Source organism: Corythoichthys intestinalis, chromosome 10 (assembly GCF_030265065.1).
Source record: "Corythoichthys intestinalis isolate RoL2023-P3 chromosome 10, ASM3026506v1, whole genome shotgun sequence".
Lineage (NCBI taxonomy): Eukaryota > Metazoa > Chordata > Actinopteri > Syngnathiformes > Syngnathidae > Corythoichthys > Corythoichthys intestinalis.
The window spans coordinates 43,826,156-44,114,513 of NC_080404.1; the positions used below are offsets into that span (position 1 = coordinate 43,826,156).

Genomic DNA, 288,358 nt, shown 5'->3' on the forward strand with positions numbered 1-288,358 from the left:
ATTCAATTTTTTTTTTCTACGATTGAATTTTTTAAATTTTTGATTGAAGTGATTTTTCTTTTGAATATATTTTTTTTGTTTGAAGCAACTTATTTTTTGATCGAATAATAAAGACACAAATGTCCAAGCCAAAATGTGGTCCAAAAGCAAAACCACATTACGTCAATCAAAAAAAGTTGTTTCAAGAAAAAAAAACTTGACTAAAATAATATTTTTTAAAAATTCTTCAAAGAAAAATAGGTTCCAAATACATTTTTTGAGTTTCAAATTTACTTTTGCATTCAAACACATTTTTTTATTGAAATAACTTTTTCTTTTATTGAAAATAAATATTTTGATTAATGCAACTTTATTATTATTTTTTTTTTTATTGAAGCATTTTTTTTTTTGATTGACTAATTAAGACAAAAATCTACCTCCATATTAAATCCACAAGATTGTTTAAAGAAGTGACTCACCAAGTATTCTCCGGAAAGTCCTTGCCAAGTTTTTTTATGTTGATTTTCACAGGCCACCTCATTATTCATGTGACTACTTAAAGAAATGTTGATTTTTCCCAAAAAGTCTATTAATGGGTCTATCGTATTCCTCGTCGAATACTCTATAAGGAAAATATAACATATATGCATCTAAAATAATCCTTAACAATTTTATTAGCAATTTTAATACTCCTTTTAGCAAGGTTCCTTGGGTATGTGTACGTTCCCATAGCAACCAGTCCTGTTATTGTCCTACGTCACAAGCTCTGCGTATTCTGGGAGTGAGAATAGGCGTAAGGTGCGCATTTCGAGCAGAGGACGGCCACTTGTTAAAATGTGTGCTTCCATGAACGAATGTAAGTACATCCATATGAGTCAGTGTAAAGTGCTTAGTTTTCGCCACTTTTATGGCCAAGATGATCACACGTGCACGCAGTGCACATTTGTTCCCCCCCCTACCTCTGTGTTCATTATACTGCGCGAGTATGTATGTGTGTCACGTGACACAGAGTGAGAGTGGGCAGTGATCTGGCCTTTTTTTAATTGGCAAAATGAAGAGAAGTTATCCTTCTGGAAGCAAAAAAAGAAAGAAAAATACTATTTATTTTCAACAACAAAATTAGGGGAGGGCAATTTTATTCTTCAAATGATTTTTTTCTTTGTTTGAAAATATTTGTTTTCTTATTGAAGCAACTTTTTGGGGGATTGAATGATTTAGACACAAACGTCCTATACCAATAATATGGCTGAAACACAAAAAGGATTGCTAAAATCAAAGAAAACTTTTTAAATGAAAAATTAAGTGTTCAAATACAAATATTTGAGTCTCAAATATTTTTCCGCATTCAAAATTTTTTTTCTATGATAGAAATTTTTCTTTTTTTTTTTTTTTTTTATTGAAGTATTTTTTTCTTTTTCTTTTTTTGATTGAAGTAATTTTTCTTTTGAAAATATATATGTTTTGTTTGAAGCAACTTATTTTTTGATTGAATAATAAAGACACAAATGTCCTAGCCAAAATGTGGCCAAATGCAAAACATCAATCTAAAAGGTTGCTTCAACCACCCCCAAAATTGACTTCAATCCAAAAAAAAAAAAAAAATTCAAAGAAAAATTTTGAAATCGTTTCAAATCTATTTTTGCATTCAAACACATTTTCTTGGGGATTGAAGTGACTTTTTTTTTTTTTTATAGAAAATATATATTTTGATTGAAGCAACCTTTTTTTTGATTGAAGCAACTTTTTTTGAAGACAATAAAGACACAAATCTACCTTCATATGGCTCCGCCTGGTATACAATTTTTGACTGGAGTAACTACATTGGCACGACACCGGCGGGCGTACCATATTCAATGGCTGACGATCTTGGTGAAAAGTATTTGCCTGGTACACCAGACTCACCGCTGTTCCAGCTATTGAGTCTGGCCACCATTCAGCGGATACAATTTCCAGGGCGAAGCAAGCCACAGCAAACAGACAGCGGAGTGGACCAATCAGCGACGGGCAGACGTGACGTTAGTAAAACGACGAGGGGCAGGACGAGGAACTTGCACGCGAAAGGAAACATACGAGGAGAGCGGAGTTTATTCAACATGGCTAGCGCGAGACAGACTGTTGTCAATGACTCGTGTCGATGTGTTTTTGGTGATTTTACCGTGGGTTGGAACATATTCACGGCTCTCCTGTTCACCATCTGTGTTGTTGTGGAGACGACTTCCGACGCGCAAGAGTGACGTTGCTCATTAAGAACACGTCACGCAAATAAAGGAATCTGATTTGTCGATTGATTTTGTACCTGCTCGAGAGGCCGTTAATGGGCTGGGTCCCAGACTTTTCTCTCAGTGTTTGAAAAATACAGGGAGAACAGTCTGGCCTTGCCAGGCAAGAAAAGTATAGCTGTCCTAAGCTGCCTGATTTAGACTTCCCCTCAAGAATGATGGGAAACAAAAAACGCTCATTTTCAACTTATTATTATAAATAGTCGTGTAAGTTAATTTTATTGCTGACACTGCGTTTTGGGGTCATCGACATGTTGTGCCCCCCCCTGCCCCAAAAGTCAAACTCCGCATATGAGGCCCCCTCCTGTTCTTAAAACCTAGTGACGCCCCTGATACTGTTCAACCCATGGATTAAAAAAAAAAAAAAAAAAACTTCCAACCTTTGGGATTCATTGAAACGCCTAGAGTGACCCGTAACAAAACGAGTTAAAAATAAGAGAGGCAAAGTAATAAACTAAACGCGTTACTGTAGTTTAATTTTGAAATGAACCGCACCGGAACTGACGTTATCGGAAGTTTGCATGGTGTTTCGGAAGCTAGTGCCACATGCGCGACTCGGGTGAACGCTAGATACCTTTACACACTGTGCACGGTATTTTTTTTTTCCTTTTTATTATCTTGACAATTCAAGTCTATACTTTTGTGTAAAAATAAAAGTGATCTTAATCTCTGGACTGCTGCTATATCACACGCATAATAATCGCTGCATAGCTAGCAAAACATTTGTGATCATGTAGGAAACGTGTATGTTCGTGTGTCTTTCCCATTTGCAGTTTCCTTTAGATTAATGTCGTTTATCACTTGTTGTGCACTATCGGATTTAAACTTTAGGGGTTGACACGAATGATGCTGAGTTAAATACGACTGTGGCATCATGGTAAAGAAGAAGACCCCTAAAGTTGAAGCTTTGGTTTTGGAGGAAGAAAAACTGAACGAGCTGTTAGGTAATGTGGGGAGAAATTACTTACTTATTGATGGTAATTGACGGATAATGAACAGCTCTGATCAGTGCATTCTTGCTAATAGCGTCTCTCTCTGTGGACGGAGGGCACGATGGCGTTGGGCAGGTCGCCAAGACTTTGCATACTTGTTTGGAGCTCAATGATCCAGTGCAGCAGATCCAGCTGGTCAAAAAGGTGATGACAAGTAACTAAGCCAATGTAATATTGTGCATATAATGATATATGACGTCATGTCGTTCATTTTTCATCAGGCCGGTTCGCTGCTGGAGAAGCTTGGTGAAGCGCCAACAGATGGAGAAATTTTAGGATGTTGTCTACAGACATTGTCCTTGGGTTACACTTTTCTACAGGCCAAGAACCCATTGCGACGTGCCATATCCAGGTCCAAAATAACAAGGGGTGCACAATATCCATTTTTTGAAACCGATATCGATAACTTCCTGCTCCTCAAAGCCGATATCGATAACCGATAGTAAATATATATTTTTTAAATGTATATTCACCTGAGTTTTTGAGCACCTTGAGGTTAAACTAGTGGTGGATTCAACATAGATTTGCCTTTGACCTAACCAGATTTTTCATGATGACATGAACATTATTATAATAAACAAAACAAAGACAAGAACAGTCTCAACTTCAAATAAAGTGCCAATATTTCTTTTTTCAAATAAATATAATTTGAGTCAATCACAATCAATTAGTCAATGTAATTGAGAAAGTGTTCCTTGAACAATGAGCACCGAACTAAAAAATAAACCCAACAGGTATTTTATTTTGTACTTGTAATGATAGGATTAAAAACAGGTACCAGATCTGTATGTTTTTTTCTTCATGTGACATGTTTTTTCTGTTTGCCTTTGTTAAGTGCCCTGAGTTCAGTACCACCCTGGCTTCAGGAACGAGCCATGGCTTCTCTCTCCATGTGCCTGTCAGACTGTTTGTCAGATTCGAATCCTGACCATTATCCACATGTTATTAACACAATTGCTGGCTGTTTGGATGGCTTCCCTCTAGGTAAGTGTTCAAGTGCTTGAGCTGCCTGTTCATTGCTTCTCATATTTACCGTAATTTTCGACTATAAGGCGCACTTGATTATAAGCCGCCACCCACTAAATTTGACACAAAAAAAGCATTTGTTCATAGATAAGCCACACTGGACTATAAGCCGCAGCTGTCCTCACTGTATTATGGGATATTTACACCAAAGATACTAACCGGTAACACTTTATTTGACGGCGGCATCATAAGACTGTTATAAGACCAAATGAACCCCCATGAAGCTGTTGAACCAATTGGCCGCAAAGCTTCATTGGTTCAAGAAGCTTAATTTGGCCATCACTGCACCCTTGAGGGAGACAGTCAACCTCTGCTGCCACCTGCTGTCAACACTGTTGTCGTCCAACATGCCTCCTAGCATGCATTGGCGCGCTACAGATGTAAATAACAAACAAAATTCATGTTCAGTGCAATCTATTCCTTCAGTTACTGTTCCAGTGGTTTCAATAATTGCTAGTTATGGTATTTGGTAACACTTTATTTGATAGTGGCGCCATAAGACTGTCATAAGACCATCATAAATATGACATGACACTGCCATGAGCATTAATGAATGCTTGTGACAGATATTATTTTGTGTTATTCCGCAAATTATCTCACTTTTGAACGGTTGTAAAAGATCCGGGCTGGACATTAAAGGAGTTAGTGACATAATTTGCTGGATTACACTTAATGACATCTGACATATGCATTCATTAATGCCCATGTCATAATTATGATGGTCTTATGGCAGCCTTATGACGGTGCTGTCAAGTAAAAGTGTTACCTATTAACTCAATAAATCAACAAATAAGGTGCAGGATTCAGAATGAGGGGAAAAAGTAGTGGTTTATTGTCCGAAAATTACAGTAGTATTCCACTCAGACCAGTAACTATATTCTAAACTAATATGTTCTCAGGGGAGAGATGCATCAATAACCTCCTTCTAGAAGGTTTGTTTTTCTAGAAATGTTACATCTTTTCTTTTAAGAATGATCTATCATTGACTATGCTGTTGTTTGTGTAGTTTTGGCGTTTCTTCTCAATGGATTACATGAATATGTTCATCAAAACAGGTATGCATTTTAAGTGTTGTAATCTGCTTTGAAAACCAAGAGTGATGCACATGCATTTTTCTCAAAAACTTCGTGTATGTCGCCCTCTGCTGTTTTTTTAAAGTGTTGTAGCAGGCAGCCACATTGCTCAAGCCCAATTGATGCATTCCTGCCTTGCTGCAGTGAAAACATCAATCCAAGTCATCCAGAAATGCCAAGGTTCTATTATTTCGACCTTGACGAGCCACCAGACGCTAAAGGACACACTTAGCAGCCTGCTGGATTGCTACATACGTATCATCACTGATGGTGTGACAAAAATACTGAATAAGAAACTGAAACGATAACTATCAAATGTTTCACATAACTGACTTTGAACATTTTTCTGTCTTTCTTTTGAACCCAGAGGAGTTTTTGCAAGCAATACAGAGTACATCTGGCATGGCAATAGTCCTATTAATTCGATCTGTAATGGGGTCCGGAGATGAAGTCGCGTCAGTGGTAAGTTTTTAAATCACACATTTGAATTGATTTAAGCAGCACGGTAGACAAGTGGTTACCATGTCCGCCTCATAGTTCTAAGATCAAGGGTTCAATCCCGGCTTCCGGCTTGTGGAATTTGCATGTTCTCTTGGGCCTGCGTGGGGTCTCTCCGGGTACTCCGGTTTCCTCCCACATCCCCAAATCATGAATGGTAGGCTGATTGAACACTTTAAAATTGAACCGAGGTATGAGTGTGTGTGCGTGAATGATTGTTTGTCTCCTTGTGCCTTGAATTTACTGCCCATCCCAGCACCCCCTGCCACCTTCATGAGGATAAGCGGCTCAGAAAATGAATGAATGAATTGATTTGATAAATTGATCTACATGTTAAACTCATTTTAAAAAAATGTCATTTGTCAAAACAGAACTTGAGAGTGGGATGCTTAAAAAAATATAACTGATATAAGGATGCAGCTATCGATTATTTTATTAGTCTATAGACCCTACCCACGTGACGTCACAACTCCGCCCTCCTGACTGGTGCCGCCCAATTGTCCGTCAACACATCGTGTTTACCTGTTACGGCTACGTACATTCCTCCTATTTACGGCGTGTTTTTCTGCTCGTTAACATTAATAATCAAAATGGTGAAGACGTGTGTGGCGGTCGGTTGCAATAACAGAGAAGATAGACGGAGAGACTTGAAGTTCTACCGGATTCCGAGAGACCCGGTGAGGAGAGCGAGATAGGCTGCTGCAGTTCGACGAGAAAACTGGGCTCCAAACGATTACCACAGATTATGTAGTAGTCATTTTATATCTGGTAAGTAAGCCTGTCGCAATATGCAAAAATTCCATTTATCGCGCGGTATATAAAAATGAAGACGGTAATTTTCCTGCGGCGATTTATCGCTTCGCGTGCACGTGCGTGCGTGCACGTGCGCGCGTGACGCACGCGCTTGCTTGCAGATGTGTGGCAGACGTGCTTGACAGCACTGTTCAAAGTTCAGCTTCCTTGTGCCACTCTGTTTTATTGACTTCTGGGTATGTTTGTTTTATACATTTGAGTTTGAGTGACCGTCATTTAATGGATTGAGGAAGGGCCGAGTGCACTGTCGGCGCTCAGCAATGAGCGAGTGGAATGAGGAAGAGGACGAACCAGTCTGCAAAATGTTTTTGGAGGTTGTTTCAACAAAGATGGCCAACAGAATAAATCTACATGCTCATTTGAAACACTATCAACCTCTCCAGTTTTCACTGCTTAGTAAGAAAACTGCATAGCAACAAGCGGAGCCTCCTCGTCACGTTAATTGACAATTAGAGGTATTCGCTTGATGTGAGAAATACAGACGACACCGCGCAAAATAGCGTTCCCTCACGGAAAGTGAAGTCCGCTACATTGCTGAAGAAATGAGACAGTTTTACCTCTGTTAAATGATATTTGATACCTTTGGGAGCCAAATTTTTGTTACTGCTACTTAATTAGTCTGTTTTTCTCTGTTGTTGTTGAAGTGCAATTGCTGTTACTGCAACTTTCAAAGTTGCAGCCTATACGCAGACTATGCAGCTGCTTAGGGCCCCTGACCAATAGGGGCCCCCCAATTTGGCAGTTGTTTAATTTATATTCTATTTTGTTTTCTACAGTTTGCTTTATTTGACTTTTGTGAGTTTTGAGACTTGATTACAAGCTTAAAAAAATAAAAGTTATTCCTTAACTTCTTTGAAGTTCTTCTTTGAAGTTTGAAGTATGCAGTGCAACAATATCTGATTAATATACAAAATAAGGATGTATGGGTTGGATTGCATGTATGGGTTTCACAATACACTGTGACGAAATGGTGGGCCAAAAATATGGGCCCCTTTGCATTATTTTGCTTAGGGCCCCCAAATGGCCTGGGCCGGCCCTGGCTATGTGCCTAAATGCTTCAGTTATTAAGTGCATTTTTTTTTTCTTGAAAAAAGACATTTATTATGTGTTCTGTGCGGTATTAATAATGTTGTCTTTTACTTGAAAGAGGCATGGTCTGTTGTTTTTAGTTGTGATTTCTTAAAAAGGTATTTTTAAATTTAAAAGTAAACATTTATTGCGTTTAAATGGGTGTACTTGATCTATTAATATATACTGTATTCTCACTGTGTTATTGTAAATCGGTTAAAAGGGGACGAGACTTGATAAGCATATGCTTCACTCGTCAGCCCTTGTCTTATTTTCGTTTTTTTCGGGTTGCTCATATCACATCTTGCAACTGTCAATGACACCGATGATGATGGCAACAAACAAATAAACGCAAATTTTTTTTTTTTTGGGGGGGGGGGCGCAATAATATCGCATATCGCAATAATTTATGAGATAATTTATCGCCCACTAAAATTTGTTATCGCGACAGGCCTACTGGTAAGATGCTTTTAATATATATCTAGAGGGTTTTGGGCTGACAACCACAATTAAGATCATTGCTAGGCTAATCGCCGACAACATACACGTATGTATGTAGTGAGAGTGCTATCGCTAAACCATATAAACATTAAAAGCCCTAGCTCCATTGACAAATGACATGAAATACATTAGACTTGACAGTGGATGTTAGCAAGAACAAAAGATTTTGAATTGAAAATTTCGTAACTCACCTTTCCAAGCACAAGATAGATTCCTGCCGAATTTTCGTAGACGAGGACCTGTTTCACCCAACCAGCAACGAAGTATTTATAAGCCTCCAAGCTCTTAAAAGTTTTTCAAACTTTCGTGAGAATAGGCTGATTTTGTGTGGACAAGATAGTTGTAAATATCAGGGTAGCTAGCAAATGTCAGGCAAAGACGGCGAAGACAGCGGGTCGAAAAACATCGATTTAGGCATCAAATATGGATCTGGCGAATGGATAAACTGAAGCTTTTCCACATAACGCCTTTTATGCAACGCATCCAGTGAGTTTACGGCATCCGAAAGCACCGGGTCTTCCATGAAATGCATTATAAATTGCTCGATCGATTGAGACCATTGATAATACAGACACAAAATGACGGACAATGGGGCGGAACAATACAGCGATCACGTGATTTTGTGACGTCGGTGGGTAGGGTCTATTAATTGATGAAATAGTTGTGTGGGGTAGTAATGTGAGGGAAGTAGACAACAGGCTAGCCAAGGCAAACAGCGCTTTCGGGAGACTGTACAACAGAGTCTGGAAAAACAAACATCTGAAGAAGGGCACCAAGATCAACGTGTACAAAGCCGTCGTACTCACCACCCTACTGTATGGCTCTGAGTCGTGGGTGTCACCACCTGCGACTTCTGGAGCGTTTCCATCAGCGCTGTCTCCGCATTGTCCCTTAACAGTCACTGGACCGACTACGTCACAAATGTTGAGGTCCTTGAACAGGCGGAGATCACCAGCATTGATGCCGTGCTGCTGAAGTCACAGCTACGCTGGGCATGACATGTCTCCAGAATGGACAATCATCGCCTGCCCAAGATAGTCTTGTATGGTGAGCTTTCTACTGGCCACCGTGACAGAGGGGCACCAAAGAAGCGTTACAAAGACTCCCTGAAGAAGTCCCTGGGTACCTGCCACATTGACCATAGCCAGTGGTCTAATCTGGCTGCTTACCGCGACTCCTGGGGCCACATAATCCACCAGGCTGCCTCCTCCTTCGAGGATTCCCGAAAAAAAAACAACCTGAGGGATAAACACCGCAGGAGGAAAACTCGTGAAGCCTCAGCAGTCGTACCTGACGTGACCTTTGACTGCGGCCGCACCTGCCTATCTTGCATTGGCCTCGTTAGCCACGAGCGTGCCTGCAGTCGACATTGGAAACCCCATTCATGAAATTTTGGTTCGCGAAGCCAAGCCGAGAATTAGTTTGAATAATCGAGTATTTGGATAAGGAACATAAAAATTAAAATACCTGAGCTTAGCCTCAAACGGTACAAAAAAATAAGTAAATGAGGATCTAAGTACAACAAAAGAACAATTGGCTAACTTACATAGCAAAAGTCCGCTAGCTTAAATGCTATAAAATGCTAACTTTTTTTTTTTTTGTACAATTCTGTTAACAAATGGTTCAAACACATATTCCCACAAAAAACGGCTAAATTTGCCTATAAACTAAATTACGAATGCATTAAAAAACATTAGCGCAAACAAAAACTTAGCTTGTGTTGGCCTTAACAGGGAGCATCTGGATTCAGCCATGTGAAATGAGTAATGTCATATTCACTGTTGCCACTAGAGGGCAGTGTATTCACCCAAATCAATAAAACTAAATGCACTTTTAAAACAAACCATTACAACATCACTTTAATTAAACGAATACTTGAAGCAGCAAAATTTAATTAAAATCTCATCGAATTACTTTAGTTAATCAATTAATGGTTGCAGCACGTCAGTGATACATACTTTTTGTTCTCCGGTAATGCCAATATACTGTATGTAAATCAAAGAACTGTTAAAAACTGAACATGTTGTATTTCACATTGAATTTTGTGGGAGTGGTTAAAGATTGAAATGTTCTTCAGTTAAACAAGTCAGTTTTGCATCGTTGTACTTTGCGATTTCAGGTGTGCAGTTTGCTCCGTTGCTCGATGAATGGCTTGGACCTGGCACCAATTTGGATTAAGGAGAGGTGTGAGAAGTTGTGTAAAAGTACTCGTCCACCGGGTGTTTCGATGTATCTGTGTCATGGTGCGCTGGCTATGCTGAGTTGGAAGGGCTCTTCCACTGGCCCACACTGGGAGACACTGCTTCTGTTGGTCCCAAACATACTGCTGGATCTAGATGTCAGGTAGGTAAACAATGTGTATCCAACTTTTGTGTAAATGTAGTTTTGTATTCTGCTATTGTACCTTTTTTTGGCAGTGCTAGGACTACATGTGTTTCTTTATCTCTGCGTAAATTCCTTCTGTGTATTCTTCTGTCTGCAGCATTAAAGAATCTAGTACTGTTATGGTAGTAGTTCGTGTCCTGATGCTATGGAGCAGTGCTGCCTTGGACTACCTGCAGGAAAGAAAGCAGCTCTGTACCCTCAGCCTCCAGCAGTCCCTCAGTGGAGGGTCTGATTTACACCGACGCCTCCTGGAGCATATATACTCCCACTGGGAACATCCTCTTGATGGAGTCCGCCACCATACATGCTCCCTGTTTCGCAACCTCCTCCTCCTTCATCGATTTACAAATTCTACTTCTGAGGCAAATCCAGACAGTTGTATCATAGAATTGACAGAAAGATTACTTCAGCTCGAGTGGCACATGCGGGGAAAATATGGAGCTTTAGGCTGCCTGGTGGAGCTCTATGGTGCTAAGTACCTGCTTGAAATCCAGCCACAGCTTCCCTCATGTCTCCTAAATCTGATGAGTGACCAGACATTGGCTCCATATGCCAGTGACCTTCTGGAGAGACTTTTTATCAGCCACAAGGAACAGCTTACTGCTGATGCCTCAGCAGAAAACCTCACCACTACAGAAGCCTGGATGGAATGTTGGCATCAGATGTGGGTTACGCCCCTGCTATTGGTGCTGTGTGGTGCAGGAGTGGATGAGACTACTTACATTCTGGATTATTTTCTGCCCAAATTGCTGCGCTGCAGCCCATCCAGCCTAACATACATGGTGCAGGCTTTACAAGACAGATTGCCGTACTGCAAAGGTAAAAAGCACAAACATAAACATCTATTAGGTTTATCACTATTGATGGATAAAATTTATCAACTTTTTTTTTTGAGACATTTATTTCATCATTAAAACTTTTTGGGGGACGCTCAATAGGTTCAACTGGCAGTAGGGGTGCACTTGGGGCCCTAATGACGTGCTTGCGGGCAGCCAGGTCTCAAGGAGTGATGCAGTCCCAGGCTGACGCTCTGTGGGGTGAACTGGCACCCGTCAGCCCAGTTCGGCAAGCGCTAATACATAAACATGATCAAGTAAGTACAGACGCACACACACATAGAGTGAAGAAAACAAGTATTTGAACACCCTGCTATTTTGCAAGTTCTCCCCCTTAGAAATCATGGAAGAGTCTGAAATTTTCATCTTAGGTGCATGTCCACTGTGAGAGAGATGATCTAAAAAAACAAAAAAATCCAGAAATCGCAACGCATGATTTTTTAACAAATTATTTGTGTGGCACAGATGCAAATTTGTAAGTTTTTGAACACTTGTCTATCAGCTAGAATTCTGACCCTGATGTATTATGTCATGTATTGTCCTAAATCAGATGCACTTTTTTGAGGTCGATGGCAGCATAAAGTAACCTGTCCACCCCATACAATCAGTAAGACTCAAACTTGTAACAAGACCTAAGAGCTGTCCAAAGACACCAAACACAAAATTGTTCACCTCCACTAGGATGGAAAAGGCTACGGGGCAATTGCAAAGCAGCTTGGTGAAAAAAGGTCCACTGTTGGAGCAATCATTAGAAAATGGGAGAAGCTAAACATGACAATTTATCTAATATCACCTCGTGGGGTCTCAATGATCCTAAGAAAGGTGAGGAATCAGCCCAGAACAACACGAAAGGAGTTGGTCAATGATCTGAAAAGAGCTGGGCCACCATTTCCAAGGTTACTGTTGGTAATACACTAGACGTCATGGTTTAAAATCATGCATGGCACGGAAGGATCCCCTGCTTAAACCAGCACATGTCAAGACCCGTCTTAAGTTTGCCTATGAGCATTTAGATGATGCAGAGGAGTCATGTGAGCAGGTTTTGTGGTCGGATGAGAGTAAAATAGAACTTATTGGTCATAATTCTACTAACCGAAGAATGATGAGTACCATCTCAAGAACACCATCCCTACTGTGAAGCATGGGGGTGGTAGTATCATGCTTTGGGGGTGTTTTTCTGCGCATGGGACAGGACGAGTGCGCTGTATTAAAGAGAGGATGACTGGGGCCCTGTATAGTGAGATTTTGGGGAAAAACCTCCTTCCTTCAGTCAGAGCATTGAAGATGGGTCATGCCTGCGTCTTCCTACATGACAATAACCCGAAGCACACAGCCAGGAAAACCAAGGAGTTTCTCTGTAAGAAGCATAACACGGTTTTAGCATGGCCTAGTCGGTCTCCAGACCTAAACCCAATTGAATTGGAGGGAGTTCAAACTCCGTGTTTCTCAGCGACGGCCCAGACACCTGACTGATGGGTGGGCCAAGATCCCTCCTGCAGTGTGTAAACCAAGTGAAAAACTACAGGAAACGTTTCACTTCTGTCATTGCAAACAAATTCTACTGTACCAAATATTAACATTTGTTTTCTCATGTGTTCAAATACTTAGTTACAGCTATATCACACAAACAAATTGTTAAAAAAATCATACATTGTGATTTTCAGATTTTTCTTTTTAGATTATCTCTCTTACAGTGGACATGCACCTACGATGAAATGATTTCTAAGTGGGAGAATTTGGAAAATAGCAGGGTGTTGAAATACTTATTTTGTTCACTGTACACAATCGGTGATTATATTTTTAGCAAAAAAAGTGCATTATGCTTGAGAAATTTTACATAGTTAATAAGTATTGAACGTCTTGTCTTCTAGGTGAGAATGGATGCTTTAGGTCTGGTGTGCGAAAGCCACCGCAGCACTGAGGTTTTGACCTCGCAAGAAATGGACCTCCTTCACCACTTCTTACTTCCGAACCTCAACAGCCAGTCACCAAGTGTCAGGCAGCAGGCAGTCAGTCTTTTCAAGAAGGTCAGATAATTGTCACTTTTTTATCCATGCACTGAGCATAGCTCATATTTTGTTGTTGAAATTTAGGGTTTGGTAATAATACTCAGGGGCAGTTTACATGGCGACTCTGCGACACAAAGACGCAATGACTGAGTTGCGGACTCGCCTCGCGTGCATATGGTGCCGGCGAAGACGGAAGGCGAAAACGAAAAATTCTGAATCCTGCCGCCAAAGTGAAAGAATCCGATTGCGGGGGGTTGAGAGGGGGCTTCCTCGGCATGCATATCAAAGGCTCCTGCCGCGCGAGACCGCGCTGTTAACGTCAGCACTCGTACACGTCAAATTGGGCGTGCGCAGCGCTGCTACTAAACATTAACAACAGCAAATATGGCGGAATGTCAGCTTTAATTTACTGTTTTAATAATATTTTTTAATTAAATATGTTGAATGTTTCGATTTTTGTGCCTTTTTGAACAAAAGAAAAATGACATCGCTTCGAATGGGCGGGCATATTTTTTTCCAGGCTGAGGGAGCTTGGTGGGGTCAAAGTGCATCATTCTCTTTCGCCCGGTAAATCTGCACTGCCCCCTAGGGCTTGGCGTGAATACTACATCGTTTTCATGCGCAATTGCGACATTGTTCAAATGGAGACGCAAATGCAAATGCATATTTGAAATTGTTCGTATTCTCAGAGAGTCACCATGTAAACGGCCCCTCAGCCTGTGTTGATCATTAGGCGTGTGACAATGTATTGAAAGGTGTCACTGTTTAAAATAAAAAGGAACCAACAGGTTGTTACCAAAATCTTCCATTAGAATAGTGTCTACGTTAGCTCACACGCTGTCATTGATGGCGCTAGACATCTGAGGGGCCGACACCAAGACGCAATGATTGTGTTGCGGAATGGCCTCACATGGTGACGGCGAAAACGGAAAGTGAAGACCCAAACCTTTGATTCCGGCCACCAAAGTGGAACGATTCGATTGCGGGGATTGCTCCGTAACCATATGAATGGAATGTTCTAGCGCCAATGAAGTCAGTACTGGCACACGTCACTTTGGGCATGCGCAATCACTGCTACTAAACATTCAAAACTGCAAACATAATGTAACGTCTGCTTTAATTTACTGTTTTTATAATATTTTCAATTCAAATATATTTTATGTTCACATTTTTGTGCCTTTTGAAGCAAAAGAAAAAAAACGTGTGGATGCCTTTGCTTCGAGTGGGCGGGTATGTTGACTTCCGGGCTGAGAAGGTTGTTATCAAGGAAGGGCATCATTGGCTGTCGCCTTGTAAAACTGCACTGCCGCGTAAGGTCTGGCATAGACATCATAATATACAGTATTGACGAGACGCAGGGCCTATTAACTCATTTGCTCCCAAAAACGTATAAATACGTTCTATTTTTAATTGTTTCAGTGTCCCAAAGACATATTTAAACGTCTTTTATGTTTAATTTTTTTTAATTTTTTTTTTTATAAGAGACATCTCTGGGTTCTCATTCATTCATTGAGCTCCAAAGCACAAAGCTGAAAATCCATTTTAAAGCCATAAAAACTCCAACCACTGGAGGGTAGTAGCGCTTTTGGTAAGACCCGCAACCCGATTCAGCGGCAACAAATGGCCGGGCAGCATGGCCAGGGCGCTGACGGAAGGATGCCAGGCGGCGGACGACCGAGCAGAACAACTGAGAGGACGCCTTGGATGCCAGGCGCTGGACAACCGAGCAGAACGACCGGGACCACCAGTGCAGCGGACGATGTCGTTGAGTCCGTCCTGCTCCGCGAGCAGACCCTGCAGAGACCAAAAAAAAAAAATCCATCTTTATGAGACTGGCGGCGATGAGGAAAAAGTTAACCCGGCTGTCGCGGCCAAAACAGCGTCATCTCAGTTAGTTATGTGTAAATAAATTGTTACTTAGTTATCAATAGCTCTATTTGTCTTGTTGTTTACGTTATTTTGTAAAAGGAAAACATTATTCAGATGTTTGGGATGTAACTAAAGTAAAAAATATCTGTAAAAGTCAAAGTTATGTTTGAAATGTATGCTTTCACAAAAAGCTCAATTTCTCTGTTTTTTCATCAGAAAATGAAAAATTGCTCAAACTAATGCTGATTTCTAAAGAATGGGAAAAAATTAGGGCTGTCAAAATTATCGCGTTAACGGGCGTTAATTAATGTTTTAAATTAATCACGTTAAAATATATGACGTAATTAACGCAGATGCCCCGCTCAGACAGATTAAAATGACGGTACAGTGAAACGCTCACTTGTTAATTGTGTTTGATGGAGTTTTGCCGCCCTCTGCTGGCGCTCGGGTTCGACTGATTTTATAGGCTTCAGCACCCATGAGCCTTGTGTAAGTAATTATTGACATCAACAAACTAGTTTATTTTTTGATTGAAAATTTTAAAAATTTCATTAAAACGAAAACATTAAGAGGGGTTTTAATATAAAATTTCTATAAATTGTACTAACATTTTTCTTTTAAGAACTACAAGTCTTTCTATCCATGGATCGCTTTAACAGAATGTTAATAATGTTAATGCCATCTTGTTGATTTATTGTTATAATAAACAAATACAGTCCTAAAGTACCGTATGTTGAATGTATATATCCATCTTGAGTCTTATCTTTCCATTCCAACAATAATTTACAGAAAAATATGGCATATTTTATAGATGGTTTGAATTGCGATTAATTACGATTAATTTTTAGGCTGTAATTAACTCGATTAAAAATTTTATTCGTTTGACAGCACTAAAAAAGATATGAACTTTTTTTCCTGCTGAAAGAAAAGAGTAATCTTTTTTTTGGTGGGTTCCATGTCTATATAGCAATAGAACAGAATTTTCTGTGGGCCTTGCAAATTCACTCAAAATCCAGTAAAACGGCCGGGAGCGAAGGGCCTTGCTTTGTTCAAAATGGCTGGGAGTGAATGGGTTAATAGGGAGCCTATCTCCGTCAAAGCTGACCGAGTGGAAACACAAAAAGCTTTTCACGTTGAAAATTCTAGCGAATAAATGCTTAAATCCCTGAATTCCTTCTAGATATAGACACAAAACAGTCTCGATTCTTGGTTAAAAGAGCAAAGAACCGGGCAGTTACCATTTATTTTACATAAATTATGTCGAATGTGCTGCTAGTCTTTAAGCCACTGTGGCACCACCTTATCACCGCAAAGAGCTTTTTATGTTGAAAATTCTTGTGAATAAATGCTTAAATCCCTGAATTCTGATGTAAAACAGTCTCGATACTTGTTTAAAATAAATTTAAAAAAACGGGCTGTTCACATTTATTTCACGTGAATATTGCGAATTATGATGCCGATGCCGTAGCGATTAATTTCTCCCAGTGATTTTTTTTTTTTCGCAACGTTTCAAAATGTATGCATGGTACCAAAAATATAATGCCTTGAATCCTCAAACAAATCACTCCTGAGACAATCCTTCCTGTTTGTATGCAGTACAGCTTTCGTACTTTTTAACCTAAATCCGGCATTGGATCGCTGCATGTGTTGTATGAATAACTGAATAACTGGGACCGACTGAAGCGGAGTGTGTGGGGCCCCCAACTTGAAGGCGTAGCGCAGTGTCTGAGGAATGTGTCCGCTCAATATCATTATGAAGTCTATGGGGGAGACTACATCGTTTTCATGTGGAATTGCGAAGTCGTTCGAATGGAAATGAAACCATGTTAATGCAAACATGAAATGTGTTGTATTCTCGGAGCGTCACCATGTAAACAGTCTCTAATTTATTTTTACTGTATTGGACGTAGAGCACCGTCAATGTCACTGAAACTAGAGCATTGACATTCAGTCTTTTGGGCATTTATAATTCACTTTCTGTTCAATTTAGGGCATTTAAAGGTTAGTTCCTGTTGATTTCGAGTCACTTCCTTTTCATTTGGGGACATTCTTGAGTCACTTCGTTTTCAGTAACCTAAAATCAACAGGAAGTGATGCGTAAATGACCCAAAGGAAAAGGAAGTGACCAAAAAGCAACATGAAATGACGTGAAATGCCCTAAAACGAACTCGTTGCCTGGCATTGCCTGCCACTGACGGCCATAGACGTCCAATTTGTTTGAAGTTGGAGAGATGGATGAACGAATGTTCATCCGCTACCACCCTCCCAGTTCAAGTGGATTGGACGTCTGCTAGTGATAATACCTTTCCAATTCACAGCAGAACAATGAAAATGGCTTGTTTCAATGTTAGTTGTTTTATAGAATATCCTAGAATGATTCCCTGACCCATGTATTGATAATTGTATCGTCACATCGTGAGATCATTGTAATTGTGAGCCTTGGATTACAAATCGTATCGTATCGTGAGGTACCCAGACGTTCCCACTTCCCAACAGTATTCATCATCTATGAACATCTATTTCACAGGTCCTTTGCAGAGTAAAGGATAGCACACAGCTGATGTTAAAGAGACAGAGCCAAGTAAAGGAGCCCGAACAAAGAGCCAGAGACCAGCATACTCTATGTCTTTATAAGGTGCATCCCACATAAAATACATTATTCTCCCTACATCAGCACAATCAATAATAATTTGTTCATATTTGTGTGTTAGGAATTCCTGCACGAGTTATCTACAAAGTTGTTTGATGTTTTGCTTCCCGGTGCTTCTTTTTCTAAATGCCTCATGTCGCTTCACTTGCTTGGTCTGCTTGCTGAACTCTTCACTTTTGGCACTGGTATGTGGTACATACTCATGTTAGTATACACGTGTACTGTATTTTAGATGGAAATACATGTAGAAACATTACGCTTAAAACAAAAACTCACAAGCTTGTGTTACTATGGCAACAGGATACCGATATCTTTCTCCCACTGTCTTCTTCTCAGAGCCTGATGGGTTTGCCCTCGGTGAAGTTGTGACCTCTACTCATGCTCAGAATGTCCTTTACTGTGTAGCAAGCAACTTCCTGGAAGTCAAACTACTGGCTACAACGTTGCTACGGAAACTTCCTATATCAGCAGTGGGACTAGAGGTTAATATGATGAGAATTGTTTCTGTAACGATATACACTCACCGGCCACTTTATTAGGTACACCTGTCCAACTGCTCGTTAACACTTAATTTCTAATCAGCCAATCACATGGCGGCAACTCAGTGCATTTAGGCATGTAGACATGGGTTAAGACAACCTCCTGCAGTTCAAACCGAGCATCAGTATGGGGAAGGAAGGTGATTTGAGTGACTTTGAACGTGGCATGGTTGTTGGTGCCAGAAGGGCTGGTCTGAGTATTTCAGAAACTGCTGATATACTGGGATTTTCACGCACAACCATCTCTAGGGTTTACAGAGAATAGTCCGAAAAAGAAAAAATATCCAGTGAGAGGCAGTTCTGTGGGCGGAAATGCCTTGTTGATGCCAGAGGTCGGAGGAGAATGGCCAGACTGGTTCGAGCTGATAGAAAGGCAACAGTGACTCAAATAACCACCCGTTACAACCAAGGAAGAAGGAAGAGCATCTCTAAAAGCACAGTACGTCGAACTTTGAGGCAGATGGGCTACAGCAGCAGAAGACCACGCCGGGTGCCACTCCTTTCAGCTAAGAACAGGAAACTGAGGCTACAGTTTGCACAAGCTCATCGAAATTGGACAATAGAATTGGAAAAACCTTGCCTGGTCTGATGAGTCTCGATTTCGGCTGCGACATTCGGATGGTAGGGTCAAAATTTGGCGTCAACAACATGAAAGCATGGATCCATCCTGCCTTGTATCAACGGTTCAGGCTGGTGGTGGTGGTGTAATGGTGTGGGGAATATTTTCTTGGCACTCTTCGGGCCCCTTGGTACCAATTGAGCATCGTTGGAAAGCCACAGCCTACCTGAGTATTGTTGCTGACCATGTCCATCCCTTTATGACCACAATGTACCCAACTTCTGATGGCTACTTTCAGCAGGATAATGCGCCATGTCATAAAGCTGGAATCATCTCAGACTGGTTTCTTGAACATGACAATGAGTTCACTGTACTCAAATGGCCTCCACAGTCACCAGATCTCAATCCAATAGAGCATCTTTGGGATGTGGTGGAACGGGAGATTCGCATCATGGATGTGCAGCCGACAAATCTGCACCAACTGTGTCATGCCATCATGTCAATATGGACCAAACTCTCTGAGGAATGCTTCCAGCACCTTGTCGAATCTATGCCACGAAGAATTGAGGGAGTTCTGAAGGCAAAAGGGGGTCCAACCCGTTACTAGCATGGTGTACGTAATAAAGTGGCCGGTGAGTGTAAAATACACCAATAATATCAGATAATACAATTTAGTACTTATTTTGCAAAGTAATTGAAATGTTTACACGTCTAGAGTTGTTTTTAAGTCTTAATAAAGTAACTGAAGCAAAAAATCTGATGTCTCTATGGGTTTAGGAACCACATGTGATGCGAGGTATACTTCAGGCTGCGCTGGATTTAAGCACCAGTACCAATCCCTTTGACAGTGTAACAGCTGCCCATCTGCTCAACCTGCTGCTCGACCAGCCCAATTTAAGCCATGCACTACTACTCTCTGCCCAGGAGCAGAAACTTAACTTTCAGCTTCCCTCCACATTGCCACCTGCACCTGATGTTCAAGAGCTAAACACTTTATCTGGTAAAATTGCATTTCGGAGCTCGAGCGTGACGTATAGTTTAATCCACCATAAAGATCATGTTGTACAGTATATGTTGTCTCTCCACAGTGATTCAGTTCTTGCTGTGCTGTCTACAGTTAGAGGTCTCCAAGGCAGAGCATTGCCTCTTGCAGGCCGCTGCTTCCTATCCGCTCTACGGCCGAGCCCACTGCATCACTGCAGTCCTTCAGAATCTTAACACAGAGTGAGAACGCCAATCTTTTTATTTAAGCAAAAGATAATTCGACCCTTTATGTGCTCATTAATAGTATGTGCTTGCTTGTAGGTGTTTACGTCACACAGAGGAGTGGAGGCGACTAGTTTCAGAGCTTATCGCCATCTGTTACAGATTGTCAGATGTGGTCTCTCCTGTTGTCCAGAGCTCTTCTCCTGAGGGGCTCATACCCATGGATGCGAGCACAGGTATATTCTGTTTGTACGCTAACTCGTTACAGCTTGGCTGAAACATGGGCCCATGTTTTCGGATAGTGTACCCTAATTTTCGTCCTTGTCTCAATCTTTTTTTGACGAAAATACTTATTAGTCTTAGTCATATTTTAGTCATTTCAAAATGTGTTCGTCTTCGTCTAGTTTTAGTCAGCGAAAACACAGACAAATTTTGTCTAGTTTTAGTCAGCAATTCTCAAAATGTTTTCGTCTATAAATTTCAAAAGTATTTGTCCATGAATAGATAAATAATTAAAAGGTTTCTCAAAATTTTGAATGAACATGACAGACGAGTACATAACTGTAGAGTCTACAAGGACATCACCATTTTCATTATCATAATACACACTCAGCAGGAAAACAGCACATTATTTGCAATTAATTCAACTCACCTGGACGCCACGATGTGTATGTAAAATGTTTTCCAAGATTTTAAGAACGCACCAAGTCACCGCGCTAAGTGGTAATGCTAATGTGAACGCTATGTTAACGCGAACACTATGCTAACTAGGAGTGGGAACCTCTTGGTACCTCACGATACGATTTGCGATACAAGGCTTACGAGAACGATGATCTCACGATAAGGTGATACATCGATTATCGATGCATTGGTCAGGAAATCATCCTAAAATATTCTACAAAACAACTAATAAACAGAAAAACAAGCTTTTGTTGTGAATTGGATTGAGTTTACCCCTAGTAGACATCCAACCCAAACAGATTGAACGTCTATGGCCGTCAGCGGCAGCCAATGCTAGGCAACGGGGTAATTATGGGGCATCTCAGATCATTGTTGATTTTCAGTCACTTCCTGTTGATTTGGGGGTACTTTATGAGTCACTTCCTGTTGATTTTGGGTTACAGAACAGGAAGTGACCCAGGAATCTCCCAAATGATTAGGCAGTGACTCAAACTCAACAGGAAATGACCTGTAAATACCCTAAAATGAACAGAAAGACCTGTAAATGGCCTGGAAATTAGAAAGAGTGACTGCGAATACTCTGGTTTCATAAGAATGAACGTTCGTTCGACCCTCCTTGTCTAAATGGATTGGGCATTGAGCACCATCAATGGCAGCCATAGAGTTAACTAAGACAGTATGGTGTAAGATTTTAGTAGCAACTTGTTGGTTCCTTTTTTTTCTCTTTTTAAACATTGACACCTTTTTAAACGATATCTCGATTCTTGGCAGGGGCATATCGATAACCTTTTGGGATACAAAGTATCACGATATATCACCATTTCGATATTTTGTCACACCCGAAATGCTAACTACAAGTTCGTTAAGTGTGTGATGATCACTCAGCACAAACCTTTAAAGGCTAAAGCAACATGGCATATCTAGCCAAGATAAGAAAGCAGAACTTACCAAGCCGCACCTGACACATATGTTTCACAAAAGGAGCCTGGAATGGGCACAAGTTTACTCACCGACTGGCATGTGTGTGGGGCTTGGGAGTAGGAGCAGCATGTCACGTGTGACATGACCAAACACTACTAAATGCGTGCTAACTACACATACAATAAAAAAATATCACATAATGTGAATTTATGACGGAAACTATGGCAAATTTTCATCTCGTTCTCGCGTCGTCAGACGACAACTGGCATCCATCTCGTTATGTTTTAGTCTTCCAAGGGATGTTTTCAGAGCGTCGTGATGTCATCGTCATGAAAAAAATTGTTCGTTGATGAAATATTTTCGTTATCGTCTAGGCCTGTCGCGATAACAAATTTTAGTGTGCGATAATTTATCTCATAAATGAATGCGATGTGCAATATTATTGCGCCCCCCCATTTAAAAAAAACAAAACAATTTACAATAACAGTGAGAATACAGTATGTATTAATAGATCAAGTACACCCATTTAAACGCGTTAAGAAATCACAACTAAAAACAATAGACCATGCCTCTTAAGTAAAAGACAACAATATTAATACCGCACAGAAACACAGAATAAATAAAATGTGTTTTTCAAGGGGAAAAAAATACAATTGCAGTTAATAACTTAAGCATTTAGACAAATGAAAACTTTTCCCCTCATAGCTTCTGCAATGGTGTTCCATAGTGATGCAACGATACAGTTAAGTCACGGTTTGGTACGATTTTTGATACGGGGGACACTATTTTCGATCCGATTCAATACATTAAATGCTCTGAAAAAAAAAAAATCAACTGTATTTTTTGTTTCGTTTTTTTTTTTTTTTTTTTTTTTTTTTTTTTTTTTTCAAACGAGCAAAAATTAAACTGCCGTCATATGAACATGCATTTTAGTGCATAATATCTATGTGCTTACTTCTTACTGATCTGAAGAAATTTAGTATAAAAGTGCTGAGAACAATCTTTACTGTTTGTAAAGTGAGGCGTGGCACACTGTTGATTGCTACAGTTCTCTTAGCAGCTAGGTTTACCACATGAGCAAGACATCCTATTTGTGGTCCGAATCCATGTGTGTCACGTTACTGAATTAACAATATTTGCAGCATTATCTATAGTCACTGGTATGGATTGATTTGGCATTCTTAACTTCCATTCAGTCATTGCGGTTTATAATTCATCGATGTAGTATATGGACTACGTGTCCCATAATCACTCTGGGATCACGTAGCCAATGGCATGGGACGTAGCACATCTAGTTTGCTATTTCATGATATCTAGTGTGTGCGCACATTAAAAAGTTAGCAAACGCCACATAAGTCACGTCTGCTTATTACTGTACAACAACAGCATAGGACAATCGACTTTCATAAACAGGACGAGTTTGAAGCACAGCGCTCTTAATTTGCCACTCAAATATCCGGTGTTGTGCCGAAAAATAGCCGCTCCGCGTGAAATGTCACCCCTGACGGGAGTGCCCATACGTCAACAACAACGGCACGCCAGAGATGGTCCTCAGTCAATCCGGAGCACTGACACGCCCGGTATACGTTGAACAATAGGATATAATGGGAACGATTGGCTCCGGCGCTGTTTTTTTGCCGGACCTGGAGACAAGATGCATTTTGCGCAGTTGGTAACAAGGAATCCGAACTTTTAACAGCATGTCTGCCGCACGCGCGCACGCACGTGCACGCGAGGCGATAAATCGCAGCGGAAAAACTACCGCCGTCATTTTTATTTATCGTGCGATAAATGGAATTATTGCATATTGCGACAGGCTTATTATCGTCATCGTTGATGAAAACAACACCGAAATGTTCAGTTGGGCTGCGTAATGTTGGAAAACAGCAATCTTGGAAGTGGACTGGTGAATACAACTTCAATGGCGGTGTCATGATTCAAAGTAATAATTCGTCCAATTGCAAATGTAGAAAAAAGTAATGAGTTAATGACGCCATTTTTTTTTTCTACAGTTACTCCCTACATTGACTGTGTGTGTTTGTATACATTACAGACACATCAGCAGGACTACAGAGGGTCCTGCAGGAGATTCAGCCAAGGGACACCAATGATTTCTTCACCAGTGCCAGAGAGCTGGATGCACATGATGAAGAGGATCAGGAAGAAACTCAGAAAAAAACCAAAGTATCACTAGCCACCGGTACGTTCCACACATTTTGAAAACACCCACTCCCATTTCCGCTCAAGTGTCTTAAAGCTGGTCAAGCTAGGTAACAAAACAGAAATGCTGTAGTGTAGGTGGATTGTTAAAGTTTACTCATTATTATGTAAGTTACTGTTACTGTGTTAATGTGGGTGTCCATTTGTTATATGACAAGTGCAGTGGGGAGAGAAACTGTATGCTAGTAAAGTTGGCATGACTGAACAACCACGATTTTATATTTTAAGTGTCATATAACAATTTTAGACCCGTCTCCCACTTGACTTTCCTTTCTAAAGTTGTAGAAAAAGTTGTTTTTGTTCAATTGCAAATGTTCTCAGAGACAAACTCCACCCTTGACAAGTTTCAATCAGGCTTCAGGTCCAGACACAACACTCAGTCAGCACTGTTAAAAGTGCACAACGACATTGCCCTTTCTGTGGATCATGGAAACCCAGCTGTCCTTGTTTTACTAGACCTCACAGCAGCACTCGATACAGTCAACCGTACATTCCTTGTATCTCGTTTAGAGCAATTTACAGGTCTCCTTGGTAACGCTCTACAATGGTTTCAATCATGCCTGGAACATAGAGCCTTCTCGTTAATGATTGGGGAATTTTCCTCCCCACAAAATACTATATATATATACTATATAAATACTATATTTTAGGGCCTGTTCTGTTAGCACTTAATCTGCTACCTTTAGGATCAATTAAAAAAAAAAAAAAATCTCTTTTTATTTCTATGCCGATGACCTGCAGCTGTATTTGCCCCTGAGACCCATCGACCAAACTGCTCTCGCTAAATTGCAGAGTGCATTTCCGATGTGAACCAGTGGCTAATGCAAAACTTTTAAAATCTTAATGAGAGAAAAACTGAATATATTACTTTTGGCACACCTTCCATGATGAATGCCCTTGAGCCCCAACTCTGGCGCTTTGGCTCCCTTTTTTAAAGTAATCCTCGATTTTAAAGACATGTAGGCTCTAATAAACCACAATTGTTCTCTTGTATTAAAATATGTCGTTAGAAACACATAAAATGTTAAATCAATGGAAATACAGTGCCTTGCAAAAGTATTCGGCCCCCTTGAACCTTGCAACCTTTCGCCACATTTCAGGCTTCAAACATAAAGATATAAAATTTTAATTTTTTTGTCAAGAATCAACAACAAGTGGGACACAATCATGAAGTGGAACAAAATTTATTGGATAATTTAAACTTTTTTAACAAATAAAAAACTGAAAAGTGGGGCGTGCAATATTATTCGGCCCCCTTGCGTTAATACTTTGTAGCGCCACCTTTTGCTCCAATTACAGCTGCAAGTCGCTTGGGGTATGTTTCTATCAGTTTTGCACATCGAGAGACTGACATTCTTGCCCATTCTTCCTTGCAAAACAGCTCGAGCTCAGTGAGGTTGGATGGAGAGTGTTTGTGAACAGCAGTCTTCAGCTCTTTCCAAAGATTCTCGATTGGATTCAGGTCTGGACTTTGACTTGGCCATTCTAACACCTGGATACGTTTATTTTTTAACCATTCCATTGTAGATTTGGCTTTATGTTTTGGATCATTGTCCTGTTGAAAGATAAATCTCCGTCCCAGTCTCAGGTCTTGTGCAGATACCAACAGGTTTTCTTCCAGAATGTTCCTGTATTTGGCTGCATCCATCTTCCCGTCAATTTTAACCATCTTCCCTGTCCCTGCTGAAGAAAAGCAGGCCCAAACCATGATGCTGCCACCACCATGTTTGACAGTGGGGATGGTGTTTTCAGGGTGATGAGCTGTGTTGCTTTTACGCCAAACATATCGTTTTGCATTGTGGCCAAAAAGTTCAATTTTGGTTTCATCTGACCAGAGCACCTTCTTCCACATGTTTGGTGTGTCTCCCAGGTGGCTTGTGGCAAACTTTAAACGAGACTTTTTATGGATATCTTTGAGAAATGGCTTTCTTCTTGCCACACTTCCATAAAGGCCAGATTTGTGCAGTGTACGACTGATTGTTGTCCTATGGACAGACTCTCCCACCTCAGCTGTAGATCTCTGCAGTTCATCCAGAGTGATCATGGGCCTCTTGGCTGCATCTCTGATCAGTTTTCTCCTTGTTTGAGAAGAAAGTTTGGAAGGACGGCCGGGTCTTGGTAGATTTGCAGTGGTCTGATGCTCCTTCCATTTCAATATGATGGCTTGCACAGTGCTCCTTGAGATGTTTAAAGCTTGGGAAATCTTTTTGTATCCAAATCCGGCTTTAAACTTCTCCACAACAGTATCTCGGACCTGCCTGGTGTGTTCCTTGGTTTTCATAATGCTCTCTGCACCTTAAACAGAACCCTGAGACTATCACAGAGCAGGTGCATTTATACGGAGACTTGATTACACACAGGTCGATTCTATTTATCATCATCGGTCATTTAGGACAACATTGGATCATCCAGAGATCCTCACTGAACTTCTGGAGTGAGTTTGCTGCACTGAAAGTAAAGGGGCCGAATAATATTGCACGCCCCACTTTTCAGTTTTTTATTTGTTAAAAAAGTTTAATCCATCCATCCATCCATTATCTTCCGCTTGTTCCGGGGTCGGGTCGCGGGGGCAGCAGCTTTAACAGGGAAGCCCAGACTTCCCTCTCCCCAGCCACTTCAACCAGCTCCTCCGGCGGGATCCCAAGGCGTTCCCAGGCCAGCCGAGAGACATAGTCTCTCCAGCGTGTCCTGGGTCGTCCCCGGGGCCTCCCGCCGGTGGGACATGCCCGGAACACCTCTCCAGGGAGGCGTCCGGGAGGCATCCGAACCAGATGCCCGAGCCACCTCAGCTGGCTCCTCTCTACGCGGAGGAGTAGCGGCTCGACGCCGAGTCCCTCCCGGATGACCGAGCTTCTCACCCTATCTCTAAGGGAGAGCCCGGACACCCTGCGGAGGAAACTCATTTCGGCCGCTTGTATCCGGGATCTTGTTCTTTCGGTCACGACCCAAAGCTCGTGACCATAGGTGAGGGCAGGAACGTAGATCGACTGGTAAATCGAGAGCTTTGCCTTTCGGCTCAGCTCCTTCTTCACCACTACGGACCGGTGCAGCGTCCGCATTACTGCAGACGCCGCACCGATTCGTCTGTCGATCCCCCGCTCCCTCCTACCGTCACTCGTGAACAAGACCCCAAGATACTTGAACTCCTCCACTTGGGGCAGGATCTCATCCCCGACCCGGAGAGGGCACTCCACCCTTTTCCGACTGAGGACCATGGTCTCGGATTTGGAGGTGCTGATCTTCATCCCAACCGCTTCACACTCAGCTGCGAACCGCTCCAGTGAGAGTTGGAGGTCACGGCTTGATGAAGCCAACAGCACTAAATCATCTGCAAAAAGCAGAGATTCAATGCTGAGGTCACCAAACCGGACCCCCTCAACGCTTCGGCTGCGCCTAGAAATTCTGTCCATAAAAGTTATGAACAAAATCGGTGACAAAGGGCAGCCTTGGCGGAGTCCAACCCTCACTGGGAACGAATTCGACTTACTGCCGGCAATGCGGACCAGACTCTGACACCGGTCGTACAGGGACCGAACAGCCCTTACCAAGGGGCTCGGTACCCCGTACTCCCGGAGCACCCTCCACAGGATTCCCCTAGGCACACGGTCGAACGCCTTCTCCAAATCCACAAAACACATGTAGACTGGTTGGGCGAACTCCCATGCACCCTCGAGGACCCTGCTGAGGGTGTAGAGCTGGTCCACTGTTCCACGGCCGGGACGAAAACCACACTGCTCCTCCTGAATCCGAGATTCGACTTCCCGACGGACCCTCCTCTCCAGCACCCCTGAATAGACTTTACCGGGGAGGCTGAGGAGTGTGATTCCTCTATAATTGGAACACACCCTCCGGTCCCCCTTTTTAAAAAGGGGGACCACCACCCCGGTCTGCCAATCCAGAGGCACTGTCCCCGATGTCCACGCGATGTTGTAGAGGCGTGTCAGCCATGACAGCCCTACAACATCCAGAGCCTTTAGGAACTCCGGGCGGATCTCATCCACCCCCGGGGCCTTGCCACCGAGGAGCTTACCAACCGCCTCAGTGACTTCAACCCCAGAGATCGAAGAGCCCACCTCAGAGTCCCCAGACTCTGCTTCCTCAAAGGAAGGCTTGTCGGTGGAATTGAGGAGGGCTTCGAAGTATTCTCTCCACCGACTCACGACGTCCCGAGTCGAGGTCAGCAGTACACCATCTTCACTATACACAGTGTTAATAGTGCACTGCTTTCCTCTCCTCAGACGCCGGATGGTGGACCAGAATTTCCTCGAAGCCATCCGGAAGTCATTTTCCATGGCCTCACCGAACTCCTCCCATGTCCGAGTTTTTGCCTCGGCGACCGCCGAGGCCGCAGTCCGCTTGGCCAGCCGGTACCTGTCAGCTGCCTCCGGAGTCCCACAGGCCAAAAAGGCCCGATAGGCCTCCTTCTTCAGCTTGACGGCATCCCTTACCGCTGGTGTCCACCAGCGGGTTCGGGGATTGCCGCCACGACAGGCACCAACCACCTTACGGCCACAGCTCTGATCGGCCGCCTCAACAATGGAGGTGCGGAACATGGCCCACTCGGACTCAATGTCCCCCACCTCCCCCGGGACAAGGGAGAAGTTCTGCCGGAGGTGGGTGTTGAAACTCTTTCTGACAGGGGATTCTGCCAGACGTTCCCAGCAGACCCTCACAATACGTTTGGGCCTGCCAGGTCTGGCCAGCATCTTCCCCCGCCATCGGAGCCAACACACCACCAGGTGGTGATCGGTTGACAGCTCCGCCCCTCTCTTCACCCGAGTGTCCAAAACATGCGGCCGCAAGTCCGATGACACGATTACGAAGTCGATCATCGAACTGCGGCCTAGGGTGTCCTGGTGCCAAGTGCACATATGGACACCCCTATGTTTGAACATGGTGTTCGTTATAGACAAACCGTGACGAGCACAGAAGTCCAATAACAGAACACCACTCGGGTTCTGATCGGGGGGGCCGTTCCTCCCAATCACGCCCCTCCAGGTCTCACTGTCATTGCCCACGTGAGCGTTGAAGTCCCCCAGTAGAACGAGGGAGTCCCCAGAGGGGGCGCTCTCTAGCACACCCTCCAAGGACTCCAAAAAGGGTGGGTATTCTGAACTGCTGTTCGGTGCATAAGCACAAACAACAGTTAGAACCCGTCCCCCCACCCGAAGGCGGAGGGAGGCTACCCTCTCGTCTACCGGGGTAAACCCCAACGTACAGGCGCCAAGCCGGGGGGCAATAAGTATGCCCACACCTGCCCGGCGCCTCTCACCATGGGCAACTCCAGAGTGGAAGAGAGTCCAACCCCTCTCGAGAGGATTGGTACCAGAACCCAAGCTGTGTGTGGAGGAGAGTCCGACTATATCTAGTCGGAACTTCTCTGCCTCACACACCAGCTCAGGCTCCTTCCCTGCCAGAGAGGTGACATTCCATGTCCCAAGAGTTAGCTTCAGCAGCTGGGGGTCGGACCGCCAAGGCCCCCGCCTTTGGCTGCCGCCCAACTCCCTACGCACCCGACCCCTTTGGCCCCTCCCACAGGTGGTGAGCCCATGGGAAGGGGAACCCACGTTGCCTTTTCGGGCTGAGCCCGGCCGGGCCCCATGGGGACAGGCCCGGCCACCAGACGCTTGCCTTCGAGCCCCACCTCCAGGCCTGGCTCCAGAGGGGGGCCCCGGTAACCCGCGTCCGGGCAAGGGAAACTGGGGTTCAATAATCTTGCTCATCATAAGGGGTCTTTTTGAGCCATACTTTGTCTGGCCTCTCACCTAGGACCTGTTTGCCATGGGTGACCCTACCAGGGGCTTAAAGCCCCAGACAACATAGCTCCTAGGATCATTGAGACACGCAAACCCCTCCACCACGATAAGGTGATGACTCATGGGGGGTAAAAGTTTAAATTATCCAATAATTGTTGTTCCACTTCACGATTGTGTCCCACTTGTTGTTGATTCTTGACAAAAAAATTAAATTTCATATCTTTATGTTTGAAGCCTGAAATGTGGCGAAAGGTTGCAAGATTCAAGGGGGCCGAATACTTTTGCAAGGCACTGTATTTTATAATATTTAGTGCATATTTTGACCGATAGTTGGCGCCATGTTCTGCGGGCGCGGAGTGATGACGTAGATGATATTTTTCCAATCGTGTAGCGTGTGTACAACAACTGTGTATTACTGGCTTAACTCGCGAAGTAAAATGCCTCGATGTGCTGCTTATGGATGCAATTTCGAGTCAAATGGAAACAAGGAGAGTGATGCGAGTCTCCACAAATTTCCTGTTGACAAGAAGAGGAGAAAGGTTTGGGAAAATGCCTGTAGACAAGCAAATCTTCCCAAACAACCAAGGCTTTGTTGTCGCCATTTTTCTCCTACCGCGTTTGAGGATTTTAGTAGATGACAACTAATGAAAGATCTCACCGGAGCGGCTAGATATAAGCGCAGACTAAAACCAAATGCTGTTCCAACTATTTTCCTGAGTTCTCGACAACATACGCTCTCTCGCTCCGTTGTCATCGAGATGCACTTGCCGCAAGTACACCAGAAGTTTAGCCCAACTCTTGCCTCATCAGGTATTTCTTGCTCTGCATTTCCCCTTAGCTGCTCATCTTGTGAACGACCGACAGTGCTGTCCTGCTCTTCACTTTTTCGCTCTGGTTCAAATTGGAAGGGACGAACCGACGACATGTTGCTAATGAATGACACGCTGAAGTCCGGCAGCGGGACTTGTGACGTCACAGCACTGCGACGTCAACAACCATGGCGAACAATCAGTTAAAATAATTTTACAAATTTTATTAAAACGAAAACAATAAGAAGGATTTAATGTCAAATTATTATAACTCATACTAAGATGTATCTTTTAAGAATTACTTGTCTTAAAACTAGAGGATCACTTTAAGACACGCGCTAAAAATCTCGGAGTGATATTCAATAGCAGGCTCAACTTTGAAAAACAGATTAGTTCTGTTGTAAGAGCAAGTTTTTTCCAGCTCCGTCTCTTGGCCAAAGTAAAGCCTTTCCTCTGTCGCCACTTCCTTGAAAAAGCAATTCATGCCTTTATAAGCTCAAGACTGGACTACTGGTATGCACTTTATGTTGGTCTTCCCAAGTTCTCTATTTATCAAGTGCTGCAAGTTGTTCAAAATGCTACTGCTCGATTTTTAACCGGTACACCCAGACTTGAACATACTTTATTACCGCTGTGGTATCATCGCTCCACTGGCTTCCAGTTAATTTCAGAATGGATTTTACTGTTTGTTTTTAATTCTATTACTGGCCTGGCTCCTTCTTATTTGTTGGAGATTTTTAACTCTGCTAGGGCTCTTCGTTCTACCGGCCAGCTTCTTCTGCAAGTTCCAAACTCGAGACTTAAACAATGGGGTCACCGATTTTTCCGAGGTTGCGGGATAGCCTGCCCCCTGAAATCCGCACCATTACGAATCTAGGCCATTTTAAATCACGGTTAAAGACCCACTTTTTTTAGACTTGCTTTTTCTCCAGGCTAGTGTAGCCTGTTTTTATTTCTTAAGGGTTTTCATGTTTTCGAAATGTTATGTTTTATTTGCTGTTTTGACTTTTATCGCGTTGTTTTTCTTTCTTAATTCATTGTGTAGTACTTTCCTGCCTTTTATTTATCATGATCTATATTTATCATTGTTGTAAAGCACTTTGAGGACCTTTCGGGTTTTTGTAAAGGGCTAAAGAAATACTAGTCCTTCTCCAAAAAATAGCATATTGTGATAAAGTTCATTATTTTCTGTAATGTACTGATAAACATTAGACTTTAATATATTTTAGATTCATTACACACAACTGAAGTAGTTCAAGCCTTTTATTGTTTTAATATTTAGGATTTTGGCAAAAAAGTCAAGAAAAACCAAAAATCCCTATCTCAAAAAATTAGCATATTTCATCTGACCAATACAAAAATGTGTTTTTTAATTCTATCAGCGATGCACTTAATACTTGGTCGGGAATTCTTTTGCAGAAATGACTGCTTCAATGCGGCGTGGCATGGAGGCAATCAACCTGTGGCACTGCTGAGGTGTTATGAAGGCCCAGGATGCTTCGATAGCGGCCTTAAGCTCATCCACAGTGTTGGGTCTGGTGTCTCTCAACTTCCTCTTCACAATATCCCACAGATTCTCAATGGGGTTCAGGTCAGGAGAGTTGGCAGTCCAATGGAGCACAGTAATGCCATGGTCAGTAAACCATTTACCAGTGGTTTTGTCACTGTGAGCAGGTGCCAGGTCGTGCTGAAAAATGAAATCTCCATCTCCATAAAGCTTTTCAGCAGATGGTAGCATGAAGTGCTGCAAAATCTGATAGCTAGCTGCATTGACCCTGCCCTTGATAAAACACAGTAGACCAACACCAGCAGCTGACATGGCACCCTAGACCATCACTGACTGTGGGTACTTGACACTGTACTTCAGGCATTTTGGCATTTCCTTCTCCCCAGTCTTCCTCCAAACTCTGGCACCTTGATTTCCGAATGACATGCAAAATTTGCTTTCATCTGAAAAAAGTACTTTGGACCACTGAGCAACAGTCCAGTGCTGCTTCTCTGTAGCCCAGGTCAGGCGCTTCTGCCGCTGTTTCAGGTTCAAAAGTGGCTTGACCTGAGGAATGCGGCACCTGTAGCCCATTTCCAGCACACGCCTGTGCACGGTGGCTCTGGATGTTTCTACTCCAGACTCAGTCCACTGTTTCTGCAGGTCCCCCAAGGTCTGGAGTCGGCCCTTCTCCACAATCTTTCTCAAGGTGTGGTCACCTCTTCTGGTTGTGCAGCGTTTCCTGCCACACTTTTTTCTTCCCACAGACTTCCCACTGAGGTGCCTTGATACAGCACTCTGGGAACAGCCTATTCGCTCAGAAATTTCTTTCCGTGTCTTAGCCTCTTGCCTGAGGGTGTCAGTGATGGCCTTCTGGACAGCAGTCAGGTCGGCAGTCTTGTCCATGATTGCGGTTTGAGTACCCGATCGATCGGGTCCGATCACGTCATTTTCAAAGTATCGGAATCGGCAAAAAAATATCGGACATGCCTTTTTTTTAATATATATATATTTTTTAATTAAATCGTATTCTAATTGTATTTAACGTTACAGACAAAATGTCTTACATTCATCCAGAGTCTTTAGTTTTGGCCTAAACTAGGGCTATCAAATTTATTGCTTAATTGGCGGTAATTAATTTTTTTAAAGTTAATCACGTTAAAATATTTAAAGCAATTAACGCATGAGCTGCACGACCCACTCACGCGTTGTCGCGTTCAATCTATAATGGCGCCGTTTTACCTATATATAGAGCTAACAGGCATCGTAAAATGAGTAGAGAGAATTTTGGCAGTCTTTGGAGCCTCTTTTTAATTGGCAAAAGCCTTAAAATCCCTCTCTCAACAATTAGAAATATCGTGGGAAGCAATGTGGGGAAGAATGGTAATGGTTGATCTTTTCCTTAACACCCTATGTTACTTCCCAACGCAGAGAAGATATATCAATTGGTGCCACTACGCACAGGCATGGTTGCACTTCCCATCATGCATTTGGGCAGAACAGTTAGATGGCTTCAGTATCATTTACTGAAAGCTCAACAAATACACTAAATGGCAATATTTAGTCACAATATACAAAGTGACATTTGTCCTTTAAGAATTACAAGTCTTTCTATCCGTGGATTAGAGGTTAGATTTTGTGCCCGAACCCGAATGTCGGGTCGGGTCGGGCCCACATTTTAAGCATTCACGTTCGGGTCAGGTCGGGCCGCCATGCCGGACTAATAAATTATTTAAAAAAAAAAAAAAAAAAAAAAAAAAGGAGAGCAGGCTCTCTGTATTGCGCTTTTGCTTGTGCGTGTGCACGAACGCCGTGGCGCCGGCCGCTTTTTCTTCTTGTCCTCCCGCTGTACCGTTTGCGCACGGCCGAGGCGCCGCCCTCATTTTCATTTCCTTGTCAGAGAGGCACGTCCATGTGAGAACAATATCCCACACACTCAGAAATATGTTTAACAAACTTTCCCAGCGTTATTTCGTTGTGTGAATGCTTTGATAATTCTCAAAAAAATATGTAGATTATTTAAACATTAAGAAAACTTGCGTTTTTTTCTGCCAGCTCGAAGAAATGAAAATAAATTGCTGCTGCTGCGTTTTTTCCGTGTCACTCCAAAAAAAATTAAAAACAAAAAATGGAGAGCAGGCTCTCTGTATTGCGCTTTTGCTTGTGCGTGTGCACGAACGCCGTGGCGCCGGCCGCTTTTTCTTTTTGTCCTCCCGCTGTACCGTTTGCGCACGGCCGAGGCGCCGCCCTCATTTTCATTTCCTTGTCAGAGAGGCGCGTCCATGTGGGAACAATATCCCACACACTCAGAAATATGTTTAACAAACTTTCCCAGCGTTATTTCGTTGTGTGAATGCTTTGATAATTCTCAAAAAAACATGTAGATTATTTAAACATTAAGAAAACTTGCGTTTTTTTCTGCCAACTCGAAGAAATGAAAATAAATTGCTGCTGCTGCGTTTTTTCCGCGTCACTCAAAAAAAAAAAAAAATAAAATAAAAAATCGGGTTTTTTGGGCTCGGGCCTGCAAATCTAGTTAAGTGATCGAGCTCGGGCCGGGTCGGGCCTCAATACCAGCGGGCCGTGTCAGGTCGGGCTGGATTTTTTAGGCCCGAACTAGGCTCTACCGTGGATCCCTCTCACAGGAAGAATGTTAATAATGTAAATGCTATCTTGAGGATTTATTGTCATAATAAACAAATACAGTACTTATGTACTGTATGTTGAATGTATATATTTGTCCGAGTTTTATTCATTTTTTTCTTAATGAATTGCCAAAATGTATATGATCGGGAAAAATTATCGGGAATGATTGAAATTGAATCGGGAGCAAAAAAAAAAAACAATCGGATCGGGAAATATCGGGATCGGCAAATACTCAAACTAAAACGATCGGGATCGGATCGGGAGCAAAAAAACATGATCGGTACAACCCTAGTTTTGAGTAATGAACCAGGCTGGGAGTTTTTAAAAGCCTCAGGAGTCTTTCGCAGGTGTTTTGAGTTAATCCGTTTATTCAGAGTATTAGGTTAGTAGCTTCTTTAGAGTACCTTTTCATGATATGCTAATTTTTAGAGATAGGGATTTTTGGTTTAAATTGACTTTTTTTGCCAAAATCATCAATATTAAAACAATAAAAGGCTTGAACTACTTCAGTTGTGTGTAATGAATATAAAATATATGAAAGTCTAATGGTTATCAGTACATTACAGAAAATGAACTTTATCACAATATGCTAATTTTGCTAATGACCTGTACATTCGATTTGTTTTTGATTTGATATAACTAATTCATTACATTGATTCTAGCTGCTATGTTAGTAATGTCCTGACGGGGGCAGCGGTTGTCCTTTTTTTTTTTTTCCCCCCCTTCCCCTCATCCTCCACTTTCTGTGTCCTGGAAAAGTGATGAAACTTCCCTTTTCCCTTTGTGTGTTTGTGCACGTGCATGTGTGTGGGCATGCTGCAGGTGGTGAGGGCTACAGGGTGACAGCCCAGATGGTGCTGGTGTGTTGCTGGCGGAGCATGAAGGAAGTAGCCATGCTGCTGGGGCAGCTGTGTCAGAGCCTGCCACTGCACTACAGCAGTGACGGCGCGCACACACATCCTGGGCTCATAACAGAGGCACAGGTAACACACAGATATTTCACTTTGCTCCTGCTATTACCCCATGTTGCATTTTACTAGAACTGTGAGAGTTATAACTCATCATTCTGACAATTTAATGCATAGTTTTAGTATTTAGTTTCAACAACCGTCTCAAGGTTTGTAGTTGTGCTCAGACTTCTGAGAAAAGGGAGCTTATATGTTCTAAAGAAATCAGACATTCAACACCCCCCCCAAGTAGGCATACATTTAACTTAGAGTACTTTGTATCAATTGTGCTTTGAACCCTGAGCCTTTGGGTTCCTAACATCTAACATTTGTTTCCCAAAGTTGGGCAAAGATGTGACTTGATAACAAAAATATGCGAATCTGACCAGCCATTGTGGACGTGTAATAGCAAGTCTAGACATTGATTGTGCTTTTACCAAAACCACCGCAGTGCCTCCCAGGGGCCCTCTGCTCTACTCTGTTTTCAAGAAATGTCAAGTCTATTTTTGACAGAAGCTGTGTCATCTTGTATGGAGTAAATCAACTGAAACAGCAAGTTGGACAAAAAAACTTCAAAGAATAAATTGAAGCTGATAGATCAGCAGAGTTCTACATTTGTCGAACTATGAATGTGGGCTTTGCTAATACTGAACAGATACTTTAATTCAAATCTAATGAATAAGATGATCTTCTCAATTCATTACGCTTTAATTGGTTGTCATGGTTACAAGTTGTATTAAAAAGAAAAATGCTTTCCTATTTTTTTTTTTTTTTTTTTTTTTTACCCTTTAACCTCTATTAGTTGTGATTGGGACCTAAATGTAAAATCAACACTCTGTACAAAGATTTGAAAAACAGTGTTAATGAAAAACAATGAATGAAAAACATGGTTTACAAGACTCCTTGAATCGCGACGGAGGCTTACTTTGGAATCGCGTGCCTAAGCAAAAGTAAAACAATTAAATTGTATAGACAAGTTTCTTGAGCGAAACATGGGCGGCGCCATCTTTGATAATTTCTGCTCCGAACTTCCGGTTTAGACAGAACAACATGAAGTGCGGTTGAAGTAAGCAGTGTTTTGACAAAGTTAAAACTGCTAAATCAAACCAGAGGAACCCACTGAATCTCCAAAAATTGATTCAGCACGACGTAGATGAGACTCCGAGGCTTTCTGTGCTGTACGTAAACTCCTGGAAGCGCATATATACGGTATATTTATTTGGTTGGAAGTGGAAACGTCCAGCTTCAAAGCGCCATATCTACCTCGCCATACGCCTTAATTAGAAACCAGCTTCAGACAATAAGTTAAGGATGTGCTTTAAACCAAGGATTTACCTAAAATACCGTATGTTTGTTCTTATCAGTTCGTTGATCATTTGTGGACAAAATTACAACAACATGTTTCCCTGTGTTGACGTGAGGTGCAGATTGATACGCCGGCCACTTGAGTGACCAAAATGAGGTGATATTACAAGTAATATTACAGTTGCAGAATGCAAAGGGCTGAAACAGATTTTGTTGTTACAAGAAAATACTACAAGGTATGTACGTATTAACAAAAGAGTATGTCATTCTTTTTTATTGCAGATATTCATCGCAATAAAACATTTGGACAACATGATTCCATTTCTTGTTTTATTTAAAACGATTAGTGCATGTGCAAAAACAGGTCAATAAAGCACAATCTATCAAATTATTAGAAAAATACAGGGTGTCCATAAAGTCTATTTACCATTTAGAAAATGTATTAAAAATGCAATTGATTAGATATTTTATTCAGATTTGTTCTATTGTATTTAGTGTTTATTAAAGTTTTTTATCGACTAATTGGTCCATTTTTCTTCATTGAGACATCAATTTCTGCAAATGTTTACCTTGACCTTTTAACTGAATATATGGCACCACATCTGAATGACATTCAACCAACCATCATTTTTCAGCAAGATGGTGCACCACCACATTGGGGGCTGCATGTTCGTGGGTTCCTCAATCAAACATTTCCAGACAGATGGATTGGAAGGGATGGGCATATTCCTTGGCCACCACGTTCACCAGATATCACTCCCCTGGACTTCTTTCTATGGGGCTATGTTAAAGATATCGTGTATCGAACAAATATAAGGGACATTACTGACCTTAAGCGAAGGATTAGTGATGCCATTGCCACAATTGATGAGGCTATGCTACAGCGAACATGGCAAGAAATCGAGTACCGTATGTAGAAGTGTATTAAAAGAGGTAAATAAGCGCTGAATACAATAGAACAAATCTGAATAAAATATCTAATCAATTGCATTTTCAATAAATTTTTGAAATGGTAAAGAGACTTTAAGGACACCCTGTATTAACCTAGGTGGAGCATTAGTCGAGCCTTTCATCATCAAAGTAGAACGCACGTAATTTCGATACATGTCCATCGACATACAGTTAGGGTTGTTGTGAGGGACATCGAGTGGTGTTCCCTTGCCTAACAGCGTTTTCCACCTGTAAACAAACGAACAAAAAACTTGTAACACTTGCATTTATGCTTTTACATAATTGTGCCATCCTACACGTACTGATTAGCAACAAACTAGCAGCAGATAGCATGTGTTGCAGCCACAGCAGTACAGTACTTGTAAATAATATTAAACATCATCATAATAAGAATCATCATTGTAATAACAATATCAAAGACAACAAGTCGTTTCATGCGCAAGATTTTAGCTTAAGTATGTTTTGAGCACCGGACACACGAAAATGCAGGGATATGAAGAACATACAGTGCTGCTCAAAAGTTTGTGAACCCCCTCAACATTTTGGAATTTTCTATTATTTCAACCTGATTTCCTAATCAATCAATTCAGTAGTTTTTTTTTGTTTTTTTAACAGTTGTGTTGTCGAGACTAAATTAAAAAGAGTTTTCATCAACTGATGTAGGTGCAAAATTGAACTGTTTGGTCACAACCAAAACCGCCATGTCTGGCGAAAAGTCAACACTGCATACCACCAAAAGAACCTTCTCCCAACAGTGAAGCATGGAGGTGGGAATGTCAAGATCTGGGCTTGCTTTTCATCCTCAGGACCTGGACAACTCCACATAGTCCAGGGAATCATGAATTCTGAGGAATATTGTCAAATCCTAGAACATAACCTGACGCCATCTGTTTTGAAGTTAAAGCTTGGCAGAAGGTGGATCATGCAACATGATAATGATCCAAAGCATTCCAGCAATACAACCAAGGAATGGCTGAAAAAGAAGAAGATTCGTGTTCTGGACTGGCCCAGTCAAAGTCCTGACCTAAATCCCATTTAAATGCTGTGGCGGGACCTGAAGCGAGCAGTTCATGCCAGACGCCCATCAAACCTCTCTCAACTGACTGCGTTCTGCAAGGAAGAATGGGCAAAAATCCCCCAAAGTAGATGTGAGAGGCTGATTAGTCACTACAGAAACCGTTTGGTTGAGGTAATCTCTGCAAAAGGAGGCGCAATATCCTATTAACTGAAGGGGTTCACATACTTTTGCACACATGATATCTGAGTTTTTCTTAAATCAACCACTTTTGTTAAATAAAGAATGATATATATATAACTATTTCTTTTGTTTCAGTCCATTATTTGGAATGTCAGTATTGTGGATTTGGGTATAACTTAACATTTAATAAGGTTATTTTAGTTTTTTTTTACAAAAAATCTGACCATCGCTGTGGGGTTCACAAACTTTCGAGCAGCACTGTACCTTCCTTAACACCAGCGGCAACATGGCGATGTAAACACACAGTCTTTGTGGTGGCATGGGCTTGGTTCCACATCTGCCTTCATGAACATGTTGTTGTCCCATGTCGTGATGATGGCATGAAAATGCGGTATTTCCAAATTGTCTTTTTTTGAGGGATTTTGATGAGTAATGTTTACTCCAGATACACTGTTGTTTTGGATGGAGAAAGTATAAAACGGAAGTCGTGAGCTGGAATGTGCAAGTACCTCGGAAACTTGTCTATATTTAGAGATTATAACATTGATACAAACCAACAATAGACTTTTATACATTTACATTTGGAATCCAATCCATATGTCAAATGTATGGAAAGGAATTCCTTGCAAGGCTGCTTTTAATGAATAAATATGTAAAGCATTTGTCTCCATTATAAATGCCAGCCTTAAAAAAAAAAATTATCTTCACAAACTACTTGCAGTGAAACAGTTGTTGGGAGTTTGTCTGTGTCATGCTGCGCTCTGTACAATTAGCATCTTCCCTTGTTAGCGTCAGGCTTTCGTTTAGGCATGACCCTGCTGCTTTAATGACCCCGATTCTCCTCCCTTTCTACCGCATTCTTTCCAAATCACTTCCACCACCAGCATGAAAACACTGGGCACTACAAACGTCTACACACATAAACCCAAACATGTACAGGAATAGTTGTCTGAGTGGTTCAGCATGTTAATAAGAGTGCCAGACAAAGGCTGTGTTTGCCTTTGTAGGGGGTAAAGGGTGCGTTTACATGTGTGTCTGGTTGTTTTTACTTGTTGACTTTGCGTTAAAACTGTGAGTAAGTAGGAAGTCTTATGTTCTGGATGTGTGTCTTGGTGTTAGGTTTTGTTTGAATTAGGGATGTCCCGATCCGATACGGGTATTTATGGAGTATCAGATCTGGTCAAAAGATCAGATCCGATCCAGTAGTCATGTGTTTTCAGTACCATCCTGCTTTTCAGTTTCAGCTGCTGTGAATCAAACCACTAGGCAAATATATCCGCTAAGTGAGACTATTGCTCTTTAGAAACTAATGATAGTAACAGAGCATCGTGTAATATTCTTGAGTTACTAAATTTATGGACTTTTAGACGCAAGTTTTTTTCCCTCATTTTGAATCCTGCAGCTTATTTGTTGATTTATTTGGGTTAATAGGTAAAACTTTATTTGACAGCGGCGTAGTAAGACTGTCATACGCCGCTGTCAAATAACTAAGTAACTAGTAGAGGTGGGAATCTTTGGGCACCTAACGATTCGAATACGATCATGATTCAGAGACTCAGATTCGATTATAAATCGATTATTGATGCCCCCCTCCCCCCATTTATTTATTTATGTTTTGTATATTTGTTCCAAAATTGTTCAAAAATCCTCTCAGGCTAAATAAACCAAACCACTAAAAATACTCAAGTCCCCATTCTGTATCAGCAGCTTTAAACTACATTCAATTAATTTATAAGTAACTTGAGTATTGAGTAAGTAACTGGTGTTACCTTTCATGTATTTTTTTTTCCATTTTTTCAAAAAACAAAACAAAACAAAAACATAGTAACCTTTGCTATGTTTGGAGGTCATTTAATGTTGTGAATCAACCGTTAAAGTTGTTAAAATTGCGCTCGTTATTCCATAATTTCCTTCATGTCTACTTTCGACATGTAAAAGTTTTAAAACTGTTTCATCATTTAAAGATAGATTCAAGTCAAGATTTTGCTGATTTAGGGGTTATCTTAGATTAAAAGTAATTAGGTTCGTTACAACAGAGCCTTCTAGAGAAGTCTACTGCTTTAAAATGGCGCCTGTTTACTAGCGCGGGAAAGTCTTTTAACATCTAGTCTAGATATATGTGATATCTACCATAGCCGTATGTTGCCGTATGTTTGTAGCAACTAGCAACTGGGGGCTGTTTGTAGCGGCTGACGGCCGCTGTCAGGTATTATTGTTTTTTTTTTGCCTAGCGGCATTAGCTGCACATGATATTTACTCTCGGTCCGTTCCTCATTGCGTCCCGAAGACCGCGCTGACTGCGTTTTATTTCCGTTTTACCTGGTATAATTCAGTAATCAAAATTTGGATGTTTGTGAATCGTTCTCGAATCTTCCACGGCCAAATCGCGAATAATCTAAGAATCGGAAATTTTGCACGCCTCTAGTAACTAGAGTGGCGTTGTATAGATTTTTCGAACGTTTTGTGGGGATACACTGACCTCTAGTGGCAACAGTGAATACGACATAACTCGTCTAAATGCTGAATCCAGCTGATCCCTGTTAAGACCAACATGAGGTAAATTTTTGTTTGAGCGAATGTTTGTTTATGCATTTGTAATTTAGAGGTATATTTAGCAGTTTTCTATGAGAGTGTGTTTCAATGATTTGTTAAGAAAAACGTTTCAAAAAATGTTAGCCTTTTATAGCGTTTAAGCTAGGAGACTTTTGCTATCCAAGTCAGCCAATTGTTCTTTCGTTGTACTTAGAGCTCGTTATTTTTTATACTGTTTAAAGAGCATACGACAGGAGAAAAAAAGTCTTAAATAGCATTATTATGTGAATTAGAATCATATTTTGAGACGATTCGACTATATACAACAATTTAGCAAAGCGCAGATGACGTGAAATTAGTCTTTTAATCTGCCGATTAGCCACGCCTACCGTTATAAGGCTCAAGCGTCCCCAACAAGTGGATGACGTCAGCGGGAGACTGGGCTCATCGGTTTTACTATTCAGCCCATTGAGGCGGAATTATTCAGAACGAGGAAAACGCGACGAAGAGAGACGCAAAATGTCATTGTTTCAGGCTCTGTACTCCAATATTTTTACAGGATATTCTTTTTATCCAAGTATTTTCCCCAATATCTAAATGAATGGCTTGAGAAGGACCAGTCAGCCCGTCAAGGGGGAACTATTCACAACGAGGAAAACACGACAAAGAGAGCCGCAAAATGTCATTGTTTCTGTCTCTTTACTTCAACATTTTTACAGGATAATCCTCTTTTTATCCAAGTATTTTCCCCAATTGCTAAATAAATGGCATGGTCATAACAAATAACAGTCTTGTGCTAAATGGAATATGAAATAGTAAAAATGCACTTATTCAGGACGACATGGCAAAATTACTCCATAATGGTCAAAACTGTCGACTTCACCTTTACTGTCGCACCTCCCGAACGATATTTTATGACACCTAAATCAGACATATGTTATTTCCCTTCCCCGGCTTCGGAGAATGTAAACAAACCAAGAGGCGTGACAGTTAGCCGACATGCTAACCCGAACCGAGTGATGTTTCAAAGTCTTCGAAGCGGAAAATCACACATAACTAGCCCGGATTATTTGACATGACGACTGGGTTGTCGATTGTCTAACGGATCGGCAAACCGCCCGGCGGAGAGCAATTTACAGTTCGTGCCCCGGAGGAGGGCGGCTGCAGCTGTTGTGCAGCTAACATGCAGCTAATGTGCACGAGGATAGCTTTTTACATGCCTATCAATGATCAAACGTAAGTACTCCTTTATTTAAAGAAAGTTTGTAGTGTTTACTTTGTAATCGCTGTATTAATATTTGACATAATACAAAACAAGATGTTTACTCACTTCCTCGTAAGTCCAATGGTCCCACAGTAGTAGGGCTTGGTCAATATCCACGGTGAATGGGAACCTTTTGAAACTCCAAAAACTCGCACACGCCTCTTAGGCTAAGCTCAGATATTTTAGTTATAAACCTATTTATTGCTCTTGTGAAATGAAAGCCCAATTCTGAAGTTTGAAGAAACACAGGTATTTTATTTTATTCACATTGAATATTCTTTTGAAAGCGCAATCTTAGCAAGCCAAAATAAATGTTATTGCAAGCATAAACATGTTTCTTTGTTTTATATCTCCTTAAATTTGCTCTGCAACGCATTAAATGTTTGTAACTCAATTACTCAATTATTCGAAGTGACTAATAGATAGATGAATCGATTAAATAATCGATAGCTGCGGCCCTGGTGTAAATATCCCATAATACAGTGAGGACAGCTGCGGCTAATAGTCCAGTGCGGCTTATCTATGAATAGATGCCGTTTTCGTGTCAAATTTGGTTGGTGGCGGCTTATAGTCAGGTGCGCCTCATAGTCCGAAAATTGCGGTAGTTATCAGATTGGTATTGGCAAAATGGAAGTCAACAAATCGGCATCGGGACATCCCCAGTTTGAACACTTCATGCTTTTCTGCTGTTGGTGGGACAAGACCAATTCACTATGTTTGCTGAATAACATATTATCATTTTCACTACAGATGAGGTGAAAATATGACTAACACTAAATGGTCCTGAAGAGTTTGGCTTCAGTGGTACACCTTATTACATAGGAGGAAAATCATACCCTCTCTTTCATAATCACATCCAATGCTTCTTTTCTGTATTTATCATTTCGGCAATGGGAGACATTTGTACGTGGCATTGACGGTCTTTGGGGTGACTTCTGCTGTTTTTGGAAGGTTGGGTGCAGACAAAGTCATTCAGCCCTACCGAAGTGAGCACATGCATGTAGTGTCTGAGTGCCTATTTGGAACTATAACGTGTCTATGTCAGCCAGCATTTTGTGTTTCATCTCCGTTGGCTTAGTAACAGTGGAGATGTTTCTGCTCCTGGGTAACGCTATGACAACGGCAGCTATTATTGCTGTGTGATCAACATAAGTTTGAGATATGTACTGTAGTTAAGGGCCATTTGATTTAGTCTTATTACAGTCGTACATGGTGACCATTTAGAATGCAACTTTGTTGTATGACTCATACTACTACTGTTGCTGCTGTAGCTACTATACTCCAGGTAATAATAATTCGTAACAGGGGCGTTACCAGGGGGAGGCAGGGGTGGGTTGTGCCCACCCACGGACATGGTCTGCCCACCCAAAGAAAACTGGATGTAGTACTAACGGCAGTCTTGGCACAGCGTATGGTATCCCATTCATATAGTACTGATGTGTTCTAAGTTTTAACCTTTGCATTGTTACCACCTCTTTCACCTTAAGGAAGGAAAAAAAAAAAAAAAAGAAATATTGGGTTTGTTCCGAGGGGGCGCTACACAAATTTACGCATATTTTGATTTATTTTTTAAATATTTTTATTTTTATTTTTTTACATTTTATCAAAGTTTTCACCAGTGTTCACCTGGCTGTTGAGTTTGGTGAGTTTTGTAGCATTCTGAGGGGGTCAAAGTAGGGCTCAAAGCGTCAACGGGACAAAGAATGACTACTAGGGGGCGCTACATAGTGTATTTGGAATTTGTCACGGTATCAAAGATTGCACCTGTCTTGACCTGCCTGCCGATTTTGGTGCATTTTGAAGCATTTTAAGGAGGTCAAATTGAGCTCAAAGGGGCTGCGGAACAAAGAAAAACTATAATAATAATAATAATAATAAAACCGAGGAACCACAAAAGGTTACCTAAAAAAAACATTGTCACCTCCATGTCCATACTGTTGAGTTATAGATGTGGTCTAAGTCAAATAAAATCCAACTTTTATTTGTTTAGCTCAAATCACAACAACAGTTATCTCAAGGAGAAAAAAAACATGTTTTACGGTGCAGTAGCCCTACGGTAGATTTCGACCTACTTGAGCATTGTAGCTTTTTTTTTTGTCCGCCCCACCCCCACCCGCCCCAGTTAGGGTTAATTCGTAAGAAGCTTATACATGCAACATTCCACACAAATTCCTTAATCACAGACACTTCATTTTAGGGTTGTCAAAAGTATCGATGTAAACATACTGAATTATTGTATCCGGATACGATATTTGATTGCAAAAGTATCGGTACTCAAGATTTTTTCTCCCCCCAGTATCACAGCTCACCAGAAATTTGTTTTCATTGGGTAAATTTGATTTTGCACTACTCATAATAGTAATGGTAATAAAGGTTATTTTTGCATTTTCCTTGTTAATTCATCAGCTGCCATTGATAGCGCTAACCATTCGTTCAATGGCTACTCCCAGTCAAATTGAATTGGATGTCTAGCATGATGAGCATTCACAGCATGTCCACATGAACATTTCATGCCATGCAGTTAATTGTGGTTTACTTCCTTTTTAATATCGGGACACTTGCGGGTCACTTCATATACAATTTGAGGCATTCCTGGATCTCTTGTACATTTAAAAAAAAAAAAATCATTTCCTGTAGCTTTGAAGATGCTATCAAGTATTTTTTTGTGTATTGAAATGGAGTTAAAAAATGTTGTATCGCGACAACAATAGATATGATTTTTTTTAAAAACAATGATTTTTCGTTTAAGTCACCTTTTTCGACTAATGATTCCAAAGAAACAAAATTTCATGTGCATTATAGCTTTATTTTTTATTTTGGACATTTTTATAACTAGTGGTGTTAAAAACAATCGATTCTGAGATATATGGTGATATTATGTCATGCAATTCTTGATTCAAATCTTTCTGTATTGATACTTACAAATGTGTTTTTGGTGGAAATAAACAATTCAGTGGCTGCACTTCTACTCGCATCCAGTAGTTGGCAGCGCACATCAGCATTGCCTTGCAGTCTGCTGAAGTAACAACAGTATTAGACTAATCCGAGTACGGACTTGTGTACGTCGCCCTCTAGTGGTTGGCCGCCATTACTGGGGTGTTTAAACACCTGTAACAGCCCAGCGTCAGTCAATGTAAACAGTAACATTAGCTGGTGTTGGCTGTGTGCTGCGGGCGGCACACCTCAGCAATGGGGGATGGGGTATTTCTGGTCGTTTTGCTCAGATTAGTCCTTTTATAAGGATGAAATTTGGGATAATTTTGGCTTTTACTGCAAAAACAAAGGCATGGAGTATTTATAATCCTGCATTTAAGCAGTTATGGACTAAAGCAGGTTTGCACTAAAAAAGAGAAAATGTTATCATGAAAACCATATGTTGTTCAAACATAAAACAAAAACATTTTTACTTGAGTGCTGGATGAGGTTGGTTGACATAAATGGACTTTTATGCATACACAGAGATTGAGGCGAGACAGGCAGGGCAGTGTCCCCCCCAGTGGCCGAAAAATTATTATTGCGTGTAATTGAGTTTCCTCTGAATATGAATTTAAAATAAAGACCTAACTGGTAAAATGTTGTTTAGAAACGATGTAAAGAAATAAAATACCAAAAATGAATTAAATGAACAAGAATCCTACAAAGTATTTCATAATGGGTTAAAAAAAAAAAAAAAAGTCAAACAGATCATGTGACTATTCCCCCAGAAGTCTAACTCTGCCTATGCTTTTATGTTATTTTGATTTGTTTGTTTTTTTGTAAAGTAATATACAAATTTCACAGTTAAGGGTGTAACGGTACATGTATTTGTATTGAACCGTTTGGGTACGTGGTGCTCGGTTCAGAACGGAGGCGTACCGAACGAGTTTCTGACGTAATGTAACCTTTACTTTTCGAGGCTGTGAGTCGATCGGGTTAGTTTCTTTGTGTAGATTATATTTACTCAGTCTTCTCTACTATAATGAGGACCAGCACGGTAGGACAGTATAACCCAGAAACGTCAACGTGGCCGGCACGAGAATGCAGTGAAACGCGGGCGTTAAAGTCAATCAGCCAATGCCCACCAGTCGCAGTGCAGCCGCGTGTTAGACGCGTCCCAGAAGCAGCTCAACACGACGCACGCAAAAAGAACAGCAGAGTTTATTATTTGACGCAAGACGCGACCCTCCTGCATCAATACTACTACCGGTAGCTAGGATCGGGCAGACTGGAAGTCACTCGTGTAAAAATACGGTGGATCCGGGCGATTTTCAAACTAATATGCAATCGTAACCCACTTTTAAAGTCCATCAGATCTCTTGAGTGGTAGATCGGGGCACAGTTGACTTGTCTTTGTTGATTTACTGCTGTCTTCTCTGCTATAATAATAACCAACACGGCCCCGTGTTCAATACAAAACCCTCCTACCACAACAAAACAAGTAGGACCTAATATTCACATAGGAACTAAAGTTATACAACATAAAATGTACGATATAAATGAATACTACATCACATTTGAAAAATATAAACACATAATAAAATAAATAATAGCCCATTTAAATAAAATAAATTGAAATGAGCTAAAACACCTTTAATTAAATTATAAGAATAATACACAGATCCTGCTTACACAATTAAATTTATTAATTTCTGTGTGGCGCTTTAACTTGAGAAAATCCACCAATAAAGCTTTTGAAAACCATTCATAAGAAAAAAATGATTCATTGAGGCATTTCAATTGTAAAATACATGATAAAATCTTTGTCATTGGGATTGCTTTTCTCTTTTTTCTTCTTTCTTTCAGAAAGAAAGCTGACCAATACGCGGGGTCTGAAAGGCAAATTGTTGTTGGATTATCATCTTTAAATACTCACTACTTTTTGAGCGGAATTCTAGCTTTGTATAGGCTAATGTTCCTATTGTTGAAAGCACAAAAGTGTGTAATAAACAACTAGCACATTTATATTTTGCATTTTGTTTTCTTACTGTACCGAAAATGAACCGAAGCGTGACCTCAAAACCGAGGTACGTACCGAACCGAGATTGTGTACCGTTACACCCCTACTGTATAATATAGAAACAAATCTTTATGAAAAACACTAGTCACCATTTGAAATTGTTCGCATTACAGCTTTCTAATACTTGTGCTATTTTTAAACTCAAAATTCACGATGCTACCAGTAGATTGCAGCTCAAATAGAAAGAACAATAAACATGGTCAGAGTGCTGTCTTACGCATTTGAGCCAGTGTCACGGGTTGATCCATACATGTAATTAAACTTGGGAAACTTCGCTCTCCCCACAGGGAAGTTTTTCAGGGAAACAGGCACGCATGCAAACAGGAAGTTGATGTCTAAATAAATCCCTTCCCCCGCCCTAGCTTGCTTGGCCTTTTTAAAACGTTACACAGACGGGAACCTTGAGGAAGAAGGCTTTAAATACGCGGAACAACAGCCCGACTTGGCCTCGCTCAGCACCGCAGTGGTCTGGGCCCGGCAACCTTGGGCATCTAACAGTGACTGCTGTTTTTACTCGAGTGAGGTCAGACCTGTCCTGGGAGTCCATTCTCAAACCTATGTGATAAGTCATTGTGCTTGGTGCAGTTGTGGTCTACTCATTCTGTGCTTTGGTGTTTTAGTGGTGTTCTTTATGACTGCAGGGTCAGTCAAGTTTTCTAAACTGTGATTTGGCTAAATAAATGGGCTGCCTCAGCTTTTCAATTTTTTTCTCCACATGTTCCCCAAATTTTTGTTTTTATAGCCACCCATCCATTTATTCGTCACAGGGTAAGAGTATGTAGATATCTCCGATCCGATCACGTGTTCAGAAATCAAGCCGATCATGTCGTTTTCAAAGGATTGGAATTGCGTACGAAAGATTGGATTTTAAAATGTGTGTAATTGTATTTTTAGGTATCAACTCATTGGCTGCCATTGCCGGCGATAGACGGCCAATCCATTTTTTTTTTTAATTTTTTTTTTTTTAAACCTGTCCTGTTCAGCTGTTTGACACAGAGAATGGAAGTCTAAGTGCCCGGATTCTGAACAGTTTTAATGTTTCACATTGAGGGTCTGACATACTCCCATTGTGATCATTCAAAATACCTTTTTATTATGACAAAGCAGCGAACAGGAAGGGATTATGGGGGGACAGAAGAAAAGAAATACAAGAGAAGAAAGAAAAGAAACACATACACAAACAACAACAAGAAATACATTGAACATCTAAACTAGTTACTAATATGCTGGTGCTATCGTCAGCGAGATGTATTTCCGGTTTACACCATGTGGGGGCCTATTGGCCAGTGAAAGAGGAGAATGGGGGTGGGGGTGTCTATAAGACTATAAGCTAAGTGATTGAAAGGGGTAGAGTGTACACAAATCAGTTCTGTGATCTAGAACCCAGTAATCGTGTGAATCTCTTATGAGTGTAAGCCCGTTGGCGACCAACCCTACGCCGCCGCATCGCCAATCCCGGCACCGGAACCCCCAACCCGAGCATGCCCTACCACATCCAGCAGCACGCAAGCCCCACCGGGCGCGCAACAGCCACGCAGACGGGTGGAGAAACCGCGCGGGCGCCAACCCAGGGCCACGGCCCCCACCCAGCCAGCCCGGGGAGGGAGGGAGGGAGGGCGGGCGGGGGGGTGGGGGGGCCATGCGCAGCCCATCCCTCCTCCCGCCGCCCAGCAAAGGAGCCACCGCCAAACCCGGGACCCAGGGTGGTCCCCCGGGCCACCCGCGCGCCCATCAACCGGCCTTCAGGGATGGCAGGAGGGGACGCATCACCAACCCCACGCCTACACCCACCCCCGCCCGCCCACCTGGGCCACGAGCCACAGCCCCCCAACCGGCACGGCACGCCACGGGACCCCCAGCGGCCCACCAAGCCCCAGGCAAGGCAGGGACCCCCGCCGGTGCAGGCGACACCCCGCGATACACCGGCGCCCAGCCAGCGACCCGCGACGGAGCGCAGGGCGGATGCCCAGCCAGAGAAGAGAGGGGAAGGCGGAGGCAGGAGAACGCCCAGGAGCTGCCACGGGGCGATGCAAGATCGGAGACCCGACCCCCCAACCCACTCCCGCGGCCGGCAGCCGAGGCAGAGGGGAGGCCACACCCCGGGAGCCACGCCATATAGAAAAAGTGTGGGACCCACCTACCACCCTATTACTGTGGCTGCCAGGTTCCCGACTGGCAGCCATCACCCAGCACCGTGATGGGGGTGTGAGGGGAGGGTAGTGCAATGTATGCATTAAAATAGGAGAGCTTGGCTTGGGACAGTGGGACCGCAGACGGCCAATCCATTTTGACTGGGAGGGCTAGCATCGATCAAAGGATCACAGTCAACTCTAAATCACCTTCACTGGCGGTGAAACATGATCACTCAATGCCAGCCAGCCCAGTTGAAATGTATTTGATGTGTATTGCTGTCAATGGCATTGAATGTGTTAAGTGTTGCAAGCAACAATATAGACCCTACTCACCAACGTCACAGAATGACGTGTCGCTGTATCCGGCCGCCATATTGTCCGTCATTGTTTATCCGTATTCTCAATGGTTTCAATTTGTCGTGCAATTTATAGACCCTACCCACCGACGTCACAAAATCACGTGATCGCTGTATTGTTCCGCCCCCTTGTCCGTCATTTTGTGTCTGTATTATCAATGGTCTCAATTGATCGAGCAATTTATAATGCATTTCATGGAAGACCCGGTGCTTTCGGATGCCGTAAACTCACTGGATGCGTTGCATAAAAGGCGTTATGTGGAAAAGCTTCAGTTTATCCATTCGCCAGATCCATATTTGATGCCTAAATCGATGTTTTTCGACCCGCTGTCTTCGCCTGACATCTGCTAGCTACCCTGATATTTACAAGTATCAGCCTATTCTCACGAAAGTTTGAAAAACTTTAAGAGCTTGGAGGCTTATAAATACTTCGTTGCTGGTTGGGTGAAACAGGTCCTCGTCCACGAAAATTCGGCAGGAATCTATCTTGTGCTTGGAAAGGTGAGTTACGAAATTTTCAATTCAAAATCTTTTGTTCTTGCTAACATCCACTGTCAAGTCTAATGTATTTCATGTCATTTGTCAATGGAGCTAGGGCTTTTAATGTTTATATGGTTTAGCGATAGCACTCTCACTACATACATACGTGTATGTTGTCGGCGATTAGCCTAGCAATGATCTTAATTGTGGTTGTCAGCCCAAAACCCTCTAAATATATATTAAATGCATCTTACCAGATATAAAATGACTACTACATAATCTGTGGTAATCGTTTGGAGCCCAGTTTTCTCGTCGAATTGCAGCAGCCCATCTCGCTCTCGCCTCTCCGGGTCTCTCGGAATCCGGTAGAACTTCAAGTCTCTCCGTCTATCTTCTCTGTTATTGCAACCGACCGCCACACACGCCCTCACCATTTTGATTATTAATGTTAACGAGCAGAAAAAAACGCCGTAAATAGGAGGAATGTACGTAGCCGTAACAGGTAAACACGATGTGTTGACGGACAATTGGGCGGCACCAGTCAGGAGGCCGGAGTTGTGACGTCACGTGGGTAGGGTCTATAGCGCAATTCATGGAAGCCCCGGTGCTTTCAGACGCTGTAAACTCATTGAATGCGTTGCATAAAAGGCGTTATGTGGAAAAGCTTCAGTCTATCCATTCGCCAGATCCATATTTGATGCCTAAATCAATATTTTTCGACCCGCTGTCTTCGCCCTCTCTGCCTGACATCTGCTACCCTGATATCTACAACTATCTTGTCCACACAAAATCAGCCTATTCTCATGAAAGTTTGAAAAACTTTAAGAGCAGCACTCTAAGCAACATTACCCTGTGTGACCCTTCCAATTTTCTAAAATGGCGACAATCAATCAAAAAAAAAGGTTGACTGCGATGGCCGACACTTCAAGGATAGGTGGATAATGGACTATTTCTTCAATAAAACACGCAACAACTGTGTCTGCCTCATTTGCAAAGAGACAGTCGCTGTTTTCAAAGAGTTCGATGTGACGCGATAATGATATTACCGAACAAGACACGCTGACATGTACGACAACATTACAGGGAAGAAGGCGAGAAACTATAGCAACTTGAAGCTAGTTTAATTTCACAGCAGCAGTATTTCGCAAGAGCCCGAGTGTCGAAAGAGAACGCCATAAAGACGAGACTGTTGAAATTATTAATTAAAAAAAATAATAAAGCAAATGTGACACACAGAAGGGCTTGCTAAAATTTGTTTAAATATATTGTTCTATGTAAATCAGCCAAGGTAGCCCCCTGCATTTTTACCACACCAAATCTGGCCTCCTTTGCAAAAGGTTTGGACACACCTGTTTAACTGATGATCCGTAGCTTCTTTGCCCCAAAACATCACTGCTCTAGAGGAGATCTGCATGGAGGAATGGGCCAAAATACCAGCAACAATGTGTGAAAAGCTTGTGAAGAGTTACAGAAAACGTTTGGCCTCCGTTATTGCCAACAAAGGGTACATAACAAAGTATTGAGATGAACTTTTGGTATTGACCAAATACTTATTTTCCACCATGATTTGCAAATACTTTAAAAATCAAACAATGTGATTTTCTGTTTTCATTCCACATTCTGTCTCTCATGGTTGAGGTTTACCCATGTTGACAATTACAGGCCTCTCTAATATTTTCAAGTGGGAGAACTTTTAGTGGTTGACTAAATACTTATTTGCCCCACTGTATATACAAAGAAAGAATGCAACTCACAAGCGATGCATGTATAAGAGACAAACAGTGTGATGAGAGATCGAGAACTGCCACTGAATACTGGATGCAGACGTTAGCTGGTCTGAATAGCACTGTATTGGTATGAGTTCGCGTCGACATATAATCACGTCAGCAGAGCGTGCTGAAACCCATAAAATCAGTCGCACCCAAGTGCCAGCAGAGGGCGACAAAACACCAAAAAACACAAGTAACAAGTGGACACTGTGCTGTCATTTTAATCTGTTTGAGCGGGCATGTGCGTTAAATGCGTCAAATATTTTAACGTGATTAATTTTAAAAATTAATTACCGCCCGTTAACGCGATAATTTTGACAGCCCTAGTTTAAAGGTATATTTAGCCATTTTTTGTGGGAATATGTGTTTGAACCATTTGTTAAGAGCATTGTAACAAAAAATTAATAAATAAAAAAAGTATGCATTTTATAGCATTTAAGCTAGCGGACCTTTGCTGTGTAAGTTAGCCAATTATTTTTTTTGTTGTACTTAGATCCCCATTTATAATTTTTGTCCACCGTTTGTGTTCTAGAGCAGGTATTTGAATGAAGTTTTTTATCCAATTACTCGATTATTTGAACTAACTAGTTTATTGTTTAATCGACTACTAAAATAATCAATAGCTCCAGCCCTAGATAGCTTTATTCAATTGGGAACATTGTGCATTGTTAGGCCCTGTTTTTAATCAAGGGTTTGTTTGGTAAAGGCTCAGTCACTCATGTAATTGTTTTTTTTCCCCGGTGGTTTCCAGTCTGTTTTTGTTAAGACGCTGTGTCAAAGCCACATCCCAGAAGGGGTCGTTTTGGAGTTTTGTTTATTTGTTTGTTTGTTTTTGAACTAGAACCTTGCCACTCCCCCTTGTGCCCTCTGTGCCACCCCAGACTAAGCCAAGGGTTGGCTCTCTTAGTGGTAGTGGTGACACCACAGCTTTAATGACAGGGCACTGGAGCTCCGCGTCCGCCTCGCCCTGCCGCCTCACCTGCTACACACTCACCAGTTTACATACTGCCACAGAAATGGCACTAGTGTGTATATGCATGTGTATAGTTAGAATAATGTTGCTAACACTATTACTAACTGGATGGTTTTACTTAGACTGGTTATTATGCGGATGTCTCAGCATCCTTATTTGAACACACTTGTCACGCTACAGCCATGCTCCTCTTATATTGGACATACTCGCTGCTCACTGGTAAAAAAATAAGTGGTGTCTCTAAAACAAGCCTGTTGCCACTGTTAGGGCTTTAGTTTCAATGCCAACTAGAGAAAAGGCTAAAGTGTAGCGATGGTTCTTATGACCCTTTTTTTATTTGCCTCAAATTTTCCACGTCTACTTTAAAATTGATAGACTGCTGTGTCAGCATTAGCTTGATCATTGTGGGATTACATCACCCTTGTCAAGTTAGATGGGTGTGGAACAATAGCTTGGTATTAATTTGTTTTATTGCAAAGTTACTCACACAAAGATGAAGGACAATGTTTAATGGGGTGGTTTCATAAAGAATTTAAAGACTTCCTTTTTGTTTTAAGTGTGCATCTGGAAAAAGTCTGGTCTTGCTCACAGCTTCTGAGTATACACCAACCAGCGGGGTTCATTTTGCAATTGTTGTGGAAAAGTTCACTGAAATTTAAATGAACATGTAACTTAATGCTGCAGTTCAAAACAAACAGTCCTACCAATGGCAGTGCACCTGAGTCTACTCCAGTAATCTACCTGCCCACATTATAAAATGTCATATTTCATCGTGTATTCTCTCTCTGTTACAGGTGACTTGTATTGGCTTGTATTTCCGTCAGCAGCTCCTGCAATCCCGTCATCGTGGTGCCTTTGAACTGGCTTATGTGGGCTTTGTTCGCCTCACTGACATGCTATGCAGGTATGTGTTAACATAGAGTGATGACTGGGCCTAAAAGGTTGTGGACATAACTTGCACATTACAAAGATAACTGTAATTACTACCATTTAACTAGGCACTAGCTAGGCTATAGGTTTGGTCTCAATATTGGTAGGGAGGATATAACAGCATAACCTGCATGTACACTTTTTGCTGGGGACGGGACATTAATAAGACCAAACAGATTGGGTGAACGGGGGTCAGGGCGACAGTTCTCACCAATATGAACCTAGTTAATTCAAAATAAATCTGTATTGACATTAGTGCTGCAACGATTAATCGATTAACTCAAGTATTCGATTAGAAAAAAAAATATTCAAATTAAATGTTCCCGCTTCGAGTATTCGTTTAATTAAAGTGGCGTTGTAATCGTTTGTTTTGAAAGTGTTTGCCTTTAGTTTTATTGATTTAGGTGGATACACTGCCCTGTAGTCTGCCTCATTCACATGGCTGAATCCATTTGCTCCCTGTTAAGACCAACATAAGCTGAGTTGTTGTTTGAGCTAATGTTTTTGTTCATGCATTCGTAATTTAGTTTAAAGGTATATTTAGCCAATTTTTGTAGGAATATGTGTCTGAACCATTTGATAAGAGCATTGTATAAATAAAAAAAAAAGTTTGTATTTTTATAGCATTTAAGCTAGCGGACTTCTACTATGCAAGTTAGCCAATTGTTCTTTTGTTGTACCTAGATTTTTATTTATTTGTATATTTTCGATACCGTTTGAGGCTCAGCTAAGGTATTTTAATTTTTTATCTTCCTCATCAGATTACTTGATTATTCGAACTAAGTAGTTCATCGATTAATAGACTACTAAAATAATCAATAGCTGCAGCCCTAATTGACATATACTGTCACTGCAAATTTATAACATCTTAATCTGATCATTTTTCTTAAATCTAGTCGAATGATTTTCTCCATCTTGTTTTGAGTGTTAGAGGCTAGTTAACAGATTAATGAATCAGATTCTTCCACTTTAAATAATGTAATAAGAATAATAATGTATTGGTTGTCGTTAAGCCCATACGTCTAAAAGTTGATCATTTTTCACCTAAATCAAGAAAAAAATGCCTTCATATGTTGTTTTGAACAATTCCCATTCTTGAATTAAGAACATTTCTGACAAACAAGTTTTTTAAAGACTAAATATACAAACTTTTTGCTTAAAATAAGTCCGTTAAGCTTATTTTCAGCGAGCTATTTTTCTAATTTCAAAAAATCTGAGTGAAATATACTTGAAGTACTGGCAGATAATTTCACTTATTTCGAGTAGATGTACACTGAAAATGAGGGAATTTTCCCCCCCCAGTTTTAAGGAGGTGGGTTTTTGCAGTGCATACAGTGCTGGTCAAAAGTATTGGCACCCCTGGAATTCTGTCTGATAATGCTCAATTTCTCCCAGAAAAGTATTGCAATTACAGATGCTTTGGTAGTAATATCTTCATTTATTTTGCTTGCAATGAAAAATCACAAAAGAGAATTAAAAAATAAATAAAATTAAATCATTACCATTTTATGCAAAACTCCAACAATGGGCCGGACAAAAGTATTGGCACCCTCAGCCTAATACTTGGTAGCACAACCTTTAGACAAAATAACTGCGAACAACCGCTTCCGGTATCCATCAATGAGTTTCTTACAATGCTCTGCTGGAATTTTAGACCATTCTTCTTTGGCAAACTGCTCCAGGTCTCTGAGGTTTGAAGGGTGCCTTCTCCAAACTGCTATTTTCAGGTCTCTCCACAGGTGTTCTCTGGGATTCATGTCTGGACTCATTGCTGGCCACTTTAGAAGTCTCCAGTGCTTTCTCTCAAACCATTTTCTAGCGCTTTTTGAAGTGTGTTTTGGGTCATTGTCCTGCTGGAAGACCCATGACCTCTGAGGGAGACCCAGCTTTCTTACACTGGGCCCTACATTATGCTGCAAAATTTGTTGGTAGTCTTCAGACTTCATAATTCCAAGCACACGGTCGAGGTAGCAGAGCAACCCCAAAACATCAGGGAACCGCCGCCATGTTTGACTGTGGAGACCGTGTTCTTTTCTTTGAAGGCCTCGTTTTTTTTTTCTGTAAACTTTATGTTCATTCCTTTTCCTAAATAGCTCTACTTTTGTCTCATCTGACCTGAGAACATTCTTCCAAAACGTTTTTGGCTTTCTCAGGTAAGTTTTGGCAAACTCCTGCCTGGCTTTTTTATGTCTCTGGGTCACAAGTGGGGTCTTCCTGGGTATCCTACCATAGAGTCCATTTTCATTCAGACGCCGACAGATAGTACGGGTTGACACTGCTGTATCCTCGGACTGCAGGACACCTTGAACTTGTTTGGATGTTAGTTGAGGTTCTTTATCCACCATCCGCACAATCTTTCGTTGAAATCTGTCGGCAATTTTTCTTTTCCGTCCACATCTAGGGAGGTTAGCCACAGTGCCATGGGCTTTACACTTATTGATGACACTGCGCATGGTAGACTCAGAAACATTCAGGTCTTTGGAGATGGACTTGTAGCCTTGAGATTTCCCATGCTTCCTCACAATCTGGTTTCTCAAGTCCTCAGACTCTATGGTCTCTATGGTCTTCTTTCTTTTCTCCATGCTCAATGTGGTACACACAAGGACACAGGACAGTGGTTGAGTCAACTTTAATCCATTTTAACTGGCTGCAAGTGTGATTTAGTTATTACCACCACCTGATATGTGATACAGGTAAGTAACAGGTGCTGTTAATGACACAAATTAGAGAAGCAGCATTATTTTTCAAAGGGTGCCAATACTTTTGTCTGGCCCATTTTTGGAGTTTTATGTAAAATGATAATGATTTTTTCCCCCCATTCTCTTTTGTGTTTTTCATTGCAAGCAAAATAAATGAAGATATTACTACCAAAGCATTTGTAACTGCAATCATTTTCTGGGAAAAATTGAGCATTATCTGACAGAATTGCAGGGGTGCCAATACTTTTGGCCAGCACTGTATGTATTGGTTCAGGTGATACACCGTTCGATTCAAACTGTTGTTTTCAAAAGCTAAAAAAGAAACATTTTGAAAATTTCCTGAATAAATGTCTGGATTTTATGAGCAAATTCTAATTGCAATATTTGAACACAAATTATATTACCATACACAAGAAATACAAACTTGTTAATCATCTCTTAACTATCCAGAAATGCAAAAAAGTAAACATATGTCTTAGTACCACTCAAAATTGTCTGTCTAAATAAATTAAATATGATAAAAACCTCTTAGTCAAAGAATAAAAAAAATAAATAAATATGAAGCCTTCTCTCAGGTAAAACACTGATGTTTTGTCCACCAGCACAGCCAAACTTAACTGAAAATTAAAACTCCTTTGGGCTGCTTTAAGACCACATAAATACAATAAAAATGAAAACTGGGGAGAGCGGGGTACCTTGGTTCACTAAGTTTCTTACAGTTTAATTAACGTTAACACTAGAAAACATACAGGAGGATATTTCTCTCAAAGCAGCTTCCTCCTCGAGTTCAAGAAATTCGCACAGATTAATGTTATGCTAACTCTGAAGCAGGTCGGACTTTCAGTAGCAAAATTAGTGGTGAGTTCCCCACCCCCACAACAGTCAAGTCTCTTTACATTACTTAATGTGGCTGCGGCTGGTGGGGAAAAAAAAACAAAAAAAAACTTGTAATATCCCTGGTCTTCGAAGGGGGCAGTGGGGCGGCGTGTTGTATTTCTGTTGGGCTGTAATTAGTAGTTGCGTGTGTGGGGGGGGGGGGCAAGTGAACATATGAACATAATGAAAGCACCGTACTGTAATTAATAATGGTAGGATTAATTCAACAACTACAACATATGGGAAGACAATCTAAATTACCTATATTACTGAAGTCATTATATAATGCAAATAAGGCTGCTTAAAAGTTGGTGGGGACAATTGAAGCATCTTGAAAAGTTGGTAGTGTTATGTCCCTACCGTCCCTATGCAAACCTATGCCCTTGGTCACTAGTAGAGCTGGGAATCTTTGGGCACCTAACGATTCGATTACGATTACGATTCAGAGACTCCGATCCGATTATAAAACGATTATTGATGCACTCCCCTCCTTTTAAAAAAAATTTTTTTTTTTTTTTATATGATTTGTACATTAGTTCCAAAATTGTTCAAAAATACTCTCAGGCTAAACCAAACTACTATTTCAGTATCAAGTTAACATATAGCAGTAAACAAATATACAAAAATAACAGTAAATAAAAAACTCCAATCCCCATTCTGTATCAGCAGCTTTAAACTACATTCAATTAATTTAATGTTGTGAATCAACCGTTAAAGTTGTTAAAATTGCTCCCGTTACTCCATAATTTCCCTTTTGTCTACTTTCGACATGTGAAAGTTTTAAAACTATTTTAAAGATAGATTCAAGTCAGTATTTTACTGATTTGGGAGTATTTTAGATAAAAAGTTAATTAGGTTCGCTTGGAAGGTTCGCTACAACAGCCTTGCAGGGAAGTGTACTGCTTTAAGATGGCGGCCGTTTACTAACGCCCGCATCTAGCTTTTTGTAGATGTGCTGCTAACGCTATTGAATCTACAATGATAACTTGATATCTACCGTAACATTATGTGGATGTACTTTGTAGCAGCTTTTCGGCAGCAGTCAGGTATGTTGTTGTGTTTTTTATCTCGTGGCATGAGTTGAGCTAGAGCCATGAGTTGAGCATTGGCATTACCCGAGGGGCCGGGTAATGAGAAGCATGATGTTTAGCTACTCTCGCTCCGTTCTTCATTGTGCCGAAGACCGCGTGGTGCGCTGTGTTGTACTTTTGCTTTAGTTGGCATATTTCAATAATCGGAATTTGGATGTTTGTGAATCGTTCTCGAATCTTCCACGGCCGAATCGCAAATAATCTAAGAATCGGAAATTTTGCACACCTCTAGTCACTAGGCATACCCAGACACCTTTAAAACCATGGCATGTTACCATACCCAATGATTGGTGAAGCTGTTTTTTAAAAACCCGCCTACTGGTCTGAATATCTTCTTTTGTTCTTGTAAAAGTCCATCATATGAGGGCTAGTGTCTTGTAAAATGTTGAAATTCTAGTGGTATGTGGTTGTGCGTGTGTTCTGATCTGAGCCCCGTGTGTTTGCATGTGTGTGATTCAAGAAGGGAAGAGCAGTGTGTGGATGGTATGCAGGCTGTGTGCTGGGTTATGGAGTGTTGATTGCAGGGTGCTTAACCACAGCCTTTTGATGATCTGTCTTGGGATCTGGCATTGGTGTGCATCACTATGTTTTCACTCTTAGACTGTATCTCTTTTGTGCTCTTTCTTTTTTCCTTCGCTGACCCCCCCATTTTATCTCAGTTTTTGTTTTGTTTTTTTTCATGACCTTCACTCATCTAAGTTGTTCAAAAAGACCCTGGACTGGTGTCACAAACCATATACTGTATTTCAAACTAGTGTTGCGCCATGTGGAATGAAAATATAATTTAATATTAACGTTGCCGATGGATCGGGTCCGATCACGTCATTTTCAAAGTATCGGAATCGGCAAAAAACTATCGGCCATGCCTTTTCTTAATATATATATATATTTTAATTAAATTGTTTTCTAATTGTATTTAACTTTACAGACATAATATGTTACACTCATCCAGAGTCTTTAGTTTAGGCTTAAGGTAGGGTTATCAAATTTATCCAGATAACAGCGGTAATTAATTTTTTAAAAAATGTATCACATTAAAATATTTAACACAATTAATGCATGCGCTGCACAACCCACTCACGCATTATCGCGCTCAATCTGTAATGGCGCCGTTTTACCTATATAGAGAGATAAAAGGCAGTGTATAATGAGTACAGTGAATTTTGGCAGCCTTTGGAGCCTTTTTTTAATTGGCTAAAGCCGTACAATCCTTCTCCCTACAATTAGAAATATCATGGGAAGCAATGTGGGGAAGCAAGGTAGCAATTGATCTTTTTCTTAACACCTTATGTTATTTCCCAACGCAGAGAAGATAAATCAATTGGTAGCACTACGCACGGTCATGGTTCCACTTCCCGTCATGCATTTTGGCATGGCTACAGTATCATTTACTGAAAGCTCAACAAATACACTAGATGGCAATATTTAGTCACAATATACAAAGTCACAAGTCTTTCTATCCGTGGATCCCTCTCACAGAATGAATGTTAATAATGTAAATGCCATCTTGAGGATTTATTGTCATAAGAAACAAATACAGTACTTATGTACTGTATGTTGAATGTATATATTCGTCCGAGTTTTATTCATTTTTTTCTTAATGCATTGCCAAAATGTATATGATCGGGAAAAATTATCGGGATTGATTGGAATTGAATCGGGAGCAAACAATCGGATCGGGAAGTATCGGGATCGGCAGATACTCAAACTAAAACGATCTGGATCGGATCGGGAGCAAAAAAACATGATCAGAACAACCCTAGTTATTAGCGTTACTATCGTCATTTATGAAGCATACAGACAGTGCATGCTGACTACATTATACTAAGGAGCTGATACCTTTATTTACGGTAATTACAATCCCCCCAAATAGAAAAAGGCGCATAATCATATATAGCATGTTTTTGTATGTGTAAGGAGCGGCAGTAAAGTCCTACAACAGCTTCCTGCTTGCTGGCTTTCCGAAGTTTTGGAAGAGGTCAAAGCAAGTGACCCATCATCTAAACTGTGTGCCACAAGACGCAGCGCTGGAATACCCTTCTATATACAGGTAATTTATGATGAATGCTAAATTTGCTTAAAATCAATAAATTGTTCACAGATAGTTCAAGTGGCACAGTTAGGTATAAGAGCAAATTAATGCGACTAATAGTTTCATTTTCGGTGGTCGTCACCCATGATTTTATTGTGGCAAAGATGTGTTTACTTTTATTAGAGTGTTTTTGTATATGAAGTTATCCTACTATGTTTTGTATATGAAGTTATCCTACTATATTTTGAGACGATAAAACGAACCACAAGAAACTAACATGGAAGTTGATTGACTGTTGAAATGTCATATGCAATTTAAACAACAAAATTAAATCAGGATCCAGATCCAGCAAATTACATTTGCGCGTCAGTACCTCTGTTCATAGTCCAGTTCGATTACCACATATATATATTTTTAACATCTTTCGACATAAATTCGTAGAAAAGTGTTTTTGTAATTCTGCTAACAACAACAAGGAGTAGTGGTTACAAAATTGTTTATCTGGTTTGGAAAGCGACCTTGTGCATGTTCCTGTTTACTTCTAAATGCCATTGCAATCAGCAGTTCTTGGCATTCGGCTATGACACATGCTGCAAGAACATAAGGTTTCCAATCCTTGTTTCTCTTTCACCCAAATTACTCATGCACTCATTGTTCTTTGGGAATCTGCTCTTTGACTAATCTACACTACTTGAACAGATTGTCTTTCTTCCTTTTCTTTTTTTTATCTATTGTCCTATAATATTCATTTGAATTTTTATATTATAGATTTGAGATTTAAAACTAGTCCTATTATTTCTGTTATATTTTTTTCAGTAAAAGGCATTTTAAATTTGTACTTTTTAAAAATGTACTACTGACTTGCATGCCAGATTCTATACTGTGTTGTACAAATAGATAATCGTACCACTATAACACAAAATAAATAAATTTAAGCAATCTGGTGCGCTCCAGAAACAATCTGGTGCGCACCAGAAACTACCTGGAAAACATTAGCATTATATAGCATTTAAGCTAGTGGAATTTTGCGATGCAAGTTAGCCAATTGTTGCATTGCTGCAATTGGCTAACTTGCATCGCAAAAGTCCGCTAGCGTAAATGCTGAACAGTGCTAATGTTTACAACAATTGGCTAACTTGCATAGCAAAAGTCCGCTCGCTTAAATGGTATATAATACTAATGTTTACGACAATTGGCTTATTTGCATAGCAATAGTCCGCTAGCTTAAATACTATATAATGCTAATGTTTACGACAATTGACTAACTTGCATTGCAAAAGTCCGCTAGCTTAAATGCTATATAATACTAATGTTTACGACAATTGGCTTATTTGCATAGCAATAGTCCGCTAGCTTAATTACTATATAATGCTAATGTTTACAACAATTGACTACGTTGCATAGCAAAACTCTGCTAGCTTAAATGCTATATGATGCTAATGTTTACAACAATTGGCTAACTTGCTAAGCAAAAGTCTGCGAGTTTAAATGCTATATATTGCTAATGTTTACAACAATTGCCTAATTTGCATAGCAAAAGTATTTGAGCTTAAATGCTATATAATGCTAATGTTTACAACAATTGGCTAATTTGCATAGAAAAAATCCGCAAGCTTAAATGCTATATAATGCTAATGTTTACAACAATTGGCTAATTTGCATAGGAAAAGTCCGCTAGCTTAAATGCTATATAATACCAATGATTAACAACAATTGGCTAACTTGCATATCAAAAGTCCGCTAGCTTAAATGCTTTGTAATACTAATGTTTACAACAATTGGCTAACTTGCATAGCAATAGTCCGCTAGCTTAAATACTATATAATGCTAATGTTTACAACAATTGGCTAACTTGCGTAGCAAAAGTCCGCGAGCTTAAATGCTATAAAATGCTAATGTTTACAACAGTTGGCTAACTTGCATAGCAAAAGTCCGCGAGCTTAAGTGCTATATAATGCTAATGTTTACAACAATTGGCTAATTTGCATAGGAAAGGTCCGCTAGCTTAAATGATATATAATACCAATGTTTAACAACAATTGGCTAACTTGCATATCAAAAGTCTGCTAGCTTAAATGCTATATAGTGCTAATGTTTACCAGATTGTTTTTTAGTGCGCACCAGAAACTATCTGGTGCGCACCAGATTGCTTACATTTATTTTATTTCCGTCGATGTCCCTTTAGGAGCTCCGCTACTCCGAAAAAATTTGTTCCCACTGTTTTTTGTTTTTAACGGATTGCTAACTTTTTAAATCTCATTTTAAATCCAGAAGCAGCAACAAGTTTGAGTAAACATTATATATATTTAGGCTATTTTAATGCCCGTTTTTATGTCTGATAATACTTGACTGCCAGCTGTGCCATCAAAACAACAGCTGCAACATTCAAAATATAGACTTTGCCAAACTTTAGATGTATTTTTAAAACCATTTCTGTACAGCTTATAGAAATCCTTAAATGACACATACAGTATATGGCTAGTAGTAGTGGTAACCATAGCAAAAGAGGGGGAAAAAGATGGTTGAAATGTTAGCTAAAGAATAGACCAGCACAATGGAAACAGTCTGAGGAAAAGATGAAGTCGACACCTTGGCAGTGATTTGGCCTGCATTCCCTACTCCTGGAATGACAGAGTCAGATCCGGGAAGGCTGCCTCTTGTGCTCCTTTTTCTCTGGTCTGGACCAACCCAACAAACACTTCTCAGGAACCAGACTGTGTTTTCCTTCCACCTCCTCTCAATCCCATAGGATTTGTAAGAGCCAAACCTTGTTTCCTTCTCCTCTCCCCCCCTACCTTCAACTCTCCATACCTCCTAGACCTAATTCTTAACCATAACTGAGGCCAGATGTTTCCCATCAACTCCCTCCTCAAGATAACTAACACACACCAGCCTTGCCCCAACATTACCCCCTCCCGACACATACAAATTATGTCGTCCAGTAAAGCTTTCGGTATATCATCCATCTTGTATTCGTATAGTGTTTGCGCAGTCCATCTTTGTGTGACGAACAGTCCTTAATGTTACTGGTACTCGATCAGTGACCCAAAAGGTACTAAATTATGCCCATGATTGATTCATTTTTAGTAAGTGTTAGACAAACATTTTGTATGATTTAAAAATAGAGTATTACTTCATACAGTGGGACCTCTTAAAGTTACTGTACAGATTTTTTGTGATAATTTGAAATACAGTACTTTTCTACTCCATGCATGCTCCACCAATGCCCTGATAAGTACACAGAGCCCTGACATTTTAACTTAGACTTACCCCAAAAGCCCTTTTTTTCTTAACTTCAATAGAGTTATCGGGGCAAACACGCCATGTGCACGGCCATGTGCACAGTCGTGCTGTTTCACCAGGCCTTGTCTCCGCTTGGCAAAAACATTTTTCTAACCCACTTCAGACCTGCTACTAACAGTAAACAATCACGTCTGCCGTTTTTATATTTCTGGTACTGATTTGATGGCCCGTTGCTTTATTTTTGTGCTTGCACAAGCATGCGTGCATGCTCGTACAAGCATGGCTTAACACAGGCTGCAGTTACGCTTTAAGCCGGAGGTGGCAGTCATGAGTTAAAAAAAAAGTGACAAACTCCGTGAAGCACCCTTCTTTTTTGTGATGTAGGTTGACCTCCATTTTGTTTCAGTGTAGGGTCTAATTGAAATAACAATAAGTTTTGGTGTTATTGTTACTGTAATAGCTGCATGACTAGCTATTATTTTTTAACTAACATTCGCTGAACTACATGAAGGGTGATTGGGCTTTATTTTTTGCATTTTGAGGATAAGGTGCTCTTTTCACAATCAGATTCATCTATAGTGAGCAGGTATATATTAGAAACACACATGGAAATTGTCTTTAATACAAACAAGTAGAGCCACTATAGTGTAACAACAAACAGGCCACTACAACAAAAGTACATTGAGGATGTCCAAACAGCCATTTAGCCATGTAATGATGGAAGTAGTGCAAAGGTGCTGTTTTCATTTAATAATTTCAACGGGATTTTGTTTTAGTCAACCATATAGCTAGCGTTTGGCTGAATTTGAGCAGATCGGCCAATATTATCGGCTAGCCGATGATATCGGACAACTCTAGTCAGCATTGTTATTTTGTCATTGCGCCTATCTTCACTGTCACATTAGATTCCGTTTGTACTTATTTAATTTTATATACCTTTTATATAGGTTATTTATTGATTTTTTAAATAGTATTTTATACTTTTGACTTTATGCTGTATAATGCTGCTGCAATATCTGAATTTTCCCTATGGGGGAATCAATAAAACATTAGCTTCTCTTATTTAAGAATTCTGCCACACCAGTAAAGGTAAAAGCATTGAGCGAAAAGGCATATATGCATGTAAGGAACTATTCTGCCAATTTCGGATTGAAACTGTAACAACGCAAAGAGAATACTCTTTCGATGCAGTGTATTCAGATGTTGTTAAAAGATGTACTGTATAGTAATGAGACTCTGCTGCCTGATTGTGCTAAGCTGTTTTAAGAGCTCTTGTCTTGTTTCTGCAGGCTCTTCTCTCATCTGAGCCAAAATCTTCAAGTTGTAGTCTGTTGAAAATGACCATGAGAGAGCTGATTACCCTTGCCATGCCTACTCCTGACAGAAATACAGATGGTTCCACTGTTCCCCAGGTTTGTAAGACTTACAGATCTTGGCATTTATTGACTAATTTCCGTACTAGTGGAACAGACTTTTCTATTAACCCTTTAACACCTAAGCCTATTTTGGCCGAATTTGCATGCATTTGATGTGCATTTATATTTCAAAGAAAAAATTGTTCACAATGGCCAAGTTGGGTCCCTTTTTTAAGGACACCTTGAACTTCATGTCCAAACTGTTGTTTTCTTCACTGAGCAATTATAATCCACATTTTGGACCCAAAAAGACAAAAAAATCCCAAAATATTTTTTCAAAATTTGTAATGTTGATGTCCCATTGATAACCAAACATGCTCGACCAACCGTTTTGAAGCTTGATGATATTTATTCTACTTGTTAGGATAAACATTCAATAGAAAAAAATAAGATTGAATAGTTTTATGTTTGACAATTCAACACAAACAGCAAGTATGGTCATAGGCGTTTTTGGCCTTTACACACACTATGGTCAAAACAGTGCAAAATAGTGAGAAAATATATATATATATATATCATCTAACACAAAAAGGATGTGGAGGATATCTCTTTGTGAATTTAGGTATTATACGCATCACCTTATCTGAAGTATATACGTACATGCAATCAAGCTTCTCGAACACTCATCTTTATAAAAATTGAAAAGATTATAGTGAAGTAAAAATATATATAACATTGGGAAAAAAGTATTTTCAAAAATATTGACAAGTAGTTCAGTTCAATTCAAATTTTTCTGGCATACGACCCAATAAAGTGGTTTTTTTTTTTTTTTTTTTTTGCGAACTCAATAAAGCTTCTGCATGAACAGGTCAGGGAGCTGCGTCACACACAACGTCACACAGCCGTTTGTGGACTTTGCGCGCTGCTGTCAGCCTGTCACTTCTACTCGCCGAGACGCCGACTCATCCCAGGAAAACAACGACAAATACGGCTCATCTTCTTCCTTGAGTTAATGAAATAATGCATTAGCTTGCGCAAAATTTAGTTTTAGTTTCATTCTGCACGTTTCAAAGTCGCTCGCTCAAACCAACCGGCCGTTACTTGCCTCGCATGTCTCCTTTTCCTTAGTTGGCGCCTCACTCGGAAATTTATAAAAAATGTCCACATTCGGTTCGTCCTTCTTGACATCACAACGGCTGTTGGGATATGTAGTCTTTTGTGCTGCTTTCGGTTTTGAAAAAGGACAAAAAAATGATGGAAATATGGAGATAGATACATGGTCCATGCAGCGTTTTAATGCATATTTATGAGTGCAATAAAACTATAAAACTCAAATGACATTATCTCCCGTTTTTCTTGGTCGATTGACTTCAAATAAAAACTGGTGTGGACATCAACTTCCGTACTTTCAAATGAGACCAACCAGCGGCACGTGGGTGACGTAATTACAGCGTGACGAAGCTTCAAAGACGACATGCGTGATCGCGTCGCTGCCGACACGTTAAGTGTTAAAGGGTTAAAGGGAACCTCAGACAGAAAGACTTGTAGTTCATAAAAGATACATGTTATTAAGAGGTATAATAATTTGATATTAAAACCCCTCTTGATGTTTTCGTTTTTATAAAATTTGAAAAATTACTTTAACTAATAGGTCGCCATTGTTGTTGACGACGCAATGCACCCTGGGCTATGATGTCACTGGGCAGCGCCGCCATACTCCCACTATGTCACTCGTTAGCTACATAAACATGTTGTCGGTTCTCCCCTTCCAAGTTGAACCTGAGCAGAAAAGTGATGAGCAGGACAGCACTGTCGATATTTCACAAAACGAGCAGCAAAAGCAATTAAATGAAAGTCTTCAGCGGGATTTGAATCTGCGTTTCCCGTGCGTCAGACGAGCACGTACACAACAGGACTCTACTTCGGCGTGATGTTAGTCATGATTTTCCTCTTAAAGCAATCACAACCCACATGCGTTGTCTGTCTGCGCGGTAAAACCTCAAAGGGAAACTCAACTGAAAAGAAAGTGCGACTGGCTTGACCACTGAATTTAAAAAACGCGGCTCACTTCAGACAGCAAGCAGACAACAATAACATAGGGATTGTGTGACAGGGTTTATTGAACACACAAAAAACACGCGATCGCGAAAAAGGACACACAAAAAAAGTCCGTGACAGTAGGTCGGGATCAATAAAAAAAAATAATTTAAAAAAAACCAAGGGAAAACCGCAGTGAGAGGCAGACAAACGGAAAAAACAAGGCAATGATGCAATTGACAACAGCAGCAAGTCTATACAAGCCGCCTAGGATCGGTTTAAAGACACTGCTGATGAGCTAGAGTTGAGATGCTGGTACGACGTTGGGAACTCATCTAGGGCTGCACCTATCGAATATTTTAATAGTCGATTAATCGATGGACTAGTTAGTTCGAATAATCGAGTAATCGGATAAGGAACATGAAAAATTAAAATACCTGAGCTGAGCTTCAAACGATATAATAAAAAAAAAAAAAAGAGGATCTATGTACTACAACAGAACAATTGGCTAACTTAGATAGAAAAAGTCCACTAGCTTAAATGCTATAAAATGCTAAAGTTTTTTTTTACAATGCTCTTAACAAATGGTTCAGACACATTCCCACAAAAAAACGGCTAAATATACCTATAAACTAAATTGTGAATGCATTAAAAAACATTAGCCCAAACAAAAACTTAGCTTACGTTGGTCTTAACGGGGAGCAGTTGGATTCAGCTATGTGAAAAGAGGCAGACCATAGGGCAATGTATCCACCCTAATCAATAAAACTAAATGCGAACACTTTCAAAATAAACCATTACAACGCCACTTTAAATCAACGAATACTCGAAGCAACAAAATTTGAATATTTTTTTCCTAATCGAATACTCGAGTTAATCGATTAATCGTTGCAGCACTAAACTCATCCCACATCTCTTTCACAAAACAATCTGACCAGCAGCAGGATGTGACAAAATCATGCCAGTCGTCATACTAGCTTTGCTTGCTAGCTAGCACAGCTATTCTCCCAGTCCAGGCCAATCGCGTCCTCACCCCTAGCGTGCATTGTGGTATGAAACATGGTGCCCTCCGTAGGTGAAAACATGTACTAAATATTATAGTTTTAAACTAATGGCAATAATATATGTGTTTCTACTAACATATTTTAGTAAAGGAGAACAATTGTGGCTTATTAGAGCCTACAAGTCTTTAACTCTGAGCATCCCTTTAAAGCAAATGAGCTCATTAACTACAGTGGGACCTGTGCCAGTAGTAGCATTTTACTTACTGTATAAACAAATTTCTGAGCTAATGTCCAGCCATGTGCTTGGCTCAGCTTAGTGCCTAAATACTTTCATTACAGGTACATGCGCTGAACATCTTGAGAGCTCTTTACAGGGACACTCGTCTGGGAGAAAACATCATTTGTTTTGTGTCGGATGGAATGCAGGCTGCTGTACTTGGCTTCACCTCTCCTGTCTGGGCAGTGAGTTTCCATGAATTTCGCCCCTCCTCGACAGCTAAAATATATCATGGCTATTTTAATTTTAGCTAAAAAGAAGGCACCATAAAACAAAACCGAACTGAGAGGCTTTGACCTCCAAATGTAGATCTTAATTAAACTGTCATTTACCAACGATTTTGGCATGAAATCTGAAAACTCTTTATGTAGAGTTCTTAGAAGGAAATGTTGGTTTCACCTTTATGTATGGGTTTAGTTTCCACAGATAACATTGTAAAGATACAGATACAGATTCATCTTCTGTGATATTTCTACAATTTCTAGCTGTAAAACTGCTTGCAAATGCAGACGTGTGCCTTACTTTTAGTGTTATGTTTCTCATGCCCAATGTCCCTCCCATTTTCACTCCTATTTTATTTCAGGTAAGGAATTCCTCAACTCTTCTCTTCAGCACACTGATTACAAGAATCTTTGGAGTGAAGAAAGGGAGGGATGAACATTCGAAAAAAAACAGGTCTGCCTTTTTTCCCCCCAACCGGCGTAGAATGAACTGTTTATATTGACCTGCACTTTGTGTAAACCAGCAGTTATTCACATACAAATTGTGTAGATAGCATCACACGGTTAAAATGAATGGCAAGAATGAATGGAAATCTACATTTTTGGGTTTCAACTTTGAGCCATTTAGAGACAGGAAAAACATTTGGCATAAGATAGGCAATGTAAAACATTGAATACACCACCAGGGGGCAGTATTGTAACATTATATTGCGTAATTATTTTAACCAACTAGTGCTTTTCTCACCCATATTTTAAATGACGCTGTAGAGATAGAATTTCCTGATGTTAGAGCTGCTACACTGCTGGCCAAAAGTATTGGCACCCCTGCAATTCTGTCAGATAATGCTCAATTTCTCCCAGAAAATGATTCCAATTACAAATGCTTTGGTAGCAATATCTTCATTTATTTTGCTTGCAGTGAAAAAACACAAAATAGAATGGGGGAAAAATTAAATCATTATCATTTTACACAAATTAACTCATTATCATTTTACACAAAACTCCAAAAATGGGCTGGACAAAAGTATTGGCGCCCTTTGAAAAATCATGTGATGCTTCTCTAATTTGTGTGATTAACAGCAACTGTTACTTACTTGTGGCACATAACAGGTGGTGACAGTTACTAAATCACACTTGCAGCCAGTTAAAATGGATTAAAGTTGACTCGACCTCAGTCCTGTGTACCACATTGAGCATGGAGAAAGGAAATAAGACCAAAGAACTGTCTGGGGACTTGAGAAGCAAAATTATGAGGAAGCATGGGCAATCTCAAGGCCGCAAGTCCATTTCCAAAGACCTGAATGTTCCTGTGTCTACCGTGCACAGTGTCATCAATAAGTGTAAAGCCCATGGCACTGTGGCTAACCTCCCTAGATGTGGATGAAAAAGAAAAATTGCCAAGAGATTTCAACAAAAGATTGTGCGGATGGTGGATAAAGAACCTCGACTAACATCCAAACAAGTTCAAGCTGTCCTGCAGTCCGAAGATACAACCGTGTCAACCCGTACTATCCGTCGGCGTCTGAATGAAAAGGGACTCTTTGGTAGGATACCCAGGGGGACCACACATCTGACCCAGAGACATAAAAAAAGCCAGGCTGGAGTTTGCCAAAACTCACCTGAGAAAGCCAAAGACGTTTTGGAAGAATGTTCTCTGGTCAAAAGTAGAGCTTTATGGGACAAGGCATCAACATAAAGTTTATAGGGAAAAAAACGAGCCCTTCAAAGAAAAGAACACGGTCCCCACAGTCAAACATGGCAGAGGTTCCCTGATGTTTTGGGGTTGCTTTGCTGCCTCTGGCACTGGACTGCTTGACCGTGTGCATGACATTATGAAGTCTGAAGACTACCAACAAATTTTGTAGCATAATGTAGGGTCCAGTGTGAGATAGCTGGGTCTCCCTCAGAGGTCGTGGGTCTTCCAGCATGACAATGTACTAAAACACACTTCAAAAAGCACTAGAAAATGGTTTGAGAGAAAGCACTGGCAACCTCTAAAATGGCCAGCAATGAATCGACCTGAGTCCCATAGAACACCTGTGGAGAGATCTGAAAATGGCAGTTTGGAGAAGGCACCCTTCAAATCTCAGAGAGTTGGAGTAGTTGGCCAAAGAACAATTGTCTAAAATTCCAGCAGACCATTGTAAGAAACTCATTGATGGATACCGTAAGTGGTTGTCCGCAGTTATTTTGTCTAAAGGTTGTGCTACAAAGTATTAGGCTGAGGGTGCCAATACTTTTGTCCATCCCATTTTTGGGAGTTTTGTGTGAAATGATAATGATTTAATTTTTTTTCATTCTCTTTTGTGTTTTTTCATTGCAAGCAAAATAAATGAAGATATTACGACCAAAGCATCTGTAATTGCAATCATTATCTGGGAGAAATTGAGCATTAACTGACAGAATTGCAGGGGTGCCAATACTTTTGGCCAGCAGCGTATGGGCATAATATTCTCAAAATTAAAATTAAATATACGAAGAAAAAGTAAAATAATGTACTTTTTACACTGTTATATTGCAATTAGCTAAAACATTTTAATAGCCTTTGATGTCATTTTATCATGTTTTATCACATGGTACCCGCAGGTTAGTAAAAGTATTAAAAAAGCATTGAATTTAGTTTTTCATTAAATATAGATATTAAAAGTATTAAATTAGCTGTTGTAAGTCTGGAATTTTTTCACTGTGGTCTTAATTTTCAAGAACATCTCAATGCAACCTAAATTATATCCGTGACGATTTTTTTTCCTTAACGAAGATGACGCATGGAACTTTTACGATGCACTCCACTACAAATCGAAATACACCTCGTGCGCGCCAAAATTTGGAAGCAAGCAGTGTACAGTGACTCGGACAGCATGGGGAAGTGCAAGTTTAATTCCAAATGGCTACTCGACCCCAAATACTCTTGGGTTAAAGCCGTCCCAAACGAGCGAGAAGCCTTCTGTATATTATGCACAAAAAAAAATGTCTCTAATGACAATGGGGCTTGGGGCCTTGGAGTCCCATATGAAGAGCGACAAACATAGCTCATTACCATCAACATCACAACAGCAGGCAATCACACAGTACTGTGTGCTAACGCAACCGGCTAGCAGCACTACCACCACCACAACCGGCAAAACCTCTGCATCGGGAATGCGTCCATTTGTCGGTGGAACGAAACCCTGCAGGCAGAAGGATTGCGGATTCTGAAGACCATAACAGACCACCATTCATATACTTCAAATGAGTCAATCGGTGATCGGTTTCCAATATTACGTCATTTATGGTCGGCATCGGCTGTCACAATGTTGGTCAAATTGTGTTTCGTTCCAGAGGGAGCGTTCCCGATGTCGTAACTGTCTTTTGTAATGAATTCTCAGTTAGCAGGAAAAAAAAAAAATGCACATTTTCTTAATGTTTAAATAGTCTACATATTTTTATGATAATTATAAATGCATTTACACAATGAAATAACGCTGGAAAAGTTTGTTAAACAAAATGTTGGTCAAATCGTGTTTTTTTTCCCCGGAAGGAGCATTCCCGACGTCGTAACTGCAGCCAATTTAAGCTCATCAAGACTAAGATAGAGGTAAAATCGGGCCCAAAAAATCTAGCCCGAACCGACCCGGTCGGCGGGTATTAAAGCCCGACCCAGCCTGAGCACGATCAATTAACTTGATTTGCCTGTTTTCAGTTTAATTGAGCTGTTTCCAGCTTGCTACAGTATGCTTATAATTGCGATGTTTGTTTGCCGCTTTTCGTCCTACTGCGAAGAGGGAGGAAGTTACATCGGCCGCTGCCATGATATTTAAGTCATCAGCCATCTGCTGTGACCCAGGAATTTAACGCCTGCTTTCACGCGCACTGGTTCCTGGGAAAGTCCCGGACAGGATAGTAGGACGCGACCCGTGAAATGTTAGTGTAAACTCCGTGTCAGTCGACACGGGAAATTGTTCCGCGATATTCCCGGTGTTTTGGAGTATGTGAAAGGGGCTCAGGTCACATCCAGATAATTTGGGTCTCAGTTTATGGGTCATGCGAAGGCAGTGGACCTGCGTAAACATTTCGGTTTCCCTTTCGAATGATTGTGAATATCGCCGTTTTAACTCAAGAGTTAGCCATGTTCACTGGGGTCTTGGCAGGTGCACTAGCCTGTTACAGAAGATGGCTGGTCTGAGTCCTGTCCTCCTCCTCTTTTTGTCCATAATTATTGGGTGCTTGCGTGTGTGTGTGTGTTTAAAGAAAATCTGAAAGACTTTATAATGTTACTTTAAATGTGTTTTAATTGTATCTTCATCAAAGGTGCATTCTTTTGTCAAACTCGCTTACTAATTGAGGTTAAATTTGATGTTCAGTGCTTTGTTATATGTTTCAATAATATCTAAATAAATGGTGCGAGAAAAGTATTCATTTTCAGTTGAAATGGCATTAAAAAAGGTCTTAAAAGTCTTAAATTTAGATTGATCAATCCTGGGGGGACCCTGTATCAGATATGGCATTTTTTCTACACACTGATCATTATCTATAGAAAATAATATTTTTTATCCACCAATTGTTATATATATTTCATTGTTATCAACTCCTGTTTCGGTGTTTGTTGTTATTATTTGTTATGTCGTTTTCGTTACTATAGGGTTGTCAATCAGAAGTGCAGTTGCTGTCTGTAGCCAAATAGTGCACTCAATTTTAGGTAATATGCTTTAAGACAATTAATCAACACTCAATTCCATGTAATTTATCAAATACTGCATGATGACAGTTTGTCCTTGTTTTGTTTCGATAGGTCTTCTAACAGCTTTCTAAGATCCCACATTATTTACAACCTTTGTCAGGGTTTTATTAGACTTTGCTTCTCTCTGTTTACAGGAATTTCCACCCATGTATTTTACTTGAGTCCAGATGTAATTCATGTGGATCACTGCTCCATTAACTGAGCCCAGACTAAGGCCTCTCTGCTTCGTGACCTTGCATTGATAGCGCTGATATCATCTTTAACATAAATACAACCAGCTGACACAGAAAGATTTCTTCCTAAGTTTCATCTTAAACATCCAGCCTTATCACAATTTGTAGTAACTGGCCATTTGCCATGCTTGTAGATATAAAAGTCTACACACGCCTGTTCAAATGCCAGATTTTTGTGATTTAAAAAAAAAAAATGTCTGAAGGAAAACAAAGTGCGAGTTCTTTTTGTCTTTTTTAGTAAACTGTATCTGTTAATGCAGTAACTTTTTTCCCCCTCTTGTGCTTCTGTTTCTTTGCTTTAGAATGACTGGTCGTGAATTTTTCACTCGTTTCCCAGCTCTGTATCCATTTCTTTTAAACCAACTCAAGGAGGCAGCTGTCTCAGTGGAAAGGTGAGTGGGTTGTGGAATCCATATTGACTTTCTCATTTGTGATTTTGATGTGGAAGATTTTTTTTCTATCAAGTTCATGTACCAGTTCTATTGGAGCATGAAATCACACCTTACTTTCAAATGATCTTACAAACAAACATGTGCTTGGAAGAAAGTCAGCACTTTCCAACTAGGCATGGTGGTGAGATCAAACGTTTCACTCAATCAGCCAACTTTAACTTGAAATACCTCAGAATCCAGCTAATGTGTTAGCGACTTGGATCTGGTGATTCTGCAGTGGAGAGTTGAATCCACTGAGATTTATCGGCCTTATCTTTGCCTGCTCAGACAAAACTCTTTTTAAAAGCATCTGAATCATCTAACAGCTTTCCAGGCAGCCTTATCTGACTATGGATCCAATTAATTGAGGACTCTTTCACAATCCCCCCACTCTCTTGGCTGGTTGTTTAAACATTCATGGCTTTCCCACGGAACCAAATCTCAATTTTTTGACTTTACTATATATCAAGAAATCCAAGACATCACTAACAATTGAAGAAACGAACAAGACATATGTAACTGCTCTTAGGGACGATTATTGTCATTTAGAAGTTTCAAGTTAAAACATTTAATTATATGTCAAAATTTGACATGAAAACAGCATTTGTTCAGAGATAAGATGCACCAGACTATAAGCCACAGCTGCCCTCACTGTATTATTGGATATGTAAACCAAAAGATTTTAACCGGTAACATTTTATTTGAAGACTGTCATTATTATGACATGACACCGTCATGAGTAGAGGCGTGCGAAATTTCCGATTCTTAGATTATTCACGATTCGGCCGTGGAAGATTCGAGAATGATTCACAAACTTTCAAATTCCGAATATTGAATTATACCAGGTAAAGCGGAAGTAAAACACAGTCAGCGCGATCTTTGGGAAGCAATGAAGAATGGACCGAGAGTCAATAACATGTTCAACTCATGCCGCTAGATAAAAAAAACAATCATACCTGACTGCGGCTGACAGCCGCTACAAACAACGCCCGGTTGCTAGTTGCTACAAACAAACGGCTACAGTAGATATCATATATATGTAGAACTAGATGCAAAATGACAGACGACAGCGGTATTAGAACATGTATTATTGAAGAGAGATGCAAAATGACTTGCCGGCGTCAGTAAACAGCCGCCATCTTAAAGCAGTAGACTTCTCTAGAAGGCTCTGTTGTAGCGAATCTAATTAACTTTTTATCTAAAATACTCCTAAATCGGCAAAATCTTGTCTTGAATCCATCTTTAAATGATGAAACAGTTTTAAAACTTTGACATGTCAAAAGTAGACAGAAGGGAAATTATGGAATAACGGGAGCAATTTTAACAACTGTAATGGTTGATTCACAACAATAAATTAATTGAATGTAGTTTAAAGCTGCTGATACAGAATGGGGACTGGAGTATTTTATTGTTATTTTTGTATATTTGTTTACTGTTATATGTTAACTTGATACTGAAATAGTAGTTTGGTTTAGCCTGAGAGGATTTGTGAACAATTTCGGAACTAATGTAAAAAACATTTTTTAAAAAAAAAAAAGGAGGTGGGTGCATCAGTAATCGTTTTATAATCGAATGGGAGCCTCTGAATCGTAATCGTAATCGAATCGTTAGGTGCCCAAAGATTCCCAGCTTTAGTCATGAGCATTATTGAATGCTTATGACAGATGTCTTTTAGGTCCGGTTCAGACCGCAGGTCTTAAAGGGGAAGTTCAGAATTTTTGACATCAGGCTTAATCTTCGAGTTAGCGAGGGTTTAATTAGTTGGTGAAGTTGATTCCAACAAATTCCGTATAGTTTTTTAGTTATTTGTTAGTTTCAGGGCTCCAAAGTGGCTAAGCTACCGTGAGTCAATTAGGCTGACTTAGCATGCCATAAAAAACAGCATATGCACACATGAAAATCTTTGATTACCCATGCAATCAATAGTGTTGGCTATGTTTTCAGGATAGTTATTAAAACTTTTCTCACCGCTAATTTTTTTATGTCGTAGCCAGCAGCAAGTAACCAGTTTTTGTATTGTTCCTCGTTCTTCATCGGGATTGAATTACGACATTTTTTTTCGACATTGTTTTTGCCCACATGGGTGTTTTGGAACAGTGATCTGGATTTTGAATTTATTTGACTTTGTTGGATCTGTTCGTAGATCTGTATCGGTTTTTATTGGCATGCTCAGTTGGTCCCATTGACTCACGCTAGCTTAGCCACTCCGGAGCCCTGAAACTAAGAAATCACTTACAAACTGCACGGAATTTGTTGAAATCAACTCCACTAACTAACTAAACCCCTGCTAACTCGAAGATTAAGCCTAATGTCAAAAATTCTAAACTTCCGCTTTAATGCACGAATCCGACTTTTTTGTGTTTTTCCGATTCGAGCGAGGCATTAACTTGGTCTGAACCGGACAAGTCACATAGAAGAAGACCATTTGAAATCCGTGGGTGACTTTCGTATGTGGTTTAAATCCGATCTGGACCACATTTGTCCAGAATGTGGCGGCGGTCTGAACTGTCAGGTTTTCCAAATCGGAATTCATGCTGCAATTACGTCAGCAAAGAGCGAGAGCGGCAGGTAGGACAGCAGCGAAGTAGCTGTGCATTAGCGTTAGCGATTAGCTGTAACTCTGCTTTTACGCAGTAAGCTGGCTTGACCACAGTTCTAAAAAATTATAATGGAGAAAATGATTAGCCTGATAATGTTTGGTTTTCTTTCTGTGCGCCAAATAAGCAATATATCATTATTGCTTGGATGGCGTATGCCATATAAACATTGAATATAAGACGAAACGGGGATGAGTAATGTCTGTTAACTGTTTCCTCTTTTTGGAAATAAAAAATATGATCATCCTGTAATGACATACAGCCAGCATGTGTAGTCATTTGTTTTGGTGTTTTTGCGCATGCGAGTCAGTTTGCTCAGCACGTGTCGGACTGCGAGTTAGTGCGCATGCGTAATACATGAACGGGCTCAATGAACAAAGGCAGTCTGAACGGGCACGCCAAAAAATAGATATCCCCAAAAATTGGAATTGTGCATTAAGACCTGCCATGTGAACCTAGCCTTAGTGTCATCCGGCAAATTATCTCACTTTTGAATGGCTGTATAAAATCCGAGCTGGACATAAGGCAAGGCAAGGCAAATTTATTTATATAGCACAATTCAACACAAGGCAATTCAAAGTGCTTTACATCACATGAAGATCATAAAAATCACATTTAAATCAATACAACGTAAAAACCAAGACAATCAAAATCGGAAATAAAATTATACATAAAAATCGCATTTAATCACAAATAGAATAAAAATAAATAAATAGAAATAAAACAAAAACTACTACTACTACTAATAATAATTGAAATCAGCAATGGAGATAAGCACAAGAGGAATAGAAAGCAAGTAGATTGAAATATATAGACAGTTATGGATATGCAGTGCTAAACAAAAGTGTTTTTAGCCCTGATTTAAAAGAGCTAACAGTTTGAGCATACTTCAGACGTTCAGGTAACTTGTTCCAGAGGTGAGGAGCATAATAACTAAATGCTGCCTCACCCTGCTTGGTTCTTGTTCTTGGAACATGCAGGAGACCGGTTCCAGACGACCTTAGGGTTCTAGATGTCTCATAGGAATCTAACAAATCAAGCATGTATTTTGGTCCAAGGCCATTAAGTGTTTTATAGACGAGCAGTAGTATTTTATAATCTATCCTTTGACTTACTGGAAGCCAGTGTAGCGATTTCAAAACCGGTGTAATGTGGTCCAGCTTCCTTGTATTTGTGAGGACTCTGGCTGCAGCACTCTGTACTAGCTGCAGCTTCCTGACTGATTTTTTATCAAGACCCCGTAAATATGCTGTTGCAATAGTCCAATCTGCTGAAAATGAATGCATGCATAAGTTTTTCCATGTCTTGTTGAGTCAGAAGCCCCTTAATTCTGGTTATATTTTTTAGGTGGTAATAAGCAGATTTAGTGACGGACTTTAGATGGCTATCAAATTTTAGGTCTGAGTCAATAATTACGCCAAGGTTTCTGACTTGATTTGTAGCTGTAAGTGACATTGTGCTAAGTTGCCTGCTTATCTTTGACCTTTCCTTTTTTGGCCCAAAAATGATCACGTCTGTCTTCTCCACATTTAACTGGAGAAAATTCTGGCACATCCATTCATTGATTTGATGAATGCATTTACTCAGGGAGATTAAGGGACTATAATCATGTGGGGACACAGAAATGTACAGTTGTGTGTCATCTGCATAGGCGTGATAGGAGATGTCATAGTATTCCATTATCTGAGCTAAGGGAAGCATACTGATGTTAAATAAGAGTGGTCCAAGAATTTACCCTTGAGGGACTCCACACGTGAATTTGGTTCGTTCTGACTGATGGTTTCCGATTGACACAAAGAAATCCCTATCATGTAAATAGGATGTGAACCACTGAAGAATAGTGTCAGTAAGCCCTACCCACTGTTCCAATCTGCTGAGTATTGGAATGGAGTAATAAATGGAGTTAGTCACAAAATTAAAACACTTAATGACATCTGTCATAAGCATTTATTAATGCCCATGACAGTGTCATGTCATAATTAGGACAGTCTTATGACAATGCTGTCAAATAAAGTGATACCTATTAACCCAAATAAATCAACAAGTAATCTGCACTGGACTATGAGCTGCAGGATTCAAAATCAGGGGGAAAAAGTAATGTTTTATAGTCCAAAAATTACAATATACGGTAAGTAGAGGTTAATATAAGCATTAGAGATAATGGATGGATATCTTTTGTTGACAACTCGACATTTTCTTGGTGTTTTTATGCATACGCATGTCATGTTTATGTCTACTAAATTATAGTATCGGAATCTTCCAATTTTAGCCATTCCCTTTTTCTGCTTGAAATTTACATGAGCAATACTGGTTACTGTGTAGGTTTTTTTTTTTTTCCTTAGGAACAATTGTCACTTCACAGCTATGTGATTTTCTTTTTAATGTTCTATTCTAACATCCCATTATTTTGTCAAACATCCCATAATGTTGTCATGTTTTTGTCATCCCTCTTTAATTAGCCATACTGACTGAAACACTGCTTTGTGAGTAGAGGTGATACATAGTGGATAACTATATCTTTGTACTGCATGTATAGTGACAGTGGTCAAGTGAAGCTTCATCCCAGCCTCTTCTTGCTGCTGCTGGTTCTCAGCCGACTCTACCCATCTCCAATGGATGGCTCCCCTTCACCTCTGGGACTTGCGCCATTCATGCCGTTTATCATCAGGTAAGAAGGAGGCAAGCACAAATTCTAAATTAGGGAATGGTTCTCGTTGACATTCCGAAAAAGGAAGTCTGCATCAATAAGCTAGAAGAATTGGACAACTTTTTTTCCTAATAATATCCTAAATACTTTCTACGTACACATTTGACGGTGAAGATTCTAAGATGTAGTCCTTCATATTGGGGCCTTCTCCAAATTTGTCATGGAGTAATCTGACTGAGTGAGTTGTGTATGAAAGCATTATAACTGGAATATCTAAAACACTAACTCCTTGTGTTGTTTTTCCTTTCTAACCATCACTTCGCTTATATATATTTTTGACAGAAGCTGAGTTGAGTGACTGCCGTTATTTTGTTTTTTCCTCTTGGACAGCATATCACATGTCCTTTAAATCTTTTTGAAAAGTCCAACAAAATACACAGATGCTTTTTTTAAGCCAAAATTATTGTTTGCCCAGCAGCCACAGTCTTGTGTGTCTTCCAGTTTAGGCGTCAAGCATTGCACTTTACTGTGTAGACAACAAGTGAATGACACATGTAAGCACATTTTAGATGCTAGAGTGGATCTTTCATGTGTAACGTAGAAGGAATTTAGTGTGTTTACTTATTCTTATCAGAACTTTTATTCAATTTTGCACTTCAAGAACATTTTGCAAGCTTGTGCAGTAGGGTTGTGGCAATATATTGAAAACTTCCTGTGCCACCAAATTATTTTTAAACAAGAATAACTTAGCAAAATGCCTGTCTTTATTAAGAGGGAGTCCACTCAAATCCACTCAAGCTGCTGAGAACAGCCCTCACTTACACACACACAGAATGAGTTGCCACAGCACACTACCGTTAGTTTTTGACAAGCTAAATGATGATTGATGCTTTCGGCCCCTTTGGTGGTAGCACTACCAAGCCTCTCTGGCAAGATCAAAGCTTAACTTTTTAACTTCATCGTTAACTTTAACATGCAAACACCAGCTGCACTGCTGACCAAGAAAAGCAGCAGGAGTGAGAGTGAGAGGCTGTGCGTGATCGGACCGGGGCATCTCTATAAAACGCTGGCGTTATTAATTTTTTTTATTGGGGAAAAAAAAATAAAATCTGTGATGGATTGAGGGTGCGAAGTTTGAAGCGCGAAATAGCAATGGATCACTGTATATTGTTTTAAAAGGTGTCACTGTTTTTAAAAAAAAAAAAAAAAAAAAAGGAACCAACAGGTTGCTACCAAAAATGGGGCTGATGGTGCGTCCCCTCTTGCCATCCCTGAAGGCCGTTTGATGGGTACGCGGGTGGCCCGGGGGACCACCCTGGATCCCGGGTGGGGGGGGGGGGGGGTGGCTCCTTTGCTGGGCTGCGGGATGAGGGATGGGCTGCGCTGAACCCCCCGCTCTCCCTCCCTGGGTTGGTTGGCACCCGCAGGGCGTCTGCACTCGTCTGTGTGGCTATCGCGTGCTTTGAGGGGCTCGCGTGCGACTGGATGTGATAGGGCGCTCGGGTGGGGGGTCCCGGTGCCGGGATGGGCAATGGGTGGCGAAGGGTTGGTCGCCAACGGGCTTACACTCACAAGGGATTCACACGATTACTGGGTTCTACATCACAGAGCTAATTTATGTACACTCTAGCCCTTTCAGTCACTTAGTTTATAGACTCTCCCACCCCCGTCCCCCACTCTCCCCGATCAACAGGCCCCCCACAAGGTGTCAACCGGAAATACATCTAGCTGACGATAGCTCATATGATATTAGCACATATTAATATTTAATGTAGACGTTCAATGTATTTCTTGTTGTTTGTGCTTCTTTTCTTTCTTCTCTTGTGTTTCTTTTCTTCTGTCCCCCCATAACCCCTTCCTGTTCGCTGCTTTGTCATAATAAACACGATATGTTGAATGATCACAATGGGAGTATGTCATACTCTCAATGTGAAACATTAAAACTGTTCAGACCAACCGGGCACTTAGACTTCCATTCTCCGTGTCAAACAGCCATATCGTGAGGTCATTATCGAGAGCCTTGTATTGCAAATCATATCGTATCGTGAGGCACACAGAGGTCCCCCACCTATTAAGTGCAGCCAATGCCTAAAAGTAATTTAAACAAGAAAATTCCAATTTTGTTGCATAGTTCTTGCAGAGTTTTATGCATTTTTTTTTAGCACAAATTTGAAAAGTCAGAACTGTTTTTTTTTTTTTTTATTATGTTTGCGTGCATTCTTTTCTCTGTGTTGGAGTGCACTATAGTATGAGATTTGTGTGGGCGGGCTTAACAGCCAGCATTATGTTGTATGCGTCGCCCGTCCCTATCAATCACTATCAATGAGAACGTGGCTTTCTCGGCAACTGGAATGCTCTATCGCATCAAGAGGGTCACACACCTGCTTGCCCGGCCACGATAAACTTCTCAAAGTTTTTCTGAGCTGCACTGCCTTTCTAAGTATGGAAACATACAATCATAAAGACAAAACACACGTAGTCTAAACGCTCAATGTCAGATTATTTATTTTCTTTGGTTTTACACTGGTTCCTCTGCAAATTATACACAAAGTTTTATTCCCATAAGATATCACTTGTTTGTAGTTTATCCACTCCACAAACTGATGATGCTAAAGTCAAACATTTGTTTTTTCATTATATCACTATTGATACAGTCAAGGCATATATCAAAATTGACACATTAAAAAAATGCTTATATCAGATCTAGGTGTACCTCAAATTAAAGGCGTTTGATGTCTCATCTTAACGCCAAACCAAAATGTTTTCAGTCTGCAGAAACAAATAATAAGGGAACTCGCCGTTTCAATACTGTTAGGAAAGCTTTTGACCTTTTCTGTTTGTTTTAAAAATATCCTTGTACTTGTGGACTTGGCTGTACTTGTAAGTTTTTGTTTTTTTTAAAGGTTTTGTTGTTTGTGCTGTCTAATGTCAGACTTGCCGATTAGATTGTGACTGGTTTTATCTCAACTGAACTCTGTTTACTGGGGAGTCGAGCTTTCAGGCGAATGGGAAACTGTGGTTTTAACCTTCATTTTTGACATTCCTGAGATGGAGAAGTCTGCAAATATTATTCAGACATGTTCATCTTCTGCACCTGCAAATCAGATTTGACCTGGAACTCAACCCCCTTCATCGGTTTAGCAATACTGTACTGTATATACAAATTTCATCAGACCTCTAAAACCTGCTGCTTGGCAAGTGCTTCCTTGTCATACAGTACCAAATGCAACTTTCAGTTCAATTTTTATTAACTGAATGCAAATGAATGTGAGAATAACCAGATAATCATTAGCCTTGCTCATACGACATACCTACAGTTTTTCCAAATCATCATTTTGCTAAATCACTTCAAAACTCTATTGACCTGAAACTTCGTCATTCTTTGTGTCATGCCTAACCACAGAGGGGCTGAGCTTCATTTACTAATAGTCATTCGAAGACAGCACACGCTCATGTGCAAGCCAGATTTAAGCATGGATTTTTGAAGAAGTACGAAAGCTGTGCCTCATACAAATAGGAAGGATTGTGTTAGGAGTGATTTGTTAGAGGATTCAAGGTAATTATTATATTTTTCGTACCATACATGCATTTTTATACGTTGTGAAAAAAAATCAATGGGAGAAATCAGCCGCTACTGCATTGGCCTCATAGTTCGCCATATTTACGTGAAATAAATGGTAAATGCACTTTTTTTTTTTTTTTTTGCTTTTAACCAAGAATTGAGACACATCCATATCTATGAAGAATTCGGGGATTTAAACATTTATTCACAACAATTTTCGCCAAAAAAGCTCTGTTTACATCAGGCGGCCACTAGCCTTATTCGCTAACAGAGTAGCGTTGTACTTTGACATATTTACATAAAAATAAACGCTAACTGCATGGTTTCTTTGCTTTTAACCAAGAATTGAGACTGTTTTACATCCATATCTATAAAGAATTTGGGGATTTAAGCATTTATTCACAAGAATTTTTGCCAGAAAAGCTCTGTTTATGTCAGGTGGCCGCTAGCCTCATTCGCCAACAGAGTTGGCGTACATATTTACGTAAAATAAACGCTAACTGCATGGTTTCTTTGCTTTTAACCAAGAATTGAGACTTGCCAACAATTTTCGCCAAAAAAGCTCTGTTTACATCAGGCGGCCGCTAACCTTATTCGCTAACAGAGTAGCGTTGTACTTCGACATATTTACATAAAAATAAACGCTAACTGCACGGTTTCTTTGCTTTTAACCAAGAATTGAGACTGTTTTACATCCATGTCTATGAAGAATTCGGGGATTTAAACATTTATTCACAAGAATTTTCACTAGAAAAGCTCTGTTTATGTCAGGCGGCCGCTAACCTCATTCACTAACAGAGTAGCATTGTACTTCGACATATTTACGTACAATAAACACTAACTGCACGGTTTCTTTGCTTTAAACCAAGAATCGAGACTTTCACGTCCATATCTATGAAGAATTCGGGGATTTAACATTTATTCACAAGAATTTTCACCAGAAAAGCTCTGTTTACGTCAGGCGGCCGCTACAATATTCTAATTTCCTGAGACAGTCAGGAAATTAGAATATTGTGTATTCTAATTTCCTGAGACAGTCCTGTATATATACACAGGACTGTCTCAAAAAATTAGAATATTGTGTATTCTAATTTCCTGAGACAGTCCAGTAGAAGTTTTTGAAAATAGGTCCCCTATAGATCGGCCCTGCGCCATGTCATGTCAAAATATTTTGAAGTCTGTGGCTAAATTTAGCAAATCCATATGATGGTTCTGTTTTTTTATTGACAACTGGATCCTGACTTATTAACTGTCAGAGACATTATGCTGTGAATGCATTCACCCAAATGAAGACCACATGTTAAAGATGTTAAAATTAGCATCTGACCCAACTTTATTGGCCCAAGTCATTTTGTCTTTAACAACCTCCCGTCCACCAACTCTTCATCAGGCATGTTCAAACATACCCAGTGATGCCAATTACTATCACCCGCTTCACATGATCTTTCTTGAGCCAACATCTAATAAATATTTTCTGAGCAAATCTACATTTTACATTTAGGGACATCCCAATCACATGTATTTTGGAATGCGAGTCAGAGTCGCCTGATTTTGAGGATCTGCTGATACCAAGTCCCATAGCCATAAATAGGGTTATTAATACAGCAGTGGTTTCAACAAAGGAAAAAACAAAAACAAAAACAAAAAATCCACAAAACTTTGGGAAATCAGTTGTGCAGCACAAAATAAGGTTGCAAATAAATTACATTTAAGTTTTTATTTTTACATAAATAACCTACCGTGATTTCCCGAATATAAGGCGCACCTGTGTATAATGCGCACCCCAAATTTACTTGTAAAATCTAGGCAAAATTATTGTACCCGTTTATAACGCGCACCCTAATTTTAGAAGAAAACAGAGCTTGTATACAGATACAGAGATGTCATTTTACTGACTGGTGAAACACAGCACAAGCATAGCACATTGGTAGTTCAAAACATTACCGTAAACTGACAATATTTACGGTAATAATATGATTTGACAACTTCTCCAACTTACCAGAATCTAGGAGAAAACAAAACAGATGTGACTTTTCTTTTAAAGGCTGCTGTATAACTTGCTCGTTTCCTCATGATGAATAAATGTTTCTTCCATGGATTGATACGGTAAAATGAAAGTGAGAACGTAAGTCGGAAATCCGTGAGAGCTCATAGCTGTCAACTCGACAGTAACAAAAGGAACTATTGTTATTTGGGTTTGAGTTTCCCGAGGGACCGATATAGTTGACGGACATAGGAAGTGTGTGTCCTTACATTTGTTATGGTCCGAATTGCGGAACTGCAATAAACGTCGACTCAAATGAGTTTAAGAAACTAAATTCTGTGCTTTATGAAGAGTGAAAAAAGCAGAATTTAACAGACGAAATCATTCGGCTGATTAGAGTGAAGTATTACCGAAACAAAACGGTGACGTCACGTACCGTAATGGTCGGCAACGGGTCGCCGCGTATGTTTCTTCAACACAACGTGGCCGTGTCAGTGAAAAAAAATCGGTTTATATATATATATATATAATACATATATATTTCTGTCTCCATCCATGTACCCGTTTATAATGCGCACCATGAGTTTACAAGTTGATTTTGGGGAAAAAAAGTGCGCGTTATATTCGGGAAATTACGGTAAAATAAAATATGATGTTGGGCATCCAGTGTGATAAATTGAGCTATTTGTATTTGACCTGGGGGCTAGCAGCGACCAAACCATCGCTGTCAGCCCTCCCCAGAGGTTGCGCTAGACTTTTTCGTTGTCTGTCATTTTGACTGACAGGGTCATAAAAATCGGGTCATAATCTATTTTTACCCGTCACTTAAATTTTTAAAATGATAATAATGACATATTCAATAGCAGTGTTGGTCAAAAGCAGTGCGTTACTTACTCAACTCTGAATAAATTGAAGAAACTACCATCCATGTTGTGTCTACTCTCTGTTGTGTCTACTCTCTGCTCTGTTGATTTGTCATCCAAGACTCGGGGTGCGTTCAGGTTTGAGAATAGCGCACGTACGTCTGACTCCAAGCTGTTTGTCCCTGCTCATTCAATTAGGCTACGTTCATACTACAGGTCTTAATGCACAAATCCGATTTTTTTGTCATATCCGTTTTTTTGGCGTGCCCGTTCAGACTGCTTTTGTCCATTGAGACCATTCAAGTATTACGCATGCGCTCTAATTCGCAGTCCGACACGCGCCGGTGCGCAGAAGCATCAAAACAAATGACAAGTCATCCGTCATTCCAGGGATATCATATTTTGCTTTTCAAAAGGAGGAGACAAATAACAGACATAAATAATCCCCGTTTAGGCTTATATTCACAGTTTATATTGATCGATAGCATGCACGCACTGTCCGTGCATGTCACACACATATACGGGCAGTTTGCCCCGACTCTTAAGACGGGCTGCAGCCAGCCCCCTCTCCCGACTCTCGGCCGTGTAGGAAATGTTGAAATATAGCTCACATAGAGCAGAGAGAAAAGCGATCATTGTCATGCTTATCCTTAACCCATTTTTATTTTTTTATGACTGTTGTCAAGCCCGGCCCTTCCCCAAAAGCCGTGTTCACTGCAAGCTAGGCGCTAATAACGCACAGCTGAAATCGGATTTGGGACACTGGACGGTACAGACCGCCGCGACAGTCTGGAAAAATGTGGCCCAGATCGGATTTGAACCACATACAAAAATGACCCGGATCGGATTATAAATGGTCCACTTCTATGCGACTTGTCCTGTTCAGACCGTCAAGTTAATGCCTGACTCGAGTCGAAAAAACACGAAAAAATTGGATTTGTGCATTAAGACCTGTAGAATAAACGGAGCCTTAGACAATGCTCTCCAAAGCTTCCTAACGTTTCCGTGTTTGCTACACCTGAATGCTCGTTCGGACATTTTTCCGAGTAAGGCCAACGACGTCATGCATCAAGAGAGACAATAGCTAATTAATATGCTCACTCGCCATCCTGTGGTCTGGGGTGTGAATTGCATGCAACCTGTCAAAATGACGGATGGACTTCAGTTTTTTCCGTCACTGTTTTAAAAAAACGGTCAACGACGAAAACGCGACCCCTGGCCCTCCCTGTCAAAATGGATTGGACGTCTATAGCAGTCAATGGTTTCAATCCTCTGAAAATGACGTGATCGGGTCCGGGAACGTCCCTACGTATCATCTCTATATGGAGAACAATAATGGCTACATCAAAAAGTATAATACGTAGTTTAAGATTAATTTTTGGGGGATCTGAAGGGCTCTCGTTTTTTTTTTATTTTTTATTTTTCATTTTTTTTATTTAATACTGAATGACTGCTAACAAATGTCTTATCTTCAACAATTTGTTTTTCCATCTCCCTCAGTTTCTGGTTTTAATAGCGAAGCCATAGAGTTCCAAAATTTATTGTACCAGTCCAGACATCTCTCCTCCCTTTTTGCTTTTACTATACTCCCCTCACATTTGTCATTTCTGTTCAGAGGGCTCTGTAATGCCCTTACAATGTACTGTAAAGGTGGAACTTGATTATCTCCCCCCCCCCAGAATCTTGTTTTTTCTTATCGCACTCACTTTAATACTTTTACTTTTTGTCGGTTATTACTTTCCGTTTTGTTGCCATGATTGTATGCTTGATTAGAAGTTCGCAGGCAGAGTTGATATTTACTAACTAAATTACTGTGAATAAAGGACTTGACTTGGATATTCTGTAACTGGCACACAGTTGAGTCTATTTGTGTTCTTCAAGAACAAGGAGGACTGAGCCAAGCTATAGATTAATTTGGCAAGCCATAATTCATTTGAAAATCTAACATAAAACATTTCCTATGTAACTCGTGAAGGTTTAAGATGGTCACTGTTTGGACTCTGGAATTAATTACTGTATTCTAAATATCACAGTACAAGTAGTCATTGGGTTATGACGTACCCGACTTAGATTTCGACTTTACAACACCGGAATCTCGTCTGCATTTTATCTCCAGTCGTTTTTTTTTCTTCTTCTTTTAAATAATGTTGACTTTTGTTTTGTATGCATGCTTTTATTTTAGCGCAGGAAGCTCTTCCACACGTGAGTAAAAAGGGAGTGCCAAAAAATCGATTATTAGATGCATCGCGATTCGACACATGACGATTCGATTACGATTCAATAATATTCAAACTACGTCTGCCACCCGGACACCTTTAACGGACCCACGTACAACGTTATGGTGGATCCTGCCGGTTACTGAGTGAGAGATTTTCTCCTTTTTCAAAACACTGGAAAATAAATTTGTGTATAAGACAGGCAGGGACCCGGCGGTCGCCCTTCTGTGCTTAAGTTATTTTTTAGAGCGAGAGGGGAAGAGAGATAGTTCGTTCCTCCTTCTCTTACAGTTGTCCAGCCGTAGGTTCTAGTCGTGTTAATTGGAAAAAGTCACTAGCTTTTTGCTAAGTCCCGTGTCCGTCTATCAGAGGTGAGTACATGAACCCTATTGTACTGTTTAGCCTTTATTGCTGTTGTTTTTTAGATGTTACCTGTTAGCACCGAGCGCTATGCTAATTAGTGACTTGTATTTTCATGTCAAGTTGTTCGTTGTTTGGTGGTGTACAAAAGTAATTCCAGATGCAGAACGTGTAAAACCAGAATTAAGTACAGCGGTAACACTACAAACATGCAAAATAGTACAGAAATCTGTGAAAATAAATTATATTGGTGAAAAGAAGCCTTATTTCTAAAGACACTTTGTTTCCAGAAAATGTAGAATTCATTCCACCTGTGTAAATGTTACTGTATTGTTGAGAGAAATAAGTAATGTCTTTTGAAACAGCTAATGTTTTTGCACCTTCTTGTGCAAAAGAGCATCTTGTTTTGTATAGGCATGTTGAGAAATAAGTACTGCCTTTAAATTGGTTAATGATTTCGCACTTTCTTGTTAAAGACAAAAAACAAAAAGCAGTTTAAGGTCAGCTTTTTGTTGTATTGGCATGTTTCCATCGTTCCTGTTGAATCATTAGGATATTTTAATAAATAATGGACATAAATTTGTTTGGCTACTTTATTAATTAGCAATGTACGATGCATCGACAATGCTGATAATCGTGATAACCGTGATCGTCGTCAATACCGCGATCATCGTTCAATAAACGAATTGTAGCACCCTGAATTACGGTAGTAATAGTAATAAAATCAAAATCCCTGAAGTAGTAATAGTTAAAAAATAAAAATCCGAAACCTTTGTTTTTCACCAATGAAAATAATGACGTATCCGTTAATTTAAATTGTTCATTTGATCGACAAGGTTACAGATACTGCACTGTTCATGTTAGCTTGTAAACACTGAAGAATTTCTGTTTTATTTTACTGGTTTCTATTTTAGGAAAGAAAATACTTAGAGGCTGACAGGCTGTTTTTGTTTTTGTGTAATAGTATCACTTTCAGGGATCTACATTTTGTCTGAATGGCCAAATGGAGCCCTTTAATTTGAAATGAGTCACCACTCCACTTCCTAACTTGTGTTCATTCCCCAGTGACACACTTGGGTGCTTGAGCTTGTTTACCCTACAACATGCTGAAGTTTCAGCACAGGAAACCATTTGACTAGTTTTCTTTCAAATGAAGCCCAGATGAGACTCACCCATGCCAGTCAACAGCCTTCATATTGACCCCACCGGGCAAAGCTCTGTTGCTAAAATTACCCAATCCCAAACAGTCATTTCCTTTCACAAGTGTTACATTGGGACGGATTACAAAAGATAGTTAACATATGAGGCTCACATGGTGAGGGGTCGGGAGCACAATAAGGAATGATCAAAGTTCTTCTGTTTGTCATTTTTTTTGTGTGTGTGTATATGTACTTTTAAAGCAGAGGTGGCGAGGTAAATTTTCCAAGGGGGCTACATGAGTAGCTGAAATGGTTGTCAAAGCCTTTACCAACATTCTACTCCGCAACTTTTTTCCATATTAATCTGTTAATATAATGCATGATTTAAAAAAAAAATTTTTTGAAAAGGAAAGCAAATCTCACCCCAAATTGTAAACAATTAAAATCAAAATGATATGCACATATAAGTCAACCAAGGTTTCAATTCATTAGGGCTGCATCGATTATTATAGTAGTCGATTAATCTATTTAACGCGTTGCAGAATAAATTTTAGGAGATGTTAAACAAAGGCTTGTTAAGATTGCACTTTCAAAAGAACATTAAATGTGAATACTAAATAAAATTCCCGAGTGTTTCTTCACATATGCAGAATTGCACTTTCATTTGAAAATAAATTAAAATACCTGACCTTAGCCTCAAACGGTATAAAAAATAATAAATGGGGATCTAAGTACAACAACAGAATAATTGGCTAATTTGCATAGCAAAAGTCCGCTAGCATGAGTGCTATAAAATGCTAACTTTTTTTTTACAATGCTCTTAACAAATAGTTCAAACACCCACAAAAAACTGCTTAATATACCTATAATCTAAATTACGAATGCATTAAAACACTGGTGTCAAACTCATTCCATAAAGGGCCACGTGGGTGCAGGTTTTCTTTCCAAGCAATGAAGAGGACACCTTTTGACAAATCTGATCTCTTACATGTGTAATTAGTTCAACTTTGTCAGGTGCTGCTTTTTTCAACAGAAAATTCATTGGTTAAACTGTTTGCGCAGTATTGGTTTGGAACAAAATCCAGCACCCACTTGGCCCTTTGTGGAATTGGTTTGACACCTATGCATTAAAACAACATATAAGCTCAAAGAAAAATTTACCTTATGGTGGTCTTAACAGGGAGCAGCTGGATTCAGCAATGTTAAATGAGATACACTCTTGCCACTAGAGGGCAGTGTATTCACCCAAATAAATCAAACTAAATACAAACACTTTCAAAACAAACCATTACAATGCCACTCTATTTAAATAAATACTCAGAGCAGCAAAATTTGATTCAAAGCTTTTTTCAAATCGAATTACTCGAGGTAATCGATTAATCGTTGCAGCACTAAAAATCATGTTTTCAATCCGGATTTTATTCCTACACAAAATGTACTGATGTTGTTAGCACAAACCATACGATTTGTCGTAGGTACTCCCGACTCATAGTATTTTATACGATTGTCATGAAGCTTTGGTGTTACTACACAGACAAAATTCAAATTTTATATTGGGCTTTAAACAGCTTAAGGCCGTTTCACACTAGCGGCAGCCCGGTGTCAAAGGGTGCGAGGCCACCAGTGTTGTTAATCATACTTTAAAAAAGTAATTAATTACTGTTACAAATTACATCTCCCAAAAAGTAATTGAGTTAGTAACTCAGTTACCGCAATGTAAGAGTAATTGGTTACTTGGCAAAGTAACTGGAGTTACATTTCATGCTTTAAACGTCATACATGATCCATTCTATAACGTCTTTCACATCAAACATGTTTATATTAACTGATTGAATTGAACTGTTTTTTTCCCCCTCATTCCCCCCCAAATAAACATAGGTCACACTACGTGAAGTTCAAAGGGTTTTTGGGACAATAGGCCCTAGCCTAATTTTTTACCCTAGACTTATATATTATGATACTGTATTATGATAACTAGATTGTAACCTTTGCTATGTTTGGATGTCATTTAGCTAAAGTTGTTAAAATTGCTTCCGTTATTGCATTAGTTCCCTTCTGTCTTTGAAAGTTGTAAAACTGTTTCATAGATTCAGGTCAAGATTTTGCATTTTAGATAAAAAGTTAATTAGGTTCGCTCGGAAGGGTTGCTTCAACAGAGCTTTCCTGAGAAGTCTACTGCTTTAAGATGGCGGCTGTTTACCAATGCCGGCGAGTCTGTCATTTCGCATCTAGTTCTTTGTAATGTGCTAACGCCGCTGAGTCTGTAATTTCGCATCTAGTTCTATATACATGTTATATCTACCGTAGCATCATGTGGGCGTAGTTTGTAGGCTGTCGGCTTCGGTCAGGTATTATTGGAGCCACCTAGCATCTCGGTTGCAACGGCGTCACAACTCCCTTCCCTCTTCCCCACTCCCGCTTTGCTCTCTCCGTGTCTCTCAGATAACACGTGTGTCATTCAACCAAATTGCAGTAACGCACCAACGCACCCCTCAGTAACGGTAACGGCGATGCAAAGATAAGAAAAGTAATTAATTAGATTACTCACTACTGAAAATAATAACAGCGTATTAACAACACTGGTGGCAACCCATTCATTGTGTATGTGGGAAGGGGCCTCTTGGCAAAAAAGAGTGGTTGCGGTCGGTTTTGACGAGGGGCGGGGCCCAAAATAGAACGTTGCTCTATTTTCACAGCGCTGCCGTGCTGACGTCGACAACGCATCCAATAGCAGAGGCTTTTTTGGCGGACGGATACACATAAATTCCGATTGTTTTATTATTTTTTTTTATTGTATGTTTGGCGAATTCTGGGACACTCGAAAAATGGCTCTCACAACTCGCTTTGCTAAGCTAAGTGATATCTCAATGTGCGTTTGTGTGGGAATGTAGTTCACAAATAGGAAAAAAAAAACATTTACTTTCTCCTCAAAACTAGTAAAACTCTTTACACGGCTATTATAATCTCACCTACGCCTTGAAATTGGAAAAGTCGCTTTGGACTATAGTAAATATGCTTGCTGAAGTTCACCGCTTTTGACTTCCTGACAGCGTCTATGTCAGCTTATGTTGCTCCTCGCTTTGTGTGTTTGCTGCAGCTAATCTGATGCTGGAATGAATGTTTTTCCATTGACTTAAATGTAAACTGCTCTATCGGCAATCTCCTTTACTGCATGGTTTTCTGGGGAGCCATTTCCCCACATTGGAGGTTACCTTTTGGAAAAAAAGGCATTTTTGGGGGCCAAAAGTAATTTTTTTAAGGCTGCCTAGTGTTTCATTAGGTGGCTTGAGAGCGTTTTTGCTCATGAAGTGTGAAAAGAAAGTGAGTGAGAAAGTTGGAAAGTAAAGACATAGATGTTGTATAACAACTTTTGTGTAAAAATAGCAGCCAGCTGTCGTAATGAAATAAATTGTTTGTCATATTTCAAAACTGGAAAATGTATGTCTCACATGAAATACCGATGTTCAAATAGATAGAAAAACTTTTTGGAGTACACCCCCCCACCAACGCCAGTCTGACACAAAATATTTTGTGTGTTTTCATTGGATAAATCCCAACATCTGACCTGAAACAATTTGTGTTATCCTTCATTGAGGCAAACATACAGAACAACAAACCATCAGAAGGAAATGAAAACTTGATCTTCTCTGAGCAGTTGATGCTTAGTTATATAAATGTAACCGAACAACTCTGTGAGGCCGGCTTAATTTTGCAAAAGCAGGATGCCACACAAAAAACATTCAGGTGTTTATTATCGTGTTTATTTACAGTTTCCAAAATGTTTCTAACCCTAACTGTTATGTTTTTGTGTCCTGCAGATGTGGCCGTTCAGCAGAGTATCGGACCAGAGAGATGGCAGCACAAGCCTTAGTTCCTTTTGTACTCGTCACCCGTGTTCCATCAACTGTACACTCTTTGCTTCAAGCACTTCCGCAGGACCCAGGACCCCAAATCCAACACAATTACATTCATGGGACCCTACTACAGGTCTGTTTACGTACACACAAACAAATGTGGCAATTCAGAATACTCCAATGATTAAACAAAACCGAAATACAGTAGTACCTCGAGATACGCAAGCTTCAGTGCACGAAAAATTGATTTATGAATAGTTTTTTTGAAGCATTTTCACTTCATATTTAAAAAAAACAAGCAAAAAACAAATTCAGCATACAAAGGATAATACGTACTATAAAAGACCTATAATTCCTGTTGGCAGAAAATTTTAAGTCGCGCCATAAGACCTTGCTGCCTTGTTAATCAGAATGTATCCTATCGTGCTCAGTAACATGATTTTGCTCAATTAGCTATTTTGTTGATGATATTCAATTTGGGTGGGGCAGTGGGATGACACGCAAAGGTAGGTATGTGCTGGTATGAGATTCTGACTGTATGATAACCTTAACCCAAAATATCATGGTTTCATGGTATCATAGAATTGCGATTACAGCTCTAAAATGTGTTACAATGAGATATCTTGGTTTTTAAAAAATACTTTTTTCCATTGAATAGGATTTTTATTTTTCAAAACATTAGCAAATTGAAAGATAAGTATATGGCAGAAAACACTCAGGTGACTTGAAGTTCCGCTCTGAGACCCCCAATTTGGCCAAATTTCAAAATTGTCCTATGTGCATGCGTGATACATCATTGGAAAGCTTAAAGCCTCAATTTTCTGGGGGAAGAAAATTTTTGAACAGGAGGGCATTGAAAAAAAAATTTTTTTTTAAACAGCAAGACCCTAACTGGAGGTGAGAGTACACGAGAGCATAATTAAAGACGCCATGATTTTAACTAGATATTATCACGTACTCACCTTGTTTCGATCCCAAAACTCCATGTAGCATGTATCATCGGGTGTCAAGACACAGTTGTGAATGGCCACAGCCGGATTTTGGGGGGATTTTATGGGTAAAACATGGTAATATAACAAGGTCGCGATGCAGGAATCGCAGACATCAAGGAGTGGTCGAGATTTTCTTTTTCATATATTTAACCTTTTAAACTTTTTTTTTTTGTTTGGGTCAATTATTTATCATCTAACATATGGGGGAAAATGCAACAGTAACAAAAAAATAAATAAAATTAAGCCATAGTTATGATGTAGTTATCCGTGACTTATTTACAGACAGCTTTTTTTTTTTTCATTGTGACGTAATTTGTTTAAAAGTTTAAAATATGCAAGTGAATAATTTTTTCAGTCTTTTTTTTTTTTTTTTTTTTTTTAACATTAGACATCAATTAATGATTCTAAGCTAAAAATGACAGACATTTTGAATAATAAATATTAGGGATGTCCCGATCCAGGTTTTTGCACTTCCGATCCGATACCGATATTGTTTTGCACTTCCGATCCGATACCGGTACTGGCCGATACCGGCCTATCTGAGCATGTATTAAAGTTTAAAGTTATTTAGCCTCCTTACTTAGTTGTCAGACTCATGTTGAAAAGGGTTTTAGTACTCTTGATAACAACTAGCCAGCTGAATTAGGTGAATAACACACAATGGTTGGCAACAAGAAACTGACCTGTTTATTCAGTGACAAACACAAAACATTATAAATGACAAACAGAAATGGCATAGTCAGTCAGTAAAACGTGCAAATATTGTAAACTGTCAGTGGAAAATCCCACAAACCCCCCAAGCTATTAGATGCTTTTAATGTTTCGTGCATTAGTTACAAAAATTGTATAAAAAAAGCCTCTCAGGTTTAAATAAACAACTATTTCAGTATTAAGTTTACATTTTAAAACAGTAAATAAAATACTCCAGTCCCCATTCTGTATCAGCAGCTTTGAACCACATTCAATTAATTTAATTTTGCGAATCAACTGTTTAAGTTGTTAAAATTGTTCCCATTATTCCATAATTTCCCTTCTGTCTACTATTGACATGTGAAAGTTTTAAAACTGTTTTGAAGATAGAGATTCAAGTCAAGATTTTGCCAATTTAGAAGTATACTGCTCCCCTTGTGTGTGTAAGCGGACACAAGTTCGCAGCAAGCCAAACTCCATTCAAAAATGAACGTGGGAGTCAGGAAGTAGCATCCAAGCTCCAGGTGCTTTTATTTAGCTGCACTGTCACATCCAAAAATGAACCCAGGTGAAACTAAAAGAAATAGAATGTACAGAACGAAAATGATTGACAGGTTTGACTATCCATATGCTATATATGTCAAATATATACGAAGCCAATTCCCATACAATGCCTCTCAATATTCTAATATGCAAATGAAGCATGCAGCAGGTGCCAAAGTTTACAATGTGGTTAAAACGCTCCAAATATGGCACATAAATCGCTAAATACTATATATAGAAAATGTTGTACTTACAGACGATGCCTTCGAAGGCGCAAACAACACGACAAGTTTAGGATAGCGTGAGCACAGTAAACAATGCTGCCCAGCTCTCGTCAAACGGCGGACTGACGAAACGACTACAAACATGGCCGCCGCGCTACTTCTTTCCTGTCGGACGGCTGTCAAAATAAAAGCAGGAACGAAAAATGTACATCGCGAAATGAAGGGCAGAACAAGGAGTATTTTAGATAAAAAGTTCATTAGGTTCGCTTGGAAGGTTCACTACAACAGCCTACAAGGGAAGTCTCCTGCTTTAAGATGGCGACTGTTTACTAACGCACCTAGTTTTCAATGCATGTGTATGTCGCTAAATGCTTGATTAGGTTGGTTGTAGTAAAACTTCTTATAGCTTTACCACCACGCTTGACTTTATTGTGGCATATGTTGCACTCTGCCTCTTCATCTTTGTCGTTCTTTAAGGTGAAATGATCCCACACAGCTGACATTTTTACAGATAAAGTCTCTCGGTAAATTGGGAGACGGTAATGTAGTGTGTTGAAGGTGTGCCTTAAAATGCGGACCGGATTTTAGGGAAACCGAAGCAAAAACTGGAATGGATTATGTATATCGGACCGGATTTTCAAAAAAAACTGGATCGGAAGTCTGGATCGGAATTTTTCCGTGTCTGCCGATCCGATACCGATCCGCATTTTTTTGCCCATATCGGCGGACATCTTTAATAAAAATCATTAATTACCTTCTTTTTTTGGCTGGGTTGAAACAAAAGCGGTTGCGCGACGTCTGTAAACAGGGGTTTCCAGGGTAAAACGGACACATCAAAAATAGTTTGGGGGCTTTATGCGCCAGCATATAGACCTATTGTTTTATCGAACACAACAGTTCTTTTGGCTTAAAATACAGCAGTTTATTTTAAAGAAGAGTGCAAGAACAGAAATGCTTTTTCAGTCTTGTCTGTATTTTCCGCCATATACATATAAACTGTTCATGTATTGAGTGTATTGCAACTTTATTATTAATTATATTATTTAACTGAAAGTTATTTAAGTGCTTTTCTTAAAATGCATGCGACACGAAAAAGCATGTTTATTTCATAATACACGCGGTATTTTATGCTCCTGAATGATATGGACTGCTTGGATGTGTGTGGAAGCAATCGCTATATTTATTTAGTTTTTTGAATACCGTGCCATTAAAATGAGTGACTTCCGGCTTCGCTCTCGCATTGAGGAGGAGGGCGCTGTGGCGTGTACGGTGGAAGACGTCCTCTTCACTATACAGCGTACTGTTGTGTATGAGGACGAAGGATTCAGCTGATTTTGCGGATTAATACGTTTATTTTTCGCATCGCGCCAGCCAAACGGCTGCAGAAAAATCTTTCTGTATGAGGGAGAGGCGTATGCGCCTTTTTGGAGTTTCAAAAGGTTCCCATTCACCGTGGATATTTACTGTGGGACCATTGGACTTACGAGGAAGTGAGTAAACATCTTGTTTTGTATTATGTCAAATGTGAATACAGCGATTACAAAGTAAACACTACAAACTTTCTTTAAATAAAGGACTACTTACGTTTGATCATTGATAGGCATGTAAAAAGCTTTCCTCGTGCACATTAGCAGCACGTTAGCTGCACAACAACTGCAGCCACCCTCCTCCGGGGAACGAACTGTAAATTGCTCTCCGCCGGGCGGTTTGCCGATCCGCAAAGACAATCAACAACCCAGTCGTCATGTCAAACAATTGAGGCTAGTTATGTGTGATATTCCGCTTCGAAGACTTTGAAACATCACTCGGTTCGGGTTAGCATGTCAGCTAGCTGTCACGCCTTTTGGTTTGTTTACATTCTCCGAGGCCGGGGAAGGGAAATGACATATGTCCGATTTAGGTGTCATAAAAAATCGTTCGGGAGGTGCGACAGTAAAGGTGAAGTCGACAGTTTTGACCATTATGGAGTAATTTTGCCATGTCGTCCTGAATAAATGCATTTTTATTATTTCATATTCCATTTAGCACAAGACTGTTATTTGTCATGACCATGCCATTTATTTAGCAATTGGGGAAAATACTTGGATAAAAAGAATCGTCGCGTTTTCCTCGTTGTGTATAGTTCCCCCGGGCTGACTGGTCCTTCTCAAGCCATTTATATAGCTATTGGGGAAAAATACTTGGATAAAAAGAATATCCTGTAAAAATATTGTAGTAGAGAGACTGAAACAATGACATTGTGCGGCTCTCTTCGTCGCGTTTTCCTCGTTCTGAATAATTCCCCCTCAATGGGCTGAATAGTAAAACCGATGAGCCCAGTCTACCGCTGACGTCATCCACCTGTTGGGGACGCTAAAGCCCTATAATGGTAGGCGTGGCTAACCGGCAGATTAAAAGACTAATTTTTCGTCATCTCTGCTTTGCTAAATTGTTGTATATAGTCGAATTGTCTCAAAATATGATTCTAATTCACATAATAATGCCATTTAAGACTTTTTTTCTCCTGTCGTATGCTCTTTAAATTCCTATTTAAATCATTAACAGTTTTCCAAATGTGATGACTCAACTTCCCGTTTAATGCATTGTCTTTAGCCTGCCTGTCGGGACAGGACGGTTGTCGCAATATAAATAGTCCCATCATCACCTCCTGGCAGACCCAACCCAACTCGGCTAGTAATATCAACACATCCAGATGATAAGGTTCTTGGGATTTCCCAAAGCCTTTAATTAAACACCACTGATATGGTTGACGAGGGAGCTGTGAATGTTAGGCGGTAGCAAGCAAGTTAACAGTAAACACAAGGAATGAGAACTTTCTTTCTAACAATGGAGCAATCATTTGGCTAAAGCTTTCATAATGGTAGCTAGGAAATGTGTTAATGGAAGGGAGAAGGCACTGTAGAGTTTAGTTACATTTCTTGTCATTTCACCCATATGTCTGTTACATAGTTGTTGTTTTTTTTTTTAATCTCAATTTTAAATGTTTTTTTGGGATTGTGTCTAACACTTAACCATTTTCCATATGAATAAGATCATATTTTTTTCCCTCTGTAATTTAGAAACTTATGTAATTATTGTTACTACATAAATCATCCTCTTTGTCCTGTCATCTATCTAGCGATTTGCAGCCTGACATTTAACCACACATTTCTCTGTCACCTTTGTATACATTCCCAGGCGTCCGAGTAAACCTTTCACTATAACAAAGTATAGGGCAAGACTCAAGACACACTGCATTTCCATAGATTACCCATTTACCATTTTACAGTTTAGCTTTTGCGAGTGGCTGATGGATGTGAGCATGCTTTGGTGTGTGTAACGAACAGCAGATGTTTTTGCTTAAAGGAGCAACGACTTCCTCTGTTATTGTCAACTGTTAGTGGAGCAAGTGTTGAGCTGGGAACCATCACGGCTACCGAAGCAAGCTATACCACACTTTTTGACTTTCATACACTTTAAAAAAAACAAAACACAGAATTCTTGCAGTTTTCAGACAACTACAGTTAGCAAATTACACTGAAGCAAGGACTTTACAAGAGCAAATCCATGCTGTAGATCTGTCATAAAACTATCGCTGGTATATGGAATTATTGTGTTAATAATGCAAAAGATGTAATGCAAAATATAACCTTTATAATATTTCTTCTTCCAATGGTGTGTCTTTGACACGCCTCCCAGCCAAAATTGTTTGACCCACCGACACCGTTCATACAACAAAATGACTGGAATTCTCATGAGACGCGGGCCTTTTCATTTGACACCCTAAAACGACCGTTCACCCAAACAAATTGGATTTATTAAAAAAAAAAAAAAAAAAAAAGTTGAAATTTCAAAACACTACTTGTCCTAGAGTTTTTGTCCAAATCACATCATTTATACAGCAAAAAATTTAGGACGCTAAAGGGCACAAACTTTCTATACATTTTTTGCTTAAAAACAGTTTGACCAAAATTTACCACAAACATACCCATTCATTTCTAATGGTCCAAATTTCCCATTGATTTCTAATGGACCTATTCGCCGTTCATTTCAATCGCGTAAAAACTTCCATTCACTCCTATTGATTTACAACCCAAGTGACCAGATATCAACAGGAAGTAACCCCGAAATGCCCATAAAATCAACAAGAACTGACCCAATATGAACAGGAAGTGACTCTGAGATACCCCAACATCAACAGGAATTGACCCTGAAATGCCCCAAAATCGATAGGAAGTGACCCGATATCTACAGAGTTACATTCGAATGCCTCAAAATCAACAGGAAGTGACCCAGTATGTACAGAAAGTGAACCTGAATGCCCCCAGAAGTGTCCCAGAAACACCCCCATATCAAATGGAAGGGACCCAATATGGACAGGAAGTGAACCTGAAATGCCCCAAAATCACATGAGTGACACGACCAAACGCTGCTAAATGCGTTCTAACTACACATACAATAAGAAATTATCACACATTGTGAATTTATGACGGAAACTATGGCGAAATTTCATCTCGTTTTCGTGTCGTCAGATGCCAACTGGCATCCATCTCTCATCTCAGCAGGTGTTTTGCCGAGAGCCCGCCTAGTCTCCGCTTGTTAAAAACACTTTTCTAACCCATTTTTTAAACCCACTTAAAACCCGCTACTAAACAATAAACAATCACATTTGCTGTTTTTATGTTTCTGATGCTGATTTGATGAGCCAAACGGTCGTTGCTATATGTTTGTGCTTCTACGTACAAGCACGCATGCCGTGCACGAGCTTAACACGGACTGCAGTTACATAGTAGGAGGTGGCAATCATGAGTAAAAAAGGTGACAAACTCCATATAGCCCCTGTAATTTAGCTTCAGATTTTAAAGTTTAAGGGGAAAAAGTAGTATGTCTTACAAGAATTAAAGAATGAAAAGGTGGCTGCAAGAAATAAATGAGCTGTAGACAGTAGACCTATTAGATTTCATTCAGTTAATGCTATCCTGTGTATTTTTCTTAGCAAGTCCCACAAAATTGTTTTTCACAATTAAAACAGTATCTTTACATTACTTTTTTCAATGAAAATCACGCAATATTGGTTTTGGCCTTTTTAATAATTTTACAAAAAAGTGAGCTCAAATTTAGTCTCAATTGAAGTTCTTGTTTGAGTATACGGCTGAAAGCACTCAGGTGACTTGAAGTTCTGCTCTGAGACCCCCAATTTGGCCAACTTTGTCCGATATGCTTGTGTGATACTTCATTGGAAAGTTTGACATCTCAATTTTCTGGGGGAAGAACATTTTTGAACAGGAGGGCATTTAAAAAAAAAAGTTTTTTAAACAGCAAAGCCCTATCTGGAGGTGAGAGCACGCGAGAGCAGAATTACAGATGCCATGACTTTAAGGAGATATTATCGCTACATACCTTGTTTCGATCCAAAAACTCCATGTAGTATGTATCACTGAGTGCCAAGACACACCTGTGAATGGCCAAAGCTGGATTTTGGGGGCATTTTATGGGTGAAACATGGTAATATAACGAGGGTCGCGATGCAGAAATCGCAGACGTCAAGGAGTGGTCGAGATGTTATTTTTCATATATTTACCCTTTTAAAAGCTTTATTTCAATTTTTCTTTGTTTGGATCGATAATTTATTATCTCAAATAACGGGGAAAATGCGACAGTAACAAAAAAAAAATGCAATTAAGTGATAGTTATGAGGTCGATATCCGTGACTTTTTTACAGACGCCATTTTTTTCATTGTGACATCATTTGTGTAAAAGTTTAAAATATGCGAGTGAATAATTTTTTAAAGTCGTTTTTTTTAACGAAATATTAGACATCAATTAATGATTGTAGTCTAAAAATGACAGAAATTTTGAATAATAATAAAAAATATAATTAATTGCCTTCGTTTAATGGCTGGGTTGAAACACAAGCGGTTGCGCGACGTCTGTAAACGTAGGTTTCCAGGGTAAAACGGACAAATTAAAAGTAGTTTGGGGGCTGAACGCGCATTGAATCTGCTATGGCAGCATATAGACATATTGTCCTATCAAACACAACAGTTGTTTTGGCTTAAAATACAGCAGTTTCTTTTAAAGAGGAGTGCAAGAGCAGAAACTGCTTTTTCAGTCTTGTCTGTGTTTTCTGCCATATATACAGTACTACAGAATCAGCTACAATACGCACATACTGTATACCCATTCTTAGATTGTTAGGCGGTTTTCATATCCACTGTCAACCTTTATTACTAAGCAAATACTATAGAAGAAGGCTTTTTCTATTTTTTGGGTTTTTATTGGTTGTTTTTTTTTTTTGCCTAATTGGCTGCGCCCACACTTTTCCCAACATTTCTTAAGTTTTATTGGGATGCCGATTCATGTGCCTTTTATTTTACTGGACCAAGCCATGCATGGACATACAATTATTTGCTCTAGCACAAAAATGCTTGTGTGTGCGCGTGTGCATGCACACTCACTGCATCATGTGGTCAGTCTGTGGTTGCGGCAGTAGGAGGGACAGCAGGGTAGGCTGATAACAGAGTCTGAATGGAGCTCACATCCACCACCACTATTTTTACCAGGCCAAAATACGGATTAAGGCTCTTTGCAACACAGATTCACATACAGAAATACACACATGAGTACTAAAGTTAATGGGGAAAATAGTGCAACAGGTTGGGTTTGTCTTTGTTTTGTTTTTTTACTATACATAGGTTTCACTAATGAGCATGTGTTGAATTTGTAAAATACCCGACACACAAATTGCCGTAATTTTCGTACTACATGCCGCTACTTTTTCCCCTCACTTTGAATCCTGCGGCTTATAGTCCAGTTCTGCTTATTTGTTGATTTATTTGGGTTAATAGCTAACACTTTATTTGAAAGCGGTGTCATAAGAATGCCATAAGACAGTCATAATTATGACATGACGCTATCATGGGCTTTAATGAATGCTTATGACAACGGCATTAAGTGTCATCTGACAAATTATGTCACTAACTCCATTTATGTCCAGCTCGGATCGTCAAAAGTGTGATAATTTGCCGGATAACACAAAATGACGTCTATCATAAGCATTCATTAATGCTCATGGCAGTGTCATCTCATAATTATGATGGTATTATGACAGTCTTATGGTGCCACTGTCAGATAAAGTGTTACCAAATACCATAACTAGGAATTAATGAAACAACTGGAACAGTAACTGAAGAAGTAATTACAGGGTTAGGACAAAATAATGGAAACGCTTAACATTTTGGAATCATAATCATTGAACATAATCCTTAAAGAATGGCATGAGAAACATTCTAATGAAGTTAAGCATCTAGTGTGGCCGGCACATCCCTGGAATTCAACATTATTGAGCATTTATGGTTGGTTTTAGAGATTCAATTAAGACGTCGATTTCCACTGCCATCGTCTCTAAAAGAGTTGCAGGGTATTGAACTGAAGAATGGCTTAAAATTCCTTTGGAAACAATTCACAAGTTCTATGAATCAATACCTCGGAGAAGTGAGGCTGTAATTACCACAAAATGCGGACCTACATCATATTAAATTACCCGTATTGGCCCGAACATAAGACGACGTTTTTAGCATTGAAATAAGACCGAAAAAGTGGGCGTCGTCTTATATTCGGGGTCTAGACATTATACCCAGTCACAACGCTAGATGGCGCCAGATATCAATTAGGCGAATGCTGAACTTGAGGAGTAATATTCTGTCATGACAGATCTCAGCTACTCTCAGGTTTAACCAGTTTGCATTATTTTATTGCAGTGTTTTTCCTTATCCAGATTTGTTTCAAGACGACAGTTACAGTTTGACCTCAGTTTGATGGTTAATGCAGTTATTGCAATTTTGTTGTTTTCTCACAGTAGATTGGTTTATTTACATTTCAAAAACCAGAAGCCATTCATTTACGAATGTAATAGCACTTTAGTTTACATATTTAAATGTTCAGATATTAAGATTTGAATGAGGCAAAATAACATGCTTTTTCTCTCAAATATATTGTTATAATCATTTGCTTCAGATGTACTGTAATTATTTTCTGTATAAAAAATAATTTGGTGTTAAAAGAGTATTTTTTTCCAAACTTGAGTCTTGAAAAACAGGGGGTCGTCTTATAATCAGGGCTGTCTTATATTTGGGCCAGTACGGTAGTTTTTGGTGATTTTTTTTTTTTGGGGGTGTTTCCATTGTTTAGTCCAACCCCTGGAGCACAGAACATGAATTTTGATTGTTATTTACAACTGTAGTGCTGCAATGTATGTTAGGAGGCATGTCTTGTGATGGTGCTGTCAAATAAAGTGTTACAAGTTAAATCTTTTGGTGTAAATATCCCATACAACAGTGAGGGCAGCTGTGGCTTATAGTCCAGTGAGCCATGTAGTCCGAAAATTACAGTAGTTATATTAGTAGGGATGTGACAAAATATCGAAATGGTGATATATCGTGAAACTTTGTATCCCAAAAGGTTATCGAGATGCTCCTGCCAAGAATCGAGATATCGTTTTAAAAAGGTGTCAATGTTTAAATTAAAAAAACAAAAAAAACAAAAAAGCAACCAACAAATTGCTACCAAAATCATCCACCATGATAGCGTCTCAGGTAACTCTAAGGCTGCCATTGACGGTGTTGGACACCCAATCCATTTAGACTGGGAACGTTCGTTCATTCGAAACCAGAGCATTCGCAGTCATTCTGTCCGATTTTCGGGGCAATTACAGGTCACTTGCTGTTCATTTACAGGTCATTTCCTGTTGAGTTAGTCACTGCCGAATCATTCGGATGATTCCCAGGTCACTTCCTGTTCTGTTACTCAAAATAAACAAGAAGTGACCCATAAAATACCCCAAAATCAACAGGAAGTAACTGAAAATCAACAGGTAAATGACCTTAAATGGCCCAAAATTACCTCATTGCCTGGCATTGGCTGCCAATGACAACCATAGACGTTCAATCCGTTTGAAGTGGGAGGGATGGCAGCGAATGAACGCTGCCACCCTCCCACTTCAAATGGATTGGACGTCTACTACTGATAAACTCATTCCAATTCGAAGCAGAAGCTTGTTTTTCTGTTTATAAGTTGTTTGTAGAATTTTCTAGAATGATTTCCTGACAAATGTATCGATAATCGTTGTATCGACATATCGTCAGATCATCGTTATCGGGAGCTTTGTATCTCAAATCGTATTGTATCGTGAGGTAACAAGAGGTTCCGCATTTTACCATTTTCTACAGAGTAGTGTGTAGGGCTTTTAATTAACGCAATGTTTTTTTATTTCTGTAGGAGGAGGAAAAGGCAACGAACTGTGTGCTGGAGTGAATAGATTTAATATCCTGTCTGCCTCCTCCCTTTAGTTGCAGTCATGTAGGAATAGGGAGGCTGCATTTTCTATAAATATTCCACACTTTCGCCTTTCTGGGCCGGATTGAGCTGGTTAAAACTCCATGCAGGGACTTTCCAGCCCGGTCAATGAATTGAGCTAGGCTAATTGAATATTATAGAAGAAATCAACATAGCTTCCTATGACGGTCTTTCTGATGACATGTGATACTTTTTAATGATGCAAACAATGCATCTCTAATTCTTATTAAAAAGTCTCAAATCAGCACAGTTGACAGGTGACACCATGATTCCCCTGAATGATCAACTTGTTTAACTGATCCTATCAGATCCATTGTAGTTTGCAAGATAAACCATCCCCTACTACTACATTTTTCAACATTGAAAAGCATTTCAATGGTTCCATATTTGGTTTGGGATTCCGTTTGACACTGACTCCTTGTAATGGAAAAGCCCTATAAAATGAGGGTCCAAGGACTATGCAGACTTTTCATGAGCCAGTGGGTGTTGCCTGGGTGTGGAGACTGCAGGAGAACAGAAGAGGCAGGACAGGCTTAGTGCTACGTGGTCAGCTTGGTTTTTCCCCACGTTGCCTTCCTTGCATAGTGTAATGAATGGCTTCCTATTGGTCTGTGGCCATGGCCCAGACCTAAAGAGTATACTTACCAAGGCCCAGAATATACACCCCAGCCAGTCAGCCACCCAGCCAGTCAGCTAGTTAGCCAGTGTTTTGGCCTTTGAACATTCCCAACCACCGGGGCATCACACTGTCACGTAACTTGAGCATTCTATTTTGTTTTAAATATATTCAAGCACAATTATACTGTTTTGTCATAGGATAAGTATTGTTGCATTCATCGTTCAAACATCCAAAACGAGAACACTTCCAAACTGTGCTAATTATTGTTTTAAAGCAACACTATGTAACTTTTCAACCTTTGTAAAATAGTTTCATAACATTTGTGAGTATATGTTGACTGACAACTAGTTGAATGACACATCTTTTATATCTTGAGGGGGTCTAAATCGCTTTCATTGGCACTAATTAACTTGCATCGCTCGAACTAAAAAGTTACCTAGTGTTTTTTTAACAGGAACGTTCATTGTTAAAGATGCATGTCAGCGTCAAAATAAATCCTCAAAAATATTTCAAATTAATATAGTGTACAGTGTTTTTTAAGATAACCATACCATAGACTTCATAATGTATTGACGGGAGACGGGGCGCGGGGCCGATAAATAGGGGGCCTGCATTGTTGGCGAGGCCGTCAAAGCTGACCGAGTGGAATCACAGGCAAACAGCTTTTTTTCGGTGAAAATTCTTTTGAATAAATGCTTAAATCCCTGAATTCTTATAGATATGGATGTAAAACAGTCTTGATTCTTAGTTAAAAGCAAAAAAAAAAAAAAAAAAAATTCCAGTTAGCATTCATTTTACGTAAATATGTCGAAGTCATATGCTAGTCTGTTAGTGAATGTAGCTAGTGCCCGCCTTATGTAAACAGAGCTTTTACGGTAAAAAATCTTGTGAATGAAAGCTTAAATCCCTGAATTCTTTATAGATATGGACGTAAAACGGTCTCTATTCTTGGTTAAAAGCAACAACAACAAAAAAACTTGCAGTTAGCATTTATTTTACGTAAATATGTCGAAGTACAATGCTAGTCTGTTAGTGAATGTAGGTAGCAGCCCCCTATGTAAACAGAGCTTTTCCCGTGAAAATTCTTGTGAATAAATGCTGAAATCCCTGAATTTTTTGTAGACATTTAAAAGCAAAAAAACGTGCAGTTAGCATTCATTTTACGTAAATATGTCGAAGTACAATGCTAGTCTACTAGTAAATGTAGCTAGCGGCCGCCTTATGTAAACAGAGCTTTTATGGTGAAAATTCTTGTGAATAAATGCTTAAATCCCCGAATTCTTTATAGAGATGGACGTAAAACGGTCTCTATTCTTGGTTAAAAGCAAAAAAAAAACAAAAAAAACTTGCAGTTAGCATTTATTTTACGTAAATATGTCGAAGTACAATGCTAGTCTGTTAGTGAATGTAGCTAGCAGCACCCTTATGTAAACAGAGCTTTTCCGGTGAAAATTCTTGTGAATACATGCTTAAATCCCCGAATTCTCTATAGATATGGACGTAAAACAGTCTCGATTCTTGGTTAAAAGCAAAAAAAACTTGCAGTTAGCATTTATTTTACGTAAATCTTGCAAACTATGCAGTACCGGCTAATTTCTCCTATTGATTTTTATCACGTTTCAAAATGCATGCATGGTACTAAAAATTACCTTGAATCCTCGAACAAATCACTCCTGAGACAATCCTCCCTGTTTGTATGCGGTACAGCTTTCGTACCTTTTCAACAGAAATCCGGCGTTAGATCGCTGCGTGCGTGTGTTTGTGAATAGCTCCTCTTGATGTGGGCGGCCCCCTACTTGAATGCGAGGCGCAGTGCATCACCGATGTGACCCGTCAATACCATTATGAAGTCTATGATCATACTTTATTTTATTGTTGTTAATTTTCAATAAGCAAATGTACAGAAAAAAGGTTCAATTCTGACTAGGTCTTATGAGCAAGTGTCCCGCACCACAATGCTCATTATTGTAATGTAAATTTTTATACATAAATGACTGATACAAAATTGCACTTACTGTATGTATCATAGTACTTTTTTGGTCAGGTGTTGAGCCAACACAAAATTTGCCAAAACTAAACAAATTCACCACCATCACCCGTTGAAAATGAGTAAGATGACTGTTACATAATGAAGTATGTTTCCATGTTGTTGTTTTTTTCAGGTGCTGTTTCTGCTTCAGTCTTACCAGAGCGAGTCTAACAGACCCCTGCCAGCAGGAAATGGAATCGCCGAAGCTGTCCTTCAGCGCATGTGGCTCGCCTCTCGGTAATCTTAGACACATGCACGTACAGATAAGCATCCCTCAGTCCCTCCCAACTGCCCCAGCAGAAGAATAGTCCCTTGTCCCTCCAGTCATCCCCTCCCTGACCATGTCCGCTTCATGTCCTGCTGAGGCTTCAATTTCAAAGAGACTGCCTTCTGTCCTACTTGGACACCCATCTACCTCTAGACCTCTTACCCAAAATTAAGGTCTTGAGATGGGGCACAGATTACTGTTGGGCCACAAACCCTCCCCTTCTCTTTTTATTTCCTAGTTAGGGTCAATCCGGGGTCTCAATTCTTGTCTGTTCGGAGAACACAGGGTTGTTGGTTTAGCAACATTAGCCCTGCTAGCTTCGCATGGTTACACTGATGAGTCTTAATTAGGATGACAAAGTGAATTCTTGCTCAGCAGAGCAATCGGCTTCTTTTTATGTGTTCATGCAGTGTTCACCAGTGCACCACTGTTTTAAATGCAAGCAGAAAAACAACTAATTCCCCCTTTGCTACAGTACTGGCCAAAAGTATTGGCACCCCTGCAATTCTGTCAGATAATGCTCAATATCTCCCAGAAAATGATTGCAATTACAAATGCTTTGGTAGTAATATCTTCTTTTATTTTCCTTGCAATAAAAAACACAAAAGTGAAAGAAGGAAAAAAAATGAAATGATGATCATTTTTCACAACACTCCAAAAATGGGGCGGACAAAAGTATTGGCACCCTCAGCCTAATACTTGGTAGCGCAACCTTTAGACAAAATAACTGCAAACAACCACTTCCAGTATCCATTAATGAGTTTCTTACAATGCTCTGCTGGAATTTTAGACCATTCTTCTTTGACCACTTGTTCTAGGTCTCTGAGATTTGAAGGGTGCCTTCTCCAAACTACAATTTTAAGATCCCTCCACAGGTGTTCTATTTCTCATTGTTGGCCACTTTAGAAGTCTCCAGTGCTTTCTCTCAAACCATTTTCTAGTGTTTGTTGAAGTGTATTTTGGGTCATTGTCCTGCTGGAAGACCCGTGACCACTAAGGCAGACCCAGCTTTCTCACACTGGGCCCTACATTATGTTGCAAAATTTGTTGGTAGTCTTCAGACTTCATAATGCCGTGCACACGGTCAAGCAGTCCAGTACCTGAGGCAGCAAAGCAACCCCAAAACATCAGGGAAACTCCGCCATGTTTGACTGTGGGGACAGTGTTCTTTTCTTTGAAGGCCTCGTTTTTTTTCTTCCTGTAAATTCTATGTTGATGTCTTTTCCCAAAAAACTCTACTTTTGTCTCATCTCACCAGCCGGAATTTTTTTTTATGTCCCTGGGTCAGAAGTGGGGTCTTCCTGGGTATCCTGCCATAGAGCCCCTTTTCATTCAGACGCCGACGGATAGTACGGGTTGACACTGTTGCACCCTCGACTGCAGGACAGCTTGAACTTGTTTGGATGTTAGTCGGGGTTCTTTATCCACCATTCCACACAATCTTTCTTTGAAATCTCTCGTCATTTTTTTCTTTTTCGTCCACATCTAGGGAAGTTAGTCACAATGCCGTGGGCTTTACACTTATTGATGACACTGCGGACAGTAGACACAGGAACATTCAGGTCGTTGGAGATGGACTTGTAGCCTTGAGATTGCCCACGCTTCCTCACAATTTTGTTTCCCAAGTGCTCAGACAGTTTTTTCTTCTTTTTCTCCATGCTCAATGTGGTACACACAAGGACAGAGGTTGAGTCAACTTTAATCCATTTTAACTGGTTGTTAGTGTGATTTAGTTATTGCCACCACCTGTTATGTGCTACAGGTAAGTAACAAGTGCAGTTAATTGCACAAATTAGAGAAGCATCACATGATTTTTCAAAGGGTGCCAATACTTTTGTCCGGCCCATTTTTGGAGTTTTGTGTAAAATGATAATGATTTTTTTAAAAATTCTCTCATTCTCTTGTGTGTTATTTCATTGCAAGCAAAATAAATTAAGACATTACTACCAAAGCATTTGTACAGTAATTGCAATCATTTTTTGGGAGAAATTGAGCATTTTCTGACAGAATTGCATGGGTGCCAATACTTTTGGCCAGCACTGTACATTTCAGGTTAGCTTTCCATGTTCACTACTGTTATGGTTTTAATTGAGGACATACAGTATGTTGTTAATATGCCTGTAAAGTTATTTTGACCTCACTCCTTTACCTCCACCGATTGAGTAAGGTTATGTTTGGATTGCTTTTTGCTAGTTGATGATTGATTGGTTTAACTTAGTTATCAAGTTAGCAGGATTAAACAAAAACTACGCAGCCAGTAAAGTGTTAAGGAGCCCATGGGAACCACTGCATTTTTTTAGGATAAACCTGCATCCATTGTAGTGTTGTTTTCGTCAATAATGACAAAACAAATATATTTAGTAGATGAACAATTATTTCATGACAATGAAGTGCTAAAAACGTGGCTTGGGAGACCAGAATATAACGAGAAGAATGCCAGTTTTTCGTCTAACAAGACTGTTACGAGACGAAAATGCGACATTGTTTCTGTCAGATGTTCACAATGCGTGACATTTTCATATTTTACCTGGAGTATGTCAGCTTGCATTGTGGCAGTGTTTGGGTCATGTCACTCGTGTGAGATGTGCTGCGCCTCTCCCTCCGCACTGGAGCTTAGGATATGTGTCAACCTAGGTTTTGCTTCATCTTGCTTGTTCAGAAACACTAAGATTTATTTTCTCATCTTGGCAAGAGAGAATATGCAATGTTGATTTAGCCTTTAAAGGTATGTGTTGATCATCAGATGCTAAATTTAAATCCTAGTGTTAGCGTAGCGTTCGCGTTTGCTTTAGCTTCAGAATGGTGAGCGTCCTCATGAAACACTGGCCTGTCTAAAACAGAACCACTTGGCTTTTCTCGTCAGTAAGTGTAGAGCAGTAGTTCTTAACCTGGGTTCGATCGAACCCTAGGGTTTCGGTGCGTTAGTATAAGGGGTTCAGTGAAGGTTAAGACACACCCTATTTTCATATGTCATCCAAAGGTAAAGTGACGTTTTAAACTAGGTTTTGAACCGGTTTGCCCCTAATTTATGGGCTTTATTCCACTCTTTCAACTGCTAGCCCTCTATCTAATGGGAGAAGAAACTGGTTTGCTCAGTGGAAGGTTGACTTGCAATTGGAATGAGGAAGTATAATGGACCTACAGGCAACGTGAACTGCGCAGATAATTTAAAAAAAAAAACATTTGCCTCATTTTACGCCATGAAAGTAGTATGTGGTGCAAGAATGCTACAATAAAATGAGAATGTAGACAAGAAAACAACAAAAGTAACAGTGTGAAATCAACAGAAAAAGGCTAAATGATTTGTTTTCAATTTAAAATTTGAACGGAATTTCACATATAGCTAAGCTAGCAAAGTTAATCTCTATCAGTTTTGAATTTAAAAAGATAAAAAAAGAATAGCTTTTTCATTAAAGACATCGGTGAATGCACATGTTAAACTCCTGGGGTTCGGTACCTCTAGCAAGGTTAAGAACCACTGGTCGAGAGGATGTTAAGTGCGCGAACATTTTTTTTTTTTCATACAGTTTGTGGGTTCTAGGTAGGTTTAATTGAAAATAATGTACTGGTTTTGTTGATGAGTGTATATTATCAAAACAAAGTTGGCGTTGTCCTTGTAGACGCTACAATATGTGCTCATCTGTCTGTTCATTCAAAATTGTTGGAAACCTTTATTATTGGATTAGAACTTTGAATTTGAATTTTAAAGGTGAAAATATTTTGAGTAACTGTCATCTAAAACTAGACAAAATTTGTATGAGATTTCGTCGACTAAAACTAGACGAAGACGAAAAAATTTTGAAATGACTCAAATATGACTAAGACTAATAAGTATTTTTGTCCATAGGACGAAGACGAAAATTAAAAGGGCTGCCAAAAACAACACTGATCCAGTGTTTTTCTTTTCACTTACTTTTTAAATACTTATTGGGGAGAACCAAATCAAGTAACGGTAATACAAAATTCTCCAAAGCCATGTAACATAAATCCATTTCTATATTTTATGATGACTACAGCCAGTGATACCAACATTACAGTTTGTTTTAATGGATCTTAAAATCTCTTCTCAACTTTTTTTGTCACTGACTGTACTCAATGCTCTTTCTATCGCTATATATTGTCAGTGCATGCATGCGTGTTTTTAATATCTATCTGATGAAATAATGATGTTAAGCTCACACAAAGTCTCCCTTGTTTGCGCACAATTGTTGGCTTTCATAACACCTCGGGCATAGTCTTAATTGAAGCTGAACATACTGTACACTGCCCACACAAGCTGCTAGACTTAAACACTGACATGAGGCAGCTGTAATAATTATTTTATTATTGTATGTCACTCTTGTCACTGCTTCATTGAGCTCATTTTGACTTTATTTACTCAGATATGAGATAGTGCCGCTCGAGCAACTCGTGATTAACAAGCTACTGTCCTATGACCCATTAACAACAGCAATGATTTGCTTTTGTTTCGTTCATGTTTTAGATTTTATGTTCTGTGTTTGAGGAGATACACTCTGTTTTCTGCAAATTAGGCGGTAATAGGATTTAACATTATGTTCTGATGTCCGTCCAATCTTCACATTAACTTTTCCAGCTGTACTGGTGATTTAGTTAATGATCTGTGTGTAATTTTATGCTGAATTAAAAAAAAAATTCCTCAACTTAATCATATTGTGTCATACTCACAGTGTAGTCATACCACTCACAGAACAAAATGAAAAATAATGGCTGATTTTCTTTTTTTTTTTTTTTTTTCCCTTTGCATTTTAGACAAAATGGCTGTGTGGTCACCAGAGGAGCTTTTCTGGATGTTTTGGTCTGTCTATGTGGGCCAAAGATTAGTCTTCTGTGTGGTGAGTAAATCTAGACAGAATGAATGATGTACTATCGATTAACAGCTTATCAACAAATACTCTATTTCCAAACAATTACATTGCTATGAAAGCAAAATGTGTCATTTAAATACTGAATTTTGGACAGATTGAGTCATAATTCACGCAGAATGTGTCACATTAGCGGTGTGAACTTCTGAGTACTTCACAAAACGATTACGGAAAACCAACCTAAGTTCATCCAATTACCGTATAGGCCCGAATATAAGACAGTGTTTTTTGCATTGAAATAAGACTGAAAAAGTGGGGGTCATCTTATATTCGCGGTCTAGACATTATACCCATACACGACACTAGATGGCGCCAGATATCATTGAAGTGATGTTCTGTCATGACAGATCTCAGCTACTCTCAAGTTTAACCAGTTTGCATTATTTTATTGCAATGTTTTTCCTTATTCAGATTTGTTTCAAGACTACAGTTACAGTTAGACTTCACTTTGATGGTTAATGTAGTTATTGCAATTTTATTCTTTTATCACAATAGATTGGTTTATTTACATTTCAAAAACCAGAAGCCATTCATTTACGAATGTGATTGCACTTTAGTTTACATATTTAAATGTTCAGATATTAAGATTTGAATGAGGCAAAATAACATGCTTTTTGTCTCAAATATATTGTTATAATCTTTTGTTTCAGATATACTATAATTATTTTCTGTATAAAAATTAAATTGGTGTTCAAAAAGTTTTTTCAAACTTGAGTCTTGAAAAAGAGGGGGTCATCTTATAATCAAGGCCGTCTTATATTCGGGCCAATACGGTAGTTTAACATTCATTCATTCGCTTTTAGCCCTTCCACTTTAACTTGATTGGATATCTATCGTAGTCAATAGCAGCTAACACATTTTTTTTTTTATCTTGCTTTTGCATCTTTAGTAACGGGTTTGGTTTGTATGGAAGTACAATACATGTAGTCCCCGGGTTACGACGTACCCGACTTACGTGATTTCAACTTTACAACGCGTGTCTTGTCAGCTGTTTTTCTCCAGTCGTGTTTTTTTTTTTTTTTTAGTCGCATAACTGTCTCATCCGCCACCTCTCAGCATTGATGGTAAGCACAGTATATTATTTGTCATTTAATTTTGTTATTTATTAGGTCTAATTAATCTAAATGGTTAATCTCTACAGTTAGTGTATGCATATCTGGTATTTCATTATACTACAGTACATGTGCGGTCCGCTTTCCTTTGTTGCACTTGGACTTGTTTGACGTCACACCAGCGCTATTTTCTGTTAGTTTCGAGCATTGCTTTCATGTTGGGAAGTGGGGGTAAACGCCAGTTAACATTTCAAGAAGGCCCCCCCGTTAGCTCGCTATTAGCTCGCTGGCTTATTGAGCAGCGTTCGTTTTCACCGCTGGACCAGTGCCACTAATAGCTGCTGTTTTCCTTGTTGAATTGCCCAAGATTTGGACCTTATTTCCCTCGGTATTACACTTATTGATGTAAGTTTTTGTAAGCAAAATAGGTTTCTATTGATTTACTTTGGAGCATTATTGTACGCTCTTTGTCATGATTGTATTTTATTTTCAAATAGTATGTTCCGTAGACTGCATATGGACGGGGCGGGGGGCCAATTAATAGGGGGACCATCTTCGTCAAAGCTGACCATTCTTGTGAATAAATGCTTAAATGCCTGAATTCTTTATGAATATGGACGTAAAACAGTCTCGATTCTTGGTTAAAAGCAAAAAAAAACAACATGCAGTTAGCATTTATTTTACGTAAATATGTTGTATGTGCTGCTAGTCTTTAAGCCACTCTAGCGCCGCCTTATCACCACAAAAAGCTTTTTCCGTTGAAAATTCTTGTGAATAAATGCTTAAATCCGTGAATTCTTTATAGATGTGGACGTAAAAAAGTCTTGCTTCTTGGTTAAAAGAGCAAAGAAACGGGCAGTTAGCATTTATTTTACGTAAATATGTCGAATGTGCTGCTAGTCTTCAAGCCTTATCACCACAAAGAGCTTTTTCCGTTGAAAATTCCTGTGAATAAATGCTTAAATCCCTAAACTCTTTATAGAGATGGATTTATTTTACGTAAATATTGTGAACTATGACGACGACGCCGTAGCGGCTAATTACTCCCATTGATTTTTTTCACATTTCAAAATGCATGCGTGGTGAGAAAAATATAATAATTACCTTGAATCCTCGAATAAATCACTCCTGAGACAATCCTTCCTGTTTGTATGCGGTACAGCTTTCGTACTTTTTCAACCTAAATCCGACGACAGATTGCTGCGTGGATGTGTTTGAGAATAACTCCTCTTGATGTCGGTAGCCGCCGCCTTCTTGAAGGCGTGGCGCAGTGTATAACGAATGTGGCCCGTCAATATCATTATGAAGTCTATATGTGTTCATAGTTTGATAGTGACAAATTAGTAAATGTTAGTTATAAGAAGATCTATGGTGTGATCAATTGTACCAGAGGGAAGTAATATATGTCTGTCCGTCTTATTTTTTTTGCTTTATTTTATTAATATGACGTATAATACAAGTTACATGTTATTAGGGGTACTTAAAGGGTTAATTCCGACATACGCGGAAATTCGGGTGACGTCGCCAGCGTATGAACGGAACTCATTCGTAACCCGGGGACTACCTGTAACCTGTTGTAGCAAACTAAACTGGGCTTTGAGCCCTGGATGTTTCTCTAATGGTCTTGCATGCCTCTATTTTGATCATTATTATTTATTCATTTCCGGAAGTTGCATTTATTAAGAAATACAGTTTTCATCTGGTTTACATTACAAGCAACAAAAAATTTTTTACGCCTGAATTTATACGGATTACAGATTCACTTACAAGGTGATGCAAAAATACCTACAATTCATCGATTACTACAAATTTTTATGCTGGGGCCAAAGATTTATTACATTTTGGTGCAGATTTTGTTTCAGTTTTATTCTTAGTTTAGCTTTCACAAGGGCATGTGCTCTGGCTCTCATTCATCACGTGAGGGAAATTAAATGATCATAGCAGCAATAGTCACACACATATAATTGTACATAGAAAACAAACAAGCAAGAAAAATCAATTAAAAGTGTAGCATTGAGGAGGAATTACAAAGAACTGATACACTGTGATCTTAGCGAAAAGATGATAATAAGACAATGTGGGGTCAGGAAGGACAAATATGACTGACCAGAAACTCTAAAGAATAAGTTTACCCGTATAGAACCCACTCAAGGAAAACACTCTTAAGTCCAGAACCGATTTAACCCCATATTATTTTTGCTGATGTCATCTTGTCGCAGGGATATATGAGCTCTATGAGCAACAACTGTGTTCCCATCCATTTGCTGGGACTCGAAACAGATGACCATGGAACGTTTGCCGGCAAGGCTGTGCGCAGCACTCTCCCTCTCGACACTGTTAACAGAAGTCATGCCTTAAAAACATTCAGTCTAGCGCCCTGCTGTGTCTTTGTCGATTCGTAATTGTCTGTATCTGTGTGGACGTGTGGCGATCCATCTCAGTGGGGGTCTCCTCAAGAGGAATGTGAAACCAAAGGCGCGCAATCTCTGACAGATGGTGGGTTTGTGCCTTTGACCCAGTTTATTGAGTGCGATGAAAAAAGAGAGGAGGGTGAGGAACTTGTGTTTTCGGTTGGCCATGTGCTGAACACATGTTTGCATTTGACAGTGGAAATACCGAGGATTTCTCAAAACAAGCCAGTAGATTCAGGCTTATTCCGTTGTGCCCCCTTACATAACAAAATAAGCACCCTCCGTTTTACGTACACACCTTTTAAATAGCTCTGTTATTAGCCCTTTTTTTTTTTCTCTCTGCTTCATTCCGCGTTTTATACCAGTAGTTCTTAACCTGGGTTCGATCCAACCTCAGGGGTTCTGCGATTCCGTCTAAGGGGTTCAGTAAGGGTTAGGACACGCAGGGCCCTATTTTTCAAAGTGATGTTTTAGCCCAGGTTTTGGACAGGTTAGTTCCCAATTTACAGGCTTTATTCCAGTTCTTTCAACCGTCAGTCTTAGAAAAACTGGTTTGCTCAGTGGAAGGTTGACTCACACTTGTTATGAGGAAGTACAACAGACCTACAGTACCAACAGACCAAAAGTATTGGCACCCCTGCAATTCTGTCAGATAATGCTCAATTTCTCCCAGAAAATGATTGCAATTACAAATGCTTTGGTAGTAATATCTCCATTTATTTAGCTTGCAATGAAAAAAACACAAAAGAGAATGGGGGGAAAAATTAAAATCATTATCAATTTACACAGAACTCCAAAAATGGGCCAGACAAAAGCATTGCCACTAGAGCTGGGAATCTTTGGGCACCTAACGATTCGATTACGATTACGATTCAGAGGCTCCGATTCGATTATAAAACGATTATTGATGCACCCCCCCCCCTTTTTTTTTTTTTTCTTCTTCTTTTTTTTTAAATGTTTTGTACATTAGTTCAAAAAATGTTCAAAAGTACTGTCAGGCTAAACCAAACTACTATTTCAGTATCAAGTTAACATATAGCAGTAAAAAAAACAAAAATACAAAAATAAAACTCCAGTCCCCATTCTGTATCAGCAGCTTTAAACTACATTCAATTAATTTAATGTTGTGAATCAACCGTTAAAGTTGTTAAAATTGCTCCCGTTATTCCATAATTTCCCTTTTGTCTACTTTCGACATGTGAAAGTTTTAAAACTATTTTAAAGATAGATTCAAGTCAATATTTTACCGATTTAGGAGTATTTTAGATAAAAAGTCAATTAGGTTTGCTTGGAAGGTTCGCTACAACAGCCTTGCAGAGAAGTGTACTGCTTTAAGATGGCGGCCGTTTACTAATGCCCGCATCTAGCTTTTTGTAGATGTGCTGCTAACGCTACCGAATCTATATTGCATTTAGTCGTATATAAATGATATCTACCGTAACATTATGTGGATGTACTTTGTAGCAGCTTTTCGGCAGCAGTCAGGTATGTTGTTGTGTTTTTTCATCTCGTGGCATGAGTTGAGCTAGAGCCGTGAGTTGAGCATCGATATTACCTGAGGGGCCGGGAAATGAGAAGCATGATGTTTAGCTACTCTCGCTCCGTTCCTCATTGTCCCGAAGAGCGCGCGGCGCGCTGAGTGTGTTGTACTTCCGCTTTACTTAGCATATTTCAATAATCGGAATTTGGATGATTGTGAATCGTTCTCGAATCTTCCACGGCCGGATCGCGAATAATCTAAGAATCGGAAAGTTTGCACACCTCTAATTGGCACCTTTTGAAAAATCAGGTGATGCTTCTCTGTGTAATTATTAGCACCTGTTACGTACCTGTGGCACATAACAGTTGGTGCCAATAACTAAATCACACTTGCAGCCAGTTAAAATGGATTAAAGCCTCTGTCCTGTGTCATTGTGTGTACCACATTGAGCATGGAGAAAAGAAAGAAGACCAATGAACTGTCTGAGGACTTGAGAAGCAAAATTGTGAGGATGCATGGGCAATCTCAAGGCTACAAGTTCATCTCCAAAGACCTAAATGTTCCTGTGTCTACCGTGAAGCAGTGTCATCAATAAGTGTAAAGACCCTGGCACTGTGGCTAACCTCCCTAGATGTGGACTGAAAAGGAAAATTGACGAGAGATTTCAACAGAGCGATTGTGCGGATGGTGGATGAAGAACCTCGACTATCATCCAAACAAGTTCAAGCTGTCCTGCAGTCCGAGGGTACAACAGTGACAACCCGTACTATCCGTCCGCTTCTGAATGAAAAGGGATTGTATGGTAGGATTCCAAGGAAGACCCCACTTCTGACCCAGAGACATAGAAAAGCTAGGCTGGAGTTTGCCAAAACCTATATGAGAAAGCCCAAAACGTTTCGGAAGAATGTTCTCTGGTCAGATGAGACAAAAGTAGAGCTTTTTGGGCAAAGGAGTCAAGACCTGAATCCCATAGAACACCTGTGGAGAGATCTGAAAGTTAAGAAGTTTAAGAGAAGTTACCCTTCAAATCTGAGACCTGGAGCAGTTGGCCAAAGAAGAATGGTCATTGACGGATACTGGAAGCGGTTGTTCGCTGTAATTTTGTCTTAAGGTTGTGCTACCAAGTATTAAGGTGAGGGTCCCAATACTTTTGTCCGGCCCATTTTTTGAAAGTTTGGGGAAAACGATAATGATTTGATGATGTGAATGAATCTGAATGTGAAAAAGGCAAAAGGCAAAATTATTTGTTGTAACTTCACACAGTTTATTGAATTTGTGAGAAGGCTCATATTTACTTTTGTTTTTTGTTTTTTTACATGATGACTTTGTGTACAAATTTGGCGATTATTTTGTGCAGGGTTTTTCAATAAATTTGATATCATTTGAGATGTAAACATGAAAAACTGCATAGTCAAGGTTAATGCAACCAAGCAGGTTTAATGTTGAACAATATGAGATACAGTGCCCTCCATAATTACTGGATTTATAATAACTATGTTCTATTTAGCTTCTAATAATTTTTTCTTCTTCTAAATAATATGGGACCTTAATGGAAAAAAAGAGAAAAATCCAACCTTCAATACAAGTGCATTTAATCAGTGGGGGGAAAATCCCACATAAAGAAATAATTATTTGACATCAAATAATGTGTGTCACAATTATTAGCACCCCTGGTGTTAATACTTTGTACAACCCACTTTTGCCAACAAAACAGCACCTAATCTTCTCCTATAATGTTTCACAAGATGGGAAAAGACAGAAAGATGGATCTTCAGCCATTCTTCTTTGCAGAATCTCTCTAAATCATCCAGAGACCTGGGTCCTCTCCTCTGTACTCTCCTCTTCAGCTCACCCAACAGGTTTTCAATGGGGTTGAGGTCTGGGGACTGAGATGGCCATGGGAGGAGCTTGATTTTGTGTCTGGTGAACCATTTCTGTGTAGATTTGGCCATATGTTTAAGGTCTTGCTGAAAGACCCAGTGACAACCCATCTTCAGCTTTCAGGCAGAGGGCAACATATTTTGATTTAAAATGTCCTGGTATTTCAAAGCATTCATGATGCCATGCACCCTAACAAGGTTCCCAGGACCTTTGGAAGCGAAACAGCCCCACAGCATCACTGACCCACCCCCATACTTCACAGTGGGTATGAGGTGCTTTTTAGCATGCGCATCTTTCGTAGCACGCCAGACCCACTTACAGTTGTTTTTTTTTGCCAAAAAGCTCAATCTTGGTCTCATCTGACCAAAGCACACGGTCCCAGTTGAAGCCCCAATACCGCTTAGCGAACTCCAGACGTTTGCGTTTATGATTGTGAGTGAGGAAAGGTTTTCTCCGTGCATGCCTCCCAAACAGCTTGTTGGCGTGTAGACAGCACCTCATACCCACTGTGAAGTATAGGGGTGGGTCAGTGATGCTGTGGGGCTGTTTTGCTTCCAAAAGCCCTGGGAACCTTGTTAGGGTGCATGGCATCATGAATGCTTTGAAATACCAGGACATTTTAAATCAAAATCTGTTGCCTACTGCCCGAAAGCTGAAGATGGGTCGTCACTGGGTCTTTCAGCAAGACAATGACCCTAAACATATGGCCAAATCTACACAGAAATGGTTCACCAGACACAAAATCAAGCTCCTCCCATGGCCATCTCAGTCCCCAGACCTTGTTTTGTTGGCAAAAGTGGTTTGTAAAAAGTATTAACACCAGGGGTGCTAATAATTGTGACACAAATTATTTGATGTCAAACACATAATTATTATAAATCCAATAATTATGGAGGGCACGGTATATTCCTCTAAATTTGACTGAAAAATTCTAAGATATGAGCATTGGGCCAGTCTTGGTTTAGTGATCTGATTATGCTGCAGGCAAAACATGCTGTCTAACTGAGAAGAAATTTGAATGGAAATTGACTTGGGGTTTTGTCTTGCTAGCTTAGAGATATCGATTTTGAATTTGGAAGGGGAAAAAAGATTTTTCTAATTCAAAAGGTTTCGGTTAATGCACGTGTGAAACTCATGGGGTTTGGTGCCTTTAGCAAGGTTAAGATTAAGAAGCACTGTTTTATACAATCTTCTCTACTAGAGTTGGAGTTTTCAAAATGTTTCCATTTGAAAATGTCCTCAAAGTACTCCAGTGCAATTTATGTTCTTTCTAAATACTGGTAACACTTGTTAATTTTTATAAGACAAAATAAACTTCCACTTGATCATGTATTCCTTAGAATGTTTTGGAATCTCAATTTATTTCTGTGTTATGATGGAGTAAATACTATCTAACTTGGTTGTGTGTAATGGAATAAGTCGAGATTTGTTATTTGATAGATAGCCATCTACTGGACACCCATTTGACAGTAGCAAAACACCCATAAAACATCTTCCCATAATTAGACCTTTATCAACCACAGCACATTTGATTGATAATCATCGCTGACAGTTAGCTTAATCCTGCTTTACTTCATAACTGGCTACTTTTCCCTCATCGACGTATTCTGAGATGTGCTTTCATTGCCCTCAATCTTGCCAGCCAATCTAAATCACCACTCTCTGCCTATAAAAACAAATACCAAATGTTTACTCGATGTAAGCATTCCTCTTCTCTATTTATGAGACAAGAAATTTGTGCTGTGATTTAAAAAAACAAAAAATTCACCACTTGTGTATTTCTTTTGGTCCACTACTGTTTATAATGTTAACTATTTATCAAACTCTTGTCAAGCAGTAAGTACATGAAAATGCACAAAAACACAGTGGCTGGGTTTTGTTTTTCACAGTTTGGCTAATGATGGCAGTGGTCGATGGGAACTCCAGCTGTGTGCCAGCATGTTAGAGCACATGCCAGCTTTTACAGGGCTGTGGACTGTACTATAGATAGCCACAAAGTTTACTAACACTTGCATACATGTAAAACTTCATATTCACATGACATATAGTTTTTAATGACATTTTTACAGACTAAATTCTTAATCTTTATAGGCTATGCATCACACATATCCACAGCCATGCTATACGCAGTTGGCGCTCATGCTGATGCACTTTTCAAAAAAACACTCATAATTTTAAAGCATTTGCACCAGCTGTATCAAGAGTCAATGCATTCTCAAGTTGCCTAGCCATTCAGTCTATTCGTGTGAACATGAGATCTTAGGAATTCCTTGAAAGAATTTCATTACATCTGGCACTAGTATCCACTTGCACACAAAAATGACGTGATTAAAGGTTATCGTGTGTTGGTCAGTGAAAACCTTTTTTTAAACCATTACCCAAGTATGTCTACAAAACTTTTTGATGTATGCAGTATGTGCACGCACTTAACAGTACACACACACACACACACACACCAAACAATACAATTGTTATTATTTGGGGTGTTTTTTGGTATGGTTGTGACTAGAGCTGAAACGAATACTTGAGTAACTCGAGTTTAAAAACTGATCCGAGTAATTTTATTCACCTCGAGTAATCGTTTATTTTGACAGCTCTAAGCATCACATTTTGCTCGGACTACTTTTAATGCGGGACAACGCGTTGATGTCACGTGCGTAGAGGAAGAAGCAAAAAAAAAAAAACTTACTGCAACCGACAGCCGCTACAAACGACGCCGACGTTGCTAAATACTAGCCCGCACGATCCTACGTTGGTAGCAGGTAGCGTCTGATGAGTCTCATAGAGATCACATGTATGTTGAACTAGATGCGAAATGACAGACTCGGCCGCGTCTGGGCAGCGTTAGTAAACAGCCGCCACCTTAAAGCAGTCGAGCGCTAAGCGCTAATAAAGAGCGCTAAGTGCTAATAAATAAAGATTAACGTTACTGTCACCAACTCACGTAACGTTAGCCCTGCGGAGGGCTAGGTTTCTATTAATTAGGACCACTGTCGATGCGTGGCTAACGTGTCTTACATACAGGCTTTAACATAACATAGCGTTGTGGAGTGATGAGGGTGTAAAATAAAAACTCAATAATGCTAACTATCAATTTTAGCTCAGTAGTCATTGCTGGATAAAACACCAAGTAGCACTGGTCCCTAATGTGCTCCAATACAGCCTGTATCATACATTTATTTTGAACCCTGCAAAAACTCAAAATCCTATCGGGACTTACAGTTTAGACTAACTTAAAACTTAACTAGAACTTAAAAATGGCTTGACACAAATAGAAATTCAATTGAAACACGTGGGAAAAAATCCTAACTTTTAAGTGATGTGTGTTATCAAGCGTAACGGCATTTTTAGGTATATATATATATATATATATATTTTTTTTTTTTTAAAATAAGATTTAAAGGTTTTTTGAGTGAAAGCAGTGAATTAGTCTTTTTTTTAATTTTTTTATTCTAGTTACATCTGAGATGCAATTGTTGGCTGTTTTCAACAATATACATCAAAAATAAAGACAGTGATTGACTGAAAATGGTTCAAGATTAGATGAAATGTCTTGTTTTCTCATGTATATTTATAATTGCTCTTCACCTAAAAATATATTTGTTTCATTTGATTACTCGATTAATCGATAGAATTTTCAGTCGATTACTCGATTACTAAAATATTTGATAGCTGCAGCCCTAGTTGTGACTATTATTATTCATTTATTTTTATAGACAGAAGGTATCTAGTAGAAAAAGCATGAATGTATATTTTATAGTCACCACAATGCAATATATTGTACCGTACATGTGTAGGCTCTGGCCTACTGATTTTAGATTTGAATGAACACGTAATAATAAAATATAGCCTATTTGTGATACAGAAAAAAAGAAGAAGAAGAAGAAAAATCTAGTGCAAAAGACTACACTATATTTGTAAAACTAGTTTCCCAATTATAACTACTGTTCTTTATCACTATTTACTTCCCTCAACCGTGAAGTGTTTTTTAAAAAGGGTACCACGGACAGAAAGACATCTAATTCTTAAAATATAAATCTTAGGATGAGTTATAATATTTTGATATTAAAACCCCCTCTTAATATTTTCATTTTAATAAAATGTGTAAATTACTTTAACTAGTAGGTCACCATTGTTGTTGATGATGCAATGCAGTGTATATTTTTATCTACATAAAACATGTCGTCGGTTCTGCCCTTCCAATATGAATCCAAACGGAAAAGTGATGAGCAGCGCAGCAATGTTGGTATTTCACAAAACAAGCAGCAAAAACAATTAAATGAAAGGTCTCCAGTGAGATTCGAACAGGTGTTTCCCATGCGACAGATGAGCGCGTAAACCACAGGACTATAGGGACTTATAAAGCAATCGCAACCCACATGCGTTGTCCATCTCTGTGCGGTAAAACTTGAAAGGGAAACGCAACTGAAAAGATATATAAAAATAAAAAACATAACCCGAAGGAAAACCGCAGTGAGAGACAGACTAACGTAAAAAACAAGGCAATGATGCAACTAGCAACGAAGGGATATAGAAACTGTAAAATGACAGCAAGTCAATTCTCGGCAAGCCGCCTAGGATCGGTTTAAAGACTCTGCTGATGAGCTGGAATTAGATGCAGGTACGACGTCCGGAACTCATCCCACATCACTTTCACAAAACAATCTGACCAGCGGAAGTGACAAAGTCTCCATACTAGCTTCGCTTGCTAGCTAGCACAGCTATTCTCCCAGTCCAGCCCAAGCGCGTCATCACCCCCAGCGTGCATTGCGGGCATAAAACATGGCGCCCACCGTAGGTCAAAACATGTACTAAATATTATAGATTTTTAAATCAATGGCAATAATATATGTGTTTCGAATATCATATTTCAGTAAAAGAGAAATATTGTGGCTTATTAGAGCCTACAAATCTAAGTCCAAGGTTCCCTTTAATACTTGTCAAACTGTTGATTTGTGTTTAAAATAGGGCTGTCAAACGATTAAAATTTTTAATCGAGTTAATCACAGCTTAAAAATTAATTTATCGTAACTAATCGCAATTCAAACCATCTCTAAAATATGCCATATTTTTCTGTAAATTATTGTTGGAATGGAAAGATAAGACAAAACGGATATATACATTCAACATACTGTACATAAGTACTGTATTTGTTTATTATAACAATAAATCCACAAGATGGTATTAACATTATTAACATTCTCTTAAAGCGATCCATGGATAGAAAGACTTCTAGTTCTTATAAGATAAATGTTAGTGCAAGTTATAGAAATTTTATATTAAAACCCCTCTTAATGTTTTCGTTTTAATAAAATTTGTAAAATTTTCAAACAAAAAATAAACTAGTAGCTCGCCATTGTTGATGTCAATAATTACACAATGCTCATTGTGCTGAAACCCATAAAATCAGTCGCACCCAAGCGCCAGCAGAGGGCGACAAAACAACAAAAAAACACAAGTAACAAATGGACATGACACTGCGCTGTCATTTTAATCTGTTTGAGTGGGGCATGTGCGTTAAATGCGTCAAATATTTTAACGTGATTAATTTTTTTTAAATTAATTACCGCCCGTTAACGCGATAATTTTGACAGCCCTAGTTTAAAATTATGATATGAGATGTGTTTTCCCACTGCATGACAGGCAAGTATTGACATGGCCTTTCTTAGTCATCCTGCCCTCTCACCTCCAATCATCATTGGTGTCATTACAGTGTTTCTGCCCACCATTATATCCATTAGACTACGCCTGTTTGGCCGTGGACCCCCCTTTGAGGATCAGGTTCCATAGTAACTTGGCCTGTCTCCTCAGTAAACTAGCCCATCTTTGCAGGAATGCTGCATTTCCCGCTCTTTTGTCAGGTCACATTTTGACTTGTACTGCTGGGCTCGATTGAGTTTCATTGGGTTGAGTGTGTGTGTCTTCGTGAGATGGACTTGGCTGCCAAAGCAGTATCTGTGTGGAGTTTGGAGCATTACTGTGGGCAGTTCAGCTTTTGAATAGAGTCAAGTTACTATAATGCTACAGTGCCTCAAAATTGAACTCTCATTTTATAGCAAAAGATTTGTGTGTGTTAATGTGCGTTTATTTGTGTGTCCATCAATCTCAAAAATGTACGTTCACAGGTGGCTGAGTTGGCTTAGACAAGTCCATTTCGGAACAGACACTGATTCATATACACGTCAAAATAGAAATACACATAGAACCTTGTCTTCTTCAGTGTGGCGTGCCTACATCTGTTGACTGCATAAAGTGATTTGTGAGTTTCTTTAGCTAGTAAAGTTATTGGAGTAAATTCTAAGCATATTCATCATTTTAATGTCTTCATAAACTGCTATATTCAAGGAAAGTCCTAAGAAAAAAATGTTTGCCCCTTTCTCAAATTATTTATACCTGAAAATCCTGAAGGAGAATGTTGGCTATCAGTTGGAGACTTCAACCTGAAGTACGAGGGGCATTCAAAAAGTAATGCAGTCAAGTGCATTGCTCGTACAGGATTTTACCAATCTTGTTTATATTTGGCACAAACATGATAGGGCACGATTTTTTGCAATTGTTATATGTGTTTTTCTTATTTTCAGTTTTTTAAAGCTTAACTCATCAGCATAAATTTAGTTGTCAGGATTGATAGAGGTGCAAGTCAACACATGCATCCTCAGGTTTCATGTGTGAAAAAAAAAAAAAAAAGGATTTACCTAGGGTTATAGATATTAGACCGATTATTACACATACTCATTTTGACATTTCATTTTACAAATTAGAAAAAAAGGTTTCATTAGGACCTTATTTTTCCAAATTTTGGGATTTTCTGATAATTGCTTCATGTTGCAGGTCTTTAAGGGTTAAAATAATTTTGATATTGAACCCCCCCCCCCCCCCCCCTTGATGTTTTGGTTTTTATACAATTTGAAATTTAGTTTAACTAGTAGGTCGTCTGTTATTGTTGACGTCGCAGGGCGGTGATATCACATGGTTACGGTGCCAGGCTTCCAGAGTATACTTCTAGCGACATAAACATCTCATCTGTTCAACCCTTTCAATTTGAACCCGAGAGGAACATTAATAAGCATGACAGCACTGTTGATATTTCACAAAACGAGCAGCAAAAGCAAAATGAACAGGAAAGACAGGATGAGACGAGACAGAAGTAAGGGGGGGAAAAAAAAACTGTTCTGCCGAAATGTGCTACACTGGCGAATTTGACACCCAAAGTACTTTCGTGCGCTTTGATCTTATTTTATTTACTGACAGAACATATTAAAGATGCCTTAAGAAAATACTTAAACGTAGTTATATCAAATAAGGGTGGTTTAAATATGCTACGTAGCTAATGTGGTCAACAGATCAACAATCTGCTTTTAAGCTACAACAAGAAAACACAATGCTTAAAAGTATGAGAGGGAAACAGTAACACAGTAACAGGAAAAAGTATTTTGAGGCAATGAAAAGGTAATAGAAGACTCAATAAAAACAAATAGTACGCACACGCCGCTTTTAACCAATGAGCACATGTGTTGGACGTCTCGCCGCATAGAAGGAATTGCAGTTACCCGGTTGTATTCGTTGAGTGACAGTGACAAGCTACGTCATCTCCCCGAGCGTCCATTGGGCGCTTAAAACATGGCGCCCTCCATAGGTCAATACATCTCCTAAATATTAAATATTTTTAAACCAATGGCAATATTACAGTGCCCTCCATAATTATTGGCACCCCTGGTTAAGATGTGTTTTTTAATTTCTAATAATTTTTTTTAATTCAAATAATATGGGACCTTAATGGAAAAAAAGAGAAAACTCCAACCTTCAATATAAGTGCTATTCAGTGGGGAAAAAATCCCACATAAAGAAATAATTATTTGACATCAAATATTGTGTGTCACAATTATTAGCATCCCTGGTGTTAATACTTTGTACAACCCCCTTTTGCCAACAAAACAAGGTCTGGGGACTGAGATGGCCATGGGAGGAGCTTGATTTTGTGTTTGGTGAACCATTTCTGTGTAGATTTGGCCATATGTTTAGGGTCATTGTCTTGCTGAAAGACCCAGTGACGACCCATCTTCAGCTTTCGGGCAGAGGGCAACAGACTTTGATTTAAAATGTCCTGGTATTTCAAAGCATTCATGATGCCATGCACGCTAACAAGGTTCCCAGGACCTTTGGAAGCGAAACAGCCCCACAGCATCACTGGCCCACCCCCATACTTCACAGTGGGTATGAGGTACTTTTCAGCATGCGCATCTTTCATGGCACGCCAGACCAATTTATAGTGTTTGTTGCCAAAAAGCTCAATCTTGGTCTCATCTGACCAAAGCACACGGTCCCAGGCTTCAACTGGGACCAGTTGAAGCTGGGAACCAGGCTTCAACTGGTTCCCAGTTAATATAATGAATAATTATGGAGGGCACTGTATATGTGTTTCTAATAACATACAATTGTGGCTTATTAGAGCCTACAAGTCTTTAAGTCAGAGGTTCCCTTTAATTTGCCCCGTCCAGTCAAAGTATGGACTTGAATCCGAATTTTGAATCTTAAAAAGAAACAAAGGAGCGCAAGAAAAAGCTTGGAAGCCAGAACCCATTTGCAAAAAAGTTAAATGTATTTTGCTGATTGATACTATGGACTAGAAACATGTTAACCCTTATGTATTTCAGATTCGGAGGTCGGCAAACTCCGTCAAGAGACGTTGTCCATTCTGTTGACCTCAACTTTAGTCAACAACAACGGCCCCACAGCCAACCTGGAACCTGGCAACATTCAGTACATGCTCAGCTTGACCCGGGTAGCAATCAGTGCCAGTGTGGAGATTCCTGAGCTGTGGGGAAGGCAACACCTCACAACTCAGCTCCTGGAGTGTCTGTTCAATTGCCCACAATATGAGGTGAGAGAGCTGGTTCTGGAGAGGGTCCTGATGAGACTGAAAGAGGCGAAAGATCAGAAGAAAACACCAGCGTGGCTAAATGAGACCATTCTATCGAACCTGACAAGCCTAGCTCTTCATGAGAGACACACCCAGTGTCTGGCCAAGGTGAGGACACAAAAATACCTGGGTGAAGAACTCACTTGCTCCTAAAATGTTTACTGAACCTCAAAGACATTCAATGCAAATTGAGTGAGTTTCCAAACCTATCCCACCGGGCCTTGCGTGAGACACTAATCGGCCACAGGAGAACACGTCAAGCGCACTGGCAGTGAGTTGACTCATTTGGTCTTTACCTCACTTACACACTCAAGAAAGGTTTGCCAGGCTTCCACTCTAACAGCTTTTGGAGGGGAAAATGTGGCCTATTTACTGTTTCACGACTAGGTCATATTTCAGATTATTCATAAACTTGGGACAGCTTGCCAGCATATCTGCTGTATCCTACTAGGTGGCTTCTGTCTGTCAACGACACGGCTCACCACTGCCAGGATTAGTTTTCCTCCCTCTATTTTTCTTGAAGGCTTGTAGTGTTTGTGCGCAAATGTCCATTTTTCGCACTGCTTTATAGCCCAACACTTAATTTTTCAAGTGTCAGTTCTGTTTATTGGGCCCTCACTTGGGCTGACACACCTAAGGGTCATTTGCCATTTGTTGTACTGGATGTGACTAAAGCTTTTTGAGTGATAAGATCCACATTTAGACTTAGTAGAATTAGCATTCATCCATATCTGGTAAATAAATTGGTAGTGTTAGATGGAGACCATCTCTTTTCAGGAAACCAGAATAATGCTTTGTTTTCTTCACTATTCCTTTTCAGACTGTGTAACTGTGCAAGGGCATACAAGAGTTCACACACAAATGTTTACACGCGTTGCGTTCACCCTCTCGTCCTAAGCTCCACCCACGTAAACCCTACAAAGTAATATTTATTTTAAAACCCAAATTGCACATAGGGGCCTCCGAGAGAAAATAATCGATGATCTATGCTGGAGAAATGTCAACAATAGTTCTCCGCAGGTTTTGTGTTTTGTAGTGGGGGTCTCACATGGCGGAAAACGGTCTTTCCTCCGCTGGACAAAGAAAACAGATGAGGGCTGAGGGTGGGAAGAAAGGGGGTAATACAAAAAAAAATGAAAATGCTGGAAGTGGAGTTTAAAGTTCGTACGACAAAAGAAAAAAAGTGTTAAATAGCATTATTATGTGAATTAGAATCATATTTTGAGATGATTCGACTACATACAACAAGTTAGCAAAGCGCAGATGATGAAAAATTAGTCTTTTAATCTGCCGGTTAGCCACGCCTACCATTACAGGGCTGTAGCATCCCCAACAGGTGGATGATGTCAGCGGAGTAACGACTTCATCTGATTTAGTATGCAGCCCATTGAGGGGGAATTATTCAGAACGAGAAAAACGCAACAAAGAGAGCCCCAAAATGTCATTGTTTCAGTCTCTCTGCTCCAATATTTTTTACAGGATATTCTTTTTATCCTAGTGTCTTACCCCAGTAGCTAAATAAATGGCATGGTCATGACAAATAAAAGGCTTGTGCTAAATGGAATATGAAATAATAATTCAGGACGACAAGGCAAAATTACTCCATAATGGTCAAAACTGTCGACTTCACCTTTACTGTAGAACCTCCAAAACGATATTTTATGCCACCTAAATTGGGCTTATGTCATTTCCCTTCCCCGGCTTCGGAGAATGTAAACAAACCAAGAGGCGTGACAGCTAGCCGACATGCTAACCGAACCCAGTGATGTTTCAAAGTCTTCGAAGCGGAAAATCACACATAACTAGCCCGGATCATTTCACATGACATCTGGTTTGTCGATTGTCTTCGCCGATCGGCAACCCGCCTGGCGGAGAGCAATTTACTGCTCGTTCCCCTGCTACTACGGACAGGAGAGCTCGCCGGGGAAGCAGCTGGACAATGACCGCCGAACAAACCGCCCGACGTCAGAGGAGCGTGTAGCTGCCAAATGGTCAACACGAATATGACAAAATAATGCTTTACTACACAGCGAATACGTAAACAGCGAGAGTCATACGAGAGGGGCTGCAGTTCTTGTGCAGCTAACATGTGCAGCTAATGTGTATGAGGAGAGCTTTTTCCATGCCCATCCATGATCAAATGTAATTAGTCCTTTATTTAAAAGTTTGTAGTGTTTACTTTGTAATCGCTGTATTTCACGGCTATTTTTAACACAAAGTTGCAATTCCTGATCGGTCAGAAAATTTGACAGAACATCGGGCACTTGAAGAGGGCAACAAGCCGAGTATAGTGCTCTCCCAGTGGGGGGATGTGCGACAAGTCGCCGGTTGTCGGCCGAGGGGACAAGGAGCATGTCAGCCACAAAATGCAAGCCACCTACATATTAAAATGATCCCAGTATTTGGCTTAATACAAAACACAATGTTTACTCACTTCCTCGTAAGTCCCATGGTCCCACAGTAGTAGGGCATGTTTTGGCCAATATCCCCCAGTGAATGGGAACCTTTTGAAACCCCAAAAAGGCGCACACGCCTCTCCCTCGTACAGCAAGATTATTCTGTAGCCGTTTGGCTGGCGTGATGTGAAAAATAAACATATTAATCCGCAAAATCAGCTGAATCCTTAGTCCTTCTCATACAACAGTACGGCTGTATAATGAAGAGGACTCCTTCCTCCGTCCATGTCACAGCGCCCTCTTCCTCAATGCAAGACCGAAGCCGGAAGTCTATCATTTTTGTAGTGCGGGATTAAAAAAATTGACACATCCAAGTGGTCCATTTCATTCAGGAGCATAAAATACTGCGTGTATTATGAAATACACATGCTTTTTTTGTGTCACAGGCACTTTAATGGATGCTAAGATTTCACACTGATATAAAGGGATATAGAAGGATAAATTGTTATCCTGAGTTTGGTTGTAAATATGATGCTCAGACGAGTGTGGGTAAAATAAATATAACTGACAGACTGAGAAGACACAAAAGCTGACATATTGCCTTTCTTCTCCCCAGGTGCTCCAAGTATTGAGCGTGTTGAGCTGTGATCTCCACTGGATGAATGGTGTGCAGCATTTGTCTCAGGAAAGTTTTCTACTGTACCTGCTTGCTCTGGCTCAGAGATCTGCTCTCAGGTAAGTTAAGAGTCACTGTCATTGCACTGCTAATTCCACAACATTGTCACATGCATTGCACTAAGTAATATGTTCTCAGACTGCTGTCTCAATCTGGGTCCTGCATAATGTGGGTACTGCATATGCAATATTTGCAGAGTTACATTATCAGATTTTTGCCCGGTTACATCAATATCTGTGCACAAACTGTCATTTGCTCATATCAAGTCAACCATCTCCGACCTAGTCTAAGTACTGTAAATTGTCATATGCAATTGATATTTTACCACTACATCACCACTTACTGCTAGTCACGTATTCACTTTTTTCCCAATCTGTGTACAATGTATCCTGTGTTTTTATATTAACCCTTTAACACCTAAGCCTATTTTGGCCGAATTTGCATTCATTTGATGTTGCCTCTATATTTCAAAGAAAAAATCTTTTACAATGGCCAAGTTGGGTCCCTTTTTTCAGGACACCTTGAACTTCATGTTCAAACTGTTGTTTTCGTCACTGACCAATTTTAATCCACATTTTGGACCCAAAAAGACAAAAAAAATCCCAAAATCTTTTTTCAAAATTTGTAATGTTGACGTCCAACTGACAACCAAACATGCTCGACCAACCGTTTTGAAGCTTGATCATATTTATTCAACTTGTTAGGATAAACATTCAATAGAAAAAAATAAGATTGAATAGTTTTATGTTTGACAATTCAACACAAACAGCAGGTATGGTCATAGGCGTTTTTGGCCTTTACACATACTATGGTCAAAGCAGGTTATATACAGTGCAAAATAGTGAGAAAACATTATATATATCATCTAACACAAAAAGGGTTTGGAGGATATCTCTTTGTGAAGTTAGGTGTTGTACCCATCACCTTATCAAAAGTATATATGTACATGCAATCAAGCTTCTCGAACACACATCTACATAAAAATTGAAAAGATTATAGTAAAGAAAAAATATGTATAACATTGAAAAAAAAGTATTTTTAAAAATATTGACAAGTAGTTCAGTTCAATTCAAAATTTTCAGGCATGCGACCCAATAGTTTTTTTTTTTTTTTTTTTTTTTTTTTTTTTTTGCGCACTCAATAAAGCTTCTTCTTGAACAGATCACGGAGCTGCGTCACACACAACATCACACAGCCTACTCTTTCGCCGTTTGCGCACTGCTGTCACTTCTATTCGCCGAGACGTCGACTCATGCAAAGAAAACAACGACAAATACTGTATGGCTCATCTTCTTCCTTGAGTTAATGAAATATTGCATTAGCTTGCGCTAAATGTAGTTTTATATTCATTCTGCACGTTTCAAAGTCGCTCGCTCAAACCAACCGGCCGTTGCTTGCGTCGCATGTCTCCCTTTCATTAGTTGGCGCCTCGTTCTGAAATTTATTCAAAAGGATCACATTCGGTTCGTCCTTCTTGACATCACAACGGCTCTCGGGATATGTAGTCTTTTGTGCTGCATTCGGTTTTGAAAAAGGACAAGAAATGATGAAAATATGGAGATATATACATGGTCCATGCAGCGTTTTAATGCATATTTATGAGTGCAATAAAACTATAAAACTCAAATGACATTATCTCCCGTTTTTCTTGGTCGATTGACTTGAAATAAAAACTGGTGTGGACATCAACTTCCGCACTTTCAAATGAGACCAACCAGCGGCACGTGGGTGACGTAATTACAGCGTGACGACGCTTCAAAGACGATATGCCTAAACGCGTCGCTGCCGACACGTTCGGTGTTAAAGGGTTAACCTTAAGCCCGTTTCAGATGTATATCCCGGTTAATTCCCGTGTAAAGTGACGCGGGATTTGATCGTGTCATGGCTTTCAGACATGGAGAGATACCCTGGGAATAACGCGGGTTGGACACTTTCAAAGACTTGCCCCATGTTGCCGACTTAGCGTTCTCTGTGCGGGGAGGGGGTCTGGCGCGATTTTATAACCTGGACATTACGTGTTATCCGGTCAGCATCGGCAAAAAAATAATCCACAAATTTCCAAATATGGACGATGGACTCTTTTCCTCGGCTTTCCAATCCAGTAGTAATTTAATTTTGTTACGTTGTCAAATTAATTAGGCTATTTCCAGGTTGTTATGTTGATAATTGTGATGTTTGTTTACCGCTTTTCATCTTACTGCGAAGAAAGAAGAAAGGACGATCGGCCCGCCATGATATTTACTGTACAGTATGTCATCAGCCTTCGTGCTGTGACCTGGGAATTTAACACCTGCTCACACATGCCTCATCCCGGGAAATGTCCGCGTAATCTCTGTTTCAGTCAACCCGGGAAATTGCTTTCATACATAAGGGCTACCCGTTTAAATCCTGCCATTAAACGTTGTTCAGTATAGGGGTGCGAAATTTCCGATTCTTAGATTATTCATGATTCGGCCGTGGAAGATTCGAGAACGATTCACAAACATCCAAATTCCGATTACTGAAATATGCCAAGTAAAGCGGAACTAAAACACAGTGAGCACGGCGTTAACGGCATCCCCCTGGGGCCACTTTCCTTTTCAATATGACCGGCATTGCCAATTTAGCGTAGAAGAAGAAGAAGTTGACGAGCGAGGACCGAGGGGGTTTGTTAATAAAGTCTCCACTGCAAAAGCCATCCGAAGCTGTTTTTATACACTACACCACCTCCTTGAAGTCAGAGCCGGACGTAGGAGCGACGAACGAGCCACGGAAATCGCCGGTCCACTCCCTACCACGGTTCGTAGTTGAGAGCACTGCAATTGCCAAAAAGTTCAGATTGGTAACAGCGGTCTTCGGGACGCAATGAAGGACGGACCGAGAGTAAACATCATGCACAACTCATGCCGCTAGATAAAAAAAACAGTACCTGATTGCGGCCGACAGCTGCTACAAACCACGCCCACATAATGCTACGGTAGATATCACATATATATAGAAGTAGATGTGAATTGCCAGACTCGGCGGCGTTAGTAAACAGCCGCCATCTTACAGCATTAGACTTCTCTGGAAATCGGCAAAATCTTGACTTCAATCTTTCTTAAATGATGAAACAGTTTTAAAACTTTCACATGTTGAAAGTAGACTACTGCTGCACGATAATTATTGGTCCGATAATTATCGGTCCGATAATAGGAATTATGACGTCATCCCGATAAATCCAATAACATATATAATAGGACCGATAATATGTACTGTTCTGGCTTTGCAGTTTACACAATAGTATGGGAAATCAGTTGACCATTTGCGGGGCATTGCTCCCACCTGCTGGTCAGAATAATTCAATGCACCTATTTTTTGTTACAGTAGTTTGGTTCAATCACTTACACATTGCGGTGTCTAGCGGTAGCATTGACAGTCGTGAATGCTTTCTGTTACGTTTCCGCCTCGGAAATATATGTATTTTATGTTTACTATTACATATGGATGTGCAAAATATGTTTACTTCTGTGGTGAAGGGTCATATGTACAGAACTTCATAGGTTGTGTTATAGAAGCCAGCCAATGCTTTAGTTACTCAAGCTAGTGTGCTATGCTATACATATAATAGTTGTTTATATAAGTGTATTGTGCAGTTTGTTGTGTATTGAGTATTGAATATGTGGATTTTTCTGTTGTACTTTCACAATATTAAGACGAGTGTCTTTCCATAAAAGCAAGAAAAGACCAAGCCTTGTGGTTTATGGAAGTGCATTCATTCTTAGCTGGCTGTCGGGCAGTGCAGAAGTGAAATGCACTGTTTTGTTCATGTCATTATGAAAAATCTGATGAGATCAAAGGCAAATCTATATTGAATCCACCACTATTTTTTTTTTCTAAACCTCCCGGGGTTCAAAAACTCAGGTTATAAATTTAAAAAATTATATATTTATTATCGGTTATCGATATCGGTATCGGCTTTGAGGACCAGGAAGTTATCGATATCGGTATCGGTTTCAAAAAATGGACATCGTGCACCCCTAAAGTAGACATAATGGAAATTCTGGAATAACACGAGCAACTTTAACAAGTTTAACAGTTGATTCACAACATTAAATTAATTGAATGTAGTTTAAATCTGCTGATACAGAATGAGGACTTGAGTATTTTATTTACTGTTTTGAACTGTTAACTTGATATTGAAATAGTAGAGTGAGCCTGAGAGGATTTTTTAAACTAATGTACGAAACATCAAAAGCAGCTAATAGCTAGGTGGGTGCATCAATAATCGAATTGCAGCCTCTGAATCGTAATCGAATCGTTAGGTGCCCCAAAATGCCCACCTCCAATGTTAAGCTATATGTGAAAGGGGCTTTATTGTACTTTTGTTTTATGCGGTGCCCATTATGGCATAGCTTTAAATCTCGTTGTACTTTGTACAATGACAATAAAGGCATTCTATTCTATTAAAATAAATACTTTTTATGAATTTTATGAACAGTTTTCCCCGCTTGTCTCATTGCGCCCATTAAGGGCTGCACTTCTCCTAGGCTAGGGAAATTGGTTAGTCTGGAGTCTTGCTCTAAATTTAATCCAAATTCCAATAGCCAACATAATTCAAAAAGTCTTGGCCGGGATAATTGTAAAAATAGTAATGTACATGTGTTCAACAAGATCATTGGCGCACAATTTTTCTGTTTGAGGTTTTTCCAAATGTCATTGACAATTTGTTTTTATAAGCTCATGAGTGAAACAGCCTCTTCTTACGAGCAGATGTGGCATCGGTAATATTTGTGTAAACGCAGAGACTGTAATCCCTTCGACATCCGTTGACAGACAAACACCTCCATGACAAGCCACTGGTGCACTTTTCTCACCATTTGAAGAAAGTACAGGCCGGGGCCCAGATCTAGTTACAAAGAGTATAAGACCTATAAAGCCTTTTTCTGACCACAATCCCAGACCTTAGGATCCACTTTCCCTTCTAGTGGCCTCAAGGTTATGATTAGATGCAAGGCAGGATGAGATTGGGTTGCTAGTTGCCCTCATCTTCCATGCAATTGAATGGGTGTCTGGCTTTTGTGCTTCATGTGTCGGTGAGTACCAGCACACGTCTTTTGTAGAAAGTAAGCTAATACGGACTTGTTGTTTGCCAAATTGATGTCATTGGGGTTTGCTTCTACATTAAGTCACATTATCATTTCATTTCACATGAAGTGCTAAAAAGTATTCTCTGTGATTCTTCTAGTTTTGACATCCTTAAACAAAAGAGGGTGGAAACCTCTTTAAAATGTTCCCACTGAAAATAATATCATGAAAAAAGGGTTGAGATTATCTACATTATAGGAGAAAACTGCTGTTTGTTGACTAAGCTCATGTAAGTTGATATCAACTGACTGCCATGTATTTGTGTTTTAGTGTGGAGCTGTATTGTGCTGCCATGACATTGCTATCCCAACTGGTAACCCAGGTTGTGAACTCTGATTCAAAGGTAAAGTATCTGATCGAAAAGCATAAATTAATTGATTAACTCATTCACTGACATTGACAGTGATAGAGCGTAGACTTCACTATCTGTTGACGGGGCTCGGGGCCGATCTGTCAGGGCCCTGTTTTTAAAAACTTAAAATTGAAATATTTTCAAAACCAAAGCCGCTAGCAACCTAAAACCAAAACAGGCACTGCCCTTAGGCATATATGAGTCTCCTTTAGCAGCGATATCAAAAAATTCAAAGTCATTCCCTAATAAAATCTTGATGATTTTTTATACAAGTATAACAAAATTTAAAATGGCTATCAAATTCTCAAATTTTACACTAGATGCACAAAAGTCACCAAATGCAGAGATAATCACCTATATTTTCAACACACAATTTTCCCATCAGAAACTTAATAATTGAGGAAAGCATGCAGAATCATTTTGATTTTACTCAACAAAAGAAAAATTTGCATTTTTCTATATGCAATCACTTGAATTCACTTAGAAAAATTTGCATTTTTCTATATGCAATCACTTGAGTTCACTTAAGTTGAATTCCGATGTTACTATTGTGGGCATTAGAGGCGTGAAAAAATTTCCGATTCTTAGATTATTCGCGATTCGGCCGTGGAAGATTCGAGAACGATTCACAAACATCTAAATTCCGATTATTGAATTATACCAGGTAAAACGGAAGTGAAACACAGTCAGCGCGGTCTTTGGAACGCAATGAGGAACGGACCGAGAGTAAATATCATGTTCAACTCATGCCGCAAGATTAAAAAAAACAATCATACCTGACTGCGGCCGACAGCCGCTACAAACAACGCCCAGTTGCTAGTTGCTACAAACATACGGCTACAGTAGATATCATATATACGTAGAACTAGATGCAAATTGACAGACGAAGGCGGTGTTGGACCATCTATTATTGAACCGAGATGCGAAATGACAGACTTTCCGGCGTTAGTAAACAGCCGCCATCTTAAAGCAGTACTAAAGCAGTGACTTCTCTAGAAGGCTTTTGTAGCGAACCTAATTAACTTTTTCTCTAAAATACTCCTAAATCGGCAGAATCTTGTCTTGAATCCATCTTTAAATGATGAAATAGTTTTAAAACTTTGACAAAAGTAGACAGAGGGGAAATTATGGAATAATGGGAGCAATTTTAACAACTGTAATAGTTGATTCACAACATTAAATTAATTGAATGTAGTTTAAAACTGCTCATACAGAATGGGGATTGGAGTATTTTATTTACTGTTATTTTTGTATATTTGTTTACTGTTATATGCTAACTTGTTACTGAAATAGTAGTTTGGTTTAGCCTGTGAGGATTTTTTAGCAACTTTGTAACTAATGTACAAAACATTTATTTTAAAAAAAAAAAAAAAAAAAAAAAGGAGGGGAGTGCATCAATAATCGTTTTATAATCGAATCGGAGCCTCTGAATCGTAATCGAATCGTTAGGTGCCCAAAGATTCCCAGCTCTAGTGGGCATAGAGGGCTGAGCTTCATTTAGTAATAGTCATCCGAAATCCGCACACGCTTATGTCCAAGCTGGATTTAAGCTTGGATTTTTGAAGAAGTACGAACGCTGTACCACGTACAAACAGGACGGATTGTCTTAGGAGTGATTTGTACGAGGATTCAAGGTAATTATTATATTTTTCGTACCATGCACATACCTGTCAACCCGAGGCCGTTGGCAATCTTACAAATAGCCCTTACATGCCCTTACAAATTGGTGAGTAATCTTACAACGTTGTATCTAGCGTGCTTTTACTTTTAAAATAATATGAATTTATTTGTAATATTGTAACATATAACCTGGTGCATTCAAAGAACAATCAATATCATCAGCTACATTGTGGTTACTAAAATTTAACTGACTTTTGTTATAATTGTATGTAGCACTTTTGGCAATTTCTATCATATCTTTTGATGGCTGCACTTCATTGCACTTCAGCTCGCTATTCAGTTTGACTTGAAGGTAGTTCGTTAGCGTGTCCAATTATAAATTAAAAAGGTCAATTGATAAAATTGACTTACCGAGCTAGCCTCAGTCGCTTACAGAGTGGCATTGTACTTTGACATATTTACGTAAAATAAACGCTAAATGCACTTTTTTTTTTTGGGGACCAAGAATCGAGACTGTTTTATGTCCATATATATGAAGAATTCAGGGATTTAAGCATTTATTCAGTAGAATTTTCGCCAGAAAAGCTCTGTTTACATTAGGCGGCCGCTACCCTCATTCGCTAACAGAGTAGCATTGTACTTCCACGTATTTACACAAAATAAATGCTAACTGCACGGTTTCTTTGCGTTTAACCAGGACTCAAGACTGTTTTACGTCCATATCTATTAGGGGTGTAACGGTACACAAGAATCTCAGTTCGGTACGTACCTTGGTTTTGAGGTCACGGTTCGGTTCATTTTCGGTACAGTAAGAAAACAAAATGCAAAATATAAATGTGCTAGTTTATTACACACTTTTGTGCTTTCAACAATAGGAAGCCTATAAAAGCTAGAATTCTGCTCAAAAAGTAGCGGGTATTTAATGATAATAATCCAACAACAATTTGCCTTTCAGATCCCGCCTATTGGTCAGCTTTCTTTCTGAAAGAAAGAAGAAAAAAAGAAGTCCTGTGCTAAAGAGAAAAGCAATCCCAATGACAAAGATTTTAACATATATTTTACAAATGAAATGCCTCAATGAATTTTTTCTTTCTTATGAACGGTTTTCAAAAGCTTTATTGGTGGATTTTCTCAAGTTAAAGCGCCACACAGAAGTTAATAAATTTAATTGTGTAAGCAGGATCTCTGTATTATTCTTATTTAATTACAGGTGTTTTAGCTCATTTCAATTTATTTTATTTAAATGGGCTATTATTTATTTTATTATGTGTTTGTATTTTACAAATGTAATGTAGTATTCATTTATATTGTATATTTTATGTTGTATAACTTTAGTTCCTATGTGAATATTAGTTCCTACTTGTTTTGTTGGGGTAGGAAGGTTTTGTAGTGAACACGTGGCCGTGTTTGTTATTATTATAGCAGAGAAGACAACTGTAAATCAACAAAGACAAGTCAACTGTTGCCCGATCTACCACTCAAGAGATCTGATGGACTCAAAAAGTGGGTTACGATTGCATGTTAGTTTGAAAATCGACCGGATCCACAGTATTTTTACACGAGTGACTTCCGGTCTGCTAGCTAGTAGTATTGACGCAGGAGGGCCGCGTCTCGCGTCAAATAATAAACTCTGCCGTTCTTTTCGTGTGCGTCGTGTTGAGCCGCTTCTGAACACGCGGCCGCACTGCGACTGGTGTGCTTTGGCTGATTAACGGCCGCGTTTCACTGCGTTCTCGCGGCGACCACGTTGTCGCACCGTTGACGTTTCTTACTGTCCTACCGTGTTGGTCCTCATCATAGTAGAGGAGACAGAGTAAATATAATCTACACAAAGAAACTGTAACCCGATCGACTCACAGCGTCGAAAAGTAAGGGTTACATTACGTCAGAAACTCGTTCGGTACGCGTCAGTTCCGAACCGCGCACCAAGTACCGAAACGGTTCAATACGAATACATGTACCGTTACACCCGTAATATCTATGAAGTATTCTGGGATTTATTCACAAGAATTTTCACCAGAAAAGCTCTGTTTACGTCAGGCGGCCGCTAGCCTAATTCGCTAACAGAGTAGCAGTGTACTTCGACATATTTAAGTAAAATAAACGCTAACTGCACTTTTTCTTTGCTTTCAACCAAGAATCGAGACTGTTTTACGTCCATATCTATGAACAATTTGGGGATTTAAGCATTTATTCACAAGAATTTTCACCAGAAAAACTCTGTTTATATCAGGCAGCTGCTATCCTCATTCACTACAACTATATAGCTAACTATACAACTGTATAATGACAATAAAGGGCTATTCTATTCCATAATAAAGTTGTGATGGCATATAGAATTTATTAATAATCTATTTATAAATTAATTATAATTGATTCTGCATGTTTTTCTCAAGTATTAAGTCTCTGATGTGAAAATTGAGTGATTTATTAGCTATTGAAAAAAAATTGCTATTTTGGGCAAAAACTTGTATGATATGTTAAATATTCCTATTGATCCCGAAAATATTGGTGATTATCTCTGCATTTGGTCATTTTTGTGTATCTAGTGTGAAATCTGAGAATTTTATAGCCATTTTGTTATACTTATATGAAAAATAATTAATCGGGATTTTATAAGGGAACAACTTTGAACTTTTTGTTGCCGCTGCTCATGGAGACTCATATATGGCTAAGGTAGGTGCCTGTGTTGGTCTTAGGTCGTTAGCAGCTTTGGTTTTGAAAATATTTGAACTTTAAGTTTTTGAAAATAGGCCCCCTATGGATCGGCCCTGCGCCCCGTGTCATGTAACTATATTATGAAGTCTATGTCTGAATGTTATCCAAAGGTGCTAAATAAACAAGTTACAGCATAAATGTACATGTACAATACCAAAATGGTGTAAATTATTGCTTAACGACACGGCGAAGACGTTAACAGTGAGAGAGCGTCGGTTGTTGTTTGTGTGCAGCTAACATGGCTGGATGTGTCTGAGGAAAACTTTTCTACCTGTCTGTCCATGATCAAATGTAAATTAATATTCCTTTCTTTAAAGAAAGTTTGTAGTGTTTACTTTGGAACCGCTGTATTCGGGGCCATTTTTAACATTACGCGTATTCGCAGAACCACAAAGTTACAATTTCTGATGGGGTGCAAAATTTGACAGAACACCGGCTAGCTAGCCCTCGTCGTTTTTAGATTAAAATGTTACACAAAATAAAACACGTAAAAGCCGATTTTTTTGTGTGTGTGGACACAGAAATGTCTAAACGACTAGTTTATTTGCCAAAAAACGGGCAGTTGACCGAAAATGAACTGATCATTTGAATGTAAAGTTACGCTACTGTATATGGATACAACAGGGCGGCCATCACAAAACAAAGAGTTTTTTAGGTTGAAAATTCATGTAAATAAATGCGTACATCCCAGAATTTATATAGTTATGAACATAGAGCAGTCTGGATTCTTGGTTAAAAGCAGAAAAACTTGCAGTTATTATTCATTTTACGTCAATAGTTCAAGCTAAAATTACGCAATTGTGTAATCGAACGTGGCGGCCGTCATGAAGCAAAGAGCTTTTAGTTAAAAGTGCATGCATGGTGCTATTTAATATAATAATTACCCTGAATCCTCGACCAAATCACTCTTGAGACACTCCTGCCTGCTTGTATGCAGTAAAACCTTCATCCTATTTCCACCTAAATCCGGCGTTAGAACGCACCGTGTGTTTGAGTTTATCACAGTGAAAGCCAACTCAACGTTCTGCCCGGGTCGGCCCCCTAGAAGAAGGCAATGTCTGTCAGAGTTGTCTTGTCAACTGATTGTGAAGTCTATGGATAGACATGAAATGTATTGAACTAGGATGGCTGGTATTTAGTTGTTTCACTGCCATTGAGTTGTTAACCAATAAATAACAATGTTTTACCTGTCTTCAGTTTATTGAACAACAGTACATTTTATATGCAGGGTGCAAGTATAACAGCTTGCTTACCTCAGTGGAGTGCATTAGTGTGCTCATCCTGCAGTGAGGAACAGCCTGTCGATGTAAAGCTGGCTGTTGCCAAGGTGTTGGTCAATGCAACAAGCACACTATTGACTGAGCTACAACTTGGTGAGTTCTGAACCACGAACCATCTTGAGGGGTTTAAAACATTGACAAAACTTCATGTTGTGTTTTTTTTTGTTTGTGTCCACTTTTTCTTGCCCAGGTCTGGTCAGCACATTGTCTCTGTGGAGGAGTCTGTTTTTGCTGTTGCAGGATGAAGACCAGGAAGTTCGCAGTTGTGCTTCGGACTTCATTGCTAATGTACCAACTCATCTGATTAGTGCAGGTACACACTCATTGTTGAAATAACAAGAGCGCTTAAAATGATTAACGAAAGCTATCTAGTAACTTAGGTAACCGTGTTTTAGATGTGGTGTTTAGAGAAAGGGATTGAAATGAACTTGTCACATCACGTGACAGATGAAAAAAAAAAAGTGAAGAATTCTGAAGTACAAATGCTACATGACTTCAGTTTCTCCAGAAATATGGAATCACATTCCAAACCTTTGTGATACACACAAAAGGAATGTAGCACTGTAATGCGGTCTTCTTAATTGAATGTATGACCAGGCCAGGAAAGTCACATTCTTCTAGTAAATGAGAAAGCACCCAAAAACCCAAAAGAAATCCCATTCCACTGGCTCTAAAATGAAAACCCACAGAAACCTTGAATTTAAAAAAAATATATTGTCTCTCCACTTTTTAAGCCTAAACTTGTCTGACATTCTGAAATTAGATGTGTATAAATGCGTTACAAAATACTGAGAACAAAAAACGGCAGAGTAGAACTAAAAGGTCTAGGTTAGGTTAGTTCAATAGTCTGGGGACTATGATTTTTTGATTAAGCCTGGAAATAAAGTGATATGACTCTGTCAACTACTGCCCTGTTCCTTTATATTTATTACACTACTGGTACCTTTACAGTGCTCGTTAAACATAGCCTCAAGCCTGTACATATCATTGAGGAAGAATTTTTATTGAACAGAAGATAAGGTTCTGGAAGCTGCAATTCTAGTTACTGCTTAAATATAAACCACTCCATGTTTCATCTCAGTTGTAAATAGACAAGTCAGTTTATACAAAGGTTATTACAATATATTTGCGCAATCTATCTAACCTTTTCCTTGGTTTTGAAACTGTGTATCTATGTAGCTTAATAGGTTAAGTATGCTAATTGTATAGCAACCTAAGAACTACAAGGAAGTTCAAATATCAGTATGACCACTGTGCAAAAATGTCACTGCAACAGAAATGACTTAAAGCTTGAACAGTACGCTTTAAAAAGATATCTTATTGTTAATGGCTGCTGTGACATAATTACTCAAAACAAGTGTTTACTTCAAGGTTTCGGGTTCCTTTTTCCATAGCATTAAAAAAAAAAACACATTCACGCACAAATGCAACCCCCTCCACACACACACATTAAGCTACACTGCTCTTATGCCAATGAAACATTTAAGATTTAATGATGGCAGTAACGACACAGAATAAAGCAAGCATATACAGAAAAATAGCTGTGGCCATTAAACGGTTATATTGTATTATAGGCTACACTGTTGAATTATACTTCATGCTGAATGCTTTACCATCAAAAAAGCTATCAGAGAAATCACACACACATTTACAAAATAACGCGACATACCGATTGCTTGATGCAGTCCGTTCCCCATCCACTCATTAACTCATTCACTCCCAGCCATTTTCACCGGTGCAACCCCCTTCGCTCCAGGCTGTTTTACTGGATTTTGACTGATTTTGCAAGGCCCGCAGAAAATTCTGTTCTATTGCTATATAAACATGGAACCCACCAAAAGAAAGGTTAGACTCTCTTCTTTCAGCAGGAAAAAAAGTAATATCTTTTTCCATTCTTTAGAAATCAGCATTAGAAAATGGCTTAGTTAGAGCAATTTTCTAATTTCTGATGAAAAAACAAATTGAGCTTTTTGTGAAAGCATACATTTCAAACATAGTTTAACACAGCTCTTTTTTGCTTTAGTTGCATCCCAGACATCTGAAAAATGTTTTCCTTTTACAAAATAACATAAACAACAAGACAAATAGAGCTTTTGATAACAAAGTAACAATTTATTTACACATAACTAACTGAGAGATGACGCTGTTGTGGCCGCGACAGCCGGTTAAACTTTTCCCTCATCGCCGCCTGTCTCATAAAGATGGATTCTTTTTTGTCTCTGCGGGGTCTGCTCGGCAAGCAGCACGGATTCAACGGCATCGTCCGCTGCACTGGTGGTCCCGGTTGTTCTGCTCGGTCGTCCAGCGCCTGGCATCCCGGGCGTCCTATAGGTTGTTCTCCATTCGGCCGTCTTCCGCCGGCGGCCCAGCCATGCGTTCATTCGTTGCCGTTGAATCGGTTTGCGGGTCTTACCAAATTCGCTACTGCCATCCAGTGGCCAGTTTTAATGCTTTAAAATGAATTTTCAGCTTTGTGCTTTGGAGCTAAATTGATTCAGAACCCAGAAATGTCTCTTGTAAAAAAAAAAAAAAAATTTTTTTTAAACATAAAAGGCGTATAAATACGTCTTTGGGACACTGAAACAATTAAAAATAGAACATATTTATACGCTTTTGGGAGCAAATGAGTTAAGTTCAGCCGTTTTGAGGTTAGAGCCGCTGTCACATTGCCTGGCACGGCCAAATTGTTCTCCCTGTATATTTCAAACACCGGGAGAACAGTCCGGGACCCAGCTCCTCATTGGCCTCTCGAGCCAGAACGAACGGATTGGTGCAATCGGATTGCTCGTTAAGAACACGTCACGCAAATAAACAAATCTGATTGCATGGATGATTTCGTTCAGGCTTGAGAGGCCAATGAGGAGCTGGGTCCCAGACTCTATAGCTGGAAGAGCGGTGAGCCTGGAGTTTCAGGCTATGTGAAAAAGGCTTTTTTTAAAAACACAGCAAAACACCATTCAACACTAATAATTTGTCTTAGGTTACAAATGGACTAATAACTCTAGTTTTATGTTTAAATGTTCAATGCTGGGTTAAGTGAAAAGCCCAATTTATTGGTTCTGCGTTTGCGTCCGTTGGCTGCCAATTGTGTGTTTCTTTTTTGCGTGTCTTTCTCATCCCCTGATGTTCTGTCAGACTACCGTGAAGATACGTGTTTGCTTGTAGTTTGGGTGTTTTTATTTTATTACCTCTCATTAAGTCTTAGGTGTTAGTTGTTTCAGTGGGATACAATGCTTGTTCTCCTTTGATATGTACTACAGAGACAAATTCACACCACCTATTAAAAAAAGACATTTGTCATTTTATTTCAAATATATTTTGTAAGCGTGAAAGGGCATTTAGGACTTCGATCAGATTTTATTTCCCAGCGCCTTGAGAGACAAAGGATCGATTGTCAATGACTTGAACAATTATTAAACTCCGTTTGAACCTATTCCCACACTAACACAACCATCCGTGTAACCATCACTAGCCAAATACCTTTAGGCTAATTGGGTCTGAAATCAAACTCTGCTCCGTCTCACTGGACCTCCAGCAGTGGCAGTGTAAGGGTGGGAACAAAGGGATAACTTTATTTATATATAGCACAAAGGAATTAGTAGTTGGAACGAGTTTATGAGACGGTATTACATTGAAATGCGATTGGAAACACTAGATGGCAAAGTGAATAAAGACCAGAGCTTATTGTAGATCTTCCGCTCACATTTATAATTTTCCATTTGTTTACTGTCACAACACTGAGATATAATGTTGTGATAGCATAGCAAATAAAAGCGCAAAATGATTACGAAGTAATTATAAATAATTGCGCAGGAATATATGAACTGTCTGGGAATCTCTCACCCACTGTTTTGAGGACACGCAGCTGACACGCCCGCATTTTCCAGGCCATTTTGACCCAGTGAATTATCAGACGGCTCATAACATAACACACTTTGCTTACTGTAAAGGCACAAGTGCTTTTGTGTCATCTGACTTTCACACGTCCTTTCTCTCAGTTAATTCATTAACAGCAGGCGATGCAGCTGAATGATAGTAAAGGGACCTAAGGATCAGGACATTCATTAAACAGACCTTGTCCTAGTTCAGCAGGACGCTCACTCAACTAGTACACTAGCAGGGTAAATCCAACATAAATGATTACGTATACCACGACCAGTAACTAATCTTAACATTTATTAGACATGTTCTTCCAATGTCTCTTTGTGTTATGTTTAGGGCTGCAGCTATCGAATATTTTAGTAATCGAATAATCGACTGAAAACTCTATCGATTAATGGAGTAATCGGATAAAACTTTTTTTTTTTTTTTTTTAGGTAAAGAGCAATTATAAATATACATGAGAAAAAAAGACATTTAATCCAATACTGAACCATTTTCAGTCAATCAATGTCTTTATTTTTGATGTACATTGTTGAAAACAGCCAACAATTGCATCTCAGATGTGACTAGAAAAAAAAATCACTGCTTTCGCTCAAAAAACCTCTAGATCTTATAAAATAAAAGAAAAAAAAATAAATAATAAAATACATTTCTTACCTAAAAATGTAATTACGCTTGATAACAAACCTCACTTAAAAGCTAGGTGTTTTTCCCACGTGTTTCAATTGAATTTCCATTTGTGTCAAGCTATTTTTAAGTTTTAGTTAGGTTTTAAGTTAGTCTAAACTGTAAGTACTGATAGGATTTTGAGTTTTTGCAGTGTTCAAAATAAATCTTATGATACCTGCTGTATTGGAGCACATTAGGCACCAGTGCTACTTGGTGTTTTATTCAGCAATGACTACTGAGCTAAAACTGACAGATTTATTATGTTTTAATTAGGGCTGTCAAAATTATCGCGTTAACGGGCGTTAATTAATTTTTTTAATTAATCACGTTAAAATATTTGACGCAATTAACGCAGATGTCCCGCTCAGACAGATTTAAATGACAGTACAGTGAAACGCTTACTTGTTGTTATGGAGTTTTGCCGCCCTCTGCTGGCGCTTGGGTGAATGACCATCTCGCATATTGCTTCAAACAGATTACAATGAGGCCGTTTATGGACATTAATAAGAGTGAAGAGAATGCCACCGGCCGCTTGGGGGCAGCGCCGTTCCATACTCATGTTATTTCTTCTAAACGTGGGAGAATTAGTAGTTGTGAGACGTTTATGCTGTATTCACAATGCAATGCAGATTGCTATTTGTGCTCCACACATATTTCGGTAAGTTTTCTTTCTTTTAGTGGCAATTATGTGTCTCTTGTTGTATTTTGGGTAAGATATGTACAGATATATGTTATACAGTAAAGGCGAGTGGACACAGGCGTTCTTTGGACCGCGCCGTTTATTGGCAACTCCTTCACAACAAACATACAGTGGGGAGAACAAGTATTTGATACACTGCCAATGGGAAAACCCATTGGCAGTGTATCAAATACTTGTTCTCCTCACTGTAAGTATCATTTAGTGAAAGGAATATTATTTTTGTTGTGCTGTCTCTCCCAAAAAAAATAATGTTCACAAAAAGAAAAGCACTTCAGTCTATAGTAATGAGGCCCTACTCTGACATAGTTTAACAACAATGCAAAATGAACTGGCATTCCATATCAAAATAGCTATGCAAAATACACGTAAAACTTAGACTTTGGTCACTCTATTTTTATTATATTAACTCTACTTTTGATTGAAAATTTTACAAATTTTATTAAAACGAAAACATGAAGAGGGGTTTTAATATAAAATTACTATAACTTGTAACCATAACATTTATCGTTTAAGAACTACAAGTCTTTCTATCCGTGGATCACTTTAACAGAAAGAATGTTAATGCCCATTGTGGATTTATTATTACAATAAACAAATACAGTACTTATGTACAGTATGTTGTATGTATATATCCGTCGTGTGTCTTATCTTTCCATTCCAACAATAATTTACAGAAAAATATGGCATATTTTAGAGATGGTTTGAATTGCGATTAATCGCGATTAATTACGATTAATTAATTTTTAAGCTGTAATTAACTCGATTAAAAATTCTAATCGTTTGACAGCCCTAGTTTTAATTTTACACCCTCATCACTCTACAGCACTGTGTTTTTACAGATTAAATAAAGCCTGTATGTAAGACACGTTAGCCACGCATCGACAGTGGTCATAATCAATAGAAACCTAGCCCTGCGATGGGCTAACGTTCCGTTAGCGAGGGACAGTAACGTATATTAGCGCTGAGAAGTCTACTTCTTAAAGATGGCGGCTGTTTACTGACGCCGTTCAGATGCGACTGAGTCCGTCATTTCGCATCTAGTTCTAAATGCATGCGATATCTATGAGACACATCAGACACTACCTGCTACCGCACTAGCATCATGCAGGCGTAGTTTTTAACAACGTCGGCGTAGTTTGTAGTGGCTGTCAGCTTCAGTAAGGTTTTTTTTTTTTTTTTTTTTTTTTTTTTTGTAATTGCTTCTTCCTCTATGCACGTGACGTCAGCGCGTTGTCCCGCATTAAAAGTAGTCCGGGCAAAACGTGATGCTTAGGCCTGGCAAAATTAAACGATTCCTCAAGGTGAATAAAATTACTCGGATCAGTTTTTTAACTCGAGTTACTCGAGTTGCTCGAGTATTCGTTTCAGCTCTAGTTTTGTTTGTAACATTTGAAAATATTGATTGCGGAAAACACAGACAAGACTGAAAAAGCAGTTTCTGCTCTTGCACTCCTCTTTAAAAAGAAACTGCTGTATTTTAAGCCAAAACAACTTGTGTTTGATGGAACAATATGTCTATATGCTGCTATAGAAGATTCATGGTGCATTAAGCCCCCGACCTATTTTTAATTTGTCCGTCTTACCCTGGAAACCCCCATTTACAGACGTCGCTCAACCACTTTTGTTTCAACCCAGCCATAAAACGAAGGTAATGTAAAGTAAAATGTCTGTCATTTCTAGCTTAGAATCATTAATTGATGTCTAATATTTCGTTTTTTAAAAAAATTATTCACTCGCATATTTTAAACTTAAACAAATTATGTCACAATGAAAAAATGGTGTCCGTAAAAAAGTCACAGCTATCTACCTCATAACTATCGCTTAATTGTATTTTTTTTTTGTTACCGTCGCATTTTCTCTGATATGTTGGATGATAAATTATCGATCCAAACAAAGAAAAATTGAAAAACAACGTTTAAAAGGGTAAATATATGAAAAAGAAAATCTCGACCACTCCTTGAGGTCTGCTATTTCTGCATCACGACCCTTGTTATATTACCATGTTTCACCAAGAAAATCTCCCAAAAATCCAGCTGTGGCCATTCACAGCTGTGTTTTGACACTCAGTGATACATGCTACATGGAGTTTTTGGATCAAAAAGAAGTAAGTGCGCGATAATATCTCGTTAAAATCGTGGAGTCTTTAATTCTGCTCTCGCGTGCTCTCACATTTAGGGTTTTGCTGTTAAAAAAAATAATAATTTTTTTTTAAAGGCCCTCTTGTTCAAAATTTTTCTTCCCCTAGAAAATTGAGCTTTAAGCTTTCCAATGATGTATCACACAAGTATATTGGACTCTTTTGAAATTTGGCCTAATTAGTAGTCTCAGAGCGGAACTTCAAGTCACCTGTTTTCTGCCCTATTCATATATTTGCATACCAAAGTTCTCAACTTTTACCATGTTTAAAATCCAGAGCACTTTTAAAGCAGTAGTTTGCAGTTGTATGTTGTAAATACAATACAGTATAACATCAAGACATCCACCAAAGAGACTTATTGCTGGCAGTGTGTGTACTTGTACAAGACGGAATTCCAAATAGTGAGCCTTGGGCGTTAAACTTTAACACTGTAGAAACAGCTGGTGTTGTTTCGTCTCTGTTACATCCCAGAAACTACCACAAAATACGGGAAATTCGTAGATCCTATTCAACACTCTATCCCACATAAATCCCATACACATAAGATACCAAGCAAGATGTTGACTTAGTGTGAAAGAGGCTAATATTATTTTACCAGAACAGCAGAAATTTAGCTTCTGATTTAGTCTGGCGTTGTATTTTATAGGGGGCGGGGTCTGATTTTTTTGTTTACACGGGGGTGCGCATAACATTTTTGGTATAAGACTGGAGGTTGTTGCTTGGTACTCAGTTATTGTAAGTTTGGTTCTTAGTATTTTCCTATTTACCGTACAAATGTCCCATCCGCACTCTCTTAACCTCCTTCTTCGTCTTTATGAAGTCAAACTAAAACGCAAAGCATGTGCTACTTTTATTAATTGTACAAGTGCATCAGTAGTGCAAGCGAACAAGTGCAGTCATGTGTATAGTGATATGTTTGCTGTATTCAGTGACTTCTCTGACCATTCTTTCTCAACCATATTTTAAAGAAAATATATCTGTGACCTTTATAGCATGAAATTGGGTATTACATCAGAGAGTGACTTGAAGGAATGGTGTACAGGTAGTCTCCGGACTATGACGTACCCGACTTAGGTGATTTCGACTTTACGACGCCAGTCTCGTCCGCCATTTTGTCTCCAGTCGGTTGTTTTTTTTTTTTTTTTTTTTTTTTTTTTTTTTTTTTTTTTTTAGGGTTAGAGTTTGGGTTAGGGTTTGAGCCAGTGTTGTCGCAGATTATTTGAAAAAGTAATTTAATTACTGATTACGCCTCAAAAAAGTAATCTAAGTAATAAAAGTTAATTTATTGATTACTTTATTATCAAAGTAACGAAGTTACTTTAAAAGTAATCGGTACTTTAAAGAATCGGTTACTTTTTTTTTTTACCAATTTTTCTCCCTTCCGCCTCAACATAAGAATGACGAAAGAAATACATAATCGCATGTAATTTACTTTCATTTTATTTAAAGGTGAAGATCAGAATTTTTCACATAAGGCTTAACTATTCAAGTTAGCGGAGGTTTAATTAGTTGATGGAGTTGATTTCAACCACCATTGACTCGTGCTAGCTAGGCCACTCCGGAGCCCTGAAACTAACAAATACCTGACAAACTGCATGCAATTTGTTGAAATTAACTCCACTGACTAATTAAACATCCCTAACTCGAAGATTAAGCCTAATGTCAAAAATTCTGAATTTCAGGTTAGGGTTTAGGGTTAACAGCATATCGGTGCCAATGTGAAACAATGCAAATTGACTGCACAATAATCAACAACACATAAATGAATTGCACAGAGCAATGAACACCAAGGTTGGGGCGGGCGCGGATGCGCGCGGACCTTCCGGAAGTAATGGCGTACACACATGAGGTCAATTTGGCCACAAAACGTGGCGGCAATAAGCACTATACACTCAGTCGGACTTACAACACATCCCAAAGATGCTAAACGAACGCTTCACCTCACGGCATAAATGCGCACCACGAAATGATGTAAATAATGCTCGCCGATGACTACCCGCCCTTGCAACAGCAAAGCTACGAAATAACTGCGCATGTAGCAGGACCACCCTATCGCTGGAACCTTCCAAAATGAAGGAAAAATACTCACGTTCATTCATGGAAACACACAGATCAAAATTCCCTTGCACATCTACACAGGTGGCTGCACTTGGCTCGAATGTGCACCCGAGCGTGCACACGACTTTCTCAGTCCCAAAACACTTAGCGCGTGTGACTCGAGACCAAAACAGGAAGTACACTGAGCAGTTACCATGGAAACGAACTCGTATCGCAGACCTTTCTTACATTTTCTATTCAAAATGCTTTTTGTACATGACTACAATATTCTTCATTCTACATGCATTGTGAGGCAATAACAAAATAGTAACGCACAGACACTAAGGAAACTAACTTTAATCAGATTACTGGTTTCGAAAATGAACGCGTTAGATTACTCGTTACTGAAAGAAAGTATTCAGATTTCAAGTGACACTGGTTTTGAGCTCTGTATTTTTCTCAGTCTAACAGCTGTCAAGTTCCCATGCAAATATTTGTTTCTCCAATAAGGGGAGCTGTTGTCTCACTAAGGTTAATTGAAAGTTCACATGATTCGCAACTTATTTATTTTTGTGTGCATTGATATTAGGACTGTATTGTTAATGATAATTTGTTTCTAACTTAAATTCAAATGGTGAAATTTATAAATTTAATTGCAGTGAGCGCACACCAAATCAGGTCGCTTTCTGTTTTCTACTACGGCAGTAGAGTGCAATGCGGTGTAGCATAAGCAGCTCGACCTCATTTAAGTTGCTGAAATCAAGCTTTAAATAAGCTTCATGAATCACATCGACTTACCTGTTTGTACACTAGCAGAGTTTTCAACGGTGTGTCTGTGACGTAAAAGCAAACTACAGTAAAAATCAGTGAAACAAGGAACTCTTGTGTCTCCACTTGTGAACTAGCTGGCATATTCGGTGTATCTTTTCCACCATCGACCAGCATTGTACAGTATCTTTTTTTACTTAATTTTATTAATATGACATACTGTGTAATACATGTGTTTTGATAGTTATTTTGAGGTTCAGGAGGTCTTTTTAGGAGTACGGAAAGGCTTAATTCCGATTTACGCGGAAATTCGGATAACGTCGCCAACGTAGGAACGGAACCCGTTCGTAACACGGCGACTAATTGTACATGCATCCTTTTTCAAAATGCAATTCTTCAAGAGTTGTCATGAGTCTCTTGTTATTGATTATGTATACTTTTGCGAGTGACTTATAAATCTGTTGCAGTGAGCTCAGACCATCATCGTAACCTGAAACCCTTACTGTCATGTTGATTTTCACTCCTCTTTAGCTAACGTTTCCTCTCGGTGTCAAGATTGTTGCATTTGGTCTGCTTAGTGTTCACCAACAACAAGCAAAGGAAGTCAGAGTTGTAAAGACTGTTTTTGTTTCACACCTCTCTGTATCTCACACTTAAGCTTCCTGGTCTCTCGGCTCCAAAGCGGCTTGTGTGAGATAGAACAAGTTTCCCGTGTGAAGGCCATTGTTGTGGTTGGTTTGTTGATGTTGTCTTTGTTGTACTGGTGAGATCTGTGACATGTCACTTCCAATCTTATTGGGCAGCAGTTCTCAAAGGAATCTCACCAAAGACGTGATTTTAATTACCCCAAAACATTGTTTCGGATTTAGTCCAGCTTTCTCTCTCTACACTTTTTCTTTCTCTACCCACACTTCAGGGCAAAGTATGGTAACGTCACTATGCGTAACATAATTACCATGCCTTTTTTTCGGTTTAATATTAGAATAGTTTAGGGCTGCAGCTATCGAATATTTTAGTAATCAAGTAATCGACTGAAAATTCTATCGATTAATCGAGTAATTGGATAAAACATTTTTTTTTTTTTTTTTAGGTAAAGAGCAATTTTAAATATACATGAGAAATCAAGACATTTCATCTAATATTGAACCATTTTCAATCAATCAATGTCTTTATTTTCGATGTACATTGTTGAAAACAGCCAACAATTCCATCTATGATGTGACTACAAGACTAATTCACTGCTTTCATTCACAAAATTCCTGGATCTTATTTAAAAAAAAAAAAAAAAAAAAACATATTTCTTACCTAAAAATGTCATCATGCTTGATAACGCACATCACTTAAAAGTTAAGTGTATTTCCCACATGTTTCAGTTGAATTTCCATGTGTGTCAAGCTATTTTTAAGTTCTAGTTAAGTTTTAAGTTTAGTCTAAACTGTAAGTCCTGATAGGATTTTAAGTTTTTACAGTGTAAATAAATGTATGATACCTGCTGTATTGGAGCACATTAGGGACCAGTGCTACTTGGTGTTTTATCCAGAAATGACTACTGAGCTAAAATTGACAGTTAGCTATATTAACTTTTTATTTTACACCCTCATCACTCTACAATGCTAAGTTTTCAAAGATTAAATAAAGCCAGTATGTAAGACACGTTAGCCACACATCGACAGTGGTCATAATTTATAGAAACCTAGCCCTCCGCAGGGCTAACGTTACGTGAACGAGTGACAGTAACGTTAATCTTATTTATTAGTGCTGAGAAGTCTACTGCTTTAAGCAGGCAGGTGTTTACTAACACCGCCGAGTCTTGTCATTTCGCATCTAGTTCTACATACATGTGTTATCTATGAGATGCATCAGACACTACCTGCTACCACCGTAGCATCATGCGGGCGTAGTTTTTAGCAACATCGGCGTAGTTTGTAGCGGCTGTCGGCTGCATTAAGGTTTTTTTTTTTTAAATTGCTTCTTCCTCTACGCACGTGACGTCAGCGCATTGTCCCGCATTAAAAGTAGTCCAGGCAAAATGTGATGCTTAGAGCTGGCAAAATTAAACGATTCCTCGAGGTGAATAAAATTACTCGGATCAGTTTTTAAACCCGAGTTACTCGAGTTGCATGAGTATTCGTTTCAGCTCTAGAATAGTTTCAAAGGTGTAAAAATCTATACTATACTAAGGATTCAGGGCTGAAACATTTTCTCATTAAACAAAATTAACATTTTACAATTTTTGCAAGGGTCTACATTACAATCAGCAGTTGCTGTCTTTCATGAGTTGCTAATACTGCTAGTGTTTGTGGAGTAACATAACTAGCCTCTAATGCACATAGACTTTTTAAACTGATTGTGTATGAAAAAGTATGAAAATTAGCAAGTACACATTTACTGTACTCGTTTACTGTTGCAATCAGTGTTGTTTTTGTCAATGCTGAAGAGAACGAAAATATTTCGTCAAGAACAATTTTTTCATGACGATGACGTCACAATGACTAGCTAAAAACGTGTCTTCTGAGACTAAAACATAACAACATGGATGCCAGTTGTTGTCTGACGAGACGAGAACGAGTCAAAAATTCGCCATAGTTTCCGTCCTAAGTTTCCAATGTGTGATATTTTCTTATCGTATGTGTAGTTAGCACGCATTTTAGCAGTATTTTGTTGTGTCACTCATGTGACGTTCTGCGCCTCCCCCCGCAAAACCACACAGGCTTAAGCGTGTGCCCTTTCCAGGCTCCTTATGTGAAACACGTGTCAGGTGCTGCTTGGTCAGTTTTACTTTCTTATCTTGGCTCTTGGCTATGCCATGTTGCTTTAGGCTTTAGGTCTGTGCTCAGTGATCATCAAACACTATACTAACTTGTAGCGTTAGCATAGCGTTCGCGTGAGCATTTAGAGAACTGACTCGGTGTCTTCTTAAAATCTTGGAAAACTTTTTACATTGAGTTTGTGGCGTCCAAGTAAGTTTAATTAATTGCAAATAATGTGCTGTCTTCTTGCTGAGTGTGTCTTATTATCATGAAGATGTTGATGTCCTTGTAGACTTAACAATTATGTGCTCGTCTGTCAATGTTCATTGGAAATTGTTGGAAACCTTTATTTATTCATGGACTAAAACTTCCTCAGGTCTAAAAAAATAACAACAACCTACACAAAACATCTAAATAAAAGCTTTCTTTCAAGGAAATCAAGGGCTGTGTATTGTAATTGCAAAATCAAGTTAAAAATAGTTTCAGTGCAGATAAATATACAGTACAATAACCAGCTCATATACTTTCACACTCCTTCACCCAGCGTGTGCACACACACGTGCACATGCATGCACTGACACACTGGTACAGTCACCTAACACTCATGCTGGCCGTGGAAAGACAATCTCCTTGAGAAACAAGAATTTAACGCCGAAAGCTTAAGGAAGGAAATCACATTACAAGATGTGGAAAAAGAAGTGCATGCAGCTCTTCTGACCCTTTGTTTGGAGGCGGTGCAGTAAATGGACCTTAACATCAAGGCTGAGAAGAGGTGGCTTCTTGGTAAATAAAAGAATTTGTCACTCAAGCTCTTAAAGTGCTAAATCTCCTCTAATACTGTACATTTAGACGCATTTAATGTTCACAGACTGCCTGCTTAGACTTCAGACACTGATTTTACGCCTCTGTTCTCTAGAGGAAAATCAATATGGGTTCCCATCACTATGTGGGTGTGCTTTACTGTATATGTGCTGATGGGGTGCTATAAACCTCTGCACCCCCACCCCTTCTTTTTTTCTCTCATAGTGGTAATGTTTGGACTTGTGACTCTGCAAACCTTTTGATGTCTATAGCGTTATCCGGGTTTAAGTTGCAGTGACAATGGTCAAAGCAAAAACACCATGCGCTAACATAATTCGGCCCAAATGATACGATGGTCATCTTAAGTGAATTTCGCACTCAGTGAGAATAAATTAAGACAAAATAGTTGTTTCAGTAGGTATAGTATTTTTGTCGTGAGGTTTGAAATAGTAGCTAAAAATGCATCGTCAAAGTATTGAGCAAAGGTTGTGAATACGTCTGTACTTCTGACGGTTTAGTTTTTAATTTTGAATGAATTGGTGTTTAAAAAAAAAAAAAAAAAAACTCTTCAAAGTTTTCGAGTTGTCATTGAGTAGTGTTGTGTTTAGAATTTTGACGGAAAATGAATGTATTCCATTATGGAATGAAGCTGTAATAAGCGAAACCATAGATTTCACTATCAGTTGACGAGACAGCTCCTACAGACATTCACGGCTTCCCGTAGGGAGCTGGGCCAGGCAGAGCATCATGTAGCTTTAACTGCGATAAACTCAAACACCCGCTGCCTTCTAACGCCGGATTTAGGTGGAAACAGGACGAAAGTTTTAATGCATACAAGCAGGCAATAGTGTCTCAACAGTGACTTGGTCGAGGATTCAAGGTAAACTATTATACAAAATAGCACCATGCATGCACTTTGAAACGTTTTGAAAACAATAAAATGGAAAAAATTAGCGTAACTTAAGCTTGAAATATTTAAGTAAAATGAATTATAACTGCCCAGTTTTTGGCTTTTAATCAAGAATCTAGACCAGGGGTGGGCAAACTGGTCCTTGAGGGCCGCAGTGGGTCCTGGTCTTTGTTCCAACTGATTCACCACAGATAGTTTAACAAGTGAGGCTGCAGTGGAAACAAGAAGCACCTGACTGCAATCAATTGATTGCACTTGTAAGACACCAGATTGGTGAAAGGCTGTCCTCATGATGGGTTGGAACAAAATCCCGCACCCACTGCGGCCCATTGCGGAATAGTTTGCCCACCCCTGATCTAGACCAGTGGTCTCCAAACTATTCCACATAGGACTGCAGTGGGTGCAGGATTTCACTCCAACAAAACAAGACCACACCTTTTCACCAGTCTTGTGTTTTATAAGTGTAATCAGTTGATTGCAGTCAGGTGCTGCTTGTTTTAGTAGAAATCACATTGGTTAAAAGGTCTGTGCTTGATCGGTATGAACAAAAACCAGGACCCACAGCGGCCCTCGAGGACCGGTTTGGAGACCCCTGATCTAGATCCTTTACGTTCATATCTATAGACATTCCGAGATTTACGCATTTATTTACAAGAATTTTCAACTTTAAAAGCTCTTTGTTTAGTGATGGTCGCCATGTCGGATTTTGTATCCATACAATGACCAGGTAATTTTCGGCCAGCTGCCCGTTTTTTGGCAAAAAAAAAAAAAAAAAGTAGTTTAGAAATTTCTGTGTTCATACAAAAAATGGCTTTTGCGTGTTTTATTTAACATTTCAATCTAAAAATGACGAGGGCTAGATGGCCAACAAGACGTGCTGAGGCAATAGTGACAGCGGAATTTATCTAAATAAGTTGTGATTGTACATACAAAAATGCAAAACTTGCTTTTGTTGAGTAAAATTAAGATGATTGTGCATGTTTTCCTCAAGTATTAAGTTTCTGATGTGAAAATTGAGTAATTTATTAGCTGTTGAAAACGTATGTCAAGATTGCACTAAATTAAAAAAAAAAAAATTAGTTAAATATAGCTATTAATCCTGAAATCATAGGTCATTATCCCTGCATTTGGTGATTTTTGTGCACCTAGCGTAAAATCTGAGAATGTTATAGGCATTTTAAGTTTTGTTACACTTATATATAAAAAATAATTGGGATTTTATTAGGGAACGACTTTGAATTTTTAGATGCCGCTGCTCATGGAGACTCATATATGCCTAAGGGAGGTGCCTGTTTTGGTTTTAGGTCGCTAGCGACTTTGGTTTTGAAAATACTTGAATTTTATGTTTTTGAAATTAGACCCCCTACGGAGCTGCCCCGCGCTCTGTTTCCAGTCAGCTGATAGTGAAGTCTATAGCGAAACGTTTGGAATACTAGCCAGGTGACCTGCATACTATATGTGATTATCTAATTCGAGGTAAGGCATAATGTACTCAGATTTAACGTAAAAGTTAATATTTGTTCTCTTTATTGTCTAATACTACTAGTTATATACAGCAGCTAAGTAAGCTAACAAAGCTAATATTAACTTAGACATATTGTATGTATTATCTCAACCTAGCTTTTGGTTTTGTCCCTTCTGCTTACTTTTCATACTTTGTTGTGTCTCTGAGCCTGTTTACGTTAGAATGTCCTTAGTCCTCTCACCGTTCCTCTCATTCGTAGAAACTCCCCTCAACGTGTAGGTAAAGGTCAAATGTAGACTCAAGCACAATTGTTGGTAATCCACACCAAGAAAAATATGGATGAACCTGGAACCTTGTCTGACTCTGGTTAAGCTTTTCAAATTTTGCTTCAACAGATGTGGCAGGTGTGACAGTGTGTCCTCCTGTAGCCCTGGATGTCGGTGTGAGGCTCTTGTGTCACCTTTTCGAACGGTGGAAGCAGGTACCAGCGGGTGTTATTGCCGTGACAGAGTGGCTGCTGGGAGATGAAGAAGGGATTGAGGAAACAGGCGCAGATGATGCATCCATTCTGGTAAAGTATTGCACTGTGTCAAGCTACCATGTGCCTTATTGGTCTGACTTGTCAAGTACAAATTTCATAAATAGGCGTAATGCTTATAATTTAGAAAATTGATTAATGTAAATTAATTGCATTCTAATCATGTAACTATTTGTTAAGAGCCTAACTTCCGTCTACTGAATACAAGTAGTCCCTGGGTTACGATGTACCCGACTCGCGTAACTTTCGATGTGAGTTCTGTATTTTTCTCAGTGTAACAGCTGTCAAATTTCCCTACAAATTTTTGTTTTGCTAATAAGAGGAGCTGTTGTCTCACTTAGGTTAATTGAAAATTTACATGATGTGTGACTTATTTATTTTTCCTGTCGTCATTGTACAATTATTAGGACTATGTAGTTAATAATAATTTGCTTACAAGTTAAACTAAAATGGTAAAATGTATAAGTTCAATTACAGTAGGCACACACCCAATCCAGTCGCTTTCTGTTTTTCACTAAGTAGAGTCCATTGCAGTAAGTAACGGTATAGCATAAGCAGCTCGACCTCCTCTAAGTTGCTGAAATCAAGCTCTTAATAAGCTTCATAAGTCACATCGACATACCTGTTTGGTCACTTGCAGGCCAAAGTGTTCTACATTGTGTCTGTGGTTTAAAAGTAAAACTACAGTAAAACAGTACAATACTCAAGCCCCTTTCACATATACCTGAACACCGTTAAAATCCGGGTATTTAAATTGGTAGCCCTTGTGTGTGAAAGCAATTTCCCAGGTTGACTGACACGGAGTTTACATTTAACGGGTCGCCTCTAAAGCCTGAGTTATGCTCCCGCGTTGCGGTGACGTCGCAGCGACTACGGTATCATTCGACATTCGATGGTTCTCTGGCCAGGTGACGCGTTGCTCTGTAATTCACCGCCAAGCCACTTGGGGCATGCTTTTTTACTTCCTCTTGTCTAGTTTAACGGAGAAAAAATAAACAATGCAAGATGGAATGCTTGAATGTGGATCTTCAGCTCATCAACATTGAATAAATGTTGATCATACAAATGTTGCGGCGCAGGCGACGCAATAGACGGTTTCGAGGCGGTCTGTCCAACTTTGCATAGAGTTCTTCTAGCTTCGGGTGAAAACCAGCTAGCTGTGGCGGCTAGCTTCAAACTGGCGTCGAGCACTGCGTCCAGCGTTTTGTCCGAGATCTGCAAAGCCCTCTAGCTCGATTTGTTTGCCGTGTCCTACAACCAGCCAGTGGGAAACCGTAGCAGATTTCTGGCGTCTGTGGAACTTCCCAAACTGCGTTGGAAGCCTTGATGTTAACATTATCATAAAAAGCACCGAGGCACTCTCAATCAGTGATGATGTATCGTTTTTGAACTGTCTGTTATTGAAAATTAAAGATCAAAACTCTTTTGACACCAAACCTGTGCTTTATTCTTCATATACTTGAAGTGTGCCACGTAAATAAGTCACAGACTCACAGCAAACATATGTACACAATAAATGATGAAGTGCACCAACCAAAAATATGACATACTGATAAAAAGCTGGCAGTTTTTGGCCGACTAGGTCACCGCTTCGTGTGGCCACTCGATTCCGAACACACACGTCTCGGTGGTTCTTCCATTTTTTTATTCATTAGCTGACCTTGCCATTTGGCAAACTTTATGATGTCTTGACGAGACTTGCTCTTCGATGATACTCCCGTCAGCTTGGTCCATTTTTGCGTCTAGAAAAATGTTTTACAATAGCGGTGATTTCGCGCTGAACCGGAAACAATAGTCTGAGCGAACCAATCACAGTCCATTTCCCCCACGTCATGTGCGTTGACGTGACGCTAGGGTTTGAAAAATCAATCGTATCGCGTCAGGCTACGGCGCAGGGTCGTAAATCGGGTCTTCCTTGATGCCGCAGGTCTGACGTGGAAGTATAACTCGGCCTTTTGTATGATGTCCGGGACTTTCCCAGGACGAGGCGTGTGTAAAAGCATGCATTTGATTCCCGGGTTACAGCACAATGGCTGAAGATGTAAATATTACGGCGGCTCGATCATCATTTCCTCTTTCTTCACAGTAAGACGAAAAGCGGTAAAGAAACAACACAATCATCAACATGGAAAACTGGAAATGGCTAAATTAAACTGAAAACATAACTAAATTAAATTGCTGCTGGATCGTAGAGCAGAGGAAGAGAGTACATCGTCCATCTTTGGAAATGTGTGGTTTATTTTGTTGCTGGTGTTAGGGTCAGCAACTGTGGAAACAAAGGTTGTACCTCAAAGCAGAAAACAACCAAGGGATCTGTACAAGGGTTTATTAAATACAAACAAAAATACACGGGATCGCTAAAAGTGGGAATAAGACAATGGGCTGTGACAGTAGGTCGACGGGGATCAATAATACTAACCTAAGCGGTAGGCAGAGAGCCAATAAGACGACAAAACAAATACACTCAAATACCAGCACAACGTAGGGGATTTCAAAACAAGGGCGGCAGACAAACACGCAAGTAAATGCACAAAATTCGAGAGTACAAGGTGTCGAATGGCACCCAGCAAATTAATATATCTGCACCCTTCTCTTGGATCGCCTGGGCTTGAATACAGTCTTGATGAGCTTGAATTGGCTGCAGGGATGATGTCGGGAACACTCTTATATCCGGCACTCGAACAAAACACGATCTGACCAACAGAATATGACAGGCATTGCCGACCAAAAATGACTTAATGTTCGCGTTGTAAAATCGCGCCAGCAGCCTTTTTTTGTTTGTTTTTATTAATATGATGTATGATACATGTTTTTGGATAGTTTTGAAATTTAGGTGGTATTTAGGGGTACTTAAAAGGTTAATTCTGACTTACGCGGAAATTCGGGTTACGTTGCCAGCATAGGAACGGAACTTGTTCGTAACCCGGGGACTACCTGTAGTTGTAATAGAAAAGAACTTACTGCTGACTACTGGTCGAATGATCTTTTAAAAACAGGAAATGATCGAATAAGTCAGCACTTTCCACACAAAAAAATCTGACCTTCTCTTGCCTCCTTTGATTTTAATGGCTATCTCGTTTGCTCCTTTCCTGCCTTTTGACCGCTTCTACACATTTGTCCTGGTGGCCAAGGGTCCAAATGTGTGTGCAAATGTTTGTCCGTATGTGCTACATGAGTTCAAAATACTGCAAGTGCTACATATTGTAATATTAATGAACCAATTTGGTTGTTTAGGATGAAGAGGACGCATTGTTTGAAAAAAGCGACCTTAACCTGTGGGCTGAGCCAGTCCAGTGGGTGAAGATGCTTCACAGACACCTCATTTCTCTTATTATTATCTACAAACAGACCAAAGAATTAGAATGTATTGAAATGGAGCAAGCTCGCCAAATCAATAGAATGGCTTCTCATGCCCGAGCCAAACTGTTGAGATCCAAACAAGCCTTGGACACCCTTCCAGTTCTACCCCAATTCTCTTGCCCGACGGCGTATGCCCGACTAGTACTGCAGGAGCAGAGGGCCACGTTGGCTCTGGATGTGCTGGACAATATGAGAGGAGCACTTGAGTAAAACTGGAACGTTGGAAAAAGACTATGAGACAAATTTTCTTGAGTGATCATGAATGTTACGCCTCAAGCAGGGATTTTATATAATCAGAATTTTACTCTCTGCTAATTTAATTTTGGATTTTTACCATTGTCTTTGATGTTTTAGATTGAACATTCTGAGAAATTGATTTTGTGTTTAATGTTGTCAATAGTTTCGGAGAAACCACAGCTGGATAATGTGGCAGAAAACTGTGTTAAGACTGATATTGATTTTATTTTGTACATTTGTTTGTTTTTTATTATGCTTTTTAACTCATTGACCGCCATTGACAAAAATAGACGCTCAATCTTCTGTTGTTACAATACTAAAAATGTTTTAAACCCGATATTGATACGAAAATAAAATGCTCGATACCTGATATAATTTTCAGTACTACAGGAATAAAAAAACAACAACTACGCACCAAATTTGAACTGAGTTTTACTCCGTTGGTGGTCATTATTTTTGTAAACAACATAAAAAAAGTTCCTCAAATTGCTGTAAAATTAACAAGAAGTAACGTGAAAATGCTCTAAAATCGACTGAAAGTCAATTTAGAAAACTAAAAATGATCCAAAATGTACATGAAGTGACCTGTAAGCAAGAAGGAAATGACCCAAAATCAACTCATTGCCTGCCAATCCAATTCATTTAAATCGGAAGGTCATTTCCCCTCACCAGTCAAATTGAATGGGACGTCTAACACCACAAATGGAAACCAATGAGTTAACAAGGAAAACACAAATATATCCTACGTCACTATTATGAGTAGTACAACATCAAATTTACCCCATGACAACAGATTTCTGGTGACCTGTGCTAGTGCAAAAAAAATAAGAAATTGAATATTGATACTTCAAATATATCCAAAATGATGAGAAGAGCATGAGGAAGAGAACCTGATTGGATGTCTAACACGGTCAATGGCAGCCAGTGAGATCAGGTGCTGTCCAAAAATTTGAATACCAGGAAAAATCATTTTGTTTCCTCAAAATATAACGTTGGTAAAATATCTTTCATTACCAGGCAAAATAATTTTGTTTCCTCAAAATATAATATAGGTAAAATACATCTAGAACATTTTTCATGAAAACTGCAGTCTCTTTAAGAATTAAAATCACTGCAAAGCAGCATATCTTTAAGGCATCAGTCTTGTCATACATCTTACATAGTTGAAGTATCTTTGAGTCAAAGTATTTGATATAAAGGGAATAAAAGAAGTTAAAGTCTTTCACTTCCTTGGTTTCTTTTTTACCGGAGCGACGTTGTAGCCCACTTTCACCCCTGATTGGACGTCTAACACCATAAATGGAAACCAATGAGTTAACAAGGAAAATGCGAAAATATGCTCCATCACTAACATGACTAGTACAAAATCAAATTTACCCCATGGCAACAGATGGATTCTGGTGACTTGTGCTAGTGCAAAAAAACAAAAAAAATCAAGTATTTATTAGGGCTTAACAATATTGGAAAAAACTAACATTGCGACTCATTGGGGGTTTGCGATGTATTGCATATAATACGATATAATATATATACGATATAACAGCATAACCTGCATGTACACTTTTTGCTGGGGACGGGACATTAATAAGACCAAACAGATTGGGTGAACGGGGGTCGAAGCTACGTTTCTCACGAATATGAACCTAATTAATTGATAGGCTAACTGATCATTGCAAAATAAATCTTCTCAGTGCTTCTCAATTATTTTCTGTTACGCCCCTCATAGGAAGACACTATTCGCTCATGCGCTGGTCCTCATGGGAAATGCAGTCTTCAACTACTGCTTTTGTCCACCAGCGTCACAAAAATTGACCAAAACTGAAAAGTTACCAAGTGTTACTTTAAGATCACATAAACAAAATGAAAATTGGGTTGAAGGGGGTATACCTCGGTTCACTACATTTCTCATCGTTTAATTAACGTTACCAGCAGAAAACACATACAAAAGTGGAGGACACTGCTCTCTAAGCAGCTTCCTACTCGAGTTTTACAAGTTAGCAAATCTAATCTTATGCAAACTCTGATGCAGGTTGTAGCAAAATTTCAATAGCAAAATTAGTGGTGTGTTCCCCACCACCATCAGATTGACGTCTTTTTACATTACTTACAGTGGCTGCTGCTGGCTGGAAAAAAAACCTTCTAATATCCCTCCTCTTTGAAGGGGGTGGAGGAGGAGGCATGTTGGCGACATGTTGTATTTTCGTCGGGTCTGCACGTGTGTGTGTGTGTGTGGGGGGAGGTTTAAGCCATCAGCCAATCAAACGTGATTTTGAGGGGGAAAAATGGACTAGCACATTGAGCAAGTGAAAAAAGGGTAAATATATTTAAGTCTGAACATAATGAAAATAATTTTCTTAATAATGGTAGGGTCAATTGTATTCTTACAACATATGGGAAGGCAACCTAAATTACCTATATAACTGAACGTATTATAAAATGCAAATAAGGTTGCTTAAAAGTTGATGGGGACAATTTGAGCATCCCGAAAAGTTGGTAGTGTTATGTCCCTACCGTCCCTATTAAGGGTGTAACGGTAACTGTATTTGTATTGAACCGTTTCGGTACGTTGTGCTCGGTTCGGAACGGAGGCGTACCGAACCACTTTCTGACGTAATGTAACCCTTTTCGAGGCTGTGAGTCGATCGGGTTACAGTTTCTTTGTGTAGATTATATTTGCTCTGTCTTCTCTACTATAACGAGGACCAACACGGTAGGACAGTATAACCCAGAAACGTCAACGGTGTGACAACGTGGCTGCCGTAAGAACGCAGTGAAACGCGGGCGTTAAAGTCAATCAGCCAATGCACACCAGTAGCAGTGCGGCCGCGTGTTAGACGCGTCCCAGAAGCGGCTCGTTTATTTGACGCAAGACGCGACCCTTCTGCGTCAATACTACTACCGGTAGCTAGGATCGGGCAGACCAGAAGTCACTCGTGTAAAAACACGGTGGATCCAGTCGATTTTCAAACTAATATGCAATCGTAACCCACTTTTTGAGTCCATCAGATCTCTTGAGTGGTAGATCGGGGCACAGTTAACTTGTCTTTGTTGATTCACTGCTGTCTTCCCTGCTATAATAATGACCAACACGGCCCCGTGTTCAATACAAAACCCTCCTACCACAACAAAACAAGTAGGAACTAATATTCACATAGGAACTAAAGTTATACAACATAAAATATACAATATAAATGAATACTACATCACATTTGTAAAGTATAAACACATAATAAAATAAATAATAGCCCATTTAAATAAAATGAAATTAGCTAAAACACCTGTAATTAAATGATAAGAATAATACACAGATCCTGCTTACACAATTAAATTTATTAATTTCTGTGTGCCACTTTAACTTGAAAAAATCCACCAATAAAGCTTTTGAAAACAGTTCATAAGAAATAAAAATGATTCATTGAGGCATTTCATTTGTAAAATACTTGTTAAAATCTTTGTCATTGGGATTGCTTTTCTCTTTAGCACAGGACTTTTTTCTTCTTTCTTTCAGAAAGAAAGCTGACCAATACGCGGGGTCTGAAATGCAAATTGTTGTTGGATTATCTTTAAATACCCGCTACTTTTTGAGCAGAATTCTAGCTTTGTATAGGCTAATGTTCCTATTGTTGAAAGCACAAAGGTGTGTAATAAACAACTAGCACATTTATATTTTGCATGTTGTTTTCTTAATGTACCGAAAATGAACCGAACCATGACCTCAAAACCGAGGTACGTACCGAACTGAGATTTTTGTGTACCGTTACACCCTTAGTCCCGATGCAAACCTACAGTGCTGCTCGAAAGTTTGTGAACCCCACAGCGATGGTCAGATTTTTTGTAAAAAAAACTAAAATAACCTTATTAAATGTTAAGTTATACCCAAATCCACAATACTGACATTCCAAATAATGGACTGAAACAAAAGAAATAGTTATATTGTCATTCTTTATTTAACAAAAGTGGTTGATTTAAGAAAAACTCAGATATCATGTGTGCAAAAGTATGTGAACCCCTTCAGTTAATAGGATATTGCGCCTCCTTTTGCAGAGATTACCTCAACCAAACGGTTTCTGTAGTGACTAATCAGCCTCTCACATCTACTTTGGGGGATTTTTGCCCATTCTTCCTTGCAGAACGCAGTCAGTTGAGAGAGGTTTGATGGGCGTCTGGCATGAACTGCTCGCTTCAGGTCCCGCCACAGCATTTCAATGGGATTTAGGTCAGGACTTTGACTGGGCCAGTCCAGAACACGAATCTTCTTCTTTTTCAGCCATTCCTTGGTTGTATTGCTGGAATGCTTTGGATCATTATCATGTTGCATGATCCACCTTCTGCCAAGCTTTAACTTCAAAACAGATGGCGTCAGGTTATGTTCTAGGATTTGACAATATTCCTCAGAATTCATGATTCCCTGGACTATGTGGAGTTGTCCAGGTCCTGAGGATGAAAAGCAAGCCCAGATCTTGACATTCCCACCTCCATGCTTCACTGTTGGGAGAAGGTTCTTTTGGTGGTATGCAGTGTTGACTTTTCGCCAGACATGGCGGTTTTGGTTGTGACCAAACAGTTCGATTTTGCACCTACATCAGTTGATGAAAACTCTTTTTAATTTAGTCTCGACAACACAACTGTTAAAAAAACAAAAAAAAAACTACAGAATTGATTGATTAGGAAATCAGGTTGAAATAATAGAAAATTCCAAAATGTTGAGGGGGTTCACAAACTTTTGAGCAGCACTGTATGCCCTTGTCCAAAAGGATGAGAAGAGCGTGAGCAAGAGAACATGATTGGACGTCTAACACGGTCAATGGCAGCCAATGAGATAAGGTGCAATATCAGGCAAAATATTTTTGTTTCCTCAAAATATTGTCCAGGAAAAATATGGAATATTTTTCATGAAAACTGCAGTCTCTTTAAGAATTAAGGTCACTTCAAAGCAATATATCTTTAAGGCAGGGGTGTCCAAACTTTTTGCAAAGGGGGCCAGATATGGTGTGGTAAAAATCTGGGGGGCCGACCTTGGCTGACGTCCTTTACGTAGAACAATATATTTAAGCAAAATTTAGCAAGCCACTCAGTGTGTCACATTTGCTTTATTATTTTTTTAATAAATAATTTCAACAATCTCACAACTAGCCTTTGCGGCGTTCTCTTTCGACTCTCGGGCTCTTGCGAAATACTACTGCTGTGAAATTAAACTAGCTTTAAGTTGCTTCAATTACTCGCTGCGTATCTTCCCTGTAATCTTGTCGTACATGTCAGCGTGTCTTATTTGGTAATATCGCCTCACATTGAAATCTTTAAAAACAGCGACTGTCTCTCTGTAAATGAGGCAAGACACAGTTGTTGCGTATTTTAGTGAAGAAATAGTCCCAATTTTCACCTATCCTTGAAGCGTCGGCCGTCACAGTCAACTTTTTTTTGTTGATTGTCGCCATTGTAGAAAATTGGAAGTAGAGGGTCACACGGAGTAATGTTGCTTAGCCCTTAAATAGCTGCAACATGAAGCATTTATCAGACAATCCCAAAATTTTGAATAATAAGGTCCTATTGAAACCTTTTTTGCAAATTTGTGAAAAGTCAAAATGAATATGTGTAATAAGTAGTGTCGCACCGATACCATTTTTTGGGCCCGATACCGATACCTGGCTGTGCAGTATCGGCCGATATCAATACCATTCCGATGCCACTCGGTTTGCAAAAAAAAAAAAAAACATATTATAGATTTATATATGTACATATAACGGATGCAACGATACAGTTAAGTCACGGTTCAGTACGATTTTCGATACAATTCAATACATTTAATGTTTTGAAACAGAAAATACAGCTGTTTTTATTTTAATTTTTTTATGTTTTTTTTTTATTTGCTAACAAGCAAAAATAACAGTGCCATCATAAACAAGCATTTTAGTGCATAATATTTATGTGCTTACTTCTTACTGATTTGAAGAAATTTTGTATAAAAGTGCTGAGAACAATATGTAGTTTGTAAAGTGGGGCACACTGTTGATTGCTGCAGCTCTCATAGCAGCTATATTTACCATATGAGCAAAACATACTATTTGGGGTCCGAGTACATCTGTGTCACGTACTGAATTAACAATATTTGCAGCATTATCTATAGTCACTGGTATGGATTGATTTGGGTTGCTTAGCTTCCATTCAGTCATGGCGGTTTCTAATTCATCAATGTAGTATATGGACTACGCGTCGCTTTGGGCTTACGCAGCTAATGGCATGGGATCTAATGTAGCACATCTAGGTTGCTATTTGATGATATCTAGTGTGTGCGCGCGAGAGTTGGCATGGGATCTAACATTGGACATCTAGGTTGCTATTTGATGATATCTAGTGTGCGCGCTTGAGTGTTTTCTGGCCACAGAAGTCACTTTTACTCATTACTACTGCACAACACCAGCATATGACAATCGACTTTCATAAACAGGACGAGTTTGAAGTACGGCGCTCTTAATTTGCCACTCATTGTTCATCATGAAACCATGAGTTTGCTTAGTCTCCCACGGTCTTAACCTTTCTGATCCCATCGTCGCTACAACAGCAGGCGCTAGCTCACGCATGCTAATCGTTTGTACAGTTGTGGTCAAAAGTTTACATACACTTGTGAAAACATAATGTCATGGCTCTCTTGAGTTTCCAGTTATTTCTACAACTCTGATTTTTCTCTGATAGAGTGATTGGAACAGATACATCTTTGTCACAAAAAATTCATGAAGTTTGGTTCTTTTATGACTTTATTAAGGGTGAACAGAAAAAAGTGATCAAATCTGCTGGGTCAAAAATATACATACAGCAGCGCTAATATTTGGTAACATGTCCCTTGGCCATTTTCACTTCAATTAGGCGCTTTTGGTAGCCATCCACAAGCTTCTGGCAAGCTTCTGGTTGAATCTTTGAACACTCCTCTTGACAGAATTGGTGCAGTTCAGTTAAATTTGATGGCTTTCTGACATGGACTTGTTTCTTCAGCATTGTCCACAAGTACTCAATGGGGTTTAAGCCAGGACTTTGGAAAGGCCATTCGAAAACCTTAATTCTAGCCTGATTTAGCCATTCCATTACTATTTTTGATGTGTGTTTGGGGTCATTGTCCCGTTGGAACACCCAACTGCGCCCAAGACCCAATCTTCGGGCTGATGACGTTAGGTTATCTTGAAGAATTTGAAGGTAATCCTCCTTCTTCATTATCCCATTTACTCTCTGTAAAGCACCAGTTCCATTGGTAGCAAAACAGCCCCACAGCATAATACTACCACCACCGTGCTTGATGGTAGGCATGGTGTACTTGGGGTTAAAGGCCTCACCTTTTCTCCTCCAAACATATTGCTGGGCATTGTGGCCAAACAGCTCGATTTTTGTTTCGTCTGACCACAGAACTTTCCTCCAGAAGGTCTTATCTTTGTCCATGTGATCAGCAGCAAACTTCAGTCGAGCCTTAAGGTGCCGCTTTTGGAGCAAGGGCTTCCTTCTTGCACGGCAGCCTCTCAGTCCATGGAGATGCAAAACACGCTTGACTGTGGACACTGACACCTGTGTTCTAGCAGCTTCTAATTCTTGGCAGATCTGCTTTTTGGTGATTCTCGGTTGAATCTTCACCCTCCTGACCAATTTTCTCTCAGCAACAGGTGATAGCTTGCGTTTTCTTCCTGATCGTGGCTGTGACAAAACAGTGCCATGCACTTTATACTTACAAACAATTGCTTGCACTGTTGCTCTTAGGACCTGCACCTGCTTTGAAATGGCTCCAGGTGACTTTCCTGACTTTTTCAAGTCAATGATTCGCTTTTTCAGATCCATGTATGTATATTTTTGACCCAACAGATTTGATCACTTTTTCTGTTAACCCATAATAAAGTCATAAAAGAACCAAACTTCATGAATGGTTTTTGTGACAAAGAAGTATCTGTTCCAATCACTCTATCGGAGAAAAATCTGAGTTGTAGAAATAACTGGAAACTCAAGAGAGCCATGACATTATGTTCTTCACAAGTGTATGTAAACTTATGACCACAACTGTAAATGCCATGTTAGATGAGGAGTGTAACATCGCGGACATGCGTTGTAGTGAACATCCTTAATATTGAAGACGAAGGTGTATATTTCGTTTGGTATTTTCGAGACAAAGACATACAGATGTCATGCATTGGGATTTGGTAGGTTAGCTCATGTGGGGAGGACAGTACATTTGCGTTTAAGTGATGCCACTAGATGGTATAGGCACCCTAAATGTTGGTACTCGTCGATACCGATACCATCAATTCGGGCCGGATCGGCGCCCCCTCCCGATACTGGTATCGGTATCGGTGCAACTTTAGTAATAAGCGCTCTAATAGCTATAACCCATGCTAAATCATGTTTTTATTTTCTCATGGAACCTCCAGATGCATGTGTCGAGTTGCATCCATCATTATTTTTTTCAAAAAGATATGTCAAAATTCTAAATTAGTCTGAAAATCATAAAATTTTAGGTGTATCAAATGTGATACATTTTGCAATAAAGGGTTAAAGTTCTGCTGCCTTTTAGCGGGTAAATGAGGAGCAGCATTTCATGTGTACCCTACTTCATTTGCTGGTTGCAGTACTGCTGACCAATTTATAAAGTCTGTGTGCGGGCAAGATGTTACTGATTTTATGACAGAGGCTGGGGGCCGGATGAAATTTGACCATGGGCCGCATTTGGCCCCCGGGCCGGACTTTGGGCATGTCTGCTTTAAGGCATCAATCCTGTGACACAACGTACATAGTTCAAGTACACTTTGAGTCTTTGAAATAAAGAAATTAAAAGTCAAAGTCTTTCATTTCCTTTATTTCGTTTCATGATCCATCCATTTGGACTTTGTTTTGTCATTCCCATTAGTTATATAATTTAGACGATTGCCCAATAGATTACTCTGAGTGTTTGTGCATGCATCCAACCTTAGTCCATGTTTCCCTTTGGAATAAAACTGATGTAATGTTTTGGCACTGCCAACAACCCCCAATAAAAACACAGCTGTCTGATTAAGAATGGTTCCTGCGAACAAGAATAGAGTTTTCTCAAGAAATCGCTACGTCTACCCTTCTCATTAAACTGTTTATCTCAACTACAGAGAGCGAATGGTTGTGGAGCCTATTTTTAGGGCGCTAGTAGTAGATTCCAAACTCTTATGTCATTTTCCCCTCCAAGCCTGTTTCGGTTTCCTTCACCTCTCACCCTTCATCAACTCTTGAGAGAATATTAAATCATGTCAAGGACTGAAAAATAAACCAGATACATTTTTAGATTCTCTTTTGCAATTATGATTCTAAATTAAAAGGCTGTAATGGTTACTGGTGTGGCACAAACCGGTAATTTTTGGTAGCGCACTGCATTTTACACACGGTCGCATCACTGTGTTTTGCGAAACAGAGTGACGTTTAACGTGTACACTCAGTAGTAAAGCTTTTATATGGCGAATCGTCAAAATGGAGTGAACGTATAGGGCCGTCAATGGCACTGAAAGATGAGCATTCTTCCCTGTTCGAGTGAATTGGACTTGTTTCGCCATCAGTGGCAAGCAATGAGTTAATTAGTATGAAAAATCAACTTGTAAAGTGTTACTTGGGGTTAAAATAAGTGTGTTTTTCTGTTTTTAATTTCATTAACTTAGTTACAGACCAATAATAATATTCAAAACTATATAAATATGGCTAATATGTAAGTTAAATTGTTAAAAAAATAAGTAAATAAAAAATTCTTTTAACTATACTACTACAAATTTTAAACTTTTTAATAGATGCCCACTTTAGTGACTTTTCCTGAACTGTCAATGTGGCAGGATATTTTTTATCTTACAGCAGGGGGCGTGCTTGCTTGTTTTATTTCAGTTCCTAACGCGATCTCCAGGGGGCAGCGTTACTCTGTTAATTCATATAGAAACCACATTCCTTCACTCTACCAGACTGAAAAACAAGTAGGAGGGGAAAGTAGTGAAGAAAAAGATTTCTGAAAAGAAGTTCTTGGCATATTGGAGTTTTGTTTGATCACTGAGCTATAAGAATCACAGGCACCTCGTACTTGTCTTACTTTTTACAGCACATTTTAAGGAAAATACAATCGTAGGTTCAGTAGTTGGGCAGTTTTGACTGTCCTTTTGCTCAATAGGCTGTTGTTACCCTGCTTGGAACATTATGCAACTGGTAAATTCTAAAAATTGTCCTGCACTCTGCCTGGACTCCTCTCCGCTCATACTTGTGGTCTCACCCTATCCACAGGGAGAGCGAGCAAGGGTGAGGCAGTTTCCTTCCATTACAAATACATGTGCATGCTTCCAAGTGAGACAAATTGGGAGGGGTACATTTGTGCTTGTTCAAAGCCCACAGGTTTGCAGGAAGTCACAATGTGTGAGGACCCATTTCCTATTACACATTTGGAGCCCCTCGAACAGGAGTGTCAAACTCATTTTTGTCGTGGGCCACAATGTAGTCAGGGTTTCGTACGGAGGGCCATGTCAGCTAACCTATGAAAAATAACTTATTGGGCAGCTATTGACGGTGTGTCGAACCATCGATAGTTAGTAAAAAAGGGCTGACGCGATTGACTAATCGATTAGAAAATGAATTGTCATCTATTTGAATATAAACTGCGTAGAGACATTATTGACTTCAAAATTGTCAAAATCACCCCTTAACCCCTTCAGACCTAAGCATGCTGCTGAAGGACATGATGCGCTCGCGTCTCTAAACCAATAATTGCATTGAATTTAGTTGCTATTGACACTTCTGGGAGATGATTAGATGAAACTTTACCCATCAAAATCAAATCATGAGGTTTGGGACGTCCTCTTTGCTGTTTTTGGCTCTGTGAAAATGGTTGACCAAACGCAACTTCAAAAAATGAAAATATAAAGTGCTCATTTCTTATTTAAAAGACATTAATATTAAAAATAACCAATAGAAGCATGAAAATTTCCAACCCAAAAATTGCACTTTGTTCTGGTGTTTAAGAAGAGTAAAAATCAGTGCAAATGCGGGTCTGAAGGGGTTAAAAAGTGGGAGACTATAAATATATTTTCATAGGGCTGTCAAACGATTAAAATTTTTAATCGAGTTAATTGCAGCTTAAAAATTAATTAATCGTAATTAGTCACAATTCAAACCATCTATAAAATATGCCATATTTTTCTGTAAATTATTGTTGGAATGAAAAGATAAGACACGAGACGGATCTATACATTCAACATACGGTACATAAGTACTGTATTTGTTTATTATAACAATAAATCAACAAGATGGCATTAACATTATTAACATTCTCTTAAAGCGATCCATGGATAGAAAAACTTGTAGTTCTTAAAAGATAAATGTTAGTACAAGTTATAGAAATTTTATATTAAAACCCCTCTTAATGTTTTCGTTTTACTAAAATTTGTAAAATTTTCAATCAAAAATAAACTAGTAGCTCGCCATTGTTGTCATTACACCATGCTCACTCCCCAAACCCATAAAATCATTTGGACCCAAGTGCCAGCAGAGGGCGCCAAACAACAAAAAACAAGTATCAAGTAACAAGTGGACATTACACTGCTGTCATTTTAATCTGAGCGGGGCATGTGCGTTAATTGCGTCAAATATTTTAACGTGATTAATTTAAAAAATTAATTACCGCCTGTTAACGTGATCATTTTGACAGCCCTAATTTTTTTAATTATATATATATTTTTTTCTTACAAATGGGGGAAAATGTGTTATTATTATTATTATTATTATTTTTTTTTTTTGTGGGGGGGATCATTTACTCTTTAACAAAAGGGGGGAAGGTTGTTTTTTTTTTTTTCTTCATTTTTGTATTTAATTGAATATCCATAAATACAGTAAATATTATCAATTTTTTTTTTTCATTTTGTTAAATTCAGGGTGGAATATTTTTATATTTGGACTACGGAAATTTTAGGAAAAAATTATTTTATAGAAAAACAACGTAGATGCACGTGATTCACTTTGCTGGGCCACACAAAATTATGCAACGGGATGAATTTGGTACCCAGGCTGCCAGTTTCACACTACTGTCCTGGAATTGAACAAAATGCGGTGGCTTTAATGTAGGTCCGTTTTATTTTTTGGGGGGTGGGGTCTGCGAATGGGGGAGGGGGGGGTGTTGTTGTTGTTGTTTTTTTTTTTTTTTTTATCATTTAATCTTTTTACCAAAATGCGGGAATTGGTAAAAAAAAAAAAAGCTCTTTTTTTAATGTTTGTATTTAATTAAATACATATTTATAAACAAATACAGTAAATATTGTCTATTTTTTTCCCCCATTTTGTCAAAATCGGGGCGGGAGGGGTAAATATTCAGATTTGTGAACTACTGAGATTTTACATAAATTTTATTTTCAAGAAAAACATGAAGTAGATGCACATGATTCACTTTGCTGGGCCACACAAAATTATGCGGCGGGAGGGATTTGGCCCCCGAGCCGCCAATTTGACACCACTGCCCTAGAATTGAACAAAATGCTGTGGCTTCAATGAAAGTCCGTTTTTTTTTTTGTTTTTTTTTTTTTGTGGGGTCCACTACGTGGGGCTTTCCAGCAGCGGGGACTCCAGGCCGCTGACCAAAGCTCCACTCATGTGGATTTGCGATTTAAAAACAGAAAATAAAGAAAACTTTGGGATGTGATGATGAACGATGAGGGGGAGGACTTTGGGGTTGAATTTCAAGGCGTGGTGTTAAAGAATAGGCGACCAACCGGTGAATGGATGTTTTTTTTAAATGAGGAAAAAAGGGGAGGAGGAGTTGGCTGTGGCAAAAGTTTTCTACGACTTAGTTCACTTCGCCCCTCCCCGGCCACCGACAGGCATTTATAGCCCGCAAAAAAGGACTTGAGCCCGTAGTGAAGCACTTTTGGCTCATCGCTTCTCCGGGGGAGGAATCACACCCATCTACTACTCATCAACATCCCGAACTCTCCCCTCTCTTTTGCCTTCGTCGGTCCGAAAGTTCGCCGACTCTTTTCAAGCAACTTTTAAGCTTTCCCCTTCAACTAAATAGCAGTCGTGGCACAAACCAGCGCTCGTCGCAGTGCAGCCCACTCGTTCCTCCATGAAAGAAGGAGTGCACCAGCAAATTTGGGGAAACGACATGTCTGCGAGCGTCTTATCCGCTTTCTACGACATGGACATGCTTTACAAGGTACAGCTGTTACTCTCTCTCTCTTTTAACTTGTAAGAATTGAATGTCTCCTTCCATGCCATGTGACCGAGGCGCATTGCTAACACGTCGCCTATTTTCTCCCGCAGCAGGATAAAAGCACGAACATGAACGCCCTCCACATCAACAGTATGCTGGACAAGAAGGCGGTCGGAGCCCCGGTCACTTCCGCGGGCTCCGGTGGCCCCTTCACGCCGGGATTTTTCCGGCGAAACTCCACCAGCAACGTGGAGGCGACAAACAACGGCAACAAGTACCCCGTGAGTTCCTGTTACAGCAGCCTGAAGGAAAACACGCCGAGCGGAACGACCACTCTTATGAACAAGGAAAACAAGTTCCGCGACCGCGCTTACAGCGAGAGCGGAGAGCGGTCCGTGCTCCAGCAGAAGGCCGGCTCTCAGATCAACTCTACCCGCTACAAGACCGAGCTGTGCCGGCCCTTCGAGGAGAACGGCTCGTGCAAATACGGCGAGAAATGCCAGTTCGCTCACGGCTACCACGAGCTGAGGAGCTTGTCCCGCCACCCTAAGTACAAAACGGAGCCGTGTCGCACGTTCCACACCATCGGTTTCTGCCCTTACGGTCCCCGGTGTCACTTTATCCATAACGCCGACGAGCGCCGGCCCGCTCCGGCTTCCAACGCCAACGTGCAGGCGGGGGAGGGCCCCCGCGGCTACGGCCAAAGGGACATCCTCCCCCCGCAGCAGCAGCTCTGCTACACCCAGAGAGACAGACCAAAGCTTCACCACAGCCTTAGCTTCTCCGGCTTCTCCAGTCACCACGGACTGGACTCCCCGTTGCTGGAAAGCCCCACGTCGCGGACCCCACCCCCGCCCGCTTCCTCGTGCATGTCCTCCTCCAGCTTCTACGACGACGTGCTGTCGCCGAACTCCGTGTCTTGCATCAACGGTGCCTTTAATTTCCCCGGGCAAGATTTAAAGACTTTACTAGCCCCGCTGGCCGTGCACACCTCCGGCGGCTACTCCAACAACCACTCAGCCGGCGGCGCCCACTACGGCGGCGTGCAGGGCGGCATGTGCCCCCCGTCCCCGCCCACGTACAACATGAGCCACTTGCAGGCGCTGCGCCGTCTGAGCGAGTCGCCGGTGTTCGAGCCTCCTCCCAGCCCGCCAGACTCACTCTCAGACCGGGAGAGCTACGCCAGCGGGTCCCTCAGCTCCTCCGGGAGCCTCAGTGGCTCCGAGTCCCCCAGTCTGGACGCTGGGAGACGTTTGCCAATCTTCAGCAGGCTGTCGATTTCAGACGACTGAGCGTGTTTTTTTTTTTTTTTTCCTATTTTTACTTTATTTTTTTGATGTAGAGGATTATGTCAGCAACTTCCAACCCTGCCTTTGAGCAGCCGGACAATGAATCTCTACCAGCTGAAAGGGTGGTTACCCTGCTCAGACCTCCCTGGTGGGGGGCAAGTGAGGAAAGTTCCACCCACGGGGATCAATAATTGTCCTTGACCTGGCATTAGATTACTATGAGTTTTTTTTTATTTTTTTCTGTAATATAGCTGTATTAAAAGTTTAGATAGCAAACAGAAGGCATTCCATCAGTGCCTTGCCCAAGGGCTCATGGCAGCCCATCTTCCCTGTTTTGTTTGTTTTTTTTGCTCTATCAGGCGAGTCACACTTTTCCTGGGATTAGATGACTTGACAAAACAACAGACTATAGAAGCGAGTCGATTTCCTCCCATCCTGCCAAGAATATGCCTCGACTCAAAGTAACTTTTTTTTTTTTCTTTTTCCCAAAACTGCTTGTTTTTTTTTTCCCTCTGAATACTTCAACTTCCATTCCATGTCTCTTCTCACAGCGCCACCCAGTGGTTAGGTTGGTTAGTATAGTTTGTTGCTTGGTTGAACGCACTCTTGAGTTGGGTTTGTTTGGGGAAATCACTGCTGATGGTTGAATATATATTTTTTTAGCTGTTTTGAGTGATTTGCATAGCGGTGCATAACTGGCTATGGACTATTTAACTTATTTATTATCTTGTGAAACAAGTATAGGCTACATTGGTAATTTGTGACCATACTATATTTATCAAGTATGATGAAGCAATAGATCTATATTCTTTTATGTTTAAATTATGATCGCCATTATTAATCTGCATAAAGTGGAGTGTATGTTCTTTTCACAGTAATATATATTGTTTTCTCCTTTTTTTGTAACTTCACTCGGTTATTTTTTATTGTAAATGAGTACAAAAAAAAAATCTTAATTTAAGAAAACGTATGTGATATTTATTTCATTAATTTTGTTTCCTTGTTTACGTTTATTAAAGTTTGCATAATTGCTGTTTGCTTCTGAGCTTGTGTCAATGCTGTAGAAGGCTTTTTTTTCTTCTGAGAATCCCTATTTAGATGATTCTGTAGAATGTAAACACAATGTGGTTTTATAGACCGTCCAAACCGTTTATTTAGATCAGCGACAAAGAATCCAAGTCAATAAATTAACCAAAAAAGTATTTTTTTTTTTCTTTCTTCTGGTTGCACGAGGTCACACTGTGATTCCAGCCACGTGCTTAAGAATGTAGCAATCCCATGTGCCCCAGTATTATTGTGTAGTGCCTATGGGGCTCACCAGCATGACATGCCTTTAAAATTAACCAAATAAAGTATTTTCTTACATTTGCATCTTTTATACGCAGGTTGAAATGAATGTAGTTTTGGATTCTATTTTTTACTAAAGGTTGTTACCACTCGGATACTTCGACAACAACAACCGTAACCTCTTAGTCCCCATTCCTCTTCATTTAATTTTCCTATTTGCTCAGCTTTCTGTTGATATCAAAATCTAGTCTGAGTGTTGAGTTTGCTGCAGAGGGAAGTGGTTGAACATGCCTGGTTTGTACATAGTAGGTACAGGGGGATGCGCACTATGTACTTTTGACTACTTTATCAGAAGTAAAGCTTTTTGAATGTAACAAAATGGACAAACAGACAACGAGAGTTGTTTTCGGGGAGTCAGTTCACTACAAATTGAGTGTGAGACTGTTAACTTTGTACTGTACATTTTTTTTTTTTTTTAGTTCTCCCAATAAAAGAAAAAAACTTTTGGAAACATCTTGTTTTTGCAGTCATTTGACAAATCGGGGCCTTTCGAATTTTTTGTTTCCTTGAAGACGTACGAAATATTACAACAATGATGCGTCAGTTAAAAAAAGAAAAACAGCCTGAAGAATTCCGAATGAATTCAGGACACCACAGAGCCTTGTCTGGCCTGCGTCACTTCTAGCCTGAGGTTCTCTTTCCCTCCTTCTTCTCGGTACACAGTAAATTCAACAAGCACACACTTGTCATTATGAGACACAAACCAATGGCGCTTAATCTGGAGGTGGCCTGCAAACTCATAAGCATGGCTGGGAGGGAACAGTATCCCACAAACTGGAAAGCTGAAATTAACTTAAGGTGACCAAACGTACTCTTTTGTCCGGACATGTCCACTTTTCACATCCTGTCCGGAGCATCCGGCGGGGTTTATAAATTCGTGAAACGGTTTTCATTATTGTTCACGTGACGAATTAGCGTGTATTGAAATTAACTGACACTTTAAACTAGTGCTGCAACGATTAATCGATTAACTCGAGTATTCGATTAGAAAAAAATATTCCAAATAAATTTTGCTGCCTCGAGTATTCGTTTAATTAAAGTGGTGTTGTAATGGTTAATTTTGAAAGTGTATTTAGTTTTATTAATTTGCGTGGATACACTGCCCTCCAGTCTGCCTCGTTTAACATGTTAGGACCAACATAAGCAAGTTTTTGTTGGAGCTAATGTTTTTTTAATGCGTTCGTCATTTAGTTTATAGGTATATTTAGCCGTTTGTTTGTAGGAATATTAAGAATATGTGTCTGAACCATTTGTTAAGAGCATTGTAAAAATAACAACAACAAAAACATTAGCGTTTTATAGCATTTAAGCTAGCGGACTTTTGCTATGTAAGTTAGCCAATTGTTCTTTTGTTGTAAATAGATCCTTGTTTATTTTATTTTATTATTTTTTTTAGCTCAACTCAGGTTTGTACTGTAATGTCCGTAACTTTCTGCGGGCCGCGAAGGGGCCATGGGACTGCCGGGTGGTGACGTAGCGGGAAGTAGGGGGTGTGGTAGGACGGCGTGAGCGAGAGTGTTGGACGCATGTTGCAGCAGTTCGCAGTTATTTGTGTTTTTTTTCTATTGTTGCCACAATAAAGTGAAGGTATCCATCATTCATTCCTCTCCTTCTGTTCCCTCATTCGGGGCTATTACATTGGTGTCAGAAGCAAGGGCTTACGACTCTACGCCGCGTGCTCGTGTGGAAGGGAGAGGGAGAGGACGTTCGGCAAAATGTTTGGCGGCTCCGGCGCTCGTGCGAAGGTGAAAAGTGAAGCAAAGGACTGTTTGATTGACATGCCGGCGATGGACGGTGACGAGCGCGTTCGCTATGGCTGCAACGTTTCGCGCCAAAAAGAGAGCGGGCGCGCCATGACGGAGCGGCGTCATGAGGAGGCGGGGTCTGGCTCCGCAGATGTCAACAAACATGGCGGCGCCCATGAGCTGACGTGGGCGGCCGCGAAGTCGCTGAAGTTCAACGGCAAAGGAAGCTGGGAGGCATTTAAAGCACAGTTTGAACTGCTGGCTGATACAATGGGCTGGTCGGAGAGTGTTAGGGCTTTGCATTTGGCCTTATCACTAACTGATGATGCTGCATCTTGCCTATTGCTACTGAGCCAAGGAGAGAGACTCAACTACAAAACGCTAGTTGGCGCTCTGCAAAGGCGTTTTGGAGACTTTAATGTGAGAGACTCTATCCGCTGTGAGTTTAAACATCGTGTGCGGCAGTCAAATGAGCCGCTGCGTTGCCTTGCCCACGAGATCGAGAGCCTGGGCCGACGGGCGTATGCTGGGATGCCAGATAAGGTCCAAGATGAACTGATACGCGATCAATTTGTCCAGGCTCTCAGGCCAGATGAACTTCGCATTCATGTGCAACTCGAACACCCCGCGGACTTGGGCGTGGCGCTTGCACTCGCGATGGAAAGGGAGATTGCAGCCAAGGGGTCGCCACAGTCATCAGTCCATCAAGTCTCAGTCACGGCACTGTCAGGGGGAGGGGAGCAAAGACCACCATGGCTGGAGGAGATGGTGTGTGCTTTGAAAACCCACATTGATCAGCGTGTGGACGAGACCAACCGACGCCCTGCCATCTGCTGGGGCTGTGGACAACCCGGGCATCTGATGAGACGGTGCCCAAAGAGGATGGACCAGCAGGGAAACGGGAAGGGGTCCGCGTAACCCGGACAACGCGGGCCCCCTCTGCCATTTCCCGGGACCAGCAGCCCCCCGTGGTGGACACCGTGGATGGAAGAGCTCGAGAGCATGATGGAGCTGTTGCCACGGTGGGTTGGACAGAGGTTGGTGACCCCTGCCATGTTCCAGTGCTGATCGGGAACATTTCCTGCAGTGCCCTGGTGGACTCTGGGTCGTCTGCCACAATTGTGAGGCCGGATGTTGTCCCAATAGGAACTGTGCTGGAAACCACCATCAAGAAGCTGAGAACTGTGACCGGCGAAACGGCTCAGATGAAAGGGAAGGGGACATTTGTGTTTGCTCTCGGGAATCTGTCAGTGACTTTTCAAGCTTGGGTGGCTGATGTGAGTGACACCTGCATCATAGGGCGGGACTTCTTAAAGACTACTAAATGTGTGGTAGACCTTGGGGCAGGGGCGCTCATCCTGCCTAGTGGTCAGCATGTAAAGCTGATTGCTCCTTCACAACGGGCCACTGCTGTAGTATCCATCAACACAGCAATGGCTCAGTCGTTTGTGATAGGGGCAGAGTCCGCTCGCCCTGAAGAGCTCAACCCTGCGGGGGCAGTGGAAATTTCACCACCACAGCAGCAGGAGGAACGGAGGAAGGCGATCCGCTCCATCTGGGAGGCCAACTGCACCGGCCTGGATGGTGAGCAACCGGGGCAGTTATGGCAAGTACTGTGGGACTTTAAGGACATTTTTGCCCTCGGTGAGAACGAGGTGGGCCTGACGCACCTAGTGGAGCATCACATTGATACCGGAGATGCGGCACCGGTCAAGGTGCGGCCACGGCGTCTACCCATGGCCCTGCAGGAAGCGGCGGACAAGGAGGTCCGTGCCATGCTGGAGGCAGGGATCATAGAGCCCTCTGACAGTCCCTGGGCGTCTGGCGTGGTCATGGTCCCTAGAAAAACAGGGTCCAGGCCGCGGTTCTGTGTGGACTACAGGCCCCTGAATAAAGTGACGCGGAAGGACTGTTACCCCCTTCCGCGGGTTGATGAGACGCTAGACCTAGTGTTGGGCTCTGCGTGGTTCTCATCGCTTGACCTGCGCAGTGGATACTGGCAAGTTCCCCTCACGCCTGAGTCAAGACCAAAGACTGCGTTCTGCACCACCAGAGGACACTGGCAGTTCAAGGTCATGAGTTTTGGCCTGTGTAACGCGCCAGGGACGTTCGAGCGCTTGATGGACTCCGTGCTGGTGGACATCCCCAGGCAGGAGTGCTTGGTCTACCTGGATGATGTCCTCGTCCATGGCAAGTCTTTCCAGGCCGCGTTGGATTCCCTGAGACTGGTGTTGGGACGAATTGCGGCGGCTGGACTGAAACTCCACCCGGAGAAATGCCACTTCCTGCGGCGTGAGGTAGAATTCCTGGGGCATAAGGTGGATTACAGGGGCATCAGCACACTGGAGGAGAAAATTTGCGCAATAAGAGACTGGCCAGTTCCAAAAGACCAGACGCAGCTCAAAAGTTTTTTGGGACTGTCATCTTATTACCGGAGGTTCGTGAGGGGGTTTTCATGCATTGGGGCGCCCTTGTTTCGCCTCCTCCAGAACAATCAACAGTTCGTTTGGACAAAAGACTGTCAGGCGGCGTTTTCCAACCTCAAGAGGGCGCTCACCAATGCCCCTGTCCTCACGTTGCCAGATCCTGCCCTGCCATTCATGCTGGACACAGACGCGAGCAATGTGGGCATGGGAGCCGTCCTGTCACAGGCTGGTCCTGACGGTGAAAGAGTGGTGGCTTATTTCAGCCGCATATTCAACAAGAGTGAGAGGCGCTATTGTGTGACGAGGCGTGAGCTATTGGCGGTCGTCTTGGCCGTTAAACACTTCCGGTACTACCTGTGTGGCGTGCCTTTCACCATCAGGACAGACCACGCTGCACTACAGTGGCTGATGTCCTTCCGAGAACCTGAAGGACAGGTGGCGCGTTGGCTGGAGGAGCTCCAGTCATTTAATTTCAGCGTGGTTCATCGGGCCGGGGTAAAACATGGCAACGCTGATGCGCTCTCCAGGAGGCCATGTGCTGTGGACGGCTGCAGTTACTGCGACAGGCGGGACGCGCGTGAGATGGACTTACGAGATGGCGGCGGGGCTGAGGGGCCGTCATGCTGCACATTAGAGTCTGTGGATGTTGCTGAGTGGGCGGCCAAGCAGGAAGAGGACGGGGAACTCAAACCGGTGCGTGAGTGGGTCCTGCGCGGTGGTCGGCCTCCGTGGGAGTGTGTGGTGGGTCTGTCTGCAGGCACGAAGGGACTTTGGAGCAAGTTTGCTGTGTTACGCATGATGGACGGTGTGCTACAGCGTGCTTGGAAAGAGCCAGCTACTGGAGAGGAAAGGTGGCAGGTCGTAGTGCCCAGATCCCTCAGAGATGCAGTGCTGGGTGCATGTCATGGGGGCACTGGTTCCGGACACTTTGGAAACACCAAGACTCTGCGGCGATTGCGTCAAGGATTCTACTGGGGGCAGCATCGACGGGACGTGGAGGACTTCTGTCGGCGTTGTGATGAATGTGCGGCGTTCAAAGGACCCTTGAATCAGTCACATGCGCCTCTTCAGCAGCAAGGGGTGGGGGCGCCTATGGAGCGAGTGGCTGTGGATGTTATGGGGCCCTTTCCTGTGACTGAGAGAGGAAATAAGTATGTGCTGTGTGCCATGGACTACTTTACAAAATGGCCGGAGGCTTATGCGTTGCCAGATCAGGAGGCGGAGACGGTGGCTGATGCTCTGCTGGAGGGAATGTTCAGTCGGTTTGGGGCTGCAGACACTTTGCACAGTGACCAGGGCAGAAATTTTGAGTCCAGGGTTTTTGCTTCCTTGTGTGAACGACTGAACATGCAAAAGACACGGACCACACCTTTGCATCCTCAGAGCGATGGATTAGTTGAAAGATTCAACCGCACCATGCAGCAGCAGCTTGCCATCCTCACCGCCAACCACCAGCGTGACTGGGATCGTCATATTCCGCTGGTTTTGATGGCCTACCGATCAGCGGTGCAGAATTCCACGAACTGCACCCCTGCACTGCTGATGCTAGGCCGGGAGATCCGGACCCCTGCAGAGTTGGCGTTTGGCAGACCACCCGACAGCCTGGGGGACCCCCCGGGACTGGAGTACGCCCGAAAGCTTCAAGACCGGTTGGAGGCGGCGCACGAGTTTGCACGAGACCAGCTGGAGAAGGCTGGTATGAGACAAAAAAGGAACTATGATGTGCGGGGCAAGGGACGTGATTTCCAATCTGGAGAACTGGTCTGGATTTATGCGCCTAAGAGGAAGAAAGGACGTTGCCCAAAATTGGACAGTCATTGGGATGGACCTTGTAGGGTGCTAGAACGGGTTGGGGAGGTCGTTTACAGGGTCGCGATTCCTCCTAGAGGCAGGAGAGTCGTCCTGCATCGCGACCGTTTAGCACCATACAGGGGCAACGGTATCCCTCATTTCGAGATGGGACTTAATGCTCCAGCGGCTCAGGAACGTGTTGAGGTTCCAAGTTCTGTGGACACCCCTGTTGTTCCTGTTCCACCGCTAGTGCCACTCGGCGATGGACAAGTTGCTGTGCAAGGCCGGCCACAGCGGCAAATAAGAAGACCGCTGCGGTTTGAGGATTTTGTTGTTGACCCCTCGGGGCGAGGGGCTTTGTAAGGGGGGGGGCAGTGTAATGTCCGTAACTTTCTGCGGGCCGCGAAGGGGCCATGGGACTGCCGGGTGGTGACGTAGCGGGAAGTAGGGGGTGTGGTAGGACGGCGTGAGCGAGAGTGTTGGACGCATGTTGCAGCAGTTCGCAGTTATTTGTGTTTTTTTTCTATTGTTGCCACAATAAAGTGAAGGTATCCATCATTCATTCCTCTCCTTCTGTTCCCTCATTCGGGGCTATTACAGTACATTTTTCATGTTTCTTATTTGATTACTCGATTATTCAAACTAACTACTGTATTCGATTAAAAAAAATATTCGAATTAAATTTTGCTGCTTCGAGTATTCGTTTAATTAAAGTGTTGTAATGGTTAATTTTGAAAGTGTTTGTATTTAGTTTTATTGATTTGCGTGGATACACTGCCCTCCAATCTGCCTCGTTTAACATGGCTGAATCCAGCTGCTCCATGTTAGGACCAACATAAGAAAGTTTTTGTTTGAGTTAATGTTTTTTAATGCATTCGTCATTTAGTTTATAGGTATATTTAGCCGTTTTTTTTTTTTTTTTTGTAGGAATATTAGGAATATGTGTCTGAACCATTTGCTAAGAGCATTGTAAAAGAAAACAACAAAAAACGTTAGCGTTTTATAGCATTTAAGCTAGCGGACTTTTGCTATGTAAGTTAGCCAATTGTTCTTTTGTTGTAAATAGATCCTTGTTTATTTTTTTTTTTTTAGCTCAGCTCAGGTATTTAAATTGTTTCATGTTTCTTATCCGATTACTCGATTATTCGAACTAACTAGTGTATTCGATTAGAAAAAAATATTCAAATCAAATTTTGCTGCTTCGAATATTCGTTTAATTAAAGTGGTGTTGTAATGGTTAATTTTGAAAGTGTTTGTATTTAGTTTTATTGATTTGCGTGGATACACTGCCCTCCAGTCTTCCTCGTTTAACATGGCTGAATCCAGCTGCTCCATGTTAGGACCACCATAAGTTTTTGTTTGAGCTAATGTTTTTTTTAATGCATTCGTCATTTAGTTTATAGGGATATTTAGCCGTTTTTTGTAGGAATATTAGGAATATGTGTCTGAACCATTTGTTAAGAGCATCGTTAAAAAAAAAACAAAAAAATGTTAGCGTTTTATAGCATTTAAGCTAGCGGACTTTTGCTATGTAAGTTAGCGAATTGTTCTTTTGTTGTAAATAGATCCTTGTTTATTTATTTTTTGGAGCTCAGCTCAGGTATTTAAATTTTTTCATGTTTCTTATCCGATTATTGGAACTAACTAGTTCGTCGATTAATCGACTACTAAAATAATCGATAGCTGCAGCCCTACTTTAAACGGAATACTATGGTATTGTGCTGCCTGTGAAGTATTCCAGAGAGCCTGCCCAGTTGTTAAGACTTATTACTATCAATACGTACCGTAATTTTCTAACTATAAGCCGCTACTTTTTCTCCTCATTTTGAATCCTGCGGCTTATTTGTTGGTTTATTGGGTTAATAGGTTACACTTTATTTGACACCGGCGTCATAAGACTGCACAACACCGGCGTCATAAGACTGCCATAAGACCGTCACCTTTATGACATGACACTATCATGGGCATTAATGAATGCTTATAACAGATGTCATTTAGTGTTATCTGCCAAATTATGTCACTAACTCTATATCCATCTCGGATCTTTTACATCCTTTCTAAAGTAAAATAATTTGCCGGTTGACACAAAATGACATCTGCCATGAGCATTCACATCATAATTATGATGGTCTTATGACATGACGCCGCTGTCAAATAAAGTGTACCAAATAAAATGACTAGCAATAAGTGAAAAAACTGGAACAGCAGCGGAAGAAATAATTAGCACAGAACATGAATTTGAATTGTTATTTACATCTGCATTGCTGAAATGCATGCTAGGAGGCATGTTGGACAGCAAGTGTTTACAACAGGTGGCAGCAAAGGTGGACTGTCTCCTCCAAGTGAGCAATGATTGCTAAATGAAGCTTCTTGAAGCAATGAAGCTTTACAGCCAATTGGTTCAAAGCTTCATGGTGGTTCATTTGGTTTTATCTGAGTCTTATAATGCAGCCGTCAAATAAAGTGTTAGCAGTTATCTTTCGGTGTAAATATGCCATAATACAGTGAGGACAGCATTGGCTTATAGTCCAGTGCGGTTTATCTATGAACAAATGCCGTTTTCGTGTCAAAATTTCAAAAAGCTCAATTTCTCTGTTTTTTCATCAGAAATTGGAAAATTGCTCAAACTAAGCTATTTTCTAATGCTGATTCTAAAGAATGGAAAAAAGATATGAACTTTTTTTTCTGCTGAAAGAAGAGAGTCTAATCTTTCTTTTGGTGGGGTTATATATGTTTATATGTTTATACATGTTTATATAGAAATAGAACAGAATTTTCTGTGGGCCTTGCAAAATCAGTCAAAATCCAGTAAAACAGCCGGGAGTGAAGGGCCTTGCTCTGGTGAAAATGGCTGGGAGTGAATGAGTTAATATGTTGGTGTTATCGTCAGCTAGATGTATTTCGGGTTGACACCATGTGGGGGGGCCTATTGACCAGAGAAAGAAGGGGAGGGGGCTGGGGGAGACTATAAAGCTAAGTGATTGGGAGGGATAGAGTGTACACAAATAGGCACTGTGATCTAGAACCCAATATTCGTGTGAATTCCTTGTAAGTGTAAGCCCGTTGGCAACCGACCCTACGCCGCACCACCACCAATCCAGGCACCGAAATGGGCCATGTTTTAAAATGATCCTCTGACTTAAATACATGTAGGCCATAATAAACCACAATTGTTCTCTTGAACTAAAATATGTTGTTAGAAACACATAAAATGTTAAATCAATGGCAATATTTTATAATATTTACTACATATTTTGACCGTTAGTTGGCGCCATGGTTTGCGGGCTCGCAGTGATGACGTAACTGGTATATTTCCAAATTTGTAGTGTGTTAAACAATTGCTTATTGCTGCCTAAACTCGCGAAGTAAAATGCCACGATGTGCTGCTTTTGGATGCAATTTCCAGTCAAATGGAAACAAGGGGAGTGAAGTGCGTAGTCAAGGTGGAATTATTATTTTTAGTGAATAAATGCGCATAAGTGGAAGCTTCTCCCCCTTTTTGGTCCCTGTATGCACGTACCCTACCCACCACGCGTTACAACTGGCGCCCGAACATGTTTCCTGTATCCTCAGTCAAGTAAGGGATCCGTCTATTTTCTGGATCCGACAGTTCCACCACGTCTGCAATATTGGTTTCGGATCTGTCCATTTTTTTTTTTGATTTGTCGGTCCCACAGCGGCTTTTCGGATCAGTCTATTTTGTGCAATCGACGGCTGCGACATTGCCATGGGATCTGCCTAATTCCTGGATCTTCGAGTGAGTAAAAAACGCGGATTTGGATTACTATTGCTATCTTTTAAGTTGACTATTCTTCGTGGGAGTTTTCCCCAAATCATACTAAATAATTAAAGCACTATGGCACGCTACAGTGACGACAGTGACTCTGACGTAGACCTCACAACAATGTTGGGAGTTCTTCAGGGAACGCTTGTTTGCTTACTGCTGAGCTCCCGAGTGAAGAGTGGTCAAGGTGGAAATATTATTTTTTGTGAATAAATGTGCATAGTCGAAGCTTCTCCTCGTATCCTAGCTACCACGCGTTACAATGTACAAGACATGGAGTACACAAGGTGTGCTCTTTGGCCTGTACTGTATGTAAAGCACACGACAGCTCTGGATGCTAACAATGTACATAATTATATTGGGATAAGTTTGAAAATGCAATATGCTTACCTTGAATATCTGCTAATAAAACCGGACAGCATACACTCTCTCTCCCAACCGGAGTTCCCAACAGGACTCTCTCGCATCACCAGTTTTGCCCAACTTTTGTCTTATCAGGTGTTTGCTGCACGCATTTTTCCCTGAAGCTCGTCTTGTGAACGACCGACAGTGCTGTCCTGCTCTTCACTTTTCAGATCTGGTTCAAATAGGAAGGGTAGAACTGATGACATGTTGGGAAAGCTAACGAGTGACACGCTGGAATTTCGGCCACGGGACCAGTGACGTCACGCACTGCGACATAACAAGAATGGCGACCTATCACTTAAAATAATTTTACAAACTTTATTAAAACAAAAACATTAAGAGGGGTTTTAATATCAAATTATCATAACTCATACTAACATTTATCTTTTAAGAATTACTTGTCTTAAAAATAGAGGATCCCTTTAAAACCTCGTAGATAACTACATCACCAAAACAGGGAAATCAAGCAAATCAGTGCAGTGCAGTGGCACAGCCCAGGGGATACAATTTTTGACGGGGGTAATAACTACATCGAAACGACACCGGCGGGCGTACCATATTCAATGGATGACGATCTTGGCGAAAGTATAGCTGTCCTAAACAGCCTGATTTAGAATTCCCCTCAAGAATAACGGGAAACAAAAACGCTCATTTTCAACTTATTATTATAAATATTCTTGTAAGTTAATTTTATTGCTGACACTGCGTTTTGGGGTCATCAACATGTGCCCCAAAAGTCAGACTCCGCCTATGGTAAATAGGTAAATACTGGTTCACTAACTCTCAATCCTGGCCTATTTTGAGTTGGACCACAATGGCTGCGCTATTTTATCACGAACTTCTAAAAGAAGTTTTTTCTTCACTCTATGAAGTTATCAGTGGTAGCATAGGCATTAAGAAAATAAGCCCTGGAGTCATGCAGTGCCTGGAGTTCACGCCAAGATAAGGGTTCTGATAAAGGCCCTTGCAAATATTTACTGTGTCCTCAGTATTTCATAATGATGTGTGTTTATCAGAGCAGAGCCAGGGGGCTGCACAATGCTTTAGGCTGTGCCAAGTAGGAGACCTGTGACTTTAATGTGTGTGCATGTATGTGTGATAAATTGCAGCAATGGGAGCAGGGTGTCAATCACTAAACCGACAAGTTATGCATGATTGTTTCATGTGTGTCAAGCTCTGTAAAAGATAATCTATCGCTCCACATGTAGCAATGTTTGTATGCACGCTGGGGTCTTACTGGTTAATGAGTCTAGAGTTGCGACAATGAAAGGAAATTCTCTGACTTGTGATTAGGGCAGGAAGAACCCAGGTTCCTGGCCACCACCCATTTCCACCTCTTCTCTGTCTTGCTGTTTTTCCTCCTCCATCAGTTTCCTTTCTTCTCTGTAGTGCTAGCCAGCAGCTTGGAGAAGTTACTATTTGTGTTCGACTGCCGAGTTAGGAAACTCAGCTCGTCCTGGAATTGTTTTGGGCATGCACAGGTCCGACCTGAGGTCAGACAATAATTGCTCCTACTTTCTAGACGTTGTTTTGGTCTCCAATGTACGCCAATGTACGCCAGATGTATGGAGGATTGCCAGCTAGTATGTATAAATGAACACTTTCAGGGACAGCAGTCACAACAGTGGACAGCTATTCAAAAGTTGACACTTAAGACCTTTTACGCTTTATAGGACAAGTAATTATATACACTCACCGGCCACTTTATTAGGGACACCATGCTAGTAACGGGGTGGACCCCCTTTTGCCTTCAGAACTGCCTCAATTCTTCGTGGCATAGATTCAACGAGGTGCTGGAAGCATTCCTCAGAGAGGTTGGTCAATATTGACATGATGGCATCACACGGTGCAGATTTGTCGGCTGCACATCCATGATGCGAATCTCCCGTTCCACTACATCCCAAAGATGCTCTATTGGATTGCGATCTGGTGACTGTGGATGCCATTTGAGTACAGTGAACTCATTGTCATGTTCAAGAAACCAGTCTGAGATGATTCCAGCTTTATGACATGGCGCATTATCCTGCTGAAAGTAGCCATCAGAAGTTGGGTACATTGTGGTCATGTTGTTGACGCCAAATTCTGACCCTACCATCCGGATGTCGCAGCTGAAATCGAGACTCGTCAGACCAGGCAACGTTTTTCCAATTCTATTGTCCAATTTCGATGAGCTTGTGCAAATTGTAGCCTCAGTTTCCTGTTCTTAGCTGAAAGGAGTGGCACCCGGCGTGGTCTTCTGCTGCTGTAGCCCATCTGCCTCAAATTTTGACGTACGGTGCGTTCAGAGATGCTCTTCTGCCTACCTTGGTTGTAACGGGTGGTTATTTGAGTCACTGTTGCCTTTCTATCAGCTCGAACCAGTCTGGCCATTCTCCTCTGACCTCTGGCATCAACAAGGCATTTCCGCCCACAGAACTGCCGCTCACTGGATATTTTTCTTTTTCGGACCATTCTCTGTAAACCCTAGAGATGATTGTGCGTGAAAATCCCAGTAGAACAGCAGTTTCTGAAATACTCAGACCAGCCCTCCTGGCACCAACAACCATGCCACGTTCAAAGTCACTCAAATCACCTTTCTTCCCCATACTGATGCTCGGTTTGAACTGCAGGAGATTGTCTTAAACCATGTCTACATGCCTAAATGCACCATGTGATTGGCTGATTAGAAATTAAATGTTAACGAGCAGTTGGACAGGTGTACCTAATAAAGTGGCCGGTGAGTGTGTATATATATTTATATATATACATACATACATACATGTATTTGTATTGAACCGTTTCGGTACGTGGTACGTCACAATTATTAGCACCCCTGGTGTTAATACTTTGCACAACCCCCTTTTGCCAACAAAACAAGGTCTGGGGACTGAGATGGCCATAGGAGGAGCTTGATTTTGTGTCTGGTGAACCATTTCTGTGTAGATTTGGCTATATGTTTAGGGTCATTGTCTTGCTGAAAGACCCAGTGACGAGCCATCTTCAGCTTTCGGGCAGAGGGCAACAGATTTTGATTTAAAATGTCCTGGTATTTCGAAGCATTCATGATGCCATGCACCCTAACAAGGTTCCCAGGGCCTTTGGACGCGAAACAGCCCCACAGCATCACTGAGCCACCCTCATACTTCCTAGTGAGTATGAGGTGCTTTTCAGCATGGGCATCTTTCGTGGCCCGCCAGACCCACTTAGAGTGTTTGTTGCCAAAAAGCTCAATCTTGGTCTCACACAAAAATACACACGGTCCCAGGCTTCAACTGGGACCGTATGCTTTGGTCTTTGAACTTTTGTTTGGTTCTGTTCCAGTGAGATTTACAAAGATCAAAATTCCCTCAGTTGTCTATCCTGTCTGAAGAATATTGCTGGCCATGCTATCCAGGTTGAGCTACACTGTAAAATTAGTGACAGGAGTATGGAGGTGTAACTTTCAAACATACAGTGGGGCAAATAAGTATTTAGTCAACCACTAATTGTGCAAGTTCTCCCACTTGAAAATATTAGAGAGGCCGGTAATTGTCAACATGGGTAAACCTCAACCATGAGAGACAAAATGTGAAGAAAAAAAAAACAGAAAATCACATTGTTTGATTTTTAAAGAATTTTTATTTGTAAATCATGGTGGAAAATACGTATTTGGTCAATACCAAAAGATAATTTCAATACTTTGTTATGGACCCTTTGTTGGCAATAACGGAGGCCAAACGTTTTCTGTAACTCTTCACAAGCTTTTCACACTGTTGCTGGTATTTTGGCCCATTCCTCCATGCGGATCTCCTCTAGAGCAGTGATGTTTTGGGGTTGTCGTTGGGCAACACGGACATTCAACTCCCTCCACAGATTTTCTATGGGGTTGAGATCTGGAGACTGGCTAGGCCACTCCAGGACCTTGAAATTAGGGTTGGGAATCTCTGGCATGAAGCCGATTCGATATGATACACAGGTTACGATTCGGAAATGATACATTTTTTAGGCCGAGCGATGCCGATACGATTCGATACAGTTTAAGAACGATACGGTTCGATACAGAGTGAAAACGATACGATAGTAAACATTTGTTGTGTGTGTTCGTACAGTATTTAAAAAATATAAAAAAGACCACATTTTTTAATATTAAAATTAAACAACAAAATTTCATACCAATGTTATATTCTATTTTTTTTATGAGAAAAAAAATAAGGCTTACTATATGACTGTCATTTTGTTGGCTGGGATTGATAATACAAGAAAACTCCAGTGACAGACAACAATAAAGTGCAGTAATTTAATTACTGTATTTCCTGGTGTTTTGAACACAATTGGTAAGTAATTTAAGTGCAAACTTTCAACGTAAACTTCTTACAAGCAAAAAATATTATTTGCAGCAGCTCTTGAAAAAAATAATTAAACCTGTTAGTGTTATCATAAATAAATAATAAATTATGCTTTACCACTGGTATAACTGGGGGGAATAAAAACGTGGCATTTTAGACAGACAGGTCTATAATCATTACTTTAACCTTATACACAGCAAAGTCATTCACTTATGCCTGTGCTTCCGCATTTTTGTTATTCCTCATCACTGTCTATATCTCTTTTGAAGGGCAGATTTTTCTTGAGGAAGATCAACTGATCCACATGTTCATGTTTAAGTAGACTGCGTTTCGTGGAAACAATATCTCCAGCAGATCGTGCTGCCCTTTCTACCATTGTAGTGGGTTATTTTTCAGGGTTAGAAACTCACGATTTCTGTACCGATCCACACTAGCTCTGTCCCATGCGAACAGATCTGGCTGCCTTCGTCACTTCAAAGTCTGACTTTTGTTTTCCTGGGTGCGTTGAAAATCAATCGCTGCACGTCACTGGCATGGTGCGCAAACTGTCCATTGTTTTAGCATGTTGCTTCGTTGCCACTACTAGTTTCGTTTTGGGTTGTGAAGAAAACGCTACGGAGCGTGCGTTACAGTGGTTTTGTTAGCTCTCGCGTTATTATGACACACCCGTGACGATCGGGTAATGACAGCGACTACTAGCGGTTCTGCCGAAATGAATGGGAAGTTGAGGCAACCACGACGGCGGTCGCAATCTAAGTGTGCTGAGTGGTGAATGACACAAGTGCAGCATGTGAGGTAAAAGCTAAATTATTATACTATTAAGCAATGGATTGAACTAGGCATTAGAAGCTGATTCTTGTGCTCGCGATAGCTGAATTCTATCTCTACTATCGGTTCATTGAATATTTAATGGCTAATTACTGTCGAATGGAAACTTTACTATCGATACAGATGTATCTCTCACCTGTAAAACCGGATATCCGGTCGTATCGGTTTATCGTTCTCAAGCTTACTTGAAATGCTTCTTACGAAGCCACTCCTTTGTTGCCCTGGCTGTGTGTTTGGGATCATTGTCATGCTGAAAGACCCAGCCACGTCTCATCTTCAATGCCCTTGCTGATGGAAGGAGATGTTCACTCAAAATCTCTTGATACATGGCCCCATTCATTCTTTCCTTTACACAGATCAGTCGTCCTGGTCCCTTTGCAGAAAAACAGCCCCAAAGCATGATGTTTCCACCCCCATGCTTCACAGTAGGTCTGGTTTTCTTCGGATGCAATTCAGTATTCTTTCTCCTCCAAACACGAGAACCTGTGTTTCTACCAAAAAAGTTCTATTTTGGTTTCATCTGACCATAACACATTCTCCCAGTCCTACTCCAGATCATCCAAATGCTCTCTAGCGAACCGCAGACGGGCCTGGACGTGTACTGGCTTCAGCAGGGGTACACGTCTGGCAGTGCAGGATTTGAGTCCCTGGCGGCGCATTGTGTTACTGATAGTAGCCCTTGTTACTGTGGTCCCAGCTCTCTGTAGGTCATTCACTAGGTCCCCCGTGTGGTTGTGGGATTTTTGCTCACCGTTCTTGTTATCATTTTGACGCCACGGGGTGAGATCTTGCATGGAGCCCCAGATCGAGGGAGATTATCAGTGGTCTTGTATGTCTTCCATTGTCTAATAATTGCTCCCACAGTTGATTTCTTTACACCAAGCGTTTTACCTATTGCAGATTCAGTCTTCCCAGCCTGGTGCAGGTCTACAATTTTGTCTCTGGTGTCCTACGACAGTTCTTTGGTCTTGGCCATTGTGGAGTTTGGAGTGTGACTGACTGAGATTGTGGACAGGTGTCTTTTATACCGATAATGAGGTAAAACAGGTGCCATTAATACAGGTAATGAGTGGAGCCTCATTAGAAGAAGTTAGACCAGAAATCTTGATTGTTTGTAGGTGACCAAATAATTATTTTCCACTCTAATTTGTAAATAAATTCTTTAAAAATCAAACAATGGGATTTTCTGTTTCTTTTCCATATTCTGTCTCTCATGGTTGAGGTTTACCCATGTTGACAATTACAGGCCTCTCTAATCTTTTCAAGTAGGAGAACTTGCACAATTGGTGGTTGACCAAATACTTATTTGCCCCACTGTAACTAACTTGTACTGTAATGCTCGAGTCAAATTAGTTGAAAAACTAACTTGACCTAATAAAGATTTTTTGTTGTCATAGTTTGTAGTTGTATATTTGTCACTCACCATGACCAAATTCTACGACTTAAGTTATATTTTCCTCAAAATTGTGTCTATCCTTGAGGTGAAACTGCCTCAATCCTCGAATAAATGAGGCAAGGTGAGTCAAGGTGAGCGGATGCCGAGATGTTTGCAGCCATGTTGGGAGTTGGCCGATGCTGATCCAGTTCAACCGTCGCTGCTTGTTTCTCTCCCCTTGATGCCTGCCAGCTTGCAAATATTTACTAAGTATCTTGTGAGGGGCCCGAGTGTTTACCGCTGATGTTTGTGGCTCCTCAGCAAGTGTCTCTGTGTGTGCTCGCGTGTGTGTTTGAAGCTTGTGCAAAAGGATGCGTCTTGCTTGCTGCACTGTGTAAACCTTAAATAAATGTGTCAGATGAGGTACTTCCCTTGGTCTTTACTGTTTACTAACACTGGGCCTTGGCTGGCTACCTCCTGTGACCCCTCAAATAACAGAGGTGTAGAGGAAGTGTTTGTTTGAGTTGCCCCACTCTATATAAAAGCACTGACATCATGTTTTTGCAGTCAGGATATTATCAGAGAGCAGATTTTCTGTGTTCTTTGGCAAATTTATTGGCTTGAGACAAAAAGCCCAACCCAGATTTGTAAATTCTTGGACTTCAGGCTCTGGTGCGTAGGGAATAGTTTCACTGTGCTGTAGTTAATTACTGAAAACGTGGGCCGGTTTTCATATTTTTCAAGGTCATGATAGTCTTATATGCAGTTCTAGAGATCGTGATAAACTTCATGGAGCAAACCTTCTTAATTCATGCTGAGGCAATTTTGGTTTATCAAAACCGACATTTGAAACTGAAATTGACCTGAATAAGCGGAAGAAAGGGAATAGCTGGGTCGGGTCATGTCACCGCTAAAATCAGTCATTTGTCATTCAATTGGGATAACATGAAGGCTGGGATATTTTTCCAGGTGAGAGGGAGAAGATCGAGCGAGTGCATGGAAGTCTGCAAACGCAGGCATGCCTCAGGCTGTGCCGTTTGAGGGATGCAGCTGTAAAATGTAACATGTCCCATCTAGTTGAGTAAAGGAGCTTTACTTAGTCCAGGCGTGGCCTCCAAACATGTGATTGGCAACCAAGCTCAGAAGGTGATAAGGAACTATCTCTGAGGAGAGTGGGTGGAGAAGGAGGGAATGTCATGAGAGTGTGGATGTCTGTGCCTGGGAGGGTTAGAATACTTTTTGATTTTTCATTGTATAGTACTGCGTTACATGTACTCCATCACATTTACGTGAGTAACTTTTTGAGAAAAATGTACCTCAAAGAGTAGTTTTACTAAGCCATACTTTTTACTTTTACTTGAGTAGATTTGTGAAGAAAAAACATTACTCATACTCCGCTACTTTGGGCAGCACAAGAGTCATTACATCTTCTCCTATTTATTCTACATACAGTGGGGCAAATAAGTATTTAGTCAACCACCAATTGTGCTAGTTATCCTACTTGAAAAGATTAGTGAGGCCTATAATTGTCAACATGGGTAAACCTCAACCATGAGAGACAGAATGTGGGAAAAAAAAACAGAAAATCACATTGTTTGATTTTTAAAGAATTTATTTCCAAACTAGGGTGGAAAATAAGTATTTGGTCACCTACAAACAAGTTAGATTTCTGGCTGTCAAAGAGGTCTAACTTCTTCTAACGAGGTCTAACGAGGCTCCACTCGTTACCTGTATTAATGGCACCTGTTTTAACTCATTATCGGTATAAAAGACACCTGTCCACAATCTCAGTCAGTCAGTCACACTCCAAACTCCACTATGGCCAAGACCAAAGAGCTGTCGAAGGACACCAGAGACAAAATTGTAGACCTGCAGCAGACTGGGAAGACTGAATTCGCAATAGGTAAAACTCTTGGTGTAAAGAAATCAACTGTGGGGGCAATTATTAGAAAATGGAAGACATACAAGACCACTGATAATCTCCCTTGATCTGGGGCTTCATTCAAGATCTCACCCCGTGGCGTCAAAATGATAACAAGAACGGTGAGCAAAAATCCCACAACCACACGGGGGACCTAGTGAATGATCTACAGAGAGCTGGGACCACAGTAACAATGGCTCCTATCAGTAACACAATGCGCCGCCAGGGACTCATATCCTTTACTGCTTTAGAGAGCATTTGGATGATCCAGAAGAGGACTGGGAGAATGTATTATGGTCAGATGAAACCAAAATACAACTTTTTGGTAGAAACACAGGTTCTCGTGAAGCATGGGGTTGGAAACATCATGCTTTGGGGCTGTTTTTCTGCAAAAGGACCAGGACGACTGATCTGTGTAAAGTAAAGAATGAATGGGGCCATGCATCGAGAGAGTTTAAGTGAAAATCTCCTTCCATCAGCAAGGGCATTAAAGATGAGACGTGGCTGGGTCTTTCAGCATGACAATGATCCCAAACACACAGCCAGGGCAACAAATGAGTGGCTTCGTAAGAAGCATTTTAAGGTCCTGGAGTGGCCTAGCCAGTCTCCAGATCTCAACCCCATAGAAAATCTGTGAAGGGAGTTGAAAGTCCGTGTTGCCCAACGACAGCCCCAAAACATCACTGCTCTAGAGGAGATCTGCATGGAGGAATGGGCCAAAATACTACCAATAGTGTGTGAAAAGCTTGTGAAGAGTTACAGAAAACGTTTGGCCTCCGTTATTGCCAACAACGGGTACATAACAAATTATTGAGATGAACTTTTGGTATTGACCAAATACTTATTTTCCACCATGATTTGCAAATAAATTCTTAAAAAATAAAACAATGTGATTTTCTGGGTATTTTTTCCACATTCTGTCTCTCATGGTTGAGGTTTACCCATGTTGACAATTACAGGCCTCTCTAAATATTTTCAGGTGGGAGAACTTGCGCAATTAGTGGTTGACTAAATACTTATTTGCCCCACTATTAGATTTTTTTATTTTGCCAGTGATGCCAAGAGTAACTCTACCAATTTTGCCAATAAGACGTCGCAACAATAATCAGATGACTTCACTCTACCAATCAGACGCAAGCTTGCAGTTCTATGTGTAATCGGTGTTGTATGGATCTGTCCTGCGCAATGCCATCTGATCCCCACTTGTTCAGGACTCGACTCAAACCCACATGCACGATGCGTCTAGCACGGCAAGTGAGTGCTCTGACCACCAAGCCAAAAGACCGGGCTAGGAGCTTTAGCTGCCAGCGCACCCACTTGAAGGCATCGGGAGGGAGGTTTCCACGCACCACACACTACTGACCCGCCTGTACCCTTTACATATGATCACGCCAGCCTGTTTAATCACGCAGCGTCTTTAAAGAACCGTAAAAAATGAAGTATTTGACATAGAGCTCAACTAGAGTCGAAAGCGCTGATTTAAATCTCCCTCCCAGTTTTTATTTGGCGCCGATTGACCACGGAAAAACGGAGATGTGATCCCTTTAATTTCATAATAGGAGCTATTTTCTCCACTAGAGGGCACTCATGCTCTTTGGACAGATAATGCTTCATTTCTGTCATTTTTTTTCTCAGCGGAATTCAATGATTTTTTCCCCCTCTTTTTTTTGTATTTCTTTGGCTTAATGTGGTTATGTAATGGGTTATTGTACAGTATCATTATAACAACAGTTCATATAGATAACATTGTGTTGAGAAAAAATTGTTTAAAAAAACAAAAATTTAAGCAATTACTCACAATGTTACTCATCACTTGAGTATTCTTTTCACCAAATACTTACTTTAATTTGTACTTGAGTACATTTTTTGATGACTACTTTTACTTGAGTAATATTATTTTGAAGTAACGCTACTCTTACTTGAGGACAATTTTTGGCTACTCTACCCACCCATGCTTATTTTACCCAAACGTACTCAAGAGGTCAATAGCCTCACATGAGACAAAGAAGGCTGTGGTGAATGAAGCCCTATGGTCATTGCTGATGAGCAGACAGAGAGCTAAAAATTAGGAGTATGGCATCGTTTTGTGGTGTTTATTTGGCAAATACATTTTTTTTTTTTTGTAGCAAGACAATCCCTGGGATTAGAGTGTGCAGATTTTCGTGAGAGGATGTCCGAGCACCAGAGCAGGGCAGAGTAATTATATATAATCATCCAAATGTTTACGTTGTACAAACTTCATAACTATGCTGAGAGGCTGCGTGTTGCTAGAACTGTGAACGAGGCCAGATGTGGTATGATTCATAGGGCCTGCAGTCAAAATCTGATTGTCATGCAGCAAAACTCAAAGCCTGCTGAGGCACTTCACCACACTACGTACACTTCACCCACAGTGGTGTGTGACGCATCGTTTTGTGCGCATGTGTGTCATTGCCTTCACTTTAGAGTTGCATATCATTTTGTAATGTGAACGACTACCTTAGGGAATAAGGAATTTTTAGTTAATTTTAAATACAGTGTATCACAAAAGGGAGTACACCCCTCGCATTTCTGCAGATATTTAGGTATATCTCTTCATGGAACAACACTTGGGACAACACTGACAAAATGACACAATGAAAAGTCGTCTGTGTGTAGCTTATATAATAGAGTTGATTTATTTTCCCCTCAAAATAACTCAAAGTATAGCCATTAATACCTAAACCCCTGGCAACAAAAGTGAGTACACCCAATAGAAACTACAGTGGGGCAAATAAGTATTTAGTCAACCACCAATTGTGCAAGTTCTCCTACTTGAAAAGATTAGTGAGGCCTGAAATTGTCAACATGGGTAAACCTCAACCATGAGAGACAGAATGTGGAAAAAAAAAAAGAAAATCGCATTGTTTGATTTTTAAAGAATTTATTTCCAAATTGGAGTGGAAAATAAGGATTTGGTCACCTACAAACAAGCAAGATTTCCGGCTGTCAAAGAGGTCTAATTTCTTCTAACGAGGTCTAACGAGGCTCCACTCGTTACCTGTATTAATGGCACCTGTTTAAACTCCTTATCGGTATAAAAGACACCTGTCCACAACTCAGTCAGTCACATTCCAAACTCCACTATGGCCAAGACCAAAGAGCTGTCGAAGGACACCAGAGACAAAATTGTAGACCTGCACCAGGCTGGGAAGACTGAATCTGCAGTAGGTAAAATGCTTGGTGTAAAGAAATCAACTGTGGGAGCAATTATTAGAAAATGGAAGACATACAAGACCACTGATAATCTCCCTCGATCTGGGGCTCCATTCAAGATCTCACCCCGTGGCGTCAAAATGATAACAAGAACGGTGAGCAAAAATCCCAGAACCACACGGGGGGACCTAGTGAATGACCTACAGAGAGCTGGGACCACAGTAACAAAGGCTACTATCAGTAACACAATGCGTCGCCAGGGACTCAAATCCTGCACTGCCAGACGTGTCCCCCTGCTGAAGCCACTACACGTCCAGGGCCGTCTGCGGTTCACTAGAGAGCATTTGGATGATCCTGAAAAGGACTGAGAGAATGTGTTATGGTCAGATGAAACCAAAATAGAACTTTTTGGTAGAAACACAGGTTCTCGTGTTTGGAGGAGAAAGAATACTGAATTGCATCTGAAGAACACCATACCCACTGTGAAGGATGGGGGTGGAAACATCATGGTTTGGGGCTGTTTTTCTGCAAAGGGACCAGGACGACTGATTTATGTAAAGGAAAGAAAAAATGGGGCCATGTATCGAGAGATTTTGGGTGAAAATCTCCTTTCATCAGCAGGGTCATTGAAGATGAGAAGTGGCTGGGTCTTTCAGCATGACAATGATCCCAAATACACAGCCAGGGAAACAAAGGAGTGGCTTCGGAAGAACCAATTCAAGGTCCTGGAGCGACCTAGCCAGTCTCCAGATCTCAACCCCATAGAAAATCTGTGGAGGGAGTTGAAAGTCCGTGTTGCCCAACGACAGCCCCAAAACATCACTACTCTAGAGGAGATCTGCATGGAGGAATGGGCCAAAATACCAGCAAAAGTGTGAAAAGCTTGTGAAGAGTTACAGAAAACGTTTGGCCTCCGTTATTGCCGACAAAGGGTACATAACAAAAAATTGAGATACTTATTTTCCACCATGATTTGTAAATAAATTCTTTAAAAATCAAACAATGTGATTTTGTTTTTTTTTTGCACATTCTGTCTCTCATGGTTGCGGTTTACCCATGTTGGCAATTGCCGGTCTCTCTAATATTTTCAAGTGGGAGAACTTGCAGAATTAGTGGTTGACTAAATACTTATTTGCCCTACTGTGTATTTAGGATTTTTGCACTCTTACATCGATATTTATGCACAAACTGTCATTTGCATATCAAGTCAGCCATCTGCCTCCAAGTCTGAATATTATAAATTGTCATATACAGAGTATTATATTACCACTACATCACCACTTGCTGCTAGTCACTTATTCACTTTATTTCAAATTTGTGTACACTATTACCTGTGTTTTTTTATTAGCCTTTTTATTAGTCTTTTATTAGCCAGTTACAGGCCACTCTAGTATTTTCAAGTGGGAGAACTTGCACAATTAATGGTTGACTAAATACTTATTTGCCCCACTGTACGTACATCCCTTAATGTCCAAATTGAGTACTGCTTGTCATTTTCCCTCCAAAATGTCATGTAACTCGTTACAGGAGTGCTGTCAGCATTGCTGCAGAGATTGAAGAGGTGGGGGGGGGTCAGCCTGTTAGTGTTCAGACCATACACCCCACTCTACATCAAATTGGTGTGCATGGCTGTTACCCCAGGAGGAAGCCTCTTCTGGAGACGGTACACAAGAAAACCCACAAACAGTTTGCTGAAGACATGTCCATAAAGCACATGGATTACTGGAACCATGTCGTATGGTCTGATGAGACGGGCGGGCTTTCTTGTGAACCATCTTCAGAAGAGGCTTCGTCCTGGGGTGACAGCCATGCACACCAATTTGATGTAGAGTGCGGCGTATGGTCTGAGCACTAACGGGCTGACCCCCCCCACCTCTTCAATCTCTGCAGCAATGCTGACAGCAATCCTGTAAAGAGTCACATGACAGTTCGGAGGGAAAATGACAAGCAGTACTCAATTTGGACATTTACGGATGGACGTAGTTTCTAAGGGGTTTACTCACTTTTGTCGCCAGGGTTTAGATATTAATGGCTATATTTTGAGTTATTTTGAGGGGAAAATAAATTAACTCTATTATATAAGCTGCAGACAGACTATTTTTTATTTTGTCAAAGTGTCATTTTGTCAGTGTTGTCCCATGAAAAGATTTACTTAAATATCTGCAGAAATGTGAGGGGTGTACTAACTTTTGTTATACACTGTACTTTTCTACTCCAAGCATGCTCTTATAATGCCCTAATGAGTACACTGAGCCCTGAAATTTTAACTGAGACTGCCCCAAAATGTCCTTTTTCTTACCTTCCATAGAGAATGTTCCTCTAGGCAAGCACGTGCCTGTGCACGCCCACGCTGTTTCACCGAGCCTCCGCCTAGTCTCCGCTTGGCAAAAACACTTTTCCAACCCACTTAAGACTTGCTACCAACAGCAAACAATAAATATTGCTGTTTTGCATTTCTGGTGCTGATTTGATGGGCTTTTTGCTTTATGTTCGTGCTTGCACAAGCATGCACGACTTGCATGAGCGTGCAGGATGCAGTTACGCTTTAGGCATATAGCACCTTTAACAAAAATATTGGAATTAAGCATCATAGTTTGAACGTAGACTTGGATGAGGCAGATCAGTTACAAGGACAATCAGTGTATCTGTTGATTATTATTTGTCTTTATTTGTTTCCACATACAGCCGTGTGCGTTTTCATGGGAAACTGGTCCGTGGTGCAATAAAGGTTAGGAACTGCTGCCCTAATAGGGTCAGGAAGAAAAATGTTAGTCTGATTACAGCGGTAAATATAAAATAAAGAAAAAGATTTACGGAGACTCCTCTCACTCCAAGAGGTAAAAAGTTCAGGTCACCTTTGAGGTTTGACCTGCATCTGGTAGAGGGTTTAAGGTCCTATTCCCGGATGTATTGTATGTGTGTGTGTGTGGGTGCTCCAGCAGAGGAAGAAGGCTGTTGTTAGTTCTGCTAGGTCTAGTTGCAGTGTTCTTACTCACGTCCATATTTCATATCTGCAGCTTTCAAACAAAAGGCTATGTTGATATAATCTGCCGGCCAGTCAGAGGAAATGAGTGTTTGTATGCTCACAAACGGTGTTTCTGTTTCTCTTTTGGTGTGATCCTGTTTTTCCATTAAGCTCATTAAAGTGTCCTGCTTCATTTCTTAACATAACCACACATCTATTTGTTCAAGAAGAATTCAAGTCTTGACCTGCCATTCAACAGGAGGGTGCCATTTGTTTCTGCTTAACGTGGTCCTGAAAGACTTAAAGGGAACCAAGGATAGAAAGACTTGCAGTTCTTAAAGGATAAACGTTTGTATGAATTCAAATAATTTGATATTAAAACCTATTAAACTATTGATGTTTTCGTTTTTATACAGTTTGTAAAATTAGTTTAACTAGTAGGTCGCAATTGTTGTTAGGGTTGCAGGACGGTGACGTTACTGGACAACATTGCCGGGCTTCCAGAATATGACTAGCGACTAGGGTTGTTCCGATCATGCTTTTTTGCTCCCGATCCAATCCCGATCGTTTTAGTTTGAGTATCTGCCGATCCCGATATTTCCCGATTTTTTTTGCTCCTGATTCAATTCCAATCATTCCCGATAATTTTTCCCGATCATTTTGGCAATGCATTAAGAAAAAAATGAATAAAACTCGGACGAATATATACATTCAACATACAGTACATAAGTACTGTATTTGTTTATTATGACAACAAATCCTCAAGATGGCATTTACATTATTAACATTCTTTCTGGGAGGGATCCACGGATAGAAAGACTTGTAATTCTTAAAGGATAAATGTGACTTTGTATATTGTGACTAAATATTGCCATCTAGTGTATTTGTTGAGCATTCAGTAAATGATACTGTAGCCATTTAACTGTTCTGGTCAAATGCATGATGGGAAGTGCACCCATGACTGTGCGTACTGGTACCATCTGATATATCTTCTCTGCGTTTGGAAATAACATAGGGTTTAAAGAAAAAGATCAATTACTACCTTTCTTCCCCACATTGCTTCCCACGATATTTCTAGTCATAGGGAGAGGGATTGTAAGGCTTTAGCCAATTAAAAAAAGGCTCCAAAGGCTGCCAGAATTCACTCTACTCATTTTACGCTGCCTTTTAGCTCTATATATAGGTAAAATGGCACCATTACAGACTGAACGCGACAATGCATGAGTGGGTCATGCAGCGCATGCGTTAATTGCGTTAAATATTTTAACGTGATAAATTTTTTTAAAAATTAATTACCGCCGTTAACGGGATAAATTTGATAACCATACATAAGCCTAAACTAAAGACTCTGGATGAGTGTAAGACATTTTGTCTGTAACGTTAAATACAATTAGAAAACGATTTAATTAAAAAAAATTTTTTTTAAAAAGGCATGGCCGATATTTTTTTGCCGATTCCGATACTTTGAAAATGACGTGATCGGACCCGATCGATCGGAGGGACATCTCTACTAGTGACATAAATATTTGTTCAGCCCTTTCAATTTGAACCCGAGAGGAACAATAATGAGCAGGACAGCACTCTCGATATTTCACAAAACGAGCAGCACAAGTAAAATGAACAGGAAAGACGGGATGAGACGAGATGAGAGTAGGACAAAACCGGTGTTCTGCCAGAATGTTTTACACAGCCGAAACGTCCTACATGAGGCGAATTTAACATCCAAAGTACTACCGCGTGCTAACTTTAGATGCATACAGGCAGAACATCCTAAAGATGCCTTAAGAAAATACTTAAACTTAGTAATATCAAATAAGGGTCGTTTAAATACGCTGCGTGACTAATGTGGTCAACAGATCAACAATCTGCTTTAAAGCTATACCACAAGAAAACACAATACTTAAAAAGTATGAGAGGGAAATACATGCAAAAAGTATTTTGAGGCAATGAAAAGGTAATAAAAGACTAAATTAAAACACAAATAGTAAGTACTCACCGCTTTTAACCAATGTGCGCATGTGTTGGACGTCTTGCCGCGTAAAAAAACAAGGCAAGCAAAGAAGGGATCGAGAATCCAGTCAATTTCACGGCAACCTGCCTAGGATCGGTTTACAGATACTGCTGATGAGCTGGAATTGGATGCAGGTATGACATCGGGAAGTCCTCCCACTGCTCTGGAACAAAACAATCTGAGAAGCAGCAGAATGTGACAAAACCATGCCATACTAGCTTCGCTTGCTTAGCTAGCACGGCTATTATCCCAGTCCAGGCCAGCTATGTCATCACCCCGAGTGTCCATTGCGCGCAGAAAACAGGGCGCCCTCTGTAGGTCAAAACATGTACTAAATATTATAGATTTTTAAAACAAATGACAATATTTTATGTGTTTCTAATAACATTTTAGTAAAAGAGAACAATTGTGGCTTATTAGAGCCTACAAGTCCTTAAGTGCATGTGACACGAAAAAGCATGTTTATTTCATAATACACGCGGTATTTTATGCTCCTGAATGATATGGACCGCTAGGATGTGTGTGAAAGCGATCGCTATATTTATTTAGTTTTTTGAATCCCGCGCCATGAAAATGAGTGACTTCCGGCTTCGGTCTTGCATTGAGGAGGAGGGGAAGGCGTCCTCTTCACTATACAGTGTACTGTTGTGTGTGAGGACTAAGGATTCAGCTGATTTTTCGGATTAATACGTTTATTTTTCGCATATTTTTCGGATTAATACGTTTATTTTTCGCATCACGCCAGCCAAACGGCTGCAGAAAAATCTTGCTGCATGAGGGAGAGGCGTGTGCGCCTTTTTGGAGTTTCAAAAGGTTCCCCTTCACTGTGGATATTGGCCAAAACAAGCCCTACTACTGTGGGACCATTGGACTTACGAGGAAGTGAGTAAACATCTTGTTTTGTATTATGTCACATACGAATACAGCGATTACAAAGTAAACACTACAAACTTTCTTTGAATAAAGGACTACTTACGTTTGATCATTGATAGGCATGTAAAAAGCTCTCCTCATGCACATTAGCTGCACGTTAGCTGCACAACAACTGCAGCCGCCCTCCTCCGGGGGAACGAGCTGTAAATTGCTCTCCGCCGGGCGGTTTGCCGATCCGCGAAGACAATCGACAACCCAGTCGTCATGTCAAATAATCCGGGCTAGTTACAGTATGTGTGATTTTCCGCTTCGAAGACTTTGAAACATAACTCGGTTCGGATTAGCATGTCGGCTAGCTGTCACGCCTCTTGGTTTGTTTACATTCTCCGAAGCCGGGGAAGGGAAATGACATATGTCCGATTTAGGTGTCATAAAATATCGTTCGGGAGGTGCGACAGTAAAGGTGAAGTGGACAGTTTTGACCATTATGGAGTAATTTTGCCATGTCATCCTGAATAAGTGCATTTTTATTATTTCATATTCCATTTAGCACAAGACTGTTATTTGTCATGACCATGCCATTTATTTAGCAATTGGGGAAAATACTTGGATAAGAATATCCTGTAAAAATATTGACGTAAAGAGACAGAAACAATGACATTTTGCAGCTCTCTTCGTCGCGTTTTCCTTGTTGTGAATAGTTCCCCCTCGACGGGCTGACTGGTCCTTCTCAAGCCATTTATTTAGCTATTGGGGAAAAATGCTTGGATAAAAAGAATATCCTGTAAAAATATTGGAGTAGAGAGACTGAAACAATGACATTTTGCGGCTCTCCTCGTCGCGTTTACCTCATTCTGAATAATTCGCCCTCAATGGGCTGCATACTAAATCAGATGAAATCGTGACTCCGATGACATCATCCACCTGTGGGGGACGCTAGAGCCCTATAATGGTAGGCGTGGCTAACCGGCAGATTAAAAGACTAATTTCTCGTCATCTGCGCTTTGCTAAATTGTTGTATATAGTCGAATCGTCTCAAAATATGATTGTAATTCACATAATAATGCTATTTAACACTTTTTGTCTCCTGTCGTATGCTCTTTAAGTCTGAGGTTCCCTTTAACAAGGGATCAGGTTCGTGCATTAATTCTGTTTATTTAAAAAATGATAATAATAAAATAAAAAAGGGCGTTTTAAGAATTAACTCATTACCTCGGTTCAAAGTTTAGATGACCAATTGGAATGACCGTGATTATTTGTTACTTAAAATTGGCTTTACAGTACATTACAATACATCCCATTTTGTTACGCATAATAGTTCCAGTCCGCGCACCATGTTTTGCAGTTCTCTTTTCTGATTCAGAATAGTACAAGGCTGGGCTGGAACAAAAACATAAAAAACTAGCCCTGGCATTTTTGCTTAGACCAGCCCCTCATAATTCTTTTTTAGTGAATAACAGATGTTGCTGATGGCAATGATAACCACAACTGTGTTCATTTCAAACAAAACAACTTAATATGCTTTCAAGCGTACTTGTCTGTGATCTCAGCACATTTTGACACATTTACTGTACAAAAAGGACTCCAATATCGTGTCTATCGCACGTCTCCGATTTGAATCAGGGGGGGAAGAACTGGTTAAAATTCTACAGTGCTTTTGGTTTTCGGGTTAACGGGGTACCATGACAACTCGGAACTTACAGTAATATAGAATACTAAATTGGTGTTACTTTGTTGGGAAGTAAGCATAAATGTACAATAATGATAAAGTGTTACATGGGTCTTTATAAATGACAAATGTACGGTACTGCCACTTGCTGAATGAACAAATGTCAAATCTACCCAGATACCCAAAATATAATTGGAGCGAACATGGGTACTGGAAATTTCAGCCCAATTTTGTAAAACTGATCCGCCCCAGTGTCTTTCTGACAATGGCCCAAACTCAGTATGGAGTTATTTGCCAGATCAGCAACCAGTTTTCGGCCAGAACTGGTCCAAAGTAGCAGAGACTACATTACTATATGGCCCGGCTATGGCACACATGTTACCCAATCTGGGCCAGATTTGTATGAAAGCTGTTTTCAGTATTTCATTTGGTGTCCATTTTGTTCCATGTATCCTATTATAATATCTTTATATTGCAAATGAAGTTTATGTATTAAAGGTAAAATTACATCACTTCTTTTTAATGCATTTATCAATGCTAACATTTTAATACACCATAACCATACAACATTGTTTTTTTTTTTCGCAAAATATTTTAACTGGAACAAGCAACTCCACATTAAAGATGACCCATTTTTGGACTGTAAACAACATATTATTATATTTGTTAAGGTTCTGGGGTAACGGGGGACCTAAGCGCAGAGACAGAGGCAAACTGGCAGTGGTAACAAGAGTTCATTGACGATGAGAGGGAGTGGCAGATAGTGTCCGAAGAATCCGTTGGGCAGTTTGGCGATAGAACAGGTGAACGGGCAGGCAGGCAATACAGGATCTAGGGGGAAAAAAAAAAAATAGCATCAGGATTACAAGATTCTTTGTTAGCTGAAAGTCACGTAGGTGAGTTGTTGATAGGGTGATGATGTGAGGCCAAGGACCGGTTTAAGTAAGCTGCTGACGATGATCAGCGGCTCCTGGTCCCAGGCTCACCAATCTGTGCAATCAAGGCAGTGACACAAACACAAGAAAGAGGGGCTCAGTTTGAGTAATAGTATTCAAACATTGAAATATTTACAGCAACATAGAGTAAATGCTTTCTCCCTCCACGTTGGTATGCAACAAATTTTGAATTACTTATCTTGCAAACATGGCAGATCACTTGAATGCACCGGCCATTTTATTAACACTCGATTGAATAACTTGTTTAGAAGTCAAGAAGTGACTTAAAACACAATTATGCCTTTGAATAAAGCACTTACCATAAAAATGTCCGTACGCCAAGACGATGTGTCCTGAATCCTGCGTGTTCCCCTGTTTAGTGTCGCAGCGGATGCCTGCCTTCAGGATGCGAGCTGTCGCGACGTCACACGTTGACCGTTAAATTTCAAGATTTTTAGCACGTCCGGTCTGCACGGTCCGCCCCGAACCAGTGCGTAACCTATCATTTAGACTGTCAGATTGATGATGCTGGCTGCATGTGGTGCACAGAGGCGTTCAGCAGACGTGATTGCTATGTGGATCTGGCGAGATGACGCCGTATCTGGCGCACAGTTACCTAAAATTGGGGTACTGGTGACAAACTAATTTACATTCACAGCAGAAAAATGAAAAGAGCCACATGATTGGACGTCTATAATTGTCAATAGCATTGAAAGAGTTAAGATGTTAAAAAAAATGAGGCTACTTGTTATTCATCCTCTAGGTGTTTGATTGCTTGAGGTCTCAGCTCTCGGATTTCTTCTCACCAAACTCTTCCAATCTTTATATTTTTCAAATTTTTCAAGACCTGCTCAGGCCCTTTCCAACCATTGCAGGTATGGTCATCCATCAATGCCCCCTTTAAGGGATGATGGAGTAAAAGCGCAGTACAGACCACCTTTATCCTGCGCTCAGGACACTCATTCATGCTCTCGGGAAGGTGAACTTCAGCATGTGTGTGTCTATGTGTGCATGTACACTTACTCAAATACTATTGGGGAGTGAGAAAACACACCTCCTGCACTCATTTGCTGACTCTGTGTGTGCATCTGTGTCTTGAGTAAGTTTTGCATCCCCTATTACAGTATACACACTCACTAATTGCAGTGGAGCTAGTGAATACAGCTAGATCTCATGTAACAATCTTGATTTGAGGTAGTATGATGGAGTAGTGGTTGCGCTCGAGAGTTCCTTGAGTTGAGTGTTGGCACTGACCTTACTGTGTGTTCCATGCTTACGTTTTTTTTTTTTTTTTGCTCCCACATTCCAAAAGGTTAGCAATCAATCACAGGGTGACATTTGTTCTAAAAGTAGACATATTATGGAAAGTAAAAAATGTATAGTAATCGCTTGTATACCAAGAGCAAATATTTTTTTCTATATTAGCTCATTCACTCCCAGCCATTTTCACCGGAGCAAGGCCCTTCGCTCCCGGCCGTTTTACTGGATTTTGACTGATTTTGCAAGGCCCACAGAAAATTCTTTTCTATTGCTATATAAACATGGAACCCAGCAAAAGAAAGATTACTCTCTTCTTTCAGCAGGAAAAAAATTGAGTTCATATATTTTTCCATTCTTTAGAAATCAGCATTAGAAAATAGCTCAGTTTGAGCAATTTTTCAATTTCTGATGAAAAAACGGAGAAATTGAGCTTTTTGTGAAAGCACATATTTCAAACATAACTTTGACTTATACACAGCTATTTTTTGCTTTAGTTACATCACATCTGAATAATGTTTTCCTCTTACAAAATAAGATACACAACAAGACAAATAGAGCTTTTGATAGCAGAGTAACAATTTATTTACACATACAGTGGGGCAAATAAGTATTTAGTGAACCACTAATTGTGCAAGTTCTCCCACTTAAAAATATTAGAGAGGCCTATAATTGTCAACATGGGTAAACCTCAACCATGAGAGACAGAAAGTGGAAAACCCCTCAGAAAATCACATTGTTTGATTTTTAAATAATTTATTTGCAAATCATGGTGGAAAATAAGTATTTGGTCAATACCAAAAGTTCATCTCAGTACTTTGTTATGTACCCTTTGTTGGCAATAACGGAGGCCAAACGTTTTCTGTAACTCTTCACAAGCTTTTCACACACTGTTGCTGGTATTTTGGCCCATTCCTCCATGCAGATCTCCTCTAGAGCAGTGATGTTTTGGGGCTGTCGGACTTTCAACTCCCTCCTCACCCCGTGGCGTCAAAATGATAACAAGAACGGTGAACAAAAATCCCAGAACCAAACGGGGGGGATCTAGTGAATGACCTACAGAGAGCTGGGACCACAGTAACAAAGGCTACTATTAGTAACACAGTGCGCCGCCAGGGACTCAAATCCTGCACTGCCAGACGTGTCCCCCTACTGAAGCCAGTACACGTTGAAGCCCGTCTGCGGTTCGCTAGAGAGCATTTGGATGATCCAGAAGAGGACTGGGAGAATGTGTTATGGTCAGATGAAACCAAAATAGAACTTTTTGGTAGAAACACAGGTTCTCGTGTTTGGAGGAAAAAGAATACTGAATTGCACCATACCCACTGTGAAGCATAGGGGTGGAAACATCATGCTTTGGGGCTGTTTTTCTTCAAAGAGGCCAGGACAACTGATCTGTGTAAAGGAAAGAATGAATGGGGCCATGTATCGAGAGATTTGGAGTGAAAATCTCCTTCCATCAGCAAGGGCATTGAAGGTGAGACGTGGCAGGGTCTTTCAGCATGACAATGATCACAAACACACAGCCAAGGCAACAAAGGAGTGGCTTCGTAAGAAGCATTTTAAAGTCCTGGAGTGGTCTAGCCAGTCTCCAGATCTCAACCCCGTAGAAAATCTGTGGAGGGAGTTATAAGTTCGTGTTGCCCAACGAAAGCCCCAAAACATCACTGCTCTAGAGGAGATCTGCATGGAGGAATGGGCCAAAATACCAGCAACAGTGTGTGAAAAGCTTGTGAAGAGTTACAGAAAACGTTTGGCCTCCGTTATTGCCAACAACGGGTACATAACAAAGTATTGCGATGAACTTTTGGTATTGACCAAATTCTTATTTTTCACCATGATTTGCAAATAAATTCTTTAAAGATCAAACAATGTTGATTTTCTGTTTTTTTTCCACATTCTGTCTCTCATCGTTGAGGTTTACTCATTTTGACAATTACAGGCCTCTCTAATATTTTTAAGTACACTTGCACAATTAGTGGTTGACTAAATAATTAATTGCCCCACTGTAACTAACTGAAAGATGACGCTGTTCTGGCCGCGACAGCCGGTTAAACTTTTCCCTCATCGCCGTCTGTCTCATAAAGAGGAAATTTTTTGAGTCTCTGCGGGCTTTGCATGCGAGCAGCACGGGCTCAAAGGCATTGTCCGCTGCACTAGTGGTCCTGGTCGTTCTGCTCGGTCGTCTAGCGTCTGGCATCCCGGGCGTCCTACCGGTTGTTCTGCTCGGTCGTCCGCAGCCTGGCATCCATTTGGTCGTCTTGCGCCGGCGCCTGGCCGTGCGGCTTGGCTGTTCATTGCCGTTGAATCGGGTTGCGGGTCTTACCAAATGCGCTACTGCTCTCCAGTGGCCAGTTTTATTGCTTTAAAAGGGATTTTCAGCTTTGTGCTTTGGAGCTGAATTGAATCACGACCCAGATATGTCTTTTTTGGAAAGAAAAAAAACAAAAAAACATATAAATACGTCTTTGGGACACAAACAATTAAAAATAGAACGTATTTACACGTTTTTGGGAGCAAATGAGTGATAAACAAATCGGTATAATAGTGAAGTCCCTAGCTGCAGGGACAACAACTAATCCTGCATGTTGAAACACTGATAAATATCAAGACAAAGGGTGAGTCATTAAACCTCCAGCAAGTTGTCTCCTTTGTGCGAGTCACAACAGTAACACAACTCCAACTTACTTAGACTTTATGCAACTTTCATTACCGGAAGAAGTTGTTTTTTTGTGCATTTGCTTAACCACATTCAGTTAAAAAGAGGTTGTCCCAAGTCACAAGCATCTCATCAGAGCAACTACATGAGAGTGGAACAATGTAATGACTGTTTTCCCTCTAAAAGTGTGTGATTAAGACTCACAATCTACATAAAGAGATGCTTTCATTTAAAATAGGGCATACTTCTCCAGCTTCAAGGCCTCTGTACTTAAACACAATGCTCTTAACATATTTACACCTCCAAAGTTATCCTTCATTGATCTCGAAAAAGTAATTAAAATTAATAGCTTGGAGTGATGGAATGGTGGAGTAAAAGCTTCAACTGAGTATATGGTGAGGAGCAGACGTATTTGTACCCCATGTCAATTCGCAAGTTCACCCACTTAGCTCATTCACTCCCAGCCATTTTCACCGGTGTAACCCCCTTAGCTCCCGGCCGTTTTACTGGATTTTGACTGATTTTGCAAGGCCCACAGAAAATTCTGTTCTATTGCTATATAAACAGGAACCCACCAAAAGAAAGATTAGGGGCCGCTTACATGGTGACTCTCTGAGAATACGAACAATTTCAAATTTGCATTTGCGTCTCCATTTGAACAATGTCGCAATTCCGCATGAAAACGATGTAGTATTCATGCCAAGCCCTAGGGGGCAGTGCAGATTTACCGGGCGACAGAGAAGGATGCACTTTGACCCCACCAAGCTCCCTCAGCCCGGAAAAAAATATGCCCGCCCATTCGAAGCGATGTCATTTTTCTTTTGTTCAAAAAGGCAAAAAAATTGAAACGTTCAACATATTTAATTTAAAAATATTATTAAAACAGTAAAGCTGACATTCCGCCATATTTGCTGTTTTTAATGTTTAGTAGCAGCGCTGCGCACGCCCAATGTGACGTGTACGAGTGCTGACGTTAACTGCGCGGTCCCGCGCGGCAGGAGCCTTTGATATGCATGCTGAGGAAGCCCCCCTCAACCCCCCGCAATCGGATTCATTCACTTTGGAGGCAGGATTCAGAATTTTTCCTTTTTGCCTTCCGTATTCGCCGGCACCATATGCACGCGAGGCGAGTCCGCAACTCAGTCATTGCGTCTTTGTGTTGCAGGGTCGCCATGTAAACTGCCCCTTAGACTCTCCTCTTTCAGCAGGACAAACAAGTTCATATCTTTTTCCATTCTTTATAAATCAGCATTAGAAAATAGCTTAGTTTGAGCAATTTTCCAATTTCTGATGAAAAAAAACAAAGAAATTGAGCTTTTTGTGAAAGCATACATTTCAAACATAACTTTGACTTTAACACAGCTATTTTTTGCTTTAGTTACATCCCAAACATCTGAATAATGTTTTCCTTTTACAAAATAACATAAACAACAAGACAAATAGAGCTTCTGATAGCAAAGTAACAATTTATTTACACATAGCTAACTGAGAGATGACGCTGTTGTGGCCGCGACAGGCGGGGTAAACTTTTCCCTCATCACCGCCTGTCTCTGCTTGGCGAGCAGCACGGACTCAACGGCATCGTTCGCTGCACTGGTGGTCCCGGTCGTTCTGCTCGGTCGTCCAACGCCTGGCATCCCTGGCGTCCTCCCGGTTGTTCTGCTCGGTCGTCCGCCATCTGGCATCCTGGACGTCCATTTGGTCCTCTTCTGCCGGCGCCCCGGCCGTGTGGCCAGCCGTTCGTTCCATTGAATCGGGTTGTGGGTCTCACAAATGCGCTACTGCCCTCCAGTGGCCAGTTTTATTGCTTTAAAATGGATTTTCAGCGTTGTGCTTTGGAGCTAAGTTGAATCAGAACCCAGACATGTCTCTTGTGAAAAAAAAACGTAAAAGACATATAAATACGTCTTTGGGACCCTGAAACAATTAAAAATAGAATATATTTATACGTTTTTGGGAGCAAATGAGTTGAAAAACAGGTAGAGGTCTGAAATTTCAATCATAGATGCATGTCCACTTATAGAGACATAATTTAACTAAAAATCCAGAAATCACATTGTATGATTTTAAAAAATAATTTATTTGTAATTTACTGGGGTTCATAAGTATTTGTACCCCTGAGACACTCAAAGAGTTGTCAGTCTACCTTGAAAAAAGTCCACCTTTAAACCACTCAATTGAGCTCAATTTTGTCACCTCAGCACTCCACAGTCAGTCATAATCCAACTGCTACCATGGGCAAGACCAGAGAGCTTTCATAAGACACCAAAGAAAAATTGTTGAGCCCCACAAAGCTGGAAAAGGCTATGGGACAATTGGAAAGCAGCTTGGTGAGAATAAATCAACAGTTGCAGCAATTGTTAGAAAATGGACAAGGCTAAACAGGACTGATAATCTACCTCGGACTGAGGCTCCATGTCAAATTTCTCCTCGGAGGGCATCACTCATGATGAGAAAAGTGAGGGCTCAGCCTAGAACTACACGGCAGGAGCTGGTCAATGACCTGAAGAGAGCTACTATTAGCAGAACATTACAGTGCAATGGTTTAAAATCATCCATTGCTCATAAGGTTCCTCTGTTGAAGCCAGTACATGTGAAGGCCCGTCTGAAGTTTGCCAGGGGCCATCTGAATGATGCAGAGGGGTCATGGGAGAAAGTCACGAGGTCAGATGAGACCTAAGTAGAACTTTTTGTTGCAAACTTTCATCATCATGCTTGGAGGAAAAAGAAATGAGTACAATCACCCATTGGGGGGTGAAAACCTCATGCTTTGGGGCTGCTTTTCGGCAAAAGGGACAGGACGGCTTTACTGTATAAAGCGGTGGATCATCTTCCAACAGGACAATGATCCGAAGTACACAGCCAAGCTGATCAAGGAGAGGCTGCGTAAAAACCATGTCAATGTTCTGGAGTGGCCTAGGCAGTCTCCAGACCTCAATCCAATAGTAAATCTTTGGATGGAGGCGAAACTTTGTGTTTCCCAACGACATCCCTGAAACCTAACAGATCAAGAGTAGATTTGTGTGGAGGAATGGGCCAAATCCCTGTTTCCATATCTGAAAACCTGGTGAAGAACTTCAGAAAGCATCTGATCTCTGTATTTATCTGGATCTTTGAAAAAAACAATATATATATATATAATAAATAAATAATGTTATTCTGTTTTTTTTTTTTTTTTTTTGAATGGGATTTCTTCGGCGCGCCGAACCGTTTGACCGATCGGCACCGTTCAAATCTCAAAACAACCGGAATTTTCACACGACGCAGGGAATTTTTTGAACGACCCCGAAAAATTTTCCGTTCGCCCGTAAACGCCGATTTTTCGAAAAAAACAATTTTTTTTCAAAATGTATCTAGGCCTACTATTTTTGACCAAATCACATAATTTGGACATAGAAAATTCCAGGACGGTGAAAGGCATAAAAGTTGCATACAGAATTGAGAAAAAATTTACGGTTCCCCGGAAATTTGCAACAAAACTTTCCCATTCATTTTAAATGGGATGCAACGTTCAAATTTCCCCATTCACTTTTAATGGAATTTCCAATGAAATTTATATTGCATTGATGCCATTGACGGCCATGTATGTCTGATCTATTGATGCCAATGTACTCGGATTCCACTGAGGCTTATGTAAGTCGATGCCATTGACGGCCATGGACGTCCAAATTTCTCATTCATTTCCAATGGCATTAACTTTGCATTGAGGCCAATTTAGACAGATGTCATTGACGGCCATGTTTGTCATTTCTATTGATGCCAATGTAGTTGGATTCCATTGACGCATATGGATGTCGATGCCATTCACGGCCATGGACGTCTTAATTTTTTCCCATTCATTTTCAATGGCAAAAAATCCAATGTCCCCAAATCAAAAGGAAATGACCAGATATCAATAGCACGTGTACCCCAAATGTCCCCGATTCCATTGACGCTTATGGAGGGCGCTGCCATTGACGGCCATAGACCTCCAAATTTCACATAGATTTCCAATGACATTTACTTTGTTTAATGCCATTGACGGGCATGTTTGTCTATTCTATTGATGCCAATGTACTTGGATTTCATTGACGCCTACGTATGATGATGCCATTGACAGCCACGGATGTCCAAATTTCTCATTCATTTCCAATGGCATTAACTTTGCATTGAGGCCAATTTAGACAGATGCCATTGACGGCCATGTTTGTCATTTCTATTGATGCCAATGTACTTGGATTCCATTGACGCATATGGATGTCGATGCCATTCACGGCCATGGACGTCTTAATTTTTTCCCATTCATTTTCAATGGCGAAAAAATCCAATGTCCCCAAATCAAAAGGAAATGACCATATATCAATAGCACGTGTCCCCATATGTCCCCGATTCCATTGACGCTTATGGAGGGCGGTGCCATTGACGGCCATGGATGTCCAAATTTCACATACATTTCCAATGACATTTACTTTGTTTAATGCCATTGACGGGCATGTTTGTCTATTCTATTGATGCCAATGTACTTGGATTTCATTGACGCCTACGTATGTCGATGCCATTGACGGCCATGGACGTCTGAATTTTTTCCTATTCATTTACAATGGCAAAAAAAACAATGTCCTCAAATCAACAGGAAATTACCAGATATCAATCGGACACGCCCCCCAAATGTCCCCAAATGACCTGATATGACCAGGCGACGCCCCCAAATGACCTGATATGACCACGCCACGCCCCCCGAATGTCCCCAAATGACCAGATATGACCAGGCCACGCCCCCAAATGACCTGATATGACAAGGACACGCCTCCCAAATGTCCCCAAATGACATATGACCAGGCCACGCCCCACAAAAGTCCACAAATGACCTGATTTGACCAGGCCACGCCCCCCAAAAGTTCCAAGATGACCTGATATTGTCCCCGAAATGTTCCCAAACCAACCTGGGTGGGGCTAAGATCTGTATCTCCACACAGCAAAGACCCAGAGTAATTTCTCCAGAAATTGCAGTTTCTAGTTGCAAAGAACGGCTTCTGCACTAAATATTAGTACCAGTGTTGTTAATAACGGCGTTAGAATATAACGGCGTTAGTAACGGCGTTATTTTTTTCAGTAGTGAGTAATCTAATTAATTACTTTTCTCATCTCGGCAACGCCGTTACCGTTACTGAGGCGGGAAAGGCGTGCGTTACTATGCGTTACTAAGTTGGTTGAATAAAAAAAAAGTCGAAGAGAGACGGACTCACGGAGACAAGAGAGCAGGAGTGGGGAAGACGCCGTTGCTAATGCGATGCTAGGTGGCTCCAATAATACCTGACTGTAGCCGATAGCCTACAAACTACGCCCACATGATACGGTAGATATCACATATTATAGAACTAGATGCAAATGACAGACACGGCAGCATTGGCAACATGTTTTAAGGACGACATGCGTTAGTAAACAGCCGCCATCTTAAAGCAGTAGACCTCTCAGGAAGGCTCTGTTGTAGAGATCCTTCCTAGCGAACCTAAGTAACTTTTTTTTTAATTTAAAATGCTCCTTAATCGGCAAAATCTTGACTTTAATCCATCTTTAAATGGTGAAACAGTTTTAAAACTTACACATGTTGAAAATAGACAGAAAGGAACTAATGCAATAACAGGAGCAATTTTAACAACTTTAACGGTTGATTCACAACTTTGAATGACTTCCGCACATAGCAAAGGTTACAATCTAGTTATCGCAATACCCTTGTGTCTAGTTAAGTGGAGGGTCAAGAATTGGGCTAGGGCCAATTGTCCCAAAAACCCTTTAAACTTCATATTGTGTTTTTTTCTTTTTCTTTTCTTTTTTTTTTTTTGAGAAAAAAAAACCCGTGAAAATTATCACTAGTTACTTTGCCACGTAACTAATTACTCATACTAATTACATTCAGGTAACTGAGTTACTAACGCAATTACTTTTCGGGAGAAGTAATTTGTAATTAATTACTTTTTTAAAGTAAAATTAACAACACTGATTAGCAGTGATTTTCTCGGGGGTACAAATACTTATGAACCCCAGTAAATTACAAATAAGTGATTGAAATTTCATACCGCTATTTTCTAAGTGGGTGAACTTGTAAAATCATAAAGGGTGCAAATACTTCTGCTCCTCATTGTACTTTTGCCGCCATGTCCATACGAAGCTGCGGCTCCCTGCTTTATTTCCGCTTGCAGCATTGACCTACATTCTCCCTTAAACATTACCTGCTGGCGCGTTGCATGTATGTAACATGATAAGAAGCGCTTATCTTTGGTACTCAGGTTCAATAAAACCACAGGCTAAGCGCTCGCTTTATCTTCTCTACAACGGGCTCACAAACTCAAAGGCGAAATCAGACTCTCTAATATCTTAAGATTGTCTTCAACAAACAGAGACGCACACTTGAAGTCTACCTTTAGTACAAATGGAACCTATCGAAACAAAGGTTTTAACCCTTTGTGCCAAATGTATCACATTTGATACACCTAAAATTTCATGATTTTGAGACTAATTCAGAATTTTGACATTTCTTTTTGAAAAAAAAAAAGATGGATGCAAGTCAACACATGCATCTGCAGGTTCCATGTGAAAAAAAAAACAGGATTTAGCAAGGGTTATAGATATTAGAGCGCTTATTACACATATTCATTTTGACTTTTCGTTTTATAAATTTGAAAAAAAGGTTTCATTAGGACCTTATTTTTCAAATTTTGGGATTCTCTGATAATTGCTTCATGTTGCAGGTATTTAAGGGTTAACAGTTCTCCACTAGCTTTAGTTGACTTATGTGTGATCCATAAAACACAAAATGCACAAGCTGATGTTGCATCTTTAAATGAGTTTCTGTTAGACAGGTGCAAACCGCAAGACAAAAAGACTAGTGACATGAAACCTTTTCAGTAAATATTTTTCAAACGCCCTATAAAAACAACAAAAAAAGAAAACATATTGTTTATCCAGCAATTTGATTAAGAAGCTTCTGAATGATCTATGGGCTGACTTGAAGCTAGTCACAAGAAGGAGTCATGCGATATCAATTATAACCAAAACTACTTTTATCTCTGTGTTTCTCTCTGTCTGGCCCATTCCAGCTCACTGTAACAATTGGTGATGGACTCTCCCAAAGCAATTTTCCACATGTTGCATAACAATGTTGACTGTGATTCAAACCCAGGCTGGTAAACGTTTCACGTAAAGGCACGATGGATACACAACACAAGGTATGTACAGTATTGCAACATACTACCTGTACATTCTTTTTCCACACAATTAGGATGATTTAAATCAAACAAAACATGGCTTTTATGTCACTTTAGGTTCTCACTTATTTTCATAGTGACCCAGGTTGACCTACTTCTATGGTTTATATTTGTGGAGCAGCCAGGCCGCTTCTTTGTGTTGACGCTAACAATATTAATGTTTAAAGTTGTATGCAGACTTGTAAAAACATCATGTGCTAAATGGATCATGATGTTTACTTCAGTGATGATGTTATCCATCAGTCATGTTTTGTTAATATTACACATACAGTGCCTTGCAAAAGTATTCGGCCCCCTTGAACCTTGCAACCTTTCGCCACATTTCAGGCATCAAAACAAAGATATAAAATTTTAATTTTTTTGTCAAGAATCAACAACAAGTGGGACACAATCGTGAAGTGGAACAAAATTTATTGGATAATTTAAACTTTTTTAACAAATAAAAAACTGAAAAGTAGGGCGTGCAATATTATTCGGCCCCCTTGCGTTAATACTTTGTAGTGCCACCTTTTGCTCCAATTACAGCTGCAAGTCGCTTGGGGTATGTTTCTATCAGTTTTGCACATCGAGAGACTGACATTCTTGCCTATTCTTCCTTGCAAAACAACTCGAGCTCAGTGAGGTTGGATGGAGAGTGTTTGTGAACAGCAGTCTTCAGCTCTTTCCACAGACTCTCGATTGGATTCAGGTCTGGACTTTGACTTGGCCATTCTAACACCTGGATATGTTTATTTTTTAACCATTCCATTGTAGATTTGGCTTTATGTTTTGGATGATTGTCCTGTTGGAAGATAAATCTCCGTCCCAGTCTCAGGTCTTGTGCAGATACCAACAGGTTTTCTTCCACAATGTTCCTGTATTTGGCTGCATCCATCTTCCCGTCAATTTTAACCATCTTCCCCGTCCCTGCTGAAGAAAAGCAGGCCCAAACCATGATGCTGCCACCACCATGTTTGACAGTGGGGATGGTGTGTTCAGGGTTATGAGCTGTGTTGCTTTTACGCCATACATATCGTTTTGCATTGTGGCCAAAAAGTTCAATTTTGGTTTCATCTGACCAGAGCACCTTCTTCCACATGTTTGGTGTGTCTCCCAGGTGGCTTGTGGCAAACTTTAAACGAGACTTTTTATGGATATATGAGAAATGCCTTTCTTCTTGCCACTCTTCCATAAAGGCCAGATTTGTGCAGTGTACGACTGATTGTTGTCCTATGGACAGACTCTCCCACCTCAGCTGTAGATCTCTGCAGTTCATCCAGAGTGATCATGGGCCTCTTGGCTGCATCTCTGATCAGTTTTCTCCTTGTTTGAGAAGAAAGTTTGGAAGGACGGCCGGGTCTTGGTAGATTTGCAGTGGTCTGATGCTCCTTCCATTTCAATATGATGGCTTACACAGTGCTCCTTGAGATGTTTAAAGCTTGGGAAATCTTTTTGTATCCAAATCCGGCTTTAAACTTCTCCACAACAGTATCTTGGACCTGCCTGGTGTGTTCCTTGGTTTTCATAATGCTCTCTGCACTTTAAACAGAACCCTGAGACTATCACAGAGCAGGTGCATTTATACGGAGACTTGATTACACACAGGTGGATTCTATTTATCATCATCGGTCATTTAGGACAACATTGGATCATTCAGAGATCCTCACTGAACTTCTGGAGTGAGTTTGCTGCACTGAAAGTAAAGGGGCCGAATAATATTGCACGCCCCACTTTTCAGTTTTTTATTTGTTAAAAAAGTTTAAATTATCCAATAAATGTTGTGTCACTTCACGATTGTGTCCCACTTGTTGTTGATTCTTGACAAAAAAATTAAATTTCATATCTTTATGTTTGAAGCCTGAAATGTGGCGAAAGGTTGCAAGATTCAAGGGGGCCGAATACTTTTGCAAGGCACTGTACTACACTATCAACTTTTGAGTTAGCTGGAAACAAATCCGTGTTCATGGTTACCACTTTTGGGCTAGGTTTATACCGCAGGTCTTAATGTCATGTGCGCTCAATGAGCGCTCATGTGCTAGCATATTGCATCAGGCTCCCGTCACAAACTCTGTTCTGTCATGTGTCACCATATTGCAACACACTTATGCATCATAAAGGTTTCCATCATAAGGACTGTGCGCTCCTTAATATGTCTCAAAGAAAAACAGAACAGTATATAAGGCACAAACAAATAGCATTCAGTGTCAGGTCATCAGCGATTCAGCATACGTTGTATGCCAACTAGCCATTATCGCTTGAGATTCACTGAGGAAGCTGACCCGCATGCGCAGAAGCATCAAAACAAATGACCACACATGCTGGCTCAACGTCATTCAAAGGTGATATTTTCATTTCCAAAAAGAGGACACACATAACAGACATAAATAATCCCCGTTTAGTCTTATATTCAAAGTTTATATGGATCGAAAGCATGCAAGCACTGTCCGTGCATGACACTCTTGAAATGCAATCTTGAAATGTTGCTCATACCGGGCAGAGAGAAAACCAAGCATTCTCAAGCTTATCCTCAACCCATTTTATTTTTTTTATGACTGTTGTCAAGCATGACCCTTCCCCAAAAGCCATGTTCAAGGCAAGCTAGGCGCTAACGCACAGCTGCACCCCTACCGGAGCACCCTGTCTCTCTCGCTCTTTGATGACGTAATTGTTGCATGATTTCCGATTTGGGAGCCTTGACAGTTCAGACCGCCTCGACATTCTGGAAAAATGTTGCCCAGATCAAATTTGAATTGGTCCACTTATATGCGAATTGTCCGTTCAGACTGTAAAGTTAATGACTCACTCGAGTTGGAAAAACACGAAACAATCGGATTTCTGCATTAAGACCTGCAGTATGAACCTAGCCTTATTGTCTTGTCATGGTGGCTTGAGTGTAATTTAAATTTTGCACCCGTTGGGTGAACTCTGGATGAAATCCAGCTATCACTTGCCATCTCTTTAAAGTGCATATGACACCAGAAAGCATGTTTATTTCATATTACACGTATTTTATGCTCCTGAATGAAATGGACCGCATAGATGTGTGTGGAAGCGATCAATATATTTATTCAACTTTTTGAAGCCCGTGCCATGAAAATGAGTGACTTCCGGCCAGAGACTCAGATTGAGAAAGAAGGCGGATGTGGCATCAGCGAATGAGCTCATCGTCACTATACAGCCGTACTATTGTATGCAGAAAGACTGCGGATTAAGCTGATTTTGCAGATTAATTCATTTATTTTTCGCGTCACGCCAGCCCAGTGTGCTGCAGGCTTTTGTTGCTACACCAGGAAGAGTGGTATGAGCCTTTTTGGGTTTTCAAAAGATCCTGTTCACCGCGAAGAATGGGCAAAACAAGTCCGACAACCATTGGACGAGGAAGTGAGTAAGCTACGTGTTTTATAATATCTGAAATACTGGGATCATGGCACACATATTAATACGGAGGTGGCTTGCATTTTGTGGGTGACAATGCTTGCCGTAGGCCAGTGAAGGCAGGAGTGCTTGCCTTTATCAGCCGGCGACCGTTGCGTGTGACAAGCCTCCCAATGTCGGCCGGTTTGTCTGCTAAAATGAGCCATTTTTGGCGTTCATTCCCCTGCTGCATCCTCGGCGACGAGCACGCTCGCTGGACGTTTGCTGACATTGCTCTGGGTCCAGCGGGATTGCTTGCCGGCGCCGCAGCACGGGAATGACAAGTCATAATACCCTAATTTTTGGACTATAAGCAGCTACTTTTTTTCCCTCATTTTGAATCCTGCGGCTTACAGTCCAGTGCGGCTTATTTGATGATTTATTTGGGTTAATAGGTAAAACTTTGAGAGCGGGATCATAAGACTGCCATAAGAACGTCATAATTATGACATGACACTATCATGGGCATTACTGAATGCTTATGACTGATGTCAATATGTGTCATGTGGCATATTATGTCACTAACTCCATTTATGTCCAGCTCAGATCTTTTACGTCCATTCAAAAGTGAGATAATTTGCTGGATGACGCTAACCGCCATCTATTATAAGCATTCAATAATGCTTATGACAGTGTCATGTCATAGTTATGACAGTATTATGGCACCACTATCCAAAAAAATGTTACTAAATACAATAGCTAGCAATTAATGAAACAACTGGAACAGTAACTGAAGAAATAATTAGCACAGAACATGAATTTTGATTGTTATTTACATCTGTAGTGCCGCAATGCATGCTAGGAGGAATGTTGGATGACAACAGTGTTGACAGCAGGTGGCAGCAGAGGTTGACTGTCTCCCCCAAGGGAGCAGTGATGGCCAAATGAAGATTTTTGAAACAATTAGGCTTTGCAGCCATTTGGTTCAAAGCTTCATGGTGGTTCATTTGGTTTCATGACAGTCTAGCAATGCCTTTGTCAAATGAAGTGTTACCAGTTAATATCTTTTGGTGTAAATATCCCATAATACAATGAGGACAACTGCGGCTTATAGTCTAGTGCGGCTTATCTATGAACAAATGCCGTTTTCATGTCAAATTTGGTAGCTGGCGGCTTATAGTCAGGTGCGCCTTGTAGTCCAGAAATTACGGTAGTCCGCTGAAAAGTTGCTCGCTGCTGGAGGCTGGCCGATCGGTGAGGGCAATCACTCCCGCCGCCGTGTGTGACTAGAGTCAGGGTAGTTTTGTGTGATTTTTCGTGTATGAAAGGCGGGGAAGAGACTTGGAAGAGCCGCTCGGTTCAGGTTAGCATGTAGCCGAGCTCTCATGCCTCTTGTTTTGTTTACGCTCTTTCCTCCGTCTCCAAGGCCGGGGCAGGGAAATCACAAGAGCTGGACTAACTCCGGTGGCATAAAATACCGTTCGGGAGGTTTAAGAAGTCGGCAGTTTTGACCATTAAGCAGTAATTTACCCCTGTCGTACTGCAGAAATGCATTTGTAATATTTAATATATAATTTAGCACAAGACTGTTATTTGTCGTGACAATATAATTTATATGTCAGTCGGGGAATCACTACTTATTCAAAGAATATTCAGGAATAATATTGGAGTACAGAGATAAAACCAATGATGACATTTTGTGTTGCCCATGCAGGCTGGTCTAGTCATCAGCCTGTTTGTTGTCTCTGTCGCCGTTTTCTCGCTCTGAATCTTCCTCCTCCTCCAAATACGACTCAAACATATATGGCTGTATGTCACATATTTCCTTTGGATCGACAATATCATTGGAAAAATCCACACTTGAACCAGAATGGCAGGAAAACGCGTCCTCCTCCATTGTGCTCAATAGAGGTGTCGGTCCGATCACGTCATTTTCAAAGTATGGGAATCAGCAAAAAAATGTCGGCCATGCCTTTTTTAAATATATATATATATATATATGTATATATACGTATATAAATTAAATCGTTTTCTAATTGTATTTAACGTTACAGACATAATATGTTAACACTCATCCAGAGTCTTTAGTTTAGGCTTAAGGTAGGGTTATCAAATTTATCCTGATAACTGCGGCAATTAATTTTTTAAAAAACGTGTCACGTTAAAATATTTATTGTGATTAATGCATGCGCTGCACGACCCTCTCACTGATTGTCGCGCTCAATCTGGTATGACGCCGTTTTACCTACATAGAGAGATAAAAGGTAGCGCAAAATGAGTAGAGTGAATTTTGGTAGCCTTTGGAGCCTTTCTTTAATTGCCTAAAGCCTTGCAATCCCTCTCCCTATGATTAGAAATATCATGGGAAGCAATGTGGGTAAGCAAGGTGGCAATTGATCTTTGTCTTAACACCTTATGTTACTTCCCAACGCAGAGAAGATACAGTTATATCAATTGGTAGCACTACCCACAGTCATGGTTCCACTTCCCATCATGCATTTGGGATGGCCACAGTATCATTTACTGAAAGCTCAACAAATACACCAGATGGCAATATTTAGTCACAATATACAAAGTCACAAGTCTTTCTATCCGTGGATCCCTCTCACAGAAAGAATGTCAATAATGTAAATGCCATCTTGAGGATTTATTGTCATAATAAACAAATACAGTACTTATGTACTGTATGTTGAATGTATATATTCGTCCGAGTTTTATTCATTTTTTTCTTAATGCATTGCCAAAATGGAAAAATCGGGAAAAATTATCGGGAATAATTGGAATTGAATCGGGAGCAAAAAAAAAAGCAATCGGATTGGGAAATATTGGGATTGGCAGATACTCAAACTAAAACGATCGGGATTGGATCGGGAGCAAAAAAACATGATCGGAACAACCCTAGTGCTCAATGCTAAATACTTCACCAAGTGACATCATCAGCAAAGTGGAGGCGCCGGAGTGCTATGATGACAGGAGGGGCTAAATGGCAGTTTTAAAGACGCATTTCTCGTCATCTGCTCTTTACTAAATTATTTTATATGGTTGAATCGTCTCAATATGTAACTTTAATTCTAATAATAATGCTATTTAAGATTTAATTTGTCATGTTATGTACACTTTCAGCACAAATTGAATACTGTGATGTCAAAAATAAATAGGCACGCACATACACTCAGCGTAGTATTAGATCAGGGGAGAATGTTTGACTTCCTCACTACCACTCCAGGGTGTACGCAGAGCAATCTCAGGCACATCGAATAAAATACAGTTGGATTGTATGAATGCTGACCACTGAGAACGTCTTTTCACATGACCAAATATTGTACATTCCTCCAAATGGTAAACAAGTCCTCAAAGTAAAGGCTGCTTGTATGCATGTGCAGGCGTATGGCACACAACCTGTTGAGTCATATTCGAAGGAATAACTGTGGTTGTTGCTGTTCTAATGATTGTGTGTGTAATTAACCGCCCAGTTGACCTATGCTGTCAGGAAAGTAACAGCTGGAGGGGAGACCTAAACATCTGTTTGTCGCGTCACACCTATAATAGAAAGACTTTGCTCATCATCTGTGGCGAAGAGAAGCCATCATCATGTCGCCTTGCTTGCTTGTAAATTCACATGTTGGTGTCCTCAGGTGTTCTGAATGACTGTTTCAGCATAGAATGTGAGTTCCAATGGTTGTTTGCCTCTGGAAGTTCATTGTGATCGACTGGCGACCAATCAAGGGTGTAGTCTGCCATCTGGTCAATGTCAGATTGGAAAGGGTTTTTCTGCTTCCTGTGACTATAAATTGAAGAAACAAGGGAAAAATGGATGGAACAGACAGACAGACAGACAGACATTTATATCTTGTTATATCAGACACGTACATTTTAAATGGTTTTAAAGGGTATGACAACACCTGGGGAAATGCTAATATTCCATCATTTATCCACAAAGTACTAAAGATTAGACAGACTGTGTGCAACTCCGGATTAACAAATGTTACACTAAACGCCTCCCAAAATGTCCCCCACGTCAATCTTAGACAGTTTAGCCTCCTGGACTATGCCACTTTAACAGAAATTGTGTCGAAATCAAAGCCCACAACATGCTGCCTTGACATCCTTCCTTCAAACTTTTTCAAAACTGTTTTTCATTGCATAGCCCCAGACATACTTCAGATTATAAATACTTCCCTCCAAACAGGAGAGTTTCCCCAGACTTTAAAAACTGCAGTAATAAAACCTCTCCTAAAAAAACCTAATCTGGATGCCTCAACCATTAGTAATTACAGGCCAATATCAAATCTGACATTCCTGGGGAAAATTATCGAAAGGGTTGTGTTTGAACAGATCCAGACTTTTATGATGCAAAACAATCTTTTTAACTCATTTCAGTCTGGATTTCGGCCACAACACAGCACCGAGACCGTGCTTATCAAAGTCCTAAATGATATTCGTCGGAATACCGATGCAGGCAAATCATCTGTTCTGCTACTATTGGATCTCAGCGCCGCATTTGACACAGTTGATCACAACATACTACTCAGCAGATTGGAACAGTGGGTAGGGTTTACTGACACTATTCTTCAGTGGTTCACATCCTATTTACATGATAGAGATTTCTTTGTGTCAATTGGAAACTATCAGTCAGAACGAACCAAATTCACGTGTGGAGTCCCTCAAGGGTCAATTCTTGGACCACTATTATTTAACATCTATATGCTTCCGTTAGCTCAGATAATGGAACAGTATGACATCTCCTATCACGCCTATGCAGATGACACACAACTGTACATTTCTGTGTCCCCACATGATTATAGTCCCTTAGTCTCCCTGAGTAAATGCATTCGTCAAATCAATGAATGGATGTGCCAGAATTTTCTCCAGTTAAATGTGGAGAAGACAGAGGTGATCATTTTTGGGCCAAAAAAGGAAAGGTCAAAGATAAGCAGCCAATTTAGCACAATGTCACTTACAGCTACAAATCAAGTCAGAAACCTTGGCGTAATTATTGACTCAGACCTAAAATTTGATAGCCATCTAAAGTCGTCACTAAATCCGCTTATTACCACCTAAAAAATATAACCAGAATTAAGGGGCTTCTGACTCAACAAGACATGGAAAAACTTATGCATGCATTCATTTTCAGCAGATTGGACTACTGCAACGGTATATTTACAGGTCTTGATAAAAAATCAGTCAGGAAACTGCAGCTAGTACAGAATGCTGCAGCCAGAGTCCTCACAAATACAAGGAAGCTGGACCACATTACACCGGTTTTGAAATCGCTACACTGGCTTCCAGTGAGTCAAAGGATAGACTATAAAATACTACTGCTCGTCTACAAAACACTTAATGGCCTTGGACCAAAATACATGCTTGACTTGTTAGATTCCTATGAGACATCTAGACCCCTAAGGTCGTCTGGAATGGGTCTTCTGCATGTTCCAAGAACAAGAACCAAGCAGGGTGAGGCAGCATTTAGTTATTATGCTCCTCACCTCTGGAACAAGTTACCCGAACGTCTGAAGTATGCTCAAACTGTTAGCTCCTTTAAATCAGGGCTAAAAACGCTTTTGTTTGGCACTGCATATCCATAACTGTCTATATATTTCAATCTACCTGCCTTCTATTCCTCTTGTGCTTATCTCCATTGCTGATTTCAATGATTATTAGTAGTAGTAGTTTTTGCTTTATTTTTATTTTTGTTTTATTTTTATTTATTTATTTTTATTCTGTGATTAAATGCGATCATTTGTCTTGGTTTTACGTTGTGTTGATTTAAATGTGATTTTTATGGTCTTCATGTGATGTAAAGCACTTTGAATTGCCTTGTGTTGAATTGTGCTATATAAATAAATTTGCCTTGCCTTGCCTTGCCTTGCCATAAACGCATGCCTTTTGGATTCATATTATGCCACTTCGTGTAATTACACATATCGCAACACGAAGAAAATGATAGAAATTTGGATCGATTGTCAAGCTAAAAGGACCCGCCCACGAGATCCTGGAAATGTAGCATATTGTGTGCGTGACGTCACTACAAGGAAACAACCGGCTCAGTGCTTAGTACTGAATGGCGGCGATGATAGCGGACAATTTTGTTTCTAGTTGCAGCGGCGAAGCCGACGTAACGAACATTCTTCTAATGGTGACGAGGAGAGTTATGAACCTTTCTGTGGTGTTTTGGGTTATCAATTTGAGCCCAAACGAAAGCCAATGCAGCCTAATGAAAGGATCATTGAAAGGAGCAATCACACTGATGAAACACCGGCAACATCGTGTGGGAAACACCGAATGGTTTGTTTTGCATTTCTTTTTGTGAAGCTGATACACCGTGACCGGAAAATAATGTATTGTATAGAATAATTATCATTTATTGCGCTATCATAGGTTTTCGCTCTGCCAACAGACACAAATATGAATGGGATTTGAGGATTTGTTCTATATATTTTACGAGTGATAATTTATACATGTGTCCAGTCCTATATCCAATGCGTGATGTGTTTTTATTATAAAAGAGTACTCACTCTGGCCATTTCGAGCTTGGCTGCTCCGCTCCTTTGGTTAGCCTGGGGTGGTCTCATCAGAGCCAGTCGTCCTCTTTCTTGATATCACGGGACATTTAGGTAGCTGTGCGTGTATGGTGGCTGTTTTCATCAGCAATTTCTTAGCAAAACCTGATTTCATGTGTCCATAGTTCGAAAAGCTTTCAGGTGTAAAATGCGCACCACACAAAACCGTGCCGGAGGCCGGGTCTGCAAAATTAGCTCTCTTAGCATGGACGAACTTTATTCATTGTCTGCGTAGTCCAGCTCTTTTTCTCGCGTTCGGGAAGTCATGGGTACTACATTGCGACAAATGGCTATTTGTACACCACATAGCATGACAGGTTTGAACCATTTTAGCGATTTTTTGATAAAACACGAATGCAACTCTCTCGTCGATAAACAACGATTGCACCTGCCTCGACCTTTCGTTTCCTTGTTATGACGTCTCCGCCCCATTCGGCTGTTTCCAGAATACTTTCGGAAATGTTCGTAATTTTTTATCTATTTTCGATAATTGCTCATGAATGCGCTTTATTTTTTTGTTAACTTTATTAATATTTTTTATCTTGCCACATAATGGTTCTATTAATATCTCACAGCCCCTTAGTGTTTTAATACCCTTTAAAGCAACACTAGGTTACTTTTCAACCTTTATAAAATATTTTCATAACATTTGTGATGATGTGTCGACTGATAACTAGTTGAATGACAACTCTATTATATTTTGAGCGTGTCTGTATCGCTTTCACCTGCACTAATGGCGTACCGCACGTAACATGTCACTTTTGCTCTTTAATATAATCATGACGTTAGCAATTTGTCCCTAATGCTAAATGCATGTAAATAGTGTACGAACAAGATGTTTACTGAGCTAAACCTACCAATTCTGTCTGAAAATGATGTCCCTGGTGCCAGATGCAGTGGTAAAGATGCGGAAGAACAAACAAATGTTCAGTTAAAGAGATCCCGGGTAGTAGCTTTTTTATCAACAACTTTTTCTTGTGTGCATTGCCTTACGCCACGGACAATGACATTCTCCTGTTTCAACAATCTATGCCCTGTCTTTCTTATATATATTATATCTTCTGGTTGTCTTACGTCTCTGACCGTTCTTGGGGTTAATTTACATCAATATTTTTGTGTGGCGATCGCAAATGCTACTCAGTGACAGCCAATGAACACTTTTAATTTTTTCATTAATAACAAATCTGCTTTGTATAATTTATTTACACGTCCCCCTTACTAAAGGTTTTTTTTTTTTTTTTTTTTTTACAACAGAAAAGGTAACAACAAATTTTTTTCTGGTCATTGTCAGACAGAAGCAGCACGGCAAAACACCTTGCTAAAAAATAAGTAAAAATATCAAAATCGCTTACCTCTTTGTCCTCTGTAGGACCACGGCCCCCAACAAAATGTTGACTGCATATGAAGTTGAATGGCTTCACCTTGCTGGCATTAAACTGGTCTTTTGGACATCCACACAAGTTGATCCACTCATCACGTTTTTTCCTCCGAGTTTTTTTCTTCAGGAAATGTATAAAGAAAACATCCTTCATATATCGTAATGTCTAAAGTTGTTTCTAACAAGTTCCATAGCAGCATTGTTTACTCAGCATGTTCTTTTTTGAAATATTACCCGCAGAAAACAAGCAGTAATAACATGAGTTTAATGCGAGGCTGTGTCTATGTTGACACACCTTCGGTTACCATGGGGACGTCACGTTCTGAAAATAGCATTCGTGCGGTACGCTATTAATTTTGAGGAAGGTGGCAGGAACCCTGCCACACACAAAAAAAACTACAAATGTGCTGACTGCTTTATGGTAGGATTGTTCCGATCATGTTTTTTTTTGCTCCCGATCCGATCCCGATCGTTTTAGTTTGAGTATCTGCCGATCCCGATATTTCACGATCCGATTGCTTTTTTTTTTTTTTTGCTCCCGATTCAATTCCAATCATTCCCGATAATTTTTCCCGATCATATACATTTTGGCAATGCATTAAGAAAGAAATGAATAAAACTCGGACGAATATATACATTCAACATACAGTACATAAGCACTGTATTTGTTTATTATGACAATAAATCCTCAAGATGGCATTTACATTATTACCATTCTTTCTGTAAGAGGGATCCACGGAGACTGGACTTGTAATTCTTAAAGGATAAATGTGACTTTGTATATTGTGACTAAATATTGCCATCTAGTGTATTTGTTGAGCTTTCAGTAAATGATACTGTAGCCATTTAACTGTTCTGCCCAAATGCATGATGGGAAGTGCAACCATGACCGTGCGTAGTGGCACCAATCGATATATCTTCTCTGCGTTGGGAAGTAACATAGGGTGTTAAGGAAAAGATCAACCACTACCGTTCTTCCCCACATTGCTTCCCACGATATTTCTAATTGTTGAGAGAGGGATTTTAAGGCTTTAGCCAATTAAAAAGAGGCTCCAAAGACTGCCAAAACTCTCTCTACTCATTTTACGCTGCCTGATAGCTCTATATATAGGTAAAACGGCGCCATTATAGATTGAACGCGACAATGCGTGAGTGGGTCGTGCAGCGCATGCGTTAATTGCATTAAATATTTTAACGTGATTAATTAAAAAAAAAAAAATTACCGCCGTTTACACGATAAATTTGATAGCCCTACTTTAAGCCAAAACTAAAGACTCTGGATGAATGTAAAACATTTTGTCTGTAACGTTAAATACAATTAGAAAACGATTTAATTAAAAAAAAAAAAAAAAAAAAAAAAATTTAAAAAGGCATGTGCGATATTTTTTTGCCGATTCCGATACTTTGAAAATGCCGTGATCGGACCCGATCGATCGGACATCTTTACTTTATGGTATACGTAACTTCCTCTTTTCCCATTCATTATAATGACGGAAGTCGAAGCTAACTCTTTCACGCGAATTCTGCAAAAACGGCAGAGCATCAGAGACAAAAAGTTATGTCCAAAGAGGAAAAAAAATAGACTACCAGGATAAAAGGATACTCAAGAATAAACATTGGCCCGGCTTTCACTCGCTGGCATGACACCCCTGACGAGCTGACGAGTTCGAGTGGGGTGGGTATGTTAACCACACTAAGCCACATGGCTAACCGTCATATGCTATTGTTTAGCAACAACTGGAATCATTACCTTATTACTTTTCATCCTTCACACAGCCGCTGGAAACAAAAATGTTGTTTAATCCATCTGCAGGCGACCATCATGATTTTACGACACTATGTGGGTGTGCGCTGGTCCTCATGGGAAATGCGGCGCGGGTCCTCATAGGAAACCGGTCTCCCTTAAGGCAAAACACTACCGCTTTTGGCCACCGGCGTCGCTAATATCAACCAAAAATGAAAAGTTACCATGTGTTGCTTCAACAGACAAGTATTTACTTTTTGTGAATGCAAATACATAAGACTGCTGTTTACATTATTGCTTTTCAGTAACGGACAGATGAAAGTTTATATTCCATGTGCAACGGGTTGACGTGTTTATATTTCATGCATATGCGAATAGTCACACGGATCTTTACATTGTTTGGATGTAAAACACAACTATTTGGTCTAACATTTTAGGTGACGGAATGAAAATTTAAACACGAATAAGTTCCGAAAATGCCAAAAACACTTCAACTCATTCTACTTATAAACTTCTGGACCTCCTGTTGCTTCAACTTTGCTCCGGGGTAAAATGGGGCAGTCCCATGTGCATGTGTGTGTGCCTGTAGGAGGTGCATGACTGTTTACACACCCGTCAGTATGACCTGAGTGTTAATCTCAGACAGCCCCTCCAGCCCCCAACCAATCCATTCCTCACAAGTGCAAGAGCAGCTGAGGTCTTGAGGTTAAAACTATATCTGCTCTCAGTCGGTGATACTGTTATCTACCCGAGTGTTTGACTTCTGCTGGGAATGAGTGCATACACCAGACTGTTGAAGATTTACGTCAGTAGAATAGTGACCATGAAAAGAAATACTTATTGCTACTAAACTAATTAACAGATTTGAAGCAGTTGCGCATGGATTTAAGATTATGCTGTATGTATGGAACTGGTTATATCATTCTCTATGGCTATAGCAAGTCATCTGACAACCACATGAAGGACCGACAACAAAATAAAAACTTGATATTGAATTACTATGATTTTGACCCAAGTCAGCTGGGATAGGCAACAGCTACCCCGTGACGCTATTGAAGAAAAGCATTATCGAAATGCGTCATACAAAGGAATCTCCGACATTACCATTAAATACATGCATGCACAATTTTACCTCATATACAAGAAATTTAGCCAACCTGATTGTATTCAGTGTTTCTGTTGTTCCTAAATTAATTATGTACAGTGCCTTGCAAAAGTATTCGGCCCCCTTGAACCTTGCAACCTTTCGCCACATTTCAGGCTTCAAACATAAAGATATAAAATTTTAATTTTTTGTCAAGAATCAACAACAAGTGGGACACAACCATGAAGTGGAACAAAATTTATTGGATAATTTAAACTTTTTTAACAAATAAAAAACTGAAAAGTGGGGCGTGCAATATTATTCGGCCCCCTTGCGTTAATACTTTGTAGCGCCACCTTTTGCTCCAATTACAGCTGCAAGTCGCTTGGGGTATGTTTCTATCAGTTTTGCACATCGAGAGACTGACATTCTTGCCCATTCTTCCTTGCAAAACAGCTCGAGCTCAGTGAGGTTGGATGGAGAGTGTTTGTGAACAGCAGTCTTCAGCTCTTTCCACAGATTCTCGATTGGATTCAGGTCTGGACTTTGACTTGGCCATTCTAACACCTGCATACGTTTATTTTTTAACCATTCCATTGTAGATTTGGCTTTATGTTTTGGATCATTGTCCTGTTGGAAGATAAATCTCCGTCCCAGTCTCAGGTCTTGTGCAGATACCAACAGGTTTTCTTCCAGAATGTTCCTGTATTTGGCTGCATCCATCTTCCCGTCAATTTTAACCATCTGCCCTGTCCCTGCTGAAGAAAAGCAGGCCCAAACCATGATGCTGCCATCACCATATTTGACAGTGGGGATGGTGTGTTCAGGGTGATGAGCTGTGTTGCTTTTACGCCAAACATATCGTTTTGCATTGTGGCCAAAAAGTTCAATTTTGGTTTCATCTGACCAGAGCACCTTCTTCCACATGTTTGGTGTGTCTCCCAGGTGGCTTGTGGCAAACTTTAAACGAGACTTTTTATGGATATCTTTGAGAAATGCCTTTCTTCTTGCCACTCTTCCATAAAGGCCAGATTTGTGCAGTGTACGACTGATTGTTGTCCTATGGACAGACTCTCCCACCTCAGCTGTAGATCTCTGCAGTTCATCCAGAGTGATCATGGGCCTCTTGGCTGCATCTCTGATCAGTTTTCTCCTTGTTTGAGAAGAAAGTTTGGAAGGACGACCGGGTCTTGGTAGATTTGCAGTGGTCTGATGCTCCTTCCATTTCAATATGATGGCTTGCACAGTGCTCCTTGAGATGTTTAAAGCTTGGGAAATCTTTTTGTATCCAAATCCGACTTTAAACTTCTCCACAACAGTATCTCGGACCTGCCTGGTGTGTTCCTTGGTTTTCATAATGCTCTCTGCACTTTAAACAGAACCCTGAGACTATCACAGAGCAGGTGCATTTATACGGAGACTTGATTACACACATTTGGATTCTATTTATCATCATCGGTCATTTAGGACAACATTGGATCATTCAGAGATCCTCACTGAACTTCTGGAGTGAGTTTGCTGCACTGAAAGTAAAGGGGCCGAATAATATTGCACGCCCCACTTTTCAGTTTTTTATTTGTTAAAAAAGTTTAAATTATCCAATAAATGTTGTTCCACTTCACGATTGTGTCCCACCTGTTGTTGATTCTTGACAAAAAAATTAAATTTCATATCTTTGTTTGAAGCCTGAAATGTGGCGAAAGGTTGCAAGATTCAAGGGGGCCGAATACTTTTGCAAGGCACTGTAAGTACTAGTGTTGCACCGATACCGAAACTTGTAGCTTTCATCCTACTATCTGTGCTGATATGGCACTAAAACTACGTCATCGGTATGGGGGAGTACTAAGAAATAACACCAATGCTGTGCAACAGTACAATATGTACTTTTCGAGATGTAGATTCCAACTGCTTGTCGCCGTACAAATATGGCCATCAGCTACACACATCGCCGTAAAAATAAAATTTTTAAAAATCGCCCTTTCCCCCCAAAAATTGATAAATGTCCAATCGTGTGTCATCCTTCTGCTGTGAATTTCCATGAATACAGTGATCCCTCGTTTTTCGCAATTAATGGGGACTAGAACCCGCCGCAATAAGTGAAAAACCGCGAAGTAGCGCACAAAAAAGATCTTGCGCATGAAACGATTTGTTACCTTTGATATTGTTATTATAATGATGATTGTAATTATGATGATCTTTAATATTATTTACTACAACTACTGTTCTGCTGTGGCTGCTAGCCTGTTGCTAATCAGTACATGTAGGATGGCACAATTGTGTCAACGCATACAGTGGGGCAAATAAGTATTTAGTCAACCACTAATTGTGCAAGTTCTCCCACTTGAAAATATTAGAGAGGCCTGAAATTGTCAACATGGGTAAACCTCAACCATGAGAGACAGAATGTCGAAAACCCCCCAGAAAATCACATTGTTGGATTTTTAAAGAATTTATTTGCAAATCATGTAATACATGTCCAAAGTCCGGCCCGGGGGCCAAATGCGGCCCGTGGTCAAATTTCATCCGGCCCCCAGCCTCTGTCATAAAATCAGTAACCCCTGGCCCGCACACAGACTTAATAAATTGGTCAGCTGTACTGCTACCAGCATATGAAGTAGCTTACACACTAAATGCTGCTCCTCATTTACCAACTAAAAGGCAGCAGCACTCTAAGCAACATTACCCCATGTGACCCCTTAGTTCCAATTTTCTGAAATGGCGACTATCAACAAAAAAAAAAAGAAAGTTGACTGCGACGACCGACGCTTCAAGGATAGGTGGAAATTTGACTATTTCTTCACTAAAATAGGCAACAACTGAGTCTGCCTCATTTGCAAAGAGACAGTCGCTGTTTTTAAAGAGTTTAATGTGAGGCGATATTACCAAACAAGAAACGCTGACATGTACGACAAGATTACAGGAATGATACACAGCGAGAAATTGAAGCAACTTGAAGCTAGTTTAATTTCACAGCAGCAGTATTTCGCATGAGCCCGAGAGTAAAAGAGAACGCCACAAAGGGTAGTTGCGAGATTGTTGAAATTATTAATAAAAAAAAAATAATACAGCAAATGTGACACAAAAAATGGCTTGCTAAAATTTCCTTAAATATATTGTTCTACGTAAAGGACATCAGCCAAGGTCGGCCCCCCACATTTTTTCCACACCAAATCTGGCCCCCTTTGCAAAAACTTTGGACACCCCTGCTGTAAGTATTAGGTCAATACCAAAAGTTCATCTAAATACTTTGTTATGTACCCTTTGTTGGCAATAACGGAGGCCAAACGTTTTCTGTAACTCTTCACAAGCTTTTCACACACTGTTGCTGGTATTTTGGCCCATTCCCCCATGCAGATCTCCTCTAAAGCAGTGATGTTTAGGGGCTGTCGTTGGGCAACATGGACTTTTGACTCCCTCCACAGATTTTCTATGGGGTTGAGATCTGGAGACTGGCTAGGCCAATCCAGGACCTTGAAATGCTTCTTACAAAGCCACTCCTTTGTTGCCCTGGCTGTGTGTTTGGGATCATTGTCATGCCGAAAGACCCAGCCACGTCTCATCTTCAATGCCCTTGATGGAAGGATTTTCACTCAAAATCTTTCGATACATGGCCCCATTCATTCTTTCCTTTACACAGATCAGTCGTCCTGGTCCCTTTGCAGAAAAACAGCCCCAAAGCATGATGTTTCCACCCCCATGCTTCACAGTGGGTATGGTGTTCTTCGGATGCAATTCAGTATTCTTTCTCCTCCAAACACGAGAACCTGTGTTTCTACCAAAAAGTTCTATTTTGGTTTCATCTGACCGTAACGCATTCTCCCAGTCCTCTTCTGGATCATTCAAATGCTCTCTAGCGAACCGCAGACGGGCCTGGACGTGTACTTTCTTCAGCAGGGGGACACGTCTGGCAGTGCAGGATTTGAGTCCCTGGCGGCTCATTGTGTTACTAATAGTAGTCTTTGTTACTGTGGTCCCAGCTCTCTGTAGGTCATTCACTAGGTTCCCACGTGTGGTTCTGGGATTTTTGCTTACCGTTCTTGTTATCATTTTGACACTACGGGGTGAGATCTTGCATGTAGCGCCAGATCGAGGAAGATTATCAGTGGTCTTGTATGTCTTCCATTTTCTAATAATTGCTCCCACAGTTGATTTCTTTTCACCAAGCGTTTTACCTATTGCAGATTCAGTCTTCCCAGCCTGGTGCAGGTCTACAATTTTGTCTTTGGTGTCCTTCGACAGCTCTTTGGTCTTGGCCATAGTGGAGTTTAGAGTGTGACTGACTGTGGTTGTGGACAGGTGTCTTTTATACCGAGTTAAAACAGGTGCCCTTAATACAGGTAACGAGTGGAGCCTCGTTAGACCTCGTTAGACCTCGTTAGAAGAAGTTAAACCTTTTTGACAGCCAGAAATCTTGCTTTTTTTTGTAGGTGACCAAATACTTATTTTCCACTCTAATTTGGAAATAAATCCTTTAAAAATCAAACAATGTGATTTTCTGTTTTTTTCCCACTTTCTGTCTCTCAGTTGAGATTTACCCATGTTAACAATTACAGGCCTCTGTAATCTTCTCAAGTAGGAGAAGTTGCACAATTGGTGGTTGACTAAATACTTATTTGCCCTACTGTATTACCTCTACAACTAAAATCATTTTCATTGTAAATGTACATGAGTTTTGATCATATAACAAACAAAAAAAATCAAAGTGGTCAGTCATGTCAAATGAAGCATTACAAAAAGGCAGAACATGTACTGTAATGTGCATGCACTAGGCACTAGCGCGGGATATTTCTTTAAATGAAAGCTTCACGCCTGCAGGGGTAGAATTAAGTTTGTGAACGCTAAGAGAAATCAATGATGCACATTTAAGTGGGTCTCTTCTGTAGACTGTGAGCATTTCAAATTGTTTTTTTTTTTTTTTTTCCAAAGAAACAACTCATGACTCGTATAAGACCAAAAAAACCCCCCAAAACTTAAATAACACCATACTCTATTGAAAAGCATGCATATAACACATTGGACAGAAACTTTGACCATTTACCTTACAGATCAGTAAATTGAGACAACAGATGTCTTTCAATCATCAGTTAGTTGTAAGTTGACTAGAGGCGACACACACTCGTGAACCTGTTACAACAGCTCCACTAATGTTCTCCTTTCTTTGTACTTCTTTACACATTTTTTAAGCATTCCATGTAGCTATCTACGTTAATTTCCCTTTACCACACATCAGTCTTCATGTATATATTTATTCTGATGTCAAATAACTCCTACTTAACCGTCATTATTGTGAGTCGTCTATTTCTCTTTTTTTTTTTTTTCTAAACCACTTATAACTACAATCTCCGTGATTTCAGACCATGAAAATAACACCGTGTCCACGTCCATTTAGTCTTTAGCAGTTCATCAACAGCAAGAGAACACACGGTTGTCCCCACAATTTTCTTTTTGTAGATTATGTTGTCTCATTGTCTGGCCACACTCTCATAGCCTCCAATGAGTTATAGTTTAGTAGAGGCATGACTGACATTAAAGTAAAACGTCCTTTTTTAACTTATGGTTTAACGTATTTTCAGTTACAGTCAGATGCTGCCTTGTGGAGAATGGATGGATGTTTTCAGTAGCACTTTAGGAACTGTAAGTTGAGGGTTTGCTATTTGAGAGCCTCCTATTTATTTTTTATGAGTATATATTTGTGTGTGAGTATGCGATTCTGTCTTTTCATATCACAAGTCATTCAAATGACTGTTATTGCTGGCTATGGTGTGTTTGCTTTGTGTGGTTTTCCACCGACTGTGTCGGACGTTTTTCAACCTCCTACCCCGTCATTTAAGCAAAGACAGCATGAGGGATACATTATGTGATACAGTATGGCGAGTGGCGATGAAGCATGACCCTTGGAGCCACTACTGCAGGTTTGCAATAGAAATGTTTTCACCTCTAGACTTACTTCTACTCTCTGATTCTAAAATCGCATGTAGGCCATTTCACTGCTGCTTGTCTTTCCGCAATGTTTTGAAATGTGGCCTACTCGGCACCCACTGTAACCTGGTCATCCTGAAAGGGGGATTCCCTTTATCTACGGTCCCTTGGTTATGGGAACTGTTATGAAAGAGAATGTCTTCCCAAGTTCTGTCACCATACTCAAATCAAGTCTGCACTGCTAATGCCACAACATTGTCACATGCATTTCACTCAGTGATATGTTCTCAGACATTTGTCTCAATCTGGGTACTGCATATGCAATATTTGTACAGTTACAGTGGGGCAAATAAGTATTTAGTCAACCACCAAGTTCTCCAACTTGAAAAGATTAGAGAGGCCTGCAATTGTCAACGTGGGTAAACCTCAACCATGAGAGCCAGAATGTGAAAAAAAAAAAAAAAACAGAAAATCGTATTGTTTGATTTTTAAAGAATTTATTTCCAAATTAGAGTGGAAAATAAGTATTTGGTCATCTACAAACAAGCAAGATTTCTGGCTGTCAAAGACGTCTAACTTATTCTAACGAGGTCTAATGAGGCTCCACTCGTTACCTGTATTAATGGCACCTGTTTTAACTCATAATTGGTATAAGAGACACCTGTCCACAACATCAGTCAGTCACACTCCAAACTCCACTATAACCAAGACCAAAGAGCTGTCGAAGGACACCAGAGACAAAATTGCAGACCTGCGCCAGGCTGGGAAGACTGAATCTGCCATAGGTAAAACGCTTGGTGTAAAGAAATCAACTGTGAGAGCAATTATTAGAAAATGGAAGACATACAAGACCACTGATAATCTCCCTGGATCTGGGGCTCCATACAAGATCTCACCCCGTGGTGTCAAAATGATAACAAGAACGGTGAGGAAAAATCCCAGAACCACGCGGGGGGACCTAGTGAATGATCTACAGAGAGCTGGGACCACAGTAACAAAGGCTGCTATCAGTAACACAATGCGCCGCCAGGGGCTCAAATCCTGCACTGCCAGACGTGTCCCCCTGCTGAAAAAAGTACACGTCCAGGCCCGTCTGCGGTTCGCTAGAGAGCATTTGGATGATCCAGAAGAGGACTGGGAGAATGTGTTATGGTCAGATGAAACCAAAATAGAACTTTTTGGTAGAAACACAGGTTGTCATGTTTGGAGGAGAAAGAATACTTAAATTGCATCCGAAGAACACCATACCCACTGTGAAGCATGGGGGTGGAAACATCATGCTTTCGGGCTGTTTTTCTGCAAAGGGACCAGTACGACTGATCTGTGTAAAGGAAAGAATGAATGGGACCATGTATCGAGAGATTTTGAGTGAAAATCCTTCCATCAAGGGCATTGAAGATGAGACGTGGCTGGGTCTTTTAGCATGACAATGATCCCAAACACACAGCCAGGGCAACAAAGGAGTGGCTTAGTAAGAAGCATTTCAAGGTCCTGGAGTGACCTAGCCAGTCACCAGATCTCAACCCCGTAGAAAATCTGTGGAGGGAGTTGAAAGTCCGTGTTGCCCAACGACAGCCCCAAAATATCACTGCTCTAGAGGAGATCTGCATGGAGGAATGGGCCAAAATACCAGCAATAGTGTGGGAAAAGCTTGTGAAGAGTTACAGAAAACGTTTGGCCCTCCGTTATTGCCAACAAAGGGTACTTAACCAGTGTTTCCCCTAGGATTTTTTGAAGCTGTGGTGGTGGGCTGCATCGGAGTCGGACAGCCTCACCATGTCGTGCCACAGCGAATTTTTTTTCCTTCATTTTTCCCCCCAAGAAGAACCATAACAAAGATATATTTGAAATATTTCATTAGCCAGGCTAATGTTGTACCTCTCAGCTACAGTACATGTATGTAAAATGCGTAGCTGATTACAGCTACGTTACCCGATGTACTAATGCGACTTTTTTTCTCGTGGCAATAGTACGACTTACATCTCGTAGTGACTCAGGGTTGGCAACCCAAACTGTTGAAAGAGCCATATTTGACCCCCAAAAAAACACAAAAAAAACTGATACAGTATGTCTGGAGCCACAAAAAATTAAAAGCCTTTTACAAGCCTTATAATTATCGATACTAGCTATATTAGCCTACTATAGAAATACGTAATTAGCCTTCATGATTAAATGTTTGTTTTCCCTGCAGTGGATCCTATAGAGAATGACGCACCACGTGACTACTCTGTTGTACTATGCCACCACAAGTTTAACTTCATTACAATATTAATGAATTGAAAGAATGTTTGTGTCATGTTTGTCCTCCTAGAAATCCTATTAAAACAAAAAAATATATTTCCCTCCCCCATCTTTTTCCATTTAAAAAAAAAAAAAAAAGCTCCGAAGCATCGCTAAAGAGCCGCATGCGGCCCGAGAGCCGCGGGTTGCAGACCACCGTCGTAGTCCTCCTTTTTCCTTTTATTTGACCCTCATAAGTACTACATTACCACAACAATAACAGTCCTTCTGTCAACTGACCCATTTAGAGCACTGGGGGAATTCTAATAGCCGTGTAAAGAGTTTTACTTCGGTGAGAAGGTGAATAGTTTTTTCCCCGTTGTTCGTAAACTAAATTTCCACACAAAGGCACGTCGAGGTACCATTAACTTAGCAAGGAGAGGTATGAGAGTCATTTTTCGAGTGTCCCAGAGCTCGCGAAATTTGGGTGGGGGGGCGCATTTATCAAAGTTTCGTCAGCCGTAATTGTCTGAAGTTGGCGCGCCGGTGTTGTGCCGAAAAATAGCCACTCCACGTGAAATGTCCCCCCTGACGGGAGCGCCCACACGTCACTCGTACAAACAGCCTTTTCTTACCAATCGATGGACACAGAAACGACGTTCTTGTACCGTGAATATGTATCATTTTACTCTGCTTGAACTGATAAATCGTTTACTGTGACCAACGCTCTGAAAATAGAGCAAGGCTTTATTTTGGGCCCCGCCTCTCCGCAGTCTCTCAGCGCAAGTTAGTCAAAGTTTGCTTTAGACGGCCGTCCACCGCTCACTTTCGCCGAAAAGTCCGATCCAAATTATTGTAATGCCCCGGATATGGGCAAGAAGGAGAGAAGTCTGTATTTGCTTACCCACTTTATTGTGGTAACAATAATAAAGAAAAACAATAACAAAATAACAGCGGGCTGCTACAACATGCGACCGCTATCTCTCGCTATCTCGCTCGTTCTCCCATTCTTCCTACTCGTTCCCCTTGCGTCTCTTAAGGGGGGGCCTGCATAGTTACGAACATTAGGCTACAATACACAATGAATAGGTGTCCGCTGAACTCCTCCCACTCGGCTGCCGCTAGTTTGAAGCGGCCTTAAAAAAAAATTTTTGATTTAAATAAATAAATAAAATACATCTCATTTGCCAGGCGTGGCGGCTTTCATTTTAGTGTGGCGGTGCGCCACAATCTGTTGAATATAGGGGAATCCCTGTTAACAAAGTATTGCGATGAACTTTTGGTATTGACCAAATACTTATTTTCCACCATGATTTGCAAATAAATTCTTTAAAAATCAAACAATGTGATTTTCAGTTTTTTTCCCCACATTCTGTCTCTCATGGTTGAGGTTTACCCATGTTGACAATTACAGGCCTCTCTAATATTTCAAGTGGGAGAACTTGCACAATTAGTGGTTGACTAAATACCTATTTGCCCCACTGTACATGATTGGATTTTTGCACTTTTACATCGATATTTATGCACAAACTGTCATTTGCAGTATCATATCAAGTCAGCCATCTGCCTCCAAGTCTGAATAATATAAATAGTCATATACGGACTATTATATTACCACTACATCCCCACTTGCTGCTAGTCACTTATTCACTTTATTTCAAACTTGTGTACACAGTTACCTGTGTTTTTTTTATTAGCCTTATTGTACTTTTGCTTTTGTTTTATGTGGTACACATTATGGTGACACTTTAAATCTCGTTGAACTGTGTACAATGATAATAAAGGCTTTTTATTCTATTCTGTTTCTCCCAAGATGGGGTTTTGCATTTTCCTTGTACCATGGGGGGTTTATAGAAGATCTAGGCCTATGAAGCCTTTTTTGAAAGATTGTCGTGATTAAGAGATATAAAAATAAATGTGGCTTGACTTGAAGCACCCCCTTATATAGAAAAAAAAAAACTGCCAGTCTAGCAATGACAGCGATGGTGCTTTAATAATTACTATGAATCTTACTGTTTCAATGTGATATTGAGTTTGTTTTAAGCAAACCTCACCATGTACTGTTCATCTGTTGTTGCCTTTTATGAAGTAAGCCTGTACATCGCAAAATTTTGATTTGACACTGTCAACAATAATGTTAACACTTGGGTAAACTTCTTTGCTATCAATGACTATCTTGAGCTCATGGGCTCTATCTTTTAAAAAAAAATTTATAAACCTGTCCTGTTCAGCTGTTTGACACGGAGATTGGAAGTCTTAAGTGTCCGGTTGGTCTGAACAGTTTTAATGTTTCACATTGAGAGTATGACATACTCCCATAGTGATCATTCAACATACCTCGTTTATTATGAAAAAGCAGCGAACAGCAAGGGGATATGGGGGAACAGAAGAAAAGAAAAGAAACACAAGAAAAGACAGAAAAGAAACACAAACAACAACAAGAAATACATGGAAAGCCTACACTAAATATGAATATTTTGGTGCTATCGTCAGCTAGATGTATTTCCGGTTGACACCATGTGGGGGGCCTATTGACCAGGGAAAGAGGAAGGGGGTGGAGGAGTCTATAAGCTAAGTGATTGGGAGGTGTGGAGTGTTCACAAATCAGCTCTGCGATCTAGAAACCAGTAATCGTGTGAATGCCTTGTGAGTGTAAGCCTGTCGGCAACCGACCCTACACGGCCCCATCAGCAATATCGGCACTGGGGCCCCCCACCCGAGCGCGCCCAATCACATCTAGCCACGCGCGAGCCCCACCAAACGCGCGACAGCTACGCAGACGAGTTGAGACACCGCGCGGGCACCACCCCAGGGCCACGGACCCCACCCAGGTCAGCCAGGGAAGGGAGGACGGGCGGGGTAGGGGGGGCTGAGGCGCCAGCGCAGCCCAGCGAAGGAGCACCCGCACCCCTATCAACCGGTCTTCAGGGATTGGAAGAGGGGACGCACCACCAAGCCCACAACATTTCTATTTCCAGCGGCTCTGTGAAGTTTGAATAGTAATAAGGTCATGAATCCAGTTGTGGCTAAACAATAGCATATGACGGTTAGCAACCGTGTGGCTTAGTGTGGTTAACCCCCCCTACCGCACCCCAACTCGTCAGCGCTGACGACCTCACCAGCGAGTGAATGTTTATTCTGTATATCCTGGTAGCGTTCCTTTTTTTTCTTCCTCGGACAAAACTTTTTGTCTCTTTTGTTGCTCTGCCATCTTTGCAGAATTCGCGTAAAGCGCTCGTATCTACTTCTGTCTTTGTAGTAAATGGGCAAATGGGGAAGTGACGTATACCGTACAGTAGTCAGCACATTTGTAGTTTTTTTTGTGTGTGGCAGGTGGTTCCTGCCACCCTCCTCCAGGTTAATTAGTGCCAGTCAAAGTGATACAGACTCCCTCAAGATGTAAAAGACTGTCATTCAACTAGTTGTAAGTCGACATACTGTATAATTACAAATGTTATGAAAATATTTTATAAAGGTTGAACAGTTATCGAGTGTTGCTTTAAATTGTGAGGCAGCATCAGTTTTGAAAATTTGCACAGCTCAACAAAAATCATTTCATCATGTCACCTTAACATCATGCTGCATCTTTAGGGAATCAATATGCTAACGCCTAGATACAAAAAAACCCTAAGTGTCAGGTGAAATAACATGAGGGAGAGTGAGAGGACGGGTTTAGGGTTACTGAGGTGACACAGAGTCACTCTCAGCAGGTGGCAAAGAGTGTGTGTTTTTACATATGTACTGTGTACGCATGTGGGTGTGCAGGGATCAGCAGTCGGTTGCTGGGATTCCTCTTTACTGGTATTTAGCCTTGCTGCTGCAGAGCCTGTGTTCTTAACCATGACAGCTGCTAATCTCTTGGTCTTCTGACGAGCTGTCTGGCTGGAAATAGAGGTGTTTGCGCAAATGCATGTGTGCACATGTGAAATTTACTACTTCTTACCAACATTCTTTAGCTTTAACTGTGTAACATGGTGCGACAAAGTCTTCTCCAGTACGCATATAGGCTTTAGCTTGGGGAGGGGTGAGCTTATAGGGCAAAGGTTGGTTGAACCCATCAACCTTTTAACCCTTTATAGACAAGTTTCCTGAGCGAAACACGGGCGGCGCCATCTTGGAAAATGTCTGCTTTAGAAAGAATAACATGAATTGTGGTTGAAGTAAGCAGTACATTGACAAAGTTAAAATGAGTTGTATTTAAGTTCATTTAGTCTACACTTATAGGTTAGTTGATTTTTTTCTTTTATCCCAGACAGTGTGTTTTAGGTTGTTTTATTTACCAGACATGTTTTGGCAACTACTTCCGCCTTTCATCAGACTGCAAAATCCAACCAGAAGTACCCATAGAATCTCCAAAAATGGATTCAGCACGACATAGATGAAGCTCCAGGACTTTCTGTGTCATGCGTTTGTTCTTATCACTTCGTTGATCATTCATGGACAAAATTATAACAACCTGTCAGGCTGTGTTGTCATGAGGTGTAGATTGATACGCCGGCCACTTGAGTGACCAAAATGAGGTGAAATTCCAAATAATATTCCATTTGCTGAATACAGAAGGGCTGACACAGATTTTGTTGTTACAAGGAAATACTACAAGGTATGTACATATAAACAAAAATAGTAAGTCATTCTTTTTTATTGCAGATGTTGATCGCAATAAAACATTTGGACAACATGATTCCATTTCTTGTTTTATTTAAAACGATTGGTGCATGTGCAAAACGTCAATAAATCACAATTCATAAAATTAGAAAAATATTAACGAAAGTTGAGCATACGAGGAATGTGTTAAAGACACGTTTTTAGCTAGTCATCATGATCTCATTGTCATGAAAATATCGTTCGTTGATGAAATATTTTCGTTATCTTCATCGTTATGTTAGCTCGCTAGCTTAGCTATATCAAAATTTAGTTAAAAAAAAAACCAAACAAAAAAACAACAACCTTGATTTATTAAATTCCGAAGGGTTCAGTGAATGCTCATGTTAAATTTGTGGGGTTTGGTACCTTTAGCAAGGTTAAGAACCGCTGATTTAGTTATATTAGACTTAACACCTTTAGTCATACATAATTCTAAATATCTAACTAGGGCTGTCAAACGATTAAAATTTTTAATCAAGTTAATCCCAGTTTTAAAATTAATTAATCGTAATTAATCGCAATTCAAACCATCTCTAAAATATGCCATCTTTTTCTGTAAATTATTGTTGGAATTGAGAGATAAGATGTATATATACATTCAACATACTGTACATAAGTACTGTATTTGTTTTTTTATAACAATAAATCCACAAGATGACATTAACATTGTTAACATTTTTTTCTGTTAAAAGGATCCGCGCTCCACGGATAGAAAGACTTGTAGTTCTTAAAAGAAAAATGTTGGTACAAGTTATAGTAATTTTATATTAAAACCCCTCTTATTGTTTTTGTTTTAGTACAATTTAAAACATTTTCAATCAAAAAATAGAGTAGTAGCTCGCAATTGTTGACGTCACCGCTTGATGTCACATGGGATCCCTGCCGTTCTCCCACAGTGTCTTTAACTACGTAAGACAGTGATTGAAATACACAACAAGGTGTCAATGGCGAGTTTCATATTACAGTACTTAGAATTCAAGGCAATGAATGTGTTTTGTCCCTTGACTGACGCCGTAGCTCCCTGGTTTTTTATTTTTTAGACTGAGTCTATAGACCCTACTCACCAACGTCACAGAATGACGTGTCGCTGTATCCGGCCGCCATATTGTCCGTCATTGTTTATCCGTATTCTCAATGGTTTCAACCTGCCGAGCAATTTATAGTGCAATTCATGGAAGCCCCGGTGCTTTCAGACGCTGTAAACTCATTGGATGCGTTGCATAAAAGGCGTGATGTGGAAAAGCTTCAGTCTATCCATTCGCCAGATCCATATTTGATGCCTAAATCGATATTTTTCGACCCGCTGTCTTCGCCCTCTATGCCTGACATCTGCTACCCTGATATCTACAACTATCTTGTCCACACAAAATCAGCCTATTCTCACGAAAGTTTGAAAAATTTTAAGAGCAGCACTCTAAGCAACATTACCCCGTGTGACCCTTTACTTCCAATTTTCTAAAATGGCGACAATCAATCAATTAAAAAAAAAAAAGTTGACTGCGATGGCCGACGCTTCAAGGATAGGTGGATATTGGACTATTTCTTCATTAAAACACGCAACAACTGTGTCTGCCTCATTTGAAAAGAGACAGTCGCCGTTTTCAAAGAGTTCGATGTGACGCGATAACTATATTACCGAACAAGACACGCTGACATGTACGACAACATTACAGGGAAGATACGCAGCGAGAAATTATAGCAACTTGAAGCTTGTTTAATTTCTCAGCAGCAGTATTTCTCAAGAGCCCGAGTGTCGAAAGAGAACGCCACAAAGACGAGACTTGAAATTATGAATTAAAAAAAAATAATAAAGCAAATGTTACACACAGAAGGGCTTGCTAAAATTTGTTTAAATATATTGTTCTATGTAAATCAGCCAAGGTAGCCCCCCGCATTTTACCACACCAAATCTGGCCTCCTTTGCAAAAGGTTTGGACACACCTGTTTAACTGATGATCCGTAGACGAGGCCAGCTTCTTTCAGTTGGTACCAGCTAAATATTATTCAAAATGTAATGATGGTGGAAGAAATAAGCATCTTGAATTTGAAACTGTATGTTGTTGGCGATTAGCCTCGCAATGATCTTAATTGTGGTTGTCAGCCCAAAACCCTCTAAATATATATTAAATGCATCTTACCAGATATAAAATGACTACTACATAATCAGTGGTAATCGTTTGGAGCCCAGTTTTCTCGTCGAATTGCAGCAGTCCATCTCGCTCTCCTCTCCGGGTCTCTCGGAATACGGTAGAACTTCAAATCTCTCCGTCTATCTTCTCTGTTATTACAACCAACCGCCACACACGCCTTCACCATTTTGATTATTAATGTTAACGAGCAGAAAAACACGCCATAATAGGAGGAATTTACGTAGCGGTAATGCGTCAACACGACGAGTTGACAGACAATATGGCGCGGAGGCGTGGTTGTGACGTCATGTGAGTAGGGTCTATTGTGATTCACATTCATTTGAGTGCTGGCTTCACAAGAACAAGTACGAGACCTCTGATAGTTTCTATATTGTGACTAAATATTGCCATCCAGTGTATTTGTTGAGCTAAATGAAATGTTTGAATAGAGTTTGACCAAAGTCTGAGTAAGTTTTATGTGTATTTTGCATAGCTATTTTGACTGGGAATGCCAATTCTTTGCAATGTTGTTTAACTGTGTGAGAATAGGGCCTCATTAATATGGATTGAAGCGCTGTTCTTTTTGTGAACATTATTTTTTTGAACGATAGGAATAATATTTTTGTTGTGCTCTCAGTAAATGATACTTATGTGAAGGAGTTGCTAATAAACGGCGCAGTCCAATGAACGCCTGTGTCCACTCGCCTTTCTTTGCCTTTTAGCTCTCAATGTGAAAAAAAAAAAAAAAAACTGCGTCATTGTAATCTGTTTGAGGCAATGCACGAGCGGGTCATTCCGCGCATGTGTAAAATGCGTCAAATATTTTAACGTGATTAATTAAAAAATATATATATATATACCGCCCGTTAACGCGATAACTTTAACATCACTAGTAAAACCATCTCAAATTCACCACCAAGCTGGTCGAAGATGGATTTCCTCCCTCTAGACCACTATAAAGTGCTTAATTTGATGTCCTTTTTTATGCTTGTTCAGCACAAACCTTAATTACAGCTTGTTGTTTCCCTCCCCGCAGACTCTCTGTTGCTTGGACTCCACATGACAAGCCAAGTCCAGTGGGATTGGGTGATTGAGTTCACATTGTGTGGTGGGGTATGCATGTAAGCGAGTGAGAAAAAAAGAAACGAAAGAGCGAGAGACCAAAAAAAGCAGGGAAGTGAGGAGGTAGAGATTGACGGGACAACCCGGGTCGTCTGACCACGGAGCAATTCTCCTTGCAAGCCTCAAGACCCACAGCTGATCACAGCACATGGTACTTAGTTTACCTCAGTGAACACATGCACACGCATATACACACACACGGACTGTGTCGGGCCGTCCTTGGGGAAAGTAGCAGTGCAGTCAAATGACATAGGACTTTGTCACACACGTTATTGCACTGTGGAAGTGGGTCAATGAGTATTTGCAAAGTGTCGTATTTGTCTTCACATGTGTGGAAAGCAGATGGGTGGAGTCACACAAACCAGGACACTCGAGACCTTGGAATGAGGACATGTTGCTCTATGGGATACTGAGAAAACATATTGGTTTACTCATCTACTGTTCTGTATTATATAAATCACATGATAATAGATCAATATTTAAAGAGATCAGAGAGGATGTCTGTAATGTCCGTGTATATTATACAGTTATAGTGTGACCGGAAACAATACTTTTCAATATATTATGAAGAGTTTAAGGTAAGTCTCTCATTTTAAAGGTTAATGTCTAATGAGGCCATGCATGAAAAAACAGTCTTTTCTAAATCTGCTTACTCAACAACGTACTCTTTTGTCTGACAAGTTATGATTTTGGCTCTACATCTGTCTCAGTTTAATTCCAACTAAAGCCTGCCAATTGGTCAGCTGATTCAAACGTTTATCCCACTTGACTGAGCTTTCAAGCCTTTATTTATTCAAACTTCTTATTCTGTTAATGCGTTTTTTTTCTTCTCATTACAGTCGGGCAAATAAATATTTAGTCAACCACCAATTGTGCAAGTTCTCCTACTTGAAAAGATTAGAGAGGCCTGTAATTGTCAACATGGGTAAACCTCAACCATGAGAGACAGAATGTGAAAAAAAAAAAAAAAACAGAAAATCAAATTGTTTGATTTTTAAACAATTTATTTCCAAATCACTTCAATCAAAAAAAGAAAAAAATCAATCATAGACAAAGTTTTTGAATGCGAAAAAATATTTCAGATTGAAAAATTTGCATTTGAACACCAAAACATTTTTAATCAAAGAAAAAGATCATTTGAAAAATAAAATTGCCCTACCCTAATTTTTTTTTTTTTTTTGGGGGGGGGGTTATGCAAAGCAAATGACCGTTTAAGGTGCTAGTCACATGATCTGTTTGAAAAATACTTTTAACTAGGGCTGTCAAAATTATCGCGTTAATGGGCGGTAATTAATTTTTTAAATTAATCACGTTAAAATATTTGACGCAATTAACGCACATGCCCCGCTCAGACAGATTTCAATGACAGTACAGTGAAATACCCACTCGTTAATTGTGTTTTATGGAGTTTTGCCGCCCTCTGCTGGCGCTTGGGTGCGACTGATTTTATAGGCTTCAGCACCCATGAGCATTGTGTAAGTAATTATTGACATCAACAATGGCGGGCTACTAGTTTATTTTTTGATTGAAAATTTTTACAAACTTTATTAAAACGAAAACATTAAGAGGGGTTTTAATATAAAATTTCTATAACTTGTACTAACATTTATCTTTTAAGAACTACAGGTCTTTCTATCCATGGATCCCTTTAACAATTAAGAGGGGTTTTAATATAAAATTTCTATAACTTGTACTAACATTTATCTTTTAAGAACTACAAGTCTTTCTATCCATGGATCGCTTTAACAGAATGTTAATAATGTTCTTGCCATCTTGTTTATTTATTGTTATAATAAACAAATACAGTCCTTATGTACCAGATGTTGAATGTATATATCCATCTTGTGTCTTATCTTTCCATTCCAACTATAATTTACAGAAAAATATGGCATATTTTATAGATGGTTTGAATAGCGATTAATTACGATTAATTTTTAAGCTGTAATTAACTCGATTAAACATTTTAATCGTTTGACAGCCCTACTTTTAACCCATTATAAAATATATTATTTTGTTCATTTCATTCATTTTTTTTTTGCAGTTTTATTGCTTTAAAACATATATAGGAAAGCCAATTTCAGTCAATGACACTTTTCGGCCACCAGCCCCCCCCCCCTTTAAAATCCGCTTCTGGTTATAACCCACTCACAGTTTGTTAGTTAGTTAGTTTGTATGTAGTGCTCCAGACAGAGGACATGATGCTTACAGTAAATGACCAGAATTGTTCTTTTAATCTACAATCAGAGACTGGGAGAGTCCTCTCTGTTAAATCCCAAACATGGTGACAAACATGGACAGGTCTGCTGAGTATGGTCAACGAGATCAGTCTGATAAAATCCCAGCCAGAAGCCCTCCATGACGCAGCAGCAACAGCGCATACAGTATTCATCGCCATCTGTAGTCTGCCGCTGTTGTCAGAGAACACAGCAGTACATATGGTTGAGATGAGGTCTGCCCATGTGAGCTCAAAAGACAGATGTGTCATAAAAAGGGAATAGATTTTGTTTTTTTTGTTTAACTCGTTGACAACCATAGACGTCCAATCCATATGAAGTCGGATGGTTGGCAGCGAATGAACGAACGTTCATTCGCTGCCAACCATCCGACTTCATATGGATTGGACGTCTACCACTGATAAACTCATTTAAAATTAATTCTCTACCACCCTGTAGTTCAAATAGATTGGACCTATGTTCCTGATAAACTCATTTAAAGAGCATACGACAGGAGAAAAAAAGTCCTAAATGGCATTATTATGTGAATTAGAATCATATTTTGAGATGATTCGACTATATACAACAATTTAGCAAAGCGCAGATGACGAGAAATTAGTCTTTTAATCTGCCGGTTAGCCACGCCTACCATTATAGGGCGTTAGCGTCCCCAACAGGTGGATGACGTCAGTGGTAGACTGGGCTCATCGGTTTTACTATTCAGCCCATTGAGGGGGAATTATTCAGAACGAGGAAAACGTGACGAAGAGAGCCGCAAAATGTCATTGTTTCAGTCTCTCTACTACAATATTTTTACAGGATATTTTTTTATCAAAGTATTTTCCCCCAATAGCTATATAAATGGCTTGAGAAGGACCAGTCAGCCCGTCGAGGGGGAACTATTCACAACGAGGAAAACGCGACGAAGAGAGCTGCAAAATGTCATTGTTTCTGTCTCTTTACTTCAATATTTTTACAGGATATTCTTTTTATCTAAGTATTTTCCCCAATTGCTAAATAAATGGCATGGTCATGACAAATAACAGTCTTGTGCTAAATGGAATATGAAATAATAAAAATGCATTTATTCAGGACGACATGGCAAAATAACTCCATAATGGTCAAAACTGTCAACTATACCTTTACTGTCGCACCTCCCGAACGATATTTTATGACACCTAAATCGGACATATGTCATTTCCCTTCCCCGGCTTCGGAGAATGTAAACAAACCAAAAGGCGTGACAGCTAGCCGACATGCTAACCCGAAACAAGTGATGTTTCAAAGTCTTCGAAGCGGAAAATCACACATAACTAGCCTGGATTTATTGACATGACGACTGGGTTGTCGATTGTCTTTGCGGATCGGCAAACCGCCCGGCGGAGAGCAATTTACAGTTCGTTCCCCCACGGAGGGTGGCTGCAGTTGTTGTGCAGCTAACGTACTGCTAATGTGCATGAGGAGAGTTTTTTACATGCCTATCAATGATCAAACGTAAGTAGTCCTTTATTTAAAGAAAGTTTGTAGTGTTTACTTTGTAATCGCTGTATTCGTATTTGACATAATACAAAACAAGATGTTTACTCACTTCCTCGTAAGTCCAATGGTCCCACAGTAAATATGCACGGTGAATGGGAACCTTTTGAAACTCCAAAAAGGCGCATACGCCTCTCCCTCATACAGAATGATTTTTCTGCAGCCGTTTGGCTGGCGTGATGCGAAAAATAAACGCATTAATCCGCAAAATCAGCTGAATCCTTCGTCCTCATACACAACAGTACGCTGTATAGTGAAGAGGACGTCTTCTACCGTACACTTCACAGCGCCCTCCTCCTCAATGCAAGACCGAAGCCGGAAGTCACTCATTTTCATGGCGCGGGATTCAAAAAACTAAATAAATATAGCGATCGCTTCCACACACATCCAAGCGGTCCATATCATTCAGGAGCATCAAATACTGCGTGTATTATGAAATAAACATGCTTTTTCGTGTCACATGCACTTTAAATTCACAGCTTACTTCGAATGACACTGACCCTAGCATGGAATCATCTTCAATTGTTAAAACAGATCCCAATAGGATGACACAACTGGGAAAAAAAAGAGAAATATTTATATAACGAGGCTACCCTGAAGAGTTAGTGACGTCACATTGGAAAGATATTCCTCGCCTTTTTCTTTCCGAGACACAGTGATTTCCAGTGTGGCATATGACAACGTGCAAAGGAGCTGAGTGACAGGCACAAACACACTACGTAAACACTGGAGATCTTGTGCGTATGTGTGTGTGTGTAGGGTACATTCTAGTCCCCCCTTACTCTGCCCGAGTGTGTGCTTTTGGATGAGGCATGCGAATGTGGGTGTATGTCAAAATGTACAACATCCTGCTGACAGCACTGTCCTGGCTGTGATGTGAAGAATTGAATGCGTTGACAGCCTTGTGTTGTTTCATGGTCCTGCTGCAGGGGGCTGAAAATGCACAAACACTCCCACCTGCACCCACCCTGTCTTCATTTTGGCAGGACATGTCAGTCAAATATACAACATTCTTCGATGTCTTGAAAGGAGTCGTATTTAACGTTTAAGCATAGACTTCATAATTAACGGGACACAGGGCGCGGGGCCGATAAATATGGGGCCTGCATTGTTGGCGACGCCATCAAAGCTGACCGAATGGAATCACAGACAAAGAGCTTTTTTCATTGAAAATGTTTGTGAATAAATGCTTCAATCCCTGAATTCTTAATAGATATGGACGTAAAACAGTCTCGAGTCTTGGTTAAAAAAAAATTAAAAAAAAACGTGCAGTAAGCATTTATTTTACGTAAATATGTCGAAGTACAATGCTAGTCTGTTCGTGAATGTAGCTAGCGGCCGCCTGATTTAAAGAGAGCTTTTCCGGTGAAAATTCTTGTGAATAAATGCTTAAATCCCTGAATTCTCAATAGATATGGACGTAAAACAGTCTTGAGTCTTGGTTAAAAGCAAAAAAAAAAAAACTGCAGTAAGCATTTATTTTACGTAAATATGTCGAAGTACAATGCTAGTCCGTTAGTGAATGTAGCTAGTGGCCGCCTGACGTAAACAGAGCTTTTCCGGTGAAAATTCCTGTGAACAAATGATTAAATCCCTGAATTATTTTTAGATATGGACGTAAAACAGTCTCGAGTCTTGTTTAAAAGCAAAAAAAAAAAAAAAGTGCAGTAAGCATTTATTTTACGGAAATATGTCGAAGTACAACGCTAGTCTGGTGGTGAATGTAGCTAGCCGCCACCTAATGTAAACAGAGCTTTTCTGGTGAAAATTCTTGTGAATAAATGCTTAAATTCCTGAATTCTTAATAGATATGGGCGTAAAACAGTCTCAATTCTTTGGTTAAAAGCAAAAAAAAAAAAGAAAAAAAAAGTGCAGTAAGCATTTATTTTACGTAAAAGTGTCTTAGTACAATGCTAGTCTGTTTGTGAATGTAGCTAGTGGTCGCCTGATGTAAACAGAGCTTTTCCGGTGAAAATTCTTTTGAATAAATGATTAAATCCCTAAATTATTTTTACATATGGACGTAAAACAGTCTCGATTCTTGGTTAAAAGCAAAAAAAAAAAAAGTGCAGTCAGCATTTATTTTATGTAAATATGTCAAAGTACAATGCTAGTCTGTTCGTGAATGTAGCTAGCGGTCGCCTGATGTAAACAAAGCTTTTCCGGTGAAAATGTTTGTGAATAAATGCTTAAATCCCTGAATTCTTAATAGATATGGACGTAAAACAGTCTCGAGTCTTGGTTAAAAGCAAAAAAAAAAAAAATAAAATAAAAAAGCGCAGTATGCATTTATTTTACGTAAATGTGTCGTAGTACAATGCTAGTCTGTTCGTGAATGTAGCTAGCGGTCGCCTGATCTAAACAGAGCTTTTCCGGTGAAAATGTTTGTGAATAAATGCTTAAATCCCTGAATTCTTAATAGATATGGACGTAAAACAGTCTCGAGTCTTGGTTAAAAGCAAAAAAAACAACCTGCAGTAAGCATTTATTTTACGTAAATATGTCAAAGTACAATGCTAGTCTGTTAGTGAATGTAGCTAGCGGCCGCCTGATGTAAACAGAGCTTTTCCGGTGAAAATTTTTGTGAATAAATGATTAAATCCCTGAATTATTTTTAGATATGGACGTAAAACAGTCTCGAGTCGTGTTTAAAAGCAAAAAAAAAAAAAGTGCAGTAAGCATTTATTTTACGTAAATATGTCGAAGTACAACGCTAGTCTGGTAGTGAATGTAGCTAGCCGCCACCTGATGTAAACAGAGCTTTTCTGGTGAAAATTCTTGTGAATAAATGCTTAAATCCCTGAAGTCTTAAAAGATATGGACGTAAAAAAGCCTCGATTCTTGGTTAAAAGCAAAATAAAAAAAAGTGCAGTAAGCATTTATTTTATGTATATATTGCGAACTATGATGCCAATGCCGTAGCAGCTAATTTCTCCCATCGATTTTTTTCACAACGTTTCAAAATGGCTGACTTGACCCGTCAATACAATTGTGAAGTCCATGGTTTAGGTTTCTTAACATTTGTAAATCCACAAAGCGTTCGAGGAACAATACATATTTGTATTAGGGGTGTCGCAATATATTGATATCAGTGGCAGATGCTGGTCTTGAGGGGATGCTCAAAGCCTGTGAGTGCTTTGTGACGGTGGAGGGGCTCAATGTCACCCACTGCTTGGTAGGGAAAGAAACTAGAGTGCCAAAAGTCAAACCTCCAAACACAAGCAGCTGCAATAAAAAAAAAAAACTAGGCCTGAAAGCAGAACTGAAAGAGCACTCGCAGTTTGGCGCAACTCGGACGTCACACAAACATAGATGTTACGCAGGTCAGAGTGGTGGCAGATCGCCCCCGCTCATCATCTCATGAGAACCTAATTTAACTCACCTCTTTTTTTGGGATTAGAAATATATTCACACACCTAGGAGGAAAAAAAATCCCTATTTGAGAGAGTAGTATAAAAAAAAAAAAAAAAAAAAAAAAAAAAAAAAAGGCGCTACTGAGCTGTGCATGCAAGCCCTTATTCAAAACCAAAATGAATCTTCTAATTGGACCAATTTGATCAGGTGTGCCAAATTCAGTGGCTCTATAAACTGTCTCAATCCCTGAAAAAATCTACTTACTTTTATGGCGAACAAAGGGTCGTTACAGGAACAGACAGAGACGTGCGCATGAGCCTTAAAATACTACAGTATTACAAAGGTCTTGAAACTACAATGACCAACCTGAAAAGAACTGGACAAAAGTAAAATGAGTGACTTTTTTTGCCACTATTTGGCACTGCAAAGTTGACGCAAATGACCCCTTCAGGGTATGACTCTCACCAAGCACGGGAAGTTTGGCGCAGATATGTCGTACGTCCACCAAGTTATGACTGTTCAAAATTTATGGCGGGACAAAACGGCGAAAGTCATTTTCACTTTCCTGTTTGGACCCCTCTGCTTCAATGAAACCTCAATATTTTTCATCAGGCACCTGAACACATATCATAGGGCTGCCTTAATGCAGGTTTGAGGTCAATTGATTTTTTTTCCCTTGGAGGAGGAGCCTGTCTTGTAAAAAAGGGTGTTTCCTGTTCCCAGCAGGGGAATATTTCACTTAATGCAGTCGTGTTCAGGCTGGGATACCTCACATACATGCCAGATATGAAAAAGATTGAACCTTGAATCAGGCATTCAGTCATTTACTGAATTTGGCGTGTTGCCCAAAAAATGGCCAACTTTGGCACCCCGCCCAGGTCAGGCCCGTAAATGAAAACTCACCATTTTGATAACTTAAGATCCCATATGTCTTATGAACAGTCTCGCCCATTTTGAGGAGGATCAAACTAACTCCTTAGGCGCCAAGGTCTCAAATGTGCACCCTGTAAATCGATAAAAATTTCACATTCAATTCAAAATACCCGATTTCCTGTTTGGTTTGGAATCAGGGTGCAAGAGACCTTTTGGTGCGGTTTTTCACAACGTATTGACTCCTCATATTTCATTCCGTTGAAAAAACCTAATAGGAGGGGCCTTTTTGAAAAATTCAAGGGGGCGCCACTGAGCCATTTTATTAAGTTGTTTCGCAACGTTGCCAAAATATCGAAATTTACACCAAGCCGAATGTATGTGCAAATTTTGGTAAGTTTTCGTGTATGTTAAGGCTTCCAAATTGGCCGTTTTCATTTGCCATGAAGAAATAATCATTTTTAACAAAGCAAGTGTCGCTAAGATGATTCTGATTTCTAAATCAATGGCAATGTTTTGTGTTTCTAAAAACATATTTTAGTGAAAGAGAACAATTGTGGCTTATTTGAGCCTACAAGTTTTTAAGTCCGAGGTTCCCTTTCAAAAAGATACCATGCACATCAGTATATGTTGTGCTGGTCTTTACATAAATCACCCACGGAACGTAAGATTTGCGGGAATGTTCTGAGTGAGAGTTGTTAAAGAGCTTTACTTCCAGTGTTTCATTCATGTTTAGTTTTGCGCCTCTTAAAGGATCCTCTATTTTTAAGACAATTCTTAAAAGATAAATGTTAGTATGAGTTATAATAATTTGATATTAAAACCCCTCTTAATGTTTATGTTTTAATAAAGTTTGTAAAATTATTTTAAGTGATAGGTCGCCATTCGGTCATCTTGGCCATAAAAGTGGCGAAAACTAAGCACTTTACACTCATGTGGATGTACAACATCATTTTAAGATGCTAAACTAACACCTTCCCTCTAAAAGCAAATGTGCAATGCGAATATAAAGTGAAGAACGCTCTCCTCGACGCAGCGAGAACGAGTGGGATCAACCAGCCGACGTAACAGGAAAAACACGAAACGGTCGCGCTGATAACGGCTCTAACTTATCATAAGAACTTTATGACATGAAGAGGAAATACTTACATTTGTTCATGGACGCACAGATTAATCCTAACAGGTGGGGTGGCTGTCCTCTGCTCGAAATGCGCACCTTACGCTTACGCCTATTCTCGTTCTCAGAATATGCAGCGCTTGTGACGTAGGACAATAACAGGACTGGTTGCACGCAGCGGCATACCGCATACCCAAGTAACCTTGCTAAAAGGAGTATTAAAATTGCTAATAAAATTGTTTAGGATTATTTTAGATGCATATATGTTATATTTTTCTTATAGAGTATTAAACGAGGAATACAATAGACCCATTAATAAACTTTCTTGGAAATATTCCCATTTCTTTAAGTAGTCACATGAATAATGAGGTGGCCTGTGAAAATCAAAATAGTATATTACAACAAGGACTTTTCACAAAGATCTCGGTGAATCACTTTTTGCACATGCATGCAGTGTTAAAACTGTTAGAGTTTGCTCAATCTTGAATGCTAATTGGGTTTGATAACAGAATTGTAGATAATCTCCCAAATGATTCCATGGTATTGAGTCACTCTTAGCACATACATGCAGTGTTAAAACTAATTGGACTTGCTTAAACATATATGCTGAATGAAACTGATAACAGTTGTTAGATTATCTGCCAATTGATTCCATAGTTTTGAATGACTCGTAATGCTTGTAGCTACGATAGTGCGGTGAAGCTGAGTGTGCTAAATCTTTATGTGCCAAATCTGTTGGCCCTCTGGGGGCCCCTGCTGGCTGGGGGCCCTAGGCAATTGCCTGCGTATGCCTAATGGGACGCTACGCCTCTGCATACAGTACAGGCCAAAGAGCACACCTTGTGTAATCCATGTCTTGTACATTGTAACGCGTGGTAGGTAGGATACGTGTATAAAAGTACCAAAAAGGGGAGAAGCTTCCACCTATGCACATTTATTCACAAAAAATAATATTTCCACCTTGACCACTCTTCACTCGGGAGCTCAGCAGTACGCAAACACGCGTTCACTGACGAACTCTAACATTGTTGTCAGGTCCATGTCAGTCTCTGTCGTCACTGTAGCGTGCCATAATGCTTTGATTATTTGGTATGATTTGGTGAAAACTCCCACAAAGAATAGTCAACAAAAAAGATAGCAATAGTAATCCAAATCCGCGTTTTTTACTCACTCAAAGATCCAGGAAATAGACTGATCCCATGGCAATGTTGCAGCCGCGATCAGGCCGTCGATTCCACAAAATAGACTGATCCGAAAAGCCGCTGTGGGACAGACGAATAAAAAAAATAGACAGCCGAAACCAATATTGCAGACGCGATGGGACCATCGGATCCAGAAAATAGACGGATCCCTTACTTGACTTAGGATCCAGGAAAAATGTTCGGGCGCCAGTTGTAACGTAGTGGGTAGGATACGTGCATACAGGGGCCAAAAAGGGGGAGAAGCTTCCACTTATGCACATTTATCCACTAAAAATAATAATTCCACCTTGACAACTCACTTCACTCCCTTGTTTCCATTTGACTGGAAATTGCATCCAAAAGCAGCACATCGTGGCATTTTACTTCGCGAATTTAGGCAGCAATAAGCAATTGTTGAACACGCTACACATTTGGAAAGATCCCAATGACGTCATCACTGCGAGCCCGCAAACCATGGCGCCAACTAACGGTCAAAATATGTAGTAAATATTATAAAATATTGCCATTGATTTAACATTTTATGTGTTTCTCACAACATATTTTAGTACAAGAGAACAATTGTGGTTTATTAGAGCCTACATGTATTTAAGGTAGAGGATCACTTTAACACTCAGCACCTTTTAATCATTCATATTGGTGACTGCGATGAGGAACTAGGAACCAAAAAAATATGCGCGGGCAACATTGCACAAGAGAAGTTTAATAAGCGAAGTTATAAGTTTGCCAAAAGATCAGACCAAAAAAGAGACACGCCTGAACTGTTCCCAATAAATGAGGCTTCACCTGGCAGTAAAATAGTAACTCAAACAACTGCATGTGTGGAGAAGAGAAATTTATGCAGCCATCTGGATTGAAGATTGACTGTGCCATATTTGCAAATGATCTACAGCTCACAAGAATCTATTACTCACATTCCTAACAATAACACATTCAAACACATAGGAAGATAAGTTTCTTTGTACAGTCCGTTTCCTTACTTGACCTCAGTCTTTTTCTCTACTAACACCTGATCAGAATGTTAAAAAAAGCATGTGACATTGACATTCTGCTTAGTCACTGGATTCAAGTAACTTTGCATGTTTGTTGTTTTGTCTACGGAGGTGATGTCTCTGACTTGTTTTCTTTTTTAAATATCTTGAATTTGAGTGGAGAAAAAAACAAATACAACTAAAGGGCAACCCATGACGATGGATAGCAGGAAGGATTACCTGAAAAATGTCTGAACATACTGTTCGGAGAAAGACAAGCAGGGTGAAAAAAACATTCGAGGACAGAATGCAATCTATAACAGAGAAAATAACAAAGACAAAGGAATGATCCGGCTTCTCCTTAGAGTATACGTACATGGATCAGGACAAGTATTGTCTAGACAAGTACAGTAAATCATCTCTCAAATAACAAACACTTTGAAGACACTATTAAAATATGCGTAAATGTGAACGTACAGTACACGTTGATCTATGTCAACTGGCCCTGGCAAACACATGCAGACACTCCTTGACGGAACGCTATTCTGTAGGATATCATTTACAGTTGAGTACCTGGGCAATGAAAAGAGATGCACAATGGACAGACTGTTTAATCTCAAGGACACTGTTTGATCATTTACAGAAAGTTTAATGTCTGATTTCTCCTTTCAGGTAAGCAAAGGCCACACTTTGTATTTATTTTTCTTTCTTTTTTTATTGGTTGGTATAGCAATGTTAGGTAACAACATCCATGTTCTTTGATAAATTTACCCTAATTTTCAGACAATAAGCAGCTACTTTTTCCACTCATTTTGAATCCTGCGGTTTATAGTCCAGTGCGGCTTATTTGTTGATTTATTTGGGTTAATACAGTACTTCTCAAATAGTGGAGCGATGCCAGGGGTGGCGCATGTGAGCTCTAGGAACATGTTTTTTTTTTTTTGCCGTACTAGAATAAAGTGTACTTGCACATCCATTCAGTGGGTGGCAGTGGCGCTCTCATTTTCAGAGTGCGCGCAGAATTTTTGAACGAAGCAAGAGCACACAGAAAAGAGATATGAAGAAGAGCTGTGCGCCGTTTTCCGACCGGACTCTCGCAGCGACCCACTGTCTTCTCTGGTTCTTACGTGTCTGCCCGAGAAGTGCCATTTTTGGCTTGGGATCGTCTCGACGACCGCCCTCACCTACGGTTCTCCCTCTGCCGCCGAGAATGCGCTTTTTTTCCGGCCGTTTGCCTTTGACACTTAATACAGTGGGAGAAGAGGAAAAAACACTGTTTACTGTGTCTAAAAATGATTATAGCGGACAGCTGGAAGCCAGATCAATTAAGACGCCACTTAAAGACATTAGACCCCAATCTCATTGATAAGCCGCTTGATTTTTTTCAGCGAAAACGTGGCGAATATTGCCAACAAATCGTCCCGCTTTGTCCGTGTTATATCAGTAAACCAGTGAGCACTGTTAGCATGCTCAGTGCTAAATAACCCCACACCTTTGCAAATGAGGTGATATTGTGAGCAGCGAAAATAAGAACTGTCCAAACCTTCTGTCCAAAGACACTCTTCCTTTTGTCCAAAGACACTTTTTCTTCTTTTCTTCTATTCAGTTTTGTTTTTTCGGTCAAATTTTTTGGCATATTGTCTGCATGAGTTAATGTTTCTAATCAATTAGAATTTTTTAATTATTTACTGATTTTATTACTTTTTATTTTTCAGTATCAAATGGTCAAAAATGTACCTTGAGTGAATTTTTACAATTTGGATGTGACTTTTTTTTTTTTTTTTTAAATTTAGGCAAATTGATGGGCGTTAAGTCTTTTCTGTTACAAACAAAACATTGTTAATAAAGTTATACTTTATTCTAAGTTCATTTATATTACATTTTTTTGTTTAGTAGAAAAAAAGGACACAATGTTAGGCAGATGCGTACTTATAATAATAATTTTGTAGACAAATGATACTATTTACAGTGGCGGCAGAGAATTGGGGGGGGGGGGCGCAAAATATTTACCTCTTCCTTGGGGGGGCGTACCGGAAAATAATTGAGAAGCACTGGGTTAATAGCAGGGGTAAAAGTGGGCCAGAACGGTCAGGAACACAGTTCCGGTATAAGATTCAGGGCCGGAACGCAGTTCCGGTATAAGATTCAGGGCCGGGATGCTATTCCGATACACGGTGCTTTTATTCCAAAAATATGACGGCAACTGTCAAAACGCTATGTAAAAAAAAATGCTAAGCTGCCACACATGCATTTCATCCCCAAGAAGCAAACAATCTACCAACATCAGATTTACATACACAAGTGTTAACAACAAGCATAATAAATTGCTTGTGTAGCGTAATCCGTTTCCACCGATATTTATCATTTATTTTATTCCACGGACGGCATGGAGGTTTCCCCAGCTGCTGCAGTGTCTGACGATGATGAGTCACGTCAATGTGCGAATGCACGCCGCAAAGCAAAACGCCTGGACTCACTTATCCGTTCGATTGGATGACATACTGACGTGATCAGCAGAGATAGTTAGCTCTGATTGGTTCAAATGTGCATGATTTTCTGGAACAGCACCAAAAAAAAAAAAAAATGTTGAATTGATGCGACAAAAAAGGGCAATGCAACAGAAAATGGATCAAATATTTAAGAGCAAGGAAATAGTTGAGGAGGATTATTTCTCATATTTAGTTTTATTTGCTCTGATTGACAGCTAAGATGTTCTGAACCTCCCAATGTGCACTTTAGACTTATATTTGTTCATTTATGTTAGGCTACTTATTAATTTCTTTGTGATTTAAAAAAGTCAATGTTTGCGCGATCTTCAAAATATATTCCATTTCACTCTGCATAATATCAGTCATTTGAACTTATTTTTCTGAATTTATGTTACTTACAGTGTATCTAAAATCAGTTTTTGTATGTGTTATAGAAATATAGTGTTATAGTTTTTTAATACATTTCAGTAGTTTTAGGAAGTTTGACCCCCCCCCCCCCCCAAAAAAATATAAATAAACAAAATGTCTGGCCCCGTGCGACCTTCACGTCGGGGAGTTCCGCCAAGAAATTCAAGCCACCTTCACCCCTGGTTAATAGGTAACACTTTATTTGAAAGCGGCAGCATAAGACTGTCATAAGACGGTCGTAATTATGACATGAAACTGTCCTGGGCATTAATGAATGCTTATGACAGTGTCATCCTTCAAATTTTGTCACTAACTCCATTTATGTCCAGCATAGATCTTTTTCATCCATTCAAAACTGAGATAATTTGGCGGATGACAGTAAATGACATCAGTTATAAGTATTCATTAATGCTCATTACAGTGTCATGTCATAATTATGACAGTCTTATGACGCCGCTGTCAGATAAAGTGTTACCGGTAGATATCTTTTGGTATAAATTAGGGCTGTCAAAATTATCGTTAACGGGCGGTAATTAATTTTTTAAATGAATCACGTTAAAATATTTGACGCAATTAACGCATAAATGCCCCGCTCAAACAGATTAAAATGACAGCACAGTGAAACGTGTACTTGTTGTGTTTTTCGGAGTTTTGGCGCCCTCTATTGGCGCTTGGGTGCAACTGATTTTATAGGCTTCAGCACCCATGAGCATTGTGTAAGTAATTATTGACATCAACAATGGCGGGCTACTAGTTTATTTTTTGATTGAAAATTTTACAAATTTTATTAAAATGAAAACATGATGAGGGGTTTTAATATAAAATTTCTATAACTTGTACTAACATTTATCTTTTAAGAACTACAAGTCTTTGTATCCATGGATCGCTTTAACTGAATGTTAATAATGGTAACGCCATCTTGTTGATATATTGTTATAATAAAGAAATACAGTACTTATGTACTGTATTTTGAATGTAGATATCCATCTTTCCAGTCCAACAATAATTTACAGAAAAATATGGCATATTTTATAGATGGTTTGAATTGCGATTAATTGCGATTAATTACGATTAATTAATTTTTAAGCTGTAATTAACTCGATTAAAAATTTTAATCGTTTGACACCCCTAGTATAAATATCCCATAATACACTGAGGACAGTTAAGGCTTATAGTCTGTTGTGGTTTATCTATGAAACAATGCTTTTTTTTGTGTCAAATTTGGTGAGTGGTGGTTATAGTCAGGTACCCTTACAGTCTGATAATAACGGTAATTTAGAGTTGTAGGAGTAATGATAAAAACTCCACTCAATAAAAGCCCTGGCAAGATTCAAAACCTGTCACAGTTTGTATTAGGTTTATTCACAATTGTGCCTAGGGGCCATATACGTGGTGACGCTGCGACACCAAGACGCAACGATTGTGTTCCGGAATGGCCTCACCTTTACATGGTGATGGCATAAACGGAAGGCGAAGACCCAAACTTTTGATTCCGGCCTCCAAAGCGGAACCATTTGATTGCTGGGCTTGCTCCGCAATGGAACGCTCTCACTCTGATGACATCAGCACACGCGCACGTCACATTGGGCATGCGAAGTCAGTGCTACTAAACATTCAAAACAACAAACATGGTGAACGGTCGACTTTAATTGCCTGTTTTTAGAATACTTTTAATTTTAATGCAATTGCATTTTTTTCCCCTTTGAAGCAAAAGAAAAAAATGCGTTGCTTCAAGTGCCATTGCTTCGAGTGGGCTCGTATGTTGTCCTCTGGGCTGAGGTGGTTGCTGTCAAGGAAGTGCATCAGTGGCTGTCGCCTTATAAAACTGCAATGCCCCCTTAGGGCCTGGCATGAATACTACATTGTCTCCATCGTTCAAACGGAGATGGAACCAAGACGGAACCATGCAAATGCAAACATGAAATGTGTCGTATTCTCCGAGCGTCACCATGTAAACAGCCCCTTAGTGTGCCTTGTCTTTGTGATCACCTATTGAGTTCACCTGTTTTTGTCTGCTCCATATGTGTCAACCAATCAGCTGCCTCTTGTGTCACCCACCTGTTCCTCATCGTCTTGTTACCCCATGTCTGTATATTTAAACTCCCCACGTTTGTTCCTTGTTGTGTTATTGTCAATGTCAGCGCCCGTGCCATGTCGTGTTCTGTTCCTGCGCCCCCATTCCTGCCTTGACCCTGGTTTCATGTTTATTGCATACTTTTTTCGTTCATTTTATGCACTGTATGTAATGAATGAAGCCACACGAGGCATTGAACTACTCGAGCCAATTGGTTTTTAATTTTTAAAAATTTTTTTATCTTGTCCTGTTCAGCTATTTAGACACGGAGAATAGGAATGTGAGTGGTGGTGGGGACGGGGGTGGGTGGTGGTGGCGCCTTCCCTCACCCCCTCCCTGAAGGCCGGTTGATGGGGGATTCCTGGATCTCGATGGGATGTCGGCGGCCCCCTTGCTAGAGCTGTGGAAGGAGGGATGGGCTGCGCTGACTCACCCTCCCCTGATTGGCTGGAGAATAGCCCTGGGACGGCCACCGTGCAGCATTTCCACTCATCTGCAGGACTGTCTGATGGGATTCACAGATGACTGGGTGCAATTAGACACACTCAAGTAGAGAAACAATCAGTGCCAGGATTAGCGATCAGGCAGCATAGGATAAGATGTCAACATATCCACATTTACAAGTGATTCACTTAGTACTGGAACACACATCTTAAATTCGAAATCCAGTAACTCGAGTACGGCATAACCTGAGGACTACCTGTATTTATGCTAACAATGCGCTTTACTCTTGCATTGAAAAAAGTTTTTTTTTTTTAAATGCAAGTAATATTTAGGTATACCTTCGCTTGAAAGTCTCCTCAGGGTTATTCTGCACCAATGATAAAAAGGTTAGCAATCTTGCTACATTATTGGCCATCTAAACATCAAATGGCAGTCTGCGGCAAGAATGCTACCAGTAAAACTAGTTTGGTTCTCTAGCAGGTCAAGTGTTATAAAAGCAATGGAGAAAGTGAAGAAGTGAAACATGGAGGGATAAGGTGAGAATAACTGGTAGTGTCATGAAAAATAGGAGCGAAACAAGAAAAAACTCCTATACACTCCATTTCCACGTATAAATTAAAGTGGAGAATTTGACGTAATGTGTTACAGCCTGGCTGGCATTTACAGATATTTATTTAGTGTATGTGTGTACGTGCACACAGTGTGCGAGTATATTCATTTATTCATATCTCAGGAAGAAGACAGAGGGATGCTGACAGAGAGAAAAAAAGAAACTGCTCGCAAGGGAAACTGATAAACACTGACAGATAAGGATGCATCTAACTGATTGACACCGAATGGTAGAACGTCAGTAAAAGTGAAAATAGTGGTCTCAAAGGGGATGTTCAGATTTTTTTACATTAGGCCTAATCTTTGAGTTAGCGGGGGTTTAATTAGTCGGTGGAGTTGATTTCAACAAATTCCGTTAGTTATTTATTAGTTACAGGGCTCCGGAGTGGCTAAGCTAGCGCGAGTCAATGAGCCCGTCCTAGCTTGCCAATAAAAAACAACGTATGCACGCATAAAAATCACCGATGACCCATGCAATCAATCATGTTGGCTATGTTTTCAGGATGAAGTTATTAAAATTTAGCATTGCATGTCATTAACTGCAGTATGACCAGCAACATTTGTGATCTAGTAGCTCTGTAGGTAACAGGCTGCAGAGTGGAGTGATATTTTTTCCACCGGTGTGTTTATGTTGTGGCCAGAAGCAAGTATCCACAGTTTGTATTGTTCCTTGTTCTTCATAGGGAATTTGTGGAAATTCATTAGCCCATTTCTTCTGTCTTTTTCCTCTAAATGCACATTTCACTATGTTGCCATTCTTCAGTCAAGACTCCGTAGACTGACGCTGCATTCGAGGAAAGTGGGAAGTCGGAGATTTCCAACCTCCAACCAGGAAAAGTATCATTGGAACTAAAGATGCACCGATACTAGTATCGGCAGGGGGCGCCTATCCGGCCCGAAATGGTGGTATCGGTATCGGCGAGTACCAACAAAGACGGCGCCGATACCATTTACCGGTCCATTATTATAACATTTGACCGCAGCTTTTTTTTTTTCTCCTGGCACTCACTACACTCTGTCTCTGTGTTGTGTGATGACACGTGAACACCAAGCAGCTATCGCTATTGGCCTGCTCCAGACCAATGAGAACGGGCCAATAGCCACTCCTGACCAATGACCAAAAGGCCGCTTTTTCATATGAAGGAAAAATAAACCAGGAGAAATGGCGGCGGTTGGGAAATATTTCAAAATACAAATCCCGTCGATTAAAATCAATGGCTGCATGCAAGATTTGCGGCCTGAAAGTTTCGAGATGTGGAGTTAGATTGGCCAGTTTCAATACCTCGAACCTGATAAAACATTTGAAGACGAAACGTGAACGAACACAACGAGTTTGAGCCTGCAAGAGCAGGACTGCTATCCAGAGGAAGGGCGCTGGACCGGTGCAACAATCTCTGGTCAGTTTCACTACGTCAACTTTACTTTGTCTTTTACTTAAAGAAATGCTGCAGTAATTTGGGAACTGTTTCCAAAGTAAGGTTGCCACTTTTCAGAAATAGAAATAAGGGACTCCCCCCCCTCCCGAAAAAAGGAGGCTAATAGAGAGACGGGATGCTGTCGTCAATTATTATTACTTATAATTGTTAGTGTCCGCAAATGCGGAAACAAGGTTGGACCTCGAAGCGGACAACAAGCGGGGGATACGTACAAGGGTTTAATTATTGCAGACAAAAAAATAACACGCGATCGCGGGATAGTAGAAATAACAAAAGGAGTCCGTGACAGCAGGTCGGCGGAGCTCAATACTACAAACTCAAAGGTTTACTAAGACGATAGGCAGTGAGCCAAAAAGCCAAAATAAAAACACTCAAGTACCTGCACAGGGTAGAGGTTACAAACGAGTGCAGCACACTAACAGAAAAAACCCAATGCAGGGGCGTAACAAGCAAATGTAGCGAGACTATAGTGCGAGATGTCAAATAGCTATCAGCAAGGCAAATATCTCGGCAGCCTTCTCTGAGATCACCCGTGCTTAAATGCTGCGTTGATGAGCCTGCATTGGATTCAGGTGAGACGTCAGGAACGCCCCCACTAACAGCCCAGCAACAAAACACAATCTAACCAGCAGCAGAATGTGACAATAATTTCATGAAAGTTGCACTGTTTGGCCTTTGAGAGGTTTAAAAAAGTTTACTCAGTTCATTCAGTTTATTATTATGAATTTATTTTTACTTTCTTACTGTTGGGCTAGTATTATACTTTGTACTAGTCTTTTTCCTATTTTGCAAAGGTAAGCAACAGCCTGACAAAGCATTGATAGCAATGATTTCACATCCAATTATGTAACTCTTTGGGGGGGGGGGGTGTATATATACTGTATATATATATATATATAAACGGGGTGGTATCGGTATGGTATCGGCCGATACTGCACAGCCAGGTATCAGTATCGGGGCAAAAAAAATGGTATCGGTGCAACACTAATTGGAACGCCACTCGAACTGGGGGGCCCTAGTTGCGAAGTCAGGAAAAAAAGTACCCTGACTTCATCAGTTGTGTCAATCAGACGTCACTCGACAAAATGCGCTGCCCGTCAAAAAGCAGACCGTCAATAGTAAAACTAAAGAAGGCAGTTTACAATGTGGTCTATTTACCTTAGTTTCGTTTTTCCTCCACTATTTGATCGCTTACAAAAGCCATGTTTGCTGGAAGTCAACATGTCTTTTGATAGCCCCCCCCCCAAAAAAAACTCTTGGGATGCTTTGAGGTCACAACTGGTACCATCCGAGTGACATAAGTCTGATTTCCCACCTTCCTCGAATGCAACATGAGCACGAGTGGCCGAAGCACTCCTCTCTATTTGGTCGCATTACGCATCTAAAAAAAAATAGTCCCGCAGAAATAAATGAATTATGGCAGTTTGGTGTTTTGGCCGCATGATTATTTTGAACAATGATCTTCATTTTGAATTTATTTGACTATGTTAGATCTGTTAATATCGTTTTTTTATTGGCATTCTAAGAAGGGACCATTGACTCGCGCTAGCTTAGCCACTCTGGACCCCTGAAACTAATAACTAACTAACTACACGGATTTGTTGAAATCAACTCCACCGACTAATTGCCTAAATTGCCTAATGTCATAAATTCTGAACTTGCGCTTTAAAGGAAACAGTAGTTGCACACACACTCACACCATAGAGCTACACAGTAGGTTTCGGCTTGACTGATGGACTAGTGACGGACATTTAAGAAGGTTTAACTTTAGCGCAGATATATTATAAGATAGTAGCGGACACATACACGTGAATGCAACTTTTAGCAAGTGATAGTGTGAAGTCATTTCTATTTATGCATGGCTTGATCATAACTTAGATCCAATGACCACTTAATATAGAGCACGTCTAGACCAAGCTACTGTATTCATAAAAACATTCACAAGAAACCCTTTGGAACTGGGGGGGAGTTCGAATAATAGATGGTCATAAAAATGGATGGCGGTCGGCAACATTCATTCTATCAGTCTGTATGTCCATCAATCTCTCCATCAGTTGTTTTTCTGTCTATCTGCGTACAGTATGTATGCCTTTGATACAACAACACCAACACGCGCGCCTTCGTGCCGTCATTTACTGTATACTGTCTGATTTATAGTAGCCACGCTGGCACATAACCGAACACGTGATGGATCAGAGAATGTTTCAATTTCTAAACTTATCTCTGACCCACGCATGTGTAGGCTGTAATACAGTCTAGGAACTGAGTAGTGACACTGTGTGTGCATACGTGTGTGTGTCATTGGCCACTATTCAAGTTTCAAACAGTTTCAAGGACGAGTTAAACACTGCTGTCTTTTTCAAGCACCAGTAATTCTGCTGCAGGGTATGTGATTTGTGTGTTTAAAGTGTGTGATTTTCAGCAACTTTGTGAATGAAAGACAGACGTGTACAGTATGCGCTTGGGCTTGCGTTTGCGTGTGTGTAGTCATACAGTGCCTGTCTCAAACTGCGCTTGTGCATGCTTGCATGTGCACTGGTGCATGTCCTAGGGCCTTGCAAGAAGGTTTTGTACCATCTCACTGTTTCTCTCACACACACCCATGCACACACACCGTTGTATTTTTCCTTCCATTTGTGCGGAAAAAGAAGCATCCAGCCCCGTCAAAGAAGAGGAGATGACTCATCTGACCTGCATTTCACACACTCATTGCACTTGCCTGGGAAACAAACATGTTGCTGTTATATTCAACATCTCCATATATCACCTCTGGAGAGAGAAACCACACATTATACAAGATGAGTTGAGCTCAAATGTAGCTATGAAATCAGAGTATATAACAGTGCATATGTTATTTTAAAAACCGCACTCACATATAAAGTGACTGAGTCAATCACTACATTTAGCTAAGCCACTTGTAAGCATAATTAGCAGCATAAGCAACAAAGTATGTTAATGTCCTCCTTGGCTAAAAATTGGAGTGATCCCTCATTACTTCGCACTCAAATTTCGCGCGCTCAGTCCATCGCGGATTCTTTTTTTTAATTGAAAAAAAAAAATACAGATGAGCTATTTGTTGTGGGAACCACAGAGGTGTCACTGTGCTCTCCATTCCTGGAAAGCTCTTCACAAAGATCTTGCTGACCCGTGCTCTCCCAGCGATTAGAAGTGGCCGCCGCCCCCAGCAGGCTGGCTTCATGCCAAACAGCTCCACATCGGACCACATCTCCGCCGTCCGTCAGCTCATTGAGAAAGTCCACCGGAATGACCAGCATCTTTACATTGGATTCCTAGACCTCAAGGCTGCATTTGATATAGTCCACCACTCATCACTGTGGAGTATCCTACAAGTTTCCCATTTCCAGTGGTGTCCGCCAAGGCTAAGTAGCTACTCCAGACCTGTTTAATTACGTAATCGACCACCTGATGTGCAGGGTTTTGAGCGAGCACCCGGAGTGCCCCTTGTCAACTACCAGATGACCAACCTGGAGTACGCTGATGACACCATCTTGCTCAGCACTTCCAACAACCAGCTGAGGGACACTCTGAGTATATACAGAGAAGAGGCAGAACAGCTTGGTCTCCACGTGAGTTAGACCAAGACCAAGTTCAGGCATGTCGGTGAGGGACCTGATCCACTCCCTATCCTGTTTGGCGATGACACTGTAGAGCCTGTGAAGAGTTTTGTTTATGTGGGGTCCACGGTGACCAATAACGGGGATTTTAAACCAGAAATTCTCTGCAGGAGAGCCCTGGCAGCCCCTGCCCTGCAGTCTCTCTGGAAACTACTCTGGCAGCACCAAGCCATCTCACAGAAGACGAACCTCCGAATCTGCAACATTGCCGAACTCTCTATTTTCCTCTATGGCTCCGAAACATGGCCTAAAACAAGACACTGGCTATGACAGCAGGGCTCTCAGAACCATCGAGAACATCAGGTGGCCCCAGCAAATCCCCAACTAGACCCTGCAAAATTGGACAAATCAGCCCAGAGCTTCCCGCCGGGCTGCACACCACTGCCTCCGCTGGCTCGGCCATGTTTTTCGTCTACATCCTGACCACCCGATAAGAGCCAAGTTTGACCCAAAGGCTGCAGGCTGGAGACAACCACGAGGAAAGCCAGTACTGGAGGGTCCTCGCTCACCTGGTCAGCTCTACGCAACTGGACGGGGAAACCAGCCACAACCCAAGAGCCGTGACGATGATGATTATGAGATAAGCTGTCCCGATCCAATCGTGTCGTCTCACTCTCCCTCCTGCTCCTTTTCTTGGTCAGGCAGTACGCTGGAGTTGCTTATTAACTCATTTGCTCCCAAAAACGCATAAATACGTTTTATTTTTAATTGTTTCAGTGTCCCAAAGACGTATTTATACGTCTTTTACGTTTTTTTTTTTTTTTTACAGGAGACATCTCTGGGTTCTGATTCAATTTAGCTCCAAAGCACAAAGCTGAAAATCCATTTTAAAGCAATAAAACTGGCCACTGGATGGCAGTAGCACATTTGGTAAGACCCGCAACCCAATCCAACGGCAACGAACGGCCGGGCCGCATGGCCGGGGTGCCGGCAGAAGATGACCGAATTGAGAACAACTCAGAGGACGCCCGGAATGCCAGGTGCTGTACAACCGAGCAGAACGACCGGGACCACCAGTGCAGCGGACGATGCCGTCGAGTCCGTGCTGCTCGTCGAGCAGACCCCGCAGAGACTCAAAAAAATCAATCTTTATTAGACAGGCGGCGATGAGGGGAAAGTTTACCGGGCTGCCACAACAGCGTCATCTCTAAGTTAGTTATGTGTAAATAAATTGTTACTTTGCTATCAAAAGCTCTATTTGTCTTGTTATGTTATTTTGTAAAAGGAAACCATTATTCAAATGTTTGGGATGTAACTAAAGCAAAAATTGCTGTGTTAAAGTCAAAGTTATGTTTGAGATGTATGCTTTCAAGAAAAGCTCAATTTCTCTGTTTTTTCCATCAGAAATTGAAAAATTGCTCAAACTAAGCTATTTTCTAATGCCGATTTCTAGAGAATGGAAAAAGATATGAACTTACTTTTTTTCCTGCTGAAGGGAGAGAGTCCAATCTTTCTTTTGGTGAGTTGCATGTTTATATAGCAATAGAACAGAATTTTCTGTGGGCCTTGCAAAATCAGTCAAAATCCAGTAAAACGGCCAGGAGCGAAGGGCCTTGCTCCGGTGAAAGTGGCTGGAGGTGAATGATTTAAAGTTAATGATGATTGACAGACGTTAAGGTTTGATCTTGCCAGAGACGCTTGATAGCCGAAACTTCGAAACGCCGCATGTGTCAATTATCGTTACACTTGTTAAACAGTTGCTGTGGCAACTCATTGTGTGTAAGTTAGGAGCTTGAGCAGATTTGAGTGGACTCACTCAATGAAGCATTTCATAAAGACAAGAATTTTTCTACTTTATTCTTGTTTAAAAATAATTTGGTGGGACAGGAACATGTTTAAAACTTGTCATATACAGATAAAAGTTTTTTTTAAATTATTATTATTATTATACAGTACATTTGGAAAAAAGTGAAACAACATGTGTTATATGTATCTCTTTCCAATGCTTAATCTGAATAAATACATTGAACCTATCGCGGCGGGTTCTGGTCCCCATTAACTGCGAAAAATGAGGCATCACTGTACTTTTATACCCGAGTAATTTTTTTCTTAGATACCGTAATTTTCGGACTATAAGACGCACCTGATTATAAGCTGCCACCCACCAAATTTGACACAAAAATGGCCTTTGTTCACAGATAAGCCGCACTAGACTATATGTCCCCACTGTGTTATGGGACATTTACGCCAAAAGATATTAAACAGTAATACTGTATTTGACAGTGGCATCATCAGACTGAACCACCGTGAAGCTTTGACCCAATTGGCTGCAAAGCTTCATTGCTTCGAGAAACTTCATTTGGCCATTACGGCTCCCTAGGGGGAGACAGTCACCCTCTGATGCCACCTGTTGTCAACAGTGTTGTTGTCCAATATGCCTCCTAACATGCATTGCAGCTTTACAGATGTGCCAATTATTTCTTCAGTTACTTTTCCAGTTGTTTCATTAATTGCTAGTTATGGTATTTGGTAACACTTTATTTGACAGTGGTGCCATAAGACTGTCATAAGACCATCATAATTATGACATGACACTGTCATGATTATGACATGACACTGTCATGAGCCTTAATGCATGCTTATGACAGATGTCATTTTGTGTCGTTCGGCAAATTATCTCACTTTTGAATGGATGTAAAGATCCGAGCTGGACATAAATGGAGTTATGACATAATTCATAATGTCATTAATGCCCATTATAGTGTCATGTCATAATTATGAGGGTCTTATGGCAGTCTTATGACACAGCTGTCAAATAAAGTCTTACCTATTAACCCAAATACATCAACAAATAAGCTCCACTGGACCGCAGGAAGAAAAGTGAGTACTTCATCCACCACTTTTAATTTCTAACTCATATTTAATGCTGATAATTTTCTCCCTTTTATTATTTTGGGTGATTTATTACAGTAAGTCAATGATGATCGCTGTGAAAAAGGTCAATGCAAGACTGCATGCAGTAGTCTAGACTGTGTTCTTGGAGACTCCACAAACATTTTCTGGTATCCTAAGGATTCACACATTCAGCACAAATGGCATTTTAATTAAATGCTTTAAAACCGAAGTATGTCTACATCACTTCTTTTAGTTACCAGAAAGTGTGAAATTTTGAATGTGAATCAGATAATTCAGTTATCCAGCTCCTTTCCTGTTTCCATTATGCAAGTTCAGTCTAGAAGGAAGACCGTTAAAGACTGATACGACTGATAAAGATTGACGGTTAAGGCTGGCTGAGACTTGTCATGATTTACCCCTCAGTTCTGTTGCCGGGGGGCACGCCAGAATTTTCATCATCAAGAAGTAAATAACTCGGCATCTTGGATTTCTTTGGCTTTTCTCTCACATTGCCTCAGACTCGTTATAAGAAGATTAGGGTACAAAACAAAAAAACTGGTAATAACATTTTTGAGAACAAAAATTGAGATTAAAATACAAACATGAATGTGAGGGGGAAATTACTCGATTTGAACATCTTTTGATTAACAAAACACTCATAGATTTGCACGAGCAGTACTTCTTTATACCAAGCGTGTGTCAGGACAAATTTACCAAAACATGGTCTAAAAACGCCTATTGACTGACGCACGCCGGTACAGATTTTTGTACAAAAATAGGTCACTTACTGTTGATCACGCCTTCTCCATACTTAAAATCTGCACTAAACCTGTTTTAAAAACAAAGAGCTTATGAGAAACAGGCGGGAACCAAAGTAGACTGCTGTAATTATTAATTACGCGTACCCCATAATTTGTGTGCATGTGTGTGTCTGTTACACGCTCATTTTAGTCCAGGCAGGCTGCTTCCGTCAATCACTAAGACTCTGTTGGCTGTCTTATGCAACAGGGCACTGCTTTTGTTCAACAACGACCTTATCGGGCAGCCGCTCTCAATGATGTAATTACCAGACCAGGTTTGTGTGAGTGTTGTGTGTACTTGTTTGAATTGTGCCCCACTTTAGAGAAAGTAAAACATAAATTTAATGACACGCTTACCATAAGAGTGTTTCGATCTCAAACATTATTCCTCATCTACAGTTTGTGTCTGTATGAATCACAAAAGAAATCTGTAAAATATGATGTTTTGTCACATTGTAATCACTTTTTTCATTCCAATATGATCGAGCTCATTCAGAAATGCAATCCGAGCTGCTCTGCGACACTCCAGAACGTTCCGAAAAGTTAGTGTCGTTGGAATGTCAGTGAAACCCATTAAAAGGTTAGGGCAGATTGAGTTTCTAAATGCAGAAATGTCTAATGATACAAATTTATTGTACTATATGCCACATTGGGATATCTCCATTTTGGTCTAGCCTCTTGTAAACGTAGGCTTTTAGCAAGGTAAGAGAACCATATGGACAATATTTCAATTTTTGTACATGGATACCAGCAAATTGGAAGAGAATACAGTGATCCCTCGCTACTTCGTAATTCAAATTTCGCGCCCTCAGTCCATCTAGGATTTTTTTCCTATTGGAAAAAAAAAAAAAAAAAAAAAAAAAAAAAAAAAAAAAAAAAAGAATATTGAATACCGTAAATATAGTATTTTGAAATGATAAATGCATGTACACATGTAGAGGTCGTTGCTCTCTTTCATATACTGTATATATGTATAAAAATATACTGTACATTTGCATATAGTAAGGTGTTTTATGTTTGCTTTTGTTTTTTTAAAATTATTATTAGTACTGTCAAATTTAATAATTTTATTATTATTATTATTAATAATAATTAATCAAAAAAATTCTGCTGCTGTTTCAGGTTCAAAAGTGGCTTGACCAGGGGAACGCGGCACCTGTAGCCCATTTCCAGCACACGCCTGTGCATGGTGGCTCTGGATGTTTCTACTCCAGACTCACTCCACTGTTTCTGCATGTCCCCCAAGGTCTGGAATCGGCCCTTCTCCACAATCTTTCTCAGGGTGCGGTCACCTCTTCTGGTTGTGCAGCGTTTCCTGCCACACTTTTTCCTTCCCACTGAGGTGCCTTGATACAGCACTCTGGGAAAAGCCTATTAGTTTAGAAATTTCTTTCTGTGTCTTAGCCTCTTGCTTAAGGGTGTCAGTGATGGCCTTCTGTACACCGGTCAGGTCGGCAGTCTTGCCCATGATTGCGGTTTTGAGTAATGAACCAGGCTGGGAGTTTTTAAAAGCCTCAGGAATTTTTCGCAGGGGTTTTGAGTTAATTCGTTGATTAGGTTAGTAGCGTCTTTAGAGTACCTTTTAATGAAATGCTAATTTTTTGAGATAGGGATTTTTGCTTTTTCTGCCAAAATCATCAATATTAAAACAATAAAAGGCTTGAACTACTTCAGTTGTGTGTAATTAATCTAAATCTAATGTTTATCTGTACATTACAGAAAATAATGAACTTCAAAAAATATGCTAATTTTATGAGAAGGACCGTATATGTCCACATTAATCGTGAAAAACGAGGGATCACTGTATAACATACAGATGTGTACTAAACACTATATATTATGGTATGTGGTTTGTAACTAATCCACCGCTTCATTAGTAATAATGGTAGTGGAAGTATTTATTCAATTGAGAATAAAGCTTTTTTTGTTAATGTCAAATCAGAGTAATAATTTTCTGTCAACTGTACTCCCCCTCTTTCTTTCTTACTAAGCAGTATCTGTGATTGTTTTTTTGTAACATGAGCTCAATCATCAGATTCCCAACTGCTCTAAGTCAAACTCGTGCTCATCACAGGTACAATCTCACTTTTGTGAGAACGTGCACGCACGCACACACACGTACAAATCTTTTTGGTGCCTGAGGAAATAATGTTGACAAGCACAAACCAATCTCTTTCTTTCTCTGCTCATCTTTGCCTCAGTTTGTCCTTGCTGGTGTTTGTCTTTGCTTGGCCTCCATTTGGGTCTTATGTAATGTGGTGGTGAGAACCTGCTGGCTGAACAAACAAGTCTCCATCACAGAGGATTAGAAACTGTCAGGCGTGACCCACATACAGTTGTGTGACACATCCCTGCAGGTAAAAATTGCTGGCCACTGAAACTCACAACCCCGCCTCCCTCTCACACATATACACAGGTTACCTTCCGCATACATATTCATACATGCTCATACAAAGGCATTGTGTTCAAGGAACAGGGCGTTGCATAGATAAATAGCTGAACGTAGGAAACCAGGTGATTGCAGTGTTGCATGTGTCACTGTTAAACCTGTCTCAAGGCCACAAACAGAGCTCCCATTGTTCTGCTTTGCCTTTTGTTTAGGCTGTGACTCAACCCTGATAATACTCTAATTCAGTTTGTGTTTAGAGGGACATGTAATTGACTATTGTCCTCCTATTGTTTGTCATCTAATGACAGCTGCATATAAGCTATTTTCAAGCCTTTAATTTGTCTCAAAGGGTGAAATGCTACTTGAATTGCGAGGACTGATGTCAAGCGTGATGGAGGGTGTTTCCGTACTGTTATGCTTCAGGGCAATTGGCAATTAGGTGCCTTGCTCATGAAACTAGGACAGTGCAGTGTTAAGATCAGTGTTGTCACTGATTACTTTAAAAAGTAATTTAATTACTGATTACCGATTACACCTAAAAAAAGTAATTTAGTTACTTTACTGATTACTTATTATCAAAGTAAGTTACTTTAAAAGTAACTTATCAGTTACTTTTTACCAATTTTTTTCCCCTTTTGCCGCCTCAACATAAAAATAACTGAAAAATGTAATCGCGTGTAATTGAGTTTTTCACATGAGACTTAATCTTTGAGTTAGCGGGGGTTTAATTAGTCGACCAGCCATTGACTCGCCCTAGCTTAGCCATTCCGGAGCCCTAAAACTAACAAATAACTGACAAATTGCACAAAATTTGTTTAAATCAACTCCAACGACTAATTAAACCCCCGCTAACTCCAAGATTAAGCCTAATGTAAAAAAATTCTGAACTTCTTTGAAATAAAGACCTAGCCGTTAAAATGTTGTCTCCAAAAATTGTAAAGCAATAAAACAAACAATAAAAATTAATGAAATGAACAAAAATCCTACAACGTAAAGTTTTCATAATGGGTCAAAATCATTTTTCGAACAGATCATGAGACTAGCACCTCGGAGACTATCCTATGCTTTGCTAAGCCAAAACTACACCAGAGGAGGCAAGATGGATATTTAGAATTTCTTTAAACCTAAGCTTTCAAACGCTGCCAACAACAAATTGAACAGTTGACTGAACTCGAACAGTGTCAAGATGTGTGTATATATATATATATATATATATATATATATATATACAATATTGGCCAAAAGTTTGGAGACACCTCAAAGGTGGATACTTTGAAGAATGTAGAACACAAAAACTGTTTTCAGTTATTTCACTTTTTTTTGCCATTCCACATGTTCGTTAATAGTTTTGATGTCTTCAGTGAGAATATACAATAGTAGTGAAAATATATAAAACGCAAAAATCATGAAGTGTGTCCAAACTTTTGACTTTTGTTTCAGTCTTCAACATGCTTTTCCCCCAGTCCCACAAATGTAAAACTTCGCCTATGATAACAAACTTTAAGTATAAAATGTACATAATTACACATATTATAAAGGCTGGTTACAAACTATAGAAGTGCTGGCTGTTTCGTTACCTGTCGGCTTTGATTCGAGTTTTTTCGCGTTGTGCTGTAATTCCAAGTGCTTCCTTGTTGAATTGGATGTCGAGTTTTTAGTGGTCGACAGTCTTTCTTTTATATTTTTGTCATCTTTACTGGACGGATATGTGAAGTAATGGCTGTATCTCCAGTGAGCAAATGCAGCCGTTTGTTGTATCTCTCCGGCTCCTTTACTGTTAGCATCCTGATCGGTAGCCACTAGCCAGGCTATGTTGTTGACCGCCGTGGCAGACGGTGCGCGCACAGACAAGATGGTAATACATGTGACCCGTTCCCCCCCCCCCCCCCCGATGAGAAAACGTGAGATGTGATGTCACTCCCAAACTCAAGCGCAGTATTTTCTTTTCAAATGCTCTTCGTACATGACTACAATATTCTTCATTCTACATACAGTATGAGGCAACAACAAAATAGTAACGCACAGGCACCGAAGAAACTAACTTTAATCAGATTACTGGCTTTGAAAAATGAACGCGTTAGATTGCTCGTTACTGAAAGAAAGTAATCAGATTACTGGTTAAGATGCAGTATTGATATCAGTATTTTGTTTTTTTCTTTCAAGAATGCAGCCATCTATTTTCTATGCTACTTTGTCTTTTCAGGGAGAACTAAAGCCTATCTCAGCAAATTTTGGACAGGAGGCATGTAACACCTTGGACTGGCTGCTAGCAAATTGCAAGACCCAATTAGACAAATAACCATTCCCAATAATGAATATTGTAGTCTTCAATTTAAAACACTATGGATTGTTTTTGAATGTGAACTGTAAAACCTAATGGGTTAGTTTTACCATAATTGTCGGACTATAAACAGCTCTCTTTGAATCCTGTGGCTTATAGTCCAAAGCTGCTTATTTGTTGATTCATAGGGTTAATAAGTAACACGTTATTTGACAGCGGCATCATAAGACTGCTATGAGACTATCATAATATGACATGACACTATCATTGGCATTAATGAATGCTTAAGACAGTTGTCAAGAAGTGTCATCCGGTAAATTATGTCACCAACTCCATTTATATTCAGCTCGGATCTGTTACATCTGTTCAAAAGTGCCAGATGAACACAAATTGATACCTGTCATAAGCATTTAGCAATGCTCATGACAGTGTCATGTCATAATTATGATGATCTTATGACAGTCTTATGGCACCAAGGTAATATAAAGTGTTACCAAATACCATAAATAGTAAATAAATAATGAAACAACTGGAACAATAACTGAAGAAATAATAAACACAGAACATGAATTTTGTTTGTATTTACATCTGCAGAGCTGCAATGCATGCTAAGAGGCATGTTGGACAACAGTGTTGATGCAAAGTAGCAACAGAGATTGACTGTCTCCCTCAAGGGACCAGTGATGGCCAAATAAAGCTTCATGGCCCTATGGTTTAACTGCTTCATGGTGGTCCATTTGGTCTTGTGATGCTGCTGTCAAATAAAGTGTTGCCGGTTAATATCTTTTGGTGTGAATATCCCATAATACAGTGAGGACAGCTGTAGCTTATAGTCCAGTGCGGATTATCTATGAACAAATGCTGTTTTTGTGTCAAATTTGGTGGGTTACGGCTTGTAGTCGGAAAATTACGGTACTTAACATAGTCTGAATATTCACAAAAAATATTAAGTGCAATCAAAGTCATTATTCCATTTATGTAAAATAAGCGCTTGGCTCAATCAGAAGATTATGTTCATTCCAACTCCAAAGACCTACATTAAAAGCTAAGCGCACACAATAGTATACACATGAGTCAAGCATTATTTATACTACTGGAAAATACTGTCCAGGAAACTGGATGAGAGGTTTGGCACCGAGTCTAAACCACAACGTTTTCATAAACACTTATTATCTTTGTGTATTCCTTTTGTAATCTCTGACTCACAACTTCATTTGTCATGATACCGCTGCCAGGCAGGCTAGAACAAAGTCTGTGAGCGCAAAAACTTAATGAAATGCATGTACAAAGAGCCAATCTGAACTTGTTACCATTAAGCATCCCCATGACAACACGGAGGTAACCACAACAACAGCAGCGTGGCACACAAGCAATCACGTCAACATCATCTACTGAATGGACAAGCAGCAGAAGTCAGTCGGTTTTCCATGTCCTTTCTAATCAGTGCACAATGTGCACTTCGCTGAATATATTGACACGAGCCAAGGAACAAATGGACTCAAAAATGCAGAACTCTGATCAAAACACAGTTTTGAAGGTTTATTGTAAATGATCAAGAGAGAAAGAAGCCTTAGCATCCAGGGAAGTCCAGAGGGTTGTTCGAGCGGGAGGGTCAGGCATGGCATGGAACGTACCGGGTCCGGTTCCAGTCGCAGGTGAGAGTCACTAAGGCTTGGTTCATACTACAGGTCTTAATGCACAAATCCGATTTTTTGCCATATCTGTTTTTTGGCGTGCCCGTTCAGACTGCCTTTGTCCATTGAGACCGTTCAAGTATCACGCATGCGCACTAATTCGCAGTCCGAGATGCGCTCAAACGCATCAAAACAAATTACACATGCTAGCTGTACGTCATTCCAGAGTGATCATATTTTGATTTCCAAAAAGAGGATACAAATAACAGACTTTAATAAACCCCGTTTAGTCTTATATTCAAAGTTTGGACTGATAGAACGCATACACGCACACACATGAGCCTTGTGTGCGTGAAATGACGTGGGTGCGTCGGTTTGCCCTGACTCGGCCATGTGTTATGCTCAAACTATTCGGTGCACATAATGAAAATCGAAAATTGTAAGTCTTATTCTTTTTTTCATTTTATTTTATTATGACTGTGGTCAAGCCCGCTTCGAGCTTAAAAGCAGAGTTCAAGCTAGGCACTAATGCCTACATGGCTGCCGTCCTCCGTGCCTCTTGCTCTTTGCTGACGCGTAATTGCTGCATGAATTTCGATTTGGGAGTCTTGACAGTTCAGACGGCCAGTCACGTTCTGAAAAAATGTGGCCCAGATCGCATTTGCACCACATACGAACGTGACTCAGATCGGATTTGAAATGGTCCACTTCTATGCGACATGTCCCGTTCATACCGTCAAGTTAATGCCTGACTCAAGTCAGAAAAACACCAAAAAATCGGATTCGTGCATTTAGACCTGTAGTATGAACCTAGCCTAAGGTGCAGAAACACAGACAGATGAGGCAGATGCACAGACAAGGTACGGGCTAGGAGCAGAGATCCAAATAGTCAAAAATTATATCAAGGTCCCTGAAAGCAAGATGACAGTTCACGCTTTTAAGTTGCTGAAAGTGCTAACAAACTTGCAATGATGCTAAAAAACAGAGGGTTTAAGTAGGGGAGAGATGATGAGGATCAGGTGTACTGGACGAGGTGCACAGGTGGGTAAGATCAGATTTAACGAGTGGCTGGAAGTAATGCTGGGGAAGTGAACACAAACCAAAATCAACAAAATAAAACACCAACAATTACCACAACTGGAAGACTTACAAAAATAGACAAAACGTGACAGGTTTGAGCTATAAACCCTAACAATTGTGATGCCAGTACTAAAAAAGTCAATGTTTCAATTCCAAGTTCTTGAAGTAATTTTAAGAGGATTTAAAGATGTTTCAACTAACGTCTCTCGACTGCCAACTCAGCAAAGTACAAATGACCCATCACAGTGACCCAATGTCTCTAGCCTAAATTTGTTTTGCTGTTAGATACCACTCACGTCTGTGCAGGAGACATAGCTATTTGTATAAACAAAGATGTGCCTACAAGTACATTCTGGATACACCAACTAGTCACAACATTATGGTCAATTGCAGGATAATATAATGATATTGAATGCAAGAGCTGTTATCAATCATTCTGCACTAATTGTGCAAGTTCTCTTACTTGAAAATATAAGAGAGGCCTGTAATTGTCAACATGGGTAAACCTCAACCATGAGAGACAGAATGTGGAAAAAAAACAGAAAATCACATTGTTTGATTTTAAATGATTTATTTGCAAATCATGGTGGAAAATAAGTATTTGGTCAACACCAAAAGTTCATCTCTATATTTTGTTATGTACCCTTTGTTGGCAATGACGGAGGTCAAACGTTTTCTGTAACTCTTCACAAAATTTTCACACACTGTTGCTGGAATTTTGGCCCATTCCTCCATGCAGATCTCCTCTAGAGCAGTGATGTTTTGGGGCTGTCATTGGGCAACATGGACTTTCAACTCCCTCCACAGATTTTCTGTAGGGTTGAGATCTGGAGACTGGCTAGGCCACTCCAGGACCTTGAAATGCTTCTTACGAAGCCACTCCTTTGTTGCCCTGGCTGTGTGTTTGCGATCATTGTCATGCTGAAGGACCCAGCCACGTCTCATCTTCAATGCCCTTGGTGATGGAAGATTTTCACTCAAAAATCTCTCGATACATTACCCCATTCATTCTTTCCTTTACACAGATCAGTCATCCTGGTCCCTTTGCAGAAAATAACCCCAAAGCATGATGTTTCCACCCCCATGCTTCACAGTGGGTATGGTGTTCTTCGGCTGCAATTCAGTATTCTTTCTCCTCCAAACACGAGAACCTGTGTTTCTACCAAAAAGTTCTATTTTGGTTTCATCTGACCATAACACATTCTCCCAGTCCTCTTCCTTTGATTTCTTTACACCAAGCGTTTTACCTATTGCAGATTCAGTCTTCCCAGCCGGGTGCAGGTCTACAATTTTGTCTCTGGTGTCCTTCGACAGCTCTTTGGTCTTGGCCATAGTGGACTTTGGAGTGTGACTGACTGAGAATGTGGACAGGTGTCTTTTATACCGATGATGAGTTAAAACAGGTGCCATTAATGCAGGTAATGAGTGGAGACCTCTTTGACAGCCAGAAATGTTGCTTGTTTGTAGGCGACCAAATACTTATTTTCCACTGTAATTTGGAAATAAATTCTTTAAAAATCAAACAATGTGATTTTCTGTTTTTTTTTCCCACATTGTGTCTCTCATGGTTGAGGTTTACCCATGTTGACAATTACAGGCGTCTCTAATCTTTTCAAGTAGGAGAACTTGCACAATTGGTGGTTGACTACATACTTATTTGCCCCACTGTATGTATGGTTTAGCTGTAGTTCGGCATCCCGCTGTCAGAGAACCAGGAAATGTGTTCATTGTGTACTCCTTACAAAATAAATCTTCAAAAAATTGGCCCAAACATGGCAAAATGAAGTTTAAATATAATAGAATCTAAGACACACTTACTATTAAAGCACCAGTGAGAATTTATTCCTAAGTAATTGAAACACTGACACTGGCATAAAAAAGCTTATCTTAAGCTTGCTCTGCATGTGTTTTGCAAGAGGGGACCAGGTGTAGGAGTGCGTCATCATGGGAACTCTCTTCCCAGCACACGAGGGAACACGGACGCATGGTATGCACGCACGCCACATACACGCTCAGCTGAGTGCTGTTATTGTTCACATGTTGCGCTGTAGTGTCACGACCCTCACCTTTGCGCTACTTTCTTCAGAGTTACCTGCCTTGCCCCTGCGCCTCTTTAGCTTAGGTACTTTTTGTCTAGTTTTCGTTCATATGCAGTTGAAGCACCCTTTTCCTGTCTAACTAACAATTGGAGGAACCCAGCGGTGAGAGGTGGCTCCCTCATCCCTCTGAAAACACACGCACATACACCCCTTCTCTGTTTTTCCTGTTTGTTCATTGTTTGAGGATAGTTAAAGATGCATATAACAGTTATTGCCGCAGGTTATGTTTTTGTGAAGTAAAATTTTATTACGATTCCAAGTTTATTATTGGGTTGCTTTGTATTGAAGAGGGAAAAAAGTTGATTTTTTTCTTTTTACAGATTCTTTGATTCTCTTAATGAACAGTAGCACACATAATTCAGGAACAAAAAGAAAGCAATAATCACCTAAGATATTCAGTGTATCACAAAAGTGAGTACACCCCTCGCATTTCTGCAGATATTTAAGTATATCTTTTCATGGGACAACACTGACAAAATGACACTTTCACAAAATGAAAAGTAGTCTGTGTGCAGCTTATGTAATAGAGTTCATTTATTTTCCCCTCAAAATAATGGAATGGAATTTCTCACATTTCTGCATAAAATCACCATCAAATATGATCTGATCTTTTTCAAAATCACACAGATGTAAAAACAGTGTTTGCTTTAACTAAAACCAACCAAACATTTATAGATTTTCATATTTTAATGAGGACAGCATGCAAACAATGACAGAAGGGGGAAAATAAGTAAGTGAACCCTATGCCTAAGGAGACGTAAAGAGCAATTAAAACCAAACAATTTAGGTCAGATGTGTGAGTGGTTTAAAGCTGCCCTGCCCACTCTAAAACACACACCTGGTAAGAATTGTCTTTATGAGAAGCATTGTCTGATGTGCATCATGGCTCGGTCAAAAGAGCTGTCTGAAGACCTGCGATCAAGGATTGTTGATTTGTATAAAGCTGGGAAAGGATACAAAACCATCTCTAAAAGTCTGGATGTTCATCAGTCCACAGTCAGAGAAGTTGTCTACAAATGGAGAGAGTTTGGCACTGTTGTTTCTCTCCCGAGGAGTGGCCGTCCACCAAAGATGATGCCAAGAGTTTGGTGCAGAATACGCAAAGAGGTAAAAAAAAAACCTGCCAGTGTCTGCTAAAGACTTACAGAAATCGCCGGCATAGTCCAATATCTATGTGCACACATCAACTATATGTAAAACTATGGGCAAGAATGGTGTTCATGGGAGAACTCCACAGAGGAAGCCACTGCTAAAAAACAAAATAAAAAAAAACATTGTTGCTTGTTTAATGTTCGCAAAAAAGAACTCTGACATTCCACAAAAGTTTTGGCAAAATATTTTGTGGACTGATGAAACCAAAGTTGAATTGTTCGGGAGAAACTATGGAAGTCAAAAGGTTGTATGTCAAGCAAAATTATCCCATTAAAATACATTATAATTCTATTCATTTGTTCCACAGCCCGAAAACCTACACTAAATCCTTAATAAATGCTGCTGGTACTATTGCAAATAGCAATTACACAGAGCAAAACATATAAAGTATTAATAAAAAGCGGAATAGTTATAATAATAATAATAATAATAATAATAATAATACCTGTAATAATGTAATTAATCGGGTTCTAATGTAGCAGATGTGTTTTGTGTGGTGTACCTGAACGCACAGCGTGGCTGACTTGACAGTGAGAGAGGACTTTTTACTTTCACTTTTCCTGTTCAGCTGCGGCGGACAGTAGGCATGTTGTGTTGCACATGTTCAGAAATAAATGATTAAAAACCTGACGTAGCT

The 288,358-nt window shown here is 40.1% G+C and overlaps 2 protein-coding genes across 3 annotated transcripts; both read left to right on the forward strand.

Moving 5' to 3' along the window:
* The first annotated feature begins 2,762 nt into the window (after nt 1-2,762).
* On the forward strand, nt 2,763-170,434 carry thada (THADA armadillo repeat containing). Its single transcript, XM_057847681.1, has 38 exons — nt 2,763-2,850; nt 3,090-3,202; nt 3,285-3,394; nt 3,472-3,602; nt 4,086-4,234; nt 5,176-5,208; nt 5,283-5,331; nt 5,435-5,619; nt 5,717-5,811; nt 10,349-10,572; nt 10,712-11,433; nt 11,553-11,707; nt 13,322-13,477; nt 17,856-17,963; nt 18,040-18,163; nt 18,315-18,460; nt 19,854-20,076; nt 20,165-20,300; nt 20,382-20,518; nt 23,938-24,084; nt 35,624-35,784; nt 54,499-54,608; nt 61,218-61,350; nt 65,865-65,987; nt 69,311-69,433; nt 69,832-69,923; nt 74,722-74,811; nt 79,984-80,115; nt 94,037-94,205; nt 108,636-108,739; nt 113,541-113,623; nt 129,132-129,505; nt 132,410-132,528; nt 137,846-137,918; nt 143,494-143,638; nt 143,736-143,858; nt 160,060-160,235; nt 163,437-170,434. Exons 2-38 carry the CDS (start codon nt 3,133-3,135, stop codon nt 163,770-163,772), a joined length of 5,766 nt encoding a protein of 1,921 aa, XP_057703664.1. The 5' UTR covers nt 2,763-2,850; nt 3,090-3,132; the 3' UTR covers nt 163,773-170,434.
* A 6,144-nt stretch (nt 170,435-176,578) lies between these two features.
* zfp36l2 (zinc finger protein 36, C3H type-like 2) lies at nt 176,579-178,767 on the forward strand. Of its 2 annotated transcripts, none has more exons than XM_057847303.1 (2): nt 176,579-176,964; nt 177,075-178,767. In XM_057847303.1, exons 1-2 carry the CDS (start codon nt 176,875-176,877, stop codon nt 178,251-178,253), a joined length of 1,269 nt encoding a protein of 422 aa, XP_057703286.1. In that variant the 5' UTR covers nt 176,579-176,874; the 3' UTR covers nt 178,254-178,767. The 2 variants fall into 2 exon arrangements, with proteins under 2 accessions (XP_057703286.1, XP_057703285.1); XM_057847302.1 differs by having other exon boundaries at nt 176,586-176,964; nt 177,072-178,767.
* The last annotated feature ends 109,591 nt before the right edge of the window (nt 178,768-288,358 follow it).

Coding starts and splice junctions, on each gene's coding strand:
- zfp36l2 (XM_057847302.1), top strand. CDS start 176,875: ATGAAAGAAGGAGTGCACCAGCAAATTTGGGGAAACGACATGTCTGCG. Junction 176,965..177,071: donor ACATGGACATGCTTTACAAG/GTACAGCTGTTA, acceptor TTTCTCCCGCAG/CAGGATAAAAGCACGAACAT.
- thada (XM_057847681.1), top strand. CDS start 3,133: ATGGTAAAGAAGAAGACCCCTAAAGTTGAAGCTTTGGTTTTGGAGGAA. Junction 17,964..18,039: donor ATACTCTATGTCTTTATAAG/GTGCATCCCACA, acceptor TTTGTGTGTTAG/GAATTCCTGCACGAGTTATC. Junction 65,988..69,310: donor ATGGTTCCACTGTTCCCCAG/GTTTGTAAGACT, acceptor CTTTCATTACAG/GTACATGCGCTGAACATCTT.